Source organism: Taudactylus pleione, unplaced genomic scaffold (genome assembly GCF_031769625.1).
Source record: "Taudactylus pleione unplaced genomic scaffold, aTauple2 ptg000016l, whole genome shotgun sequence".
NCBI lineage: Eukaryota > Metazoa > Chordata > Amphibia > Anura > Myobatrachidae > Taudactylus > Taudactylus pleione.
Genome location: NW_028284418.1, coordinates 2556852 through 2845209, shown reverse-complemented (window position 1 = coordinate 2845209; position 288358 = coordinate 2556852). Strand labels below are relative to the sequence as shown.

Below are 288358 nucleotides of genomic sequence, written 5' to 3'. Positions count from 1 at the left end.
TGACCCTTCTGCAGTCAGCGGACCTGCAAGAAGTGCACATTAAGACAATTAATAGAGCTTATATTTCACAGTCACAATGCTCTCACATGATTGAGGGAGAGTCAGTGTTGTGCCTGAAGTGTGGTGATTTGGCAGCTTCATTTGCCCATTTTTTGATTTGTAAATTTAACAAAAGATTCTGGAATAAATTGCTCTCCCATCTTAATAACATTTTCCACATCCATCTCACGCTTGACCTGCTTCTGTGTGCCAACTTCTCTGGTTGAAGGGATTTGGTAGATTTGGGTAAACTAGTTCCTTTTTTGACATTAGTAGTAACAGTAGCAAAAAAGGTAATTCTAAAACATTGGATTATGTGTCAAAAACCCACTGTTCAAATGGTACTTCATAAATTAGATTGTTTAATGCAGAGGTTCCGAAACGCGGTCCTCAAGGCTCCCCAACAGTTCAGGTTTAAGAGATATCCATGGTTGAGCACAGGTGGGTAAATCAAATTGACTGAGGTACAAATTAAGTCACCTGTATTCATCCATGGATATCTCTAAAACCTGAACTGTTGTGGAGCCTTGAGGACCACGATTGGGAACCTCTGATTTAATGTTTTAAGACAGGCAGTCAACCATTCCAGATATAGCGAAAGAGGTACTACGTTTCTACAAGATACCCTAGATTCCTCAACTCAAGCACCTCGCTTTCTATTATTTGAAAAAACAGATTGGATGCTTTATAGGAAAATTGCAATGTCCTCTTTCCATTCAACATAATACTTTGCTCTTCTATATTTAGCACGTTCTTAAATGTTGGTACCCATTTGTATTGTAAAGAACGGAATTCACTTATAACAACATATGCCTTCCCCTTTATCCTTCTTGTGTCCTCCCCCCCCCCCCCCCATCCTTCTGTTTTTTTTTCTATATCTTTTATCCTATGCAGTTGTTCTATATTAAAATGTGTTTTATACAATTCTTGTACTTGGATGGTACATGTATATAGAGGTTCAGTATTTCTGGTATATCTACTTTTCCATATGTTATACAGTAATAAATAAAACTGTACAGCATTGAAGCAACTAACTTGTATGTTATAGTACTGCTTTTTGTTTATTTGATTTTGTATAATTATTTTCCTTCGAACATAGGCATGTAAATATATGTCATCTGTATAGGGAAATAGATGATATCCATTGCATTTCAACCAAGTCTTTTCTTGCTCTTGTTTTTGTGACTTGTTGTTGATGTGCTTTTTCTCCAAAAATCAATACATTTTCTTTAAAGATCCACAGGTGGTGCTGATTATTTAATTTGTGATACTGAGAAGATCATGCGCCACTAGTAAAATTCTATTATATTACTATTTCTATTGTGGTCATGGTGTGGGCTGGGGAAGGGGGTTTCCAGGCAACCAGAACTCCCCCCTGCGTTTGCCTATGGAGAGTACAAGAAATTTCTCTACCTGGCTGTGCAAGTAATATTGAAGCTGATTTGACACGTAGAATTACAATTTCCTGATTCAGGGCCTGATTGACTACGGAATGCAATATTGCGTACGCACGCAGTTCAACTGTGATAGTATGCTAATCCATAGCGATCGCAATGCAAACTCAGCACTACATAAGGATGCCCACTTTACATTGCACAAATCCGTAATACATAGCAGAATAGTGAAACCACCGGTACAATCTAGTACCATCGCAGCTTCGTGCACACTTCCACAAGCAATGACCTTACTCAAATAATTGCTAACAACCACGCACGCTATGAGACCTTATACTGCGTATGGGATCGCAGTGGATAATTTATGCATGCCCCTGCAACGGCACAGGCACGCCTGTGTTTCCCCGACCATCCCCCGTCACCACTCACAAGCGGTACTTCCTGTCAATCAATCTGCCTGGGGTTTGCGTAGCCTCTGCGATCGCAGCTCAGATCGCAATAGCGAAATTGCGCACTGCCATGCATACGCAGAATGCAACAATCGGATGATTGCGTACATAATCGCAGTTGCGTACGTAGTGAATCAGGCCCTCGGTACCAAGTACCACTTCACAGTGCATCAAGCATTTAAAGGTCTTAGGTCTTTCATGAATATGTCTTTACTTTACTCTTTATGTTGTTAGATGTAAAAAAATTAAACACTAAAAAGAAGTACAGGACCCTCCTCCCAAGAAGTGGAACCATAGAGTCTTTGGGTCAAATGTAATAGCCTGTTGGTCTGGCGACGCAGCATTGGATCAACTGCGTGAACATCGGACATATGAGTTACTCAGGATGTCCGGCAAAATCACGCTGCCGGGGTCGCTGCGTAAAAGGATGCAGCCACTGGCATTGGTACACCCAGAAAACCCATTTTCTGGAATGCTCCCTCTCGCCGCCCCCAAATGCGAGCAGTATGTCAATCAAGCTGCGGCTTTTGGGGCAGGAGCAAATCAGCACATGCGCAGTGTGGCTCCTGCACATATTATTAGACATCTGAGATTTACGTAAATCTCTGAATGAGGCCTGGATTTCACAATTTACCCAATTGTCCCAAACATTTCCTAGCCTGTTCCCCCACTCCATTGGCATAGCAGCCTATACTTGGTGCAATTTATACTTCTGGAAACAGGTATATTTACACTTACAGTATGTGTGACACCCATGAAACGGACACCCCTAGGACTGTGAGGGGTTAATACCACCTTGGGCAAGGAAGGAGTTAATACATATCTCCCCAGCACGTGTGAAGCAAGGGGACAACTTGTGCTGATTGGATGAGCCTGTCCTGTCTCTCAAGCGGTGGGTGTGGTCAGGTGCCCGCGAAGAAGAGGGTGAATTATAGAGGGCGTGCCAGGAGCTGAGGAGAAGTGTGGCATGCAGCACGAGGACATCGGGCAGAGACCGTCAAGCTGCAAAGCTCTAGTGGAGTGTGGAGCAGCCGAGCCGGGAGCGTGGACGCCGGGGACCCGCGGAAGATAGACCGGGTCAGGTGAGCCACAGCAGTGGGAAGTTGGGACCAAGAGCAGCACACCATTAAGGCGTCCAGCGCAGCAGCAAGAGCCGCTCGTGGAGGTACACAGCCACAGTGGCAACACGCAGTACAGGGTAATCATCCTCCCTGCGCCATACCACAGCAGCAGCCATCATAGGGTAACTTCAAAGCACCCTCATTTGTTATACTACTTATAAGAGAAGGCGCTGTCCTATTGTGATTTATAACTTTTTCTGCCAACCACAAGATGGCCACAGGCCAACAGCAACACTTGCTTTGAGTTGCCATGCTGCCAACCACAAGATGGCCACCGATTAACTGCAGTGTAGACATACAGCTCCAGCAGTGGAGAAGTTACATAGCCTTGCACCAGAGGTAACTACAGGAGTGGTTAGTGGAAGATTGATTGCACCACAGGCAGAGCTGCACTGACACTCAGTAGTACTGGACTTTCTCATACCTTGTTGCAAATAGCAGAACCTCAGTGTTACTTTCACTTTCAGTATATAGGAGTTATCTGCTTCACTGACCAAGCTCACCAATATTTACCCTGCATGTTTTCCGGATCACACCAAGACTGTCCTATTTCACAGCACAGTGATTCTTTGATGCTTGAAAGCTGGAATACACTACTGAAAGGAGATAATATAGCCCTTCAACCTGGGATAGAACTGCGGGACACTTTACAGTAACAGTTGTTTAGGAATATTGAATAACCTGATTGCCTGAGAATTGAATGTGCTTATAGAGAGAAAAGTGGAATTAACATTCAGTGACTGAATTGTTGTACTGTGTACAGGACTTCCATATACACATTGGCGATTCTTCCCTCCCAGATTTAATACTAACAAATGCTACACTAAGTGGGACTAGTACCATGGTCAACTTAAACTGATCTATAAGAGCTCCACCAGCTGCAGCAGCGAAGACGGGTAGAAATACAGTGTTTTGTGTTTAAGGTCATCTGGACATTGAAACTGTTAGTTTAGTACTGACATCATTGCTGAATTGTTTTCTTGTAGTGTGCAACCGTTTGAGATAAAAATGTATGCTCAATACTGAATTCAACTGTGAATAGTAACGTAAAAGTTGCCTTACATTGTATGGTCATACTGCCGAAGTATTATTACACCAATCCGTATGGTGCCGTGCAAATGCCATTGTTTTTATGTGTAATCTCATTATTGATGTTTTTCCCACTGATGCAATACAAAGGCTGCCTCATTGAGTGAGGTGTGTTATTTATGCAAGTGCCCTGCCGACTCTCTAATAAACCTGTGTTCACAAAATAAAAACCACAAGCTGCCTCGTCACCCCTTCATGTGCTTCCATTACTCTCACCTCTCCGTAAGTCGAGTGAAGATTGAACCACAACACACAAGGTAAACTCTTTACTTACCACATAAAGTCAAGGTTACCACAACTGGCATCACGAACAGGATTAACGGAGTCCAAAGTGAGAAGGTTGGAAGTATAGAAGAGCCATGTCGACCGATCCAGCAGCCCAGGCAGTACCGCCTGCTGGCGCAGGAGCACCGATCAACCCCCCTGTGGCACAGATCAATCCTATCACGCTCCCCTATTACTTCGGAGCCCCGTGGCTCCCCACGTATTCTGGTGAGGACCATGGCACAGAAGGAAGCACTCTCACAGAGTTTAAAAGGAAGATGACCTCTATGTTCCGTTTGTACCCGCTAAGTGATCAGCAGCAGGTCGAGATCCTCATTGGGCAATTGAAGAATTTGGCACTCAGGGAAGTGACGTCCTGGCCCGCCAGAGAAAAACAGAACGTAGAACAAGTCCTTAAACGACTGGCGACCACTTTTGATGCCCGTACCTTATCCACCTTGAAAATGAGGTTATATGCATGTAAACAAAAACCTAGGGAGAGTCTGCGTGACTACGCCCTCACCCTGCAGGAGGCCTTGAGGGAAATCCAGGCTGTCGATCAGGAAGAAGTCAGGAACCCGGATGAGACCTTGGTCACCCAATTGATAGAGGGAGCTAACAGAGAAGGAACACGAGTTCAACTGCGACTACTGCGACTACAACTTCCGACGCATACTTTCTTAGACTTTAAAGAAGCGGCTATCAAAATGTTGGGCATGGTCGAAGAGCATAATACGGAATTCCCAGAATTACCAAGTCAGTCCTACTCGGCAGAAGCTGGCTTACGGAATGCATGTCAGGCACCCAAAGAAACCAACCCCGCCTCCCATGGGCTGCAGCTGCCATCCCCTGACCCAATACAACTGTTGAGGAAACAGATGGAAGAAATGACATTGGGAATGGCAGAGATACGTAGGGAGGTGCATAGCCTAGCTCAATCCCAACCGGCGGATTATGAAGAGCCGCGGTGGCGGCCGAGAAGACAAAGGGCTGACGACTGGTGGGAACCACCCCGGAGACAAGGGAGAAGATCAACAGATCGGTTTGATGCTCAAGGCCGTCCCATCTGCAGGCGGTGCCAGAAGGCAGGTCATGTGGAGAGACACTGCAGGCAAGAGGAGACGTTAAACTGCAACACCCCGAGGGTGGGGGTCAAGCCTCGGGGAGAACAGGAAGAGTAGACCCGAATCCTGAAGAGTGGTGTCCCCGGTATGTCGGGACGTGTCCGACAATCCCAATTGTCATAAATGGCGTGGAAGTTTTGGCCATGTTAGACACAGGATCCCAAATCACCACCATACAGCTACCTGCTTTTCAAAGCTATTGGAAGGAGGGGCAGTTGCTGATGCCACCTCCCTCATGGCTGCAACTAATTGCTAGTAACGGACTGGGGATCTCCTGCGTGGGGTACTGGGAGGCTAATATGCAGATCGGAGAAACCCTCCTTCCACTACAGGGATGTCTGATCACTGAGAGCAGTGAAGCTAAAGTAGCACCGGTGATTCTAGGAATGAACGTCTTACAGCAATGTCCGGAGGAGCTATTGGCCACACTAAGGAGTGAATTGTCTCAGTTGGTCACCGGGGAGCGAAGAATCAAACAGAAGACTATCAGGGTGCTTCAAGGTCACCAGAGATTCGCCCATAATGAGGGAGAGATTGGAAAGGTTAGACTAATGGATAGTACGCCCATCAAATTGCAACCCAATTCAGAGACCATCCTCTGGGGCAAGGCACGATGCGGACCAGCTGGCAGAAGCTATGAGGCCTTAATTGAACCCTGTTTAACGTCCGCTCGCCAGGAGGCGGTAGTAGCCAGTACCCTAGTCACTGTGGAGAACGGACGAGTCCCAGTGCGGATCTTAAATCCCCATAATTACGCAATCAAGTTGTATCGACGCCAGCCACTGGCCCGATTGTTGTGGACCTCATTTCAAGATGTCGTATATCCATCCTTACAAGCTAATCAGTGTCAAGTAACCACGGAGAGTAGTACAGCTGACGAGCAGGAAGATGAATGGTGGACAGAGATTCAGGTAGGGGATGGCAGCACACCGAGAGACCATAAGGCCGGAATCCTCCAGGTTGTGAAGAATAATGCTGAGACTTTCAGCCATAGCCCTACAGATCTGGGTATCGTGAAGGAGATACACCATCGTATCCTGACAGGGGATGCCCCACCCATAAAGGAGCGGCATCGCCCATTGGCACCAGCGCTATATCAGCCCATACGGCAACTGTTGGAGGACATGAAGAGCAATGGCATCATCCGAGAGAGTCACAGCCCATGGGCAGCCCTATTGGTGTTAGTTCGCAAAAAGGATGGCAAGCTAAGATTCTGTGTAGACTACAGGAAGCTGAATGCTATCACACATAAGGATGCCTATCCTCTACCCCGAATTGAGGAGTCTCTGACGGCGCTTAAATCTGCCAAATATTTCTCAACTCTAGATTTGACCAGCGGCTACTGGCAGGTTCAGATGAAGGAAGAGGACAAGGAGAAGACTGCCTTCGTCACACCAATGGGGCTCTATGAATTCAACCATATGCCATTTGGCTTATGCAATGCTCCCGCCACCTTCCAACGCGTGATGGAGCATTGTCTAGGCCATAGGAATTTCGATGTGGTTCTCCTATATTTGGATGACATTATCATCTTTTCAAAAACCTACTCTGACCATCTGCAACACTTACGGGAGGTTTTCCAACAGCTGACTAGATTCGGTCTGAAGCTGAAGCCATCCAAGTGCCACCTGCACAAGCCCCGAGTTCAGTACTTAGGTCACATTGTAAGTCCTGAGGGTGTGACCCCGGACCCTGAAAAGGTGAAAGCGGTATTGGAATGGCCCGTCCCGCTGACAGTCAAAGATGTCCGACGGTTCCTTGGATTTGTAGGATATTATCGACGGTTTGTGAAGGACTTTGCCAAAGTTGCCGCCCCTCTATTACAAATTCTACGAGGGATCCCTAAGGATAAGTATAACAAACGAATTCCCATTGAGTGGACGACTGAACGACAGACAGCCTTCGACCTGCTGAAGAAAGTCCTGACAGAGGCCCCTGTGCTGGCCTACCCAGATTACAACCACCCGTTCCGGCTGCACACGGATGCCAGCAAGCAAGGGTTGGGAGCTGTACTTGCCCAAGTTCAGGAAAATCAAGAGCGTGTGATCGCTTACGCTAGTCGCAGTCTACGTCCCACCGAACGGAACGACGCCAATTACAGCGCCTACAAACTCGAGTTTCTTGCCTTGGTGTGGGCAGTGACAGAAAAATTCAGAGACTATCTAGCGGCAACACCGTTTGTAGCTTATACGGACTGTAACCCACTGGCTCATCAAGCCACCACCCCTCTAGGAGCTTTGGAACAAAGGTGGTCCTCCAGACTGGCCAACTACCAGTTCAAAGTAGTATACAGAAGTGGGCCAAGTAACGCGAATGCCGATGCACTCTCCCGGCTACAGACAGGCGAAAGTGAATTGGAAGGAATAGACAGGTGGGAGCAGATTGAAACTCCCAACTTCAGTTTGAAAAGAAGAGCACCGGAACAGAATGCTATGGTTCCCATCCCTGCGAGAGTGCAGGAAGTTCAGGGCGTGGAGATGGAAGGAGATTGGACTGTCTGGCAGGACACAAGCCCAACCTTAAAAAGGGTGAAACAGTTGCTGGCCTCTCGTCAGGGGTTGACCCGAATTCAGAGACAAGCTGCAACCCCGGACCTAATCCAATTGTGGCGACAAAAGGACTGTTTGACGTTGCGAAGAGGCCTATTGCTACGACAGAGCACAGATCCAAAGACACATCTGTTGATTGAGCAGTTGGTGGTGCCCCCTGCGAAAATTGATCTTATCCTACGGGCCTATCATGATCACTCTGGCCATTTCGGCTGTCAAAAGACCGAGGCGACCCTACGTCGAAGATTTTACTGGGGGAATATGCGTCAGGATGTGGAAGACTGGTGCAAATCTTGCGACATATGCACAGCACGTAGACCGGCAACCTCAGAAGAGAAGGCACCGCTGCACCCCATTGTTACCCGACAACCACTGGAACTCGTAACTATCGACCATGTGAAGCTAGAACCAAGTAGCAATGGATATCAATATGCTGTAACCATAATTGACCATTACACCAAGTTTGCCGTTGTACTGCCAGTTCGGGATCTCACGGCAAAGACGACAGCAGAAATCATCTGGCGAGCATTTGTACGGCCCTACGGGTACCCTGCTAGTATTCTGATGGATCAGGGGCCTGCGTTTGAAGCCCTACTCTTCCAAGAACTATGCCAGTTGTACGGGTGTGTGAAATTACGCACTACAGCATACCATCCTCAGGGCAACGGGGCCTGCGAAAGGATGAACCAAACTGTGATAAATTTACTCCGAGCGGTACCCCTTCCACAAAGACGTGAGTGGCCCACTCTGCTAGCAGAACTGATCTTTGTCTACAACAACACTGTGCACAACTCCACAGGATACATGCCATATTATCTGCTTTTTGGACAATCTGGGAAACTACCCGCTGATGTTCACTTAGGCCTGGCTTCGGATGATGCCACAGATTCTTGCTTCCAAGGGGATTGGGTCGTAGAACACCAGCGTAGATTACAGACTGCTCAAGCTCTTGTGGACCAACGTATGGATGCTATCCGTGATCGACAAAAGGATCGATACGATGCGACCGCACATGCCAGACCATTAACCGTAGGAGATGTCGTGCTAAGGCGAAATAATTGGCAGCACAGCAAATTGGATTCGCAATGGGAGCCTGATCCATATGTAGTTACCGGCATACCCAACGCAGAAATAGCCGTGTACCAGATTGATAAGGTAGAAGGTGGTCAACCGAAAGTTGTACATCGGGATCAACTCAAATTGTGCCCTAACCATCACAGAGCCCCAGAATTACTACCTGATTCTCCACCATCACACCCAGCCCGAGATCAGTTGTCGATACTAAATGACCCATTGAGTCTTGTCCTGAGTATGTATTGGCCTGTCGTGGCCGGTTCCCCGACCCCAGAAATGAGGCATCCGCCTGTGGTTGAGGAAGTCATTGCAGACGTCCCTGAAATTGGTGAAGTGAGACGCTCGACCAGGAGCACCCAAGGAATACTGCCCACACGTTACAGACAATAGAGAGGTCGGTAGAGGCACCTTTAGTACTGTTTATATTTTCCTGATTGCACTAATCTGTTTGACATTGATATGTTGTATTTATGTGTACATTTGTGCTAGTGTGATAGTTAATGGTTAGGCGTAGTCAGGGTCATGATCTATTCATCCTATGTTCATTGATGCCCAGGATTTGTGACTTACAGATGCCAATACTCTGTTATTTGGGAATTATCCTTTGTCCTGTTTCCCTTTATTATTGGACCAAGCGTGAGGACACGCATCATTTCAGTATGGAGGGATGTGACACCCATGAAACGGACACCCCTAGGACTGTGAGGGGTTAATACCACCTTGGGCAAGGAAGGAGTTAATACATATCTCCCCAGCACGTGTGAAGCAAGGGGACAGCTTGTGCTGATTGGATGAGCCTGTCCTGTCTCTCAAGCGGTGGGTGTGGTCAGGTGCCCGCGAAGAAGAGGGTGAATTATAGAGGGCGTGCCAGGAGCTGAGGAGAAGTGTGGCATGCAGCACGAGGACATCGGGCAGAGACCGTCAAGCTGCAAAGCTCTAGTGGAGTGTGGAGCAGCCGAGCCGGGAGCGTGGACGCCGGGGACCCGCGGAAGATAGACCGGGTCAGGTGAGCCACAGCAGTGGGAAGTTGGGACCAAGAGCAGCACACCATTAAGGCGTCCAGCGCAGCAGCAAGAGCCGCTCGTGGAGGTACACAGCCACAGTGGCAATACGCAGTACAGGGTAATCATCCTCCCTGCGCCATACCACAGCAGCAGCCATCATAGGGTAACTTCAAAGCACCCTCATTTGTTATACTACTTATAAGAGAAGGCGCTGTCCTATTGTGATTTATAACTTTTTCTGCCAACCACAAGATGGCCACAGGCCAACAGCAACACTTGCTTTGAGTTGCCATGCTGCCAACCACAAGATGGCCACCGATTAACTGCAGTGTAGACATACAGCTCCAGCAGTGGAGAAGTTACATAGCCTTGCACCAGAGGTAACTACAGGAGTGGTTAGTGGAAGATTGATTGCACCACAGGCAGAGCTGCACTGACACTCAGTAGTACTGGACTTTCTCATACCTTGTTGCAAATAGCAAAACCTCAGTGTTACTTTCACTTTCAGTATATAGGAGTTATCTGCTTCACTGACCAAGCTCACCAATATTTACCCTGCATGTTTTCCGGATCACACCAAGACTGTCCTATTTCACAGCACAGTGATTCTTTGATACTTGAAAGCTGGAATACACTACTGAAAGGAGATAATATAGCCCTTCAACCTGGGATAGAACTGCGGGACACTTTACAGTAACAGTTGTTTAGGAATATTGAATAACCTGATTGCCTGAGAATTGAATGTGCTTATAGAGAGAAAAGTGGAATTAACATTCAGTGACTGAATTGCTGTACTGTGTACAGGACTTCCATATACACATTGGCGATTCTTCCCTCCCAGATTTAATACTAACAAATGCTACACTAAGTGGGACTAGTACCATGGTCAACTTAAACTGATCTATAAGAGCTCCACCAGCTGCAGCAGCGAAGACGGGTAGAAATACAGTGTTTTGTGTTTAAGGTCATCTGGACATTGAAACTGTTAGTTTAGTACTGACATCATTGCTGAATTGTTTTCTTGTAGTGTGCAACCGTTTGAGATAAGAATTTATGCTCAATACTGAATTCAACTGTGAATAGTAACGTAAAAGTTGCCTTACATTGTATGGTCATACTGCCGAAGTATTATTACACCAATCCGTATGGTGCCGTGCAAATGCCATTGTTTTTATGTGTAATCTCATTATTGATGTTTTTCCCACTGATGCAATACAAAGGCTGCCTCATTGAGTGAGGTGTGTTATTTATGCAAGTGCCCTGCCGACTCTCTAATAAACCTGTGTTCACAAAATAAAAACCACAAGCTGCCTCGTCACCCCTTCATGTGCTTCCATTACTCTCACCTCTCCGTAAGTCGAGTGAAGATTGAACCACAACACACAAGGTAAACTCTTTACTTACCACATAAAGTCAAGGTTACCACATATGTCCATCTCTGCACAGCCTGCAATTCAGCCCACATGCCCTCTTGGAATTTTACCTATGTGATGACGCCTCATTTCAGCCTAGTTACACCCCTCCAGCTGCAATTGGACATGCAACTGAAATGACGTTGCTGGTGCTTGCGTACGCCGGAGCATGCACAATGCGGAATCCTACTAGATACGCTCCACAAACAGGTGTACATTCATCTCTGCATCAAGCCTTTCTCACATCTTGTGATGTGGCTTTTCAGCATCAATGTGCACTGACAGTACCAGTTAGCAGACTGCACCAGATCATGCACTGACAGTAGCAGTTAGCAGACTGCACCAGATCATGCACTGACAGTAGCAGTTAGCAGACTGCACCAGATCATGTACTGACAGTACCAGTTAGCAGACTGCACCAGGTCATGCACTGACAGTACCAGTTAGCAGACTGCACCAGGTCATGCACTGACAGTACCAGTTAGCAGACTGCACCAGATCATGCACTGACAGTACCAGTTATCAGACTGCACCAGATCATGCACTGACAGTACCAGTTAGCAGACTGCACCAGATCATGCACTGACAGTACCAGTTAGCAGACTGCACCAGATCATGCACTGACAGTACCAGTTAGCAGACTGCACCAGTTCATGCACTGACAGTACCAGTTAGCAGACTGCACCAGATCATGCACTGACAGTACCAGTTAGCAGACTGCACCAGATCATGCACTGACAGTACCAGTTAGCAGACTGCACCAGATCATGCACTGACAGTACCAGTTAGCAGACTGCACCAGATCATGCACTGACAGTACCAGTTAGCAGACTGCACCAGATCATGCACTGACAGTACCAGTTAGCAGACTGCACCAGATAATACACAGAGACCAGTAAAAACTTTTATCACATTGCTACTTACACACACTACACTCCACTAACCACAACACTAAAGTCATGTCCCCCTTATTTTCAGTCTCCCAGACCCTTTTATCTTCTAGAAATGACTACACTCAGCGTTGCATACATTTATTAATTCAATATTTTCAGTGAGAGTCTATTATTTGATATTAAAGATTTGTCTGTGGAATTTGTTATGTATGGAAATGTCAATTTTTTTAAGATAGAACTCTCCACAGCCTAGTCAATTTTCAGAATATATTCTTATTATATGTCTTTGTAAAACAATATGGATTAATATGGGACATGCCAAAAGTTCACTTAACTAAATTCAGTAACCCGGCCTGACACGATATGCATTGCACTATAATAAAACTATAATAAATGGTGGCAGGGGGAGGATTAGTGGCAGGTAGCAGGTCTTCAACAGCACAAACTCTGTCCTCAGGACCCCAAACAGCGCATGTTTTCCAGGTCTCCTTGCAGAATCACAAGTGTAATAATTAGCTCCACCTGTGGATCTTTTGTAATGTGTCAGTGAGTAATGATTACACCTGTGTACCTGCTAGGTGACCTGGAAAACTTGAACTGTTAAGCTGGCCACACACTAGACCAACTTTAATCCAACCATCCTATTAGTTGATTGGTTGGAATGAAAAGCTCAGAAGCACTGGGGCAGTGAAGCAGACAGGTGCGGCAGCTCAGGCACTGAGAGGCTGCTAGAGTCTAGCTAGACACTATCACCAAACTAATGCCAGTTGCTTCCTATTGCTCTGGTCTTTTGGAGGACGCCTGCGAAGGGTGTATAAGTGCTGCTAGGACTAGTAATGAAACGGCTGTGAATACTTTCTCTGTTGCACACTACATACTTTCCATGTGCATAGCAGTTCATTAGGATGTTTATCAAGACCTATGCACAATAATACTTATGTTCTGCATGCTAACATTTATTTGATAGCCAGGGCCCACATGGTTATCTGCTGCAGGGCTAGGTTGTGGCCCTTAATTTTTTTTTTTAACTACAAGTCCCAGCTTTCCCTGTCCCGGGTCAGACAAATTTAGCATCTCTCAGCACGTCCCGAATACCCTAAATTCTTACTTTGTGGGTTTAGTGCAGATTTTCCCAAACTCTGCCATTACAGTACAGGTTTTAAGGATATCCATGTTTGAGTCCAGATGGTTAAATCAAATTGAGGTAAGTCATCTGTGCTTAAGCATGGATAGTTCTAAAACCTGGACTGTAATGGCAGAATTTGGGAAACAGGTTTAGTGATTAGATCTGCTTGGATATTACTAAATTGGCTTTCTTGTAGTGTCTGATTCATTTATGACAGCATCACCCCGGTATTTTGTTACATTTTTATATTTTATGTGTAGAGAAGCATGTGGTTTACTGTAATGTATGTCTATAAATTCTATGATCATGTAAGTACACTCCTATAAGTTTTTTTAAATAAATATATGTGAATGAATGAAGGTCAAAGTGTTTCTGTTGCATCCATCACTTTTAATAGGACAGTTTATTGATCCAAGTCAGTAGCTGTGTGATTGGGGGTGTAATTGCAAAGAAACATGGCAGCGTGCAGTGAACAACGTATGATTATTATGGATAGATCCACTACAACATTATTGTGATTTCTTTAATAGTTCTGTCACATAAAGGAGTTGTAAAATCCATGTACTAAAATGTTAGGTCTCCAATTTTTTTTTCTTTTTCCCTCTGAATTATTACAGGTTGCAGGCCTGGCATACTCACCATTTTTGCATCTGAAGAACACAGAGAGAATAGTAATTCTGTGTATTATGAGTGTGGTTTATGCAGGGGCTGGCTGGCAACTTTTAGCCTGGGGGGGCAAATGCATGCAGGCGGCCCTGGCAGAGGAGTAGCGTGTAGCCAGGGTGCCCGAAGAACGTGCGTGCTACGGTGCCCCCCCTCCCTCTCAAGTGTTCCAGGGAGGAGGCGGGTCCATATGGGATTAATGTAAAGTAATAATAAAGATTAGGGGCAGCCCTGTCGTGGTGCCCATATGCAATGCCCCAGTGCCCCAGGAGAGGACCCCCTTATGCAGGCCTCCAGTAGTGCCCCCAGTAGTGATCCCCCCTATGCAGTGCCCCCAGTAGTGATCCCCCCTGTGCAGTGCCACTTGTGTCCCCAGTAGTGGTACCCCCTATGCAGTGCCCCCAGTAGCAGTCCACCCCCCATGCAGTGCCTCCAATAGTGGTAACCCTTATGCAGTGCCCCTTAAATAGTGGCCCCAGTTGTAGTCTTCCCCCTATGCAGTACCCCCAGTATTGCCCTTTTTATACAGCCCCCAGCAGTGGTCCCTCGATGCAGTGCCCCCAGTGGTAGTCCCCTCCCCCCTAAGTAGTGCCCCTAGTAGTAGTCCCCTCCCCCCTATGCAGTGCCCCTAGTAGTAGCAGTGCCCCCAGTAGTAGTCCCCCCTTGTAGTGTCCCCAGTAGTAGTCCCCCCAGTTGTAGTCCCCCCCTTGAAGTGCCCCCAGTAATAATCCCCAGTAGTGGTCTCCACCTTGCAGTGCTGCCAGTAGTGGTCCCCCCTGTAGTCGCCCCCCCTTGTAGTTGCCCCCAGTAGTGATCTCCCCCTTGTAGTGCCCACAGTAGTGGTTCCCCTTTGTAGTTCCCGCAGTAGTAGTAGTCCCCCCCTTGCAGTGCCTCCAGTAGTGGTTCCCCCCTTGTATTGCCCCCAGTAGTAGTAGTCCCCCCCTTGCAGTGCCTCCAGTAGTGGTTCCCCCCTTGTAGTGCCCCCAGTAGTAGTAGTCCCCCCCTTGTAGTGCCCACCCCTCCCCCAGTAGACAATAATTAAAAAGAAAAAACACCTGAATCCCCGCTCCCGCCGTCGCCATCCGCTCCTCCGTCTGTCCTTCCCAGGCCGGGCCGCTCTGCATTATGGGAGAGACGTCATGACATCATGACGCCTCTCCCATTGCCCACTGCGGGAGCCGGAAGATGGAGTGGCTCCTGCAGTGGGCGCAGCAGCAGCTAATGAGAGTCTGACAGACTCTCATTGGCTGCTGATCAAAACAAACATGCCGGTGCCGGCGGCTGTGTGTTTGTCACTTGTGTAGCGCTGACCGAACTCCGTCCGGTCAGCGTTACACACACGGTGCAGCCTGTGTCACAGAGACATGGCACCCTGGCCCCCGGCCCAGCCCGCCACTGGGTTTATGGCATTTATACTCTGTTAGGTTTGCATTGGGCTGAAGGCTTTTAGGGGTCTATTCATTTAGCTCTGAAAAGCCCTTTATCAATGATAACAGGGCTTTTCACGGCTTTGTCCTGTTCAGAGAAGAAATTACCGTGGAGAAATCTCCGATTTTTCCAGCGGCGGCCCTGATTAGTGTAGATATCGCTTACCCATGCAGTATTATGGGGAGAGCGATTAATTGACGCACCTTAAGCTCAGCTTTCTACTCCATGGTCCACTCCTTAGGGATCCACAGGGATACCTTGGGGTATAGGCTTGGCTCCGCCATGGGCACCACACAGTTGTCATCCCAGGATGCATCGGGCCCCTCGTATACCCCGCTCCCAGGCGAAGATACCTCAGTTTTAGTAGGTACCCGGCCGGAGCTGGGTTGCCGCACAGGGGGGCTGTGTTTCACAGCCCCTGAAGATCTGCAAGAGCAGTAGCAGGGACAACCCAGCGGACGTCCATGCTACTGCTCCGACATCCCTGCTGGCGCCGACCCCCGGGAGTGATCGGGGGAACTCGGCAGGCTCTGGGGGTTTCCATCTAGCGGAACTCCTCGGGGGCCTTGGACTGTGGCCGGACTTACGGGGGGCATCACAAGGTAAGCAGCAGACGTCTGCGGTAGGCGCCCGCTGTTACGCAGTCCAGTGTCCCCAGGGCTGGGGATCCCTGGGGACGGCAGTATAGTGGAGCCAGGCACTGAGCCTGCACTCACACTTAGACCACCAGGGATGCGGGGCTGCAGCATTAAAGACACGCTCCAGCTTCCCGGGGGTTAATGGCCTGCCAGGGGAGGATGCCTTCCCTGTTCAGCACAGTAGGCTCCTCCCCTCGTTGCTCTCAGCACCTTCCATTGAAGTTTTGGTGGGCTGAGGCAGCGATCCTCTCCAGGGCTACCTCCCTTCATTCCTCCGGTGGCCATCTTAGATGGGCAGATGCTGTGGTCCAGGGTGCGGAGACTGGGTGCCCCTTACATACCTTTTCTCCACTATATAAGGTCAGAGTATGTAACACTATCACTAACTGGCTGCGGCTCTGTGTAGTGCAATTAGTGGAGACGATTTCTGCATTGTATGTGACTTTATGCTAGCGCTGTGTGTCTGATACTTCTCCTGTCAGCCATTTTACTATCCCTATTTCTTCTTCCTGTTCAGCCCTCTCGGTGCCAGTACTGTCAGGGTGGGAGTCACATATCAATATGTCCAGTGAGGATTCTGTGTCTATGGGTGCACCTCTCCTATTTTCCTGCTCCAGGTGTAAAGCAGGTGTGGGGGAGGGTGCGGTACTTCAGGACGGTGTATGTACTGCATGCTTGGCCATTCCTGGTACCTCTGCTGTACCCAGCACCTCCCTGGAACCACCTTGGGCTTGTTTTGCACAGGCCTTGAATATCCTTGTAAATAGATTGACAGACCCTCCTGTGTTTCCCCAATTGGGGTTCGCACAACAGGCAGTAGTCCCGTCTCCAGTATTAGGGGTTCCGGGGCAGTTGGTAATGGCGCAGTGCCCCCCGCAACAGGTTCTTGTTCCGGCAGATCCTGTTTGGCCTAATTCTGTGTCAGCTGCGGTACAGAATACTACAGAGCAGGATTCATCTAGACCTGCTAAAAGGCCATTATTGTCATATTCATCGACACAATATGATGAGGATGACGGGTCGTCTGATGAGGGTGAGATTCTAGATTTGTCTGACACTGACACCTCTCAAATAGGGGCGGTGGTTAAATATAGAATATATATTCCAGGTCTCATATGGGCAGTCCATGCGGCCATGGTAATTACTGACGACAACCTACCTCCAGCACCTACCCATGCTTATTTTAAGGAGGTTAGAGGTACTGCAGCAGTTTTTCTCTATCTGGTCAGCTAGTAGATCACCTGGAGGAGGTGTGGAAATCTCCGGGAAAAAGATTTCAACCTCACAAGTGTCTGGCCCGTGCATACCCCTTTGCGTAACATTATTTCACTAAATGGGAGTCTCCGCCTCATGTGGACTCTCATGTGACGCGCTTAGTAAAGAGTGCGACTTTACCGATGCCGTCCATGTCTTCTCTGACGGACGCTGAATCCAAAAAGGGCTTGGAATACTTACCTTGTAATGGGCAAGTCCTGTTCGGACCAGCTTTGGACAAGATAGTGGACACGCTGGCGGCTGCCAAATCTGCATGTCTACCTTCAGCTCCGACTCTGTCTGGGTCTAAAAACCCGTCCTTTCTGCCTTATCGCCCACAGGGCAAACCTAAGTTGCAGTCCTTTCTGAGACCTTCAGGTCCCAAAAAGACCGCTAAGCCCAAGAAACAGGCTTGGAGTACCAGACGTCCGGCAGCCAAGCCAGAAGACAAACCCTCAGCCTGATGGGCTGGGCCTCCCCTTGGGGGACCCCAAAGTGGGAGGCTGACTTCTGCGATACGCCCAGTGTTGGTACCAGACCACCACAGACACTTGGGTAAGGGAAGTGGTATCTCAGGGATATGCCCTCTCCTTTCGCAGAAGGCCTCATCAATTCTTTGCAGCAGGCTTTCCTTCAGATCCAACGAAGGCTCTAGCGATTGAGGAGGTGGTGTGCTCTATGCTCCAGATGGGAGTCATAGAGCCTGTTCCGCTACCCCTAAGAGGGACGGGATATTACTCCAACCTCTTTCTGGTCCAAAAGCCAAATGGATCATTCCGACCTATACTCAACCTCAAGTCCCTGAACAAGATTTTAGGGGTCCCTCGGGTCCGAATGGAGACTCTGCATTCTATTGTTTTAGCTATGCAGCCTGGGAATTTTATGGTGTCCCTGGATATTCAGGATGCTTACCTGCATATCCCCATTGACAAGGTGCATCAGCGTTACCTCAGGTCTTTGGTGTCAGACCACCATTACCAGTTTCAGGCTCTGCCGGTTGGCTTTCACGGCCCCTTGGGTGTTCACAAAGGTAATAGCGGTCATGGCGGCACACCTGCGGTTGCAGGGGGTTCGCCTGTTACCTTACTTGGACGACCTTCTGTTGTTGGCAGGGACACCACAGGTCCTTTGCAACCATCTGCAACTGACAATATCTGTCTTGCAGGCTCACGGCTGGCTAGTGAACTGGAAAAAGTCCTCTCTAATTGCTTCTCAGAGGATGGTCCATTTTGGAGCATTGTTGGACCCAGCAGCAGAGGATCTTCTTGACGGAAGAAAAGATAGCCCTGTTGCAGTCCAGGATTCGCAATGTTCTAAAGAGTCGCCGAGTGTCTCTTCTCTCGGCAATGTAGTTACTGGGTTCCATGGTGTCAACGACATGGTGGAATATGCCCAGTTCCATTCCAGGCCTCTGCAGATGTTGATCCTCTCCAGATGGGACGGAATTCCCCGCCAAATAAAGACACGGATGATCAGGCTCACGCCGGAGGTGCGCCTGTCCCTGACCTGGTGGTTACAGAAGTCCCATCTCAGCAGGGAACATCCGTTTTGGATTTCGGATTGGGTCCTTCTAACAACGGATGCCTGCCTTCGGGGCCTGGGCGCTGTGACTGGCTCACATGTCTTCCAAGGCCGGTGGACATCAGAGGAATCTGTCCTGCCGATCAATATATTGGAGCTTCGGGTAGTGTTCAGAGCGCTGCAACAAGCAAGACTTTTCCTGCAGGGGAAACCCGTGCAAGCTCAATCGGACAATGCCACCACGGTGGCTTACCTAAACTGTCAAGGAGGAACTTGAAGTCAAGCGGCTCTAAGGGAGGTATCCTGTATTCTGACTTGGGCAGAAGGCAATCTCCCAGCCATTTCAGCCGTGTTCATTCCAGGGGTGCTCAACTGGAAAGCGGACTTCCTCAACCGCCACGATGTACACCCGGGGGAATGGTCTCTTCACCAGGAGGTGTTCCAAATCTTGGTGGACAAGTGGGGCCTTCCCGAAATAGACCTCATGGCCTCAAGACACAACCACAAGTTGAGGGCGTACAGATCCCGAACAAGAGACGCAGGGGCTCTCCTGGTGGACGCTGTGTCGGTACGGTGGAACTTCCAGTTCGTGTACCTGTTTCCTACGTTCTCCCTTCTGCCTCAAGTACTTCGAAAGTTCAGGCAGGAAGGAGGCAAGATCCTGCTGGTGGCTCCTGCGTGGCCCAGACGGAATTGATACTCGGATCTTCAGTGTCTGTCCATCGACACTCCATTGCTGTTACCTCAACGTCCGGACCTGTTGTCTCAGGGTCCTTGTATCTACCCGGACCTGAGTCGCCTGTCTATGACGGCGTGTCTCTTGAGGCTTCCCTCTTGAGGTCTAAGGGTTTCTCCAGAGCGGTGGTGAATACCATGCTATGAGCTCGGAAACCTGCTTCAGCTAGAATTTACCACAGGGTGTGGCATACTTATTTTGAGTGGTGTTGCCCTAGAGGGTATGATCCTCAGGAGTTTTGGATATCCAGAGTGCTGGCTTTCCTACAGGCGGGCTTGGATCTAGGTCTACGCCTCGCTTCACTGAAGGTGCATGTTTCTGCCCTGTCGGTTTGGTTTCAGCATAGGATTGCTACGCTGTCTGATATCCGCACCTTTATGCAGGGTGTCTTTCGCATCCAGCCTCCCTTTGTCCCTCCGGTGGCTCCTTGGGATTTGGCTGTGGTCCTGAGGGCGCTCCAAGGTCCTCCATTCGAACCTTTGGGTTCCGTGGATTTGAAATGGCTTACAACAAAGATAGTGTTCCTTCTGGCTATTGCTTCGGCTAGAAGGGTGTCTGATTTGGGGGCTCTCTCCTGTTGTCCCGCCTTTCTGATTTTTCATTCGGACAAGGCGGTACTTCGTACCCGCCCTGATTTCCTTCCTAAGGTGGTGTCTAGTTCCACATTAATGAGGAAATTGTGGTCCCAGCCTTTAATTCATTGGATCTCTCGGCTGGTGAGGCCTCTTTGGATGTGGTACGGGCTCTGCGGATTTATGTGGACCGTACCAGTTCTTTAAGGAAATCGGACTCTTTGTTTGTCCTGTATGGATTTCATAAGAGGGGTTGACCTGCCAATAAGTAGACTTTGGCATGGTGGATTTGCATGGCTATCTCTGAGGCTTACGCTCATGAGGGTCTTCCAGTGCCACCCTCTGTGAAGGCTCATTCTACGAAGTCTGTGGGTCCTTCGTGGGCAGCTCGCCGTGGCGTCTCGGCTGTTCAGCTTTGCAAGGCGGCTACTTGGTCCTCTGTCCATACTTTTGTCAGGTATTATGCATTTGACACTTTTGCTTAGGATGCTTCCCTCGGGCGGCGGGTTCTCCTCTCTGCACAGGAGATCCCCTCCCTTGAAGGATACTGCATTGGGACATCCCCAAGGTATTCCTGTGAATCCCTAAGGACCCTGGAGTAGAAAACAAGAGATATGGTAAGAACTTACCTTTTGTTATCTCTGTTTCTACGAAGGCCTTAGGTTCCACAGGGCGCCCGCTCTGACTCCCTGTGCTTCTGTAGGGTGTTGTTCTGGTCCCCAGTTTCTGTCTCCTTTTCTGTGAGAATGTGAATCTTGTGTGTTCCAGACCTTCTTCTTCCTTTTTCTCCTCCTCCGGCCTATGGCTTGATTCTAAAACTGAGGTGCCTGGGGTGGGGTATAGGGGGGGAACGGTGCATCCTGGGATGACAAACTTAACTGTGTGCTGTCCATGGCGGAGCTAAGCCTACACCCCAAGGTATCCCTGTGGACCCTAAGGACTTCGTAGAAACAGAGATAACAAAGGTAAGTTCTTACCATATCTCTTGTTTTCTGTTTCGCTTTTCAAAAGAATCAGTTGACTGTTGTCACCGCACCCTTCTCGGACAACTAGCCAATCAGGAGAGCCTGGGCTACTCAGCTGGAGGGTCTATCTTCTATCTTCCTGGCGCATGCCCAGTAAGAAGAGAACATATTGGACTTCTGATATGTCTGTCTTTGTGCTGCTTTGTGGAATCGCAGAGGGGCCATTTTGGCATCTACATGAATAGACCCCAAAGGGAGGCTGGGGAATGAATAAGAGTTTATTCGCTCTTGATGTATATGAAATTAAATTATCTAGGTTCAGAGCTGTGTAAATCTATACTAAAGCTATAGCAACCAATCGAACATTTACTATCTTTGTGTAACTTGCACTAGACAGAAAAAAGATATTTGCTGTTTTGTTACTGAGGCTGTAGAGCAGATTTGTACCATTGAGCAATGCTCGGGAATAACCCCCACCGGCGCTTTCTACAAATATGATCAGGTTATTAAAATATCAATGAATTGTGTATAATTTCTGAGCTCCGTGTGCAAGCAAAGCAGAGGTTCATTATATTTTGTTTCATCTTTCCTGTCCATTTGGCCTATCCAGGCGCCCTAGTGTGGCCTGTTCTCCAGTGGCGTAAGTTCATCCCAGACGCCCGGAGGCAAGCTACAATTTGTTGTCCCCCCTGTCACAGCCACTGACTCTAATGTAGCAAATTGCATGCAGACAGGATATAGATGGAAGAAAGTGGCAGCTGATGGTCTGATATGGAGCTCTCCACTAGTGTATGGTGGCTTCTCAGGTGCCGGGAAGGGGTGCCATGTATTGGGTGGCCGTGACGGTACATTCCGGGTACATAGTTACAGCCCTAAGTGGGGTGAATATGTTATGGACAATGGAGGAGGTGCCCCTTCAGAGCTGGAGCCCGGCGGCAGGCGCCTCCATTGTCTCCCATAGTTCTGCCCCTGCTGTTCTCTGTATACTGAGTAATCCTTGCCGGTCAGTTGGCAGTGTTGAGTCTCAATTGTGAGCAAATATTAAAATAATTTTGTTGTTTAAATGCCTTGTATGTATTCCTTACTCTGTAGGGCACTGTGAAAAATGTTGCCTATTAAATATTTATTATTCTTCTTTGTTTTTATCTGTTGTTAGGCACCATAAGGAGTATGTAGTGTCATGCAAGAGGTGACCTAATAAACAATAAAGTACATAAATACAATGCACAACAGTGAACAGTCCAAAGCATAAATACAAGTATTGCAATAAAACCACAGACAAGGAATGACCAACACCAGGAGAAAGGGTAGAGCAGGTCTACTCTATTCAGCTAAGTCAGCAAGGCAGTGTTGGGTTGCAGGGGTAAGTATAACAGCTCTCAATGACCCGCTACCATCGTATGGGTGAGCAGACAGTGTCGGAGTTGCTGAAGGTGAGAAAGATACAAAGAGCACTGGTAGTAAGGATAGTGCTGGGGAAGAGCATGAAGGAAGAGGTCCCTGCCTGTAAGCTTGCATTCTAAAGGGTGAGGTTAAGACACACTAAGCGATGTGTGTACCCTTTGATGCGACTGATGACCCCCCCACCTGGACCGGACGACATATCGAGCGACCAGTACACATTAGACAAACCGGTGCCCGACTGCCCGATGTGTCAGGCCGACCTAATAATGCGACTGACCCCGCAGGAGCGTGCAACAGCTGACATAGTGGGTACACACAAGACGATTTTGAAGATCTGTCGGCCCGATACGTTGGATCGGGCAAAATATCGTCTAATGTGTACCCAGCTTAAGAGTTGGTGGATGAACTGGGTAGGAGAAGGAAGGGAGACCGAGGAGTTTAGAGGAGGGCTGGTAGGCTTTAGTGAAAAGGTAGTCTTTCAGGGAACATTTAAAGCTGGGGAGAGACTTGGCGAGGTATAGTGTTCCAGAGGCAGGGGAGGAAGTGACCAGAGTGAGATGGCTGCTGGAGGATTGGCGGATAGTAGGGCTTGTGGACAGAGATGAGATTGGAGATACACAAGGAAGAGTAATTAAAGGCTTTAAATTAAGGGAGAGTAGTTTGAACTGGATTCTCCAAAGGAGAATGTTACAGTAGTAAACACCTGGAGATGATGAGTTCATGGACAAGGGCTTAAGTAGCATCTGGGGTGTGGATAGGCTGAATCAGACAGATGTTGCAGAGCTGGAAGCAACAGAACTGGGGGATGTCCTGAATGTCGGGAGAGGAGAGAGTGGAATCAAGGATGACACTGAGGCAGCAGGCATGAGGGGCAGAAGAGAGAGGGTGATGGTTGGGATTGGATGTATAAATATTATATGAGTAACTAGCCGTTACCTACGTCTTCGCCCACGTTGAAATCGCTTCTGTCAACGTTTTTTTTTTATTTGATAGTTCTAGTCGTAATGCTTTGCATAGGGGCCTTGTCACGGGAGTGGCCCATGTGACCAGCACTGTTATACAGACTAGTGGGAGCCACCACTCACACCAGTGTCACTGTGTGCCTGGTGCATATCCTATTCTAGTGAACGTAGGCCCAAAGCACCTCTCCCCCCCCTTACCGGGCCGCACGCACACAGTGCCTCACCTTTCTCTTGCATTGATAAAGTCAATAAATTTTGTTTTGTTATTACTCCGCTTTAACTTGACGGATCAAGATGAAACAAAGTGCAGGTTATTTTTTATGAGTTTTCATGAAAATCGGTTCAGTAGTTTATGCGCCAACTTGGAACAAACAGACAGAGACACAATGTTCTTATTATATTAGTATAGATAACTATAGCGCTGAATACAAATGTATCAATATGTATTCATTCACATTTCTCCACAATACATGCCCGAAGTCCCAATTTCTGAGGGCTGAATTAGAATATGCCAGCAAGAAACTTGTCCATATTTTACATTTGGGAATGTGTGCAGTTTGTGGGTGTGAAGCCATACAGAATTGAGTATTACCAGCAGACGGCAGGGATGAGCTTCTTCGGGACTCTGGAGGGTCCCAGGCAGAGGAACTCCGGGGTTGTAACATTTGGCTTGGTGTCAAAAAGGACCTTTTTGTAGTGTACTCGTACAAACGATTATTGTATCGTCTGTAGACTGTGAATGTATATTTCCACTAAGCAGCTAAATGATCATACACTTATTCTTCTTTGGCATTAACAATGGTATGTAAATGACCTCGCATTTTTGATTGCATGGTTTGAATTAATTACTGAATTTGTGTTGCTGAATTGACATTCCTCAGCAAATTGTAAATTATGAGATTGTGTGTTGTCCCAGCAAGATTCCTGGAACTGCTGTGACCTGTACAACGATATCCTCTCCAAGGTTTGTGCAAGCTCTGCAGAAAATTCACAAATGAACTGTGAAAAACATTTGCAGAATAAGCTTTGGTGTCATAATACAAACATACAGCAGAGGGAGCCCCAGGTTCACCAACTTGGCTAAGGTTAGCTCACTGATTAATATCTGCACTTTTTTTCCCTAGTCCTCCTATTTAGGTCAGTGGGGTGAATTACATATGTGCAGCTTGGAAAAAGCCATAACCTTGAGAAATATAACAGGGGTCTCTGATGTGGCCAACAGATTTAAGACTATGTTTTGAAAAGAAGTCTGCTTGTAATCCTTTCACAAAGGTAAATGGTTTTAAGTTCCATGTAGGCTGCATGCTGTACAGATGTATATTGACATCATTGTTGAGGATAACATAGCATTTAATTTCATAACCTTACTTTTTATGTTAAAGCAATAACTGTTTTTAAGGATCAGTTCAACTTCAAACCAAGCAATTAACAACCCTAGCTAGATTAAGTGGTTTGGGGGTGTCCTGCACCCTGGATTTTAACCCCAGTATGTTAGGGCCCTAACCTAAGAGGTTACCTGGATTCGGTGGGTAGGCGCATAAGCTTGGCCATGACTATGCTAAAACCTCCACTTATTATTGCAAAATGATATGTGTGTGTGTGTGTGTGTGTGTGTGTGTGTGTATGTATGTGTGTATGTATATATATATATGTCCAAAAAGTTCAGTGAATGGTCTGATATATCTGTATGCAACACCTGCAACAAGGTCGCTTATGCGCGCTGTCATGCATGGAAATGTCTGGACCTGCTCCCAGTCATGTTTGTCCAAGGCCACCACCGCACTGCCATTGCATTCATTTCAACAGTGTCCCGAGCAGTGTGCGTCCAACAGCAACGGAGCAACAACACAACATTAAGTTCTGCTTCAAATTGGGTAAATCGGCAACGAAGACGCACAAAATGTTGGTGAAACTGTACGGGCAGGATGCTGTGAGTAGAAAATGTGTGTACGATTGGTTTGCACGCTTTCTCAGTGGCAAGGAATCGGTGGAAGACGAGCCCCATTGCTATTCGAAGCACGCTGCTTGGGACACTCTGATGAAATGAATGCAATGGCAGTGCGGTGGCGGCCTCGGGCAAACCCCGACTGGGGGCAGGTCCAGACATGTCCATGCATGTCAGCGCGCATGAGCAACCTTGTTGCAAGCGTTGTATACAGATATATCAGACCATTCACCAAACATTTTAGACAGACCTCGTAATTAGTAATGTTGGAGTTGTTCACTTGTAATTTTTCTTTTTTGTCTGCAACAATTTATTATTATTATTAGTAGTAGTAGTAGTAGTATTTATTATCATTTATTTATATGGCGCCACAAGTGTTCCGCAGCGCCTTACAAAGTACATGAACAACTAAGTAACCAGTGACTTACAATACAATACAAAGCAGGACAAAGCAGGACATGGACATGTATAATAAACATTGCTATATTAGCAACCTTTACACCCACATAAGTAGCCAAGTGTTAGTTGCCCTAGTGGGGAGAAAGAGTTAAATTAAATTACAGTAGGGAGAAGCACAAGAGGGTAGAGGGCCCTGCTCGAAAGAGCTTACATTCTTTAAAGGAGGTTCAGACAAACCGGAGTGACATAGATGGGGTAGGCAGGGAGCAGGGCCGGTTCTACCGTTAAGCATGGTACGCAGCTGAGTATGGCGCCACATAGTGGAGGGCGCCTCAGCTGCGTACCATGAGGGCCGCGGGCAGACTGCGTCTGTGACACAGCTGCACCGCATGTGTAGCGCTGACCGGACAGAGTTCGTTCAGCACTACACAGTGCCAAACACACAGCCGCCTGCACCGGCAGCTGTGTGTTTTGATTAGCAGCCAATGAGAGTCTGTCAGACTCTCATCGGCTGCTGCGCCCACTGCCGGAGCCATCTTCCGGCTCCCGCAGTGGGTAATGGGAGAGACGTCATGACGTCTCTCCCATAATGCAAAGCGGCCCGGGAGGACGGACAGAGGAGCTGATGATGGCGGCATGACCAGGAGCAGGAGCGGGGTTTCAGGTAAGTGGGTTTATTTTTATTACGTGTGTCTCTACTGGGGGGGGACTTCTACTGGGGGCACTACAAGGGTAGACTACTACTGGGGGCACTACAAGGGGGGATTACTACTGGGGGCACTGTATTGGGGGGGAACCTCCACTGGGGGCACAACAAGGAGGGGGACTACTACTAAGGGCACTACAAGAGGGGGTGACTCCTACTAGGGGCACTACAAGGGGGGACCACTACTGGGGGCACTATATAAAGGGCAATACTGGTGGTACTGCATAGGGGGGGAACTACAACTGGGGCCACTGTTTAAAGGGCACTGCATAAGGGGTACCACTATTAAGGGCACTGCATGGGAGGACTACCACTGGGGGCATTATATAAGGGGCTTACTACTGGGGGCACAAGGGGCACTGCACAGAGCGGACCACTACCGTGGGCACTGTAAAAGGGGCACTGCATAGGGGGCACCAAAAAATATACTCGCTTACCAAAAAATTTGGGCTAGGGCCGGCCCTGGCGGGGAGGAAGGAAGATGTAGCAGCAAGTTAGGATGAGAGCTGGAAGGCTTTAATGAAGTAGTGGGTCTTAATAGCTCGGTTGAAAGATTGTAGAGAGGTGCAGAGTCTGATGGGGAGAGGGAGGGAGTTCCAAAGGTGGGGAGCAGCGCGGGTAAAATCTTGGATGCGGGAGTGGGAGGAAGTAATCAATTGGCATGAAAGGCGGTGTGTATTAAGTGAACGAAGAGGGCGGGCCGAAGAGTGAAGGGAGATGAGATCAGATATGTAAATGGGAGAGGAATGGGTGAGGGCTTTGTAAGTGAGTGTGAGAACCTTAAATTGGGTTCTAAAAGGGAAGGGGACCCATTTGAGGGCTTGCAAGAGAGGGGAGGCAGATGTAGAGCGTTTGGAGAGGAAGATGAGTCGAGCAGCAGCATTGAGCACAGACTAGAGAGGAGAGAGATGGGATTTGGGGAGGCCAAATAGGAGGAGGTTACAGTAGTCCAATCTGGAGATGACCAGTGAATGTATGAGGGTTTTGATGGCATCCTGGGTGAGAAAGGGTCTTATCTTGGAAATATTCTTGAGATGGAAACGACAGGACTGCAAGAGGTTCTGAATATGTGATTTGAAGGAGAAGGAAGAGTCCAGGATGACTCCAAGACAACGCACTTTGGGACTAGATGAGATAGTTATGCCATCTATTCATAAACAAATAGTGGGACATGATAATATGTGGGAAGACGATCAGCTCAGTCTTAGACATATTAAGTTTGAGAAATCACTGGGACATCCAGGAAGAGATAGCAGAGAGACAGTTGGAGATACGAGTCAGTAGAGAGGGGGAAAGATCAGGTGAGGAAAGGTAGATCTGAGTATCATCAGCATAGAGATAATGGAGGTCAAAAGTGCGGATGAGTTTACCTAGAGAGGACATATAGAGAGAGAATAGGAGTGGTCCAAGAACAGTACCTTTGGGAACACCTACTGTAAGAGGTTGTGGGGGGGGGGGGAGTCGTCATGAGAGGTAACGGAGAAGGAACGGTCATAGAGGTAGGAGGACAGCAAGGAGAGAGCAGCGTCACGTAGACCAAGGGAGTGAAGAATATGCAGCAGTAGAGGGTGGTCCACAGTATCAATAGCAGCAGAGAGGTCAAGGAGAATGAGCCGGGAGTAGTGGCCCTTGGATTTGGCAGCAAGGAGGTCATGGCTGACTTTTGTGAGGGCAGTTTCAGTGGAGTGGATAGAACGGAAGCCAGACTGAAAAGGGTCAAGGAGGGAGTGGGAGGAAAGAAATGTGGTGAGGCGGTTGTAAACAATACGCTCAAGGAGTTTGGAAGCAAAAGGGAGGAGAGAGATTGGTCGGTAGTTAGAGAGAATGTTAGGATCAAGGTTTAGGTTTTTTAAGAATGGGGGAGACAAGGGCATGCTTGAATGCAGAAGGTGGGCAAGATGGGAGCAGGCAGAAGGAGAGAGGTAGTGGAGGAGGCGGGAGGGGATAGGGTCGAGGGGAGAGATGGAAGGAGGGGGAGGACTGGATAAGGGCCTTAAAATCCTCTCCAGTCACAGGGGAGAAGGATGTCAGAGTCGATAAAATGGATGGGGAGGGGTGATCCGGGAAAGGAGGAGGTGGAGAGCTGGGGGACTGGTTGGATATGATGTCCTGATGTATGGGATCAATTTTAGATGTAAAATAGGTAGCAAAGTCAGTGGCAGAGAGCAAGGAGGGGAGACTAGGAGGGGGTGGGCAGAGGAGGGAGTTGAAGGTGGAAAAGAGATGCTGGGGTTTTGAGGACAGGGAGGAGATGAGATTCTTGAAATATGACTGTTTAGAGAGGGAAAGGGCAGCACTTGTAGGATGATAGCATGAATTTGAAATGGAGAAGATCTGCCTGAGAGCGTGATCTTCTCTGTTGCTCGGCGGTTCGTGACCATTTTTTAGGTATCTGGTGCATTTGGAATGCCAGGGTTGAGGTGTGGATTTGCGAGGGTGTGTAGTGATCGCCAGAGCAACAGAGTCAAGAGCAGAAGTAAGGGAGGCATTGTATAGGGAAGCAGCTTGTTCAGCGTAGGAGAAAGAGAGGATAGGGGAGAGAAGTGAGTCAAGTAGGGAAGAAAAGAAAGCAGTGTCGATAGCTTCAATGTTACGCTTAGTGATTGTGGCTTTCGGAGGTAGAGGAGGGGAAGGAGAGAGGGATAGGTTAAAAGAGAGAAGGTGATGGTCAGAGAGGGGGAATGGGGAATTGGAGTAGGCAGAAATATCACAACGGTGAGTGAATACCAGATCAAGAAAATGCCCACTCGCATGGGAGGGTGAGGAGGTCCATTGTGAGAGGCCAAATGAGGAAGTGAGAGTGAGTAGTTTGGAGGCAGCAGATTCTGTGGGGATATCAATTGGAATATTGAAGTCACCTAGGATAATAGAGGGAAGATCTGAGGAGAGAAAGTGAGTGAGCCAGGAAGCAAAGTTGTCAAGGAACTTGGATGGAGGGCCGGGGGTACGGTAGATGTCAGCTACTCTGAGGTGTACTGGTTGGAAGAGGTGTATAGCATGAACTTCAAATGTGGAGAATGTAAGGGATGGTTCTGAGGGTATAAGTTGGTATGAGTAACCAGGGGATAGAAGGACCTCAACACCACCCCCATGGTGACCCCCAGTCCTGGGGGTGTGGGAGGTGAGGCCCCCATAGGAGAGCTGCAGGAGAAGTACTGTCAGAGGGTAAAATCCAGGTTTCAGTAATGGCTAGAAGATGCAGCGAGTTGGAGATGAAAAGGTCATGGGTGGGGGCCAGTTTGTTACAGACTGATCTGGCATTCCAGAGGGCACAGGATAGAGTGACAGAGTTGATAGAAGAGATGTGAATGAGATTATCAGGGTTGCTATAGCGTGGAGATGAGAATACTTTGGGAGACCGAGATGAATAGAGTGTAGGGATCATGCGTACTCTTGTGCTAGGAGGGGACCCTGTAGGAGGTGGGCAGGGAAGGAAATTAAGGAGACATGGATGAAAGTGGGGTGAAGTGAGGGAGGAGAGATTAGCAGTGGTCTCAACAATTTGTCACAAACCAGGGCTGACTCGCAGATACAACAATCTGGATCAGTCGGTTGTGACGCCGGCGCACCGTGGTCACTTACCAAAATACACGGTTCTTCTGCCACCACGCCGACGGTTCTCCAGAGGTCTGCGATCTCCCAGCACATTAATAATAAATCACATTCAAATTACATACAAATATGTAGCATGGGCCTATCCAGGCACGCAAGTTCAATAAGCATACAGAGAATATGCTAGATTAAATGTGATTAATCCAAAAAATATTTTCATCAAGGCTTCGTTACAAAAACATTAATAAAATAACAAACAGATTATAATGCAAATATTTTCAAAATATTGATAGTCTTAAAAAAGATAATAGTCTCAACAGGTAGCTCCTCCCTTTTTATATATATATATATATATATATATATATAATTATTATTTTTTCTGGTTGTGCAGTCTAGGGCCCCTTTCCATATACTCTATTTAGTGTGCTCATATGCACACCTGAAGGCATGAGACTCCTTCAGCCTAGGCTAGCACCCCTCTCCACCTGTCCCCCATTGAGTTTAAGCAGGGATTCTGGCATTTTGACTGCACTTTTACAAAAGGCACAATTTAGGTAAGTCCTACAAATTTATATAGTGCAGATATGGGTTGATTTTTGGAGTGCGGGTCCCCTGGATTGCTTTGGTTGGGCTGCTTCAGGGCAATGCATTATAACACATTTTTCTCTTTTTGCACTTTTAGCACCTTTAATTATTTATTTTATTATATATGTAATATTTTCACACCTCTATTTTTTCACCTTACTTCTAATATATGCAGTAGCTGCTCCTATCTATCTAACACACTTCACTTTTCTCATTAGAGTGATACCCTGCGGTGGCCCAGCTGGGCTGGTTTCGGGGTGTCCTGCGCTCTGGATTTTAACCCCAGTATGTCAGGGACCTACCCTAAGAGGTTACCTCAACGCGGTGGGTAGGCCCATAACCTTGGCCATGATTATGCTAAAACCTCTATTTATTTATTGAAAAATGTTATTGAGATATATATAGCGCAGTCGTTCAATGACGAAACGCGGTGGACATGGCTAAGAAACGTGAGCCAAAGGAAAGTCATCTGCCGAGTCTAGAGGCAGCGATATCCCGGAGATCCGTCAGCAGTTATGGAGATCCACTGAGTGATGGAAACAGCCTGCCGGGTTAGACATACAGTTTTTATCTATGATGTACGTGAGCATTTTTAGAAGTAAAGTTTGATTTGATTACTATTCTCATGACTGCGCTATCCTTGTTCATTCAATCTCTAGCTACCGATATCCTTCTGGCAAAAGGATTTGTGGAGTGAGCTGCAAAACATCATTGTAAACTGGACTTGATGGGACAGCTGTGCGTAAAGTGGGACATTATATATCTGAGTGTGTGTGTGTGTATATTTCTCTAGCGTTCCCGCTAGGCTGTTTCAGCGGGGCGCCGCACCCTGCCCTATTTCTGAAGGGCAGAAGGCACCCTGCCATCCAGCGAGGCTCCCAGCTGCAACAGCCTGCGGGTTCTGTCCTCCACCCACGGGCCGTGGTGTCCCGCGGGAGGGGAATACGGCAGAGCAGCTGTCACCGCCAGTGAATGGATGCCATGCGCCCGGCATCCATTCACAGTGACCGCAGCGCTTGGGGGCTGCCCGGCATGTCCATAAGTTCCGGGCACGGCCCCAAAAGTGACGAAAAGGGGACGTGCCAAAAAGACATGCCCCCTTTTCATTGGCCATGCCCCCTTTTCGGTGTGCCCTGGCTCTAGGTCCGGCGCCCTGCCTGCCGCCGGACCTAGAGTGAACTATATATATATATATATATATATATATATATATATATATATATAACACAATACACAGTGCATCCGGAAAGTATTCACAACGCTTCACTTTTTCCACATTTTGTTATGTTACAGCCTTATTCCAAAATGGAATAAATTAATTTTTGTCCTCAAATTCTACACACAGTACCCCATAATGACGTTTTTAGGAGATTTTTGCAAATTAAATAAAAAAAAAAAGAAGAAATCACATGTACATAAGTATTCACTGCCTTTGCCATGAAGCACAAAATTGAGCTCAGGTGCATCCTGTTTCCACTGATCATCCTTGAGATGTTCCTACAGCTTAATTGGAGTCCACCTGTGGTAAATTCAGTTGATTGGAATGATTTTGAAAGGCATACACCTGTCTATATAAGGTCCCACACTTGAAAGTGCATGTCAGAGCACAAACCAAGCATGAATACCAAGGACTTGTCTGTAGACCTCTGAGACAGGATTGTCTCGAGGCACAAATCTGGGGAAGGGTACAGAAAAATATCTGCTGCTTTGAAGGTCCCAATGAGCACAGTGGCCTCCATCATCCATAAATGGAAGAAGTTCAGAACCACCAGGACTCTTCCTAGAGTTGGCCTTCCGTCTAAACTGAGTGATCGGGGGAGAAGAGTTCTAGTCAGGGAGGTGGCATGTTTTCCAGGTCTCCTCACAGATTCACAAGTGAAATAATTAGCTCCACCTGTGAATCTTTTAAAATGTGTCAGTGAGTAATAAATACACCTGTACACCTGTTGGGTGGCCTGAAAAACGTAACCTGGAAAACGTGACCTGTGTGGGACCCTGAGGACCGAGTTTGAGAACCACTGCCCTAGATCTATAGTGCACAACCTGTGGCACGCGGACCACATGTGAGAGGACTAAAAATTTTTTAAAAAAGTTTTCAGAAGTTTACATAATTGGTGTTTTACTTTTGTGCAGTCAGGTGACCACGGTGTGATGGGCGCACCCAGCACACTACTGTTCTTTAGTGATTGAGGTTAGACCTTTCAACATGTTTTATTTGGCCTATGTTGTAACTTTGTATGATTATGTCTGTAGAAAAATGTAAAGAGAGTGCAGTATTTGAGAAGAAGCGGAGTGAGAATTTTTTTCTTTTTATAGTGTAAAGTAACATGCTTAATTTGCAGAGAATCCAGGTAATGTATCACCCAACGTGAAGAGACACTGGACTGGAAAAATTAGAGTATTTTTCTAGGTTGAACTTTTTTTTTTTTACTGAATAGCCTGCTAATTTTAAAATAGTTGTGTCAATTTTAGTTATTTATTATAAATTGGTGATATATTCAGGTTTGGGAGGATTACATTAGTCTCCGGTAAAATAAGGGAATACATAGGCATAATTTATGTAAATGTTGAAACCCTACAAATGGTGATTAGTGTGCTGAGCAGAGGGAGGGGGTGGAGACAGTTGATAACATTAATGAAGATAAGAGTTTATAACTAAAACTAGTGATAAATATCACTTTTTATGATAAATGGTGCTCCAGCCAATCAGCTCCCAACTGTCAACTGTTAGAAAATTGACAGTTGGGAGCTGATTGGCTGGAGCACCATTTATCATAAAAAGTGATATTTATCACTAGATTTAGTTATAAACTCGTTGATAAATGAGGCCTTTAATATTCTGACCCCTCCCTGCACCTGATGGAGCTATTCAATTGTTGCTCCTGTCTGGCGCGAACAGCTGCCGGCGCTGGCATTTCAGCTCACACCCCCCGGGAGTGGCGAGCTGAAATGCGCGAAAAGTGACCCGTTTGGGCGCCCAAACGACACTTTTTGCGATCGCGCCCAGCACTTTGGTCGGGTGTAGCCTTTTTGCGCGGCTAAACCCGACCTCTTTGGGCGCGATCGACACGAAGAACGGCATCAATTGAATAACGCCCCGTGATCTCCCGTCACTTTAGACAGGAGATCGGGTGCGTTAAAACAATTGAATTCCACCTAATGACCATGGGGTTGATTGGGCAATGAAGTTACCTAGAAGTAGGGTGGATGTTAAGGAGTTCCAGCTTGTTGGAACAGTCCATGGTAATATCATTGCTAGGAACTTGGAAGACCTAATACTGGCTCTAAAGCCAAGCTCGTTACAGCTAAAAGTACAGTGCACGCATAGAAAGCAGTTACACGTGACCATGATGAGTGTACATTTCTGTTTAGTAGTGCTGCTGTCATGCAGCGATCCAGCAGATCTGAGACACACATCGGGCACATCTAGTGTCTACCAGCTATGTCGCTGACTGTGTGCACGCTCCTGCGTGTCGTCAGCGACATTGCTTGTCGAACCTGCATGCAGGTCCAACGAGCGATATCATTAGCAGGCGCCATGTGGCTGAATGCAGCATGGCCCCCTTTGTCGCTCTGTTGATCCCGGCATTGGAAAGTGTGTATTCACTTGCGGATGGCGGGTCCCGTCGCTAATGATGTCGGTACACACCGGCCTTAGGTTATCCAGTTTGTTGCTATAAATCCATTAAAAAAACTAAAATGTTTTTAAAAATGTCCCCTGAGAAGATATATAACAGCCTATCACGCTGACATTTTCCAGCATTATCATCGAGGACAAAGCAATAGACAATGCTTTTTTACACACAAATAAGTTGGGTATTGACTGGTGTCAAGTGTATTAGAAGTGAGTGCTCTAGGTTGGCTCGTCTAGCCCCTTTCCCCAGAAATGTGCTTACCTGCCTGATCCCAGTGCTGTGTATTGGAGAGCGTTTCTGGGACAGAGGGGAGTCCCACAGCTCATGCAGAGAGCAGTAAGGGTTTGTTGTCAATGAAACTAAAGGGGGGTATCCACTTAGCGATATACAAATGACAGCAGGATTGCGACATTGCAATCGTGCTGTCGTTTGTATAGCTAGTGATGTGCTAGGACTGAACGTTCACTCGTTCAGTCCCGGCACATCCCTCATCCCCGTACATGCAGAACCTGACGAGATCGTCAGGTTGACCTGCATGTACGGGCGATGTCGGAAGCGACCCGCAGGTGGCTTCCGTCCAAAACATCCCCGATGCATCCCCGATGCACGCGCGATTTGCAAGCGATTGCACGATAACGACATCGTTATCGTGCAATCGCTTGTTTAAATCGCTTAGTGGATACCCCCCATTAGCCACTGTGCCAGTCAGTGTGTCCCACATTGCTGAAGGACGTCCAGCTGTTATTGCATTGTTTGTGAGAACAAGAGGTTTAACAACAAATGAAAACTCTTCTAATAAAGCTTCGTATTTCGGCATATAGTTATATTTGTGCATCTAAAAGTGATAAATGGCATTTTATATTGATTTTTACCAATCCTTCAGTCCCTGTATCAGCAGCATGCAGGGAATAATCTAGTAAACAGAGATGCTCTGATAGTCAAGGAATGAAAAAGCCATATACATCAGCCTTATACAGTACTGTGCAAAAGGTTCCTTGCAAGTTTGGGGCTGCATTACAGCAAATGGAGTTGGGGATTTGGTCAGGATTAATGGTGTCCTCAATGCAGAGAAATACAGACAGGTACTTATCCATCATGCAGTACCATCAGGGAGGCGTCTGATTGGCTCCAAATTTATTCTGCAGCAGGACAACGACCCCAAACATACAGCCAATGTCACTAAGAACTATCTTCAGCGTAAAGCAGAAAAGGAGTCCTGGAAGTGATATGGCCCCAAAGAGCCGTGATCTCAGCATCATCGAGTCTGTCTGGGATTACATGAAGAAGCAGAAGCAAGCCTACATCCACAGAAGATCTATGATTAGTTCTCCAAGATGTTTGGAACGACCTCCCTGCTGAGTTCCTTCAAAAACTGTGTGCAAGTGTACCTAGAAGAATTGAGGCTGTTTTGAAGGCAAAGGATTATTGCCCCAAATATTGATTTGATTTAAATTTCTCTTCTGTTCATTCACTTTACATTTTGTTGATTGATAAAAATAACCCGTCTATTTTTGAAAGCATTCTTACTTTGCAGCATTTTCTCCACACCTGCCTAAAACTTTTGCACAGTAATGTATGATTATTTTTCTTTATAAGATTAGTGTGAGAACAGCCATTCTGGTTAGTACATGGGGGTTACTTCCAGGGTTGGCTGGTTTAAACCACCTTGGTTTAAACCAAATGTTTAAAACAAAACACCACCGGTTTTATTATTATGCTGTAACTACAGGTTCGGTGCTGTTACTACTTAAAAAAAAAAGCATATTTTAAGGGAATCCCTTTGGTATTATTCCACTTTCTTGTTGATTGTGGTCTTCATTTGAGGGAGCTGAACCAATACAGTAAATTCACATACAACAGAGAAATTGGGAGGGTGAGAGGATGAACCAGATCAGAGAGGTACTAAATCTGCTTAGCATCAGCTACAACTCCACCAATTCCTCCCCTAACAATCCTACAGGACAGGAGAAAACCACAACTAACATTCTCAATCTTAAAGATTAAACACCTCCAACAAGAGGCAATACACAGAGAAACACCTGGTGGTTTAATCTCCTGCATGTTTATTTCAATTCAAAACCTTCAGTCCTACTGAGATGAGTGAAAGGAAGAAACACTTAGAGGTAAATTTAGTAAGAATTGTGTTGGTCCTAACAAATTTACTAAAGGCAAACTCTGGTGAGGAATCATGAAACTCTCTGCAAAACATGGGTGAAAACACAAATAGAAAGGAATACACCATCAGCCAAACTCGCAGGTATTTTCCATAGACAAGAATACAATACGGTAAATTACCAAGAATCATGATTAAAATCACGGGTGTAATTTAAGCAATCCTGGTCCAAAATAGAAGTTTTAAATAGACTGCCTCCTGAGCAGTGTGTTTAGCAGAATCATGCATGGATCAGTGTGATCCATGCATGTTTCTGCTTATAATAATAATAATAATTAATAATAATTTAAAACAGAAAAATAATGTGGGGTACCCCCTCAAAAGCATAACCAGCCTCAGGCTCTGTGAGCCAGTCCTGGTTTAAAAAATACAGGGGACAAAACGTATAGGGGTCCACCATGTTCAATGAACTAGCACTGGCTCTGTGAGCTGGTTCTGGTTTTAAAAATATGGGGAAAGAATGGTATGGATTTCCTAGTATTTTTAAACCAAGCACTGGGCTCCACTAGCCGAGGTTTAATGCCGTAGTGCAGGGACCTTTTCATCAAGTTCCCCAGCCAAAGCATTAACACCCCAAACTAGTCAACCCAGGCCAGGGATCCCAGGGGAGGTGGGGACCCCACCAATAAAGGGGTTGCCCCTCTCCTGAGCAGCCTAGAATTTTCCATGCACCCCTCGCTGTTGGGTGCAGGGGTAATAGTGATAATAGAGTAATATTGTTTTTTTTAACAGTGGAACAACAGATCCCAACATGCCTGCCATTTGGCACTTATAGAGCTAAAAGTGCCATTAAGCGGTCACCGGAACCCCTACTGTAAAAAAAAAATTAAAACAACCACAGTACACACACACACACACTGTAGACAGCAAAAGTTTATTACATACACTCACACTATACTCACCTTTTATCCCTTGTGTCCAGTCCTTTTCTACAGTAGCATCCCAGTTTTTGGCTAAAAAAATATATACTCCCCTACCCCTTGGCGCAGATCAGTCCTCTTGTCCAGTAGAGTCCCTAGGCCATTAAAAAAAAAAAAAAAGCCATGTCCCAAGCATATTTTGGACTGAAGAGCTGTATGTGTATACACATACAGCTCTTCCCCAGCAAGTGATGGGACCCACGAGGTTTCCTGCACTTGCAGGGCTACCAGCCAATCAGAGGCCACTACTAGAGTAAGCTGCTGTTGATTGACTGTGAGTAGCCTGGCTTCAATCAACATCCAGGCCGCTGATTGGCTAACAGACAGGTCAATCAGCCCACCTCCCCTGAGATCCACGGCCTGGGCTGACTAGTTTGGGGTGTTAATGCTTTGGCCGGGGGACCCAGTGAATGGAACCCCTGACTGCGGCATTACAACTTAGCTAGTGATGGTTTTAAAAATACAGGTAACCCCATGCCATTTTGTTCCCCGTATTGTTGAAACCAGGACCGGCTCACAGTGCCCAGTGCTGGTTCATTAAATACGGGGGACACCTACGGTACATGTTTTGTCCCTTTTAAACAAAAAAAAGTTGTATTTTTTGTTTTTGTTTTTTTATTCCAATGCTGGTTACTTCTAACCAATCAGAGTGTAGCCATTCATTTTAATTTTCTTTGTATGTTTTTTTTCTTGCCAAGTACATGGTCAAAATACATATTACTAAAATTTACTAAATTACTAACACAAACACCCAGGAGTGTTGAGGAATAGCCCTAGAACAAACTGTATCAGGCTAGTTTCTGCATTTTTTTTCGGGTGGAACTAGTTCTGGTTGTAGCAATTTTGGTGTGAACCCCACATTTTTGTGTTCCATAGTAAGAACAGTGCTGCATGGATCTCTGTGTAGCAATATTGGAGCTTTGCAGGTTTGTAAATATTTAGCATTTTTGTTGCATCCAGTACACAGTCTTGATCTAATCTGTCATTTTATCTAAGTTAAAAAGGTGCCCGGACAATAATTCAATGTATGAGGAGTTCCCCTTTACATTTTCAGCATTTGGTAAAAGTTGACTTAAAAAGTTGGTGCAGTAACGTTCTTCAAACCTTATCAAAAACTTTGAAGGGATGTTTCTGAACGGTTGAACAGCCCTGCCTTTGTATAAATAACACTTGGATAACCTATCTACTTTTCCTTACATTTTCTATAAATGATCAAAATGGGCAACTCGTATAATGAAATATGAGGCACAGATAATTTATTACATTTATGGAGCGTACTATATATTTTTTAATAATTATTATTATTATCATTTATTTATATGGCGCCACAAGTGTTCCGCAGCACCTTACAAATATAGTGTGTATGTATGTATGCATATATAATAAACTAGTAAAAAAAATGTACCCGGGTAACTCGAGCCACTCCACCCCTCTATGTACCCGCCCCCTCCGGTAATACTCACCTCCACTCCCTCCCCACACACACACACGCACCGTTTCCCCTTGTCCCATGCCTCTTCTTTTCCCACTCTGTGGTGCACGCATGCATGTCTAATTCACATGACGCAGCATTTCTTTTAGATCTGACAGGGTATGACATTCTTCCCAAAACACCTGGTTCTACAAAAATCATCTCAAAACCAAGCATATATGGGTCGAGGTCCGCCGGTCACAATCCCGTCAGCAAAATGCCGGCTAGGGATTATGATAGATGTCGAAATACCGACGCCGGAATCCAGGACTACGCGGGCCCGAATGAGGTAAGTCCGGGGCGCCCGTCCTGGGAGGGTTAGGTTTAGGGCAGTTAGCGTGGTTATGTTTTGGGGTGGTGGTTAGGGTTAGGCACCCCTAGGGGGGAGGGTTAGGGTTAGGCACCTCCAGAGAGAGGCTAGGGTCAGGCACCCCCCCACCCGGGAAGGTTAGGTTTAGGGAGCAGTAAGGGGGGGTTAGGGTTAGGCACCACTAAGGGAGGGTGAGGGTTAGGTTTAGCCGCCGGCATTTTAATCCCCAGTGATCATGGTGGCCAAGATGTCAAACGAGCATCAGAATACCCCTTTGGTAAAATGTTGCCTTAGCACTTGTAGCGCTCTGCAAGTTGTTTGCATCACCACATCGCCACCTAGTGACAAAATTTGTAATGAATAATATTTACCAATAATAATTGGCTAGTACTTATATGTAGAGAGAGTGTGTGTGTGTGTATAAACGTGAAATAAATAAGCAATGTGGTTTATTGCATAATCATCGACGTTTCGGGGCAACACGCCCCTTCATCAGGATGTCAGAGATCATCTTTCACATCCTGATGAAGGGGCATGTTGCCCCGAAACGTCGATGATTATGCAATAAACCACGTTGCTTATTTATTTCACGTGGAGTGTCTCTGAGTGCCGCCTCGTGTGTTCTTATATGTGGGGACGCTGTTCCCTATAAGGAAGGCACCGGAGCAAGCAGCACTTATTTAATCTATAGTGAGTGCCGGATCACTGGTGTTTCTAGGTGTATGTGTGTATATATAATACACATAGATATATATCTATGTCCTTGTCAGTATGGAACTAATACAAAACACATAAAATAGGAAACACCAAAAGGGCGCCAATAGTGTAATATTTTAGTATAAAAGGAATAAAATCTATATTTCTTCAATTAGTTTGTGTACATTGATGCATCTCTTGCGTTGTGGAATAGGTGGTCCTTTAATCTCTTGATCACGTTTTTTGATGTATATCACAAGTCAGCTCAGACTTTCTGAAATTGTTGCATTAAAGACCCTCACACTAAAGCACCCAAAAAAGGCCAAAGGCTACCTACAGTATTTTGTAGTATTTCACCAAGGTGTCATTTATTTAATGAAAACTTAACATTTATAGTTGAGTTAACACGTTGAGTTATCGCACCTCTTGCGGATTATTGTCACTCATTGCGACTATGCATGTTTGCCGCAAAATCCAATTACAAAGCTGCATATGCGCTATCATTTTTTGCGGTGGTACCCATGAGAACTATGTCTAGTTTAAATTGGGGAAATCTGCCTGTACCCCCAAAAAAAGCAAAGCTAATATAGGATAACAATATAAAAGTGTATTAGTAGCCCTAATAAAAGTATATGGGGTTCTTAAAATGTTTCAAATGGCTGTTATATGTATGTTTCTAAAACAGTGAAGTAATGATATAAAGCCAGTGTTTTTTTGCAAAATATATTTATTTTTAAATTGGAGGTGCATAAAAATGCCTAGAAGTTATATAAAGACACTTAAAAAAACCTTCAAAATACGCCTCTAACGCCCACCTGCAATCTTAAAAAAAAAAAAAAAAAAAAAAAAAAAACCTGTCCCATTCATTAGAGCACCATCATATATCTCTCCCACATCAATTAACCCATTTTCCTGCACTTTGTACTTTTTCTCCCCAAAAATGACATGTCATTGTTGGCCAAGTTAAACTAATTAAAATTAAATTTTTGCCTAATTAGTCGTTAAAGAAGGTGTCCCAGTGGTTCTGAACCAAGCCCCAACATTATTAGCCAAAAATAGGGGTTTTGCACAACTTTTCGCCTACTCAGGAGGTAATGAAAACTATTCATGGCAAATGGTATATAGAATTTGCACCTGCGGAAAGTCGCAGCTAAAAGGATTGCGCGATGAGTACAAATTTGCACGACAAGCCTTTTTTTGTGGAAAAGTGTCTTATCACGGCTAAATAAATCCCCCCCCACATAGTTTGATTGTTCTTACTTCTAAAATAGGATAACCCACATGGTTTCCAAAAACTCTTTGGTAACAGATGTTATTCTACTCCACCATTCCAGCAGGTGAGAGCTTCTGGTAGACCTAGTGATGCTCTGGGCAATGTACTGCTGGGAAACCTTGGGTTCTGCCCAGTGGCGGGCTGGGCCAGGGGGCAGGGTGCCATGTGCCCCCCGGGCCGCAGCATCATACGTGTCGCGGGCAGTCTGTGTCACAGTGACACAGACTGCACCGCGTGTGTAGCGCTGACCGGACGGAGTTCGGTCAGCACTACACAAGTGACAAACACACAGCCGCCGGCTCCGGCAGCTGTGTGTTTGTTTTGATCAGCAGCCAATGAGAGTCTGTCAGACTCTCATTAGCTGCTGCTGCGCCCACTGCAGGAGCCGCTCCATCTTCTGGATCCCGCAGTGGGCAATGGGAGAGGCGTCATAACGTCATATGACGTCTCTCCCATAATGCAGAGCGGCCCGGCCCGGGAAGGACAGACGGAGGAGCGATGGCGACGGCGAGAGCGGGGATTCAGATAAGTGTTTTTTTTTATTTTTTACTATGTGTGTCTACTGGGGGGGAGGCTGGCACTACAAGGGGGGAGACCACTACTGGGGGCACCACAAGGGGGGAACCACTACTGGGGGCACCACAAGGGGGGAACCACTACTGGAGGCACTGCAAGGGGGGGACTACTACTAATGGGGGCAATACAAGGGGGGGACTACTACTACTGGGGGCACTACAAGGGGGAGGACTACTGGGGGCACTACAAAGGGGGAACCACTACTGGGGCACTACAAGAGGGAGGGACTACTACTGGGGGCACTACAAAGGGGGAACCACTACTGGGGGCACTACAAGAGGGAGGGACTACTACTGGGCGCACTACAAGAGGGAGACCACTACTGGGGATACTACAAGGGGGAGATCACTACTGGGGGCACTACAGGGGGGGGGCACTACAAGGGGGGACCACTACTGGGGACACTTCAAGGGGGGGGGACTACTACTGGGGGCACTACAAGGGGAGGGGACAACTACTAGGGGCACTGCATAGGGGGGAGGGGACTACTACTAGGGGCACTACATAGGGGGGAGGGGACTACCACTGTGGGCACTGCATCGAGGGACCACTGCTGGGGGCTGTATAAAAAGGGCAATACTGGGGGTACTGCATAGGGGGGAGACTACATCTGGGGCCAATATTTAAGGGGCACTGCATAAGGGTTACCACTATTGGAGGCACTGCATGGGGGGTGGACTGCTACTGGGGGCACTATATAAGGGGCTTACTACTGGGGGCACAAGTGGCACTGCACAAGGGGGACCACTACTGGGGGCACTGTATAAGGGGTACTGCATAGGAGGGATCTCTACTGGGGGCACTACTGGAGGCCTGCATAAGGGGGTCCTCTCCTGGGGCACAGGGGGGCACTGCATATGGGCACCACGACGGGGTTGTCCCTAATCTTTATTTTTACTTTACATTAATCCCATAGGGCCAGCCTCCTCCCTGGAACACTTGCGGGGGGGGCGCCATAGCACGCACATTCTTCGGGCACCCTGGCTACACGCTACTCCACTGCCAGGGTCACCTGCATGCATTTGCCCCCCAGGCTAAAAGTTGCCAGCCAGCCCCTGGTTCTGCCATTCATGGGGATGCTACTTTATGTAGGTGGTACGTGTCAAACATTATTGCAAAACAAGTACACCTCTTCATGGCAACTGTTTCCCTGATGGCAGTGCCCTCTTTCAACAGGATAATGGCCCTTGATACACTTCAGAAATGCTTTAAGGAACATGAGAAAGAGTTCAAGGTGTGTGTTGCCTTGGCCTCCATATTCCCCAGGTCTCAATCCGATCGAGCATCTAAGGGATGTGCTCAAAAAACGTCCGAGTCATAGCGGCCCCTCCTTACACCTTACAGCTTTACAGGACTTAAAGGATCTGCTGCTAATGACTTGGGGGAAAATTCAATTGTTTTTTGGGTGGCAATAATTAATGGGCGTCCGACGGACCAATTCAATTGTTTTGGGCTCCATTAATTATCATTCTTGCACACCCAAAAGCACCGGGTTTAGCCGCATAAAGTACTGTGTACCTCTGCGAGCAGAACTGTCGGCACCCTATCAGAGCAACAATTGATCTGTCGGGCCCATCACTGAGCGGCGCTCAAAAAAACATTTTAATTCCCCACTTAGTGCCAGATAACACAGGACACTTTCAGTGGTCTTGCGTAGTCCATGTCTCGAGGAATCAGCTGTTTTGACGGCACACGGGGGACCTACTCCTTATTGGGCAGGTGATTTTTAAGTTATGTATGATTGGTGTATATGGGGGCGATTACATTTCTGCTCGCAGCCTCCTGAGGTGACAAGCAGAAATGTGTGGTAAGTCCATGGTTTGGGCGCCCCAACCAGGACTTTAAATGGGTTTAGCCGTTTTACGAAGCGGTCTAATTGGGTGTAATAATGGGCACCCAAAACAACTGAATTGCTATATTGGGCACCCATTAATTAGCGAGTTTAAAAAAAAACGATTAAATCACCCCCTATGTTTTTTTTCTAAAGGAATGTTTTAGTCCAGTGTGTACTGTAACGGATGAAGAGGCTAGAATAGACAATGCACGGAGGAAAGTCACACGCCACAGCAAATCATTGTCAGATAAATATAGTTAGAAGTAGGTGAAGGAACTCAGGCAATGGACACTACAAGGTCACCTTATGTTTGAGAGGATGTTTCTCTCAGTGACTTGTCTGTTCAAGTGATCTGATGCCCTATATAATCTTCTGAAATGAGTGATTTATTAAGTGAGAGGTGCAGAGGTGACATGGACTGTGAGGACCATCTAGACACAATGATGCAAAATCAAGGCTTTTGGATGTTAAGATCACCATTTCCTCTATACTGACTGACCTTTACCCCTTCCCCTTGCCCACTGCAGACTGATCCTCTGATGTCAGTAAGCAAAGTACAACATTTAAATCAATACATAGATGGATCCTATATTTAACATATGTAAAAATTACTATAGCCATTTACAGCTTGGGTGACAGCATACAAATTTTTTTTTTTTTCATTTTAAAGTACCAGGATTTTGGCAGCTATTTTTTTTAGAAGAAATTCTATGAGCGTACAACACTTTGGAAACGGCCTGTGTGCCAGCAAAGGGCAGATCCATAGACTTCAGTGACCTCAATTAACATTAGATAAGATTAGATTAGATGCTTTTTACTGACCTAAAACAACATTTGCAAAATGCAGATGGGATGCTAACCTAATGCTAGGTACCCAGTCCTCTTAGAGTTGCCAGGGAGCTGCCGGGGAGTACAAGGGAAAACGTATGATGAATCGCATTTTATGCTGGTCGTACTAGTGTATGGCCAGCATAACTGAAACGCATTTTACTTCTGTTTGGGCAGTCGTTGGATTTCACTGAATTGACCTTAATATGTTTAACTTTGATTCAATACATTGAAGGGAAAAGTCAGTTTTTGGAAAACTGCCAAAATGTTTTAGTATACGAGTGAAGTCACATGTGGCTATGGGATCATTAGAAACCATGATTTGCATCTTCAGAATGGTTTTTGTGGGTAAGAGACCAAATGGTTTGTATTTACAGTGAGCTGCAACATTATTTAAATAAAATAAAAAAACTAGTAACACTCGCCTGAGAGTGGAGACTACAGTATGTTTTTATGTTGAGGTGTGTGATGTTTTGTGATGTACTACACCAGTGTGTATATTGTATCTACTAGGTCAGTGTTTCCCACACTTATTCCTCAGGGAGCGCTAACAGTGCATGTTTTCATGGTATCCTTATAGCATCACAAGTGAAATAATTAACTCCACCTGTGGATCTTTTAAAATGTCAGCTAGTAATGAATATACCTGTGCGTAAACCTAGAAAAACTGGAAACCATGCACTGTTGTGGAATAAGTTTGAGAAACGCTTTACTAGGTTGTTCCGTTCTTATTTTATTTTTTAACGCATACATTTGCTTTTTCTGAAAATTTTTGTTAAACAGAGAATTTAGTGAAGAAAATGGACTCTAGTGACATCTTATGCTGGGCATACACTACAAGGTAAATGCCTGTTAGACAGACAGACATTTTATCTGGCAGGCTGACATCCTTCGGATATCACGGACATTTACCCATTCCTTCCCTGTGAAGGAAGGAACAGGGGAAATGTCTGTCCATTGGCCGTGGCTGGGCATACACTGCCCGATTCGGCCAACATTTAAATGATAAAATATCACATGAGACGGGAATGCTGGACAATCCGGCACGATGACCAATATTTTTGCATCGGTCAGCCGCACATACACTGCAATTATCGGGGCGATTTGCCGATATCAGGCACTAATGTGTAGCATAGTATTAAAATATTACATTAACCTTTCCTAATTAACTCCCATATTCTATTTCACTGCTCCTCAGACCTACCCACGAGCACCTTCTATACCCACCAGAACACCTAACAGTGCCCCTTTAATTTTCCTCTCCAGAGGTATTGATAGCTGATTAGAAGGCTATGCCTTCCTGTCATCTGACTGGGACCCTGCTGAGCCTGCCACACTGTTATCTAGTCTAGTCTGGAGACAGACAGGAGGACTGGATTTAGTGTTCACTCTAAGTGCCGGGCAGGGTGGCTAGCTAATTAGGGCACTTGCGCATACTGTCGAAAAGAGGGAGTGGTCACTTGAGATGCGACCCCTTTTCACCATTGTAGTGGGCGTGCCCAGCACTCGCGAAGATGCTGGGCTGCCCCCAAGCTCTCCCCACTGAGTGAAAAGATTCTGTTTCAACAGAACGTACCCAATCCCCCACCCACTCCCCTGCGGGACTTTGCATCCCATGGGTGGGGATGTCTGTTTCAGCAGGTTGCCGCCATAAGGGTAGGGCGCATTTTAGTGCTATCAAATTGGGCAGGGAGCACACCCTGCTAAAACAGCCTAACGAGAACACACTGGATTTGCCTTGGCAGGAAGAGACCCCCTGTCTCTCACTAGATGGTATTTATTTCTTACCAATTAGTTATATAGCGCACACATATTCCATAGCGCTTTACGGAGAATACTTGGCTCCCTGCCCCAGTGGCGCTTACAATCTATATTCCCTACCACATGTACACACACATACTTACACACTAGGGTTAATTTTGTTGGGAGCCATTTAACCTACCAGTATATTTTTGGAGTGTGGGAGGAAACCGGAGGAAATTCACACAGGCACAGGGAGAATATACAAACACCACACAGTTAGGGCCGTAGTGGGAATTGAACCCACAACCTCGGTGCTGTGAGGCAGTAATGGAGGCTGAACAAAAAAAGCCTAATCCAATTACTGCTGTCCTCAGAGGTCAACTCCTCATTGCCCAGAGTTCAGGGTGTGGTCAGCATTACAGCCGGAGAGCGGATGTCAGCACTATGGGAGGTCAGTGGGGTGCTGTAGCTGAAATGGTGCGGCACCCTGCTAAAGAAGGCTATTGGGAACATTTAAATCGTCATATCCAAATGTGTATGTAAAATATTCAGGCTGTGCAGCTTTCTGCGCCAAGATCAGGGCCGTAGAGAGCTGTGCTGGGCACTGGTACTGTTGAGGGCGTGGCCAACCTTCATAACAAAGAAAAAGATAAAAAATGCAACGCTCCCACGCTCCACAGGGGGCGCTGTGTGCCTCTCAGCCAGGGGCAAATCAGGGGGTAGGGGATGTGCGACCCCTACCTCCCTCTCCCCCCGCACTGCCAGAGGATATTTAGCCCAACACAGCTCAGCATACGGCAGCGAGTGTTGGGCTGGGAAGACACAGGCTGCTGCAGCTGATGGTTTGGGGGAGGGGGGGGGGGCAGCCTGGGCAACTGCTGGGACCCTTCGTCAAGCCAGGGCCCAGGTAATTCGTACTAGCTCCCCCCCCACTTTCCTCTTGGTGCCCCTGGTCAATATAAAGGCCTTATACTATGGGTGGGCAATTAGCCGCCCCTTAGCTGTTGCAGAACTACACATCCCAGCATGCCCTGCAACAGTTTTGCTACTTGACCATGCTATAACTGTTGTAAGGTATACTGGGATGTGTAGTTCAGCAACAGCTGGAGGGCCGCTTATTGCCCACCCCTGTCTAAGTTATACGGATAATTATATGGAAAGTCTGGAGGTGAGTTATGACTTTATCTTGTTGAAATTACCTTAGTTGTCCACCTTGCGCAATACAAGGAGCATGCCCACATTTAAGTGTTTTTTAATCGCTCCTGTATGAATGCTGTGAGCTTTTCCCAGTTGCAGGACGGTCTACAGAAACACATACTTTTATCCTCAAATTAAGAAAGATTAAAAGATACAGGAAGAAAAAAATCTGCCAACCTTCAGTGTGGTCCCTGCACATGTGAGAGTTGTCCTCACAATTTAACTATAGAGCAGATCTTCTCCCACAGACAGCAGCATAAAAAAAGTTCCGGTACTTTCAAGAGTTGAACAGAACATACTGTATGTACACAATAACCTATGTGGGAAAAACAGGGCAGAAATATGAGACACCTGTTGCAAACCATTTTTGGAGTCTGGACTACAGTCCAGTGGACATAAATGTTCTTGGGCTAAATGGGAACGAGATCTCAATATAGCCTAGGGTTTTTGTTATTTTATGATGATTAGGGAATCTGTCTTGTCATGTCTCTGGAACAAATCCCATTTAAAAGGCCCTTTAGACTCTTTACTAAGATGGGAGTTCTATTAAGAAGTGATGTTGCCCATAGCAACCAATCAGATTCCAGGTATTATATTGTAGAAGGTGCTAGATAAATGAGAAGTAGAATCTGAATAGTTGCTGTAGGCAACATCACTTCTTAAATATAACTCCCATCTTAGTAAATTTACCCCTTATACCAGAGGATCCCAAATGCGGTCCTCAAGGCTCCCCAACAGTTCGGGTTTTAGAGATATCCATGGTTGAGCACAGGTGGCTTAATTAGTACCTCAGTCAATTTAATTTACCCACCTGTGCTTAACCATGGATATCTCTAAAACCTGAACTGTTGGGGAGCTGTTGAGGACCGCGTTTGGGAACCTCTGCCTTATACTCCTTATCTGAGGCACACTCCCAACCACCATGGCTGTCATCCATGATTTGAGTGTAATCCCGAACACACCACGGCTATGATCCATTATTGGTTAGAATCTTGATCACCACAGCAATTAATCCAATATTTGGTACAATACTAAGAACTGCATTGGGTTAAACAAAATGATCACATGATATTTGTTCTATGCTTTAATTTCAGAGTACATTGAGTCATTAGACTGCATAAATAAAAACTGGGAAAAATGGGGATTTGTAAAACTTTTATCAGTAGCGTATATGTAATAAAATATCATTTTAACCTGGCAAACAGGCAGTGGGTAACTTTTTTCAAAATATCCCCTCAAAGATGGGATAGACTTTTCCTGAACCACAGCCATCATCCTTAATTTAGAGATAAACAAGGCTATTGAGTTTGGACCAATTATAGAAATTGTCTTTCTGACCAAAAATTAGAAGGCAAACCTGATCTATTAAGGAATATTTTTCCATTTGAATTCTAGTAAGAACAGTTTACGGAGTCAAAATATAAACTCTCACCAAAAAAAATCCTACTTCTCATTACTGAATGGGACCAATTTGACAGTGGTATAGTGTTTCTATAGTTACCAGCTGTAACCATGGAAACATTAAACTACCAATATCATGTTTGTTAATAGGTAAACTAAGCCTTGACTGGAATACCACATTTTGTGAATATCTCTTCTCAACAATACACACTTCCCAACCCTTTTATATGGTAGATTCTCATAAACCACTTGTTCACTCTTTCCTTTATCTGATTGTAACCTTTTATAAATATGGCCTTAATATGTGCTATTATATAAGGTCTGGGTACCTTTATAGACTAGAGCTACCAGGACACAGCTAAAGTAAAATATAGTTGTCTATCTATCTATCTATCTATCTCTATATCTCGGCCATAACACTCCACCTGCCTTGTGTAGGTCCCCCGGCCCCTCGTGCTGCCAAAACGGTTCAGAACCGTGCTGTAAGTTGTGAGGTGGGGCCTCCATGGCTCGGACTTGTTTTCCAGCACATACCACAGATGCTTGATCGGATTGAGAACTGGTGAATTTAGGGGCAAGTCAACTCCTTGAACTCTTTGTCATGTTCCTCAAACCATTCCTGAACAATTTTCACAGTGTGGCAGGACACATTATCCACATGAATGCCAGAACTCAATCTTTCCCAGCAGAACATTGCCCAGACTGCCTCTGCCGCCTTGCCTTTTTCCCATAGCGCAACCTAGTGCTATCACTTCTCTAGATAAACAACCCACAAGCACCGGGCTGTCCACATGATGTAAAAGAAACTTTTGCAGTGGACATGGGTCAGCATGGGCACTCTGACTGGTCTGCGGCTACGCAGACCAGTCAGAGTGTGTTTCGACACCTGTGACACCAGTCAGTGTGTGTTCTGACACCTTTGTATCATGGTCAGCATTAACTTTTTCAGCAGTTTATGCTACAGTAGCTCTTTTGTGGGATCTGACAAGATGGGCTAGCCTTCGCTCCCCATTAGCAGAAAAGAGCCTTTGGCGCCCCCGACTTTGTCGCTGGTTCACCAGTTGTCTTGATTTGGACCCTTTTTGGTAGGTACTAACCACTTCATACCGGGAACACCCCAGTAGACCTGCCATTGTGGAGATGCTCTGATCCAGTTGTCTAGCCATTACATTTTGGCCCTTGTCAAAGGCACTCAGATCCTTACGCTTGTCCATTTTTTCTTCTACCAACATAACTTGATTGTTCACTTGCTGCCTAACATATCCCACCCCATGACAGGTGTCATTGTAACGAGATAATCAATGTTATTAATTTCACCTGTCAGCGGTTTTAATGTCATGGCTGATATCTATCTATCTTATTTTTATTTATTTATATATTCTGTCTAATCCATAGAGTAAGAGCCTGAACCCACAGATACCTATTTTTATGGTGAATTCGCCTGAATGAGGGAGTTACTGATCCATTCCTTGCTGATATTTCCTGAATTGTAGAAGATTTATGTATGTTGCATAACCCTCAAAGTAAAGGATAACCCCTGAAGAAGTCTTGTCAGATGAAATGCGTAGGGTTACGTTTTTTAAGATTAATTTTGGTGCAAGCAACTGGAAAAATAATGTCCCTAAACGGGTGCATTTCATTAATGCAAACATCAAAAATTGTATGACGAACTGCCAAACTGTATATGATTTTATGCTCTGTAAAAGTACTATTTTAATTGTGGTCATAAAAAATTTAATTGTTTAAGAGTGTCTATAATAATATATAATTTATTTTGTATGGGCTTTTCATACAGACAAATTAGCAAGCAAACCAAGTAATTAGTTAAAATCTATTACCATCTTTCAATTTAATATATAACCCAAGATTTTAAGAAAATAGTGCCCCCTTCAAAACTTATATATATTTATTTAAATGTAAGCTGTGGTGCAACGCTTTACTAGAAGAAAACTAAATGAAAGGAGTCAGAATAAAATGTTCCTGACCCATTTGCAGTTCAGTTGCACATCCTGGTAAAAGAACAAACCACACACCGATCACAATTGTGCAAATGCTTTTTTTTTCTTTTATATATTATTCATGCGAAGAATATACTATGCAAATAGTACTCAATTACTGGACAGGGTTTGTTTTTTTTTAGTCTAGGACGCACCCTTCATATGGATTTGCTCCTAAGGTCCTTAATGTGCATGGAAGGAAAGATCTTTATAGAGTGTTTTCTCATCAAAAGCATCATGATAATGTGCCTATACCTTGACCAATAGGCAGTCCAGGAAAGTTACTTCTTGGCTTATATTCTTAAAAATGTATTATGTCATTTACACTTTGACATTCACCCTTCATTTTTTTTTTTCTTTTTTGTTTGTTTTGGATCTAGGCCTACCTTCATTTTTACATTTATTTTGTATCTATCTTATGGTTTTTACATGATTCAAATGTGTCATACATTATGATTTGTATTTACACTTTATTACTCCCATTTTATACATGCATTATGCATTTGATTTGCATTTTCATGCTTCAATAAACAAATTGTTTTTTTTTGTTTTTTGTTAAATGTATGAAGGTTTTAAAATTAAACTGTGCAGGAAAAAGGTAATTTTTAACAATAAACTGTTTAAGAATACATCTTAAATTATATCCTAATATTAATAAGGTAAAAAAAATTGTAATACAATATAAAAAAAATATATATATTTATTTTGTTGGAATAGATTGTCATTGATTACTCCATATAGGAGGTTCACTGTATGTTTCATTTGTAAAGAATACTGTATGTTAGGCCTTTTACAAAGAACATTTTCAAGAATCTTCTTTTTTTTTTGGAGAATGGGTTAATTTAGGCATGCCTGTTGTACCCGCCATCTGATCGTAACTGATGGAGTTAATTCATACAAATGTGAAATGTTTTTTTCTAATTGTGAAGTATTTAAAGTCATTTTTTTTTTTAATTATTTAATCTGTGCAGAAACCGTAAGGATGTGACACAGATGTCTGTGGGAAATCCAGCCGATTGATTCTGGTTTTGCCATGAAGCGGAAGTTGAAAGACCCAAGTAAGCTGCATCTTCTAACTGATCTGTTATACGATTGTCACCGTGGATGTGGCACCAGGGGGCAGTATATGAAAGCGACTGTAGCACTGACACATAACGTTTGTCTCACATTTCTATATTTATGGTGTGAGGAAAAAATAACCAGGTTCTGGGAAATGCCATCACTTGGTAGGTGACCCTGTAGTCACAAAAGGTACTCTGAAATCTTCCAATAAAATATATAAGATCTTCTAGTTGATTGTCATTAAATATTGTAACATTGCTCTCCAAGTCTTGGCAGTCTCCTGTATGCCACAAATGCATAAATGCAGATAAAACCGGTGAAGCTATCTCTGGCCACAAGAGCTTTCAATCCTACGTGCATTGCTGGTTGTATTCCATTAGAAATGTGACTGCCTGCATTTCTTGGATGAAGCTAGATCACTCCCCACAGAGAACAGTTAACAATACACTGTCAGGCAGAACAAAAGGGAAATCTGCAGCAAATCACAGGCTGAAGATGCAGTTTAACATTCTCTGATAGGTTGCAGAGGGGACCAATGGCTGACCAGCATCTCTAGGCTGTCAAACACACGTGGGAGAGGTGATTAGAGCCTTGTAGTTATTGGCTGAATGGAACTCCCCTTCTCTGGGTCTCTCTACACCTCCTCTGCATCTTACTCACATACTGAGCTGCTCCCAGTGTCTGGTCTCTGCCCAAGCTGCTATTAACCCCGTGTGTGTCACATCATTCTGAGCACATGGAAGGATTATACTGTATGCAAGTTTTACAGTCCTATCTGCTTTTTCAAATCCTATAAATTCATTGTTTGAATCCACAGCATACTCTACTGAGATCATATGGTTAACCCCTTTGAGACACACACACACACACACACACACGTATGTATAAAATATATAAATTTTACGTGGTGCATTTCTGTTTCTAAGAAACTGACGACTGGGATAATGCAATTTGCACTGAACACAGGAGGAAATAATCCCGTCTTAATGCAGTAATATGAATGATATATGTAAATGTATTCATGGATTTAGGGTTGACAATGAGCATGACAACAGCAGCAGTTTTATTAGAACCATTCCTTCATAAATCACCAACATATTTCACAGCCCTGTGAAGGAATTATATTCCAAATGTAAATACAGGCACATGGACATATAAGCAAGGAAATAAGATGTCTTGCTTATAGGAGCTTACAATCCAAACGATTACAGTGTAAATGGGACATGAGATGACAGATATGTATTTTATTTCAAGAGGTAGGAAAGGAAAGATTTGCAGCCTTTTTTCCTCTGCATTCTGCCAGGGATATTTCTCCTAATCAGGATGTAGAAGAGGTTTCAGGACACATGTAGGATCAGGTAAACATGATTCCATGAAGCATTCTATCTGAAATGTGGATACAGGATTAAACGCAGAAATTGCACCTCTAGTAGTGGAGTGTTACATACACTAATACAAATGACATTCTAAGATTCCATGTAAGGTAATATACTGCCAAATATTTGTATATTTTATTTTATCTTTGTGTTAAAATCCATAGAAAACCCTAAATACAGTATGTATTTTGTACAGATGAAAGCATACGGGTGTACATCGCTAGAGGGGTTGTCCTAGCCAGTTATATCCCACTGCTGTGTTGCTGTGCAAATTTTGGTTACACAAAATGAGGCGCATTAATTTAACAAAGGCCAAGTTTTTTGTTGTAAAAGTCTAAATTTGGTGTAAAAGTCTATTCTATGGTTATCTTGAATATTTCAATACATGCCTTTTAAAATGCACACAGCATTCCCAATTTAAATAAAACAAAACAGAATGGGTTAGTAGTTACGTAAATATTTTAGTTTACATCTAGATTTTCCGGATCAACAATGCTGACTGGCTGAGTATTGGGAGTATATTTACTAAAATGCTGGTTTTTAGAAGTGGAGATGTTGCCCATAGCACCCAATCAGATTCTACTTAACATTTACCTAGTACCTCCTAGAAGATAATAAGTGTAATCTGATTGGTTGCTACGGGCAGCATCTCCACTTTTAAAAACCCGCACTTTAGTAAATATACCCCTTGAAATCATTGTGTTTGCACATCTCAGTAATTGACAATTTAGAGAACTCGATTGTATTGGAACACTAGGCCTGAAACACAAGCTGCTTTTATAGTAAAACAAAATACTAATAACATTCATAGATATGTATGTAAAAATGTCCCTACCTTGTCAGCATTTGAGATTTCACATTTGATTTACACTTGATACTGTTCTGTCATTTCAAGGATGGCTGACTGCAGTGTCCTACTAAGGAATTACTGGCAGGAAGTCTGCTGTGCATAGGGAAGTTTCCCTTCCTCCCACAATCACAAGTTGTATCCCAAACATCTTTACATGTCTAAATATTTACGTAAAAGCTTTAGATGCTTATTAATAGTAGCTCTTCATTGTAGCACAATACCTCACAGCGCTGGGGTCATTGGTTTAAATTTGAGCATGGCCCAGGTTCCATAGTTTTTATGTTCTTTACATGTTTTGCATGTGTTTCCTCCAGGTGGTTTGGTTTCTTCTCACAGTCCAAAATTATACTAGTAAGTTAATCGGCTTCTGACCAAATGTGTATATATACATTATATATACCTAATACCTGTGTGATAAGGACTTTCGACTTTAAGATTCGGTGTGACTGATGTGAAAGCCTACATAAGACGGGATGTATCAATCAGTCATATATACCACAATACATATGACTTGCCAAATGTATTAAAAAAGGGTCTGCGGCAGATACTAGAGAGATCCTCTGTGGACCACCAGCACAGCTGTCCCCCTAGAATTCTATGGGGCTGCGATGAGCCGGTATGCAGTAAGCTCCAGAAAGAGAGACTTTCCTGAGCTTCTGCACAATAGGCAATGTCATGTATAGGCAACACCATCTATAGATGGCATTACGTAGCCTATAGGCTTCTTTACGCAAAAAAAATTCCCGGAGAGGGATACAAAGGATCCCTCTCCGTCCTTCTGATGATTGCACATGTGTAGGCCGATGGCCACGCATGCGCAATAGGACCCCCGGTCATAAACTCGGAAATATTTTCTCCACAAGGGACTTCTCTTATCGGAAGAACTATCCCGGCAGGTATGTGTAACTGCATACTAGTGAACAGAGATGCCGGTATGCAAACGAAAGAGGACGGGATGTATTGCAATTTTCATGCGAAAATTTATGTAGGTCACCCACAGGGCTAATTGTAATAGAGTGTGAGCTGGCGCCACTGCAGGAATATATGTGAGTATTCCCATTTTTTTAAAACCGCAAGCATGTTGTAGGCGAAACCCAGCTGCTTTTACCTATAACATGCTTGCTGTTTAAAAAAACCGAGAATACTCTCATATATTCTTGCATCGGTGCTGGCTCGCACTCTTACATTTAGCCCATAGTCTCTATACAGAGATGTATAATTGGTGCGTTATATACTCATATATAAATAATAATAATAAGCCAACTTGTATTTTTGGTTTAGTGGCCTTTTAATAGCTTGCAATACCATCTTCTGTCAGTATTGCTCTGTTTCCAAACCAATACCTCATCTGTAATATTCATGAGGTAAACTGGCAATTATACACGAACCTTAACAAAAACTTTTCTCTGAATCCACCTCCTCTTTTCTTCCTCTATCAGTTGTAAGTACTGTAAGGCTCAGTCTTGTGTCCTCTGCTTTTCTCAATCTATGCCACCTCTTGTCAAACTTATCAGCTCCTTCGGATTTCAGGATAATCTGTATGCGGATGATACTCAAATCTACATATCCTCACCAGATTTGTCACCTTCTGTATTGGTCCAAGTTACTGAATGTCTATCTAACATTTCATCTTGGATGTCATCGCGCCACCTCAAACTTAATCTTTCCAAAATAAAATTAATAATAATATCTCTATCACTGTAGTGTTCACTCTAGGTCCGGCGCCGGACCTAGAGAAAGAGCACTTCTGCCATGAAAGGGGGCGTGGCCAAGGAAAAGGGGGCATGTCTATATGATGCGTCCCCTTTTCGTCACTCTTGGGGGCGTGCCCGGCACTTACGGACATGCCGAGCAGCCCCCAAGCACTGCGGTCACTGTGAATGCGCCTGGCATTCATTCACCTATGGTGACCGCCGCACCGCAGTTTTCCCCACCCGTGGCACACTGCAGCCCGCGGGAGGGGACAGAACCAACAGGGTGCTTTCTGCGCTTTAGAAATAGGGTAAGAGGGCAGGAGCCGCTGCTGGTCCTTACTGGTCCAATATCCTTACTGGTCTTTCCCATAACATCACCACTATAATCCATTTTGAATGCAGCTGCAAGACTGATCTTCCTCGCTAAACGTTCATAGTCTGCTGCTCCGCTCTGTCAGTCCCTCCATTGGTTTTCTACCATATTCAATATAAAATACTTTTACTTGCACATAAGGCTATTAACCAAACTCCACCAACATACATCTCTTCACTTATCTCAAAATATCTCCCAACCCGACCTCTCTGCTCTGCACAAGATCTGCGTCTCTTATCCACACACATTACTTGCTCCCATTCACGGTTACAGGACTTTTTTGGGGCTACACCCACTGTGTGGAATGCCCTCCCACACACTATAATGCCGAGTCCACACCTGGCAGACCTATCTGCCAATAGAGAGGCTGATCAGGTAAGCAATACACACTTACCGATCGGCCGCTGAATGTGTCTGCACTGACATCGAAACTGGACGGGCATTTGAATTTGCCTGCCCAGCTGAGATGTCAATCACTGGCAGTCCCTGCAGCAAGTTGCGCCGATATATTTATGTACTAACATTTTCTTATATAGTGCAGCACATTCCATTGTGCTTTGCATTTGGAAACAACATTAATAGAACAAAATTTGGTATTAACAGACAGTCAAAGTGGCAGTGGCGGATCTAGACTGTTCTTTTAGGGGGGGGGTGATTTAATGATTGACTCCTCCTCTTTCCTGTATTGGCACCTACCCTTTCTTGTCCCAATGCCTCCCCTTTACATACCGTTTAAGTACCAGCAGCCATCTGCCTGCAACCCCCCGTCCTGTCCTAGAGCAGAAGCCATCCTCCCCTTTGTGCGGGGGCAGAAGCAGCCAACTCCCTGCAACCCCCCATCCTGTCCTAGAGTAGAAGCCGTCCTCCCCTATGTGCAGGGGCAGAAGCAGCCATCTTCCTGCTTCCCCTTTTCCTCTGCCCGAGGGCAGCAGGAGCCATCCCCCCTTCCCTCTGTGAGGGGGCAGTATAGCAGCGATATAGTACGGAGGCTATAACGTCTCCCTGCACAGTGTCAGTAGTGCACAGACAGCGCCCCTGTGCAGGGTTGACAGTCTACTCACCGATCAGTGCAGCAGGGTGTTGGGAGCCGGCTGTGCTCTCTCCCTCCTCAGCCTGACACACCCCCCCGGATCATACACTGAGCTGAGCAGGCTGTGCTCAGCCTGTGCTGTTATCGGAGCCTGTGTAATTCGCTGCCCGCGCAGTCCACAGGCTCCAATCACAGCACAGGCTCAACACCGCCTGCTCAGCTCACTGCATGATGCGAACTGTGCTAGGGGGGCGATCGAAAGAGAAAATATGTGAGTTTATGTGTAGACTGTAAGAAGGGATGTAATTAGATAGGGAAGCTATGAAGGTTATGTGGGTGGTCCTGGAATATAAGCTTGTCTGAAGAGGTGAGTTTTCAGGGAACGTTTAAAGGTTTGGAGACTAGCGGAAAGTCTGATTGTGTGTGGGAGGGCAATCCACAGAGTGGGTGGAGCTCGAAAAAGTCCTGTAGCCATGAATGGCAGCAAGTTATGCGTGTGAGAGACGCAGATCTTCTGCAGAGCGAAGAGGTCAAGTTGGGAGATATTTTGAGATAAGTGAAGAGATGTATGTTGGTTAGAGATGTGCGGGTTCAGATTTACTCGGTTCTTTTCGCCACATTACCGCTAGTTCGGATTTATCTTATTGGCTATCCAAAACACGTGACAACTGGACAGCCAATATGATGCCGTTTTTAAATCCGAGTAAAACCGGACCACACATCTCTAATATTGGTGTGGTTTGGCTAATAGACTTATGTGTAATTAAAAGTATTTTTTCTGCAAATACATCGGGCATCGACTGTGCTGCAGGGCCAATGCAATATGTCTATTAAGTCGTTTAGACATATCGTCTGTACACACCCTCCGATCCGCAAAAGATATATCGTCCATTCAATACAACGGACGATGTATCATCCAGTCAGTGTTTACCCACCTTAAGACTTTCCTCCAGTCTCAATGCCTTCAAGTGTGCCTTGAAAACTCATCTCTTCAGACAAGCTTATCAAATTCCAGAACCACCCACATAACCTTCATAAGCTATCCTACCCAATTACATCCTCACTATACAGTACACACATAACTTTACGTATTTATCTGTCATTACTTCCACATTCTCTGTGTGACTGGGTCATACAGCCTACCTAGAATCTTTGCAATCTGGCTGGACCATTATGCATTAGGTAAAACCTATCCTATTGTATCAGTACCTAATTCCCTATAGATTGTAAGATTGCGAGCAGGGCCCTCTTACCTCTGTCAGTCTGTTATTACCCAGTCTTGTTTTATTACTGTTTGTCCCCAACTGTAAAGTGCAACGGAATATGCTGCGCTATATAAGTAGCTGATGATGATGATAATAATAATAATATACCTTTTACTGCCAGCACTTTGGCCCTCATTCAGAGGCGGTCAGAGGATGCAAGCGGTCGCTCAGAAACTTGGCGGCCGCTTGCATCCTGACTGGCCGCCTCTGTTTCGGTCGTTAGGCTGTGGGTTTACACCCACAGCTCTAACGACTGCTAGGGTGATGGTCGCGATGGTCATAGACCATCGCAGCTTACGACGAGACCCTAGGGTAGGGTCTCACTTGTCGTAAGCCCCGGTGAGCTTCTGGCTCTGTCAGAGCCGGAAGCTCTCCACTGACATCACTAGTGATGTCAGTGGGGCCTCCCCCAAACGGCAGGCGTTCCCATGGGAACGCCTCTGTTTGGGCTGCCACCCCCCCGGCCTGCCTTCCAAACGGGGCGAGCTGTCAATCAACATCGACAGCTCGCCCCCTTTGGAAAGAGACCCGCTACGACAGGCGCTGTGGGTCATAGCGGGTCACACGCATGCACACTTGACAAACATCGAGGCGGCCGTGCGGTCGTAGACCGTACGGCCGCCTCTGAATAAACCCTTTTGCCCTGGACTTACAATACCTTTAGGCCTCGGCTGACTTCTTGCATTGCTCCATTGCACACCCTCTTCACCTTTGACTTCTGCTAAATGTAAGGATCTGGTCCCCTGCAATCTGCCAGAGTCTCCCTTGGGGTATATAAATATTTGCTGCTTTTCATAGACAAGTCCTATCTTTGGATAGTTGGCTCATTACTGTGCAGTCTTTAGAAACATAGATTTATGAGTGACAGTGGGTTAAGGTCCACCTAGTTGCCCAGTTACTTTTGTGTGTTGAAAATACCATTATGCCAGTAGAATAAAAAAATGTTGCTCAACAGGTGCTATAAATTTGTGTGTAAAATGCCCCTTTGGGACTGGATTCAGATTTTGACATGTGAAGGGAATATGTGAGGAATTTTGCAACACTTAGTACATTGTGGCTCATTTTTTTTCTGCACAAAATAAGTACAAAAATAAGGCTGCTAGAGGCACAGGGGATCTACATGACCAGTGTATATAAAGGGAGGAGATATCAGTCAGAATCATAGAACTGTTTGAAAAATTCTTAAACTTTTTTAATTTTAGACCAACCTTCGTTTCTGACCTATAACTGTATACAAATTGCAAAATATACTTCACTAAATCAAATGGAGAGACTGTGAAAACCATAAAATGGCTTCCTCCTATGTGTCTAAGTAATGGGTCCACCCACATACAGCTGATTGTGAGGACAAACTTATTTTTAAACCATTTTCCTGTCATTTTATTTATTTACTTCATTCATTTTAGGAAGCAAACGTACATGATCCACTATAATTTTTTTTCTAGTAGAGGTAATTTTATACTGTCTACCTGAATGTCCAAAAAGAACAGAAGCAAATATAAATATTGGACCATATTTGTGTACATCACAAATACTGCAATTGTTCAGAGTCCATTCTGTTGTCAAAGTGAATGCATTATACTATAAGACAGCCTTCTGGTTAGTGGTATATGTATGTGTGTGTGTGTATGTATATAAACAGTCAGGTCCATAAATATTGGGACCGACAGAATTTTCAGATTTTGGCCTCTATTCACCACCACAATGGGTTTGAAATGAAACAAACAAGATATGCTTTAACTGCAGACTTTCAGATTTAATTAGGTAATTACATCCAAATCGGGTGAACGGTGTAGGAATTACAACAGTTTCAATATGTACCTCCCACTTTTTAAGGGGCCAAAAGTAATGGGACTATCAACTCAGAAGCTATTTCACGGACAGGTGTGGTCTATTCCCTCGTTATTTCATTATCAATTAAGCAGGTAAAAGGTCTGGAGTTGATTCTAGGTGTGACATTTGCATTTGGAATCAGTTGATGTCGACTCTCAATGGGCTCTATTTATTAACAATATTTGTACTAAAATAAAGTGAAAAAGGGTGTTTTCACACCCTTTTCACATTATTTTAGTTTCACCTGTAGTTATTACAGGGCAATTGGAGTAGTATCACTTATTTTTAGTAAAGCAGATCGCATTTCCCATAATTGTAATGGGAAATGTGATCAGACTAGAGTTACTAAAAATAAATTGTAAAAAAATACCGGGGGAAGCCCTGTGATAATAACGCCACCTGGAGGGTCTCCCACGGTTACCGGGCTCCCACTCTGCTCTAACGAGGAGAGCAGAGGCGGGAGCCGGTACCAGTAATCAGCTATGTGGTCTAAACAGACCGCAAGCTGATTGCTGTAAAAAAAAAAAAAAAAAAAATTGAAACTTTTTTTTTTTTTACTTACCTGAATCCAGGGATCGGTGATCGGGCCTCCGGTGATGGCTCCTCTCCGGTCAGCTGGTCTCCCAGTGCAGTGCAGTATGGGAGATCACCTGATGGGGAAGCCCGGAGAAGATCACCGGAGGCCAGGAGGATGCAGGTAAGTGTAATGAAGGGAGGGGGGTCGCGGGGGGTGAGGGGGGATCGCGGGGGCCCGCGATCGCGGGGGGCGGGGCTTAGCATCAGTGGGGGGTAGCAACGGTGGGTCGGCACATGCGCGGGCTCTTAGCCGCGGTATTTTTTCCGAAAATACCGCGACTAGAGTGCGGATGGGATCCGCAGGGACAGAGCTTTATCGCAAGCTCTGTCCCTGCTAGGGATATATAGTAAATCCCTGTGATATTGCCTGAATTCGCAATGCAAATTCACTCGGTAATATCACACTACAATCCGCATTCAATATGCGGATTGTAGTAAATAGAGCTGAATATGAGATCCAAAGAGCTGTCACTATCAGTAAAGCAAGCCATCATTAGGCTGAAAAATCAAAACAAACCCATCAGAGAGATAGCAAAAACATTAGGTGTGGCCAAATCAACTGTTTGGAACATTCTTAAAAAGAAAGAACGCATCGGAGAGCTCAGCAACACCAAAAGACCCTGAAGACCACGGAAAACAACTGTGGTAGATGACAGAAGAATTATGTCATCTACCACAGTTGGCCAAATCAAGAACACTCTCCAGGAGGTAGATGTATATGTATCAAAGTCAACAATCAAGAGAAGACTTCACAAGAGTGAATATAGAGGATTCACCACAAGATGCAAACCATTGGTGAGCCACAAAAACAGGAAGAGCAGATTAGAGTTTGCCAAACAACATCTAAAAAAGCCATTACAGTTCTGGAACAACATCCTATGGACAGATGAGACAAAGATCAACTTGTACCAGAGTGATGGGAAGAGAAGAGTACGGAGAAGGAAAGGAACTGCTCATGATCCAAAACATACCACCTCATCAGTGAAGCATGGTGGTGGTAGTGTCATGGCATGGGCATGTATGGCTGCCAATGGAACTGGTTCCCTTGTATTTATTGATGATGTGACTGCTGACAAAAGCAGCAGAATTAAATCTGAAGTGTTTCGGGCAATATTATATGCTCATATTCAGTCAAATGCTTCAGAACTCATTGGACGGCGCTTCACAGTGCAGATGGACAATGACCCGAAGCATACTGCAAAAGCAACCAAAGAGTTTTTTAAGGCTAAAAAGTGGAATGTTATGCAATGGCCAAGTCAATCCCCTGACCTGAATCCGATTGAGCATGCATTTCACTTGATGAAGACAAAACTGAAGGGAAAATGCCCCAAGAACAAGCAGGAACTGAAGACATTTGCAGTAGAGGCCTGGCAGAGCATCACCAGGGATGAAACCCAGCGTCTGGTGATGTCTATGCGTTCCAGACTTCAGGCTGTAATTGTCTGCAAAGGATTTGCAACAAAGTATTAAAAAGTGAAAGTTAGATTTAGGATTGTTTAGTTTGTCCCATTACTTTTGGCCCCTTAAAAAGTGGGAGGCACATATAGAAACCGTTGTAATTCCTACACCGTTCACCTGATTTGGATGTAATTACCCTCAAATTGAATCTGAAAGTCTGCAGTTAAATCACATCTTGTTTGTTTCATTTCAAAGCCATAGTGGTGGTGAATAGAGGCCAAAATATGAAAATTCTGTCAATGTCCCAATATTTATGGACCTGACTGTGTATATATATATATATATATATATATATATATATATATATAATATATGCAGCAATGGGCGGCACTCACGACGACTTCACAAAAAAACACAGTACTCGTGTGGATAATTTCACACGAGTGATATTGATATTATCCACACGAGTACTGTGTTTTTTTGTGAAGTCGTCGTGAGTGCCGCCCATTGCTGCATATAATATTATATCCTTCCCTTCATTGGGATAATTAATTAAGGAAGGCACCAGACGCAGGATATTCTTATCAGCCCTAAGGCCGGCCACAACTGCTATATATATATATATATATATATATATATATATATATATATATATATATATATATATATATATATCTGCTTAAAAAACTTTACACTGTAAATAGTGCTCCAATCCAGTCAGAGTGACTTGGATTTGTGGGGAGGATCTATCTGCCTTTATATTTAGTGATGTATGCAAATGCTTGATTCTGATGTGCCAAAAGTGTTCTGGTCACTTTAACTCTTTTACTAAAATTACTGCTAGGTTTAGCTCTATCAGTTTTGTTTTATTATGAATAAATGAATCATGAGCGAGGGTACTTTGGAACTGAAATTCAGGGCTGCTACTCAAAATTGGGACGTTTTGAGGTGTATTGCTGAAGTAACCCTGAGTCTAAGTGCATATGCTTATCTAGAAGTTTATTTGACATAGTTTGACACATTGCATGAAGTACAAAGTCCTAATACTGGGACTAATCTTTCAAATGCTTTAGCAATGTATTAGGAATAAGGTCCCTGCCTCAAAGAGCTTACAGTGTAAGTAGATAGTCCAGTAATGGAAGCCCATGAATATGGTAGAAGATTGTGAAAACAAGTATATCTAATAAACTATATATGTTTACCATGAACTGCTGACTGTTGAGAGGCTGTGACAGAATTCAGTGTTTTGATTGGCGATTAGGCATTGCCGTTGCTGATGTTCCATTGCCATGATGTTACTTGGGACCTTGAATTTGAAAAAATGTGATGTATTTCAACATTATAAAATGTCATATGCTAGTATTTGTTTTACAATGCAGCATCTATTCCACATTGTGCTACATTTAACCTGTAGGTGGCTCTGTTGCTTTTTATTGGAGATGTGTAAAATGCTTGCGATAAGTGTAGGCTATATGCAGCTTATTAGCCTTAAGGAGCAAGCAGCCCAAATGTGGTCTAGCCTACAACAACTGAGCAGGTATTGATCCTGGAGGTGGTCACAAGCTGGGCAGTCCGGTATGATCAGTTTTAGTTATGACTTGGCCACATAAAGGTCAACATGGGAGACTTTATTTCTGTGTATTATGTGAATGTCTTGCTGTGGAAACACAGATCATTTCTATCACTAACACAATTTTCTTTAAACCACTTTTATGTAGCATTGAACTACAGTGAAATAATAGATGGCTGTGAAAAGGAGGGAGAACAGTAGGACCCCACCATGCCTCACCTCCTGCCATGCCACCTTGTATTTACAGAGGCTGAGCAGAACACAGAGAGTAGGGTGACTGCACTCACCAGGGCCATGGTTACCAACTGTTTGGTAAATTTCATTCCAGTAAAATAATAAATAACTTTATATTTCTGTATGTCAGTACAGATCCATTGTGATTAAAATTGCTCCTTATTTCACTTTAGATGTATTTTTATATAATTTCAGTACTGTGTCAGTAAAACTGATTGTTAGCAAATACTAAATAGGGTCAGTGAATAGAATTTTCAAAGCTTTGGCAACACAGTGCAGTATATTGAAACTATTTGGCTGTAGAGTTGATGCTACTGGCCAATGTCAGCAGTTACATGGCAGCTTGGTTACCAGGGCTTGAGGAACCGAAAACTGTCAGTATGTGATAATATGCTGATATACCATAGGCCCAGCATTGCCAGCCCTCCCCTGAGCTAACCACTTATTGTCCTTTTCAACTTAACCTTCCCAGTCACTTATTCTGGTGAAAAGAGCTCCACAGTGCAATTATGTCTGTTTACACAGCTTACATGTATGAAAAGTCACATTTAGAAGATGCCTTCTCTTTGATCTCATAATGCAAATAAAGCTATAAATAGATCTATGAAACATAAGCCAGAGTCCTTTTGGTTTTTGGGGGAGGATCTGTATGCGTCTTATACTAGTGATGTGGCTCCAGGCGCTCCAGTCTAACAAAGTAGTGTTGAAAGTATTCTGGTGGTTTGGTAAACTAAGTACAAGGAGAGATGCCTTAGGTTTGGGAATGTGGTTTTCTCAGGGCCTCAGCAGTCAGTGTTTAGCTCAGGCTACAATTTATCAGGAGGCCGTCAGTAATAAGGATCTGTATTTAGACTCTTTTTGTCCCTGTATTTTTTATTTTGTTTAGTAGACTGGCCAGCACCACTGGTCACTGTACTGTTTCTGCCTGCACAGGGCCATTCCTCACGTGGGGCCTAATTGACAATCTTTATCGCATTTCTTATAACAGTAACGTTGCCATTTATAATGGGTCCACAGCCAGGACAGCGGTTGCAAAAAACCCACAAACCAGACCAAGGTTTATTTTGTGTTGTCTAATGCATACAGTAAATTAAGTATTTTGTGATGTAACACTTGCCGATATTCAGGATGACTGAACGATATCGATATCGTTCAGTCATTCATTATAACGGCCAGATTGTATGCAAAAACGATGAACGAAAACGACCAACGATGCGCGCTCCCTCAGGTTGGTGGTCTTTGTCGTTCATCGCCCGAACATACAGGCCAACCTGATGTTATTGTCAGGCTGTTGCATGCTCGGGGATGAGGGAGGGTGCCCGGCACTGAATGATATCGTGCATTATATCGTTCAGTGTGTGTGTGCTCAATGTCGTTAACGACATTGAGCACACCCCTGCCGGGGACACACTAGACGATATTGCTCATGGAGCGAATAGTTTAGTGTGTATGCCCCTTTACACTGTAAGGTTTGGTCCTAGCATTGTTATTGCACATTTGGGTCCCTTTTCTCAGTCTAGACCCTCTTCCCATAGGAAGGTGCTGGCTAATGCCATCTGTAGATGGCGATAGATCCCGCATTCAAGCTCCGAAACGCTGAGCTTTAAGAATAGGATACTAAACATGTCTTGGGATGGCATTGCACATTGTGTCTTAAATTACCATGATATGATATCCATGATATAGCTTCATAAATATCTCTGATCCTTACAAGTGTGGAAATGATGTGGGCACTTTGATGATAGACCCCAGTGTGTGCAAAGGTCAGGAAGTAAAAACATAATGGCATTTTGTATTGTGCCACTGTCTGGAAAAAAAGGGCATGACGTGTAATGCACAAACGCCGCAACCAAGTGTCTTTGAAAATTGGCAAATGGTATAATGGGCATAAACTCACTAACATGTATTATAGTGTTACCATATAATAACCTTCTTAAATACAATGAAACTTAACTTCTAAAATAAAGACACAGACAACAGTGTTGGCATTTAAAATTTCTGTCAGTTTATTTTTGACAAGTTATTACATTTTAGACTAAAAGTTAATAATAATAATAATAATGGTGACGGCACAAAAAGAACGCACAGGACAATAACAACCAAACAGCTCAAACAAACACACACACACAAGCCAAGCATTGGTGATCAACTCTCCTTTTTACCTTGAACCACCCGGCCAGGTAGTATAGCCAGGACCAGATTAACAATGGGGCGGATGGAGCTACAGCTCCAGGCCTCCACATAAAAATAGGCCCATTAACATGACACCATGATTACCAGCTGTATTTATTTAAAAAGTTTTTCTAGTCCCCTCCCCCCACCTCCAAAAAAAATATGCAATTTTTCTAATTCTTTGTAGTTAGTGTTCATAGTGTAGGGGATGTACACACCAAGGTGACTCTGAACACACTCACACAGCACCGATCACAGCTCTTCCCCTTCTCAGTATAGGCCTTTGAACATTTTCAGCTCTAGGCCCATGTGGGCCTTAATCCGGCCCTGAGTATAGCTATTTCCTGTACAGGACAATTGGCTGCTGCCTTACTCCACTTTAAGGAGACCGCACTCACTAAGCCTAACAATTAACAAAAACTAACTCCAAAGTGCAGTTCTTTCCCGCCAAGCGAGGCCTAAACAGATGTGCCGCCACCATAACTCAACCCTGTAATCATAAACACCTCAACCAGCAGAAAAAATGGCTTCCAGAAAAATAGTCAAACCTGCAGGACTAAAATGCACGCCATTTCCACGATACAAATGTGCATTCCGGAATTGAATCAACACATGTTCCACTACACCATCACCATTCTCCAACATGTACCTCACCACTGCAGTATTGACCTTCCTCTTAGCCACATCCAACCGCGCACCAGAACCAGCATTCTGCCACTCCTATGGACAATGAAGGACCACACCAACTTGCAGGAAGGCAGGGCTTCTGCTATCAAATGGAAGCCCCTAATGACAACAGAGCGCAAATCCAGGGCAGTGCACTAACCTAAATCATTCCCACCAGATGCAGCACTTTATAACACTGAAAGAAAACATATACAAAGCAGTTGAACCACAGACACACCATACCGACAAGACAAGCTACTGCTGCCCACTGCTGATCAAAGAGAACACAAGCGGAGCCAGCGGCAACAGGCTCAGCCGCGGCTCCACCTGACTGCACAGCTGCAGCCGTCGCCTCAGGCCCAGCCTGTGCAAAGGGAGAGACTGGAGCGGAACTGTAGACAGTGCCTTCAAGCCCTAGAGGCAAGAGCAGGGCCGACTGCCACTGTCACAACCGCGGCCCTGCGAAACTGTGCATGCGCGGCCACCTCAGACCCGGTTCGCGGTGAAGTGCGGTGGCTGCAGGGGAGGGTGGCAGTGCTGGAGCCTGAAGCAGCAGTGCTGCCAGTGAGAACATGGGCAGACAGCCAGGCAGGGGGACAATAACCAACACCTTATTAAAATGGCAACACTCCAAACACTCGTGGTTTAATGTCCCTCATGCTTAATTGTTAGCCTTCGGGCTAACCATGCCTACAAGACATGATGCGACGTAACATTGCTTTGTGCCTGTCCCTAGTCAACCTTTCTCTTACAGACTCATAAGCTCTCTGTGATGCACCTTGCCTATCTGCCCACAAAAGCCAAATGAGGAGCAGCTCTTTTGTGTCCAGCACCATCTTAGGCCGGGCAAATATGGGTGTTGAAAACACCTTTTAAAAATTAACTTCAACTTAAACGGAATGTTCAAAGCCTCCTTGCAGATTCATGTACTACATCTTTGAGTTCTCTCGTTATATTGTACCAACTGTTGCCACTTCAGGTAGCAATGATGGTGATGATAAGCAAATGCGTCAAAAGTGTAAAACGCACACAAGCTTGTTGGCTTCATTCTTGGAGCACCAATGTTAATTGCGTTTAGCAGGCATTAGTAGCTCTCACTGAATATCCAATACCAATACCGATGTGTACAAGTTCTTAAGATGCCATCTCTGGCAATGTTGTCTATCACCAAACCCTCCAACATGACCCATTCCATTAGGTACAAAATGCTCTGCTCCTGGACTTCCCACCTAATGCATGAATGCAGACACCTGTGCTGAATCACCTGTTTCATCAATTACCTAGTTCAACACAGGTGACTGCAATCATACATTAGGTGGGAAGTCCAGGAGCAGAGTGTTTTGTACCTAATGGGAGGGGTCATGTTGGGGGGTAGGTATCACTTGTCACACAAGCATTGTTTTCTGCCCACACTATACATGTATACTACAGTGCTGGTAGTCTGTTTTTTGCTATAGAAAGCAGATTCCAGTCTTTCTGTGTAAAATGGTAGTGGGAGCACAATTGTAACGGTCTCCTACAGTAAATCTATGGCTTCTTGCCTCCTGTTGCTGTTTAATATGTGGGGGATAATACATCTTACATCTGCCACACCTGCAGTGCAGCATGTTTTTGCCAAGGTGCAAAATTACTTTCTCTTCTTTGCCTTACTCCAACCTCAGAATCAGGCCCTTAATGTGCGTGCATGGGATTAGGAGCATTAATTCCAGGGATGATTGGTTGGATCGGAATCGGTATGAAATACCGCCGGCCGAATGGTTCAATTCCCGTCAGCGGCAGCCCGACATCAGCAGAGTTCCGAGCAGTGGAAGCCCGGCAGCGCTGGAAATCCCGATCGTGGATAGGTGAGTATCTACTAACCTAACCCCCCTAACCCTAACCCTCCTTAGGGGTGCCTAACCCTAACTTCCCCCCCAAGTGCCTAACCCTAATCCCCCCTCTAAGTGCCTAACCCTAACCACCCCCTTCCCCGCTGCCTAACCCGAAGTCCCCTGGGGGGGTGCCTAACCCTAAGTCCCCCCCGGGGGTGCCTAACCCTAACCCTCCCTCCCCCTAGCCTAACCCTAACCCACCCGGGGGGTTGCCTAACCCTAAGTCCCCCCGGGAGCCCTAAACCTAACCCTCCCCCCCGTGGCTGTCCGCTCGCGGCGCCCGGCATCACTACGATTGGGATGCCGGGCGCCGGTCTCCCGGCGTCGGGGAAATGCGGGCGTCTACATCTAGACGCCCGGCATTTCACCCTTGCCGGGATATGACAGTCGGGAAGCCGGCTGCCGGTATTTAGGCAGTCGGCTTCCCGATTGCATACCGTTGGATCTTCATTCCTTGGCCGTACCTGTGATCCTACACACATACACCCATGGGATGTCTATGGAGTATGGGGATTGCATGTTCCAGCACCCATTTTAGGCATAAGGTTTTGGTATAAATAAATAATATTCATAAAGTAAAAAATACTATGCAAAGTATATGAATATAAAGTATATCTATAAATGGATAATTGTAATAAAGTTATGATTAATAAAGAGAATGATTTTCTGTTGAGGAATGATAAAGTTGCTGTTTGGTTCTTTGTATGTCTGTGACAGTCTGTAAAGCTGGCCACACATCTAAAGATTATCTGTCCAACCAGCCAACTAGTTGATTGGTTGGAATGAAAATCTGGTAACTGACAATCAGCAATTTGCTCCCAAACGCTGAAAAATGGACAAAAACTGTTGTTTGAACAAATAGTTTAGATCAAACATTTAACAGACTTGTCTGAACGACCATTTCATCTGTTTTCTGGCATTTAGGAGCAAATTGCTGATCATCAGTTACTCCCATACCTTACCAGATTTTCACTCCAACCAATTAACAAGTTGGCTGGTTGGATGTAGGTTGGTCTAGTGTGTGGCCAGCTTTAGTGTTGGATGGGTTTATGACTAAGCTGCTGCTTCCCACTTGCACTGATCGTAGTATGCTGAGCTGAACTGGAGAGGAAAAGGAAACGGATTATAGGAGTGATGTGTGTCCGGCGTAACCCAGGCAAAGGGACATCCTGTCATAGTGATATACTCCTGCACAGCTGCAAGAACACTACCCGTCAGAGGACTATTTATTCTCTGGGGGCAAGAATCCTGAAATACTATGATGCAAAAGCATTGTAACTCCATCTAATGCAGCGTCCACGTTAAATACCTCTCCAGCCCAAGTATGTGATTTTCCAGTCTAATTCAGGAATTGTTTACCTTGCCTGATGCTTTGCTTGATGCATGTCTGTTTCCATAGTCAACGATCTGATAATCTCATAATTTCTCAAGTTATAGCTCATCTTGCAGGTCTGTTCCCAGAGCAGCACAAGGTAGTTTTATGAAAGTGCATCTGTCGCCTGTATACAGTGCAGGCAGCTGCTTCTGGACAGGACCAATAATTAGCCTTTCCGTACACTACAAACTTTTTTTTTTGTATTGCCCCAGCATACTCCATAGTTCTTGATGATGAACTATACTCTGCCGCCTCAGGCAGGTAAAGATCTGTTCTCCAGGTATTTACACATTGGTCAATTTGGAATAAGCACAGTGAGTGGCAGAATACAAACACTAATTTCACGGACTCTGTGAAATGTGTTCCCAGGGGTGTTTCTGATTTGAGACAAGATGAACTAAGCCTTGGAGAGAGATAAAGTACCAACCAATCAGATCCTAACTGTCGTTTTTCAAACACAGCCTGTAAGATGGCAGCTAGGACCTCATTGGTTGGTACTTTATCTCCCTCCACATTATCCCTCTCCAAGGCTTAGTACATCTCCGACCAGGTAAGAAATGGAAGAAACACACACAACTTTACTCTATGTTCTGGCCAAGTCAGGTCCATTTGTCTCAACCTGAAGAAGAGTTGGAAGGGGCTGTTTTTAAACTCATTTTGAAAGTTTAGTGTTAAAACACAGCTGCTCAGCATTTGTTCACTACATGCAAAAGCAGTCTTCAGTTTCCATGCATGCAAAATTAATAAAAATGTATTTACACCCTTTACAGTGCAACATGGTCCATCTGGGGCACACCGCTACCCATGGGATTGTGTTGAGGGCTAAGGAGCTGGGCACTTAAAAGGTTAATTTGAGGATAAAACTCCTCCCTTCATCAGCGTAATGAAGCCAAATGGCTTTGTAGAAATGCATTTAACAGTGAGCACCAAGCATCCTTTATACTCCTTCAGTCAATCTAGGGACATTGCTACTATGGGAAAGTTCCAAAGCTCTCCCTAGTGATGGGTAAGCTCAGACCTGGCTGAACGCAAAGCTTTGCACCCAATCTTTGGACTCAAAAACATGAAAGTGATAAAACTTTGTAAATTTGTGGACAGAGAACAAAGTGGCTCTCTGACACAGCTGCGTGGCAGAGGCTCCTTTCATGCTGCACAGGAAGAATTGTCGGATCTAGTTGAATGAATCAAATTTCAGCGGGACCTGGCCAACCAGCTCTAGAGTATGCCTGCTGAATGGTGGCCCTGATCCATAGCAATTGTCTGTTTAGAAGATGATCAACCTCTCTTCTGTGCATTATAGAGAACAAGAAAACTGTCCTCATGAAAACAGACCGTACTATCCAGGTAAATCAGCAATGCTGTAACAATATTCAGAAGAACAAGTGGACGCTGCTCAGAGGAAGAACCAGAAACCTTCAAAGAAGGAATGACAATCTACTGATTAAGGTAGAAACTGGACTGAAAAGAGTTATGCAGAACTCACAGTCGAGTTATCGCTCTCACAGTCGAAAATCAGAAAAGGAGACTTTAAGGCCTGAGCCCCGAATGTATTTGGATGCTTTTGTATTGTGCTGGCAAGCCATCTGTTCGAACTCTGTCCAACCCCAACGTTACACCAACAGAGTACTGGTTGGAGAGACTACCCTCCTGGGAGAATGGAATACTAGGGGAGATGTATGAAGTCCAGAAGCGGTATCAGCGCACGTTATGTGCGCTGATACCGCTTCTCCCCGATGTATGATCGGGGGTCTGGGCGGTAAATAACAGGGGCGCTGTGGTCATTATCGGCGCTGCTATCTACAAGATAGCAGTGCCGATAGCCTGGGCCATGTACGAATGGTCAGATCGCCTGACCTTTCGGCCCACTGTAACTGTCGTTATCGACAGCTACAGCGTGGCGCTGCCCTATACCCACAGCAGGGATAGCGCTGTCCCTCCTGCGGTGGCTGCCGGCTCCAGGCTGCACGCGGGGACCTCGCGATACTTGCGGGATCCCGCGCATGCTCAGTGGAGCCTGCCGGGACTGAGACACAGGGCATCAGCACTAGACTGATAATCTGTGGTCTCTAGTGGGTAGCGCCGGAGGGGGGAGTTAACGCTCCCCCTCTCCGGCCGATGAGATGTTCTTACATCTCATCGGTGGTGCGTCCTGCTTCGCCTCAGTAAAGAGGCGAAGCGTTATAGCGGCACGGTAAGTGCCGCTATTAAACATCTACCCCACTGACTCAAGTAATCCACATCCCAGTCCCCCCCTCCCCAGAAGGTAGACTGCACAACTCTGGAGACCCGCTATTTTTGCGACAGCTTAGACTTACTCAGAAGGCTAATGGCCGCCTGATCTGCTTTTGATGCTTCTAGCTTTGTTCGTGAGTGGTGGACGTGAGGTGCTATCTGTGGCTGCCTCTAAGCACTGGACGTGATTATTACCATTGAGGCATCACATTACCATATTGGAGAATATGAGAAGGGACGATAATTATAGTTCCAGAAAGATCCATCATTTCATGAGCTTAGTCATTACCTCTTTACGGTACACAATACTTTTATTACCCATTTATTATTGAGTTATTACACTAGGGAGCGCCTATTTCTCACCTTTCCTAGTAAATATATATATATATATATATATAATATTATTATTATTATTACCAGTTATTTATATAGCGCACACATATTCCGCAGCGCTTTACAGAGAAGATCTATATATGTGTGTGTATGTATGTGTATATATATATATATATATATATATATATATTTTGTGTGTGTGTGTGTGTGTGTATATATATATATATATACATACACACAACACAGCCATGTGACCAGCAAGCATCAAATCACAAAAAGAGCTCTATGTTCAAAACTACTCTGTGCTACATTGGGCCTGATTGTGACTCGCATGCACTGCTGATGACTATCACAGTGGAGTGATTTTTATTTTATTTTTCCTTCTGCGTATGGATATATGTTGCACTGTGCATGCAACCAGATAGCGTGCTCATAGTCAGATTTGTGATTGATGTACACAGAAGATGTACAGTCTCAGAAAGGTGTTGAAAATGTAGTGGGCCTTTCTGGGTGGTGACGGGGAAGTGGCTTAGCGCACACACATCTTATGGATGCATTATGGGAGGAAAATGGTTGCATACAGAGACGCTCAACCATTCACACAGGAGGCCATACTCCTACAGAGAGAAGTCACAGCAAACAGTATTTCTGTCTACGGATGCTGACAGTGGGTGCCTCAGGCCTTGCACATTCCTACCCATGGATGTACACCAGGGAAGGGCTTTGTAGTACCATTGCATAAAGTTGCAGATGGATGACTCAGAATCAGCCCCATTGTTCGGAAGCTGTGCCTCTGCTCTGTACTAGAACCCCCGTAAGAGAGTATGCAGCGTTACCACCTCCTTTCCTAAAGACTTGTCTGTCTGCACAACAGTAGATAATGTACATAATCAGGGAGAGACTGGACCTTGACCAATTTCTGTGGCTATTAAGTTGAAACCCCTGAGAGTGAAGCAGTGAAGTTTGGTGTACTGAACTGCTTCAATGAGAAGACCAACTTTCCTATACGTTTCATGCAGAAGAGAATAGAAGGACTCAGGCTAGAAGAACACTGTTCACCAAACCTTGTAAGGTTTTGATTAAGTCTTCCACAGGAAAACTTTCTGCAGTCTTGTATTACAGATTAAACCCGGGATTGCATCTAAATACTTGGAATCATGATAGATTTGCATTAGTTCAAAATCAACCTGTGTGATTCTAGAATGCTGGTAGTTCTTTGGTTGCTTTACTGCTGCATGAATGTCTTCAGAAGAAACTTGTAAATGTATGTAAGAATAGTGACCCGCTGAGACCTTAGCACGGTTGCCATGATCTTAATGAAGATCTGCAGCTCCTTGAATAGATCAAAGAAAGAGACCTAAACCGAACATGTAGATCCTGTATGGTGAAGCTCTTTCCCTATTGGAAACATGGAGATATGCATAATTGAGGAGAGATGTATCAAGCCTTGGATAGAGAGAAAGTGGAGAAGTTGCCCAAAGCAACCAATCAGCTTCTAACTAACCTTTTCAAAGACTGTGCTAGATAAATGACACAAGCTGATTGGTTGCTGTGTGCAGCTTCTTCACTTTATCTCTCTTCAAGGTTTAATGCGTCTCCCCCTTGAAGTCTATTTATGGTAAAAATTTGTTTACCTCCATGCTGGTGATCACCGATCTCTACAACTCCACCTTGAACTTGTCCATTTCAAGCATTGTGTTCAAGGACTTTATGTTCAAGATGGTCCAATACGTATGGTCCAAATTATGAACAAGAAAAAGATTAGAGTAAAAGTCCTGAGTTCTCTGCTCTGGTGAAGCAGGAAAAATCACTTCTGAACAAAGCTGTGAAGCAATGGTTTGACTGAATGCCAGGCACTTTTCTTCTCCAAAGCCCTGTGGAAAATTATCTTCTGCCCCATCATGCACTTTACTTGTCCGAAGGCTTAGGTGCTAGGCCTGCCTGCCTCTTCATGAACTTTCTTGGCTAACCAAAGGATTGGCTTTTGATGCCCTGTTGTCCAAATGGTGCATGAAAAAGATAAAACCTAGGGTACCTTAGATGTGGAACCGCTCAATGGGAGGAAAACACCAATTGCTTCACAAGTTTTTCTGTCAAGCTCGGCTTCACACTGAAATGTCCTGGCAGAAATTTTTGATTCAAGCAAAGCCATATATATGGAGGTGGTCGAATTCTACATGATGGTGGGTTGCGATGTGCAAATGTGTACATTACCATGTATTACGGTAGCCCAACAGCAATGATTTTCCTGCACACCTCTGTGGAATACAAGGCAAAAAATCTTCAATGTTGGTGATCACAATGTGCATTCCTGAATGGACAATGCAGCCATCTTGCAGAATTGAATCACTTAATATCATCTTTGAGCTAATGCTACCTTGCCATGCTCCACTAATGCCAGGAGTTCCAACCTCAGGACAGTTTGTCTTGCACAAGAAGGTGTGACCACTTTTCCATGGCTTCAGAGTCCCACACTTGAGCTAGGTTTAGTTAGGCCACACCAGTGGTTACATGTATTTCAAGATGCTCTTGTAGTTTTGGTCTGCTCCAGTGTTAAGTGAGGCCACTCCTGGAATTGAAAAGTGGAGATGTACCACTAGGACATTCACACGTGGTGTCTGTTCCTTTTTTGCCATCTCATCTATTGGCAATGGATAGACTACCGTAAACCAACAAGGTATAAGAAACTTCTTATCTGGTCTTAACCAAGAGTTCCTTACCAACTTGGCAATTTATACAAAGAAAGGGTTCCTGCAGGTTCTGATTAGTTTGGATTTTCCCACCAAATTCAGATTTTTACCGCCAAATTTACAGTTTAATAAAGCCTCCTGTAATTAAATCAGTGGCCTTTATATGGAGATCCACGGAGAGTTGTTCCCTATCCCTGTGGATATTGCAGCAGCACCTGCCAGTCCAGGTATCTAACATTACCATTAGTCCGTGGGATTGTGCATGGCAGAATGGAGTCCCCACAGTGCATAAGGGTTCACCCAGCAATGCTGTCGATGCCCTTCTAAATGTTCGGGGGAGAAAGATGGCCTCAGTCCTCCCTTAGACAGCACTGCATACTTTCGGGTAGGAGTGTGATAAGTGTAGCAGCTATTCTACAGAGGTTAAATAAATAAATAACAATTGAACTGCCTGAAGTAACCCCATAAGAAAACTAACCTAAACTGGGGAGGGCTTGATGGGAGAGGAGATTTAGACTCAAAGGAGAGTGACCTATTACGTGCTGAGCTCCTGCACTCTAACCAGGGGGTGGCTGGCTGGCAAATTTTGGGGGCGAGCCTGGGGGGAGAGTACACCAAACTGTCTGAACTGAGCTGTGGCTAATTTCTTAAAACGTTACGGGTTCACTCATCAAGTATTAAAAAAAAGCCCTTCTATGGGAGAAAATGGGTATTATTAGAAAAAGGGTTTATTGGCATGTGCTCTAAACATATTAATGGGGATATCACTGGTGATAACACGTGTTGGTGATAACACGTATTTGTAAAAGGAGTATTGGCGGCGCCAGAGGTTACCCTATAACTGCAGCTTAAAGAGAAAACAGGCTTTCCGAGACCCTTTATGGTAAATAGATATAAAAAGAATTATCCGACGCTGGAAAAGGGCAAGATACAAATATTTTACTTTAAATTAGTAGTTTCTATGACACTATACTGTGATTAGGCCGACCCTTACTCACCCATATAGGGAGAGCTAATGTGTAGATTGGGAGAGGTTAAAGTAATTAAAGAGTTGAGTAGATGAAGGTGTTATGTAACAATTTTGTCGTCCTCGTCCATTCACTCACAGAATCTTGCCAGAACTATTCCTAAATATTTTTCATACATTTCCCCTCACAGAATATTTTTAGCGGTCCTAAATGCAAAATGTCTGGAGCAGATGTGTTTCACGGTCTTTGTGGATTGGGACACAAGCAGTATCTTGTATGGTAAATTAAGCTTTCTTAGTAGACCAAGTCTTAACACCTGCCCATGGATGCTGTCACCTGGTGGTGAAAGCCAATATTATAAAGATCTATCATTCCTTTGTAGACCTCATTGTCTAAATTTACTCAAGGTTATTTCTAAAATCTGGCAACCGTAAGCTGTTTATCTACCCATAGCAAATAATTAGAAACTTTCTGTGCTCTTTTAGAAAAGTTTAAAACCTAATTGCTTGCTGTGGGTAATGTCAACTTTATCCTGTGCGTCCTTCATAAATGTTATGTCGTTTTAAACGTTGAAGAAAAATGCAGGTTCCCTGAGTGCAAACCCTTATCGCAGGCCTAAGTAGATTGTCAGGGTCTGTCTGTTTCTACTGTATATTCCTCATATTTACCTACAGTATTTGCCAAGTAAATGAAGAATAGGTGATAACCTAAATAATGGGTAAAGTAGACCAATCACACATAACATGTAAGTAGTTTATCTGAGTTATGCTTCATGTGCAGTGTATTGGTGAGATAATGGACAGACTTCGATGTCCAGTCAGATAACACTTGAAGTCTTCGTTTCCCTGCCAGTAACTTTGTGTTCTTTGTCACTTTTTAAGAGCTTCTGGTAAACCATTTCCTCTGTGCATGCTGCCAATATCTGTGAGTTTGGAGCAGTGTCAATATGCTTGTCATTTCTTGGCAGGTCATCAGACTGTTTTCAACACGAAAGTGTAGAGTGTATTTTACGCTAGAGTATACAAATATCTATATGTGCAACAGTTTCACAAGGAAGTGCCATCTAGTAGTCTTCAGTGGAATAATGTTGAAGAAGCAGGATGGAATGAATTGATTTCCCTAGTTGTGTGAGTGGTGACCAAGTCTTTGTCCCCTGTTCTAGATAGGAGGGTGGGTCACCACATGGGGTAGGATATCTAAGTCTGGACAACCTTTTTAATGCCAAGAACCCTACTAAATAAAAGCTTATGAATTACACCTCTCTTTAACGTCTAACTACTCAGTGACTGCATTATATGGACAAACAATTGCTATTTAAAGCAGGCAACAGTGGGATGTGTGTATGCAGTTCAGAGGGAGACTGAGAAAGACAAAAGATTTTATCTGACATTGCAACTGTAATAGAGTTTACATGCACAACAGATTCCGCCAAATAACTTCCAGCCATTGGTGGTCCTGTGGTTGGAAATGCACTGTACATGAAGGGGGCCAATAGAGTAACAGATGCACTGTGCTGTTAGTTGAATTTCTGAGCCCCAACAGTAGAACCGACTGAGACATAGCTTGTTGTCCCTTGTCTTGTAAGGTGGTTATGGCATTTGACATCGCCTATCGGCTAAAGACATATGGGTGTGATGGCAGGGAGCTAAGAAACACAAATACTTATCAAGTAGGGAGTTTAACAAAATAAATTGATTGCCTGATGCTATGGCCAAGATACTCATTGAGCCATCATGCTAGGTCACTATGATGCAGGATTATAATTGCTTTATAATGGTGTAGGGTATTTTGGGGCACAGAAGTAGAACAAGGGCAGCACACTGACAGTGTTGGATTCATGGGTCCAATTTATGGACATAGTCATTTCTGTGTAGTGTTTTTGTGTTTTCCCAGTGTTTGCATGGGATTCCGGCAATGCCATTTCTCACTACAGTCCAAAAACTGGTAGGTTACTTGGCTTCTGACAACAAAAGAGGGCCTGAACCAATTAGGTGCAAATGTATGCTGCAGTTACCATATCTCTGGACTTGCACACTTCTGCTCGCAGCCCCCCGTTGCCGGCGTTTCTATCCTGCAATTCACCCCTTTCGCACTTGATTGGATCTGCCCCATAGAATTTAAACTCTAAGCTTTCATGAGGCAGGGACTGATGTCAATTATTACACTTTCAGTTTTATAAATAAAGGTTCAAAAATAATGTTCGAATGCCACAGGAAACTGGATAGTAATGGCCTACAGTACTCCCACTCAACTATTCAACACTCGTATTGCTGGTGAATGTCAACCATAGCTGTACTGTTCATCTGACACCAAAAAAAGTGAGAATGCAATTCATGGAAATTGGACTATATCTGGGCTGAAAACATCCCCGTTTATGATCTTCTTGAAATCGTGATTATGATCAAGTGATTGGCCGTGCAGTACGACCAATCACACAATGTCACTGACGACACGCAGTAGCACGCAATAGTGCATACACACTAGACAATGTGGACGATTTGTTCCAATTCGTCTAAAATCGTCCACTTGATCATCTAATGCACAGGTTCTCAAACTCGGTCTTCAGGACCCCAAAACACTGCATGTTTTCCAAGTCTCCTCACATAATCACAAGTGAAATAATTAGCTCCACCAGTGGAGCTTTTAAAATGTGTCAATGAATACACCTGTGCATCTGCTGGATGACCTGGAAAACGTGACCTGTGTGGGGTCCTGAAGACCGAGTTTGAGAACCACTGGTCTAGTGTGTACCCAGCTTAACTGCAGCAGAATCAAACGTTATCTGAACAACGGGTCCAAACGGCCGATCACCCAAATCTTGTCTCATTAACAAGGGTGGGGTCAAATTGAATGATCATAGGATTACAAATTTAAAACTCTGGAATGATTTGTCTACAAACTATGCTAGATTGTACCTAGTGCTGGCCAGTCTGTTTGTGACCGGGAACGTCAAGCTCTACAGAAGAGTCCGCAGATTTGGGAAGGACCTCATCAGAGAGGAGAAAGGCAGAACACACACAACATCAACATGAAACGTAACAGTACATGCTAAAGCTGTCTGCTCTATAAACAGGTTGTTATCAACTGTCCACTACCTGAAGTCAGATGTATTTCTCTATATCTCTAGCCTATTTCAGGTATACCTGTACTATTTTAGAAATTGCATTTGTCTATTTGTCTGTATATAAATGTAGAGCACCTTGTTACATCACATGGTAGAATGAGCTTGATCCATGGTGTTTCCTGGATACATTTGATTGATTGATATACTAGTTATCCTAAACTGTACATGTGCCCATACTAAGCCTAATCTCTTCCAGTAGGAGGTATCCCTCTGAACCTTACTTTACTCATCTGATCCTGAGCTAGCTTCCAACCTGCATGCAAGGTGCACATATGTTTTATGTCGTCCAGTTGTCAACATATCAGAATATGATTGCTGATTAGATGCTTCGCCTCATGGCAGCGGTTTATCCATTATGTTATTCAGCAAGATAATACCTTAATACTCAAATTAGGTAAGTTACAAATGATTGTAGGAGCCTGAGGGGCCTATTCATCAACACCAAACTAACAGTTTTAAGGACTTTTTCCTTAATTACAGTTTCTTTGGTGTTCATTAACACACTTAACTCAGTGAGATATCACTGATATCTCAAGGATTAAGTCCGCCTGCTTTAATTTAATCAAATTTTCAAAATTATGTAATTTTGAAATTTGATGGTGTTAACTGTACTCCAAACTTAGATGGTGTACATCCCCCGATAGTGTACACAAGCTGCCATCTACACGGCAGCTTGTGTAAGAAAGGGAGAATACTTACCTGCTTTCAGAATGACCAGGTCCTCCTCCATTGCTCCGTCCTCTGGGTTTCCCCTCCGGCTGCGTCCTCCACAGATTAGTATTTTGAAAAAATATATATATATTCGATTAGCGCAGCTGTAATTAGTGTTGCACATGTGCTGCTTCTCCGAATAGAAGCCGGGCATGCACAGCAATGATTACAGCTGCGGTAAGGTAGGAACATGTAGGGAAAAGTATCTATTTTCCTAAAAGCTGGCATCGCAAAAATTACAGATTTTCGGAATAGATACTTATGGAGCGGAGGAATGGTGAATTGCTCCGGTAATTAGGTAGAACTCCATGCCAGTTCTAAGCCTAATTACCTCCATAGAGTTTTTAGTAATGATGAATAGGCCCCTGATCAGGGACTGGCTGGCAACTTTTGGCCTGGGGGGCAGACACAAGTAAGTGGCCCGATTTCTCCACCAGCGCATTGCAATGGAGAAAAGACACATTATAATAGCCTAATTAGGTGTGCCTAATGTGGGTGTGCTTTAAATAATGTAGAGAGGTTTGCAGTGACAGCCAGATCAGGGAGTGTCGCAGTGACTGCCATATAATGCAGAGAGGTTCGCAAGAACCATCAGATCAGGGAGTGTCGCAGTGACTGCCATATAATGCAGAGAGGTTCACAGGGACCATCAGATCAGGGAGTGTCGCAGTGACTGCCATATAATGCAGAGAGGTTCACAGGGACCATCAGATCAGGGAGTGTCGCAGTGACTGCCATATAATGCAGAGAGGTTCGCAAGAACCATCAGATCAGGGAGTGTCGCAGTGACTGCCATATAATGCATAGAGGTTCGGAAGGACCATCAGATCAGGGAGTGTCGCAGTGACTGTCCTATAATGCATAGAGGTTCGGAAGGACCATCAGATCAGGGAGTGTCGCAGTGACTGCCATATAATGCAGAGAGGTTCGCAAGGACCATCAGATCAGGGAGTGTCGCAGTGACTGCCATATAATGCAGAGAGGTTCGGAAGGACCATCAGATCAGGGAGTGTCGCAGTGACTGCCATATAATGCAGAGAGGTTCGCAGGGACCATCAGATCAGGGAGTGTCGCAGTGACTGCCATATAATGCAGAGAGGTTCGCAGGGACCATCAGATCAGGGAGTGTCGCAGTGACTGACATATAATGCAGAGAGGTTCGCAAGAACCATCAGATCAGGGAGTGTCGCAGTGACTGCCATATAATGCAGAGATGTTCGGAAGGACCCTCAGATCAGGGAGTGTCGCAGTGACTGCCATATAATGCAGAGAGGTTAGCAAGGACCATCAGATCAGGGAGTGTCGCAGTGACTGCCATATAATGCAGGGACGTTCTCAGTGACCACCTGATCAGGGAGCGTTGTAATGGCTGCCAGATAACGCAGTAATCACCAGATTATGCAGAAATCATCAGTGACCCACATATAACACAGGTATTCTGAGTATACAGTAGCCCTCACACACAATAATACCCCCCCCACATTCACACACATTATTACATCACCCCCAGCACCGACAGTATTAAAACACCCATTTCCCCAAAGATAAAAATAACTACAGCCCCCCATTGCATAAGTATTCCAACACCCCCCCCCCCCCCCACTTCCCTCTCAAATGTCATGTAAACATGTACACCTCCACTGGCACTTACCTGCTTGGAAGGCTGCTCTGTTTCTGGTCCCTGCGGAGCTTCAGGGTACAGGAAGAGATGACACAGACAGGATAGACTAAAGAAAGGGCGGAGACTCGGGGTGAGGGGGCGGGGTCTTCAGCAGGGACAGGAGGAGATAGATTAATATAGTCAGACAGGGTAAGAGAGGGGGCGGGGCCTCCCGGAGAGGGGGCAGAGCCTTAGCCAGGGAGAGGAAGGGACAGAGGACACAGAAGTAGGTGCACAGCCCCTGCAGCGGAGCGGCGTCGGAAGGAGTGCTGCTCAGTGTGCAGCCACAAGCTACATAAGGTGACAGACAGCCCGGTAACAGGCAGAGAATGCTGCCCAGCCGCTCTGATGCTGCTATAGTCGGAGCGACTGAGAGCACTTTCTGCCTGTCACCCGGCCGTCAGTCAGCGCTGTGCACTAGTGATACCGGCCCTCACTGAGGCAATCACTGAGGCAAAAGTCTACCGGCCCGAGGGGCATATGGCACCCTGCCACCCGGCCCAGCCCGCCACTGCCCCTGATAGTGAAAAGATTGGTCATAAGGTCTATTCTATTTAGATACTAGGATTAAGGGGCCTATTCATCATACCTAAAGTAAGGTTTAAAGCACAGTTTTTACTTATTTATCTCCATTTGAATTTTCACAGCTATTCATGTAACCTGTAACATCCTGATATCACTGATTTCTGCGTTAATTTCCACACTCCACGTACTTTAGTATGGGATGTGGAAATTAGAGTATTCATCAACTTCCGAAAATCGCATGTGTAGCTGTATGCCATCCTGAGATGGCGTACATTTCCCAATAGTATTCACAAGCTGCCGTTTACACAGCAGCCAGTGCAGCAGAGGGATTTTTTCAGATCCCTCCCTGCTGTTTTCTTGCTGTCTGCGGCTGCCAGCTTCCCCCGTCCCTCCTCCCATACATTCACCGCTGCATGAAAGGAGTCTTCATGCCGGTGGCGAGTGTCAGTGCTCAGCCGATCACTCCAACCCCAGTGTTTAAGGGAACCTGGGGGCAGGGATGCTCCCTAATCAGTAGCAGCACCTTATTATCCTGGAGATGTGAGCAGGCAGAGGCAGAGTAGTCCTGGCCCCCCTCTATGTGGGAGGCTGTCGCTGATGCTGGAAGTAGGTATGATCTGCTGTGTGTCGCTGCTGCGAGTCAGGGATCACTTCCTACACACTTCTACGATAATGTGGGGGATCAGCTAACCCTGACCGCAGGCAGGAGAGTGATGGGAACGGGCAGTAGTCTGCAGATATCCGGGTATTAGAGACAGCTCTGCTATTATTATTATTGCCAGCCTGCTGCTACTGACTGGAGCAAGGAGTCCAATGAGCACTTCAGTAGCAGCTGATGCCGCATATATGAGGTGCTGAGGCTACACACTACAAACGTGACAGACAGCTGCCTGACACACACACATAGGGTAACAACTCGTATGTAAGGAGGCTTTCCCTTCTCCTCTGGTATTGCGAGAATATTCACAGCCTGTCTTCAAGCTGCACATGCGCAGCTTGAAGACAGGCAGCGATAACTGGAGGAGCAGGAGAAAAGTCTGTCACTTTTGAAAAACTGACTTTAAAGAAAGATCACTTTTTCGGAAGTGATAATTTAGAACAGGAGGCATGATGAATATAGCCCGAACTTTGTTTGAACTCGCAAGAAGTTCAAACCATAATTATTACAAGTGATAATAATGTTTTGATGAATCGGCCTCTAAGGGGCCTATTCATTAAACGTAAAAATTCAATGGAGATAATTAGCTTTAGAACTCTCATGGAGTTCTAGCTAATTATAGGTGGAATTCATCATTCCACCTCTCCATAAGTATCTATTCCGAAAAGCTGTCATTTTTGCGATGACAGCTTTTCGGGAAATAGATACTTTTCCCTGCCTACACTACCTTACCGCATCTGGAAACAGTGCTGCGCATGCGCTGTTACATCTGTAAAATCAGCGCATGCGCAGCACTGCCTACAGATGCGTTAAGTTTCGTACCCCCCCCGACTTACCTGTCCGCGCAGCAGCCTCCGGCTCCGTCCTGCTGGTCTGTCATGTGGTTTCCCAGCAGACCACATGACAGATTAGAAAAAAAAAAAAATAATGTTTTCTTTTTCTAAACTTTCTTGTGCTCTGCTGGGGAGCACACATGACAGACCAGCCTCCGGAGCCTGAGGACGGAGCAGAGAGCCGGAGGGACTCGTCGGGGGACCTGCACACACTGATACAGGTAAGTGGATTCTGCTATTCGCCACCTCACAGTGGCGAATAGTAACTGCATCAAATTCCGAAAATTGATAATTTTCGGAATTTGATGAATACCACAATTTCCACATCCCCATACTAATGTATGGGGAGTGTGGAAATTAACGCAGGGGAACTTAGCAAGGAGATATCTGTAATATCTCCTGTGTTAAGTCTGTTCATGAATACCAAAATAACGTTATTTAAGGAAAATGTCCTTAAAAACGTTATTTTAGTGTTGATGAATAGGCCCCTTAGTCTTTCTTTTATTGTTGGACTACAGTGTCTTGCCCATTCACCCAGGAGAGAGCATTTTAGCAGGCACATTATGCTCTCTCCCGAGCAGGCTTTCTCTAAGAGCACAGCAGGAGAGCAGTCTGGTACTGTAGACCAGGTCACATTGTTGGTGAAACACCGTTTTACTTTCAGATGCCAGCAAAAGGAGAGGAAAGAATAACCAAAGGCTCCCACACACTACACAGTATCTGCACAGATTACTTAACATTGCAGTGTGTGTGGGAAGAAACTGACTGGAATCTCTGATAATGATCCTCTCAAAACCCTGATCGGTGCAGGGCACAGTGATACAGATGAAGGGGACCACTCTGGAGCGGTGTGTGCTGTCATCTTGTGAACTCACTAAGAGCCCCATTTATCAAAGTGTATTTGAGGTAAAATTCCCGAAAACACCCATTTTCGGGGGTTTAAGTCAAATACTAAGTATCCCCCGTATGTATGAATGAGGGACCTCAGCAGGTATCTCCAATACCTGCTATGGTCCCTCCATTGTTGCTGGCAGCAGCCTCCCCCATAGGTTTCTATGGGAGAAGCGATGCTGCCAAATTTACCAATATCCGGAATGCGATGCATTCCAGATATTGGCCCCGGCAGCCAGTGGCGGATCTAGACTTTACTTTTAGGGGGGGGGCGGTTTAAGAATAATGCTGACCCACATGTGCACCAAATCCCCCCCCCCACAATAATATGCTCCACAAGCAGACTACATCCAGCCCACATGTGCACCAGACCCCCCCATGGATCCTCCCCTCCCCCACAATAGTATGCTCCATAAGCAGGGTCCTCCAGCCCCACATGTCCACTGGGACTTCCCTCACTATCGCAAGAAAAGGTTTTGCTATTACATTTGGCAAATCCCCATAGGCAGCAGCATTCCAGTCTATTATGCAGTCACACAATATTAACATGTCAGAGCTACGTACCTCAGTGCCACCCTGACACTGCAGTCTCCTTGACTACCCATGATGCTTAATCTGTGCCCCTTCTAAACCCCAGGAGCTCCCAGACTGGGAAGGTGGTATTGCTTGTAGTATTTTTCATCCTAATCCTTCCCAGGGGTAGTTGGCTAACCTCCATGGCATTTTTCCCTTAAAATAGGGTAGCAGCAGGTATGACAGCCTTGACAAGACTCTCAGCACTCTGAGGAGGAAGGAACCCTTCCCCATGTGTGTGCATGGTATGCTGCGGCGTGTCACTGCCGGCTCCCTGCTTCCTTTCCGCGCGGTATTAATTGCACTACAACAGAGGAGGGGAGGCAGTGGACCACACGGGACAGGCAGCTGCTGCAGCGTTGCCCGCTGTCATGTGTATTAGAATCGGTGCACCTGGCAAAGAAGGAGCCAAGCACACCGCTACTATTATACATGATTGCAGCAGGAGACAGATGAGAGGGGGTGATCGCTGGTGTGCCCTCCACCTTACCCTGGCTACGGCCTTGCAGGCAGCAGTCTTTCACGTCTGAGACTAGAGAAGAGGACGTGGTGGGCCTAAGTTGGGGAAAGAAGCGGAGACGAGGGGCCTGGATGTACGTTCACCTCATCCACAGGTCTTGAGTGTTGGCGAGGCCTGGGCAAAGGTGCGGAGTCTAACCCACAGGATGGTGTTCGCCAGTGACCCCCCCAATTGGGATATGGGCTTAGCTGCAGCCCGTGAGCAGGTCGCGGTCCTTTGACCAGGTACCCAAGCCCTGCAGGAATAGAGACACTACACCCGTGGCCCAGGGAGGATATGCCTGCTAGGCACCAAACAGTCCCTTAAAACACTGTATAGAAAAACACCTTGACACGAGCATCAAATGTCAATAAGGATTTCAAGTGGGTAGCAACTCACGGTTACTTGAGACGTCACCAGAGATAGAGGGCACACGGGTAGAGGTGGTATGCGTTGTAGCACGGATGTTCACTGGAGACATAAGGCACACAGGTGGGGATGGTAACACTGCTGCACGGGTATTCACCAGAGACGTATAGGCACACAGGTAAAGGTGGTAACACTGCTGCACGGGTATTCACCAGAGACGTATAGGCACACAGGTAAAGGTGGTAACACTGCTGCACGGGTATTCACCAGAGACGGGAGGCACACAGGTAGAGATGGTATACACTGCTGCACGGATATTCACCAGAGACGGGAGGCACACAGGTAAAGATGGGATACTCTGCTGCTCGGATATTCACCAGAGACGGGAGGCACACAGGTGGAGATGGTATACACTGCTGCACGGATGTTACAGAGACGGAAGGCACACAGGTAGAGATGATAACACTGCTGCTACAAGGAAGGTTAGGAACCTGGACCGGGAACTCACTATAGCACGCTAGGAGACAACCGTTGTTCAGGCAATTTCCTGGAACCTGTGGAACAGTTTTATACCCAGGGGAACCCTTAGACAGGTGCACAGCATCAGCTGATCACGGACCTATCAGGGAGAAAGATCCAGTCACATGGGCCGACTGTCATGGCGGCGCCCATGTCCGGACTTGCGATGCCGGACACCAGCCCACCAGGAAGCCACTGCATGCGGGGAGAATACTCAGCTTCTCCCCCGCCGTCGCGCAAGCTGCCCGACCACCCAGGATGACAGGGGAAGCCGGCGGCGCAGTAAGCGGGAGCCGATCCCCAGCTGAGCCCTGACAGTACCCCCTCCTTTAAGGGTGGGCACTGAACACCCATCAGGCTTACCTGGAAATCTCCTATGAAAACTCTGGATTAGTCGCGGAGCGTGTACATCAGAGGCTCTGATCCAGGCCCTTTCCTCGGGGCAGTAGCCCTTCCAATCGATGAGATATTGAAGGGTGTTGAATCTGTGCCAGGAATCCAGGATCTTCTCCACCTCAAATTCAGTGCCTTGTGATGTCTTGACTTGAGGCAATTTAGGAGAACAATTCTGAAAACGACTGAGCACCAGGGGTCGTAAGAGAGAAACGTGAAAAGTATTTGAAATCTTCATTTGAGGAGGAAGTTCCAATTTATAAGTTACTGGACTGATTATCTTAAGGATACGATATGGCCCAACAAAACGTGGAGCAAGTTTCATGGACGGGACTCTTAAGCGAATATTCTTGGAGGATAACCAAACCCTGTCCCCAACTCTCAACAGTGGAACAGCCAAACGTCTTCTGTCCGCAAATTTCTTGTAATTCCTTGAAGATTGCTTTAGGGATAGGTGAATTTTATTCCATAAAACTGAAAAGGATTGGATCTCTTGATTCACAGCCGGGACATCTATAGATGGAAGCTTCTGGAAATCTGGAACTCGTGGGTGTCTACCAAAAACCGTAAAAAAAGGAGTGGCTTTAGAGGAAGAATGGAACTTAAAATTATGACAGAACTCTGCCCATGGTAGGAGGTCCACCCAATCATCCTGGGAAGATGACACAAAGAGCCTAATGAAGGTCTCCAGCTCTTGATTGACCCTTTCCGTTTGACCATTCGACTGTGGGTGGTAGGCTGAGGAAAAGTTCAGTTTAATTCCACAGGTGTTACACAGGGCTCTCCAGAATTTGGCTGTAAATTGAACACCTCGATCAGAGACTATTTCCTTGGGGAGACCGTGTAATCTGAAGATGTCTCGAATAAACATTTTTGCTAATTGAGGAGCAGAAGGAAGGCCAACGAGTGGGATAAAGTGTGCCATTTTAGAAAAGCGATCCACGACCACCCATACCGTGTTATGCCCCTTGCACCGAGGTAATTCAGAAATAAAATCCATTGAGATGTGGGTCCATGGAGCAGCTGGGATAGACAAGGGACGAAGAGGACCAACCATCTGTCTACGCGGAGTTTTATGTTGGGCGCACTTGATACAGGAGCGGACAAACTCCGAAACATCCTTCTTCATGGTTGGCCACCAGTAAGATCGAAGTAAGAACTAGTAGGTGTTGGTGATTCCAGTGTGACCTGCGAACAAGGATGCATGAGCCCAAACCAGCAATTTTTTACGTAAATTAGGAGGTACGAAAATTTTCCCAGGTGGTAGAGATACTACTTGAGTAGGAGCAAACACCATTGGGTCTAAAATGGGACGAACTTGAGAACACTCCTCCTCCTCCAACTTGGTCATAAAGGAGCGAGATAATGCATCAGCTTTTTTGTTCAACACACCTGGACGAAACTGAAGTTTTAAATCAAACCTAGAAAAGAAAAGTGACCATCATGCCTGCCTGGCATTCAACCGGTGTGCAGTTTGCAGATAGATTAGATTCTTATGGTCTGTAATAATTGTAACAGGAAATTTAGCCCCTTCAAGAAGATACCGCCATTCCTCCAAGGCTAAACGCATAGCTAACAGTTCTTGGTCGCCAATGATATAATTTCTTTCTGCAGGAGAAAATTTACGGGAGAAAAATCCACAGGGATGAGTCTTCCCGTCTTCAGCAGTCTGAGATAATACCGCCCCTACTCCAACAGAGGATGCGTCCACCTCCACAATGAACGGTTTGTCAATTCGCGGCTGGCAGAGAATTGGAGCTCCAGAAAAGGCTTTTTTTAGGTTTTGAAAGGCTTGTACTGCTGGAACAGACCATTTAGAAGGATTGGCTCCTTTCCTTGTGAGGGAGGTAATGGGTGCTACCAGTGTAGAAAAATGTGGAATAAATCTCCTATAATAGTTCGCGAATCCTAAGAAACGCTGAGTACCTTTTAAAGAAGTAGGTAGGGGCCACTCCGAGATTGCTTTTAGTTTATCAGGATCCATCTGGAGACTCCTCCCGGAGATTATATGACCCAGAAAAGGTACCGACGTTTGATTAAACACACATTTGGATAGTTTCCCAAAGGGGTGATGAGCACGAAGGTGGGACAATACCTCCCGTACATGAAGATGATGGTTCTGTAAATCTCTGGAAAAAATTAAGATGTCATAGAGATAAATCACAACAAATTTATGAAGAATATCCCGGAAGACCTCGTTGACATAGCCTTGAAAAATAGCTGGTGCATTGCAAAGACCGAAGGGCATTACAAGGTACTTGAAGTGCCCGTCTCTGGTATTGAACGCGGTCTTCCACTCGTCCCCCGCTTTAATTCGAATCAAGTTATACGCGCCACGTAGATCCAGCTTGGTGAAAACTTGAGCCCCTTGGACTTTGTCAAAAAGTTCAGAAATTAAAGGTATGGGGTACCGATTTTTTATGGTGATCTGATTTAAGCCTCGGTAGTCTATGCACGGACGGAGTCCTCCATCCTTTTTTCCTACAAAAAAACCCCCTGCCCCTGCAGGAGAAGAAGAGGGCCGAATGAACCCCTTACCAAGGTTTTCCTTAATGTATTCTTCCATGGCCACGGTCTCTGGCACGGACAAGGGGTAAACACGGCCACGTGGAGGACTTTTCCCGGGAAGTAAATCGATAGCGCAGTCCCATGGTCGATGCGGAGGAAGTACATCTGCGGCTTGTTCACAGAATACGTCGACAAACTCTTGATAAGCCTCGGGCAACCCCGTCTGGGATGGGTCTCTAGGAGACTCAGGACGGAGGAACTTCTTAGCTGGGTTGGAGACCGTTGCTTGGTTACATACTGGAATGACCTTGGCCAAACAGTTTTGAAAACAATGTGAGCCCCAGGACAAGATTTGCATAGCATCCCAGTCGAAGACAGGATTGTGTTTTTTCAACCAGGGCAATCCTAATACCAGCTCATAGGAGGATTCGGGTAATACGAAAAATTCTAACATTTCCTGATGTAAGCATCCAACTCGGACAGTCACAGGATAAGAAAGCGAAGAAATGGGTAGCCCCACCAGCGTTTTACCATCTAGCCCGGACAGTAACAATTTATTAGGTAGGGGAACAACTGGAACACCCAAAGTGTGAATCAATTTCTCTGCAATAAAATTACCAGCGGCTCCAGAATCAATTAAAGCATGGACCTTTCTTGTCCTGGACTTATGGGAAAGCGACACTACTAGAAGACTTTCTGATAATTGGGATGGCTTGAGAATGACCCCCAACTGAATGCTTCCTACTTCAGTCAGGGTCTCGCATTTCCCGCAAGTAGAGGACAATTCTTCAAAATGTGGTTAGGTGCAGCGCAATAAATACACAGCTTATTTTGGAAGCGTCTATTGCGCTCTGCCGGGGTAAGTTTAGTTCTATTGACCTGCATCGGTTCCTCTTCCGTAGCTGAGGTGGGCATAGGCGGACTGGCAGCAGAAGGACGGACAGGTAGACGTTCACCTCTTCCCCTACTAGCCCACCTTTCCCGGTGACGAAGATCAATTTTGATACAAAAAGAGAGATCACGTCAGCGAAGGATTCTGGCAAATCCCTGGAGGCAAGTTCATCCTTCATCCTCTCAGAGAGTCCATGAAGGAAGGACGCTTTAAGAGCTTCCTCGTTCCATTTTAATTCTGATGCCAGGGTCTGAAACTGGACTACATACTGCCCTACGGATCGTGCGCCCTGATGCACACGGAGAAGATCAGAAGATGCAGATGCAGAACGGCCTGGCTCATCAAAAATACTCTTAAATGCTAAAATGAATTCCTCGTAAGTAGATACGATGGGGTCAGCCCGTTCCCATAGAGGGGAGACCCAGTCTAGCGCTGCTCCTGTTAACAAGGATATAACATATGCCACTTTCGCCCGAGACGTGGGGAAATTCTGTGGAAGGCACTCAAATTGGATCTCACATTGGTTAATGAATCCGCGGCACCGCCTGGGATCACCATCAAACCTTTCTGGAGTAGCTAACTGGAGTCGGGGTTTGGGGGTAGGAGCCACCAGTGGAGGAACTGATGGAGGAGGTGCGGGAGCTGCAGCCGGAGGAGCCGGAAGAATAGAGGCCAATGTGGTTTGTATAGAAACCAGTTGCCTCGAGAGCTCCTGTAAATACTGAGCCACTTGTTGTTGAGCCGCCTCTTGGTTGTCCATCCGAGAGGTCAACTCTTGTAGAGACCCAGTACCTTGGGATCCTGCAGCCTCCATATGACCTGAACAAACTGTCACGTCTGAGACTGGAGAAGAGGACGTGGTGGGCCTAAGTTGGGGAAAGAAGCGGAGACGAGGGGCCTGGATGTACGTTCTCCTCATCCACAGGTCTTGAGTGTTGGCGAGGCCTGGGCAAAGGTGCGGAGTCTAACCCACAGGATGGTGTTCGCCAGTGACCCCCCCAATTGGGATATGGGCTTAGCTGCACCCCGTGAGCAGGTCGCAGTCCTTTGACCAGGTACCCAAGCCCTGCAGGGATAGAGACACTACACCCGTGGCCCAGCGAGGATATGCCTGCTAGGCACCAAACAGTCCCTTAAAACACTGTATAGAAAAACACCTTGACACGAGGATCAAATGTCAATAAGGATTTCAAGTGGGTAGCAACTCACGGTTACTTGAGACGTCACCAGAGATAGAGGGCACACGGGTAGAGGTGGTATACATTGTAGCACGGATGTTCACTGGAGACGTAAGGCACACAGGTGGGGATGGTAACACTGCTGCACGGGTATTCACCAGAGACGTATAGGCACACAGGTAAAGGTGGTAACACTGCTGCACGGGTATTCACCAGAGACGTATAGGCACACAGGTAAAGGTGGTAACACTGCTGCACGGGTATTCACCAGAGACGGGAGGCACACAGGTAGAGATGGTATACACTGCTGCACGGATATTCACCAGAGACGGGAGGCACACAGGTAAAGAATGGATACTCTGCTGCTCGGATATTCACCAGAGACGGGAGGCACACAGGTGGAGATGGTATACACTGCTGCACGGATGTTACAGAGACGGAAGGCACACAGGTAGAGATAACACTGCTGCTACAAGGAAGGTTAGGAACCTGGACCGGGAACTCACTATAGCACGCTAGGAGACAACCATTGTTCAGGCAATTTCCTGGAACCTGTGGAACAGTTTTATACCCAGGGGAACCCTTAGACAAGTGCACAGCATCAGCTGATCACGGACCTATCAGGGAGAAGGATCCAGTCACATGGGCCGACTGTCATGGCGGCGCCCATGTCCGGACTTGCGATGCCGGACACCAGCCCACCAGGAAGCCACTGCATGCGGGGAGAATACTCAGCTTCTCCCCCGCCGTCGCGCAAGCTGCCCGACCACCCAGGATGACAGGGGAAGCCGGCGGCGCAGTAAGCGGGAGCCGATCCCCGGCTGAGCCCTGACACAGTCGCTGCACTGTGCACGGCTGAGCTGTGAGGATCATTGTAAATGAGTGGGCGGAGCTTTTCGGAAATCGGGGCTGTGTGTACAGGGGGCGATCGCCCTGATCGCCCTCCCTCCCTGGATCTGCCACTGCCGGCAGCTAACGCCATCTGAAGATGACGTTAGTCACTGTAGTCTATGGGCTACACCGCACACTATTATCTGGCGGAGGGATACGTGAGAACCCTCCCTGGCTATGGCGGATGTGCATGTGCAGTCCACGGAGACATCGCAGGGACGAGCTCCCATGTCTCTGCATGTCCCGGATGATGCATCCGGCCGAAGAGAAGGCTTTTTGCAAAGCGATCAGGGGTGTTACTGGCATGCCTTTGCAAAAGCGATCAATGATAAATGGGCCCCTAACAGACTGCAACAATGTCTGGGATAGAGCATAGCAGAGTCTAACTACACTGTGTACATTTATTAAAATCAGATTTTTAAAATGGTCATAAATTTGATTTGTGCAAATATTTTAGTGCATTTGCTTGTTTCCTAAGTGCATGGCTTTTTTTTCTGGATTCTTTCTGACATATATTTTCATGTAGTCAGGTTTATTCCTGTTCCTGTATGGTACGGCTTGAAAGCTGCTTTCTGGATACAATTCTATCCAACTCAGGGAACGTAGTAGAGCTGCTTCATATTCATACACAGATGCACAGAAATAAAACCTGCCTCATTATGTAACGACGTGTCTAATATGCACAGAGGAATATTAGATGAAGCAATGTTGCTTTGTGGACATGTTGAGCCAGTCAAGGAGACATCTGAGGGGGTACAAAATGCCCTAAAAACTTTCTTATCCTAGGGATATATGCCCCTTAATCTGGTGCGTTGTCTAGGCATTTAGCACAGGGGCTGGTTGTTCTGCTACCAGTAGTTTATGGGACATAAGCGAAGACCAGAAATGAGTCATTGTATAGCTGTATAAACAAACTGAGAAGTGGCTTGGTAAATATTTACTATACTATCACTAATGACATCAGTAAGGCAGTCTGCATGACATAGGGATGTTTTGTAATGTAGCACTGATTTAAACCTAATATTAAAATATTCTCTGTGATGCTGTATATTTTTGTCATTTATAAGGTAATTACATTTTACCTCCTGTCAATCACTGACGTACCCAGCAAATATATGTTTTGTTTGTTTCTATTTGTCATGCTTGTAAATAGTGTTTAATTTAGTTTTATTTTTACCTCCCAAGAGATAGCTGCTCTGTCTATTCTGCTACCTGCAACTTCCTTCTCGTCTCTTAAGCCGGGGACACACTGGAACCACCAGCATTTCTTCAGCTTTTTAGGACTATTTCCCTTGAGCCTAGAACAAGCAACATTGAGCGTAGGCACTGTACAATATTGCCCCCGACCTCACAATGTATTGTATAGTTTCTTCGTATACGAAATGATACATTAGATGTCCGGTTGGCCAGACACACTAGACGATGTGCACCATATCTCTAGCGTTATCACTTGGTTGTCTGTGCAGCAGGGAACATGCAATTCTGCATACACACTGAGCGATGTAGACTATTTGTCATTGCGAAACGGAAAATAGTCTTGATATCGCTCCCAGCTTTACACAAAAACTTTTTGTGGGGATGTAGATCTTAGCTGTGTCTCCGACGGTTGAGGAAAGCTCTATTCAGCAAGACTTGCATTTCATAATGGTATTGTCAGAACAAATGCCCACGGTGCCCCTATATTAAACAGCCCTGCAATGAGATGGAATAGAATTTTGCCTATGTGCCTTGCATGGGGTAAAGTCACCAATAAGTTCCACATACCCCGGTGTTTTTCTTTTTTTGCTCTCTTTATTACGGAAACTGCCCCAAATTACTATAGTTTTGTGCTCATTTGATTTTGTGTTATTGGTTTAAAATGTTTTTGGAGTGGAGATAAAGGGTCTTTCTGTCATTCATGCACCTGGATTGTCTGTTTTATGTTTTACCGATTGTAAATTACATAGAATGTAATAAACCCATACTGGGACAATGTCAGGGCTCTTCGTTGCCACCTGGTGACCACAAGTACTTTTGCGTCAGCACTGCGCTCTTTTCCCTAAGCGGTATGACCCCATATATAGGTACAATTACAATAGTTTTACTTACTATGTGGAATTGGAAACATATAAAGGGCAGTATACACTATGATCTATTATGCGGTCAAACCCCGCGAAAATGCCTTTTTCGGGTGTTTGACCGCATTTCTCATATGAACCAGTGGGCAACGCCATCAATGTATACAAGGGAGATTATAAGGGATATATGCTTCATTTGTATGTCAACATCACTGATAAAATATATCTGGTAGTGACTATAAGCCTGATTCAGAGATATACGCTAACCCAATTGTTAGAGAACTGCACAGGTGCAGCCCTCCATCTGCGAGTCCACTCGCAGTGCCTCCCAGCCGCAGCCTGATCGACAGGCTGCAGTGTTTGGGAGGCGCAGCGAGGCCATTCCTGGGCAGCGTTCCTGGAAATGGGAAGGACAAGGCCAGGGTCTGCGTCGGTGGAGGCAGATTTCCTGGCAACGCGAGGTGCCAGGACCCAGTCAGGATGCGGCAAGCTTCAGCTACCGCAGCGCTGGGATCGCAGATGCAGCAAGGAGGTGTCTATTTTCTACAGACACCACCTGCAGCATTTGCATTTTAGATGAATAGAATTGCACAGCTGCTTGTGTGCATCTCTACAATTCTGTCCATCTCTAAATCAGGCCCTATATACATATTTTAAGCGTTTACTTGCATTCCTTATTTATTTACTACACCTGGACACTGCTTAAGAATCCATCTTGTTCATGTATCTGGAAACCTCTGGAAATAATTAATTCTGCTGTGGGCAGATACAAAATCATGACCAATGACTACACTAATGCGCCCATTATTCAGATTGAAATTAGTGTCATTGTTCATCCCCTGCAATGCCGCCATATATAAAATGCTTGATGGCTTTCTAAATTGTTTGACAATGTAGGATTTCAGTACTTAATGTTAAATCCATTTCTCAGAGTCCATCTGGGGGACACTAACACCATGGGGTTGTGCTAAAGGTGTTGTGCAGGCACTTAATAGTTTCATTATTAAAATATTTTTTAACACAAAACCCTACAGCTCAAATTACATCTGTATAGCAAAAGAAACCTGCAGCAGCTTAAAAGGGATACATTGCGAACCCCACATACAAACCATAAGGAAGAGAAAAATTAGACTGCGCTGGTATAAAATACTAAATCTAGCTATTAACTTTTAAAATATAAAGCTCCTCCCCCTTAAAGCCAACTCAGTATTTGTGGCAAAGGCTCAAAGAATAGGTTGGAAACAGGAGCATAGAGCATAAAGTACATAGAACTTGGACTTTAGTGGCGGAGTATGGCCTAAACCAGGGGTCTTCAACCTTTTAGACAGTGTGGGCCACATTAAAATATTCAATGAAGCCCGAGGGTCACTAAGTTATATGACACACAGTAGCAAAATCTTGATTCACCTCTGATTCATGTATGACACAAAGCAGTTCCCCCTTATACACAATGCCCACATTTGTGCCCCTTATACACAATGCCCACAGCAGTAGTGCCCCTTATGCAGTGTCCCCAGTAGTAGTAATGCCCCTTATGCAGTGCCCGCAGTAGTGTTAGAGCCCCTTATGCAGTGCCCCCAGTAGTGGTAGTGCCCCTTATGCAGTGCCCCCAGTAGTGGTAATGCCCCTTATGCAGTACCCACAGTGGAAATGCCCCTTATTCAGTGCCTCCAGTAGTGGTAATGCCCCTTATTCAGTGCCCTTTATGCAATGCCCCCAGTAGTAGTGCTCTTTATGCAGTGCCCCCAGGAGTGGTACCCCAATAGTAGTGCCCCCTGTAGTGAAACCGCTTACACACACAAAAAAACCCTAAAACCCAATACCTTAAGCCCCGATGCTCCGTCCACTGCCGTCCGGTCCGCCTGGCTGCTCCTCTGAACTATGGGAGAGACGTCATGGCGTCTCTCCCATAGTTCACTACACACTGCGGGAGCCGGAAGCTGGCACTCAGGTGTGAGCTCCAGCCTCCGACTGCCGCTGGCTCGGGGAGAGAGCTGGCCGGGTGCCCGCTGGTAACAAAATCTCATCGGGCGCCCGGCAAATGGAGCCTGTCGGCGGGCTTTGGGGAACCGCTCAACATTTCCCCAGTCGGCAGGCCACAGGGAACAGCTCCGCAGGCCTCCCACGGCAAACACGGGTTAAAGACGCCTGGCCTAGACCATTAAAAAAAAAAAAACCTAAGGAAAGAAACACAGTATCCACCAGATGGACTATGGACTCAAAGAAAAGGGTTTAACAGTAAGTTCTAAAAATCCTGTTTTCTCCTTCCTCCATTTGGAGGACACTACCACCATGGGGATGTTCCATAGCTATCTCTAGGCGAGGGTATGTTCAGACTTAGCTGAGCACAAACCCTATGTTCAGAGCTAGAATCCCTAAACACAAAGACCTGAAACCGATACACAGAGCCGTAGCTAGACATTTTGGTGCCTTGTGCCAGAAAGAGCTTTGGTGCCCCCCCATCGTAAACAGGGACAGTGCATGGCCACACTATAGTATCCCCTAATTCACATTATGCCACACAGTAGTGCCCCTTATTTACATTACAGTACATACCTGTAGTAGTGTCCCTTATACACATTACGCTAAATTGTAGTAGTGCCCCTTACATATTACGCCACACAGTACAACTTCCCCCTTCTCCCTTACATATTATGCCACACAGTACAACTCTCCCCAGCACGCCGCTCCCTGCCTGACCCACCCAACAACAGCAGCTCCTCCGCAGAGAGACTTCTCCCACGGAACTGTGGGAGCCTTGGGTGAGGAAACGTCATGACATAATGGCTGCTCTCCCATCCCAATAGATACAGGGCTTGTTGTACTTGCTGGGACTCGGGAGGCGGTGCCAGAGACTCAGACTGAGTGAGTCACACTCTGTCACATGCAGGGGGGGAGCCGGAGGCTGGGGCTGTTAACTGTCCTGCTGGGCATCACGCTTTAATCTGTCTATAGCAGGTTTGAGCAATAACTGCACCCCTCCCCAGCTGTTATAGAACTATATATCCCAGCATGCCCTGGAACAGTTGAGCTACATATCCCAGCATGGCCAAATAGCAAATGAACAGCTGGAGGGCCACTTATTACTCACCCTTGGTCTATAGTCTCAGTCTTAGATGCTAGCCAACCCTTCTTTTGTGCACCTTATAGGATGAACACAGGGCCGGCAACAGAAATCTCGAAGCTCGGTACACTGATGTCTCTGGGGGCCCCACCTTCTCACCACTACCCCCGATCCCGCACATCCTTCCCCTGCATGTGTGATATTTGAAGCATGATAATGTTAACTGAAAGATATGCCAGACTTTAAATAAAGTAAGAATACATATGACTTACCACACTGTCTCTCTGTCACTGATGATGCAGGCTGTAGTTCTTGTCTGCCGTCTCTTGCAAGGTCTTCTTGATGAGTGTTGTGGATGCCTCAGGGGTAGGAGGGATGGTGTCTGCAGCTAGCCATCCTCAGTCCTCAGCCCCTCATCACCTTCCTCAAATTCAGCCTCTCATTGCCATCCTCAGCCCGGAAGCCCCCCATCACCTTTCTCCATCCTCAGTCCTCAGCCCCTATCACCTTCTGCCCCCAAGCCCCCATCACCTTCCTCTGCATCCAGCCCCTATCACCTTCTACTGCCCCCAGCCTACTTCATCTTCCTCTGCCCCATTCACCTTCCTCCATCACCTTCATCTGCCCCCAGCCGATCACCTTCTGCCACCAGCCAGCATCACCTTCCTCTGCTCATAGCCCCCTTCATCTTCCTCAGCCCCATTCGCCTTCCCCCCGTTCCCAGGCACATCGCCTATCTCTGCCCCTAGCCTCATTCACCTTTCTCTGCATCCAGCCCCTGTCACCTTCTGCCCCAGCACCCATCACCTTCCTCTACACCAGACACCATTACTTCTGCGTCCAGCCTGTCACCTTCCGCCCCAGCCCCCATTACCTTCCTCTGCTCCCAGCTTCCTTCACCTTCCTCTGCTTCCAGCCCCTGTCACCTCCTGCCCCAGCCCGCATCACCTTCCTCTGCCCCCTAAAGGCAGCCTCAACTCCTTATCACCTGATGGCCAGACGGGGATCTATCCGCCTCCGCCTGGGCAGGGAAGACGTGCGGCGACATAACCTATGACGGCATGCCGCTGCATTGCAGATTTAAAGGTCATGCCCGGGTCGCAGCTGAGCTACCTGGAAGAGCCCAGCGCTGCCCGGGCCAGGCTACAAGGGAGCTGGGGCTGGGCGGCAGCTATGGGTACCAGTGGTTGCGGCTGGAACAGTGAGTCAGCTACCTCGTTTTGTGCCTGTCTGGACCTCAGGGCTAGGTACGGGTGTCCCCTTAGTCCCCCCCCTGTCACCGGGCCTGGATGAACAAACAGTCTTATATAGACTGGCTGCTTTGCTTGGGTAAATCATACTTGCAAACTCTCCCTCGTTGTCAGGGAGACCCCTGAAATAGTAGCAATCTCCCTGATTGTGCCTTACCCCCATTATGAAGCTGTTATATTTAAAAAAAACAAAACGATATATGTGTAACCCTGGTTAAGGGTTAAAATAAGAACTGTACTTATAAATCTATGTAATATTTATAAATGTACAATTTCTGAGGTAATATATATATATATGTATGTAGTCACAATTCATGATATATGTATTTAACGTATTAACATATCCATTTATGTGGTACTTTTTTATCTCTGTGGTGAGGTTGTGCTACAGTGTGCTGGCTGTACAGGAAGAAAAGGGGCGGAGTGATATAACTGGAAGTGATTTGGTTCCTGTCAGAAAAAGAAGGTCCAGTTAGAGAGAGGTATATAACAGCTGTCAGTAGTAGCTGACAATTAGTCAGGAGTTCCCTTCCTTGGGTGCTCATGCTCACCCCCCTGTGTCCTACCAGGCACAGGGGGGTGGAGTCAGTGAGTGAGCCTGTCACAGCAGGAGCTGTTAAGATGATGGGAGCCAGCTCCCACCCTGCTGGAAAGGCAGCCGACGGTTGTGCCCGGCAGAAATGAACAGTGTGGTGGCCAGGAAGCTGTCAGTGGCAGATTACACAGCGGCACTGACTGACAGCAGGTGGTAGGAGAAGCAGCCAGCTGAAGAGCCATACAGGCTGAAGGAGGTGGTGTGATAGCCGAAGGCTAGTCTCCCTGTCCAATGGACATACGTGTTGGGTAAACTGTATCAAACCAGCACCTAACATCACAGTAGTGGCCATGCAGCAGGGACAGGTCACAGAGACACAGCAGAGTGATGGAGGTGGTCAGCGCTGCTCAGAGGAAAAGAACAGCAGTAGCTATCAGTAGTGGAGCTGCATCTCAGGTACATACCGCTGTGTTGAAAAGACAGATTAGCAGCTCTCCCTACCAAGCGAATACATCCAAATACAGGGGATTATAATATAAACCCCCTTTTTTACATCAGTTACAAATATGCTGTTATAGTTGCTCTACTAAGGAGAGAGCTGGGGAGTATTTGCATGCTCACTTACAGAGAATAAGTGGGCACTACTTATTTATAGTCAGAGACTATATGATCTGGGGGCTGTATTCATCCTCAAGCAGCAAGTCACATCAGGGCCGGATTTACCGCTGCCCATCCTAGGTGGCCGCCTAAGGCCCGGCGGGTCCCAAGGGGCCCGTGGCTGGGCTCCCCTGAAATCGGTCCCTGGAGAAGTACCTTTTGGCTGCGTTGTATGTTTTGCGTGCACCATCCGGGAAAAGGACGCACACATAGGCAATCTGTAAGCAGCAGCACGTGGGAGGAGGAAGGGAAAGGACGGGGGGGAGGTGTTCGGAGTTGCAGGCCAGACCGGCTCTGTCATTAGGCAGGGTATAGAGCCCAGGTGAGTCACATGTTATTGCTGTCTATGCCATCTCCCTGCACTATCAGGAGGCACTGCTCCGTAATGTGATGTCACACTGCAATTTACCAGTCGAGGAGCCATGGAGGTAAACGGCGCTAGTACAAATGTCCCCGGCAGGTACGTTTGGTGGGGAGGGGTGCAAGGTGCTGTGAGGGCATGGTAAGGGGTCTGAGCTGTGAGGGGAGGGGATCAGTGCTGAGAAAGGAGTGGGGGGTCTCTGCTAAAGTGGTATGTGCTTTGAGGGCAGAGGAGAGATGAGTCTGTGTTGTCAGTGGAGGTGGGTTCTGTGGGGATCGGGGTCTGTGCTGAGAGGTGAGGGAGGTCTGTGCTGAGAGAAGAGAGGGGTCTGTGATGAGCGGGGCCCCAAAACCGGTATCTTGCCTAGGGCCCCATGAGGTCTAAGTCCGGCTCTGAGTCACATTACTATCTTCCAATGTTTAATGCAACTGGTAATGTGAAATATAATCTACCACTCAGGAGAAGGATTCTACTCTATAGACATTAAGAGGAACATATGTATCCAAAATTGTTTAACATCCTTTTTCAGTGGAGATAGACTTTAAGTATCTAAAGACAGCTGGAGTCACACACTAGCGGCTGCTGCAGATACAGACTCCAACTTTTCTTATACCAAGGAGGATACTGGCATAATACCCTAGTTATAACAGGAACGTGGTGCTGTTGGCTCAGAGTGCAAATAACTAAGAGTTAAAAGGGATCTGGACTCATAATTACAAACGAGCACCCTCATATTAAAGCGGATGCAATCGGGAAGCCGGCTGACATTATACCGATAGCCGGCTTCCCGACTGTCATATCCCGGTGAGGGTGAAATGCCCGGCGTCTAGATGTAGACGCCGCTCATTTAACCGACGCCGGGAGACCAGCGCCCGGCATCCCGATCGAAGGGATGCCGGGCGCCGCGAGCAAACAGCCATGGTTAGGTTTAGGACTTAGGGTTGAGGCACCCCCCGGGAGGGTTAGGTTTAGGCTAGGGGGAGGGAGGGTTAGGGTTAGGCACCCCCTGGGGGGACTTAGGGCTAGGCACCCCCCCAGGGGACTTAGGTTTAGGCAGAGTGGAAGGGGGGGGGGTTAGGGTTAGGCACTTACAGGGAGCATTGGGGTTAGGCACTTTGGGGGGAGGTTAGGGTTAGGCACCCCTACGGGGGGTTAGGTTACTCATTACTTACCTTACGACGATCGGGATTTCAAGCGCTGTCGGACAGCCGCTGCCGAGATCTGTTCCAGTGTCGGGCTGCCGGGCCGGCAGTATTTTATACCGATTCCTATTAAAGGATACGCTGTAGACTTACATAATTTTTATTATATGGATCCATATATGCATATATATTACTCAGTTGTAGTATTATAGTATTGTTCAGTTACATTCTATGTATTGCTAGGTATCAAACTATGTTATAAGTTATGTAATACAGAAAAGATAAGTTCATGTTTTTATATGCATGAATATCTTGTCTGTATAAATAGCATCAAAACTAAACTACAGAATGGTGTCAACTTACTGGCGTCGAGTCATTGGAGAACACAAATCCAAGAAGGACAGTATGTGATCAGGAATATGGGTATACAGTATATATTGTGTTATTTAGACCACATTACTTAATCGCTATTAGCATTTGGGTTTTCCCAAGTAGGCCCCTACCGACCACAAATACTTGGGTGGAGGCACTGATAGGAAAAAGGTACACCACTTACAGGGGTATTCAATATGGGAGCGATAACATAGTTTTTGCCTTAATATCGCACTTTTGATGTCATTATCGCAGGTTTGACTTTTACACCGTATTCAATTTCAAAGACTTATCGCAGTTTTGAAAAGTCTTTGATAAAAAACGGGGATAACTTTTCACCATTGAATAGGTGTCGAAAAAAAGTGCAGAATTGGGGTTTAGGGGTGCAGGCTTAAAAAAAAATAGCCTGCACCCCTGGGAATGACATTTAAAAATGAACTGTCAAAAAAAGTAAAAAAAAAAAAATAGGGACACCCCAAAAAATTAATTTAAAAATTGGGGTAAAAAAAAAAATTGGGAAAAAATTGTATAACAATAGGGAAATAGGTTCAGGGCTATTCTGCAAGTATGCGGCAGATATTTTCTAGAATAGAATTATAGCGGCACAAATAGGTGCACAAATGCAGAAATGCAGAATATAGGTGCACAAATGCAGAATTTTTAAAAACTTACTTTAGGGACATCAAAATATGCTAGTACCCATTTTCATGTACTCCAAATTTGATGGGACCACTTAAAAAAACGAAAAAAATAACCTAAGTGCTCTTCTGCATCACTTCTTCAATGTCGGAAAAAAACACCTGCTGCGGCTATTTAAATCCCAGACTTTCAATTAAAGGCTAAAACGGGGGTACCCATAGTGTTCCCCCATGTTTTTACAACTTTATGGGGGTCTTACAATTTTTTTAAGGAAAAATTCGTAACTTTACGCAAATCCAACTTCGGAGTTTCCCGTTTCCGTTAACTTTATATTGAATACGGGTATAAGCGGGAGCGCGCCCGATACTTTAACGCAGGTAAAAACTCTGATATGAAACGTTAACATCGACAGTGAAGTTAACGTTTCATATTGAATACCCCTATAAGAGAGAGTTTAAGGATGGGTACAGTACACTAGATTGGTGTTAGTAACGCGGTGTCCCTTTAGAGAGGTAAAAGGGGGATTACATATACATTCAAATGAGATCATTAGTATAATTTCCCTGCATTGGTTATAAGGCACAATGATCCCTATGGCTACATGCATTTTCTGAAAAGTATTAGGGGTAAATTTACTAAAGTGAGAGTTTTTAGAAGTGAGTTTTAAAAGTGATGTTGCCCATAACAACCAATCAACATTTAACTATCACCTTCTAGAAGATAATAGCTAGAATCTGATTGGTTGCTATGGGCAACATCACTTTTAAAACTCACTTCTAAAAACTCACACTTTAGTAAATTTACCCCTTAAGGTGCGTACACACTGGGCGATAAAGTGGACGACTGAACGATAACGATATCGTTATCGTTCAGTCGTCCACTTTATCGTCCATTTTTAAGCCCAAAAAGATGAACGATAACGACGACGCGCGTTCCCGCGGGTCGTTCGTCATCATCGTTCATCGGGCTGACATGCAGGCCAACCTGACGATCTCGTCAGGTTGCTGCATGTCAGGGAATGGGGGAGAGAGCCCGGCGCTGAACGATATCGTTAATGATATCGTTCAGCGGCTGTGCTCAATGTCATAAACGACATTGAGCACAGCCTGCCGGGGACACACTAGACGATATTGCTCAGGGAGCATATCGTCTAGTGTGTATGCACCTTAAGTGTGTTTTCATTAACAAATAGATCTTACTAACTGCTTTGGGGCTCATTTACATTTGGATATACTGTAAGTCAATTTTATGAAACGCCTCTCAAATCTAGCAGTACACGTCCACTGTAACGCCACGCTCATAGGTGTTCCACAATCTCCCTGAAATTCTTTTTCAAAAGTAGGCAAGCATGATCTTAATACCTTTTTAACAATATTCAAACAGGCAATATGATTCTGCTTCGGTGAATATTCTTTGCCCATCTAAACTGGAATCATATCTTGATTAAGATGGAAATTAGAAACCACTTTAGCCTGAAAAAGTGCTTAACACTGTTCTATTGACATGAAAAATTCAAAAAAGAGATTTGCAAAGCCCTAGTTCTGAAACTCCTAGCTGGAGCAATGGCTAAGAGAAAAGACACCTTCATTGTCAATAAATGAAAATCTATGGATTCTAATGGCTCAAATAGAGGACGTTGAGGAGCCGATAAAACCAGGTTAAATTCCCATGGCTCTAAGGGAGGAACATATAAAGGCTGAATATGCAAAACTCCCTGCAAAAAAAAAAAAGTCTCAACATCCAGGGCTAATTCCTTTTGAAAAATAAACAAAGCAGATACCTGAACCTTCAAAGAATTTACTGATGTTTCCTTATTCGTATTTGCTGCATTCACGCCAAACAGCGCCTAGTCCTGTGAGACTCTGCTGGCACCGGTTGTCTTTTCTTGGCAAAAATGTATCTAAGTCGCAGTGCGATGTGACTAGGATGGACTAGACTAGACTAGACAGTGCTGAGTAATTTGATATGCGACACTTGTATATCTGTGTGTGACTGAGTCTTTGATCACATGCAAAGTGCTATGATGCAGTGCGCAGCCTTTTTCAATATCAAATTCCGTTTACAGACTGGTGCCTCCGAGTTGCATCAGCACAGTTTACTGGTGCATCCTAGTTGCATTGTATTGCGACTTAAGGCGGGTATCCACTTATAGATATACAAACGAGAGCACGATTACGACATTACTGTCGTGCTCTCGTTTGTATAACTAGTGATGTGCCTAGACTGAACGTTCACTCGTTCAGTCCAGGCACATCCCTCTTCCCCGCACATGTTGAACCTGACGAGATCGTCAGGTTGACCAGCATGTACGGGCGATGTCGGAAGCGACCAGCGGGCACGCGCATCGCTGGTCGCTTCCGACCAAAACATGCCCGATGCATGCACGATTTGCAAGCGATTACACGATAATGACGTCGTTATCGTGCAATCGCTTGGTTAAGTCGTTAAGTGGATACCCACTTTAGATGCATTTTCTGCAAAAAAAAAAAAAAAAAGATGCCCGACGCTAACAGAGTTGCACGGGACCTGGCGGCTCATTCACACATGGCATATGATGCTGCATGGCGTATTAAGGCTACATGAGCAAGGACACATCTGTAGTTGCAGGCCAGCTTTACTCCCAAATGTAAACAAAAAAGAACATGAGAAAGCAGACTAATATACACCAATACTTTCTAGTCTTCCAGACTCTGACAATTCTGAGTAGACTTATTTTTAGCCTTAATCATGGTCTAAATCACTTCTGAAATAACTTTCTCTTAAGATCAATAGTCATGCCATCAAGGCCAGCCAATGTAAGGTCCAGGTGTTGAGACCCTGGTTCAGCAGATCTTTTCTCACGTTTAGCAGATCGGAGTACCAGGCTCTCCTTCGCTAATCTGAGGCTAACTCTGAGAATAACTGGAACTTGCCCTGCTTTCAACTTTTTTAAACTCGAGGTAGCATGAGAAGAAGCGGCAAAAGATACCCCCAGCCGAAAAATCAATGGAATACCAATGTATACGGGTTCCTGGACCTGGAACCAAATATGTCTACATTATTGTTGTGCCTGGAGGCCATCTAATCTGTTGCCGTTGCCCACAATATTCCACCAAGAGACTGAATACCTTTTGGATGAAGAGAACACTCTCCTGGAAAAATTGAGGGGCAACTTACATAGATTGTATCCCATTTCTCCACTCATGGAATGAGTACTGCAGAGATTGCCAGGACAAACTGCTGTGTCCTGAACATCTACAATCCTGAACATCTCTCTCATCACCATGGCACTCTCTCACAGCTGTTGCTTGTCTGACTGAATCTATATCAGAGAAGGAGCGATTAAGCCCCTCTCTAAGCATTTGTCTATGGACCAAACACCCTGCAATCGAAGATGTAGAGTGACTGCCCCCTCTCCCCCATCTGTTGTAACCACCATCCAGTTGAGGATAGAAAACAACCTATCCCTGTTCACGTATTTCCACCTCAACCAGCAAATCTGAGTATGCCGCATTATCTATAAGTCTCGAAATTTGTAATTTTGAAAACATTTTTCTATATACTGCTGTAATGTATAATGTTTTATTTTAAATAATAAACAGATTTAAAAAAAAAAAAAAAAAAAGTCATAGCATGGCCACCCTTACAGGGAATATTTTATCTGCTGTGATTCCTATTTTGAATGGCTTCAACTCCTAAACAGTACGGTCAGTGCTGCCGAAAGCACCGCTGGGCCCCGGTACTTGGAGGGGGCGTGACCAACTTGTGGAGGTGTGGCCAGGCCCCCTCCTTACAAAGAATAAAAAAAATAGTGTTTGCACACCTGCGCTATACAGGGGGGCGCCGGTGTCAGACCGGTGTCATACAAAGATGACACTTACCCCTCGGTGGACCGGGAGTAGGAGGAGGTGACTAGAACTAGTGCATCCCCTCGCAGAGATAAGTATAGTGACCTGCAAATGGGCAGAGTAGCTCTAGCAGGCCGAATGCCTCCTTCTAAATTATATACTTCCCATTGGGCACTGAGCAAATGCTCTCAAGTATATAATTTTGCCCAATTAGCCTTCAGAACAGCCCTCCTAAAGAGGATGAAATGGTTCTCTGTAACCATACCAACATTCCGGACATCCCTGCATTTTTTGCCCCAGAGGTGGATCCAGCCCTTTCTTAACTCATGGGGGATAAGACTCAGTGATAGTCACACACCTCTTTCCGAAAGGGGTACTAACCATCATGTATTTAGACAACCTCCTGGTGGTTCACTCAGACCAGGAGGTACTTTGTATCTCTCACGGAGTTAATTTTGTCTCTCCTCCAGGGTCTCTGTTTTACCGTAAACCTTCCCAAATCGATACTGACGCGCTGCTAGTCATTCGTCTTTCTGGGTTTCCTCTTGGATTCCCTATCTTTCTTCATAGCAATTCCCTCAGACAAATGGAGAGAGATTCAGCATTTTGTATCACAGGCTCTTCACCGTCAGTATTCATTGAGAGATTTAACCACAGTCATAGGGAAAATGAGGGCGTTGGATACAGCATTTCTCCACGCGCCCCTTTTATGCACACATTCCCAGAACCATCTGTCATCTGTCCTCCGTTAGGGGCTTGGCTGGGCAGACAAAATTCTCCTAGCCTCTACAGTTCACAAAGAGATACTCAGTTGGACAGCCCCCCCTGCTACCTTCTCCCAGACCACTTTTAACACCACTGATGCTTCACTTGTAGGCTGGGGAGCTTTCACGAAAGACAAAGCAGTAAGAGGGAGATGGTCCGCTCAGGAGTCTGTAGCCTACATCAATCTCTTGGAGTTGAGGGCAGCCAGGCTAGCCCTGTCTTGTTCCCCCATGAAAAATTTTCATCCAGCTATACCTTGACAACAGGACTGCAGTTTCTTATCTAAACAGAATGGGAGGCACTCAGTCTCTCACCCTTTGTCAAGAGGCTGTAGACATTTGGAATTGGGCTGTACACTGATCCATACTCCTATACGCCACATACGTTCCAGGGGAACTGAATGAACTGGCCGACTCCCTGTCCAGAAAGAGCCTCACTCTGGACCGCGCAACTCTGCAGCCAGAGATCTTTTTCAACATAGTGAGGACCTGCGGTCAGCTGCAAACAGATTTGTTTGCAACCCCATCCAATTCACAGATCTGGACTCGGGGAGCCTCTCGCATGGACACAATCTCATTTCCCTGGACCGACCTTCTCCTTCCTTACGCTTTCCCACCTTGCTTCTGAAGGTCCTCCACAAAATCAAAGTGGACACTGTGTCCCAGCTCATTCTGGTCTACCCAGTCTGGCCTTCCAGAATCTGGTTTCCCTTGAACTCCCATCTCCGCACAGGACCCAAACTCCCACTGGGGATGTCCCAGTATTGCTCACAGGGAGCCCCTAATCTGCTACAGGGGCTTCCACAATGCATCTGTATAGCAACATTATTCAGCTGTTGACCGATATCAATCTGTCAGCCTCTTCAATTAATTCTTACATCTTCAATTAATGCTTACCTAAGGCCCAGAACAAGGTTTAGATACCAGTCCATCCTAGATTAATTTACATCCTTGCCTGCCGCACAAATCCCTCCCACCGGTCCCTTCTCTAAGCTCAATTTAGCCAGGGGCAAACTCAGGATCTTTAGGGGGGGGGGTTCCAATTTATATATATATATATGTGTATGTGTGTGTGTGTGACGCACGCAGCAAACATGCACACATAACATACACACACAACATACTTGCATACATGCACATAGCAGACTTACACACACCCTAGTTGCCAGGCTGCTGCTCGGTGCCCGTACTGATCCTCCCTTTTCCCTGGGACTCCTATGTCTCACACACATACATCCCAAACACCCTTCCCCCTCCAGGACTTCAATGTCACACACACATACATACATCACACAAACACATGCAACACACATACCACCTACCCGGGCCAACACTAGTAACAAGAGTGAACTTACCTGACTCTTCAGGGTTTGAGCCTCTCAGTGACTTGCCGCCTTCCCGCGCCGCGCCGCGCCCAACAGCTCCTCCATCCCTCGTCAGCACTGTGGGAGTTCTCTGGAGAGACGTCATGACTCTCCTTAAAGCCAGTGCGCCAAGCTGGAGTCGGGGGAGGCGGAGCTCGCAGAAGGGTTGTGGATAGATCCCCTTCCGTAGATGTACCTATGGAAAGGGGATCTAGCAACAGTAGTCAGGACAGTCGGGTGCGCCGCTGATATACACCACAGCGGGCGCCCGGTAAATACACATTGCAGCAGCTGCCAGGCAGACCTCTCTCCAGAGAACTCCCACAGAGCATTTCCCCCACTGTATGACCACACGGGTTACAGCCCGAGACGGAGACAAGACTGTCTCCGTCTATAAAAAAAAAATTTGGTTGGTCAGGGGGGGGTTTCTGGGTACTCGGAAACCCCCCCTGCGTGCGCTAGTGTTAGCCATTCATTTTCTTGCAGCTAAGTATGAGGCAGGGTTAGTTGCCACCACAATATGCTTCTATGGCTCCACTTTAGCTCTCTTAATCACAGGTTTTACAGAGAGCAAACTCTACCTTATGTTGCTGAATGACATTTTCTTGTCCAGACCATCATGTCCACACTATTCTTCCACGTGGGATATTAATCAATTTTTCAATTTCCTCACAACTATCCCTTCCACTGCTGACATTTTTTGTTTTACGAAAAAACTTGCTTTGTTACTGTCTCTGGCCTTTGCAGCCAGAGGTGCAGAGTTTTCACTAATACTCACTTCCGAAGCCTGGATGACTTCCACCCCAGTGCGTTTCCATGTCATAAAAGGACACACAAAGACCAGTTCCTTTAGGAACCCCCTAATAGAATTCAACCTGGTCAGAGACCAATCTGACCCTAATCTCTGTATAGCTGATTGTTTTTCAGCGTACCTTGCACTCACAGCACCACTCAGAGGAGTCTCCAATCTATTCATCACCTACCGAAAGCCCTTCCAATCTGCCAGACCTACCACGATCAGGGGAGAATTCATGCAGAATGCAGGGATAGACACTAACCTCTTCAAAGATCATTCCCTCCGTGGGACTGCGGTTATTTTCCCAGCTGCTAGAGCAGGGGTGGGGAACCTTTTTTTCTGAAAGGCCCCAGAGGCTGCAACACCACTAAGCAAGAGGCATCACACCATGAAGAAAAAGGAGCTCTCCAAACAAGTCAGGGACAGTTGTTGAGAAGTACAATTCTGGGTTGGGTTATAAAAAAAATAAAAAAATATCCAAATCTTTGATGATCCCCCGAAGCACCATCAAATCCATCATCATCAAATGGAAAGAACATGGTACCACAAGAAACCTGCCAAGAGAGGGCCACGCACCAAAACTCACAGACCGGGCAAGGAGGGCATTAATCAGAGAGGCAGGACAGAGACCAAAGCTAACCCTGAGGGAGCTGTAGAGTTCCACAACAGAGACTGGTGTATCTGTGCATGTGACCACAATAAGCTGTAAACTCCATACAGCTGGGCTTTATGGAAGAGTGGCCAGAAAAAAGCCATTAGTGATAAAAATAAACAGACACGATTTGAGTTTGCCAAAAGGCATGAAGGCGACTCCCCAAATGTATGGAGGAAGGTGCTCTGGTCAGATGAGACTAAAATTTTACTTTTCGGCCACCAAGGAAAACGCTATGTCTGACGCAAACCCAACACATCCCATCACCCCAAGAACACCATCCCCACAGTGAAACATGGTGGAGGCAGCATCATGCTGTGGGGATGTTTTTGAGCAGCAGGAACTGGGAAACTGATTCGAGTCGAAGAAAGATGGATGGTGCTAAATACAGGGATATTCTTGAGCAAAACCTGTTTTAGTCTGCCTGTGATTTGAGTGGACGGAGGTTCACTTTCCAGCAGGACCATGACCCGAAGCATTCTGCTAAAGCAACACTCGAGTGGTTTACGGGGAAACATTTAAATGTGTTGGAATGGCCTAGTCAAAGCCCAGATCTCAATCCAATTGAGAATCCGTGGTCAGACTTGAAGATTGCTGTTCACAAGCGGAAACCTTCCAACATGAAGGAGCTTTGTAGTTTTGCCTTGAGGAATGGGCAAAAATCCCAGGGGCAAGATGTGGCAAGCTCATAGAGACTTATCCAAAGCAACTTGCAGCTGTAATTGCCGCAAAAGGTGGCTCGACAAAGTATTGACTTTAGGGGGGTGAAGAGTTATGCACTCTGAAGTTTTCTGTTAAGTTATCCTAAATGTGGTTTGATTCACAATATGAAAAAAAACACAACTTCATAGTTGTAGCCATGTTCTGTGAATGAAATGATGCACACCTTCAAACAATCCATTTTAATTCCAGGTTGTGAGGCAACAAAACAGGAAAAATGCAAAGGGGGGTGAATACTTTTGCAAGGTACTGTGTATAAAATTATTCTGGGGCCCGATGCAGGCCACGCCCCTCCATGTGACGTCACACAGGGGCGGGGCCCCAATCGCCGGTGATTACAGCAATGCTCGCAACATCCTGAGGATGCTCTAAAGAGCTGTAAGGGCAGCGGTGTGACCGTCTGAAGCATCCTAAGGACTCTCCAGATGGCACTGCTGCATAGATTCTGGCTGCAGGGGTACCATGCTAGCCAGATGAGGCTAGCAGAAAAAAGCTCTGAGGGTCAGACCAAATGATTCCGCAGACCTTATACGGCCCCCGGCCTGAGGTTCCCCATCCCTGCGCTAGAGGCTTACCATTACAATCTATAATGCAGGCCACGCGTTGGTCATTCACACTCACTTTTGTCAAGCATTATTATTATCATCAGATGCTCAAAGGATAGAGTTCCTTAGAGCAACCACCAGGTACGTGGTAGTTTGCCCACCAGCTGTTGCTAGGTAGCAAGCCTCCCGAAAAAACACTAGTTTGCAGGAATCTATGATTTGCAAACTTTTTTCTTTTAGGGAATGTGGTGTGGTACTGCTGTTCCATGAGCTTTCATTTGGACTAGATCAAAAGCCAAAATTTACCAGTCCTTCCCTGAGCATGGGTTGAGAAGGGGATGCCGGCGCCCGGGATCCTGGCGGTCAGAATCCTGACACCGGCATCCCGACCAGGTTAGAATGCTGATGCCCCCAGGTAAGTAAACCTAACCTAACCCCTAACCCTACTCCTCCCTCCCCGCAGCCTAAACCTAACCTCCCCCCACCGCAGCCTAACCCCAACCCTCCCCCTAACTGCATTAATGACCTTTGGGATTCTGGCAGTCGCTATTCTGACAAGTGTTGAGATTCCGTTGCCTGCATTCTGGCCGCCGGAATCCCAGCAGTCGGCATTCTGACCGCATCCCCTGAGCATAATCTCCTGCTGGCCCCACCAGAGAGGGAGAATGAGAACATGGTGACTATATCCAAGAATGAAAGAGAAGCAGAGTGCAAGGAAAGTGCCATTACTCTGGTTGTTAAGCTGCACATTGCAGGCCTGTCACACAGATATGCTCTATGAATGCTGCCTGAGAGATCAGCACATCATCTGTGTTATAGTTTGAACTGTTAAGACTTGCAAATGTCAGATAAGGACAGTATACGTTCAGTGCCTAGCAAAGGATGGAAGTGGGCAGGACACTGACTTAGACTCAGAGGCAGTACTAATAGGTTGTGCTGCTGCCATCTCTTTTCCTCCGAGTCAGATCTATACAAGCTTGATATTTTTGGTAACTGAATTGTGTGACATGAGCACCGCAGATCATCTCCTGTAGTCCTGAGCTTCTTGTTTGGGTTACAGGAAGCCAGAGGCGATATTGGAGATGGATGAAAGTATTAGGTTGCGTATTAAGGTGCTCTGGCTCAAAAGAAGATGATTATTATTATTTCTATTATTATAGCCACTAAATGCCAAATGAAATATTCAGATATGAACCAGGACGATATAATACAGTTTTTCTCTGTATTGGAGAGGGAGAGGTAGTACATTTTTTAAGTTGCACTTTTCATTTCAGATGATCAGACACTGAAGCTCCTTCCACCACATCTTAGATGCAGGTCAATAATGCAGTCATTTGAGCTACAGTGCCATCACTGATCCTGCCTGTGTGCGTGAAATAACCATAACGCAGAGTGCGCTTCTACACTGACAGTCTCCATAACTGCCAGTCATTCTGTGTCTGCTATGTTAGAGAAGCACCTTCTTCCTAACATGGCAGCCTGCAGCAGAAGAATGACTGAGCATGGTGGACGGATTTAGTTGTATATCACCACGCTTGTTATTTAATGTATATTTCTCAGTAATGCACAACTATTGAAATGTATTAAATTGTGGCTTTACTTGCTCTTTAAATAGGATGAATTAATCTTTTTCAGTCTCTCTGCTCCTTTCCTCCGGGCCTTAGTTATAGCTACCTCAGCAAGTGTGCTCATCTCTCCACACAACAGAAATGCCCTTTTTTGGCCCTGTAGTTGGCATATAACAGATGCACATTTTTGATTTACTAAATTATCAGCCCAAAATTTTAAGTACATTTAAGAAAACACAACGTGCTGTAACCTATTGCAGCCAATCAGATGTTACTACACTTCAGATAATGAAGATATAACCTGTGTTGCTAGGGGTTCCACCATCATTTTCAAGCAAAGTTTCATTAATGCCACATTTATCTACAAAAGACACAATTATTATCCAGTGACTAAAATGCAATTTGTCTTAAAAAAAAAAAAAAAAAAACCACACTCACTGGTGGCAATGACAGAAACTGGTTTTTAACTCTTATTGTTTATCAAAATAGCAAGAACGGAATATACAGATGCTTTAGCCTGATCTTCAGAAACTCATTATAACTAACCATGGGATGGGAGAGATGTATCGCACCTTTTAAGGAGTGAAGAATTTGAGAAGTTGCTCATAGCAACTAATTAGCTGCTACCTATCATTTTATAACATGGACTTGATAAGTTCTAGCTAGCAGCTGATTGGTTACTATGGGCAACTTCACCCTAAAGGCTCACATCCACTAGTCGATTTCTATGAGCGATTGAACGATATCATTATAGCTCAATCGCTCATGAATCGTGCACATTAATGTCGGAAGCTACCAGCGATGTGCGCTCCCGCTGGTAGTCTCCAACATCAATCATCGGACGAACATGTTGAACAACCTGACAATAACGTCAGGTTGAGCATGTTAGGGGGATGATTAATGTGCCTATACCGACCGACTGATCGTTCAGTGTAGCCACATCACAGACTGTCAAACGACTGCGCGATTACAATGTCGTTATCGTACATTTGTTTTTAGGTCTGCTAGTGGATGTGTGCCTTTAAGAAGATCCCCCTCCCACATATAACTACTTTATTACAATGGCTATTATTTTAACTAAGTAGGTAAAATATATCCCACCAGCCAGAATGTATGGAGTTGGGACAAAGGGCCTGATTCCAAGATTTACGCTAGCTAATGCAATCACATCTGCATTCGCTAACAGATTGCAGTTGCTAAAATATGCTAATGCCTTCCAAAGCATCGCCGAGCATAGGGACACCCACTGCTGCCTTCTCCTATTCCTCCGACGACGTGCAAAGCGCAAACATCGGTAACATTGACATCCATCGGCCAGTCACACAGCATGTAAGTAAAGTCTGACCAGCCACAAACACTGCAGCTCTCCAGACATGCAGAGAGCTCTCATGCTGTGAAGGAGATTGCAATGGCTAATTTTTATTACCACCCCCAAATGCTGACTACCTGTCAGTCACGATGTGAGTGGTTTCTCTGTGTGGGCGTAATGGCAGTGCAATCACCGTGTGCGTGCAGTGCGGCTTTCGTGCATTCAGAAATGCATACAATCGCTCCATGTGTGAAAATATCGACATTGTGTACATTTTGGAATCAGGCCCAAAGTGCGCATGAAAATGGGGTGTGGCCGTGCTGTGCATAGGGGTGTGTTATGTCATTGTGGGGGCGTGGCCAGTGCTTAGGAGTCCCAACTACCATCCACTACCCTAATAACATCTTATTGCCACTTGTACCTGCCACTGGTGAAAGAGCATCATGCTTTGAGACATATCTCCAAACTGTCATATCTCCAATATGATTATTGTCTTTTATAAATCTGGAAGTATATTAGCCCAACTATGCAGTCAGCAAAACATGGTCAGAATAAGCCAATTCTCCTGGCACACTTATCTGCATGAGAAGATGATCTGCAGCTACATTTATTGTATCCAGCAGAACAGTGCCCCTCAGTGGCCAGAAGTATCATGAAAAGTGTTGAATACTTTGTTGTACTAACCCAGGGGTGGGGAACCTTTTTCCTCCCGAGGGCCATATATATATATATATATATATATATATATATATAAAAACATTATTAGCGGGCCTGGTGCAGGCCACGCCCCCTCCGTGTGATGTCACACGGAATGGGACCACAATTGCCAGTGATTACTGCAATGCCCGGAGCATCCTGAGGATGCTCAGGGGAGCTGTAAGGGCAGCGGTGTTATCGTCTGAAGCGTCCTAAGGACACTCCAGGCGGCATTGCTGCATATATTCTGGCTGCAGAGTGCCATTCTAAGCACCCAGCTAGCCAAATGAGGCTATCAGAAAAAAGCTCAGAGGGCCAGACCAAATGATTCTGCGTGCCTTAACCCTGTAGTAACCAGTAGCTTGTGAGGCAGTCATTATTTATTATTATTATCATCAGTCATTTATATAGAGCACACATTCTGCAGGGAGAATATTTGGACATTCACATCAGTCCCTACCCCAGTGGAGCTTACAATCTATATTCCCTGACCACATGCACACTAGGGTTTTATTTGTTGTGGGAGGAAAGCACATGGAGAATATACAAACGCCACACAGTTAGGGCCATGGTGGAGATCGAACCCATTACCTTTGTGAGGCAGTAATGCTAACCATTAGACCATCCGTGCTGCCCATCACAGTCAGCTCTCTCTCATTTTACAGGCTGTGATTGAAAACTGAGTTAGGAACTGATTGGTTGGTCTACCACTAAAGGACAAAAATAAACAGAAAACAAAACTTTGGTCCACCAAATTAAACCATGTAGAGATTGATACGTATTATCCAGTTTCCCCAGATAAATTGATGTTATCCTTGTTTACTGATACAAAATTTTTGATTTTCCCCTTTTTTTTGTTACTGTTCCTATTTCATTTAAGTGAAAAACGATTCTTTAATTTCAAATGAGTCCAGTTCCTGGTAAGAGTTTGCTTTGCCATCACAATAAATAAAGCACAGGGACAGTCACTTAATGTGGCTGGAGTTGACCTAATTGGAGACTGGTTTTTCTCATGGACAACTTTATGTGGCCCTTTTGTGTCATGTCAAAATTAAAGGTGCTCATACACGGTGCAACTTTTTTTCTACACGATTCAGCCGTTTTCGATCGTTTGTAACAACCAATCGTGTAAAAAGTGGCGTACTCCAGTACGATTATAATGTGCATACCGGGCGTCGTGTATCTGAATCGTAGATTGACTGAACCTGCAGTAAGATTTCGACCTATCGTGTAGGTTTGACACACATCGTATGCTGTTTTGCTTGATGTACGGTGCGATGTATGAGTTACGATGTCCCTGGCCACTCCCCTCCTCCATTTTCTGACAGACAACGGGAAAAGTGAAAGCACCAGCATAGTCTATCTTGCTGAGGTTTGCAGTATAAAAAGTGAGTAATCGCCTGTATTCTATGTACACCCTGAACCACCAACAGTGTTCTCCCCAGGCTGTATGTTGCTGGCGCATCGCCTGGTACTTCGCACTCACCCCCCGCCTATGACTCCCCAGCCAATTGCATCTCACCAGCCAATCTCCGCCAGCAGCCTCTTCCCTGAATGGCTCTCTATTGGCTGAGAAAAGCATCTACCCACTCCCCAGTGTTGTCTGTAGTGTGAAACAACATTTTCCATCTCCAGGCTGACCGGCACGTGGATCTCCATTCTCTGCTGTTTATGTTATTCCTTTGGGTCCGGTGAAGCAGAGCAAGGCACACAGATCAAGCGCCATGCTAAGGTATTCTCATGGACTGGCTCTATCAGCCTGGCAACCGCCGGGCTCAGGAGTCCGTGCTGGCCCCTCTGCTCTTACACTGCGGCTGGGGAGGAAGCAATCAGTCATGGCTGCCTTATACTGTGACTGTGGAGGAAGCAGAGGAGCCGGCGTGGTCTCCTGATCCTGGTGGCTCCTGAAAATCTAGAGGTTGGCCAGTCACACTGACAGGCTGATCAGCGTTGATCTCTGTCTGTGCTCCCTGCCACAGCCGCACCTCCCCCAGCCCAGTGTCCCTTCCCCATGGCTACCTGGCTGGTCAGGCACACTGACAGACTGATCAGGGCTGATCACAGTCTGAACTCCCTGCCACACTTCCCCCAGCCCAGTGTCACCCTCTCTTTTACTTGGCAGCTACAGAAGTGGTGGTGAACTTCAGGAACACCCACCCCATGCTGCTGTGGGGTGGGGGGTGTAAATATGTGTTTATACATATATAATGCATATTGCAGTGTTCTCCCCAGGCTGTTTCTTGCGGGTGCACCACCGGGCAAGAAACCGCCTACCACCTGGCTACTTTTTGATGCCACCCTGCTGGAAAAAAATTCTGGGGAGAACACTGCCCAATGTACCCCTGCACCACTAATGCGTATTAACCCCTGCTCCACCAATGCATAGAAACCCTTGCCACACCAATGCAGTAGTGGATCTAGACTTTACTTTTAGGGGGGGGGCGGTTTAAAAATAATACTAACTACTCCCCCCTGGATCCCCCCCCACAATAATAATATGGTTCACAAGCAGGCTCCCCCCGCCCTGGACCCCACAATAATAATATGCTCATCAAGCAGGCTCCTCCAGTCCCACATGTCCCCCCATATTAACAATATGATCCACAAGCAGGCTCCCTCCAGCCACACATATGCACCAGACACCCCCCCCCCCCCACACACACACACACACACATATTAACAATATGAAGGGTGAGAGTATGGATACTGAGGGGGAGTTATAGGGAGGGTGAGAGGGGGGACACTGAGGGGGAATGGAGGGTGAGGATATGGGAACTGACGGCGAATTACAGGGAGGGTGAGGGCAGGGACACTGATGTAACCAAATGTGACCATGATAGATAGATAGTGGTCGAAGTGGGTATTTTGAAGTGGGGGTATGAAAAAAATATAGAAGTGGTGGCAATGGTGCAAGTAGGAAAAATGAGCCAGTGGCAATATGAATGCGCACCGAAGGTGCGCAAAAAATGTGCGTGGCCACATGTCACAAGGGGCATGGCCACACGCCACTCATTTCTCGTCACTCTGGGAGCATTCCTCACCATTTAATTTCAAGTACATCTTACCTATATGGTGGTTTCTCTGCAACGGAAGCACATAGGCCGCCACAGGAAATAAATAACACACATAGGGGGCAGAGCTGGATTAAGACCTCATGGGGCACTAGGCAGCATACCAGTTTGGGGCCTCCCTAGTCAGATCAATGTATTATATATATGGATCCGACTAGCTACCCATGCAGACCACATTTTTTAAGAACTTTCTGTGCTCTCGAAACCGGCAAACGAGGGGTCAAGAATATTCGTATAGAGTCTATACTAATATTTTGGACATCTCATTTGCCAGGTTCGAGAGCACAGAAAGTGTTTGAAAAATGTGGTCTGCATGGGTAGCTGTCATGCCCAATTATTCTTCCTGTGCCCCTCCCCTTTTATATGTCTCTCCTTCCTAGCCCTGTATCTCTGTCTTCTTCTGCATGTATTTCTCTTGCTCACCTTTTCTCCCTATCTCTGTGTGGGAATGGGATTGAAATGCCGGCAGCTGTGTAGCTGTTCAAATCCCGACAGCAGATGCCCGACAGGAGGAGACCCCGACTGGGGTAGGTAAGTATCCTAACCCTCCCATGTCCCCCCCTAACCTTCCTTTAGTGATGCCTAACCCTAACCTCCCCCCCAGGAGTGCCTAAACCTAACACCAATTCCCCGCACCCTAAACCTAACCCTAAACCTCCCCCCCTAAGGGTGCCTAACCCTAATCCCCCCCCAAAAAAAACTAATGCTAACCCCGCAAGCCTCCCTAATACTAACCCTCTCCCCTGTGGCTAAAGCTAAGGGCGCCCCAGACTTACCTTCGTTCGGGCTGGCGTCCTCAGCGTTCCGGCATCGGGATTAACATAGGCATCGGTATTTCGATGCCTATGTTACATCCCTTGCCGGGATTCCACTGTCGGCATTGAGACCGGCGGCAACTTCCCCGTCATCCCCCTTTTTTTCTCTCCCCTTATTTTCTCACTGTTATAAACCCTTTTTTCTTCTCTTAGTCTCTCCCCCTCTTTTCTGTTTTCACTTTTCACACATACTCATGTCATTCTTCAGTTATGTACCTTCCGTCTCAGTCTCTGCATACCTGGGTGCCACTGCTCCCCGCTCTCAAGACACAGGACACTGGGAACGGACTAAACACTCTCAGCTGCTTGGATATCAATAGAACCAGCAGTAGGGACCAGGAGAAAGGCAGCTGTCCCGTACACAGACATCAGCTTTAGATCACATGTAGCCAGTCCCGGTAGTGGCTCTGTCGTCCTCACTCTATCAGTGTATCATGCAGCTTGCTGTCCCGCCCCCTCCTTCCCTACTGCCTGCGAGGTCAGTGTGACACCCTGCGCAGGCTTTCAAGCAGCAGCCCGGCCCCCAACACTCCTGGGATGTAGAGAGCCGAGCGGCGGATCACTGATGGGCTGCACTGCAAGGCTCCGGAGCGTGGCTGTGTGGCCGGTCACTCTGCATGCAGGCTGTCTGTCTGTTTACCTGATCGGCGCTCAAGCCACGCCTCTGCCCTGAGCCTCAACTTTACAATATTTAAGAAAAAAAAAGAAGGGTAAAAAAATCCAGTGCTCGAAGTGCCGCTATGTCATACCGGTGTATACCGACAGACTTCAAGCACTAATATTATATATCTATATATATATATATATATATATATATATATATATATATATATATAGTGCTTGTATATACATACATGCAGTGCAGTCATATATATTAAACATGTAAAGTAATTGCAGAGACCAGAACTCCCTGCATGTAAAGCTGTTCAGTGCCCTCAAATAAGTACTATAACCATAACAAAATGACCATACAACTGGCTGCTGCACTTTGTAGAATATATATATATATATATATATATATATATACACACGCATACCTGATAGCTGTCGGTAGTGCCTCCTCTCCATCAGGGTTTATGACATGCACCTGGCCTATCATGCTCTCCAACTGAGGTTTTTTTCCTTCTGCTCCACGGGAGGTTTCTGTCCTCCCTGAACTCGCCATTCCGTGTGCTGGCTGGCTTGCTGCTGCTTCTCCGGCTCCATGGCACTTCTTCACAGACAGGCACACACAGACAGCACGCGCGACGTGACGTCATCGCGCACTTACCCAGGGAAAAGCCCGTTGCTTACAGCCTGGGGGAGGCGGAGCTACTCGGCAGAACCAGATAGTCTTAGCTTCAGCGCTGGTATCCTTATCAGGCAGGCCACACCCCAGTGGCCGGCATCCGGCGGTAATTGAGATAAAAAAAAAATAAATAAAAAAATAGGGCAGGAGGTTAATGGGTGGTCTGGTTTCGCCTATATGCGCACGCCGCACCTGCACTGCTGATGACAGGCAGCAGCCGTGCTAGCGGCTGCCCGGCTGAGTCTGTGTGTGGGTGGGGCTTTTGGGAATCGGGGTTTTGTGTACAGGGGCGATCGCCCCCCCTGGATCCGCCACTGCACCAATGCATAGTAACCACTGCACCCCCAATGCGTCTTTTAACCTCTGCACTGACAATGCACCCTATGCGACCAATGTACTAGCCCATCAATGGTTAATATCCACCGCACCTGCAATGTACCCACTCCCCTAGCCAATGTTATGACAGTGTAGGACAATGCAAGTTGTTCTCCAATTGTTTTATTTCTACTTCAGGGTCCATAGGGGGTCCACAGGGTTGACCTTGGGGGTATAGGTTGGGAACCAAATCCGGGCACCACGCAGTTAAAGCTTTTAGCTCCCAGGATGCACTTGGGTCCACTCTCCCTATAACCCCACCCCCCAGCCAGAGGCACCTCAGTTTAAGTTGGTGCCCGGCCGGAGTTGGGTCACCGTTACTGCAGGGGGGCTGCTTAGCAGCCCCTAAGCTTAAAAGAGTTTTATTTTATTATTTTTTTACTACTCTTCAGAGCGGCAGCATCAGACTGTCCAATGGACGTCTGAGCTGCCGCTCCTACACCCCGCCGGCGCTGCGACGCCAGTACAGATCTGGGGATCGCAGCGGGACCCCAGAGTCTGTACTAGCCGGGCTCTGGAGGAATCCCTGGGCTGCTGCCGGATCGACAGGGACAGGTAAGTCGCGTGGTCACCGCTTGCGGTGATCCATGTGTGAATATGCAGCCTTATGCCTCCGGTCTCTGGGGACAGACCGGAGGCGCTAGCAGTGGTGGCGGGCTCCCCCTCCATGGAGACATACCCCGCGTGTCCACAGCCCACCAAGGATTATAGCGGCAGCGGGAGCCGGCGTCCCGGGGGGTTAATTGCTAGCCAGGGGAGGAAGCCTTCCCTGTCTAGCGGCTCCTCCCCTCAGCTCAGCGCGCCTTTCAATAATACAGTCTGGCGTCGCTGAGCTGCTTCCTCCGCAGGCCACGCTTCTTCTGAGGTCTCCAGTGGCCATTTTCTCTCTGTGGTGCTGCAGAACTCTTAGGATGTCAGTGAGCCAGTCCCCCTGCGTACCTGGCCATTTTGGGTGAGTGTACACAGCGCTATAGCCTTCCCAGACACTGAATCTGGGCAGTTGAATTTAGCGACATTGTGCAGTATATTATATGTCATGCTTATGTATGTATATATATTTTTCTGCATTGTATGTGACTTATGCTAGTGCTGACTGTCTGCTTTTTCTCTCACCTGTCAGTGTATATCTATCCCTTTTCTTTATCTGCCCTAATACAGGTGTACCTGGGGTGGTTCTGAGACCTCACATATATATATTTGTTAATATCTGTGAGGTTTGTCACATACTGTTGCGTGCTGCACGTTGCCATATTTTAGATGGAACTGTGAGTTGCATACGCTGATAATGGGTCCCTGCAGCTAATCTTAGCGTCAGTCAGGACCGGTATGGCGCTGCTTAATATTTCCGTCAAGATAGTCAGATATATCTGACCAGGAGATTGCACACGATACTGCACCCATTATTGCTATCCTGCAAGTCATAGCCTGCAGGAATTAGTGCGGAGGATTTTAACTCAGAAAGGTTTATGTATGCGGCACCATCTGGTGCGGGGCCCCTTGCACGACCCCCTTAAAGGGCGGTTTATTTCTCCGGATCCTCTCCTTTGAGGATCGCCGGGCGGGCCCCATTGTCGTCACTCGCTTGGAGTTACTTCACCATACTGCCCTTTTGAACTCGGGGTATCTCGCAATTTCTTGCAATTTACCCCTGTGCAACAGACTGTCGCTCCCCGCCGGGGTTTTTCACAGTACATGAATTACCTCCGATACCACATCGGTCTGTCATTCCCCTTGCAGGGATTACCACAACGGCCACCCTGGTGGATGTCGTTTTATACGAAATACTAATTGGCGTGATATACGCCCTGTGGTTACTGACCAGTGGCTCTGCTGTGAACTGGATGGTATATTCGGCTCTTTCCCTCTCACATGGGGGGAGCCGATTTCAAGTATTATTATCCCTGCTTTGGGGCTGGTAGCCAGGTTCATTCTGGATATAGAGAATGTCGATCCTGCACCTGTATCATACATCTCCCGTTTTCTGCCCAGCGGGTGGATCTCATAGCGGGAGTCTGGCTGTCGCCAGATACGAGGAGTCACAAAGGCCTCCTGTTTCCCATTCCCTGAGGGTCCTCACAAGTAATGGAAATCCCCTTCTGGGATGGATTTGTATGTTAATCATCGGGTTACAGGCATTAATACGCTCTTTTGCCGCTCACATAAAATACGCAGTGGTCAAATGTGGGATTACCTCATGGGATGCCGGTCTTCTAACTTTCAGGGTTTCGGCGGCGTCTGTATCCGCCGCAGTACCCTATGGCTGCGTTATGGGAAAGCAGAGGTGCACACTCCTTCCATGGGGAAGATCTTGTTTGGTCCTGACCTTGACAAGATCGTTGCATCATTGGCAGTATCACTAATGGGGAGATACAGTCTTTAGCTACTCCCACTACATTCGGACTAACTCTGTTAAGTCTTTTTGTCCTCAGGGTCAGCCTAAAGGCCTGTTTTTTCCTAGGCTGTCGGCCTCCATGGGGGCCACCATATCCAGTACCGAGCAGTCCTGGACTTCCGGACGACCCTGTTTCTACACCTGAGGATATACCCTCAGCCTGACGGGACAGGTCTACATCTGGGGAATTTCCAGAGTGATGTACTGATTCTCAACGGCCTCTCATTGCTCAGGCAGCCTCCTCACAGGCATTGTTACACGGGCCCTTCTTCAGACCTAATCAGGGCCTTACAATCCCAGAAAGCTATACAGTCTTTGTGGTAAGCAGAGCTATTTCGGCCAACCTCACTATCTTAGTGAGGGACTGGTTGTTCTACTTTCTTTCTGGGGCGGTGACCGACTGGTCCTCATTTGCCTATACTCTGTCTCAAATCCCTGAATCAGATTCCAACGGTGCCTGGACTCAGGTGGAATCGTCCATGCTCCATCATCCGACGTTTGGAACCTGGGGATTTTAGGGTATATCTGAGTATTCAGGATACGTACCTACGGGTACGTACAGAGCCCTCTCATCAGCATGGGTTCAGGTTTGCTGTGCCACAGCAACACTTGTAAGTTTCGGGCTCTGCCTTTTTGGGACTGTCCTCAACTCCACCGGGGTTTACCAGCCTTATGGATTTTCTGACAGTTCACCTGTTCAGGGTATCCGAATGCTCCTTTCTCTGGACGGTCTCCTGCTTTTAGCAGGATCACCAAGGTACTTTACCGCCAGGTCAGGATAACCGTGGCTTCTTCTCGGCACAGATAATTAGTCAACGGAGAAAAAGTCCTCCCTACATCCCTCACAGGGTTTTCTTCATCTGGGAGCACTGCTGGATTCTCAGACTCTGAGAATTTTTCTGGCGTAAGACAAGATCTCCACTCTTCAACTTGGAGTGTGCGGATATCTACGCATTCGACATATGTCATTACTCTTTGTGATGCGCGGTCTACCAGAGTGTCTACCTTTTGGTAGGGTGGAATGTGCTCAGTACCATTCCAGGCCTTGCCATAATTGACTCCCCTCCAGATGGATCGAGTTTTTCCCATCGGATCGCTGTTCGAACGATGATACTTTCTCCGGAGGCGAGTTGGTCTCTGTCCGGGTGGCTATGGCCATCTCGTCCAGGGTGTTCTTTGCTACAGACAGTGTCTGGTCCACATTCGTTTTGGGGCAGTTGGACGTCTGTCGTTTCTGCCCTGCCACTTAACTTGTTGATACTTTAGGCTGTCTTGGACCTTCACTCTGGCCTAACCCATATGTCACGGTAAACCTGAATAGGTTCAGTCCGACAGTGTCACAACAGTGACTTCCATCTAGGCAACACTGGTAGTTGGGTGGCAATGTCAGGTATGTCATCCATTCTGACATAGTCCAAGGGTCTTCTCCTGGCCAACTCTGCAGTGTTTATTCCCGGAGCTCTCCATTGGGAAGCGGGCTTCCTCAGCCGTCGCGACGTGCATCCCGGGGACTAGTCTCTTCTCCAAGAGAGGTTTCAACTCCTGGTGAGCGGAGGGGGCCTCCCTGAGGGGATTGATCCTCATGGCCTTCTGACTTGATCACACATTACCGGTGTTACAGTCCAGCTCCAGGAGTACTGAAGCTACCTTCAGTGACTCTGTCAGTGAAGTGGTCCTTCCACTTTGTGTACCGATGTCATCCGGTCTCCCTTCTTCCTCGAGGTCTTCGGAAGTTTAATTCGAGACGGAGGGGCTTTCCTTCTGGGGGTTCCAGTTCGTCCCAGACATCACTGGTACTAAGATTTTCGGAGTCTCCTCATCGATACTCCGTTCCTACTGCTTCACTATCTGGACCTGTTGTCTCAGGGTCCTTGTTTTTCCCTGGACCTGGATCGTTTGTCTTTGACTGCGCCCCTACTGTGGTCCTAGGGCTTCCCTGGCTCTGTCTTCATTGAGATGTTTAGAGCAGATAGGCCAGACTTTGCTGGGATCTGCCACGGACTGTGGCATACATAATTCTTATGGTATCGTACCTGTCGATACAATCCTCCGGTGTCCAGGATTTTCAGATATTCTGGCATTCCTTCCAGCTGGCTTGGGTTTCACCCTTGGCCTGACCTTCCTGACAGTGCGGATCTCTACACTGTCGGTATGGTTAAGATATGGAATTGCTCCGCTCTGGTATCCAGTTCATCCTTTGGAGTGTTTTCTGGATTATGCCTCCACTTGTCCTCCCTAGGGACTCCTGGGGAGTTAGTAGTGGTTCTTTGTTCCCTCCGGGGACAGTCAATGGAACCGCTGGTTGTGATAGCCATTACATGGTCTATTGTTTAAGCTCTCTCTCTCTCAGGGTGTTTAAATCAACCAGGAGAGTGTCTGAATTGGGAGCGTTCTCATGTGGCTCCCTCTTCTGGAGGGCATCATGTCAGGGTGTGAGTTGCTCTCGCCCTGTATTTCTTCTTAGAGTGGTTTTTAGGTTCCATATTATTCTGGAACTTATGGTACGGCCATTCAGTCCCCAGTCTTCTCGGCTGGTGTGGCCTCATTGACTGTGGTCCGGCCTCTTTGGCTTTATATGATCCGTTCAAGTTCCTTATGGTAATCGGACTCCTTATTGGTGGTCTGCGGTTTCTGGTTTTCACAGGAAACGATGGCCGGCCTATAATGAAATGTTGGCTGGATGGCCTCGTATGTCTTCCTCAGGGGCCTACCCATGGGTAGGCATTTCTGTCGTTGAGGCTTGTTTTTTCTCGGGCCATGTAACCCTCGTGGGCGGCTCGTTGTGGCGCCTCGGCTGTTTTGCCTTACTAGGTGTCCACGTGGTCTTCTGTCCATACCTTTTTAAGTTTCTAGGCATTGGTTTCCTCTGCCTCTCAGGATGCTTCCTTTTTGGCGACGGATTCTCCTCTCAGCACAGGAGCGTCCCCACCCTTGGTTGAACTGCTTTGGGACATCCCCAAGGTCAACCCTGTGGACCCCCTATGGACCCTGAAGTAGAAAACAAGAGATATGGTAAGAACTTACCTTTGTTATCTCTGTTTCTACGAAGTCCATAGGGTCCACAGGGCGCCCACCCTGACGCACCTGGCTTCATATGGGCTGTGTTACTGGTCACCGGTTTCCCGTCTCCTTTTCTGTGAGTATGGTTCTAGAGTGTTCCAGTTTTCTCTCTCTTTTTCTCTCCTCCTCCGGCCTCTGGCTGGGGGGAGGGGTTATAGGGAGAGTGGACCCAAGTGCATCCTGGGAGCTAAAAGCTTTAACTGCGTGGTGCCCGGATTTGGTTCCCAACCTATACCCCCAAGGTCAACCCTGTGGACCCTATGGACTTCGTAGAAACAGAGATAACAAAGGTAAGTTCTTACCATATCTCTTGTTTTAAAAAAAAAAAGTACTATGAAAATAAACACTCACATGTTTAAAAATGTATTTCAAACACATTTAAAACATATTAGCTCATTAAAAAAATTCAACAGTTAAAACATTTAAACTTTCAAAAAACATTTTACATTTCTTATTTTTCCACAGAAATGACAAGTGCACGAGAACGTCAATTTGTGACAGGGATTCTCGAGCGCCATCACTCCCATGAATGTTTGTGGCTAATGAAGGGGACCGATTACAGCAACAAAAACAAGAGAGCTGCTGCAATCGAAGAACTTGTCACTTTTAGCAAGACCTTCCATGACGAGGATTCACGGAAGAGGGTGAAATCCAAAATTCTAAATTGTCGTACAGTGTACGTTACAGAAAACAAAAAGAAGGAAGATTCGCAGGCATCTGGAGCAGGGGACAATGAGGTCTACACCAGTAACGTCTGGTACTTCGACCTCCTGAAGTTCCTGCACGAGCAGGACCCACAGTGCCCAGCTCAAGCACTTTGGGTTGAGAATGTCCCTGGGGAGCAGCAAGAGGACTCAGCGGAAACATAACTTCAGTCCTCTTTGGATGTGGTAAGTACAGACATAGTGCATACACACCATGCCAAATGTTTTTTAAAAGTTCAATAGTCCACAATTGTCCATATCACACTAGCGTATATTGTCCTCCTGCCATGGTACTGCCCCCACACCATGAAAGTAGGCCAGGTTTTGCTCCATAACCTCTTAAGCCCGCGCAGTCCCTGTTGACTCCACAACTGTAGGTAATTGTGGAGGACACAGCAGGTGAAGACGACTGGATCTATTTTGTCCACACATAGATTTATAGCTGTATGGAAAATTCTGAATTGGGTGCAGAGAATGCCAAAGGTGTTTTCCACTAGCCTCCGTGCTCTGGATAGACAGTAATTGAAGATGCGCTTTTTGTTTTGTCAGGCCCCTTTCGCATATGGCTTCAGCAAGTGTTCATGGAGAGCAAATGCTCATCAGCCACAAAAATGTAGTTTAGGCCGTGCTTCATTGCCTCTGTGTTTGGCAAATTCAGACGGTTGGTGTTAAGTCTCTCATAGAAGAGGGTTTGCTTAAATGAACCCTCCATCAGAAACACGGCCATTTTTGCACACATCAACAAAAAGAAACTTGTAATTGGCGTTCACCACCGCCAGGAGCACTATACAAAAAAATAAAATAAAACCTTATGATTGTAATAAAAGGGGGCCTGATTCAGACCCGCTCGCAAGTGGGTCGATGGTCTGCACTGAGCATGCGCACGACGGAGGGAGCTCCGTCGTGCGCATGCGCCAGACGCGACGAGCGAAGGAAAGTCCTTCGCTCGTTGTGTCTGATCAAAGGGGACGTGCTGTCGATGTTGATTGACAGCACGCCCCCTTTGGTGGGCGTGCCTCCCTGACGGAGGCGTTCCCAAGGGAACGCCTACCGTCAGCAGCCGGCCCACTGACATCACTAGTGATGTCAGTGGGAGTGATTTTGGCTCTGATAGAGCCAAAATCACTCCGGGCCTAGCGGTTGAAAACCTCAACCGCAGGCTCCGGCTCGCAGTTTCGATGGTCGCGATGGTCACGACCATCGCGGCCATCAAACTGCACGCTCGTATAGGCTGTGGGTGGTGACCCACAGCTATACGAGCGTCCAGGAGGACGCTCCATTTTTATGGAGGGCGGCCCTCATTCAGAGCGTGCGCTCTGCTCAGAGCGTACGGCTCTGAATGAGGGCCAGGATCCGCTGTGGGCAGGTGTGTTAATGCGGATAGGTTTGCCATCAATGCCTCCTCCGCAGTTGGGGAAACTCCACCTAAGATCAAATTCCTCAGCAATGGTCGGCCACTCCTCCACCATTGTTGGGAACTAAAATAAAGAAAAAAAAACAAAATATTAGAAAACATGTTATTAACATTAATCTTTTCTCTCTCTCCTACAACAGTCTACAACAACAGACCTTGACCCCCTCCGCAAATGGCCACCCGTAGCGAGTGTAAGGCCGAATTTCCCCAGCCTGCTGCAAGAGGGCGTTGTTATCAGCGCAAGACCCAGGCGCAGCAAGATCCGCTGCTTAAAAAGGTCGATCAGGCCCTACAAAAGCCCCCGGACATGTTCGACCACCTGGGCACTCACATAGCCAGTACTCTACGTGAAATGGACGAAGGTCAGCAAATCCATGCCCAGAGGGTCATGTACGAGACAGTGATCCGGGGGCGTATGAAGCAGCTGGGCACAACAACTAGGCTGACGGATGAGCCTCTGACCCTGACCATGGTGCAGCCCCACTTATGGGTCATCCTCATCATAGTCATACCTGCCACCAAGCTACCATGCCACACATCTGAGGCCAACCACATCCCACCCTACACCCCATCCCACTTACTCCCGAACCCATCAACCCCTCCACATCCTTCTCTGAGGTTCTTTGCAGAGCTGTGATGGCGGAGGAAGAGGAGCCACCCCAACTTTTACATTTATAGTAAATTTAAAATAATAAGTTTTCTCTCTTCCAATACCTACTGCACGGTATACGGTGCTGATGATGCGGATTGGACGGGGTCACTAAACCTCAATCTGGACTTGAGCCATGTGCTTCTTGGCCTATTCAGTCCATCATCTGACACACCGTATACCATGCAGCTGCCTAGCTATTGGGAGAGATAAAACTTGTTGATATACCAGTGTTTATACATTTCAAACCATGTTGGTTTTGGTAACCACCATTAAAAAGCAGCCATGTTGGTTTTGCTTTTAAGTAAAATTATGTTTAGTGATATTTACAGCCATGTTGGCTGAGTTTTTTTTACCCTCAGTGTGAAAAAAAAAAAATATGTTCTTTCACCAGAAACAAATGTGTAGTATTTTTACTCACTTTAAAGTAGTGGAACTTCAGGACATTGACATTGGCATCACAGGTGTCCGGCATGATGCACCCCAAAGCCTGGGGGGAAATGAGGGTCCCAAGCTTCAGGTCTTCAAAGTACCTTCCTGTAGCCAGGTACCTCAGGTTAGCAATGAGCCTCTCCTCAGCCGGGGTGGCCCTCCTCATGCTGGTGTCCTGCCTCTGGATATAGGGGGTCACCAGACGCAGCAACTCCTGGAAGGTGGCATCACCCATACGCAGGTAATTGTGGTAATCGTATGGGTTGTTCTCCCTAATCTCCATCAACAGGGGCATATGGGAGCCGGTCTCCCTCCTCATCAGCCACTCCTTGGTCCAGCTCGACCTCAGCCACCTCCACACCATCACCTTTCAGCTTCAGATAGCCATAGGCTAGCAGATTCCTATTGCTATAAGCTTCTATGATCACAAAATGTATTTAGCATAGAACACACTTTGTTAAAGGCAAGCCCAAAGCAAAGCACACTAGCAATGTACAGCATTCAGCAGGGCATAAAACCAAGCCTCACTATAGAGCAGAGCGTGCCCAATGGAATGTTGCTTTTTATACCCCCTAGATAAGCCCTCCCCTATTGAGATTCTAGCAGATGCATTGTGAGGCTGTTTGCAAATCGTTTAAGATATATCGTATATGAGCAAACACTTAAGACACATCTAATTGTATGCTCATTTGTACAATCGTACCATTTTTTGGCACAAATCGTAGAGAATTTCAAGGGAGATCGTATATGAGATCGCATGTTATGCAAATCGCACCGTATATGGGGGCCTTAAATCTTTGAGTTGACGTTAGGAGAAAAAATTACTAATGTCGTCTACAAGGCAATCTTATGAGACTATCGCCATGCATTCAAAATTGCTCTAGTGCAAAGCCAGGGTGTGTAGCTAGTAACACACAAAGGGGCCTATTCATCAACACTAAAATAATGTTTTTAAGGACATTTTCCTTAAATAACGTTATTTTGGTATTCATGAACAGACTTAACACAGGAGATATCACAGATATCTCCTTGCTAAATTCCCCTGCGTTAATTTCCACACTCCCCATACATTAGTATGGGGATGTGGAAATTATGGTATTCATCAAATTCCGAAAATTATCAATTTTCGGAACTTGATGCAGTTACTATTCGCCACTGTGAGGTGGAGAATAGCAGAAACGACTTACCTGTATCCGCGTGTGCAGGTCCCCCGACGAGTCCCTCTGGCGCTCTGCTCCGTCCTCAGGCTCCGGAGGCTGGTCGGACATGTGTGCTCCCCAGCAGAGCACAAGAAAGTTTAGAAAAAGAAAAAAAAAAATATATATATATTTTTTCTAATCTGTCATGTGGCCTGCTGGGAAACCACATGACAGACCAGCAGGACGGAGCCGGAGGCTGCTGCGCGGACAGGTAAGTCGGGGGGGGGGGGGGGGGTCGGGGGGGGTACACAAACTTACTGCATCTGTAGGCAGTGCTGCGCATGCGCTGGTTTTACAGATGTAACAGCGCATGCGCAGCACTGTTTCCAGATGCGATAAGGTAGTGTAGGCAGGGAAAAGTATCTATTTCTCGAAAAGCTTTCACCGCAAAAAATGACAGCTTTTCGGAATAGATACTTATGGAGAGGTGGAATGATAAATTCCACCTATAATTAGCTAGAACTCCATGAGAGTTCTAAAGCTAATTATCTCCTTAGAATTTTTAGGTTTAATGAATAGGCCCCAAAATGTGTATGAGAACTATCAGTGTGATGCAATGCCATGGAGCAGCAGGGAAGGGGGAGAAAGAGTTTGTGTATGTGTATGTGTGTGTGTTCATGATATAACAGCAGTCTTACTAACATGACAACTACCTACATACAATTGAAGTGACTTAGTGTTTTGGTCTTGACTACTCACAAGTCTCCAGACTATTTTGAAAGCCGCGCAAAGAAAGCAATGTGTAAGCCATCAAAGCCTTTTGTGAAGTACTGTTCAGCTTAATGGTTCTTATGTGCATTTTGTGAGTCAGGCCACGCACTCTCCTGCCTTATCTGAGGACTCCAAGGCAGGAAACTGTGCACAGATGCCACAGAAAGACTTTCTCTAAGCATCAGGCCCACGGCTGCAGTCTACCTCCAAAATAAATAAAATTCCAACTCTGCCACTTCTTCAGTATAAGCAATGTATTTCACATGCAGAACTTTCACAAGAAGAGACAGACATAGGTGCCCAACCAGTCAGATTCTAGCTATCATTTATCTTGTACATTCTATAAAAGAACTAGAATCCAATTGGTTGCTATGGGTAACACTTCCACTTTTAGCAAGTTGGGTAAATCTTTTCTGAGCCCTGATTGGTTGAGTTATGGTTAAAGTCACAATGGGGGAAAAGAAGCAAAAAATGAAGGAAAATGAATACAGGTTGAGTCTCCCATATCCAAAATGCTTGGGACCAGGGGTATTTTGGATATCGGAATATTCCGTATTTTGGAATAATTGCATATTATAATGAAATGTCTTGGAAATGGGACCCAAATATACACACAGAATGCATTTATGTGTTATATACACCTTATACACACAGCCTGCAGGTCATTTTATGCAATATTTTTTATAATTTTGTGCATCAAAAAAAGTTTGTGTACATACATGAAATTCATTTATGTTTCATATACACCTTATACACACAGCCTGAAGGTTATTTTATACAATCTTTTTAAGAATTTGTACCTTAGACAAAGTTTATGTACATTAAACCATCAAAAATCAAAGGTTTCATTATCTCAGTCATGCTGAAAATATTCCGTATTTCGGAATATTTGGATATGGGAGACTCAACCTGTACAATGTGGTGAGAGGGCAGATACAGAGCAATCCATTGAGGATGTGGGGATAGTGGTCTGAGCGTTAGAGGAGGTAGATCGAACTGCAATGAGCTAATATTAGGGGTACATTAAAAGACATTACACAAATGGGGTTAGGTGAGGACAAATAAGAATCTGAACAATTGTTTTGTGATCTACTCAGCAGCTCACAAAACAGTTGCCCAGATTCTTATGTCCATTCTACTGGTATAACTGGTTACCTGTTTTGGAGATGGCTTGGCTTGAAAATGGTGAAGAATTATAGACGGCAAGAAAAATCCATCATATAGACAAAATTTTAGCATATTTAAGTGGTTTCATATAAAGGGAAAAAAAAAAAAAAGTGTTTCACACTCCACAGCTATTGTGAAACTAAAAGTCCCAGCATAAAGTCCTGAGCTGACACCATATGCCCAAGCTTAATATTTAGATAATGCTGCAGAACATGCTCTTACCAGGATGTAGCAGCTCAATGTCCTTTTGTTCATACAAAATGTTCTGTTGCAGTTGTTTCGCAGAGCAAAGAATAAGATGAATAGAGACATGAGTTTTATATGGTAAAGCAGCGATTACCAAGGCATACTAGAGTGCCAAGAGTGGTTGTCAAGTGTGGCTCAGGCTCAGAACAGTCAGAGATGACTTTACTTATACTGTAGGCTCGGGCAGTGCTGTGCTCTTGTGGGAGTCACAGGCGCGCCTGGGCGTGACCTATAGAGGTCACACACACCGTGATGCCTGCCCGCTGCTCCCAGCTCTGCACTGTGGGCCTGATTCAGACATGCTCGCAAGCGGGTCGATGGCCGGGCAGCCTCGGGCGCTCGCATCCAAAAGGGGGAGCTGTCGATGCTGGCTGCTCGCTAAAGCTGTGGGTGGTCACCCACAGCTTAGCAAGCGGCAAGGAGGCCGGACTAAGATCAGGGCCTGTGTGCTCAGTCACTGAGTGTTACTGGGAAACCCCAACCAATGAGATCCAGGACAGGGACGACAGTGAGCCTTCTCAGCTACCAGCAGGTAGGGGCCAATGAGTGTTATTTTATTTGTGTGTGTGTGTTTTTCCATGGGGACCAATATGTTTGTTTTTATTTTGTCCCCATGGTGGACAATTTGTGTGGCTTTTTTCCCTGTGGAGGACTGATGGTGTGCCTTAGCAATTTTAAAATCTTATTTGCTGTGAGTTGAAAAAGGTTGTCAAGGATGAAAACATTACATTTACTAATACACATTGTTGTGAGCCAGGGTGTGAATGAAAGGATGGGCAGACCTAACATCTGCGTGTAAGGGGATAGGGCTATGCCATCTCATTGCTGGCAGAGCATAGTACCAGCTAGCTTTCAGGAGGGGAAAAAAAATAAATCTGGAGTTCACAAATCTTTCCTACAATAGGTCACAGTTGGCATAAGAAATGAGCAATAAACCTGTGTAGGTATACCTTTATATACATGGACAACAATATATATATTTTTATTTTAATAATACACAACTTCCTATGTAACACTAAATTGGTCTCAATGATATAAAAGATGAGAAGTGGAGTATAGAGTTATTATATGGATAATAACTTCAAATATATGTTTTAAATGGGACCCCAATTGTCTGATCTTGGGCACCAAAAGAGGCAGTTTTCAATAAAATCTATTACATATGACAATCGGGGGTCACAGGAAATGGTGTCAAGAACAAGTAATACATCTTGGGAACCCAGAAAAAATAATTATGGGTGGAAACCGATAGTAGGAAGGCGTGCTTCCGATGTAAAGTTCTGTAATGCATGCTATGTCACCCAAGGCTACAACAGTGTAACATTCCTCAAAGCTTTATTGGACTGACTTGGTTTTGCAGTTGTCCCATAAATTTTCAAAAAATGTAAAATTCTGCACTATATTTGTGTGTGTACATATGTGTCCTCATACACCTAGCCTCAATACGCCAAAAGGCAAATGCATCTTAAGGTCCCCATACATCAGCAATCTGAAAACCACAATTGAAGATTTATTGTCAGATTTTAGGATTTCCCAATCTAGCAATCTGCTCCCATACGCTACAGATCATTTTCAGCAAACACAGATCTGCCAATCTTGAAAGCCCATCATTTTACTAGTAACGGTCTGCTGATCATGTCCATACACTAGCAATCTACAGCCCATCTGTGAAATCCAGCATGTTGGACAATCTGATTTACCAATTCCAATCACTTTTTGGTTGCAATCTGCAATCCCCATACATTGCAGATTATTTTATGCAATTATCTGCAAATTGCAGAATTGCCACAATCGATTGCAGCTCCTGGTGTGTTTGTCACATTGTGACTTAAGGACCCCATACATCAGCACTGATTACTTTAATATGCGACACTTGTGCTTTGTTTACAGACTCCATCGCACACAGATATACAACAGAACTTGGCGTGCAAAGAATCTGCAGCCACTGCATCATTGCATTTACTTTACAGATTCAGACTGTTGCACATGGATATACAAGTGTTGCATATCAAATTAATCAGTGCAGTCTCCTGGTCCGACTAAAGGTGGCCATACATCAGAGTCTGGATTTTGCGATCCGGCAATACGATGTGCCGGCGTTTCCAAGTGGAAACGCCGACCTCCCACCATCGATGTTCTGCGATCCGTCAACGGATCGCAGACATTTTCTATGTTAAATGTCAGCGATTTGACAATCACGATTGTCAGACAAGTTTATTAAATGTTTGATCTAAACAATTTGTTCAAACAGTTTTTGTCCATTTGACGGCATTTGGGAGCAAATTGCTGATTGTCATTTGCTTTCATACATTACCAGATTTTCATTACAACCAATCAACTACTTGGATGGTTGGACAGAAAATCTTTACGTGTGTATGCACCTTAAGTCCTGTAAGTTTTGAGGTGGGGCCTCCATGGCTCGGACTTGTTTTTCCAGCACATCTCACAGATGCTCGATTGGATTGAGATCTGGGGAATTTGGAGGCCAAGGCAATAGGTATTAACTCTTTGTCATGTTCCTCAAACCATTCTTTGCAGTGGGGCAAGGCACATTATCCTGCGGAAAGAGGGCACCGCGATCAGAGAATACCGTTGCCATTAAGGGCTATACTTAGAGCCCGATTCAGATTTAGGAATAGAGTAAGATAGAGCAAGGGGTACAGATACATAGTCAGGTGCATAAATATTGGGACATTGACAGAATTTTCATATTTTGGCCTCTATTCACCACCACAATGGCTTTGAAATGAAACAAACAAGATGTGATTTAACTGCAAACTTTCAGATTTAATTTGAGGGTAATTACATCCAAATCAGGTGAACGGTGTAGGAATTACAACGGTTTCTATATGTGCCTCCCACTTTTTAAGGGGCCAAAAGTAATGGGACAAACTAAACAATCCTAAATCTAACTTTCACTTTTTAATACTTTGTTGCAAATCCATTGCAGGCAATTACAGCTTGAAGTCTGGAACGCATAGACATCACCAGACGCTGGGTTTCATACCTGGTGATGCTCTGCCAGGCCTCTACTGCAAATGACCTCAGTTCCTGCTTGTTCTTGGGGCATTTTCCCTTCAGTTTTGTCTTCATCAAGTGAAATGCATGCTCAATCGGATTCAGGTCAGGGGATTGACTTGGCCATTGCATAACATTCCACTTTTTAGCCTTAAAAAACTCTTTGGTTGCTTTTGCAGTATGCTTTGGGTCATTGTCCATCTGCACGGTGAAGCGCCGTCCAATGAGTTCTGAAACATTTGACTGAATATGAGCATATAATATTGCCCGAAACACTTAATTCATTCTGCTGCTTTTGTAATCAGTCACATCATCAATAAATAAAAGGGAACCAGTTCCATTGGCAGCAATACATGCCCACGCCATGACACTACCACCACCATGCTTCACTGATGAGGTGGTATGTTTTGGATCATGAGCAGTTCCTTTCCTTCTCTTCTCTTCCCATCACTCTGGTACAAGTTGATCTTTGTCTCATCTGTCCATAGGATGTTGTTCCAGAACTGGAATGGATTTTTTAGATGTTAGATGTTGTTTAGCAAACTCTAATCTGGTCTTCCTGTTTTTGAGGCTCACCAATGGTTTACATCGTGTGGTGAACCCTCTATATTCACTCATGTGAACTCTTCTCTTGATTGTTGACTTTGACACATATACACCTACCTCCTGGAGAGTGTTCTTGATTTGGCCAACTGTTGTGAAGGGGTTTTTCTTCACCAGGGAAATAATTCTTCTGTCATCCACCACAGTTGGTTTCCATGGTCTTCGGGTCTTTTGGTGTTGCTGAGCTCTCCGATGCGTTCTTTCTTTTTAAGAATGTTCCAAACAGTTGATTTGGCCACACCTAATGTTTTTGCTATCTCTCTGATGGGTTTGTTTTGATTTTTCAGCCTAGCCTTGCTTCACTGATAGTGACAGCTCTTTGGATCTCATAGTGAGAGTCGACAACAACTGATTCCAAATGCAAATGTCACACCTAGAATCAACTCCAGACCTTTTACCTGCTTAATTGATAATGAAATAACGAGGGAATAGCCCACACCTGTCCATGAAATAGCTTTTGAGTTGATAGTCCCATTACTTTTGGCCCCTTAAAAAGTGGGAGGCACATATAGAAACCGTTGTAATTCCTACACCGTTCACCTGATTTGGATGTAATTACCCTCAAATTAAATCTGAAAGTTTGCAGTTAAAGCACATCTTGTTTGTTTCATTTCAAAGCCATTGTGGTGGTGAATAGAGGCCAAAATATGAAAATTCTGTCAATGTCCCAATATTTATGCACCTGATTGTACATTATTTTTGCATGTGGGGTAAATAGTGGCTGCCTTTGCTTGTAGCCCACAAATGCTGGACAGGTTTATTCTTACACTGCAATTTAGATTTCATTTTAGCTCCTCCCAAATCTAAAGCTCTCTGCACATTTCAAATCTGCCGATCTGCAGTGCAGCATGGTTTTACCAAGGTGCAGTTACCTACTCTTTCTTACTCTATTCCCAAATCTGAATTGGACCCTTGGTCTTCATGTACTTGGTAGTGCACTTTGGTGCCATCTCTTACCAAGGTAAATGACATACATGCACCTGGCCATCCCCATGATGTAAAAGAAAGTAATTCATCAAACCAGGCCACCACCTTCTATTGCTCCATGGTCCAGTTCTGACGCTCATTTGCTAATTGTATGTGCTTTTGTTGGTGGATTGGGGTCAGCATGGGCACGTTCACTGGTCTGCGGCTCCCCACATGCATCAATGAGCTTTTGGCACCCATGACACTATCGCCGATTCACTGGTCTTTCCTTGAACCTCTTTCGGTAGGCATTAAGCACTGCATACTGGAAACACTGAACAAGACCTGTTGTTTTGGAGACGCTCTGACCCAGGCGTCTAGCCCTCATAAATTTGGCCCTTGTCAAAGTCACACCGATCCATACGCTTGCCCATTGTTCCGGCTTCCAACACATCAACTTCAAGAAGACTGTTCACTTGCTGCTTAATGTATCCCACCCTTGACAGGTGTAATTGTAACAAAATAAATCAATGTTATTCACTTCACCTGTCAGTGGTTTTAGGGTTATGGCCGATTGGTGTATACATACTACATTGTAAAGTTAAAGAGTCCACATACATTTGCCAAACATATGTGATTGTTGAATATCTTATTCCAAAACCATAGGTATTAAGGTAGAACTGCTGCCCCCACTCTTCTGGAAAGGCTTTCTACTAAGTTTTGGGGCAGTCAGATTCTTCCAAATGCAACCTTTTTTTTTTTTCTTCATGGACTGCATTGTGAGCACTGGGCCATGGTTATACTAAAATGGAAAGAGGTATTCCCCAAAATGTTGCCACAATGCTCTAAAATGCTATTGTATCCTCTGACATTAAGATTTCCTTTCACTGGCCCTACGTTGCCCAGATAAAACCATAAAAAGCAGCCCTAGACCCTTATTCATTTACAGTTGGCAGTACAGATAGGAAGCGTTTTCCTGGCAACTGCAAAATGCAGATTCATTTGTCAGATTGCCAGATGGTAAAGTGTGATATGTCACTCTGGGCAGTATTCTCTCGAGTCCAATGGTGGTGTAAGTTACACCATTTCAGCCATTTGGCATTGCACATTGTGACCTGAAGCTTGTGGGCAGCTGCTCAGCCATGGAAACCCAATCCATGAATCTCCAGACGAAGTGTCTCTTGCGCTTATGTTGGTTCTAGAAGCAGTTTGGAACTCTGCCCTCTGTTGCAACACTCAGACTATTTTCATTTACTTCTGAGCTCAGCAGTCCCGTTCTGTGGCTACCACTTTCCATTTGCTCCTTGAATTTCCATTTCACATCATCACTTACAGTTGACTGGCATAGCTCCAGCAGGGCAGAAATTTGCAGCATTGACTTGTTAGAAAGGCGGCATCCTATGGCAGTGCAACATTGAAAGTCACAACCCATTCTACTGCTATTCCATAGCTGTACACTTGTGTGCACTTACAAAAGTGGCTGATATGGTCAAACACTACTTGTGTGATTACATACTTTTGGCCAACTACAGCTGGGGTTCTCAACTCCAGTCATCAAGTATCACCAATGGCCATGTTTTGTGGACTTATTTAGTCATGCACAGGTAAGTTTATGAATTTTGCTAAGAGAGTAAATATCCCTCCCGCTTTCAGAAATCCTAAAAACATGACCTGTTGGGAAACCATGAAGGTTGATGTGAAGAACCACCGATCTAGAGTATTTGTGAGTGTACACACACAGACTAACATCACTTGTATGTTACCAATTACTCAAATATATAAAACTATTTGTAAAAAATCATTTGTTATGCATCACAGTGGTTGGCATTGAGGTTTTACAGCGCTGGGGTCCATGGGTTCGATTCCAGGCAGTGCCTTATCTATTGGTCTATGAAGCATAGCTGGTTTCTGCAACATTTGCTTTGCTAGTCACTGAATTTAGTTATCTTGTGCAGTTGGAGTTAAACCTGTCAGTAATCCTAATGCGGAGTACGCACTTGCCGACATATCGTGTGCCCGTCGGCTAATTTGTACAGACAATATGTTGGTGAACGACATTTACAGACATACTGCGTCAGCTGTGCAGCACAGCTGATAGCACGATGAGCCGATATATCTGCCATGTGTATGGGCGGTCAGCCGACCGCCCGTACACTTGCTGCAGAGGCTGCGGGGAGGTGGTCATGATGCGACCTCTGGCCAGCGGGACCACAGACGATGGTTGCAGATATATCTATCAGGTGTGTACCCACATTACATGCAACACATACCGTTTTAACAGTGTAATGACTAGTTCGGTCAAGGTATGAAAAACGGCCAACATTTGCATATATGGAAATATCCCTTTTCCTCAGAGGGAAAGAAGAAAGTCCAGACCACACTTGATATATATAATATATATTTATAGAATATTTTCCTTTTTTATTCCATCGGACCATATTGACATTCCCAATACATTTTCTTTTACTTTTTTCCTTAAAAAATGTCTTAAACAACACAAAAAAAAATATTTCAGACAATCTATATACATATTTCCAGGAATTTGGTGTTGTGTTTTTTTTTTTTTTTTTTAAACAATAAAAGCATTTAATGTGACAATTTTTTTTAGATACTTAAAAATTGTCTCTCATTGCCCACTTCAAGTCCCTGCCTAGTTCCCAAGTGCTTTTATTCTCTGTATCCCCCTTTATAATTACAAATTATACATAATTCCTAATATTCCCAGCCTTGCCATAGGACACAGTGCATAATTTATATTTTAGCGACAGCAAAATAAGGGGGGTATTTTTTTATCACATTGATTTTAGTTTATTTTTTTTTTTTAAAGGTTTTTTTTACTTTTTGTTTTGTTAATAAAAACTTTCCAAAAGAATTCCATATTTACACAGTGAATAAATAGATAATTATTACACCTGATCCTGCCTTTCAGGAAGAAAAGCTGTTAAGAGGTACTGGGGAGAATATGGCTTGAAACTTGAGGTCGTTGACCATAAATTAGGATGAATACAAATAAAACACATAGAAAAAAAAATAATTAAAAAAAAAAAATGGTTAAATGGATGGAGCAATTTTGCTAGGAAATATTCAGTTTGATACTTGCATCTCAGAATTAAAGATAGGTTGAGTAAATTTTGATTGTGAATGGATTCACAGCAGTTTACATAGTCCTTGTGTCTGGGCTCTCGATAAAGTATAGATTTAGGGCACACAATCTCTGCATGTTTTCGGAGAAGACTGCCAAGTGCCATAAAATGGAAAATAAATACCCTATGGTTTTATCTAACAGTTTCTATAGAAACTTGGGTCTTGGTTTCTTTGTAGTGTTTTGAAGTGCTACGGTGTACCAGCTGGCAGCAGCAGTGTTTTCTGAGGTTTCAATAGATATATAATACTGTAGGCTGTATAAGCAGACATATTTACTTTGGACATGTATCAAATTAAGGACTTCCCTACCATCAATGCTTGTAGCCCTTCTGGTACCAGTAGGTCTGTCTTACATTTGCTCTATGGGATTTGGTAGTCCACAGTGTGTTATAGACCGCTGATTTTAAAGGGAGTAATTTTGTATGAAATGGGCCGATGGTAGTTTGACCATGTGTTGGATTTACCAAATTTGTCCAGCATTATAACACATCATCCTACACAACTGAAACCCAGTCATTTGCACAGACTTGCCCTGACTTTCAGGGCAAGCATAAGATGTGGTTTGCACTAACAGAGGTCTGGTATAACAAAAATAAAAAGGAAGAGATGCTTGTATTTCCCATGTCAAAGCTCCCCTGTAGTGCAGGGTGTCCCAACTGGCTCATGCAGCATGGGGGTATGAAACGTTTTCAGAAATGTGTAACCGTGTCTCTTCAGGAGCAGCTCTACCTACATGAGTCACTTCTGCACTAGGTTGTGTGTGTAAATACACACACTACATGTTGTTTAGGTGGCTGGGATTTGTGCGTATCAGTTTCCATGACTGACTGTTGTGTAAGGTTTTAGTGTATGAGTTTCTGGATTTGTACATGCTACCTGTGAGCCTGCAATGTACTACTGTAAGAAGTGCTGTTTAGAAAGTGGTACCCTCCCCAGCTAACTCCTGGTGGCATTTCAGCATAGCACCGGCACGCCCTCTGCGGTCACCAGCCGCCCAGTTCCTGGGTCATAGGTCCCTGCCAGGTAGTAGAGGTTTTGCCGGTCCTGGTAGCGCTTGCTGTGGCTCATCTTGTCATACTGCTGGCGGCTCACCACCTGGCACTTGTGTGAGATTGTCTGTACGTCATTCTCATCCTCATGGGATGACTGGTACAACGCGTTCTGTGGGGTGAAGGAACAGAAGATAATATCAGGAATATATCAGATTATGGCTGCCTTTCTAATGTGCACCACTTTTTGTAAAAATGTTTTGCTTGTTTCAGTTTTATGAAATTCATGTCTTAAATATACTAATTATCCTAGTGATGAAATAGCAATGACTTAGAATAGATCATGCTAAGGAATGCAGAATTTAAATGAATATTGTACATTTTGGGTATTTGATGCAGTTGAAAAATAAAATTGTGCCATGTTGGGTCTTGGATTCCCAGGGATCGGTCATATTTGTGATGGGAAAATGGGAAAGCATGAAAATGATGGCACACATTAGGCACAATACAATGTGCTAGCTAATGTTTGCCATATAGGACGTAGTGTATTCAAACATTTTGCAAACTGCAAAGCGCACAATTGTATGATTGGTCCCCACTGACTCTTATTTGTCCTATATGTAATGCACTTTATACTTTAATAGTAGATAGGTGTGAATAAGCCCTCGAGGGACCTGAAATCATGTTTATGTCCTGGTAGACCTCAGTTAGCTTGTGAGCAATAGAGACAGCTCTCAAAGTTCAACCATCTATGCCTCACCTTGCCATCGCTGTGCCTCTTGCCCAACTTTGTTTCTTCAGGATGGTAAAACCACTTTACTTTAACCACCATGTTGCCACCCCAGGACTCCCACATGCTCTCAATGCGTCCAATATAGGGCAAGTTTGGGCGCCCGGCAGATAGGAAAACAGCACATTCCCCCACGTGCAGAGTCTCCTTTCCCCGAACTATCGACTTGTAGAAGAGTTTTCTGGCTTTCCCTTTCATTCCCCGCCTCTAGAGGTAGAAGACATAGAACATGTTAGGCAGTAACAATTGGCAGTCAGATCTACCTTGATTCAGGAGCCTATTTATTAAAGTATATTTGATGCATATCCCCTGATAATACAAGTTTCCGGGGGATACTTGCAACTATTACGTATCCTCAAGATGTAACATGAAGGGACCATAGCAGTTATCTCTGATAGCAGCCGCAGTTCCTCAATATCCAACAGCAGCACAGCCTCCGTAGCTTTCTATGGGGGCTGCTGTATGGCTGTATTTACAAAGCTCTAGAATGATTGATTGCCGGGACTTCCTGGAGACTCGGAAATGTTATATTTTGGCAAATAAGGATTCCTTATTGACGCAAATAGCGGTGATAAATCCTCATCATCGGGGGCAGACCACACATAATAACTATGTCCCTTAGAAACCAGACATGAGAAGCACGGTCCTATACTGTTGCCCAAATTACATGAAGACTTGGAAATTATGGACAGACGACAGCATCTCTCCTACCCATTATTGTAATAACCAATATATTCACTTGAACATAGGAGCATGTATAACAAATTAAACATTCCTTCTTTAAACCACTGAGAGATTAGAGATATATACATACATATATATATACATACACATATATATATATATATATATATATATATATATATATATATATATATATATATATATTTTCTCTCTCTACTAGTGGTTTAAAGTAGGAAGGTTTAATTTAAGGAAGGTTTAACTTGGTTTCTAAGGGAGATAGTTATTATGTGTGGTCTGCCCCCGATGATGAGGATTTATCGCCACTATTGGCGTCAATAAGGAATCGTTATTTGCTAAAATATAACATTTCCGAGTCTCCAGGAAGATAAATCATATTGATTATATTTATTAATATATATATATATATATTATAAATCAATATGATATTTTGTTTGGACTTCTCTTTAGATATTTTACTGACTGTTCTGCAGTTTTCATAGATGGACATACATGACTACCCTTCTCTGAATACATTTATCTTAGGGCAACACAATTAAAAGCTTGACTTTTTTTGAAGATATAAAAACTGACAAACACACAGAAGCCAGGAAAATTACGCAAATGTGCTCTGTAAGTTGCAGTAGAACAAGCCAATAAACTCTGATCAAATCTAGAGCATTTTTTTTCTTCTCATCGTTTATTTGTTCAACATTTTACACCTCTTGCATGCATTTTGTAGTGATATATATAAATTATGTTGATTATCATGTTTTTTGAACACTTGAAGATGAAATGGGGAAGAGGAAACAAGCATGCTCACCTGGGTAGGCTCTCCAGACCATTTCCAGAGCTGGCGTGCAGGGAGAAAGGCAGAAATCTTTGGCCGATTTTCTACAGAGGGCAGGCGTTGCTGTCTAGGTATGGGCTCTTTGGTTTTAGGAAAGTTTGAAGGGGTCCCTTTCCTTCTCTGTTTCGCTTTCTGTCCTGAGACAAAGCACCCCCGGGAGCTTTGACCACTGTCCTCCGTGTGTTGTGCCAGCAAGGTAGATACAGGGTGTGTGAGGCAGGGCTGTAGGAGCATAGTAGAGTCCACTTCATCTGAACTCTCTGATGAATCCTCATTGTCTGTAGAACAAATGCTAGAGCTGGATATGGATCCAGAGCTAGAAGATGAAGACGACCCAGAGGAAGAGGAAGAAACAGATAGTCCGGTTAGGAATCTAGATGGAACCCTTGCCCGCAGGCCCCCCTCATTTTCATCATGGTCAGAGTATGAGCAGTCACTGTCACAGTTCACACCATACTCTGCTTGCCCAGTGTACTTTCCAAGTGCCAAGCCCATGGGTAGGTGGTCATGTAGAGGTGGCTTTCGCTTCTTGTCCTTAGTCAGTCCTGATGCAGAACTGTAGCTCTGTCCAATACGGAGCCCAAAGTCTTTGTCACACAGCAGGAGAGCTTTACCATTTTTTGTCTTAGGGGACATAACTCCCTCATGATCAAGTTTCACCAAGAACTCATTTGCCTTCCGTTTACCCACTTTCCCCTTTTCCTCCTCCTCTGGCCTCTCCCCTCTCTTTGTCCGTACGGGCTTCTGCCCAGTTGTAATCCCAGTATTGGTACTGCCTCCAAATGGACTGTACGAGTTGGCTAAACTGCTGAAGGAATCCGCACCAAAGCCATTTCCAAATACATGAGGCTGCTCACGGCACTTTTGCTTCTTGACACTCCCTTGTGACTGGAAAGGATCATGAAGCCCACTAGTCTTATTCCCAGCTTTGCGCTTGCCTTGAGCAGGCCAGCCCATTAATTCCACGTTCGTTGAGCGGCCTAGGAAGTTGGTGGCAGGTAGTGGATTCTTTGCACCTGAGTTGAACACATCCATTTTATCTGTAAAATAAAGCAATGAAATACAAAGATGTCCAAATCGTTTTTTTTTTCAGTTCAAACCATTGTGATCTTTAACATTAGTACAGATCTTGCACCAGGGTAGGTCAGCATTATATATATATATATATATATATATATATATATATATATATATATATATATATATATATATATAAATAATGAAGAAAGTGCGGCACTCAGAGGATTTAGTATGCAAACAAGGATGTTAACTCATTGAAGCGTTGACCACAGGAGTAAAATCCTTGTTTGCATACTAAATCCTCTGAGTGTCGCACCTTCTTCATCTTTACCATTGTGGGTGTGGAGTCCGGATGCCCATGTGCAGGCAACGGGGTGCAGTATACATTTTATCAGTGAGTGCCAGACCCTTTTAAAAAAATAAAAATAAAAAAAATATATATACCTGTATATATATCTCCATATGGATTGTTTACAGAAGTGTACTTGCAACTTGTATCACTTTTTAATATAGTCTGTATATATGAAAATGGTTTTGAGTGTAAAATGTAACAGCTGCTGATGGGAGGACATGCTTTTACCAACGGCACCTAGATTGTTGTAGAATAGTTTAGTGCAGAGGTTCCCAAACACAGTCTTCAAGGCTCCCCAACAGTTCAGGTTCTAGAGATGTCCATGGTTGAGCACAGGAGACTTAATTAGTACCTCAGCCAATTTGATTTAACCACCTGTGCTCACCCATGGATCTCTCTAAAACCTGAACTGTCGCGGAGCCTTGAGGACCGCATTTGGGAACCTCTGGTTTAGTAAATATGGTGTCAATTAGTAAGGCTACAGTAAACTCTGGACATGCGGATTTTGCGCAGTCCTACGTGGCTGCTGACAAAAATCAGCAAAACCAGGGTGAGATTGGGACGCAAAAGGGCAAGATGAGGTGCAGTTACCAGCTTTTCCACGCAATTGCAACGGCAGTTCGCCTCCCTCAGAGCTAATTGAATGACCCCTAATGGTGGGTACACACTGGGCGATATTACTGAGCGACTGCACGATTACGACATCGTAATCGTGCAATCGCTCAGTAATCGTGCACAAATCATGCACTTTTATGTCTCAAACGACCAGCGATGCGCACTCCCGCTGGTAGTTTCCGACATTGTCCATCGCCTGAACATGCAGCACAATCTGCCGATAACGACAGATTGGCATGTTCAGGAATGATGGACAGTGCCTGCACTGAACGACTGATCATTCAGTGCAGACACTACAGGGGATCAGGAACGATGGTACGATTACGATGTCGTAATTGTACTGTCTTTAATGATCGCCTAGTGTGTACGCACCTTTAGAATCTGAAATGTTCTCAAGAGTCCCACATACAAACAGTACTGCACCCACTAATATCCCACATTGCCTGTGGGAATGTTCTGTCTTTCCTCCCCTTGCCATTGCACAAGGCACATGCACTCACTGACTCTGCTCTACGTTCACCTGTTTTCTCTTTTTTTTTTTTTTTTTTTGAGTGTTATTTATTGAATTTTCAAAAAGTTTACACACAACATATAGAAATTTATAAAAAGGCAGAGCACTTATAACAGTATAGAAACACAATATACAAAAACAAAAATATTAGAAAAGCAATAAACAGTAATGTTGTCAACATGCATTGAAAGTATGTTACCCAATGTTGGACAACTTATAGCTAATACCGAGACCAACATACATCTAGCCAAGAATACATATCAATAAAGAAGCCAATAATATGAGATATAAAACAAGAGTAGAAAAAAATATATATCTGAAAAAGTGTGCAAACACCCATGACCCATGGCACGAACAAAGTAGGGAATTAGGAGTATTAAAGCGAGGGCCAGAAGGCGCCATTCTAGCCCACGCCACTCAACCTCGTCCGAGTCCTCAGACAAGTATCACCAAGCCCAGCTGGGACAGCAGTACGATATAAAGTAACAGAGCAGCAGGACCAAGCAGGTGTATGGGCAGATCAGGATATATCAAAGCAACTACTGTGCATAGAGCAGCACCTGTTTTCTCTTTACTCGATGCTTTCCTCCCACTGTTCCTAGAGGTCTCTGCTGTCTCTCGGCTGTCAGGGCCTGGGTTCTGAGAGGACTCGGATGTGGAGGTGGTATTACTGGTAAAGCGCTTAGTTCTGCGACTTTCTGCCGACAACAGAAGAGCAGGGGAGGGTTCTGTACCTGGAAATTGATCAGAAAAAGTGGTATTGTATGGGTGCGCACTTAAGACAAAGAAAAATGTATATTGTTACACCATGGGTAATGTGTGTGTGACAGAAATCCGCTCACACTGGATGGTGAAGTCAGGAGGCAACAAGCGAATGTTGTTTAGTGAGATTCTTCCCCGATCGCCATCATCAAATGCAACAGTCACAGAGTCAGACTCTCCTTCATCACTTGAGGAACCTGAGGGATAATAGAACAATACAGCTTTGTATACACGCTCATATAAGGATGAGTATTGATTGACAGTTTGTATTACTGGATGATTTGTGGAGATTCCTATAATAGTGTTGGCAGATAAACTGTATGCAGTATTCTCAGGCTGTCATTCCACTCTACATATAGTAGTGATGGCCATCGTCCAATCATTAGCACCTGGTACGTTTCAGCCAGGATTAAAGTTATCCTGAAAACTGTGACTTGTCCAAACGGATAATATAGTAACTGAAAGCTTACTTTTAATAACATTATGTGATAAAGGAAACTACATAAGTGACTTCTAGGAAAACAGATGCAATTTTTTTTTTTTTTTTTTAATTGTAGCGTTTACTGATCTCGTGATCTAAACGTAACTAGGTTATTGGTAGAGAGATTGGCTGCTCTGGGCCTTAGCACTTTCAACTAGTTAAACATCCCAGGCTGCGGCCTTATTGTTTTAAAGCTGTATTTCACTGCTAATAAGGATAGTGTTATTATCCTGCATCTGGCCTGATCTTTAATATTTAGGGTTATGAGGTATACAGCAGTACTTTTTTGTGATAAAGGCTACTTTATTTTTAATGCATTTTCCCTTTACCATATTTATTTTAATATTGACATCATAAGGTTGTATAGTATTTATGTTTCATGGCTGTAATAGGTCTGTCCCATCATCCCCTTCCAAAGCCTTGTGTCATTCTTATGTGTAATAATACAACAGTTTGGGGAGTAAGGATGTCTTTGGCAGCACTGGGGATAAAAATGTCCCACTAGGTAAAGGGGAGACAGACCTCTATTAGCTCATAACCCGCTATAGCATGAATAGAACCTAATAAACTCTTAAAATACTGTTGTGCTTTCTATCCTTCATTTCATCAAGAAATCAATCTGGATTTCTGTAATGGTCATGTGACTGGTTGGCTAGTGGGACAGGTTGCTAGGCAACAAACCCCAGTCCACAAGTGACAATTACTGTATTGAGCGTGAGTGGGTTCTTGAGGCTGTATAACACGGAGGGAAAAGCCAACTGAAGATGATGGATGTGATGTTATACAGGATTGCATGTCTTCTATGATAGGTGGGGGATTTTTATTTCCGCTTTTTTTACAGTCTGCAATTTTTTAAAATAAGAAATTGTGTGTTTCTGCGTGACATTTTACCAAATCCGTCAGACTTGCTGCTTAATAACCTCCTGCTGCGAGTCCCCAGCTGACAACTGCATTTTTCCATAAGTATCTCACAAAAATGTGTGCTCCCCAGCAGGAAGAGAGGTAATGCAAGTAGGTTAATGGGGAAAAATGTAAATAAATGTAATTTCTGTTTTCAGTAGGCTGCATCAGGTGTGAAGCATATTTGTAAGCGTGTAGCAAGATTGTATTCTATTGCTGATTTTTACATGTCAACCTGAGTGTACAATTGTATTTCAGGCTGGATGCAAGCCTGTAACTTTCATTCATGGCGCCAACTCGCACACATCACAGTCCAAGTAACGTGGAAAGAATAGCCGATGCATCAGTGATTAGAATAGGGTGAAACCTTTTTAGGCAAGTCATTTCACGTGTGAAAATAATAAAACATCACTACAACAAGCACTATATGTGAATGATGTTACAAGTGTTTTCTGAAATGATTAGCAAATATTAATACATAAAGGCTTCTAAACATAAGTATAATATCCCCATCATTTAATAAGCTACCCCATGTACCCGACCCTTAATATGATGTTCCATTTAATGGAAGCTCCCCCCCCTTCCTAGGTAATAATTTCAGAGAGCTCCCTACCTCGCACCACGTTCCCTGGATACAGGCAGCGTGATTTCTGGCTCCAGTAGGCACATACTCGTGTCCCAAGTGGAACGCAACGTTTGGACTGAGGCCTCACATCCACCACCTGCAGGCACAGAGAGGTTCAAACATTATTGTTTATTTGTACAGAAAAGCAAACTATTTGCCCCACACATTACTGCTGTTCTAACCAGACTAATGGTGCATACACACGATCAGATTTTTTCTTCAGATATGGACGATAACGATTTAAAAATCGTTCAGTCGTTCATATCTGAAGGAAAATCGTTCATATCTGACATGCCTGAACGATGGACGATCAACGATGCGCGTTCCCGTTTGTCAGATAACGATATCTGACATCTGATGGGTTTGCAGTCAGACTTGGACGATTCCATTCATTTTAATGCAGTCAAAAATCGTTCAATCGTTCAAATCGTTCAAAACTTTGGTCAAATCGTCCAAATCGTTCAAATCGTTTAGTCGTTCAGTCGTTCATCTGACAAGTCTGACAAATCTGACCGTGTGTACGCTCCATAATTCACACACTGGACATTCAGGGTTTTTTTTGCGAGTTACGTTTTTGTTGTTGTCTTGCCACGTTGCTGTTCCCAGGTATGGTTTATTAGTTTGTGTGATGCAGATGACTACTTAGTTATTAGGTTTATAGAGACGAGAAGGAGGGCTTATTTAATAACCAAGCATAATGGGTAATTATGTGCTCTAGCTAATAACAACCAATAATATATCTGCTTCTAACCACCTAGACAGATTAAACTGAAGGTTGAGATATGCAGCCATTTCACAGGGCTTAGTAATACGGGACAGTCAAATCAATAAATTCACCATATTTAAGTGGTAGCACATGGGGGGAGGGGAATTCGAGTTGTGGAAGTAATGAAGGATGGGGGAGTAACCGCTGCACAGAGCAGCCCCAGCTAGAGGGAGGGATAAACTTTCCTAGGTAGTAGTAGGGGTACCGAGAGGGGAGGGGAGCATGTACTAATTACCCGGGGTTGTTGGAGTGGCTCAGGTCAGCTGCTAAGGGGGACATTTTTAAGAGGGACAGTGGCCATGCCTCCTCAGATTGGTCACGCCGCCTCAGTACCCGGACCCGTGACTTTTTGATAGAAGTGTAAAATGACTTGTGTGCAGGTGAAATATCCCATCTGACTTGCTCTCGAGGAGATGGTGACATAACTCTCAAGCTCCATACACACGTAACGATTTTTTTAACGATTTAACTAGAACTAAGTCGTTATCGTTCAAAAAATAGTTCAGTTTGAGTTATAACGATAATCGTTCATGCGCGTTCCCGTTTGTAGTTTATCGTCCACTTCTGACTGACCAACTTAACGATTTTCATTAAGGGAAGGAACATCGTTGAAAAAATCGTTTATTAGACTTAAAAAAATCGTTCACTTTTTCAAAGGAAAAACTGAACGAAAATCGTTCACTAACAAAATCGTTACGTGTGTATACAGCTTCACAGATAACAGACTACTATTATCTTAGGTTCACCCACAAATTATGGTCACAATGTGTGGTATGCTAGAATCCTGGGGAAAACATTTAGGGGCCTATGTATGAAGCGGTTTTTTTTACATAAAATTATGCAGAAACGGCATTTTCTATGTACTAATAGCACAATGCAGGAGATTTCACAGAAAATTAGCACTTCAGATCGCAGTCCCCAATATTATCAATGGGGACTATGATCTGACCCCTATGTACTAAACTCCAAAATGTGAAGCTTTTCGGAGTTTAGCCACGGTATGGAGGCTCCAGGGGCAGGAGAGAGATCTTTCGATCTCTCCCCTGCAGCCCACGGCCAGACCCGGAAGCAGATACTGTGCACATGTGCAGTGTCAGCTTTCCCGGGGAATCTTTCGCTTCTCCTAAATGCCGGGGATAGAACTCGAGGGGACAGCGGTTGCCACAACCAATGTCCCTGCGAGTTCCCCGTACTGCATAACCAGGATATTTTTATTAAAAATTAAAATCTCCCTGGCGAGTAAGGTCCATAATAATCGCTGCTGTACTGCGATCATTAGTACATAGACCCCTTAGTCACAGGTAAAAATCTCCCATTACCAACTTGCTGTAATCCAATAACTATGGGTTATAAAAAAAAAAAATAGACTGGACCACATAGTACGCGTTTCCTGTGTAATAAATCCACAAAAAGCTCTACTTTGATGCTACTCCTTTAAGTGTCACTTCTGACAATGACATACAGCTATTGTTTGTACAGGGGAGAGCGTGTGTGTGACCCTAGCTTCCTGCATTATCCCCCGCGCACACAAGTAACTCACAGCTTCCTGCAGCAGTTGCTCCTGGGAGTAAACACGGGGTCGGTTTCCTCTCTCTCCCTCTATCACAACACTGTATCTGTAAAGAAGCATGCAGATCATTGAGAACTAAGCGGTACTACATTGTAAGTCTAGCACAGTAAAAGTACAGTAGCAGGGAATCATTTTTAACTCTGTATTGCATGAATTATATATATATTATTACCAGTTATTTATATAGCACACACATATTCCTCAGTGCTTTACAGAGAATATTTGGCCGTTCACATCAGTCCCTGCCCCAGAAGAGCTTACAATCTATATTCCCTATCACATGCACACACACATGCACTAGGGTTAATTTTGTAGGGAGCTAATTAACCTACCAGTATATTTATGGAATGTGGGAGGAAACCAGAGCACCCGGAGAAAACCCATGCAAGCACAGGGAGAATATACAAACTCCACAAAGTTAGAGCCGTGGTGGGAATCGAACCCACGACATCACATATTACACCGTCTGTATATGTGTGTATGTATAGTTATATATATATATATATATATATATATATATATATATATATATATATATATATACACACACACATACATATATATATATATATATATATATATATATACACACACACACATACATATATATATATATATATATATATATACATATACATACATACACACGGCACTCAGGGGCTTCAACAAAACACAACACAAGTCTTCCTGTGGTCAATGTCTCAACGGAAATGCACAGCCGTTGAAACATTGACCACCGGAAGACTTGTGTTGTTTTTTATTGAAGCCCCTGAGTGCCGCATATACTCTGCTCCTATATTATAGCATGTTATGCTGATAACGGGGTAAAGATATCTTTATTACCAGGGAATGCCGAATTACTGGATTGTATGTATGTATGTATGGGATGTAGTCTGGAAGCAGACGGTCTAAATGCCCACCGCCGACTTCCAGACTGCTTTATCCCGACTAGGGAAGAATGACAGGCATCTAAATCTAGACGCCTGTCATTTGCCCGACGTCGGGAGACCAGCACCCGGCATCCCGATTAAGCGAATGCCGGGCGCCGCAGGGGAGAGCCGCGGTGAGGGTTAGGGCTCTCGGGTGGGGACTTAGGGTTAGGCAGCCCTCTGGGAGGTTAGGGTTAGGCTAGGGGGAGGGAGGGTTAGGGTTAGGCACCCCCCCCATGGAACTTAGGTTTAGGCAGAGGGGAAGGGGGGGGGGGTTAGGGTTAGGTACCCCTGAGGGGGGTTAGGGTAATACATATCACACCCTTATATATATCTCTATATGTATGTGTACATATATACACACACACATATATTATACATATATATATATATATATATATATATATACACACACATACACTGCAGAATTGGTTTCCTGCCCACAGGCAACAGCATGTTACACAATACTGGGTGAGACTCTACATTACCAAAAGCAGCATTTACATAAACAGAATTGAAACTACGAAAATTGCATTCCAGTCTTTGTGAAGGGTAATAATAGCACAAATAATGGATAGGAGCTAAGTGATTGGGCCAGCACAGTTTGGCAGGATATATAATGGGAATAGGTTTACATTTGCAGGATATGGGAAGGGACACACTATGGCATGATTTCCTCTTACTGTACATTCATGACTATACCCACTTCCTCTCATGTGAGACACAGTCACACAGCAGCTAACTACACTGCAGAGTGCAGCAATTATATTACAGAAGGGAGTCCGGGATCGGTATTAATTACCGCCGGACGTGAGCCCGGCGAACCCAATACCGACGCCGGAAGTAAGAAGATGTAGATCCCGACCAGGTAAGTTTTTTTTTCCTATCGCTAACCCTTTCCCCCCCCAACCCTCCCTTAGGGCTGCCTAACCCTAACCCCCCCCCCCCCCCCCCTGTAAGTGCCTAAACCTAACCTTCTCGTCCCCGCAGCCTAAACCTAAGTCTCTCGGGGGGTGCCTAACACTAACCTCACCCAGGTGTGCCTAACCCTAACCCCCTTTTCCCTAGCCTAACCCTCCCAGGAGGGTGCCTAACCCTAAGTCCCCCCCAGGAGCCCCTAACCCAGGGGGTCTTCAACCTTTGGCCCTCCCGCTGCTGTGGAACTACACATCCCAGCATGCCCTGCCACCGTTTTGATATAACAGCATGCTAAAACTGTGGCAGGGCATCCTGGGATCTGTAGGTCCACAGCAGCTGGAGGGCCAAAGGTTGAAGACCCATGCCCTAACCTTTTTTTCACAAGGACCCTCCCTACCCCTAATCTTCCCCCCTTTTAATCACAAGCATTGCTGAGTGTGGCCACTTACATATCAGGGGGCTGTAGACTCCGAATACTGGCTGCATACAGTAAGTTGTCCTCTTTAGGTATCAGAACGTGTAACCCTTCCCTCAGATCCACCTTGGAGAGGGAGCAGATGTGAGCTGGAAAAAACAATTCCTTCAATTAGAAACATCACAAATATTACCTTACAGGGAAGGACTGATCTAGGCTAGGAAGGTAAAAAATGCTTTGTAATAGCCATATGTTACCACTTGTTCACAAATGTAAAAGGTACAAGAAGCAAGAGTCAGAAAGTAGTGTAAGAATTAGCAGAAGGCAGAAATATATGGGTCTAAGGGGCACATGTACTAAAAATCATGGAAGTACTGCAATCTTTTTTTTAATTGTGCAGTGAGAATAAATCATTTTTAACATGATTATCCCCACTATGTGCTAACTGTAACTCTCAGGGACAGCGGTAACAATAGCTACATTCCCAGGGTATCGGAGGAGTCTTGGAACCTGAGACTTCGCATAACTCAGGAGCCGGGTAGAGGCTGCGGGGAAAGGGATTTTATGCCTCCATAGGCTTAAAGTGGTTTAAGCCATCTAATGATGGTGTAAACCAAAAGGTACTAAACTCCAAAAAGTGGTACATAGGGGTCAGACTGCAGTCCTTGTTAACATTAACGAGGATTGCAGTCTGCAGTGGTAGTTAGCTTTTTGCAGCATCAGGCTGTTACATGGCTTTGGATGAGAGTTGGGACACTTTGTCTTCCCTTAACAAATAAGCTTCGGAGTCCCCATTTGCCAGGCACATACCCAGTAGCACTGTCTCACCTTTGTTCTTGCCTGTAGAGCTGGCCTCCTCCTCACCTTCTGAAAAACTGCTATTATCATCAAACTGGAAGTCATCTTCTACAGCAAAACTCTGCAGGAGTCTACTAACTGCACGTCCTCGCTCCTGGACAGAAGGGAACATGGCAACTTTGTTAAATTAGGGACATACCAAGAGTTTACAAGCAATAAGAATGTATAAATGGAAAAGAAAATGTATTACATTCCAGGTGGTTGAACAAGGATACACTTTGGTAATAGAGCTCACGTATTTAATACATATAGCTTTATTTACCAGGAAATGTTAATTCTTACATTAAGTGGATAAATAAGAATTAGAAAGTGGTGCCATTTGAAAGCATTACCATTACTGTCAGTGCCATGTGTAGCACTATTCCCACAACTATGAAGCAGCTCATACTCTACAAATCATCAATGACCACGCTACCTACCTGTTTAGACTTAATTTTGCCCATATTTATCCCATCTTTCAAAAGATTCTTGGGGGAACGAGTGGTCAGGGAAAGGCTCAGCACTCCATTCTTTCTCTGGGGAAAAAACAAACTTTTTTTAATACATAACATTAAAGCTCTCCAGCTATTATGAAACTGCAAGTCCCATCATGCTATTCCAGTCTTTTGCAATAAAGCTGAAGAAGCAATAGCTACCCAAATGCCACTCTAGGGAATAATAGGATTCCAATTGTAAACTGGGATTTTACGTGATGATTGCATGCAAGCAATTCACAGTTATTCCTTATCTACAATTATGCCAGCTTGATAATAACATAAGTTGTTTATTATATTGAAAAAATAAGAGTTATGGTAGACTTACCTAGATAACTCCTTTTCTTCAAGGTCCATAGGGTCCACAGGGATACCAAGGGGATATTATGGTTTGAGACCAGGCACCAAACAGTTACAGCTTCAGCTCCCAGGATGCCTTGGGTCCTCCTCCATATATACCCCACCCCTAGCCATAGGACTTCAGTTTAATTAACAAGCCTCAAGGCAGGAGAAGGAAGAGCAATCGTACATCAGAAACACTCTTACACAAAATGAAGGAATCTGGGCATGAAAGAAAAAAAAAATATTACACATACAGCCAGATGCGTTCAGGGTGGGTGCCCTGTGGACCCTATGGACTACGAAGAAAAGGAGTCCATAGGGATCCACAGGGATACAATGGGATGTCCTAAAGCAGTTCCCCTGAGGGGGGACGCTCCTGAGCAGAAAGCAGAACTCGTCGCCCAAAGGAAGCATCCAGAGAGGCAAAAGAATCAAAGCCATAAAACCTAAGAAAAGTGTGGACAGAAGACCACGTGGCTGCCTTGCACAATTGTTTAGCAGAGGCACCACAGCTAAATGCCCACGATGGCCCTACAGACAGAAAAGAATGTGCTGTCACCGTCCTTGGGACAGGGAGAGATCAGCCTGTGTGCACACCTGAGAGATAGTCATGCGTTGCCATCTTGACAGAGTTCATCCTCATTTGGGAAAACCATATAATACAAAAAGAGCATCTGATTTTCTAAGTTTGTGCGCTCCACATAGATACGGAGAGCACGAACTACATCCAGGGAGGCTTCACCTACAGAAAGATCTGGTGCCTGAAAAGCTGGAACAACAATTTCTTCATTCACATGAAAACAGGACACTACTTTAGGAATGCAACCCTCCCTTGTACGAAGAAGCCCTGGTGGAAAATCAAAGTAGCCAGGCGGAGACCGTGGTCTAAACCCCCCTTGAGAGAAGCCAGTATCTTGGAAGTCCTGAACACCTTAGGATCATACTTTGTGGGCACACCACTGACCAAAAGAATGCCAGACCCTGTAATAGATGAGGGCAGAGGCAGGCTTTCGTGCCCTAAGCATAGTCTGAATTACAGAACTGGAAAAGCCTTTTGCTCTTAAGATGGAAGATTCAAGAGCCACGTCGTCAAAGCCAGACGAGGTAAGTCCGGATACCGGCAGGGACCCTGCGTTAGCAGATCCTGCCATAGAGGAAGAGGATACAGACTGTCTATTGAAAGATTCTGTATGTCGGTGAACCAATGACGTCTGGGCCAAGCCGGAGCCACCAGTATAACTGTTCCGCCTTCCTACTTGAATTTCCAGAGAACTCTTGCCAGGAGGGAAATCGGAGGAAAGAGATACGCCAGCTTGAAGTCCCATCATACTGCCAGTGCATCCACGAAGGCGGCTGATGGGTCTCTGGACACTCCAGGAAGGAGAGACCACTCTCCGGCGTGTATGTCCTGGCGACTTAGGAAGTCTGCTTCCCAATTGAGTACTCCTGGTATGAATATTGCCGAGATGGCCGGAAGATGACATTCTGCCCAAATCAAAACCCTTGTCACCTTTCATGGCTGCGTAACTTCATTGTCGGACTGGATCTGGACCGGCTTGCCCTGAAGCAGGTCCTGTGCCCTGATAAGTGCTTTGTATACTGCTTGCAGTTCTAGAATGCTTATTGGCAGATGACTTTCCTGATTTGTCCATCTTCTCTGAAAGGTGCGATGACCTGTCACTGCTCCCCATCCGCGAAGACTGGCATTTGTGGTGAGCAGCACCCAATTTGGAATCCAGAATGGGCGTCCTTTGTTCAGATGATCCCTTCTCAGCCACCACAGGAGGGAGTGATGAAGGATCCTCTTGGACTTTATCTGATGATATGGTACATTCCACTTGGAGAGAATCAACTTTTGCTGAGGCCAGGAATGGAACGAAGCAAACCCCACCATGTCGAAGGTGGATACCATTGATCCCAGGACCTGCATTGCTAGCAGAATGGATACCCTTCGATTTTGAAGCAGCTAGCATATTCGCAACGATAGGGCCACAATCTTGTCCTCTGGCAGAAAAAGTCTGTGCTCGAGAATCCAGAAGAGCTCCCCGATGTACCATCTGCTGTGTTGGAGAATGATTTCTTCTTCCAATTGATGACCCAGCCGTGCTTTTGTAAGCAGGCTATGGTCAGTTGAAGATGGTTTTGTAAAACAACTGGAGTCTGTGCCATTATCAGGTGGTCGTCCAGCTATGGCAGAATTCTGACTCCCTGACCCCCCCGAGATAGGCCGTCATGACTGCCATTATTTTGGTAAAAACCCGGGGGAGCCATAGATAGGCCAAAGGGTAGAGCCTGAAATTGGTAATGTTGCTGAAAAACCTTGCTTGTGAGATGGTATAATAGGAATATGCAGATATGCATCCTGAATGTCCAGGGAAACCATGTAATCCCCCGGCTCCATTGCTAAAATAATTGATCGTAGAGTTTCCATACGAAACTTGAGTACATGGATAAACCTGTTGTCGAAGCTGGATAATTGAATCAGTTTAAAATTAGATTGGAACGACGCAATCTTGCGAATGGCCACAAGACACCATCTTCAAAAAAATGAGATCTGCACAACGCCATTTTGCGAATGACCGCCCAGCGCCATTTTAGAGAAACTCACACTTAAGTACATACGGCGATGCTATTATTAGCATCATGCGATCACATATTTCACCATACCCCATACACATTAAAAATACGCACATTAGCGAATGCATAATACCCCGCATACGGACGCTGTTTATTAGCTTCATGCGTACGCATCTGCCCCAAGTTAAAAGTCCTCACTACATAAATCTAACTAGCGTCTTTTCCCAAACCCCTAATACTTACACACTGCACACTCACATAAAAGGTTCCATAGCTTCAAAGTGTAATATTCAAGGTTTATTCATTTATTACTAATGTTGTGAAATAAAGACTATTTGATATCTAAAGTTTAGTACATGATAAGCAAACAGTGTTTGGTGTTGTACTGATCTACTCTGTCTCAACAGCTTTCCGGTGCCATCAGTGAGAAGATCGCAACATGCGTTCGCAACTTATGGACAGTAGAGAGTTAAAACACTAAAATGTACTATGTAATGTTAGCAGCTTAGATTTGCATGCGGCGGGAAAAAGGAGACAAAAGGCTGTTGGAGGCTGACCTGTGTCCATTTGAAGTGACCTGTTAAATGTCCTGTAACAGAAGCATCGTGACGGAGAACCAATGGAATCATGCCAAACTTGCCTATTGTGTTGCCTATTTCTGTTAAGAGTATATATGTGCGTTCAGACTCCAATCTGGAGTCTTCTTGCTGATGCTGTTGACGGATGTTTCTTGTAGATGCCGGTAACTGGTCCCAGAGCGCGTGCATATGTATAACTGTACCTTGGGTCTGTATGATTTCTTTGCGCTAAATTGTCTTTAGATCACAGCGTGTAACCTACTGTTTTTATGTTGAATAACCACCTTTGTGCGTTGGAAACACATTTCAAAGTCTGAAGGCATTTATTTACTGTATGACTGCGTACGCAAATAGCGACAATTCTAGAAAGTATAGGCAGGATGTAAAAGGTATAGGCAGGATGTAGAAGGTATAGGTAGCAGCGTATAGAGGTTTAAATCCAGTATCGTTACTGTTGAGGGTCTTTAGATTTAGTATAGGGTGATAAGCCCCATTCGGTTTCTGAGTCAGAAATAGATTGGAATAATAACCCCTTCTCTGTTGCGACACAGGAACCAGGACTATTACCCCCGCCTGCAGCAGGGTGTGAATGGCTTCCTGAAAAGCCAAGACCTTGACCGCATCTGATGGATCTGTGCAAAAAACTTCTGGGGAGGATGCCTCTTGAAAGTGAGGGCATACCCCTGAGAGACCACTTCTCGCATCCAGGCATCTGTTTGATGCCAACATTCCGCAAACTGAAGAAGTCGGCCTCCCACCCTAGGCTCCCCCAGGAGGAGGCCCACCCCATCATGCAGAGGGTTTGTTACCTGGCTTAGAAGCTTGTCACCTTGATATTTTAGCGAAAACTAGATGCCTTAGAGGAAGGCTGTTCCCTTGCTCGTCCCTGAGAACCGAAGGACCCAAAAGAAACCTGTCTAGACTTTATAGTCACTGTAGATGGCAGACCTGCTGATTTTGAAGTCTCCAGAGTAGATATTTTATCCAACGCTGCTCCAAAAAGTACTTATTCATAGAAAGGTAAAACCTCTAGCGCCCTCTTTGATCCTGTATCAGCTTTCCAGGATCTTAACCAAAGGGCCCTTCATGCCACTATTGAAGTTGCTGATGCTTTAGAAGCTAAACTTCCAGCATCTACAGCAGCTTCTCCCAGATAGGAAACTGCTTCCGTATATGGGAGATATACATCATCTGTTCTCTTGTAGCATTTGGTAAAGAATTTCCAATGCTCCCATCCATTCTTCAACCGCTTTGGCTACCCAGGCTCCAGATGGAAAAAAAAACAAAAAAAACAAAACACATTTTAAAGACACGCCTCAATATTTTTATCCGTGGAATCATTCAGGGAAGATGCAGACGGAATAGGCAATGTAGCATTTTTTATTAAAATCGTTACATAAGCATCCACAGTAGGAGGTACCTGCCTCTTAGCACATACAGTAGCCGGGAAAGGATACAACGATGTTATTCGCTGATTCACATAAAAAAGTTTGTCAGGCTTAGTTCAGACCACCTTCCGATGGTGTTTAAAAACTGGAGCCTTCTTACTATGAGCTGGTTCATCATCCGTAATGTCTAGGATTGGTTTAACCGCCTTCACCAAAGGAGGAACATCCACTGTGGACAGATGGTCGTCCTCCCCCGAGCTAGACCCTGGAGAGGAACCTTGGCCATCATCTGAATCCATATGTTGAGCAGACTGATAAAAAGCTAACTTGCGCTTAGGCGCCTTAGTAACTACCGGTCTGCTATTAACATTAGATGGTGCCATACTCTGACTAGAATGGCCATCAACATCCTTCCAGGAAAAATGCATAGGAGGTGCAAACATAGCATGCTGTGGCCACCCCATCCAAGGAGGCATAGTGGGAGCAGCCATACGATCCTCAAACTGCTTCATTTCCTGGGACAAAGAGGATACCCAAGAAGGCTCTTGTCCAGGGACAGGTAAACAGGACTGGTTAGATGGCTCTTTATAAAAGACAACACACAAACCATCCTTAATGTCCTGAGGTAACAAATAAGCCGTAAATGATTTACATGAAACCAGCACAGAGGGCTCCCCCCTCCTGTATCCCTTTATCTTTTGACATGTTCAAAATAAAGGCAATAATTGCAATGTTATGTGACAGCCTTCACAAAATCTTAATGAATGAAGTACTCAGAAAAAGACCTCCACCCCAAGAGGACGGAGAGAAAAACATTGACAGTTATAATTGACGGAAAGAAATAAAAACAGTGTCAATACAGCAGCTAGCAAACAGTCACATACAATGCATATGTAATAAAATTACAATTGACTCTAAATCAATTAAACAGACACAAAGGAATAGTAGGATATAGAGCACTATATATATACCTTAACCAAGGGAGAGGTATACAGGGAGACTGACCCAAACCCTCCTGAGACGAACAGCTACAGGGCGCATTGACCAAGGACTGTGAGAGTCTCATATACACGTGGAGGGTAGGCGGAGCAACCCAGATGCGCAAAACCCTTTGCAGGGACTGCGTCTGGGTCGGAGCTGCCGGGGGAGCGCCTACCTCCACTAGGCTGCCGATCCCCGGCGTCAGACAATAAAGGCCCTGGTGGCGTAGTGAGGGCACGGACAATCCCAGGCCCTGACAGCAGCGGCTTCTGGTGCATCTCTGACACCAGAAGCAAGGACTGCCGCGCGCGATTCCCCATAAGCGAGGAATAGTCTTAACTGACATCTCCGTACATCCCGTTGCAGTCCAGATCGCAGCATTGCGGCTAGCAAGCTTAGCCGCGACTCGCCGAAATCACCAGCCCAGTTACTGGTATTGTGGCCTGGTGGAGGTAGATGGAGTCGCAGAATATGCGTCTTAATTCAGACGCTTAGTACTGCCAACCCAAAAACAAAATAAAATAAAACATAAAAAAAAAAAAGCTTAGGACTGCCAGAGCAGTCTCCTGTTACAGAGGTGCGTCTTGATCCTGCCGTACCAAATGAACAACAGAAGTCCTATGGCTAGGGGCGGGGTATATATGGAGGAGAACCCAAGGCATCCTGGGAGCTGAAGCTTTAACTGTTTGGTACCTGGTCTCCAACCATAATATCCCTGTGGATCCCTATGGACCTTGAAGAAGAAATGAAAAGTTACACAAGACATACCTATTTAAAGGAGTGCAGAATTGTGTGTACAATACAAAGCCTTACATTAAAATTACTTTGAAGTATCTACGTCAAATACATACACTTTAATTTGTTAACAGACCTGGATATTTTTACATTTGTCCTTTTTCAGTCCTTGGTGGTTAGGAGCACAGAACACACTCTTGTTGGGTGTCAGAGCCCGGGTGTCAGATAGCATTCTATGCCGTATGTTCCCTTCAGGTTTCCCCTTATGATTCAAGGACTTCTTCAAAGGTTTGCCAGGATGAGATCGAACTTCCAGCTTAGCAGACCGCTTGCGGATCTTGACTTCGCTCTCGGGATTGGCAATGCAGCACGAACCTGAAAATGTTAAAAAGTACAATTATAATGAATTTTTTTTTTTTTTTTTTTAAAGTGAGGTGGTGGTTGCCACATCTTGATTTGTTGTGTCCAGAAAGCTCACCTAATAGTCCCTGTCTCTCAATTTTCTTTTTTGCTTTTTGGTTGGCTTCCATCTTCACTACTGCAGATGCAGAAGGACCCACCAGTGAGGAGTTACCAGGAGTATTAAGAGATATGCTAGCCTCAAGGCTGGACAATCCGGGGAGATCCTGCTCCCCATCTTCACTGTCTGAGTCCTCATCATGGTCTTCATCTGCAGAGGAGAAAACAATTGTTTTTAAAAATGCAACTCTCTACATAAGATGTACCAAACAGCATCTAGTTAATGTATTGTCAACTTAGTAAAAGCACGTACGTATACATATACATTATGCACACATTTTTTCAGCTTATGTTTAAATGCCACATTATTCTGCTGTGTTAAACATTCAACGTAAAATAAATCAGAAAATCGAATGATAAAAACCCCCACCTGCTTCCCCAGCTCCATCCAAATTAATGGGTGGCCTAGGTCTATCCTGCCCTTTCCTTTCAGCTCCTTCTTTGACCTTTAGACATGAAACTCGGTGGCGTGGCAGTTTCTTCTGCATCTTGCTAGTTGGAAGAACTTCCTTATGGTGGAAAGTGCTGGTGCTAGAACCCAGTGCCTTGCTCTTCAATTGAGAAACCTTACGTGCCAGTTTGGATACCAGCTTGTTCTGAGGACACACCATTTTCTTACAGTGCACCTTAACCTGAAAGAAGAAAAAAACATTTATAGGAGCTATCCCCATATCCCACTCCACAATCGGTGCAGATAGATGTATGCAGGGGTCACAAAAATGAAAACCAGATTGTTTACCAGTAATAAAACAGTTGTAACAGCTCATCTGACAGTGTATGAGAACATGAACACTGGTAGGATTGTTTGACGTAATTTGACCAACACACTTTCAAATTTAACAGATTTTTGGTTATAACAAGAGATGATTTTTTTTTGTTTACTTAAGGAATTGAAATCAGCATCTTGGAGGCATATTCAATTAGGTGCTAGAATAGCAAAAATCCTGCACCTGCTGGGTTTTTCATGCATTTGCGGGATTTTTGCTCTATTCAACTAGGTGCAGGGTTTTTCAGTTTTTGAACGCTGGCAGGTTTTTCTCCCTCGCACCTCCAGAGCAAGTCTGATTTTTCATAAAATCGTTCATTTTAGGAATAATCAGCGGAGGGGTAGATTTGCTCTGGGACCCCGGCGGCGCACCCCCCCACCCCTCGCCTGTGAGGACTAGTTAAGCAATTGGAAGTTTCCTTCTTCCCATGTAAGTAAATATCCTCCCTGTAGCCGGCGCTAAGAGAACTACATCTCCCAGCAGTCCTTGCGCCTCCCAGTAGCCCCTTAACCAGTGACAAGATGGAGGGGAGGCCACCAGGAGCTGCAGAGACCCCCGGACATGCAAGTATAATTTTTCTATGTCTTGTCGTGTGGCACAGTAGGTAAGTGTTCCTGCATTAGCTATACTTTGCCAATAAAACTCACCTCTCTGTGGGAGTGGTCTTGATCGCTGTAACTTTCCTCCGATATTTTACGCTTCTTCTTAGGCCCCCCATCACCCCGTAACTCAGCGCACAGGAGACTCAAGCTTCTATTTAAAGACCTGCAAAAATAATATCCCAAATGTAAGCTGTGTAATTCACACACCGGCACAACTGTAAAACCAGATAAAACTGTACAGCCATGCAACCATATACAAGTGTTCTGGCGCATCTGTAGTCACTCCAACATCAGGGATCGATCATCGATGGCTCTACATGATTTCTTTTTGTCTTTACTCTCCTACAGCTACTAGTTATAAAAACAAAGTCGCCCTCAGACCCCAATGTATGACACCAATAATAAATAGAGCTATAGCCCAGGAAAATCCATGATACGCAAGATAATAACCCATGTGCTAAGAGACACAAGTGTTCCTTGGCTGGTATCGGATGCATCTCTGCACACACTAATGTCTGGCAGTACGTAGAAGTACAAGGGGAGGGGTTGGGGACATCAACAAGACTGACGTTTGGATAACCAGGTACATGCTCACAGTCTGCATTGCTTCTGGGTACAGTAGCGATTAAATGAAGAGCCTGAAACTTGTCACCTCCCCACACACTTCAGCACAGAGAGATGTGACTCCAGCCAGCGAGAGGTTCACTGCCCACTGTGAGCTTCACCTCCACGTGCCAAATTCCATGCAACTATAAACAGGGAGGGCGCTGGGAATCCACAGATCACAGTTTACTTTATTCCAACTGATTCATGCTCTCCAGACCCTGCAGTAAACATGCAACAGTGAGCTTTATAGTTCCCTAATATACAGATCAAATCTAAAAGTAGTACCAGACTGAAACAGGACCCATCCTAAAACAGTGGTTTAAGCTCTAAGTAGCAAATTAAGGGAAGGTACGCCCCAATTTTCATTTTGCTCACACCACTAGGGGCGCTGAGCTGCTGAGGTCAAATAAATCATCAGATGGTGTGTTTTACACGCAGGTAAGAAGTGAGTAACAGAGAAATGTCTAAGATTAGAGGAACAAAGTGAAAATTAAAACAATTGTTTTTAATATTTAATACTGTAAAAAAAAAAAATCTTTTTTTATCCTAATAATTGAAAGCACAGATTATGCTTGATGGAAATAATTTGCAGTGGTCCTATAAAGAGATGGGTAGATAACAGTATGGAAAGACCAAGCTAATTCTATAAGATTTGGGATGGACTATGGAGTTGGGTCTACCAAAAGGTAGATTGGAGGTCAGTCTGACCATGGGGATTTGTTTACAGACTGTGGTTCTTACAGAGCAGATTTCAGCCAGCTTTTTAAATCTGTAGTAAAAGCATCTCCCGCAGGCAGATCCATCAAAGCCTCTTAAATCCGCTCTGGAATCTCAGCTGGAATGATTTAACCCTTTGCAGTGCTCACACACTCCCAGGCTGAAGCTCACAATCTCATGAAATATTTAGAGATTACGCAAACAGCGAGTCCGAGCACTTTCCGAGTTGTGTTATTCTGCACTTACTTCCATGCACTTTGTTGCAACCTTGTAAATGCTGCATACATTACTGGTGAGACATTAATACAATATGGTTACATAAATAATGCAAAATTATCTTAAGAAAGCATCTCTGTGTCCACGCATTAGAAAGAAAAAAGTGGATTATATGTAAGCCATCCGAGTCTGAAGTGGCTTTGTCCTTGCAGTGATGGTGGGCTGAGAGTGGTTTTATGGGTAGATGAAAGGTTTCTGCAGCGCCATCACCTTATTTTCCTTCTTTCACATATAACATTGAGCCAAAATTCACCAAACAGCAGGAAAGAGCCAAGGGAGGAAGCAGGGAGGTTGCTAGGCAACTATCTGCTCTCGGCCTAAGGATGCATAGCCCGCATGCAGGCAGAGGGGAGAAAGCAATGGATTTATCATGAAGGGTCAGTGGAGAAGAGTGAACAGAGTACCTCCATAATTAGAGAGAAGAATGCACTATAGCTAACGAAGACCATAACATACGACGAAAGGCTATACAGGACACTTTTAATTAACCTTCTTTATAATACATTTATACACACATACATGCATACACAAAACACATACAAAAATATATATATACATATACAAGTTGTAATGATAATCTGCACAGTATAGTCGCATCATGCACGGGTATACAGTATGCCTCTACACCAACAATATGGCAGCCAGAGCCGGCTCCAGCAAACATACATTGTATGCACAGTGCATCATCTAGAGCCAAAGAACATGGTCTCTGAGAATTCCTCATGCCAGACGTACATTTTAATTCAGACCCTGGACTGTCTCTTTGAGAGAGTGGGATAAATACAGGTTTTATTGTACATGTGGCAAGCACAACTTGCGTAATGACCAATAAAGGTAATAAAAAAGTACACATTTCCCATGGACCACAATTCTCGATCGATACAAAAGGTTTTTTTGAATTAAATATCCAATTACAACTGTATAAATTGTGTTTTTATTTCATTATTCTGAATAAACAAAGGCCTTTTGCAAAAAAATCTAAGGATGCTGCACAACAATGATTTTGCACTGAAGATGTCCAATTAAAGACATTTAGAAATTAATTGGTGGCAGGTAATTATGATTCACAGGCAGAATGTTATTGTTCAGGCCATGGATAATACTCACCACATGTAATACACTAGTGTGTCTATATGAAAGGGCAAAGGGAGAAAAAAATGCCACTACCTAGATTATTTTTTTAAATACTAATGACTCAGCCACTTCTTGTGCCCACGGTCTGTAAAACAGCTGCTTGTGTAATAGGGAGGAGGGAAACGCTGAGAACGGGGAAGTAGGCGAGCCAGCTTTAATTCAGACACCAGCAAGTCCCTTAATAGCTCAGTAGTTCAAACCTGACCCCCAACAATGGTCAAGAGACAGAAGCTGCTCCCTTGCCTCAGTGGTACTGCCAACCAAAACAACATTTGTAATGAAATTCTTTTCCTTTCCTTCAACTGTGCAACATTTGCTAATGTTTTCTGACATAAAACTCCAACATTTATTTTTTTTCTCTCTGTCTTAATTGAGGGAGTCATTTAGTAGAGATTTAACTATTATTACCAAATCATAGAGCTTGATGCATTGCACACACTCTCCAATCATGTTTGGACTAGGTTGGAGGATTTATGCAAATGGCCCTTCCGGGAGAGACAATTTGTAGCAGAGAAGGACAATTATACAGGGCCCGTGAGTGCGGGAATAGCTGCACCAGGCGGTTAATGGGTAATAGCAGAGCGCTGGAACCAGTGAGCGGTGCCGTAATGTGACCAGAGGCGGCTACATGGCACAGACGGGGTTTTCTGTACAATGCCGTGTGCCACTTTTGTGGGAGTCAATCCCCCAACAACACAAGCCTGAGAACAGCCATACAAGAAATGAAGAGGAGAGAGAGCAGAAACCTAACAAACAGGAATAGTTTGCATTTGTCCTTTTGTGAAGATCAAAATAATAAATATTTTATAAAATATTCCTATATATTTATTGTGTGTGTGTGTGCGTGTGTGAGCCATGTGACAAGTACTTGGCCTATTTTATGACAGGATTGGGCAATTGGAAATGGTGCTTCGCGCCTTTGGCAAATACACTTAAGTAGAAAACGTCAATAGTTTGCATTGGAAATGATCATTTGCAAGACTTCCTTAATTTCGCATTAACATTTGAAACATAATGCCAAACTGTTCATGCAAACGAAAGCAGTCTCGCCATACTGTATTGTGTGTAAAGTTCAGGTTTAATGAGAAGAGGGAGATATTTGCATGTAACTGACTAAACAAGGAATACATTTCTCTTGGTCTTATTACGCCTACACAGAATAGGTCATCATAAAATAATGACCTGCATTGAGCAGGAGGAGGATGAGATAGGTGTAACTAAATTTGAGTCTGTATTAAAAAAGGAAAAGAGCAGGAAACAAAAGCATAAAGCAGGTAAATCACTAGACCACTGAGGAACGGTTCGAGGAGTACATGCAATATTTACATTAATGTCTTAATAATGAATTGTCCTCAGAGAATGGATCTCCGTAAAAAACGGGCTGTGATTACATAGCATAGTAAATTTGTCTTACAATAATAATAGGCAGAGGAACACTAACAGGTGTCTCATAGTAAACTTACTTGCTTTTTTTTGTCTCATACAGCCGATGCGAGGAGGGAGCACGGCAGTGTGGGCGCTTTCTTGGCCTTCCCGGCCCCCGTCTGACTGGGCTTCTAGAACTCTCCTCCTTTCTGTGAATGGAAAGTATAATCTAGTGTTAATGATAGTTCCATGGGTCACGGAGATAAACCGCTGCCTCAGTAACCTAAACCTTTCAGGACCAGTCATAGCTCTTTGTGATCTAGGACCACAGATTTTATTGGTTCATACAAAACTGCTGGTGTCTAGAAGAGATCACAGGCTTAAATATATATACAATGATGCAGAAGATCAATACAAGATTAGAATATAAGTTAGCCATTTTATTTCTGAAGATTTCTATCCTTCTTGACAATACACACTTCACAGCGTAATTTGTGAAGGCAATGCATGCTTGTGGCATTGGGAAAATCTTTTATCCAAAAAAATGGAAGCAGGAAATATTCTCCTCCTGGATATAATGTAAGACATCTGAAACAGAGCTTATATATAAGCAGAGTTCATACAATAAACTCCACCCACTTCCATAGCAGACTATTACAAATGCCAAATGACTACTTGCCCCCAATACTTTGTTCTTGGTTTCTGGGGGAGAGGGAGAATTGGCACGAAACCTCAGCACCAGGAGACTACTTGCATTTATTGCCTGAAAATGCAAAGTTGTTGGGAACTAGGGAAAATGATTGGACTGTTCTGAATTATTTTTTATTATACTAAGCAAGGTAGAGAAAAAAATAATTGTTTTTTTGTGTAGTACACAATATACTAGAACATAACTTATTAGTAACAAAACAAAATAGCTTTAAAATTGGCTAAATAAAATGTAAAGATTAGAGAAAGTGTATCAGAAGTGAAAAAATTGTACGATAAAAAGCTGCTGTGCACTTTATAATTGCACCTCTGTGTTTGATCGCAGGTATTTTTTTATAATAAAAGTATTTAGTATCATCTTTTATTTCTAGAATGCCACAAAAGGATGGATTCGCCTTAAGGGGGGGTAAACATGGAAACACTGCATAGTAACCATACACAAATAAAGTATACAACAGCTAACCATAGGGTAAGTACATAGCAAAGTACAAGACATTACTACACTACCAGACTGGGCAGGGCAAATCATAAACAAACATGAAAATATACAACAAGATACGAATACAGTACAGCAGGATAATAAATGCTTGGATGCAAATAAGAGAACAAAATTACATAACTTGTAGAAAGAATTGGAAGACATAACAGACAAACAATGACGGGAGAGTTTACAGAGGAGACAGATGTATACTTGTCTACTGTCCAGGAACTTGTGGGTCACTCCCAATTTTTCGGGTAACCCCCTGCACCCCCAGAAGCGTAGGCACTTCTCTCACATACCACCCACTTTCTAATGAAATGGGCAGAATGGGGATCTGTGGTCCGCGAGTAGGGGGCGGAGCCTAATGACAATTCAATGAGAATTGCTTCATTCAACCCCGCCTTTATTTAAATAGATGCCATTCTCAACACTTTCCCCACAAGGGAATCACAGCTTAATGAAGTGGATAGTTTGGACCCGCCGCCCACCTGCATCCCCTCCTCTCTGGCTTTTCCCTGATAGACAAGTATGCATACATGAGAGCTTACATTCTGGAGGTATGAGACAACAGGAGCAATGGGCAATTAGGCTTAGCGGTGGAGAAAGGTAGTAGAGGAGGCTAAACAGTTACAGTTGCTGATGGGTTGGTTGAAGTTTGAAAGGATATTACGAAAGTTGTATTGGTAAAAAGGAGGAGGTAGAATAAAGGGGTATTATGAAGAGACATTGAACGTAGTCACTAATATAGGTAAAAGTACATGGTAAGATAGATTAATAATTGATATACAGCACAATGAGGTAGGACAGAAAACAGCATGCAATAATAATGCACAAACTCACTCATGGTCGTGTCGCCTTTGCAGTTTCACCAGCTCCCTCTGCTTCTCCTTATAACGTCGCTGGATCTCAGCTAACTTCACTCGCATGTCCACCTCCTGTGTATCCAAGTGGTCAATGGCAGCCTTCAGGGGACAGACCTGAAAAGTAGGGTAAAAGCCATAGTAAAATTATTCTGTAGCTAATGAGCAGATACATTTAAATTAATATATAGTGCGTTCCTTTTTATATTAAATGTATAAAATGTAATTAAATTATGCAAAATATTGTTCTCGTTTCAACTGTTATAAAGCGGGAGCACTAATATTTTATTTTTAATGCAATGTTGATCCATTTTAGAACATCTTTGAAAAGCTGTCGGTGACTAAATTCCTTCATGTTTACCAATAGAAACCATGGCATAGAGGGTGGGTCATCACCATAACGCACAAAATAGAATAAAAACTTGAATTTGCAAGTAAATGACAATTTGATCATATTTATTTTCCACAACATTTTAAAAATTATATTTTGGGGTTCCAGCTTATGGCACAAGCCAAGATTCTCAGGCACTGACATGATCTCCTGCTGTCTAATAACTACAATACTAAAGCACTTACTGGCTTTATTTTCGGTGTCCAACTGAATGTCCGGCGGGATAGGCGGACACGGGGTGTGATGTTCGGGCAACATGTTGGTTTAGCACCTTGCAAGCTATCAGCCTCGGCCAGAGACCAGGCAACAGCAATGGTAGCAAAAACTTGAAGATCTGAGACCGCTAAATCATCTTCACTGGCTAAAAAAAAAAAAAAGAAAAAAAAAAAAGTAACCTTTAGAAAAGAAACTTCTCACAATAGAACTATTAAATAAAGTGCACGTCATCACACCGGCAGTGATGTCACAGCATTCTAGGCAAATGGCTATAATTGTCTGCCTTCTCAAATACTGGTTCAGCCCACAAAACGGCTGCTCCACCATGTATCGGCAATATGCATAAAGTACATGTGAACAACATGTCTGGCTGTCAGGGAATACATGTCAAAGGAGACACAAATCAGGAATGAAATGATAGAATATTACCGCCAAAGTCACATCTTAAACATACAGAAAATAAATAAATATGAAGTTAAATATTCAGAATTGACATAAAAAAAGGAGGAGACCTGGTTACATCCTTTTCTTCAAACTCCATAGGGGACATAGGGAATATGCTGGGCATAGGCTGGCAGATTGAGTCTGGGCACCAAACAGTTAAATTCTTCAGAGATGAGCAGCCCTAATCCCCTATACCCCGCCCCCATCCTAGGCAGGCCAGTCAAGTTAGCAAGCCCAAGTCAGGAGCAGGAAGAAGAAGGAAGACCGATACACATACAGACACACACACCCAAAGAGACAGGGAAACCAATCAGGTGCGTCAGGGTGGGCAGCCTGCATCACCTATGGAGTTTGAAGAAAAGGACTTAACCAGGTAAGACATAACTCTTCTTTTTCACCCTTCCATAGGGAACACAGGGACTAAAGCTATTCCTCTAAGGTAGGGGACGCTCCAGAGCTGCATTGAGTATCCGTCGCTCAAAGGCCACATCCACGGAGGCGAAAGTATCAAATGCATAAAAGCGGACAAAAGGGTGAACAGAAGACCACGTGGCTGCCCTGCAAAGCTGCTCCGCAGAGGCACCAACCGACCTGGTGGAATGAGCAGTCACCATGGCTGAGGCAGGAAGGTCCACCGCCACGTAAGCGTGGCAGAAGGTTAAACGGAGCCATCTGGCCAAGGTCTGCTTCGTAGCTGGCCAGCCGCGCTTATGGAAACTATAGAGGATGAAAAAGGAATCATACTTCTCGATATACCTGGTACGTTCTACATAGATGCGGAGAGACCTCACAACATCTAAACAGGCCTCCTTCACCAAATCCTACAGGGACTGAAAAGCCGGGACCACAATCTCCTGATCGAGGTGAAATCTGGAAACGACCTTCGGAAGGTAGCCTAGCCAAATCCAAAAAACAGCCCGGTCCAAGTGAAAGACCAGAAAAGGAGAGCGACAAGACAGCACGCTCAAGTCCGGACACTCTCTGAGCCTAAACAATAGCCAGAAGGAAAATAGTCTTCCTCGTGAGCCAACGAAGGCCCACTGAATCCAAAGGCTCGAAGGGAGATGACCCAAGAGCCTGAAGTACCAGGGACATGTCCCACAGAGCCATTGGAGGAACAAATGGAGGCTGCACATGGAGAGCTACCTGAAAGATAGTCTGGACATCAGGAATCAAGCTGATCTGTCTCTGAAAGAGAATTGAAAAGGGCAGAGACCTGCACTTTTAAGAAGGAAAGGAGAAGACCCAAATCCAGACCCCGTCTGCAGAAACAAGAGGACTCTGGAAAGTCGGAAGGATCTGGGGTTAAGACTCCTGGAAGAAACACGATGGTAAACTCTAGCGAATGAGGGCTTTCGCGCATTTAGAATGGTATAAATGAATGACCGTGAAAATGCTTTCGCTCTCAAGACGGATGTCTCAAGAGCCACCCCGTCAAAGTGAAGCAAGGGGCTCTGAGACAGAAGATCTGGCTGCAGAGGAAGGCGCAGTGGAGCGTCGATGGAGAGGCTCAGAAGATCTGCATACCAAGCCCACCGTGGCCAATCAGGAGCTACCAGAATCACGGTGCCCCCTTCCAACTTCAACTTGCAGAGAACCCTCGACAAAAGTGAGATCGGAGGAAATATGTACAAGAGATTTAAAGTCCACCAAACCGCTAAGTTGTCCGCCAGAAGAGCCTCGTACTTTGGTACCTTTTGGTTGAACAGAGACGCCATCAGATCGATGGCCGGTCGACCCCAATGATGAACTAGAAGCTGAAAGACGTCTGGATGAAAGGCCCACTGACGACTTAGAAAGTCAGCTTCCCAATGTTGGACCCCCGGACTGAACACCACCGACAAAGCTGGAACTTGACTCTCCACCCAACGGAGTATGTGACTCACCTCTCATGGCACCGCGGCTGCCACCCTGATGGTTTATGTAAGCGACGACCGTCGCGTTGTTGGACTGTACATGGACTGGGCGATGCTGAAGGAGTTGCTGAGCCTGACAGAGTTCTGAAGACAGCTCAAAGCTCCAGGATGTTGATCGGGAGGCGGCTCTCCTGAGCCGTCCATCGATCTCGGAAGGACTGCTGGCAGGTCACATCCCCCACCCGCCAAGACTGGCATGATCTTCATGAATACACGAGGAGCCATGGAAAGACCAAAGGGCAAGGCCCGAAACTGGTAGTGCTCCTCATGGACTGCATATCGGAGGAAGCGCCTGTGACACATGTAAATAAGCATCCTGGATGTCCAAGGAGGCCATGAAATTTCCCAGTTCCAAAACCAAAATGATGGATTGCAAAGGCTCCATGCGGAACCCGCAAATACTTGTTGAGGGCCTTGAGGTTGAGGATTGGACAGAAGGTACCGGTCAGGTTCTGAAACAAGGAGAGTTTGGTGCCGGTGGGACAGGATCAGTTATCTTGGGGACTAGCAGAGTGAATGAACTTCTGCAGCGCTTTCACTTTTCCCGGATCCCCTGGAAGGCCTGTGGAAAAAAAAAACAACGTGCGGGGGACGCCGTCAGAGCATAGCCCTGCGAAACTACACCAGGACTGCTTGCATCTGGGCTTGGAGGTCTTATGAGGAAAACTCTGGGACCTAGGAAAGGACTGTCCCTTAGCCATTCCTTTGCTGGTGAAAGGAAGGCCCTCATTCTATAGGGGTTGCTGCCGAATGCAGAAACGCTGTCTTGCGCCACAGTGGCTACCATCTTATCCAAATCCGGCCCAAAGAGAACATAGCTGAGTAAGGAAGAGCCTCAAGGGCCTTCTTAGAGTCTGAGCCAGCACGCCAAAAGTGCAGCCAGAGGGCTCTTCTGGCCAACACAGAAGTTTACACCTTGTAGGTTAAGATACCGGTGTCCAGAGCCACTTCATCAAAATAGGAAGCTGCCTGCTTAATATGCGCCACCGTAGGTTGCCTTGGGCCCCCGACGAAAGGGCCTCCTCTAGGGAGTCTGCCCAAGGCCCAATCGCCTTAGCCACCCACGCAGATGCAAGGGCCGGACATGCAATAGCACCTGCATGAGCATAAATTTTCTAAAGGACATTTTCCAACTTCCTATCCGTTGGATCCTTAAGGGAGGCCATATTCTGGATAGGAGGGTAGACAGGCAATATGCGCATCAACTAGAGGAGGAGACTCCCATTTGTTACGCTCCTCACAGGGAACGGGTAAAAAGACGCCATGCACTTGGAGACCTGAAACCGCCTATTAGGAGCGGCCCTAAGCCTCCACTACCATTTCATCAAGTTAAGATATAGGAAACTCCACTGAAACCCTCTTCTGATACTTGAAAACCAGCGCCTTGGGTCTAGGGGCTGGCTCCTCATTCTTAATAGAAAGGACCGATCTAACTGCCCTAACCAAACCAATGTAAGAAAGATTCCTCAAGAACAGATGAGGTCTCTTCCTCAGAGGCATCTGGTCGGAGGAGATTTTTGAATCAGAAACATCACCTGTCTGGGGGACAGAAGTCTCACACCTGGACAGTCTGCGTCCAGAAGTACGGTCCCTGGCCGGTATATGCTGAAAGGAGGCGGACACCAGTGCTAAACCCTGCACTGACTGGTAGAAGATGCTCATCCACTGGGGCTCTAGCACAGGCAGCTGCAGATGGGACGGCATAGGTTCCTGGCTGGAAGCAGTAGATGGGAAGTCTCACTGTGTGCCTGAGCAACACCATATACAGAGACCATCCAGGACCACATCCTGTGGGTAAAGACCAGCAGAACAAGATCTACATGTACGCAGCAAAGGAGCCTCCACCTCCTTGGGCGCTTTGTTCTTGAAAGAGGTTACATTATTCAAAGGAAAGTCCCACACACCAAGTTATATAACAGGGGTGCAATAGGGAACAAACAGTGCACTGAATGTAGAGGCCGGACAAATTTAACCAAAGATGGGAGTTAACCCCTTCTACAGCAACAGTAAGAAAGATAGACAGAAAAATAGAACAAAGTTTGAAAATGAGAACACACAATCACATTCAATGCATAAAAGGTATAACAGGCAGCAAATGCTCAACAAACCAACACCAGTCAGCTGGATGGAGCTCGACTGTATAACTTGACTGGAGGGGAGGTATACAGGGAGACAGGAGCCACCTCTCTGAAGACAAACTGGGGCAGCACCTCTGTGAAATGGCCACTCAGCGTCTGTGCAAGCGTGGAGAGGAGGAGGAGGAGGAGGAGGAGGAGGAGTAACCCGGTGTCGGTAAGCCTCCGTGAGGGATCACACCATGGGACAGGGAAGGAGCCAACGGGAAAAGCCTACCTCCCCCTGCTGACAGAGCCCACCAGGCAATGGCTGCCTACATAGTAAACCCCCCCGCTGTTTGTGTGCCCTGTTGGTCTAGCGGGGGCGCGGGCACCCCAACCTCCCACTGTCAGCACCAGTGGTGAAAGCTGCGCTAACGCAGCTCCCCTACAAGCAGGGAGCCGACCTTACCTTCTGCGGCCCCCGTTGTCCGGCTGCAGCTCAGTGTGCTGTGAGGTGACGGCCGAGGTCGCCGACCCGCTTACCGGCGGTTGGTGGGGTGGCAGCTGCCTGCTCAAATAGGAAGAAAAAATGAGGCTGCTTTAGCAAGCCCCGCAGTAATGGTGCCCGCTCCTGTGAAACCAAACTTTAGACTAGCCTGCCTGGGCTGCTTAACTCTGAAGAATTTAAAGGTTTGGTGCCCAGACTCCATCTGCCAACCTATACCCAGCATAGTCTGTGTGTTCCTTATGGAAGGGTGAAGTAAAAAAAATAAATAAAAATAAACCATACATACAGTATATACATATATTGTTTTTTGTAGATGATTTAAACTCATATTTGGACATTCATACTTCTGGTGGTCCAATAAAGGCACTTAGAACAGGTAATAAAAGATAAAAAGAAAAGAGCAAGAGAAGGTCATGCAATTTCACAGAATTGCAAAGTAATCAATAAATGTCAAAATTGTATCTGTCCATAGGAAAACCATGACAACTTACTGACATTACCAAAACCCAGCGTATAGTACAGCACATATTTGGGCCTGAACAGGAAGTACAAAGGAATTCACAAGTCTAACCTAAGTCGCTCGATCTTTTATTTATGCAATATGAAAATATTCATTAAGGACTGGAGGAGCTCACTAGGTTTCCATGTGCTGTTTTGCTTTAGGTTGGTGATCCTGTCTGGAACATGTCAAGAGAATGAAGCAGATTGTTAAATAAAAGATGTAGAGGACCATTTGTATTACATAATTATATTAAGAGGGAATACAAATTCACAAGTTCTTCCTATGCTAATAAACCAGAGCAATTAAAAAACCCGGCACAGAATGCAGCAATTCTGTCAAACAGAACAGGTGTAAGAAGATATGTTGCAGGTCCCTCTGGACTGAGCATTGTGCCAGTTATTATACAGCTCACTGTAAAGATGCCCACACGAGTGTTTAGAGAACCATCTTCCAGACGGTTGATGCGGTTGCATTTCCGTGCATTACCTTATGCACTATGGCAAGAGCAATCGATGCTAAAAGCTACTTGGAGAACATTGCCCTATTTAAGTATGGCTTCCTGTGCTATATCGTAGCACATGTACCCATCTGTCTTACAACTGACAATGTGCTTCCGATGGCTCCCATGACAGACACTAAAAGGGGCTGGACTGTAATAGGCAGCTAATTATCACCCCCACTGCACTATATGGCTTATAATTTGTCAGCTGAAGAGAAAGCATAGCATATTTTACTAGGGTAGGACTTATGTTGCAAATGACTGGCTTAGAGAGGGTTAAGACTTGTGGAAGGTCTCATCCTTTCTTTAACAATGGAATGGAAAGTAGGCAGGAATGTGACAATTAACACTCCAGTTTAATATCTTAATGGTGTAACTCTACGGCCTAAATAAAAACTCTTCAATGCATTAGATTTTACAGTAACCATAACTTTCAGAAAAAAAAAAAAAAAGGTATTAAAATGTCCAGTTGCCTACACATAGTGGAGGCAGTCATTTTGTGAGCTGCACGACTTAGTGTCTACCAATTCACTATGATGAAACTACATCACTAATGCTGGGCATACACTATACAATTATTGTGCCAATCCAACCGATATCAGCCGATTGCCTCGATAATTGTAATGTGTGATGCTAACATATCGGTCAGCTGGGCACACCGGATCTTCCAGCATGTCCGTCGCAATATTTTGCAAGTTAAAAGTCGGCCGCAATCATGCAGGATATGCCCAGCCGTGGTTGCCAGACCGACATTTTCCCTGTTCCTTCACAGTGGAGGAGCACAGATATCAGGGCCAATACACAGATCTCTCACAGTGTATGCCCACGATATCTGCAGGATGTCAGATAAAATGTCCGACAGGCATTTTATGTGGCAGGGAATGCCCTGAGCATTTGGCACTGAAAATTGGCTGCATTCTCGTCAATATTGGTCCAGCCCACAAAATATCTGCCTGCATTGTGTTTAGGAGGCCGTCCACTTTCATTTTCCTTGCTTTTGTGTTTTAATTGAACACAAGTGGCCAGGCTCAGAGGTGGACGTAGACGCGCCTGCCTGCAACTTTATGCAAATGCCGCTACAGAGTCCTATCCTGGTGTACATCCATGCGTATGACTGTGCAAGGACTGAGACGCCCACTTTCAGTGGATGTAAATCATCAAAACTTGCACCAGCCCCATGGCAGGTGCAAACTGACAGTATGGCCTTCAAATGAACCATTGCACTTCAGCGACATGCCTGCGACAGTCCCTTAACACGCCCATAAGACAGACCATCCCCATGCCTCTGTTTATCCACTGTTCAGGAACGTCCAGCACTTATCAAGATATATCTGACACCGCGCGTCTGAGTGGCAACAGTGCCTTTGTGTGTACACTGTATGAAGCATGCGCCATTAGGAGTTTAGGAAGTTTTGCACAAGTGCAGTAGCAAAAACATAAAATTGCTCAACTCCGTCAACATCAGCATTTCATGCAACTCAGGCCCAAGGTCTATTTGTCAGAGGAGACCATTAAAAACAGAGGATGCTTGGAAGTAAATAGGAGGTAAAACATTAATCTTTAATACGCCAAGAGTCATTCAATCACACAAGTAACTATAATTTTTACATTTTAAACAAGGAAAGTCAATGCCATCCAAACACAACAATGTAAAAAAACATCATCTGCGCAGACTTTCCTTACAATTTCTGGGAGACGATAAAACAGCAGTTTGTCAGGTAGGAGATTGGGAGCTGTGTGATTCACCGGATCACCGTACACTTATATACTGCAGAATGTTTATTTGACAAACTAAGAAATCAAATCCTCCCTCTTAATGGCTGCTCTAAAAAGTGGCTTTGGAGGGTAAGGTCGGAGCTCAGAGTCCCTGTGGAGCATGAGAGTCTGTGATTAAGTAGCACACTGCACTTAGAGCCCAGGCTGCAGTGTTTGTGTTTAATAATCTCTGAGGAGAAGACAATACTCTGCCTGCAGGGAAATTAACGGCATAAGATCTCTGGCTTTTAGTTGCTCTTAGCATGGGAAAGCCTCCCCTCCGGACCTCTGACAGAGCAATAGCCAAGACTACTCCTTTATAGCTGCACTAGGTATTGCCGTGTGTCTCACTCCTTTGAGGAGCTATAAACCCAGCTAAAATTAGGATTTGTCAACAATTGTTTAATAAAAATTAATTTATGGAAGCTGAAATCTTCAGGTTCTTTAAATTGCAATATTATAGCACATTATTAAATAATTCCAACAATGAAATCTAAGACGAAAATCCCTAACAGTTCAAATTTCTGTTTCATTAGGCAACATGTCAACTCTGGACACTTGAGATAAACTGAAAGAACAATGCAGGCTCTATAACACCTATCTGCTGTTAATGCGCTTTTTAGTGACAAATGCTTGGAAATCGCATTAAAAAAACGAAACAATAAATAGTTTCTTATGGCCTAAAATGTTTAGGTGCAGTTTAAATTTTAGAAGCAGTCATGGCCTAGTTCTCATGCCCTACCAGCACAATATTGTTTTGGTAAAAAAAAGTTTTGGTAATATCTTGCAAAACAGCCCGGCAATCGTCTGATCACAGGAGTTGATAGACTCGGGTGCCTCCTGGATGCGTGGTAAGTATAGATTGGAAATAAACAGTAGCACTCCGAGATTTAGCAAAAAGCAAATCGGTATATTTAGACCATTGTCAAAGAAAGGCCTATCTTTGACAATGGGCTAATTATACCGATTTGCTTTTTGCTAAATCTCAGAGTGCCGCTGTTTATTTCCAATCTATACTTACCATGCATCCAGGAGGAACTCTCTCTCTCAAAATGTCCATGTGTTTTACCCATTTTCCCAGCACGTATGTGAATGAGCCCTCAGTGTTCTTTATAAAAATATATTTCTCAGAATTGTAGATACTGAGAGAAAAAAGTTTAAACAGTTTGTATATAGAAGTTTATTGAAGCTAGTTAGAGTGCCGGTATTTGATGGCCACTGAGGGCATGAGGTCATAGAATAGATATTACTGCAATGGTTTAGTACAATATAGCAAAATAATAAACACTAACCTTTTGAAACTTTTAGCTGGTCCTGCAGAGCCAGATCTGCTAACTCGCTGAGCAGAGCAATCCCATGAATACCTGAGCTTGAGGGGAAGGATGAAGAGTTGGTAACAGGAAACACATTCCCTTCTTCAAGAATTGAGGGGAGTTCTCCCAAGGAGATACTGGCCGCTATAAGCGTATCCAGGCTGTACATGGAGTCTTGGTGGTCAATTACAGCTGGGGAGCAAGGTAGGGAAGGAGTAAAATGCTCATCGTCTGCCACCTGTGTATCAACCAAGTCCAGGCCATCACTGACCTTGTGTAACAAAGTCTGACTTGCATCACTAGAGTTGTAATCAGGTTCCTCTACAGTCACTGGGGCCTCAGGGGGCCCCTTAGAAATGTTTGGCAACTGTCCAGCTGATGTGCACTCGAAGACACAACTATCAGCACCTGGTTCATTTCTTTCACCGGTTTCCAGGATTTTAGACTCCAGAACTTCTCTCTCTTTCCCATTCTCCACAGGCTTATCAAAACTCCTGCTGGCCTCAGATTCCTGACACTCCTGAAATTTGGGGACCTGGGACTCTTGGCTACATATCTCACTTAGGTCTGTCTCCCCTAAGCGAGGCAACTCCTGGTTAATATCCAATGAGTCCCCTGCAACTGGTGTGTCACAGGGGGATTGCTTGGTAGGGGTAAACGTCCTGGACTGCTCAGGCTCTGCCGCAGTTGATGCAGTTTGCATAGTTTCAGGATCAGCAGGTTCTGCAGAGTGCACATGATGGGAAGATGGAGAGGTATAGGATTGGACAACATCTGGGTAGGTGTATCCAGGAGGCAGATCTAAAGTACAGAACGAAAGATAATTTACTTGATCGTTAACAATAAAAAGGCAAGACTGGTCATAAAATTTATCATAACGCCACTTCACCTACACGTCTAACGCTTAAGATAAGTGTACACAATTGTAGTGCGGCCCTCAATCTCCGGCAGGGGGCGTCATACATCTGTGTAGCCATTTTTGCTGGCACTCCATGGTTTATCTCACAAAAACCTGGGCTATATGATGCAGGAGGAGGATTGGCAGATAAAATTGAGTTAAAGTTCTAATTGTTAACAGTTAAATGTTAATGCATGGACAAAGTTACAAGATAAATATTTTCACACTGAGCGGATTCAGAGGTGGATGCCGGAGTCGTGGCTGCGGTAATATGCCAATATCTGCCTCCCATTGGTGTAGTAGCCTGCGTCTGAATGAGCAAGCCCCGAAACGCTCACTTTCAGTGTCTCTGTACACTAACACCGCCGGTGATTTCCACACACCACCTATGGCAGGTGCAGTTTCTCCATCTGAACATGACCTGTGGCTGCATCAGGGAACGCAGCCGCTTTCACTGAAAGGCCCGTGTCATTCCCATAACACACCCATGAGAAGGACATTTTTGTGGACACTTCAGGCCACCTCTGAGTCACTGCCCAGGAACGCCCATCACTTTGCCTCCCCATGTCTGCCCTGAACACAAGAACCTGTGAGCACACACTGAAACACACGCCTCATTGGGGTTTTCAGTACTATATGCACATGCGCAATTGCAAGTAATCACTCAACTATGTGAACATCGGCACTGCGTTCTAGTTGTGTGCGCCTCTATATCGGGTCCTCACGTTATATAGGTAAATATAGCTAATGTTGGGTGCCTCTGTAGGATTCAATAGGCTAACCGCTGTGCCCTCAGCAGAAGGTTTGGTGTATAGAAATTAACTGCTCGCCTTAAAATGAAAGGGATTTGTTTCTATAAAAGTTTAGTTGTCTCTTCCACACTTAAACCCATTACATATATACTCTTCTACACCTTTCATCGTGATAAATTTAGGAGTAGGACAATGGTAATATCACTAGACTATAAATGAAAGACACCCCAACTGGCCAGAAAAGTAGATGTGTGATTAATGTGAACTGGAAGATGATGAAATTGCATAGGTCATGTATACATATAAGAACAGACATGAAAAGGAAGCCGGCCATTCAGTAGGAACCAGGATATCACTGAGACTACAGCTAAGAAGTTCACCAGGTCACAAGTGACATCATTGTCTCACCTATCACCTTAGTGATGTCACTTTTTCCTAGTAAACTGATATGCCTATATCCATGAGTCTGCAGCCTCTCTCAATATATAGCTGTCCCCTCGGTGTATAAGTTAGAAATGCTTTAATGGAATAAATAAACATTAAAAAATTGTGATCGAAAAGGAATAATGTGCAAAACACAGCAGCAAAGCTCTCTCATAAAGCAAAGGGGTTCTCCCATGCTCCTAGACCACCACCACACAGGACAGAAGCACTCTATACAGGACCTTGGAGGTGTTAAAAGAGAGTGCAGACAGTGAGGAATGGGGTGGAAGAAGCAAATGTGAGAGAGGAATGATGGACTGAGAGAAAAATAGACATGACCAGACCTGGCATTAGATAGATGAAGTGAGAGAGTGCACAAAAAGGGGGAGGGTAAATGATTGAAGGGAGAGAAGATAGATGGACAGAAAGTGGGTGGGTGGCTGGGTGTCAGGGATTAGACAGATTTGGAAGATGGATGTAAGCAGGCGGACTCATTACCCTGGCTGTTTTCTGGGTGTTTATGCAGCTGACACACACTGAGGACCAGGAAATAAATGTTATCACTCAGTCTTGAGAAGGCTATGAAGGTGCCCTGCGTTGGCAATGTCCCCCCAGGCTGCTCACCGTCAGATGGTTATTAATGGTATCCTCCCACTCCCCTGACAGCATGGCCAGATGAACAGGCATATCATTCCTCCAAGCCTTACCCCTCACAAGGACTGTTCAAGGAGACGTCAGTGACTCATAACCTTGGGGTTAAGATAGTGGTCTTTGAAGTAGGATTGTTATATTCTATGATCCCAGGCCAATACTGCATGACTTTAGCCAAATAACTGCCATATTTAGTCTAATGAAAACACAGGCTACAGGCGCATCGTGTGCTGTAGCAGCACTTCCCAGAATATGGTTAGTGGGGCTTTAAGTGTCTAATTTTAACTCCATAAGTGTTTGATTGTGCTAGGAACACACTGCAATGATTCAGCCACGAGCTGGCAGAGCATCCAGTGGAACAGAGCAGATTTCCAACCATACGCAGAGAAGATGTGGTGACAAATGGGCCTTGCGGCATGCAAATATGTTTTTAATTTAAAAGGCAATCAATAGCACTGCAATTCATTTAACGGGATGTGCAGATCTCTGCCCCCTCCTACTTTCCTCTTATGTTTTTTTTCTCCTTTCTTTTAGCTACTGTTAACCTCTTTTGTGCTAGAAAATATATTTAAAAGTTATTAGCTGCATGTGGCTTCTGAGCTGTAGTAATACAAGAAGTTGGCTCCCACTGTGGATAAAGATTATGCAATATATTTTTTTTTTTTTTTTACACACCTGGTTCCAGTGATTTGGGATAGTCTTTGGGGGGTTGCCCCTCCCCCCTTCTATCTTCTCCCTCTTTCCCCTTAGAGCTTTGCACGGGCACAGGGCTGACAGCTGGAGAGCTGGGCACCAAGATGGAGCTGCCATCGGGGCAGGCCGGTAAAGTGCATGGGGCCAGCGGCCGGGGTGTGGGACATTTGGACGGAGGCCGTAGGGCAGGAGAATGGGAGCAGGGAGACAGCTTGGGTGGTGCAGGGGCAGAGGGAGGAGGCAGCAGCAGGCTGGATGGGGTATGATTCTTGGAAGTATTTAAGGCATCCGCTTTACTGTGGGACTTTACAGCCTTCTCTGGTGGATCTTCAGATTCTGGCAGATGATCCTCAGATTTCCGCTAGAGAAAAGAACAGATGGTTGGAATGGAGCATCAGCGCAACAAGTTTTCTTCCAGGAATGGTAGCCACAGTGACCAGGAACATTAGAGAGGACCTCAATATGACATACCTGAAGGTGGCTTTGCCTCTGAAGCTCCAGAGCTTGTGCCGCTCTTTGCTGTTGCAGAGCATAAAGCTCCTGTTGTCGTAGAAATTGTGACCGCGAGTAGACTGGGAGCTGTCCTGGGTGCTGGAGGTGAGAGGTGGGTCCTCGGCCAGGGTACATGGGTGGCCACAGAGAAGCCTGATCCATGACATCAGCTGGGGAGAACACAAATTGTAAATCTCAGCAGTTTGTAGCGGTCGATGTTATTGTGCATAACTGCTGCATATACAAGCTTTAGTTTGCTACTGTGTAAACTTGGGCAGCAAGCATATATAATTAGGGTAAGAATTCAGCTATTGTTGATTTATATAAATTCACTCAGATTGTAAGCTCTTAAGTGTTAACCCTTACCAGTTTGTATATCAATATGCTCATTACTTGTGTTATTTAATTGAACTCGAGACAAGGCACATTTAACATTCAATCATCAAAGTGATAAAGAGTGCCTGGTAATAAAACAACTGCATAATTTTTAGCAAATCAGACATTGCTAATCAATCCTTAGCAATGTCCACAAAACAAGTCCACAAATACATCATAATTTATATCTCCTGGGACACTTGCAGCAATTTTAAAAGCACATTTACCTGGACAGTTTGATGTAACATTTTATAACAGGCTGGGGGAGGGGGACGGATCACTGTACAGGATTGTTACAGTTTTACGTAACATTTTTAAACGATTACATGAAAAAAAAAAAAAAAAAGTATTCTGAAACATTAGCTGTACTTCAATTCACAATGACACCAACATTAAAGTTAATCCATAATCTGATCTTCCAAAAGACCTGCACTTACCAAGAGAGTGTGGAGCAGTGTGGGGAGAGGGCTCCGGAGGTAGAATGACCAGCTGGGCAGGAGGTTCCTGTGGTAGGGGAAATACTGGTTGCATGGCACTGGGCATAGATGGGGGAAATCCTGGGGGTAGGTTCTGGTGTAGAGCTGGGTGGCCAATACCTAGTGGCAAATAGATTGCCTACAGTTAACAAAAAACTTTTATGGCTGTTCCTTTTTACACATTCATAATGTTATTAATAACAATCTCAATAAAACACATAGGCTCTCATTCAGAGCCGTACGCTCTGAGCAGAGCGCACGCTCTGAATGAGAGCCGCCCTCCATAAAAATGGAGCGTCCTCCTGGACGCTCGTATAGCTGTGGGTCACCACCCACAGCCTATACGAGCGTGCAGTTTGATGGCCGCGATGGTCTTGACCATCGCGGCCATCAAACTGCGAGCCGGAGCCTGCGGTTGAGGTTTTCAACCGCAAGGCCCGGAGTGATTTTGGCCATCGACACACTTGCGAGCGGACAGCCGCTCGCGAGTGGGTCTGAATCAGGCCCATACTTCTAAGTGCTAGGTCAAGGGGGCACAAGTTACTAGGACAAGTTACTAAACAGTATTTTCTTTATAAACATAGGAAGAGTTTCTTTCCAGCTCATATGTCCATTCACAAATAGAAAAAAAAAAATAACCAGCTGTGTCAGCAGATTGGTACACTGCAATTGTAGAGGTCTCTACTTTAGAGCAAAGATCCTTTGTCACCAAGTATAGCTTTTGCACAAATTATCCTGCTTACCGTAGGAATGGCCACCCATCCAAATGGAGGGGCTCCTTGTTCTGGGCAGCCAATGTGGGTGGGTTGGGTGAGTATGTGGTGTAGGATCAGCTCCTAGTTGACTGGCTTGGAGAGAAGAACCACCAGCTATCATAAGATGAGGGGTAAGGTCTCCTGGGCAACCACTGGAAGGATGGATTCTGGCAAACTCAACCAGGTCCTTGTTTTCTCTAAAATGAATGGGACATAAAACAGGATGAAGAGCGCACATTTCTGGGTGTAGCTGCACCACTGTGAAAATAGCAGAAATGTGTTTTGAATACAGTTTGAGGGGTTTATGCAATAGGTTCTTAGATTAAGGAAGTGCCATATCATCAGTGAGTTTGCTGCTAAATTTAAAGCGGTAATCAGTTATAAGGCTGATTTTGCCTTATAACTTATTCATGCTATACATTTATCAACAAACATGCCAAAATCACGTTAGTACTGTAATCTTAGAACCTATTACATAACCCCATGATAGTTACTCACTGCATTAGAAGGTCTCTGCTGGGGATGCCCAGCCTCTCATCACAAAGGCGACTCCTGTCTTCTTCTGCATCCAGGTCAATCACATGCATTGATCGACCAGAGCCTGCTAACAGAATGAAAGGTGTCAGTCCACACAAAGACACACAAAGGATACTCATCTACAGCATAGCAGAGATTCTTTGTAGAAGGTGCCAATTCTTAACAGGTAACTAGATGACCATAATATTCCTAAACTGGATATTCACCAAAGGCAAAATTACTATTCACAGTGAAGTCACTATTTGCAGATGTTTAATGAAATACATCCTTCAGAAATTCTGTACCACTGATTAGAGGTTGCTTTGCCTCTCTGTCCTGGTCAACCACTAGCCATCATACATAATGAAATACTGGAAGCCAGGGAAAGTGGGGCACAGCACAGACCCTCCAGGGACTTAGCAGGGGAGAATTAAGCACTGAATAATATTTTAGAACTAGTAAGGGATCCGTAGACGAAGCATTATTGACAAAAATTTCCAAATAGTCCTATTGGTTTCAGTATACACCCCTCCTATATTATAGACATGCTAAAGAGATGACAGGAGAGAGGTTCGTGCTAGCAATAGTGTAGTCTTATGAATGTATATCAATACAGGTATAAAGTAGTATCTTCAACACAGGTGTGCTTTCCTAACAGTATTCCGTATTTGCGCCATTAGATTTTATTTCATGGTGGATTCTAGGTTCATTAGGTGAGGTTGAGACGGGGTTAATGCTTTATTGTGAAGGTCTCGCCAGCTGACTACATGAGAAAGTCCTCAACTGGAAGCTGTGTCTCATCGGGAGATTGGCCCAGAGGCCGGCTAATAAAAGCCATGTGTTATAAGTGAGCCAAGGGCTTCTGGTAACCCCGGATATTCCATTCTTGCCAACACTCTACCCCCTTCTTTATTTCTCTACCAAACCACATGATGACATCACTCCGGTCACACATCAGACAGGAACCTCTCACGCCTCTTCCCACTCACAAAATACTTCCTCCCAGAGGAATCCACTGTGCAAATCCTGATTTAGCAGGTTTCTTTACTTAGCCACCGAATGCTGGCACAAAGAAGAGGTTTGGGTGTCTAACTCCATGTGTTAAAAGCAGTGCCATCCATCTGACACCACTGTACATTTACATTTAGCAGGGCTGTCTTCAGATTAATTTGCTCTGAAATCACGCTAAAGGAGGCCCCAAAAGAAAATAAACTTATAAGGACATAAGTTATACCTCCTATCTGGTAATGGATTTAGCCATTTACAGTTTCTTATTCCCCACCTCCACACACCTGCAGCTGGCTCTATTCATATCCAGTTACAATCAGCATATATAAAATACAATAGACATGCTGCATTAGCTGCACTGAAGCCACTTTAGATTTGACAGCTACACATGTATGTGGCTAAACTACATTACTAGCAGATTTAGGTCTAGTTTTAAATGGCTGACGTGGAACACTAAGCTTACAAATTCCATTTCCCTTTATAGTTCTTGGGGCCCATTTTTCCAAAATCGATTACAATTAATATATAATGTAGCTTCATCAATAAGGTAGTTAGTGTAGCTCTTAGATATTTCCCAACACCTTCTGCTAACAGGTTGTGTTGTTAACATTAGGAAAACGTCACAGGTAGGCTACTTGTAGATTTGTTCATCATAGTTTCACTTAGGAAATACCCAAAACATGACCTGCGCAGTGGGCTTCATATATATTTAGGAGTAAAGCTGGCTAAAGGTGCAAATTTACACTTGGAGAAACCATGTTCCTATGCAATGGGTGGAAATGGGGGGGTGCTTGCAGTGAACACATGTAAACTTCGGGATTTAGAGTTTAGTAGAACATTTCTCCATTCAACTCTAGATGCATCCTCACATAACATGGTTTTGCCAAGGTGCAAAGTTGAGCTCTTTAGTTGAATCTTCACCTAACTTTGTATGAACTTGTGATTCAGGTCTTGTTTGCCTCTGCATGGCCCTAAGGGGCAAGACAGAAGCTTGGTCACACAGACAGCTTTTCAAGATAACCTCAGGTATGTATCTAAAACAACTGACATTCAGGAGCTCCACTATATCATCTATGGCAGTTGCCCATGGCTTTATGTGGAAATAAAACAGCGATCTGCATATGTTCTCGCCAAATAAGTCATCATTATTTGACGTTTTTACCCACCTTTCTGTCCCATGTTATTTCTTTGTCGACTTGAACTTGAACCATAAGAGGACTCATGCCGGCTGCTGGTGTCTTTCTGACGTGCTACCGCCACTGCAATGCCAACGGGGGGCTGCCGGACTTCACCTTCCCCATGAGAAGTCTCGTTCTCTCTACTTCTAGCACAGTCCATTCTCTCTTGCTCTGGCTGGCACTTGTTGTTTCCATGGAATTTAATTTCTTGATGGGAGCAGCTGGTCTTCATATTCCCCAAACCCACAAATGGGGTTCTCTGTCCTACAATAAGTGCTTGGTTGCTGTATTTTAGAAGGTTTTTCATGGCAGATACCTCATCTGTCGGGCCTTGCATCTCTTGGCTCAGAGGAGGACCTGGAGTCATGAGAGCAGCCTGTTGTAAACTTGTGCTGAAGGGGTCAAGGTAAGAGTTCTTTCTATCCTCACTGATTGAAATGGAGGGTTCTGTCCATGGTGGCAGATGATGACTATTGTAGCCCAATGAGCTTAGTTCTATGGTTTTCCTTTTTACTTCTTGGCTACTCTGCTCCATGTCAGATGACCTGTGCTGCTGGTGCCGTATTCTTGCAACCTTCTGAGAACTGTGCACCTGGGAGTCCTTGGAGGATCTGTCTAAAGTGCAACAGGACTGACTGTTTTTTACACAATGTGCATCCTGATTATTAGGACGGGGACAGTCTTGTGATGTGGGCATCTCAAAGTATGCAGCCTTATCAATGCCCCTCTGCATAGCAGTCTCTGAATTTAAGCTGTTTAAAAATTCCAAGTTTTTGATCCTTGTGGCTGTGTTCTGTGGCCACTCTGACCGCCTCTCCCCTTTAGCCTCGGCTTTTAAGTGGGAGAATGTATTCGAGTAAGACCCAGGAGGGTGGGGATTAGAGTTCATTTCGTGGCTCTTGTCCTTCCCATCTCCTCCTCTATCCATATGGCAGCTCTCCGGGGTCACCTGAAAAGGCCGGCTTTTGTCGGTGAAGTGCCCCACGGAAGGCACGAACGTGGGCCTGCCCATCTTTAGCTCCCTGCCTGATTTATCCTGCAAAGAGCATACAACGTCCGAGTTGGAATGAAGCTGCAGACAGGGGAATGAGCCAGTGGATGTGTTAAGCGGAGCAGGAATGCTGGGGAGACTGGATGGGACAGTGTATGACACAGAGTGGTGAAGCATTTGCCTCCTCTCTAGGCACTCGCTGTAAGGTTGCTGGGGCTCGTGCTGGGGATATGACCGGTCGGATCTCATCTCTTTGGCACATCGATTCTGGCTACTTTGACGAGGCACTCCTGCTCCAACAGTGCAGCTCGACATCAAGGCTTTGTTAGGGTCCCCATTGAGCACCTTTGAGGTCATTAGGCAAGAGTTTAGATGCTTGGTCCGGTTCTCACATGAGCCTCTCTGGTGCATATCCTCTTTACAGTGGCTGTCCATAGAAATAGGTAATACCACTTTCTGCCTCTCCTTGCCCTCCTCCTCCAAGTGCCTCTCTTTCAGGTCCCCTTTCACCATCTTTTCCTTGTTTAAATCTGAGCCACCCAGATAACGGTCATTGTCTTTAGACGCCTTCTGCATGTGGCTGTTCTCTCTATCACGACTGCAGGAACCAATGGGATGACCTGGAGCTGCCCGCGCAATGCTGGGAAAATTATGGTTGGCTGATAGGAGGGTGGGTTGCGCAGGAAGGTTCCGCAAATAGAAATTATCTGGAACAGAAGTATAGAGGATATATATATAAATGAAGAGTATAAGTGGACTACACAGACAACAAATTAGTGGAGCTCTAAATTTGCAATTACATTTAATTTTTCAACATACTAAAGGATATTCTGAAAGAAATAGACTCGCAAAGAAAGTCTCTCATGCCTGAGCGGTCTCTTTTGTAAAAGTGTATTTAGTATAACTGGTGAAAATGTGAGACGGCTAGAATGGTCCTTTAACTTGAGCTACCCATAAAACACTTGTGTTATTTGTTTAAATTTGTGAGCACACACTTCCTTGTCCACATCTTTTAAATGTCTAAAAATTTAAAGCAAAAAAATTATTTTATTTTTGGAATGCTAAATCTGTTCTTGTACTTTTAAGGCATAAAGAAGTAGGGTCTGTTACTTAGTGCATTTTCCCAGCTCAATTCATATGAGTGAAGGGGAATACAGAATGCATTGGCTCACTATTCCCTTGGATTAGGACAAAACCACAATATTATGAAAGGTGAGATCCATTAGTAGAAGTCTCTGTCAGCACAGGAGGTGCATGGAGACGAGTCTCCTGGAATCAGCAAGACAGGACCCTAAAGCTTGGATTCACTTTACGTCCGATCCTCCACCTGTTCAAATCTGGACAGCAAAAATATAACATTCAATGGAGACAAACTGTATGCCAGAAGCCAAGAAAAGACACCATGGTATTCAGCTGGCATGGATGCAGGACCTGCTCTGCTAGATGCTAGTCTATAACCAAAGAGGAATGAACGTCACTCCCCTCGTCTGGGAAATGAACAGGGTGCTATATATGGACACAAACTATCAATGTACCTTTTAAATTTTCACAGCCTGAAAGGTCAGATTGCATTTTGTATATTCCATTCTTGTGATTAAAAAAAAGGCATAGCTGGATTTTAGACACTCAGAAGTGCATAGTTTCCAAGGCCTCATGGGAACCACTATGGGAACAAATTTAAAGCATAACAAAGTTTGGAAGGCATCGGATTGGTTGCTACTATTAACACTACAATGTTACTGCGCACCAGATTTTATAAATGTTCCCCCTAGGTCTGTTTGAAAGCTTGCGGGTTATTTAGCCTGGCAAGCACCAGTGTTCCTGGGGTATCCAACTTCTTTCCCCTTTCTCAGCAGTTAGTTGTTTGAAGGGGATGTAGTCTGGAACCAGACGGTCTAAATGCCGACCGCCGGCTTCCAGACTGCTTTATCCCGACTAGGAACAAATGACAGGCGTCAAATTACCTTTGTACATGTTCTGAAGGTATGTTTTGCCTTCACCAACTGATACAATATAACAAAAGTGTAAACAGAAGTCATACAGACATTTAAGGTAGTTTGTATAAGAGATATGTGGCAGCCATATCAGTTGTTGCCTCAGGCAACAGAGTAGCTAGGCGATGACTAGTCAAAGAGCACATCATCATCTAATCTGCAATGTGCTCACTATGACATCACCATCCAATCTCAGACTAACCTGCTACATAGTGAACGTAATGCAGTAGCTGTCTATGTGACATCATTCCCCAATCACAGACCATTTTGCTGCATAGACTGTGTGGGGTATTCAATAAGCAACATAGTGCAGTTGTGACGTGTGATACCCAAACATTGCAGATTTGCATTCGCACTTATAGGGGGTTCAAAGAGAAATAATCGATGTTGGCGATTGTGAGATGCCGAAGAAATTGTCAGAACACCGGTGCCTAACAGCCATCGCTGCAAATGGAATAACCCCCCCCCCTGTAAATACTCACACTCTTGGTGGTCACATGTTGCCCACCACTTCGTTACATAATTATTTTTTTTTAAAAGAAAGTGCTTACATAATTTCTGTAAGGTGGGTGTGGCTTATTGTGACAAATATCTGTTCCCTATAGTGGGCGCTCTTTATTAATTTGATAGTAATCTCTGTCTCTGGCAATTGTTTATACAGTGCACAAGTCTCCAGGTCCCAAGTTCTCACCTATGAAAATTATAGACTTTCAAAGTCACTGAAATATCAACTTGCAGTCATGTTTACCACACTAAGGAGTAATACTATTTCTCCTGCATAACTGTGTGAAACACTTTGTTACACCTTAATGTCCCTCATTTACACAGATCTCAGTTTCCAGGTGTGTTTTGCCAAAGCTAAGAACTGCACTCTGTCTGCCAGGCCCTGCCCACCTGTGTCACATGGCAGCTTATGAAAGCCTTATATAATAGAATGCACAATTGAAGGCAAAACACCTGGAGAGGTGAACACTTCACATCATATAATCTTTAGTTAAGATTAGTATGCAACCTTTCATGGCCATTGAAAATTATCTAAATATATACATAAAAATAAAGATTTTAAGTATGTGTAAACAGATTGGTGACAACAGCAAATACAGTTTTATTCAAGTAAGATGTAACCTTTCCTCCTTTTTCTTGACTGGTGACTACAGACTACACAGATGTACATACTATACATATCCAATGTCTAGTAGGGTTTCAGGCAAAAAGACGACCAAGTATGTGATATTGTAACAGGTAAGGGCAATCGGCTCTCATCTGACAACAGCCGTTTAATGTAAGCAGGTGGTTACCTGCCTTCCTTTTCACGATTGCTGGCTGCAGACCATATAGATTTGCATACAATATTAAAGTTATTTTCTAGTCTTTATTTTACCTTTTTAACTTAATATTGCAACCAAACTGCTGCTCGCTATTCCTGCTGGCTCCTGAGCCTCAGAATGCATTGAGGGATAGATTAGTGAGGGATTACTGGAGGAATTTCATGCGGCAAGTAATACAGCATGTTGAGAAGGTTAAGTAAACGCAGGTCATAAAAAATTCAAGTCCGGTCCTGTTATTTCAGCTTATAACCAGAGCATGAAGGCTTGTGGGAATGCTGTGCCCGGCGCAGACTTTCTGCATGCAGGCTTGTCTAGTACCAAATGAAGTAGCAGAACTTTGTGCATGACATGTTACCCTCCAGGTGGTCAACATAAGAAAATATTATAAAATAAGTAAATATTTGTGTAAGTACATATATTGTCCAATACTAGCATGTCCATATTAATAGGGACATGTAAAATTTTAGACTATATCTTACTGGATGTTCTGGTGCAGGTAACAGAATACAGTATTGTGCAGAGAGTGCTATAAAATAAATAAATCCCAATGTAGTTAATTCAGATCTTGTTTGCACTTTAGTAAAACAAGCCACAGAGAAGTCAGGGGGTCTGTTCAGAGTTAGAATTTGTACCCTAATTTTTTCATTCATTTTTGATTGCAGTGGTTTAAGTTTTGGGTCATCTAAGGATAAATCAATCAGCCCCACATACAGAGACACAAACCTAACATCTACATTTCGCAGCTCACGCTGTCTTAGTTACAAGTTACCAGGAGTGCCTTGGAGGTCATTTTAATTTCTGATTGTGTAAAGAGCAGGTTTACAGAGAAACATTTGTGTGCAATACCCACTTATTGCTCGTAGGGGATAACTCATCGAAGTACAAATAATGTACACAAAGTCCTTGTAAGAAAGGAAATTAGTGACATCAGTTTGTCTTTTGTACTGAAAATAAATCATAATTAAAAATCTAGGTCTTGTTTTACTTTAGGCTTCAAACTGTAGTTGCATCAATTGGCCTTTAGGGACACTGTTTTATTGCACTCTACGTAAGACACTTTCAGCTCAATAAAAAAGTCAGCGATATGGAAACAAATTAACGAGAAATCATGTTGACATACATTCATATTGTATGGTGTCATTAGTAAGACTTGCCTTTTTGGGATTCGTAGAAGCGATGTTGTCCATACAAAACATTGCTGTTTCCGTGGTCCAAGTGGCTCATGGGTAGAAAAGTGGAAAAACGAGGATAACCTACAGACGCAGAAAAAAAATAAAATAATGGTAAACACAAGATATGAGATCTCGCTATATACATTTTATTGAAGGAAATCCAAGTGTGTTGGGTTGGAAAACTAAAACGCCACAATCTGCCTTTAAAACTTTTGCAGTTTAAAAAAAAAAAAAAGTTGGCACAATTGCCAATATTGATAAACAGACCCCTAGGGCTGGGTTTCCCCAAAATATGTCCACAGGGCAACCTAACAGTCCAGGTTTTAGGAAAATGCTTGAGCACAGATGGTGCGATCAAAATCAGTGAGTTACTAAGTAAGTAATCTGTGTGCAAGCATGGTTATCCTTCAAACCTGGACTGTTAGGGTGCTTTGAGGACAGAGGGGCTGCTATTGCGGCAGCATCTTTGTACCCAGTGGCTGTGCAATAATATGTAAACACCACAGGAAGCATCTTGTATTAAGACGCCTCCTGCCGGCTTCTGGTCCGCTGCAGCGTCTGAAGACGGAGCATCACATAAACTGCATGAACAGCAGACATCTGCGTAACCCTTGGGTTGCTCAGGCTGTCTGGGTAAGTCACACTGCCGGGGCCAGTGAAGCTGGGTCCAAAAGGACACAGGCACTGGTTTTGGCATGCCCAGAAAACGGGGCCCACACGCCCCATTTTCTGGAATGCTCACTATCGCCGTCCCCAAATGCCAGCAGCTTTGGGGCACCGTGACAAAAATAGCAGAAACAGTAGTACATATGCACACAGATCTGCAAACATCGGAGATTTACATAAGTATCCCAAAGTTTGGGAGACACTGCCATAGGAGTTACCTGTATCACACATTTGGTTTCATTCTTTTACTCATTCAAAAGGAATTTATTAATATTGCGCCAGCACGTGCCACAAGCACTTTATCTATAGAATTAAGATTAATTGCTAGTTATATGAAAAGTGTTAAAGCAACGGAATATGCTGCGCTATATAAGAAACTGTTAATAAGTAAATAAAATAAAAAGCAGATTAAAAAATGTAAAGCCAACTGCTGGGTGCTTGCTATAGGTCACTGGCACATTTGAACACGCTTTGTAAATAACTTCATTGTCTGAAAGAGGGAGAGGGAAATTCCCCAAATGACCATATTAGCGTATGCTGACTGCAATACCATTATTATTATTGTATCAGTGTCCTTCTGCAGTCTACTGGGAATTGTTGGTACCTAGAGATTGAGAAGCCAGTCACACAAATCCTGGGTCTACACTGCCCCAGTGTGATGTAAAAAGGAGGAGGAGCACCAACGTCCTATGCAATGGTAACTCTCTAACACATCAGTTACTGCAGGCATATCATTTCACAGGTTTTGCCACAAGTTCAACTGTTTTATAGATTCACATCTGATCTATGAGCTACATCTATGTTTATTAGCATGATCTGCAATACATGCTTCCGAGTCCTCTGGCAGCAGTCATGTAGAATCACACCAAAAGGACAGTCTGTACCTTGTTGCAGTGAAACAGTCAAATTTCCTTGACCTGAAGTGGAAAGATTTCAGTTTATGGAGGAGGACTGGGAAAGAGGAGTTCCAGCCTAGCTAAATTCTTGCAGCTGTCTCTTTTAATTGCTTCTTGTTAAAAGACTTTTACTAGCTTTCATTTAAGTAAACATCAGTCAGTAAATTCCTCTACCACAGATGCCCGTTCCCACATGTAACCTTCCACTGACCCCTGGACTCATCCACTGCCTCCCAGCACTTTCATATGCATTTACTGGAGGGTGTTGTAGGTGAACATCTGCTGTTGTCCCCCACTAACATCCCTCCAACCTGTTACAACAAAGAATAGAATTCTATCTTGCGGGTAAGAATCAGAGTTATGTGTCAGTACTGCAAAATGTTGATTACAGCAAATGTCAAATTTCATGTTACATCAGTTTGCATTAATGCATCAAGGTAGTATGTCTAACATCTCAAGTAACAGAGCGAGACTTACGTTAGAGGAGGCACTAATGAAAGTAGGCAGGCAAGTAAGTAACTGTACAAGTTACGGACAAGAAAAGGGGACCTACGGAAACGGTGCAGCCCGAGCAGGGGGAAGACGGAAACGGTGCAGCCCGAGCAGGGGGAAGACGGAAACGGTGCAGCCCGAGCAGGGGGAAGACGGAAACGGTGCAGCCCGAGCAGGGGGAAGACGGAAACGGTGCAGCCCGAGCAGGGGGAAGACGGAAACGGTGCAGCCCGAGCAGGGGGAAGACGGAAACGGTGCAGCCCGAGCAGGGGGAAGACGGAAACGGTGCAGCCCGAGCAGGGGGAAGACGGAAACGGTGCAGCCCGAGCAGGGGGAAGACGGAAACGGTGCAGCCCGAGCAGGGGGAAGACGGAAACGGTGCAGCCCGAGCAGGGGGAAGACGGAAACGGTGCAGCCCGAGCAGGGGGAAGACGGAAACGGTGCAGCCCGAGCAGGGGGAAGACGGAAACGGTGCAGCCCGAGCAGGGGGAAGACGGAAACGGTGCAGCCCGAGCAGGGGGCCTATGGAAGCTGTACACTAATAAATAACAAATAGACAAATGCTGCAGTATCACCACAGTTATTGAGGCAGTGCTGCCAAGCTCTGCCTTATGGGATGCCAACCATATTAGACTTGTATTAGAATAAGCAAAAGTTGTATTTTACCTTCATATCTTAAACCTACATACTGTACTGTGTTGCTAAGTGCTAGGTTCAGCTCTGATACTATGCAGAAGTCAGAACTACCTTTGAAATGTTGCTTATAGAGCCATTGTTCTTCCAAAATTAATTTCTCAAATTGAACAGGCTATGATCCAATAATAATCATCATAAGGTCACTAGAATACAGCAAAGTCCAGCAGACAATACAGAACAGAGTGCAGGCAGAGATAACTCCCTAAGCCACTTGTTACCTCTTATGCTCACTCTCAGACCAGTATCCTCCAGGTCACACAGCAAGAGAGCTATAAGGTGTAAAGGAAGGCGGCTCAGAAGCCAGCACAAGTCAGACTATCATGGTAGGTACAGAACTTGCACCCTCACAGCCCTCCTACTGAGCACTCTGGAGGATGCCTGTTTTCTGCTTAATTCATAGTGTAGAAGGCATAGGCCTGATGGCAGGTCACCTATGACATAGGATAGTAGGAGTTCCAGGAGTGCATCTACAGACATAGCAACTTTAGGCAGCGTTACCAGTGACCAAAAGTAAATGTTGTGATTACGGTGCAACTGAAAGTACATTTCCCATTCTGTATATATAGATCTACTGTACAGACATACTGGTTTGGTAATGGTTTTTCAACATAATAGGGAAATAAAATCACTCTCAAGGCTTTCGGTGTATCAGACTACCTAGGCTTAAGGCCTGATAAAGAATTTTAAATAAACCCATCATAATAGACATTGCCCTTCATATGACTAGGCTACCAGTGACTAAAGTTGGCTACGCACATATATATTTGGTCAGTAAGCTGAGCTCTAACTATATACTCTTCTACTATCCTACATAGCGCAAACATTTCATACACTACACAAATAAGGTTATGTAAACATTTAGTTCATTATTTTGAAAACAAGGTGCTCTTGCCCTGCTTTCTTACAGGGAGTCCTAACTAGCCCAGCACTCACTGGTAGATTTCACTTTAAACTTTAATGGCAAGACCACACTCGTGTGTAACAGGTGTTTTAACATCGTAAGCTGCCCCATTATGTAATCCATTAGCATTTAATTTCTAAAGAGGATAAATTATGCAGCAATGAACATTGAAAGGATCATAAGTCACATATAAGAATATGAAACAGAAAATAAATGTAGGTTGTAAACTTGCGTGCAGGGCCCTCGTATCTGTCTGTTATTACCCAGTCTTGTTCTACTACTGTTTGTTCCCAATTGTAAAGTGCAACAGAATATGCATGTGATAAGTAAATACTCGTAAATAAATAAGATGGCTCTGCCCATATGAGCTTACAATCGGAGGTGTGGGATACACTTGATGATACGGTAACAGAATAGAAAATGGAACAGTTGGTGGGGTAAGAGTACAGCATGATCAGGTGCCAATAATAAAGTAGCCATTTGCAAATGGCATTTCTATGTAGCCTCCAGTGGTTTGGTGTGGCTGGAATGAGAAGCCACTGTGTGAGGTAGAGGCATGCAACATTAGATCTAGGGTAGCAGATGCTGAACTAGCTTTTTCCTATGCATCTTTTACTCAGCCTCTCTCACAACCCATTCACCAAGATCAGTAAAGTGACTAGAACTTTACAGTTGGTGTGAACCAAGATATTTAACGATACCATTTGATGAATTCCTAACATGCTTAGTTCATCTCACACACATGGAAAGACCCATGAAATATAGCAAGGCCATATGCAGTTACATCTTGAAGGGCATGTCTTAGCAGTAACACAGTTAAGTAGACAAGTTCCTCAGCAGGCGATAAGGGATCTTTGAGAATAGGAAGGCTATTGAAGGAAGTGCTCTGTGACTGTGAATTGCAACAGCTGCCCCTTGGAAAAAAAAAATAAAAATGCGTCTCATCTTAGCCCCCAGCTCAGGAACAGTGCTGGCAATTCTGAGCCCCACTGAATGAAGTTCCGTGCAGCTGTGCTTTAGGAATTCCCAGGGTGAAGGGGCAGAGATGCCCGGGTACAAAATGTGCAGACACTTTGAAGCTTGGAGCCCACGCCAAGGCCTGAAATGGTTTCATTCAAGGACAGACAGACAAGAAGTCTTTGTGTGTGCAAAAAATTAGGAGATAGGAAGGCTAGGGAGGGTGTATAACACAGGCAGCATGAAAATACCAGCCTGACATCTGTCAGTAGGAAACAGCACTGGGTATATATACATATAGGAACTGAAAGAGGCTGGATTACATAGATGAACATGGCAACACCTATGTGCATTTATGCGTTTGCAAAACAAGACATTACTAAAATGTGAATAACATTTTGTTAGCTGAAGCATCTAAGTGCTTTCTTTCACCAAGGAATCTGTAGTGCTCCGGGTGTTCCAATACAATGTACACACACAATATTTATACTGGTAACAGACACATGCGGCTATTCACAGTTTAGTCCCCCCCTCCCCCCAAAAAAAATCCTGCAGAAATATTGTCTCCAAAATCCATCCAAATATCTATATTGATTGTTTCTCTAATGGAATGGCAACTGACAGGATGGGTCTAAGGGGCTTACGTATTAATAATCGTGGCACTGCTACGATTATTCTGTATTGCAGTGAAAAATGTAATTTTTAATGAAATATCTCCACTATGTACTAAACTGAACCTGCAGGGTTACTACCCCAGCATATTGGAGAAGTCTTTACCATTTGTGAAACACTCTTCTGGGGGAAGCTGACACAGCGCATGTGCAGTCTGTCAGTATGCGGACCCAGCCGGAGGCTGCAGGAGAGGGATCAGAAGGTCTCTCTCCTGCGAATATGCCTCCATAGGCTTAAAGCGGTTTACACCATTTGGGTAAACTACTGGGGCAAAACTCCTAAAAATCTTAGCTTTTCAGAGTTTGGTACATAGGGGTCAGAGTGTAATCCCCATGCATAAGGAGGACTGAGATATGCTGCGCTATTTATCCTTCATTTATCTTTCTGTGAAATCTTTGGTATTAGGCTATTAGTACATAGCAACAATTCATACAATTATGCAGGAACTGCAGTTCCCACATAATTATACGGAAAAACAGCTTGATAAATAGCCCCTAAAACTCAGTTTTGTGATATTGCAATGCTTCTTTTTTTCTTCTCTCCAATAAATATTAAGGGAAAATGAGATAACAAACAAAAAAAACACATTCGTTACAGGGCTTTACCCAGTTTATATTGGGCACTTGCTTGTGTGCTTACAGAGCTTACTATTCAGTAAAAGGTGCCATTGTTATATCAAAAGATTAAGTAGAGAAACAATCTTTTTACCTTTTCCCAGCGCTTTCCCATCATTCTTATTAAGGTATGAGAATAGTCTCCAACTACAGAAGCTAGTGAGCATCAACAGGTGGCCCAATTATTCTTGGGGCCCCGCCACAAGATCCTCTAGAACAGGCCTGGCCAACCTGTGGCTCTCCAGCTGTTGTGAAACTACACATCCCAGCATGCCCTGCCACAGTTTTAGCATTCCCTAATAGCAAAACTTTTGCAGGGAATGCTGGGACTTGTAGTTTCACAACAGCTGGAGAGCCACAGGTTTGCCAGGCCTGCTCTAGAAACCTTTAAGGACTATTGCTCTGGCCCCAGTGCATCACTGTAATCCACAACTGCCAATCTAATGGTTTCTTATTAATTTGAGACAACTATAATATGGTTGGTTGCTAGGGATATTGCTCAATGACATCAAATAAATCCTTCAGTCTCTTTATCCCATTTAAAAAAAAAGGGACTGTAGGCATCCAACAAACCAATAGTGCATCATTGCTACTAACAATATGCAACAGACGTTTGTGATCACTTCCAGCCCTGTCATGATAGGGTTAACGTGGGAATATTTTAGGAATTTTGATTGTTTGCAAGTTTAATTAAATTCTTTTATTTCAAGGCCTGAAGACAGAAGGAGGAGGGGAATCGGTATCAGCAGAGAGACATGAAAAATGGGTGGGGGAGGACTCGGCGATGTGGTGATGAGTGAATAGAGGGTGTGATGTTTATAAAACACAAAGGTGTATTTTCTCGTGATGGCATTACCAAGCAGCTTCCAGCAGGCACCTAGGGAATGACTGATCGAGAGGGGAAAGGAAATAAACTCTCTGGAGAATTTGGAGGATGAGGCATGGAGCTTGTTAACAGTCAGTGGATATGTATATTTTTCATCTGTCGGTAAACACATGATATTACGTTATGAAACAGAAGCAGAACAGTGGTTGGAGGAGTGTGCGCAAACCAAATTTTTGTAGAAGTGTCATGGGTCAGTAAAATTAAATAAATCAGTAAAGTTCTTTCCAACCCACCAAGTGCATTAATCTGCCAAGCAATGTAGCATAATAGATTTCTTTATTTTTTGGTTAATAAAAGGTGACCAGCCTTTTAATTGCAATGTATGCAGAGCTTGTTGTGTGCGGCATTGTACTGCATTTACAGGCAAGATAAAGGACACTGTAAATGGTGCCCATGTCCTGTGAAATAGCCCTGTGGCCTGACCCTGGCCCCCAATTTGGAGTCCTAAGTACTAGGCTGAAGATTAGGCAATTTGTCCCTGAAATTGTGGTTGTTTGGCATCTGACAAACTACAACTTGGTGATGCTGTGTTTAGCAGCTTGAGATCAGCAATTTGCCCACAACTGTCCTAACCATAAGGCAGGGAAATGACAGCTACTAAAACATTTGACAAGTAATTGTTGAAAACAAAACTCAACTTTGCTGGGTGAGACCCTAAACTGACAAACAGACTATTAAAAGAAAAACAGGCAACTAGGTTAATCTACTTATGCTGCACGGGTACGGCTGAGGAACACAAAGTGTGCGCTTGAAACTGACGACTGTTTTGGCAGATACATGAAAGGTAACGCCAGGTATTTCCTTGACACCCAACCCCACAGGAGATCCCAGGAGGAGATGGGAGGTGTAGGAGTGTCTTGGTTTATAAATACACATACCAGGTGACTGTGGGAAGTCTTGCAGAGAGCTGGCAAAAACACAGTATGCCTGTTGGCAACTCAGCCGCCAAAGAGCGCACCGCCTGCTGCAAGTCACCATCCAGGGATGGAGGCCATATTTGTCATCTCCTGCCACCCCCATGTCCTAAAGAATGCATATTTCAGGTAGACAGGCAGAGAATGTTACATAACATGGAATAATCCTCTAGTAGCATACATTTACTAATAAGTACAAAGTTTATTTTATGATATATAATTCCCAAAACTTAATTAGGGCAAAACTACAAGGTCCTATATAATGCATTTCATACTTTTATCAGCTATGTTGAAGTAAAGATATCTACTTTCACACCCCACCCATTTTTTAAAACACAACTTGTTACTTATAGTCTTTAAAAAGGTGCCAGGGCCCAGCCCGGCCACAGATGACCAGACCATGGGTTAGTTATCAGTGGGAACAACTGTGTCAATAACAACATCTGTATGTAGACTCATTAATATCTGCCAACTCCCTTCTCCTCACTCTCAGGCACACCCTGAGCCCCCTTGTGGCTGCAGCAGCGTGTAACCCACACTGTGCTGGAGAGCAAGAAGGAATCATGCATTAATCATGTAAATACTTATCGTATAAGTAGGGGCAATATAACATGGTGAAATGCAGAGAGCAGGATATTTAACTACAAATCTGGTTTTACCTTGTACACACACCACCACATTACACAGTACATAACATTGCTCAAACACCAAGGGGGGTATTCATGAAAACTTGGAGAGGGAAAGTAAGTGGAGATAAGTACCAACCAATCTGCTCCTGTCACATTACAGACTGTTTGAAAAATGACAGTTAGGAGCTGATGGGTACTGTGAAACTGGCTTTTTAACGCAGCCCTTCAACCATGCAGCTGGCACAGCTCACATGAGACTTCTAGTTAAAGAACTATAGGGGGTTAAAAAAAGGAGATGCCTCTGCCAATCCCGCTTGCAGCTCTTGGTGGTGAGGAAGGCTGGGCAGCAGGAAGCTCTTGCGGAGAAGGGATAAGCAGCAGATGTGAGCGCTGCTACATTACTCTGAGCTTGGGAAGGGTGTGTGAAAGCTGTGGGAGTAATGAAGAGCTCCAGGATATGAAGGCAACCCAAAAACGAATCACTCAGCCGTACAAAATAAAAATGTTATGTCCTACAATGTGATGCAGGTTAAGACAAAGTCGCTTTTCACACTCACACATTGAGCTCCCATATGTACAGATTTTTCCAGGACTGTGCCCTTGTTTTGCCATTGGAAAATCATTACCTGAGAAGTAGACCAACAGGGTACCGGATTTAGAGGACAAGTAAATGTAAAAATACATGTTTATTTATGATGGCCCCACTGTGATGTACAATAACGAATCTATTGAAACCTACAGGCTTATTGTCAGGTGTGTTGGTAAATGTGCCTGTGTATGGTCATCACTCCAGACTGGCATACCTGGAATGATGCAAAAGGAGGCCAAGAGTGGCCAGCTGCAGACTCCAGTCCTTCAATGGTTTAAGGCCAGGAATTCTGTGGAATTTAAGAAAATAAGTCCTCCTCCCATCCCACACATTTCCAACATTAAACCAAATATCTTCAGCACTAATAAAATTCAGAGCGTTTTACAGGTATGTTTCAGTCATTAGTAGATTTTTTTTTTTTTATTTCAAATCAACTTGTATTTTAAGTTTAGTGTTTCTTTAAGGTTTGTCTGATTGGCATTTGTAACGCATATTTTGTTCAATGCTGCAGTTCACCCACAAGAACAGATGGTGGCAATCTGTAGCACTCTAGAACTGCAGGTTTCTGGCTGCAGAGCTTGCTGGTTCTTTTAGTTCCACAAGAGCAGAAAGTCAAATTGAGATTCTAGATGGGACACCAATGGAATAAACGGACCAAAGTGATGCTAGGTCTTCAAAAGTACACAGCCCTTACGTTCTCAACTCGAAACACATCACGTTCTGACCCTTTCATTACTGGCGAGCTCCAACACTCAAAAATAAGTAAAACGTTTATCCTACACATGACACATCATCATGTCAGAGACATGGTAACCAGATGGTTAAGGGCAAGCCCATCTATTGCCACACCCCAATTCCTCCCAAATTAGTTCAGTCACAGAGAGACAGAAACATGCAGAGTTAAAGAAAGTGAGAGCGGGAGGTGGTATTGGCTCGAGGCCCTGGCATCATGCCCGGCTGCTAGTCTGAAAAGATGCCAGCTGGCTCGTTCCACATCAGAAATATCCGACCCCTCCTCCCCAAACTCTCCTCCCTTCTTCAAACTGCATATTAAAGAGACTGGGACAGTCATTGGAAGAAACATAGGAAACGAATGAGGAGAAGGAACATACAAGAGGAAGACGCTGTGAGCCTAGGTCAGACAAGTATCTTCTGCACAATAAAGAGCAAATTAAATCACTGAAATTCAACATAAAGTGTGACTGGCATATTTGCATACATGTGTCAGGTTAGAGAGCTTTCCACCAGGAAATCCAGCACGAGTCAACTGCAGAGAATTTATGTAGCATTGCATTATATTGTAGGATAGAATATATAAACTTTGCCAACCAACTCTTTATCCTGGTACATCATGCTGTACTCCTTTCGAGCCATTTGCCTGGTACGGTCACATAAAATGCTACAGGGTGCTGTAGACACACCCCTAGGTGTATTTTGTTATTATTTTATTTATTTTCAAAAAAATAGCATTAAGGTTTGAAATCGATTTTATTTACTTACGTCATGCATTTAAAAAATGTACAATTTCTTATAAAGCTTTGTAAAAAACATTGGCCACTTGAGTGATGAGAGCAGTAGTTCCTTAACTGGGTTGCCATGGCACCCTGGGGCACTTGCAGGGGTGCCAAGGGTTGGTAGTCCAGGACCAAATCAACTTATTTATGGTAAATGTGATTTATAAGCAAAACCAGTGCTGGTTGCTGCCAAAGTATATGGACCAAATGAAGCGCAACTCTGTCCACCACCACATAACTGAACCTGACAGGTAAGCACAATGTCATAATGCTTGCAGAGTTTCTCAATAAGAAACTTTTGGCCTTCGGGTGCTGTGAAAAGTAAATGCTGATATTATAGGGAGCTATGAATCAAGAAAGTTTTGGAACCACTGGGTTACAGTATTTTTATGGTGTATTGTATAGTGGTATCGTCTTAAGAGCAGCCGCTAGTTCCAGGGCCAAGGAGTACTGGTTAATCTTACATAAATAACAGGTTGCCCACTGATGTGATACAGTAGCTGCTTAGAATTAGGTCCCCCTGAACAGTAAGAGACTGCATACTGTCAAAGAATGACTGCAATACATATGTATGTATGACCATTTTCACCCAAAAACTAAATCAGCTAATATCAATCTGAGGCCTAAAAATAACCAAATCCCAAGCCAGTCCTCTGGGTTATTTTACTCAGCATATAAAAATCAACAAAATAGATAGATTTCTAATTTCATCAAATGTGTTTAGAGCAGAAGCAAATTCATTCTAAAATTAATTCTATAGGCAGCATACCAAGACTGAAGAATTTTCCTGTTTCCCATAATGTCATTACATTATGATAGGGGCAGCCAACCAAGAGTCATCCATTACAAAGTCTGAGACATTTCAATGTATTGAATAAAGGGGGGCATTCCTGAAAACATGGAGAGAGATACAATTGTGAAATATAAAGTACCAACCAAATTGGCTTCTAACGGCCATATTACAGGCTGTGTTTGATAAAATGACAGGAGCAGATTGTTTGTTACTTTCTATCACAATTTGGTCTCTCCAATCTTTTATGAATACCACCCTAAGGGGTCTATTTACTTAAACCTTGGAAAGAGATAAAGTAGATGGAGATAAAGTACCAATCAGCTCCTGCCATTTTTCAAACACAGCCTGTAAAGTGAGTTAGGATAGTGATTGGTAATTTAATCCCATCCACTTTATCGCTCTCCAAAGCTTGGTACATAGACCCTTGTGTCTCAAAAGTAAAGTCATATGGATGTCCAAAGAAAGGACCAACAACAGCTGCAGAGCTTACAGATAGCCTTTTACAATCACAAACTGGTCTCTGAAAACCAAAGCCATGGATCAAGTGATGTATATTTTTTAGATTTTATTTTGTATAGAACTCAAACCTAATACATACGTGATCAGTCCACACATGGCAGCCTTTGCACAAAGTGTGACTACAAAAAAAAAGTAAGCAAATAAAATGCTTACTTTCTTAACCTTGCATGGTAGAGACAACTGCAGGTGATTTACCAATGCATACATGACCATATCACTATTTGTCCAACACACAAGTTCCTTATCTTGGGGAAAAAAAAGACCATCCGACAAAGCTACGATCGTAATCCTTAGGCTCAATAATATCAATTTGTCAAACAAAGAATGGAGCATATCTGCATGGAAATCTGCACATTCTAGCATTTCTCCTTGACATAATATTGATAAATACCCAACATATTACAATTGTTTTTTAGCACATTAGAACATTTTTGCTTTAATTACACATTCTTGGTTTGTTAGGAAATTTTTTGAGATGTCCATTGCTAATTAAATTTTTAGCTTTTTATGAAAATGCCTTTTGTGAAAACAACTGTAATATGAACGCTTTATGTAAAGCTGGGTACACACTTACCGATGTGTGTACCCAGCAATGCAAAGCCGACATATTGGGCGGCCGGTACACATTACATGATCCATTGCCCGATATGTCGGGCACCGGCTCCACTCACCTGCCTGACAGATTGACGAGCATGTACTACAGATGAGATCTGTCGATGCAATGAATGCAATTGTGTACCCACCTTAAGTGTGAGAGAGCACAGATCTTTGTGTTAGACTCCAGGACTGACTTTGTACCCATCACACTAACTTATTCCCAACGTTCTGGGTACCAGTGTAAAGTTAGGTTTTCAATCAGTATACTATCTTATGCTATTTAGGAAAAGATGAATAGAATAAAGATTATTAGAAATCCAGTCATTGTTGGCACGCTGATCAGGTCAGGGATATCTAGTCTAAGCTCTTCGGATGAAGACTAGAAGCCTCTGCCTGCAGGTGTCTGTAGACAATGCTGCTAAGCAGGTTTTTATGAGGAGGAGATGAGGGCAGCTCAGTGCAGGGCTACAGTTCACAGGCTTTGTTGCTGACATTCCATGCACAAGAGGTCAGAGGAGACAAGATGATGATAGATCTCCTTCAGGCAGCAACAGACTTTCAGAGGTGCCTTACATGCATCAGAGGCTTCTGGAGGGAAAGTGAGGCTATGATCCCAAACAAGTATTCAGAAATAACCTCTTTCTATACAGTATACTGTACTTGCCAACATCTGAAACAAGTAACACTTATACAGTGTTACATATACAGTTCTATTACACTCAATTCACCTTCCAACATAACAATGCAACTCTATACACTAACACAAAGCATCGATCATTTGTAGGTATGGAAATACCCTAACTTACTGTACACACGAATGTATTTACTACTGAAAAGTTGTTGCTTAAACTCTCCAAATTTCAAGTCAAAGGGCCCAGCTGGCATACATCCAAGAGTTATAACAGAACTAGGTGTAGTGTTAGCAGTGCCATAAAACTAACTTAACAAATGAATGCTGACTGGCATACTTTCGGGGGATTGAATGATGGCAAAAGTAGTACCGCTACACAAAAGTGGCAGAGGAGAAGACCTGCTAGTCTATAATCCATAGTAGGGAAAATCATACAATTATATAAATAGAATTTTTGACCATTTACAGTTGAATTGTCATAGCCAAGACGCTGGATTTGCTGCTGGGAGATCATGTCAAACAGATCTAGTGGATATTTTTTCACCAAGTAACTAAAGAGACATTTTAGGATGGATCAGTGGATATAGCTTATTTAGATTTCAGCAAAGCACTTGATATGGTATGCCACAATAAATTAATTCAGAAGCTTAAAATCCTTGGACTGGACTCAACTATAGCGTAAGGATTTGGCCAAAAGACAGGATACAGTTTTGTAGTCTACGCTGTAAGCTCAGGTGAAGGACAGACATGTGGTTTATAAGGTTAGATAGGTCTTCTTAAAGAGGCTACACATATTGTAACAGTGGAGATACCCGAGAATTGAGTAAAACAAAAGCACGTGTGGGACACAAAAATGCAAAACACAGAATTTTCTAATAAATGGGAATGAAATGTCAGCAGTAGATACCTGGTGCTATAGTGCCATATGATATGATGGTAAGTAAGCAGTGTAGTCAGACAGTGGTAAAGCCTGTAGTATACATGGTTGTATAGATAGAGGGAGACTATATTGCCAATTTATAGGCCACTGGTAAAACCTCACTGTATGTAAGGTAACCATTGTGGAGACCGCATCTCCAAAATATATTAATAAATAGAAACAATTCAGAAAAGTGGAGGAGAACTAAGCTGGTGGATGGTCTGCATAACACAAATAATCAGGAAAGACAGAGCTGAACATGGAGACCAAAGGCGAGGGAAGGGGCAGATGTGGTATGACAGTCTCTGCTTTTTTTGGAATGGTTTTTCATTCTTATAACTAGTTCTGGAAAAATAAAAATGAAATAATTTCATAAATTAGTAAAATAAGCGTCTGGTGACTTGTCCAGAGTATGAAAGCTACTTTAAATCTGTAATTATAGGAGTGTACCAGTACCTTTACTTCTGATGACCTGTACCATTATCATAGTAATAGAAGCACTGATGATAGTGGGGTGCTCAGAAAGGTATTTCTTTACAAATGTAAATTGGATACACACTGAAATTGGGAGGAGGTGGTAGACAGAGGTAACATTAGAATGAGCAGGAAGATGTAGAGATCCATGGAATAGTCTCCCTGCATTGGGAACTGCATGGGACAAACATATGGCTATTGTTAAAACTCAGAACATAGTAACAAATAAATCCCCCCACCCCACCCAACAACAACACTAAAATAATGTCCTCTCCCAAACAAACAATTACACACACCACTACACAGAAATGTTGAAAATATTGTTTATGATACTGACAAGACACTATAGAACATAAAATACCAAGAACTGCAACTTTGTAGTACTGCCAGTTAAATAAAGAATAGGGGAAATGGTCAGAGAAAGGAAATATTTTCAAAACCTGGGTCTGTCCCTAAAGATTAGGCATTGATGGCTACTATTACAATAGTACACCCCAATATAATGTATATTGGCTGCAGCCATATTTTCTAGATCTAGTCTCTATATCTTTACACATAGGAAAAGAAAGAAGCAACTTCTACTTTCTGGCATTAAGAGTACTATCAACAATAAATAGGTAAAGTGCTACTGACCTTCATGGGAGTGAGAGAACCAGATCTGGGAGGCACCAGCCCCATGCGGTCCTCTGTAGGTGGTTTCGGATGGGGAGGAGGATGCGGCTGCAGGGTGGGCTGATGCTGCAGCAGAGCCCAGGCTGCTGCTCAGAAAACTGCCCATGAAAGAGGGTGAGGAGTTCGCCATCAAACCGGTGCTGGCTGCAAGAGAGAAAGTATATGTGACTTTTCTAATTGACTAATCTACAAGTATCAATTACCTTAATGGAGAATAACACAAGTATAAAGTCCCAGAAGAGCAATGTAAATATACATGAACTTGACCTCTAATAGACCATTATCAATATTATTATTAACACTTAGTAACACTTTTAGTCTTTCACTGGTGTGCTACCCTGGGGTGGCTGGCCTTTGCTGGCTTTTTGGGGTTCCACGCCCCAGACTTTGAAACTGGAGGTTTGTAATTCTAAGCCAGAGATGCCATGACGTGGCCTGGAGGCTTACACATATTTTTGCAAATATATGCAACTAAGATCTAGAATTATCTACTACCATGTAGTTTTTCAAATCTTATTGCTGATATCATTCTAAGTGCTGGGGGATACCTTTTGTTGTTTCCTCTAGTAGACCATGTAGCAATTGCAGAATTCCAACAGCACCTGTGAATGTACCTACAGAATCATCCACAGAGTATAACAAACTACTAATAGTAGGGTGGCCCCACAAGCATATGTCACCAGTAGGAGGAAACTCCGCTGGGAACACAAGACCCTCCTCCAAATAAACTTCATTTTGTAGAGGATAAGTTGCTTTTACTTTAAATTTAAAAGGACCAGAATAGCTGCTCTATTACAAAGGTGCAGTGCAAAACATGGTCCAATTCAGGAAAAAAAAAAACAATAAATCTTAATTCTCAAATCTTATTTTGTTTCTGCTTTATTATGACATAAGGGCCCAAATTCAATTATCCTTGAAGCTAGGATTAGCCGCGATGCAGTGCTGGAAGCAATTTAATTACAGCCTGCACTTATTGCGGATTTCTGTTCACCTTCTTCTGAGGCTCGAACAAAAATCTGCATTAAGTTGGGATTTCTGCAAATGCATTAACCCACAGTTCCGGGTACTTATCCCAGAAACTTACCTCGCATCAACCACAGATTTACTGTGCAAGGAAAAGGGCTTTTAATTGAATAGCTCTGGGCATTAAGGCTTGAGGCACCTTTTTCCTCACACGGTAACATAGGATAATTGAATTTGGCCCAAAGAGTCAAAAGGTTTCAGCCTTTCAGCAGCATTAGCTGTTATCCCTAAATGTCTAAACTATGTTATAGTGAACAAGACATGGAACAGGTTATTATAGCTCAGCTGGTTTCTGCAGGAGCTAAAGCGACCTTTCTAAACAGTCTTTCTCCCCCCCCCACCAAGACCCTTAGCTCCTCCCAGTCCTCCAATCCCTGTCGTTCCTTCACCACTTTCAACTCCTTCCTCTGCCCACCCCCTCCTAGTCTCCGCTCTTCACTCTCAGCCCTTGACTGTGCCACGCAATTAACCTCTAAAATTTAAACAAAACATCAGGGCATCCCATCCCACCAGACCCTTAGTATCCCATCCTATTTTTTCCCAACCTAACCCCTCCCCTTCCACTTAACAAACATCAACTTCTTTCTTCTCAGTATCTGGAGATGAAGTCATGGCCCTTAATCTGGTCCTCCCCTCTGCTCCCTCTCTCCTGCTGCCGGTTTCACCCATCTCTTCAACCTCTCTCATCAGGCAATGTCCCCTCTAAATTCAAGCATGCCCATGTCTCCTCCAATCTCAAAAAAAACCCTGGATCCTGACGCTCTCTCTAGCTAATGCCCCATCACTCTCATCCCCTTTGTCTCCAAACTCCTTGAGCGCATGGTCTACAACCACCTCTTTTCTCCCACTATATGCTCGATATTTTAATTGTGGCTTTCGTTCTCTCCACTCTACAGAAATTGCCCTCACTAAAGTCAGCAATGAACACCTTGCTGCCAAATCTCTGCTCATTCTCTGACTTCGCTGCTTTTGACACTGTGGACTACCCTCTCCTCCTCCAAATCTCCTCTATACATTCTCTTTATGTGAACTCAGCTATTTTGGCCTCCAATATCTCTAGGCTGATTACACGCAGATCTACCTCTCCTCCCCTGACCTTTTCCCCCTCTCTCCTCACTCTTATCTCCAGCTGTGTCTCTGCTATTTCCTCCTGGATGTCCCAGAGTTCTAAAACTTAACATGTCCAAGACTGGGATGATAATCTTCCCACCCTCCCGAAACACCCTCACCTCACACAATTTCTTTATCTATTGACACCACCACCACCTCCTCCTCTAGCCTGCAAGTGCGCCGACTTGGAGTCATCCTTGACTCCTCACTCTCCTTCAAGCCAAACATCCAGAACCTCCCACAATCCTATAGTTTCAAACTCAAAAATATTGGCAGAATTAGACCCTCTCACCCTGGAGGCAACTAATACCCTCATGCAACCTCCATTATCTGCCTTCCTGACTTCCACCTGTCTCAGCTACAATCTATCCTTAATTAGTGTTCACTCTAGGTCCGGCGGCTGGCAGGGCGCTGGATCTAGAGCAAGGGCACTTCTGTGCACTCTGAAGGCAGGGGCATGGTCAATGTAATGGGGCGTGTCTTTATGACATCCCCTTTTAGTCAGTCTTGGGGGCCTGCCCGGCACTTACGGACGTACCGGGCAGCCCCCGTGCCGCGCTCACTGTGAATGGATACCGGGCGCATTCACCAGCGGTGATAGCTGCTCTACAGTTTTCCCCACCCGCTGGACACTGCGGCCCGCAGGTGGAGGACAGAACCCGCAGGTTGTTTCAGCGGGGCACCGCGCTGGAGTGCGGAGTGTTTTCTGCCCTTTAGAAATAGGGCAGGGAGCGGCGGCCCGCAGGAACGCTACTTAATGCTGCTGCCCAGCTCATTTCCCTCTCTAAACACACTAGATCTGCCTCCCCACTCCTACAAACCCTACACTGGCTCCCCATTAGAACCCATTTCAAACTTGTCACACTAACTTACAAAACCCTCACCCAATTCTCTATTTACATCGCTGAGCTCATTTCCCTTCACACTCCCACCCACTAAAGAATGCTGCTGCCTCTCCTCCTAGCTGATTACTTCCTCCCACTATCTCCTCCAAAATTTTGCCCATGCTGCTCCTCACCTCTGGAACGCTCTCTCTTCCCATCAGACTCTCTACAAAATTTCAAACAGGCTCTCAATACCCATTTCTTCATCAAAGCCTTCCAGCACTCATCCTAATCCACTGCCCCATGCTCCTTGCTCTATCCCCACTGTCACTCCTGTCTGTCTCCTCCTATAGACTATAAGCTCTCATGAGCAGTGCCCTCTTCCCTCATTTTCTTTTTCTTCCCTTGCTTCTACCACCATATCCTCCCCACTGCCTACAATGGCACCCAATCATTGGGTTCTGTAACCCTGCTGCCTATTTGAGTTTTAGGACTGCTGACACAGCAATGTTTATAAACAATGGCCATGTTCTGCAAGGTTTTGAATAACATGTCCGTTTCGCTCCTGTTTTTTTGTTGTTCATATGGTTACTGTACTTTGTAAGGCGCTGCGGACCCCTTGTGGCGCCATATAAAAGAAGAATAATGTTATTTTTTTTCCACCAGAAGCACATAAAAATATGCATGCATTTCAGAGCTGGTACAGTAATAAGAATTACAAGTATATATAAACAATTTAAAACCTCTGCAATCTGGCTGGACCAATGTGCAATATGTAGCACTCATCCTCATGCACTAAATTCCTATTTCTCTAGAGATTGTAAGCAGGGCCCTCTTACCTCTGTCTGTTATTACACGGTCTTGTTTCATTACTATTTTATCCCTAATTGTAAAACACAGTGTAATATACTGCCACTATACAAGTAAATATTAATAAAATAAATCACAGGCGACAATTTTCTTTCCCTATATATAGCAGGTTTCCTATTTCTATTCTTTCTTGCTTACATGAATACCAAGACAATTTGAGAAAGTCATTAGTATCTCTTAATATAAATCAACATGCATTTTATGCTTTGCGATCGTTTAAAAGAAAGCCCACATGATGGAGGCTGTATATGGAGCAGCATTTTGTCTGACCTCAGGGATATGCAAGGCAATAGGCTGAGCATTACACAGTTTTATGGCTCAGCATTATATGCAGTTTCGGGGGTAATCAATACAAAACTCAAGTATTTAGTAACAGCAAAATAAAAAAAGGACACAAAAGCGTAATACAGGAGTTGGAAAGAGAAACTGGAGAGAGCAATTGATGAAAGTCATGTGCAATAGCTGCACAGGGTGTGTACTGTTTCATTGGATGATCAGTTCCCTTCACTCCCAGCCTTCAGGGCACTATTAAAATCTCACATCTTGAAGAAAGCCTCCCCAGCTCTCATGACTTCCCCTCTTTTCCGCCAGCTGCTTCAGTCACCTGACAGGGAGAGAATCCCAGATGCGAGATACCCTGCAAGGCATCAGTAATGCCTTTCCAGATTATACTTCACTCTCACACAGTCCTGAACCAAGGTTCTGTTTATATGGAAAAACCTGTGTAACATTCCAGCTGGTGGGGGACCAAAAGCCCCAGCATGCCCTGCCAGAGATAACTAGATAATGCTTACCTCTTGTACAGACCGCAAGATCTCCTATACTAATGGGTCATTCCCATCTGGAAGTGAAGATACATTCCCTGCTCCTAGGTGTGTCACTCATTAAAACAGATGAAATACAGATGTTTACAAGTTGTTCTCATTTATTGTAAACAAGTTTTGCTTAGCGAGATGTGAACATGTCACTATAGTTATGAATGTTTGTGACCAGCCTTTAACTAACAGTATATATGTTTTTAAATACATCTATCATATTGTTCCCAGTTGTATCTACACAGTGCCAGTTCACACACAGCTGTGAGAAAAGAATGGAGTACAGCTCAGACCTAAGGGAGCAGTGCAGTATTCACACAGTAACAGCTTGTTGGCCTTTCCAGAAATGTTCCCAACAAGAACTACGCAGAGGGGAAGAATCGGACCCACATCCCAAGCCACGCCCATGGCACTTAATAGGGGGATTTCCAAACCGTGTCAGTCATCCGCAGTGGATTTTAACTACTTTTAGAACCTCTGCAATTAATGTGCATACACACAGTTCTGGGGAACAAAAATTCGTTATTATTCCAACCTAAAGAGCAAGGATGTGCAGTGAGAAAAAGATCACCATGGTAGGTATAGGTGTATCCAAGAACAGCCAATTAGGGTAATTTACCAACATTGCTCAAAAGGTGTAAATCTGCACTAAAGCCATAGCAACCAATTTCAGTGATCCCTCTTTATTATCTCTAACCCTACTAGCAGGTGTATTCTTTGTACAAATGCAGGCTCAAAACGTATCAATACCAAGATATGTCACCCTTTCTAGTATTGGTCTATGTTCTAAGCTGGCTTTATCCATTTAGTGATAAACAATGGAAGCAAATTGTTGGATCAGTCGCTCTGGTTTTATGGCAATGCTTGTAAATAACCCTCTGACAGAACATATTAGATGCAACCAAATAATAGCAGAAGTTTCTATTGACAATTACACCCACCATAATATACATGAAATGTATTAAAAACATAGAAACAATTAGACAAAGTATTCATTAATGCTTAATTCACAGGATTGATGTGTGATGCACTTCCTTTATCCCCTCTGCTGGAAGCTTTCCCCAAAAGCATGGACAACTTTTCTTTTTAAAATGAAGCCTCCCAGTGAGAAGAGTGTGCAAAGACAGAGACAGGATTTGAACAGAATAGGTCTTTCCAATCTCCGCTGGTAGGATGTTCCATAGTTTCAAAACCAAGTTTGAAGAATAAATGTTATATGGTCACAACTGTTAAGCTTAGAGGCTTGCAATTAGTTTTGCAAACTGAAAGGAAACACTGATAAAATGCCATACTGCCCGGTTACTTACCCCAGAAGTACATGATCCACAAGATTGGTTGGGACCGTCTTAATCTCCTTGCGCTGTTTATCACATGGACCATACAGGGCTAATAAATAGCTTGATGAAGAGGAAGCAGTGGGGAAAACAGGACCTGCCAGGCCAGCAGCAGCCGTTCACAGGAGAAAATAGCAAAGGAAACAGTTACACGGATCGTAAAAAAGAAACTTTTATTGTGAGATCATATGGCAAGGATCTCTCCTGGGAGCACAGTCCTGGAAACACGGACACAGTAACCCCATGACGGCTGGAGGGAGCATCGCAATGAATTGTCTCATATAATATTTAATTGCTCTGCAATGCTTTTGGCAGTAAGGGGTTTATCCAATATGCAGCCTACAATTGCAAAAAAAAAATTTTTTCCCCCTACTGATTCCCCCTTGCGCAGCATGTGTTTCTAAACGTAGGAGCACAGAAAAGAAAACACACAGAAAGCAATTTGCCGCTGATAGAAAACAGGTCTGGGCTGCTTGTGATGGGAGGGAAGATTTGGGGGGGGGTTCCCACACTGCTCCAGCCTGGATGCTTTGGAAGTGAGTGTCCCAAGTGCGGTTTTTGAGTAGGGGGGAAAAAAAAAAAGAGAAAATCTTGTCTCTTCCGGTTTAACCCTATAAAGACTGTATGCTAGAATGTTCATGAAATGTAGCTCGATATCATATTATACATGAATGACGCTGAGCCAGTTATTAGTACAGTACATGGCTTCTGGTGCAATTGATGCTGTGAAGGATGATCCTCATCCTTTACGGATAAATCTAAATTCTTGTAGTAAATAGTATTTCTTCAAAAGCCAGCTGCATGGGACACAACTGATGTTTGAACAATGGAGATCTCCATAAACAGGGGGCATCCAGTACAATAAAAAGGTGGTGGGGGTGGTTCAAGGGTGTTAACAGGGCCGGATTTAGGTCTGTGGGGGCCCCTATATACCACCGTCCCCTGTAGTAATGCCTCTTATGCAGTGCCCCCTGTAGTGGTCCTGCTATGCAGTGCCCCTTATATAACGCCCCAGTAATGGTCCTCCTATACAGTGCCCTCAGTAGTGCCCCTTATATAGTGCTCCCAAACCCAGTAGTGGTCCCCCCCATGCAGTGCCCCTTATATAGTGCCCCCAGTATTCCCCCCTTATGCATTGCCCTCAGAAATAGTCCCCCCCTATACACTGCCCCCAGTAGTAGCCCACCCTTATTCAGTGCCACCAGTAGTTGTCCTATGCAGTGCCCCCATGCAGTGCCCCTTAAACACACAAAAAAAAAATACTACAACTTACTTGAAACCCCGCCCCTGACACGACCGCCGGTGTCCGCTCCGGCTCCTCTTCTCCTGCAGTATGGGAGAGACGTCAGCGTCATGACGTCACTCCCATCATCCCCAATTTTGGGGGGGGGGGGGGGTAGGTGGGAGAGTCAGAAGACGGAGCTCATAAGTGAGCTCCAGCCGGCTCTCTCCGTTGAAGCAGCAGCCAATGAGAGTCTGTGTGACTCATCGGCTGCTGTAACAAACAGCTGCCGGCGGCGGCTGTGTGCATGCACTCACTGCACGGTCTACACTACACTAGCAGAGGAGACTAGAGCCGCGAGTGTAGCCACCAGCTGCACCGCTGCTAGTGGTGGGGGTCCTCTGTGTGTGGGGACCCAGGGACGACCACCCCTGTCGTCCCCACCCCTTAATCCGGCCCTGGGTGTTAAAACTATAAATTGTTGCCTATATGCTCCTGGCCAGCCTCTCTGCTCACTAATACTTATTTTGCTTATTTTCTACTGCCAGAGAGATCCTGTCTGAATCTATGTTCTGAGTAGTAGAAAAAAACATGTCAGACATCTGTGTGGTTGTTTGCAAGATAAAAAGGAGCCGCGCCATGGTTTACACCAGGTGTGAATGAATAGGAATTTTTTTTTTCTTAACAGTTTAACGTTATCAGCATCTGAATGAAAAGATGTCCTCATTTCTTGAGGCAAAAAGGGGTATGGCCATTCAGTTCAAGGCATGGGCAAGCATTATTAATAGACAGGCCTAAATTATTAATTTATGTTTGAAAGCATCAAATGATCCTCTAGTAATTTATAACAAGTCTCAGCCTGCTTGATGCCATGTAAATATTCATTAATTTGCTGGTATACCAAATGTTCTGGTAAGATCAACTCTGTCATAGAAAATGACAAGTGTTTTAGGAGTACCTCCTCAACTTCATGAAGGGCATGGGGAAGCAGAGCCCTGCGGTCCAGGTACAGTCATTGTGGCACGGCCTGGCACTGCCAGATGTTTCCTGGTACATAACAGTTGTGAGAACAAGCAGATGGGATTACCAGTCCTAAATTAGGGGAAGCAAAAATCTCTACTAAATGCACTGTTTGCTTCATGTGTTCTCACAGCCGTCTCTGGCAAGGCGGTATTACGCAATCAGACTGTAAGCTTCACGGATGAAAGTGCGAAGAAGAGAAACACTGAGTCTAGCTTTGTTGAAAAAGTTTTATGAAGAGGAATGACAATTCTATTAACAGCTGACCACAAGCTTAGTGCTGAACACACTGCCAATATCACACAGTCTGTTTTATGGGAAGAGTCCCATATACATTCTCACACATTATGTGCTGGATCTAATGAAAAAAAGAGTACATGTTTCTCTATGGATTTAGGAGTATACAACAAATGTAAAGTACCCCAAACACAGGCAAATCCAGCTGGAGCACCAAGAGATTAAATATGCATCCAACTACTCACATGGGTGGATAAATGGAGCACAATTAGTAGTTGTGCTCCAAACACAGTCATCATCCAGCTTGAAATTCTGTTCTACATGATCACCAGTCAGTCAACACCATTGGGAGTGTGATCTATGTTAGTATTCAAATCAAATGATGTCTGGGCTGTTGGATAAAAATCAGCAGAGATACCCAACAAGGCACTTCTATACAAGATAACTTAAGTGCATTTACATTTATTGGCATTCATAAAAGTAGTATCTACTCATTAAATAGAATGTGATCTTACATTCTAAAAATACTAATCACAACTTTCTAATCAAGCTTTCTTCTGTCGCATAAACGCGTGTTTTTTTTAAAGCATTACTGAACTCTACAACAAATTCTTTAAGCCGTCCAGTGTGTACGCACTGTCACTGACAATGCGCACTCCCATGTGTTGTCAGTGACATCGTATGGCGGACGTGCATACTCATGCTTAAAAGTTTGGTGCCGATGTGGGCAGGGGAGGAGCACTAGAGGTAGAAGTGCCAGCTCATGAGATTTTATAGTCTAGAGGAAAGGCACAGGCAGGCGGGATTGACAGTGGGAGAGAGGAGAGTTAGGAAAAGAGTGAGAAGAATGTAATAAAGTGGGATTTGAGAGCTTGTTTGAAGCTGTGGAGAGTCTAATTGGGGAAGAGAGAGTTAGAGTGGTGGGTGGGCAGTAGCACAAGCAAAATCTTGGAAGCAGGAGTGGGAGGTGGTAATCAGTTGGGAGAAGAGGCGTCAGTCATGGACTTATCAAAGTGGGTGGCTGGGAGTGTGAAGGTAGATGAGGTCCTAAATATATAGTGGAGTGGATTGGGTGAGGGCTTTATAGACAAGTGTGAGGATGTTATAAGGGAGACAGTAAAGGACCTGGCGGAGAGAGGAGGCAGAAGCAGTTTGTTTGGAAAGAAGGATGAGTTGAGCAGAAGCATTATGGATAGATTGAAGTGAAGAGGGAGGTGGGAGCCAGGTGGTCAGATAAGAGGTTGTAGTAGTCCAGTCTAGAGATGACCAGTGAAAAGGTGAAGGTATTTGTTGCCTCTAGTGACAAGACTGGGAGAGGGACTGAATGTGTAGTTGAAGAGGAGGTCAAACACACTGATAACTCCAAGATAGCAGACTTGCAGGATAGATGAGATGGTGAGGTTATTGAAATAGAGAGAGGCAGGGGGACCCAGAAAGACAGTCAGCACAGTTTAAACATGTTAAAGTTTATGAAAGTTCTGGGACATCCAGGACGAAATAGAGAGACAGCAGGGGATACGAGTGAAGAGAGAGGGGGGAAAGGTAGATCTGAGTGTCATCAGCAAAAAGAGGATATTGGAGACCAAGGAGCTGATGAGCTCACCTAAAGAGCATGTATAAAAAGAGAATAGAAGAGATCCAAGAACAGAACCTTGGGGAACACCTACTGTTAGTGGAAGAGAAGTGGAATCATGAGAGGAAACAAAGAATGGTCAGAGAGGTGGGACGACCTGCCAGGAAAGAGCAGTATCATACAGACCGAAGGAGTGTTGGATCTACAAAAGGAGGAGGTGGTCCTTATTGTCAAAATAAATGGATAGGTCTAGGAGAATGAGTAAAGAGTGGTTGTCCTTGACGTTGACAGTAATTTGGTCAATACAGACTTTAGTAATGGTAGTTCTGTAGAGTGGAGCGGATGAAAACCAGACTGAAGTGGGTCAAGCAGGGAGTGGGAGGAAATAAAGGTGATGTAGACAATCCATTTGAGGATCTTTGAGAAAGTGGAGTAAAAATATGGAGCGGTTATTAGATAGCATTAGGGTTAATGAGGGATTTTTTTTTAAGAATGAGAGAGACAAGAACATGCTTGAACGCAGAGGGGAACGGTACCTTATGAGAGAGAAATATTTAAGAGATGGGTTAGATCGGAAAACAGGCAACAGGAGAGAGAGAGCAGAGGAGACCGGAAGAAATAGGATAAAAGGGGGAGGTAAAAAGAGTCGAGGACCAGAAAAGGGTAATGACTTCATCTCTAGAAACTGTGGAGTAAAGTCGCAGTTGACAAGCTGGAGAGAGATAATGCGGAGGCGGCTGGATGGGAAGGGAGGCGGTAGGGTAAGTAAAGCCTATTGGAAGGTGATGTCCTAACATATGGATTCAATTTTGAATATGAAGTGGGTGGCAAAGAGTGCTGGAAAGTCCATTCACTAAAGCTCAACTGAGCAGGACAAATGCTCCCACATCCTGACTGATGGGATAATCAATTTAAATCAATACAATGAGATGTGATCACAGAACCAACTCATTGTGGTTTCTCTGTTTCTACATAATAACATATGCATCCCAAAAAATCTTCCTACAAATAAATATGTACCCAGTTTTGGAGTATGTTTTTTTCAGTTTGGACATTTGGCAAAAATTACATCTACATTCACATGACCAAAATGTGAAACTCACAAATTAAATAGTTTAAACTACATAAAATCATCATCTTTATTTCACTGTAACTAGATTAGAAATGGACCTCTGAATACTGAATGGAGTCTTGATGGTAAAAAAAAAAAAAAGTACCATCCAACACACATGCTCACCTTTTGTCATGTACATATGTTAACTCACCATATTTTTTGTGAATATGGTCCCTATGAAGGACAATACAGTTAAGTATATTTGAAATGTACAAATCAAAATCAAAGCTGGTGAACTATGGAAGTTCTCAGAATTTCAGGACAAATTTAGCTCAGTGTTTATTGCATGCTGGATGCTCCGAATACATTTACACTGTCCTCGACCCCCTCCTTCCCCTTGGGTTTCGGCATAGTCTACAACTGGTGTCACGGCCTCCTCTGTTTTTGTATGATGCTTATCTGGCTGGGCACAGTGCCTGACCACATCGAGCACTCACACACTGAGCACTTCTAGTGTCATGTACACAAACAGTACTTCTAGTGATAGGCACTGCACGGTTAGAGTGATGCGCAGACAAAGGATAATTCTGGTGCAATGCATATGGAGGACAACTACCCACATTACACGTGTCCATTTGCTACACACAGATGTCATTGCAGTAGATTTACTCTGGAACGTGCATGTATGATTGGGTTTATTGTGAAGATATAAAATTCAGGAATAGCAGTACTGGTAATGAAGTATGTCCTACCACCAGTACTTTTTATTTTACTATGGAATCAGGTACAAGTACTCTGGGGAAAAAATATACTGGTATTCACCTATAGTTACAAGTGAATAGAACAGTAGTAGCTTTCATACTCTGGACAAGTCTTAAAATGCTTATTTTGTTCATTTCTGAAATGAAAGCATGGATTTATTCCAGTTTGTAGAATTAGTTAGAAGAAATTACAATACCAACAATTAGGTGCCGGCACTGCCTACCATTGAATACCATCAGATAAAGCACTGCCTTGAATACCATCAGAAGAATATACTGCCTACCACTTTCATCACCACAAGTCATTGTAATGGGTTTTGTGACCGGTATAACACACAATATTGTATAAGTGATCTAGGAATACTTCACAGAACAATCTGTTTAATTAAGAGACCATTTAAAGTAATTGGGGCCACTTTTTACTTCTATGGATGCTGCATAATTTTGATTTATACCTTCTGCTTGATGGGAAGTAGTCAAAACATTGACATTGAACATACCGGCATGCACAGAATGTCGCCATGTTTACATCAGGTGTCCTCCTGCCCAGAAGGCCTCATGAGTTGACCACCACACTCGCTAGACATTGCTGGAGCGGCCAGACCAACCGTAAAAGGTAAATCACCACTAAACCACCAGGGATGTTTTCTTGGTATTCTAATTATGTCGACATTTTATGAGGAAAGTCGATAAAATACACTACTCCCCCGTTTGACCATCATTTTTTTTTTTTTTTTAAAGAAACAAATGAAATGGTTTGGAAACCTTCTATTTACAACACTTTCAGTAAAACTGATAACAAGCAAGTGCAACATACAGATAAAAGCTGACGTCACATGGATCACCTTTGGGATCTCTGCTGTTGTGGAACTACAACTCATAATGATCAATCACCATTGATGGTACAGGTTAAATACTGCCATACGTTTCTTAAAGAAGCATCAAAGCAGCGTGACTTATTGGCCACGTCACAGTGCAGGGCAGATCTTTCTCCAGTGTAAAATGAAGAGCGCGGTTGCTGGCAGGAACAGTCACCAGTGAACAATGAAGAGAGTGGACTGCCAGCGTCCAGTTTTCCATCACCCACGTGTTTGTTACTGGGGACCTTCTTTGTAGCCAGCAAGTGGGGCAGTATCTTGGCTGGCTATCAGTCCAGATAGCAAGTGGGGCAGTGCCGCCATCTGTGCCAGCTAGGAAGAGGGGCTGTCTAGCCATGTCCAGATGGCAAGTGGTGCAGAATCTTGTCAGCTCTTAAAAAAAATGTATTTGTGTCAGTAAAGCAAGTGGGCAGTATTTGGGCCGTTCTTCGGATATTCTACTCTAAAACGAATTAGAACCTGTTTAAGGAATGGCATGAAGCAGAGCACACTAAATTATTTGAAGCGGATTTCGTTAGAATGACCAGATCCTACAGACTTAGATTATGAAAAAGCTGAAAAGAGCTAGGCCTCCAAGAAGAGAAAATTGAATATATAAAGCATTAACCGCTTAAATCAATATAAGGTCAGGATTTCAACATATTATTGTGAAGGAACCCACTTGGCTACTTTCTTGTTGCCACCTGGCTGGCGCAATGGGGAGAACACTGCTAACACACATTTTATATATATCAGATGTGTAGGGAATGAGTTGAAGTATGAAGACCGTGGGACAAGCTCCCCCTCATGGTCACACCAGAGAAGAGGCACAGGGGAGGACAGGAGACAGACAAAACATTTGCTTTCAGTTACAGGGAGAAGCCTTGGGATTCTGGGACAAATCTTTTGTAGGAGAAGCTGTGAAGGAAGCAGGGAACTAACTCTGGGGCTGTCTGTGGGTTCCTGAGAATGAAGCTTAACTTTAGTATCCCACACCCCCTGCTCATAAAACCCTGCACATCTGCATGGAAGGACCAGTCCCAAAGGCTCTCCTCTGGCCTGGACGGACGGTCAGTTTCCCAGGCTTCATCCACATAGTTCACACACACATCTCTCTGCCCATTCACACGACCTGCTCCCCTGAACAAGTGTGCTTTGGCCAGACACAATCCAAGGATCCTGCAGTTATTGCAGATTACATTGCATATTAATATCACACTAGGGCACAAATCAAATTCAGGCAGGTTGACATTATCCCAGAGGCTGCTCATACATGTTTTATGTAGAATACAGACATTATCAGTCAGTCATTCAGAACATGGGCCCCCATAAGAGTAACCCATCCATGTTAGGGTAGCCCACAAAAAGTATAGTATTTTTTCTTTGCAAGGAAAGAAGTGCAAACATGAACCCCTGTAACAGGCAGCAACTACATAATAAAAAACTGAAGTATTTGAGAGCCAAATAAATTTAAAATGGGCAATTACTCCATAAAAGAATCAGAATCTGAATATTTTTTTCCAAGTTTTGGACAAGACACTATTGGGAGGATTTTGTAAAGCGCAAGCAAACACCTTTTGCACTAGCCTGACCTGTCTGCACGCAATCAGACACTTGTGCACTAGCCTGACCTGTCTGCTGACCTGTCTGCACGCAATCAGACACTTGTGCACTAGCCTGACCTGTCTGCTGGTCTGTCTGCATGCAATCAGACACTTGTGCACTAGCCTGACCTGTCTGCTGGTCTGTCTGCATGCAATCAGACACTTGTGCACTAGCCTGACCTGTGTGCATGCAATCAGACACTTGTGCACTAGCCTGACCTGTGTGCATGCAATCAGACACTTGGGAAGAAACATACATAAAAAGGAATTTAGATCTAAATAACAACTTGTTTCAAAGGAACTTTATTATTGAATCCTTTCTTAGTTCACACCAAAGAGGAATAGCTGACTAACCAAGAACCATTATTCATTTGGCATTGTAACTACTGCGGTACCTACCTTTAAAGTTTCTCAAACGTACATGGGAATGGCGGTCGCACATTTGTACCCATAATAGGGAGAAAAATCTAACAGGCTGTGAGCGGGTGTGTCAGATTCACTGGGGATGGCCTATCCCAAAAAGAAAGAATCTCATTATTATTATTATTACTAGAAACACACAGTGGGTCCATTAACCGCTTGCTCTCTGGCCATAGCTGATGAAGCACATATGAATACATGCTCTGCCAAAATAATACGTACGGAGAACAAAACCAACTGCATTCTGTAATACATTGTGTAAATAGGGATAGTGCTGCTAAAGAGGTTTCACTGCTCTGTAATACATGAAAAAGGAGGAAACAAAACGCTTAAGAGGCAATTCAATTCTTTTATCAAGCGCCTTAACTAATGGGCACCCAACGGAGCAACTCAATTGTTGCTCCGTCCGGGCGCCCGTGTAGCGTGTGCACGCCAGACATCACTGGGTATAGCTGCGCAAAGCGGCTAAACCAGTCTAAAGTACTGCCTCGGGCGCCCAAACAAGTGCTGACTTCTTGCACATTTCTGTTTGCCACCTCAAGAGGCTGCGAGCAGAAATGTCTACCCACTCCCGAATGGAGCAACAACTGAATTACTCCGTCGTACGCCCATTAGTTAATGGGCCACCAACCTGCAACTTTTACTAATTTCAGGATGGGACTTAAAGTTACTGAGCAGTGCAGTTGTATCCAGGTCAGTCAGCATAGCAAGGACTGTTGGTACCTCATAATCCTCCTCCATCAACAAACTTTCATTATATTAATATATGGCTTAAAAGCAGAAAGAATGGAGGGATTTTTATGGTTTCCAAACTTCAAAAAAGTGTCTCTATTAAACCGAACATGCAATTGATTTGATAAGCTACTTGAGGCCTACAGGTATACATATAAAAACTCCAGTGGGCCCAAACAACATATTTCTTTTTCAGCTGGGTTAGGGGACACTGGACCATGGGGTTGTAGGCGGGAAGGTGTGGATTTGGTACTATCACTGAAATCTATAACTCCTCCCCTATGCAACCCCTGACTTCAGTGTAGTTTTAGTGCCTGTGGAGAGAGACACGTTTTTTCAGAGCTGCTCTGCAGCCCTGGTTTAGCTTAGGGATTTTTTTTTTTCCTTCATTTGTAACGTTATGTTTATTTTTTACTATAGGTACTGTGCGCTGCTTATAGCAGCTCATAGCTGGAGTGTAAAGCGGCGGGGAGAGCCGCATCTAAGGGAGGGATGGCGCTCCAGTCTCTGAAGAGACCGTCTGGGCCTGGGGAAAGCGCACTGCTGTTACCTGGTAGAGGTGCAGGCAGTCAGCGTGGTCCTGGATGGCGGGCGCCATGTTGCCGGGTTTCTTGTCAGCGGCTCCTATGGAGACAGCGCAGACTACAGACTGACCGCAGGTGAGACCTACAGCAACACCACACTGGACATGCTGATCTTGGAAGCTATGCAGTGTTGGGCCTGGTTAGTACTTGGATGGGAGACCCCCTGGGAATACCAGGTGCAGTAGGTAAATGCGGGTCAGCCCAAGTGCTTTCCCCACTGAGGGGAGTAGCACTTGAGGGAGAAGCCTTAGGGCTTGCTCAGTATAGCGGGGGGGAGGAGCTATGGCGGCAGAATGGAGACTCCAGGAAGCTGCATGGGCTGTTCCTGTCTTTACAGTGGGACAAGCCTGGCCAACATGGAGGGAGGACAGACAAATCTCACGCTCCTTTCCCTCTACAGGGTGCAGCTAAGTATTTTACAGTTAATTCTTTCCTATGCCTGTTTGGGAGTTTTTGCAGTATTCATTGCCGCATGTGACATTTATTTATAAAGTCTTTATTGTTTTTCTGGGCTGCCTTCCGCGGCAGGGTAGCGCAGGAAGAGGGGACTCAAATGACGGATGAATTAAAGTCTGCAAAGGGCCAGATCCCCACTATGACTATATTTATATATACACACTATACTGTGGGGCCTTTGTATGTACATCATACTTGTGGGGCCTCTATATATGTACCCTATACTTGTAGGGCCTATGATGTACACTGTCACTAAATTTACGTGTCTTGTGTTACTATGTCATATTGACTGCCCATGTCACACTGTATTAGGTCACATGCTAATGTGCACTATGTAAATCAGACGACTGTCCTGTGTTACAAGGTGCGGCACGGATGGAGTAAGGGTTAGCATTGCTGCCTCACCACAGTTTGGGTTATCTTCCCACCACAACCCTAATTATCAGGAGTTGGTTGGCAGGGATATTGCTAGTATGCTTCATGCTGCATAGGGCCCGGTGACACGCAGGCATCTGAGGTGCTGAGTCCGCCATGGTGGAGCAAGCATAGGCTCCGGCTCTCAGCAGGTCCGTGGTTATCTGGCAAAGTAGATTGCGAGGCACAGGTGAAGATTGCTCTGAGAGGTGTCTTCCTCCCTCCAGGGCTTCATAAGCAGTTCTGCATAGGTAGAAATTTCCGAAGCCTCAGCCAGTCTCGAAGGGTGAGGACCCACTGTCCTCTTTGACCAATTGCTGCTGTGCACCACTTTTTAGTGAGTATGGTTTCCCAAGCGTGGGCGACAGGAAGTAACTACTTCACCTTCGGCGATTCTCTCTCCAGTCTCATCAGGGAGGCTTAGGAGACGCCAGATTATGAGGTCATCATTCCTTGCACATTTGCTTCCAACGACTTAACCCAGGTGGAAGCAAATCCCACTGTTCTCGCTGTGACAAACTTTCGCTCAACGCATGCAACATTTTTTCAGGGATCTACTAGCTAACCCTTGGAGGGTTGTCTCCTGTCTATTCTCATACGTTCGGGGGATATGACTCTGGCTTGGCGAGCCTTGACATAATTGGGGTCTAATATAGTCACTTCGGCTGACGAATTTGTCCAAAGAATTTACAACAGTTTGCTCTGGGATTCCCTACCGGTTGGGAGGGGGGGCATTTTCCGCAAGGTAGCACAGATGGTGTAGTGGTTGGTATTCCTGCCTCACAGCGCCAGGGCTTCGGGTCCCACTTTGGTCCTGGCTGTGTGGAGTTCGTATGTTCTCCCTGTGGTATTTCGGTTCTCTCACACACTCCAAATATCACTTGTTTCGAGACTCAGGGCCTGATTCAGACTCGCTCGCAAGCGGGTCAATGGTGGCCCAGTGCGCATGCGCACAACAGAGCCGGCTCAGTCGTGCGCATGCGCGAGACCAGGACAGCGACGGGCAAACCGTCGCTCCGGGTCTCGTACCAAAGGGGGCGTGCTGTCGATGTTGAGTGACAGCATGCCCCCTTTGGTGGGCGGGCCGGGAACGTGGCTGCCCAGTCGGAGGCGTTCCCATGGGAACGCCTACCGTCTGGGGCCGGCCCCACTGACGTCACAAGTGAGGTCAGTGGGAGAGCTTTCGGCTCTGTTAGAGCCGAAAGCTCTCTGGGGCTTGCGGCAACGAGACCCTACCACAAGGGTCTCGTTGCAAGCCCGATGGTCGCGATGGTCTTGACCATCGCATCCATCTTCCTGGCCGCTCGCTATAGCTGTGGGTGGTCACAGGAGGCAGCTCTAAAAAAGAAACAGAAGGCCGGCCCTGATTCAGAGCGAGCGCTCTGTCAGAGCGTCCGTCTCTGCATCAGGCCCTCTGTGTGGGAAGCCACGCAAGACAGATAGCTGAGCGGCTTCAGCTACAGCTGTCTGGGCTCGAAGGGCCCTTTTGGCACTTTTACCAGAATGTTCCTTACAATATTTTCTGTTGGGTGGGAACGTTCTTTCTGTGCCAGTACTGGTTGCCATGGTCCCCACAGGTTCAGAAAAATATTTTTCTTCCGGCAGCAGTCCCCTCCAGAGGGTTTTGGTTTTTTCCAAAGAGTATGCCCCTCTTTTTCTGTCTGCCACAGAATTTTCTGGTACCATCACAGAGTCAGGGTTCCAGGGTTGCCTTGTGCCTCATGAGGAATCTTGTATACCCAGTACAGGTGCAAATGGTGAGTTCAGCAACCATAGAATGACGTCTTGAGGCATCTGGGTGCTAGGCATCATGGCTAGGGTGCCACCATGAACCTAGGGGTCCACTACCAGGACAGTGCTTTTGATTTCTCAATGTCGCTCTTCCCCAGGTGCAGCATGGAGGCATTGACCGAGTCATCGTTCCTATCCCCTCGACCTGTGTTTTTGTTTCAGTCCTGCCACAGGCACAGAAACTAGTTTTCTGGTTCCTTTCTGGTTCGATTGCTGGAAGTTTTTTTCCGGCCGACCTTGGATCTTCGTGCCTCGAGCACCACGGAGTGGGTAGCTCCATTCAGGGCCCACAGCATGGAGGCCAACTCATACCCGCTCTGTGTTAGGAACACATACCCTCACTGTTTTGGGCAGGTCGTCTTTCTTCCTCAGTCATTGATCAAATCTGCCCAGGCCGGGCCCTACCGTTCAGTGGAGCAAAGGCTCCTTGAGGTTTGCATCAGACTAAGGGCCTGATTCAGACCCACTCGCGAGGCTGTCCGCTCGCAAGTGGGTCGATGTTGTGCACTGCGCATGCGCACGACGGCGGGAGCTCCGTCGTGCGCATGCGCCAGACGCGACGAGCGAAGGACTTTCCTTCGCTCGTTGTGTCTGATCAAAGGGGGCGTGCTGTCGATGTTGATTGACAGCACGCCCACTTTGGTGGGCGTGCCTCCCTGACGGGGGCGTTCCCAAGGGAACGCCTACCGTCAGAAGCCGGCCCACTGACATCACTAGTGATGTCAGTGGGAGTGATTTTGGCTCTGATAGAGCCAAAATCACTCCGGGCCTTGCGGTTGAAAACCTCAATCGCAGGCTCCGGCTTGCAGTGGCGACGGTCGCGATGGTCAAGACCATCGCGGCCATCAAACTGCACGCTCGTATAGGCTGTGGGTGGTGACCCACAGCTATACGAGCGTCCAGGAGGACGCTCCATAATTATGGAGGGCGACCCTCATTCAGAGCGTGCGCTCTGCTCAGAGCGTGCGGCTCTGAATGAGGGCCTAAGGGCGGTGATACCACGCATATTGCATTGAAGGTATCACAACTAGGCTCTTTTTGGATTTCAGTCTGACGGATACTCGGGCGTCACAGTTACGAACCTTCCTAGGTCGTTGGTTTCACGACATTGCAGGGCCTCCCCCGTTTTCTTGTTGGCGCCTTCAGCTCTGAAAGTGGTCTTCGACATTTCTCTCCAGCGAGGTTTTGTCGCTTAGGGTGGCCAGTGCACGACCCTTACTGACCTTGGTCTCATCCATTCTGTGGGTGCCTTGTCCGTCGCTCTTGCAGAGCAATTGCTTTTTGGGCATGAGACTCTCCACTTAGCGACCATTCATTGGACATGGGTCATTTGCGGGAGTTCCATTGGGTAAGTCTCCAGCCTTGTAAGGGTTGCTCGACATCCCTCTAGTCTAGGTTGCTGGTGCAGTCCGACCGCACTCCTCACTCTCATTCAGGGACTGTTTTCCGGTATTCTCCTCTAGGTCCGTTCCTGGGTCCCTCCTGGATGGGTTTGTGGTACCCAAGGACATAAGTCTACCTGGACTATGGGGGCCGTGACGTTGCCTTTATGATGCTACGGCCGTTGGGTAGCCGTCCACAATGGCTCGAGCACTGAGCCATTTTTCTGCCTCTCTTGGGGGCCGGCAGGTTTGCAGGTGGTCAAACAAATGCACGGTGGCAAATGTAAGTCATCCGGGGGGGACCCTAGAGCGCTGACTCTCAGCGATAATAATGCCTGTGATAAGGGACAGCGGACTTCCTCTCAGGGCAGTGATCTCGCTATGCAGGGGTCTCTCTGGCGTTCGTTTTGGTTAGGTCTTCAGCGAGAGGATCTTAGGGCCTCTCGGCAAGACTTCACAGGGTTGTCTGTGAACAGGGTACCTGCTGGTTCTGCAGAGAATACCTTGACTGTTCCGTGCAGGTTTCGGCTATCGAGTCGGTTATGCCATTCCCACTGTTACCTACGGTTCTCCAGGCGCGTAAAGCCTTCCCGTATACAGGTAATCCTGGAGGCTCCAGGCTGGCTCCACTGTCATGATGTGGGGCCATTCTCTGGCAGTCAGTATTGCCTGGATTGGGTCTTCCACTTCACCAGTCCAGCTGCTACAGGGTTCATTGTTTCTACACAGGGACCTTCCTCCATTGGTTTTCCCGAACTGGAATTTGGTGACCAGGGGTTGGAAAGCTTATATCTCTAGTTTCCTCTGAATTGGGAAACTGTTTTTGGTAGGAGTGGATTAGAAGTTTTCACTTCTCACATTCCTTGGCCTTCCTTCGCGGGAGTTTAGAGGCCAGTTGACTACTACTTTTTGTGATTATACTGGCTTTGGCCCGGTCACTTTGTTTGTGGAGACGTTTGGCCTTTCTTCCAAAGGTCCAATTCCTTGTTACTAGGCAAGCCTTGGTACAGGTGGGGCCGTGGACTCTGGCTTTGGTTCTGTTGGCTTTCACTCAGGCGGCATGGGTGTTGGAGCGTTCAGCTGATCTTCGGTTAGTTGCTTCTGAGCTGGTCTTCCTTATGGCTATTGCCTTCAGTTGGCATGGTTTCGTGTTGGCATTCCCAAGGCACCTTTTTTCTCCTCTTCCAGGAGGATGGTGCGGTGCTCTGTACAGTTTTATTTTTTTTACACAAGCCGACTCTTGTTTCGGCCTTTCTTCCAACAAGAGGTTGTCTTTCTGATCTTTTGTCCTTTGGTGACTCCCTGGGACTAGGGTGAGATGGCTTTGCTAGCTGGGCTGTACGCCACACTGTTCTCTGCGGTTTCTTTTGTAGCGCATTAGAGGGTTGACCGGCTACTCAGAAGACCCGTGCAAATTTTATCCACTCGGGCATCACTCATGTCTCTTCTGGAGGTCTCCTGCCAGCATGTTTGCTCATTTTTCAGAGTTCAGGTTTCTTGCCTCTGGGGTCATTCAGTTCTCCGGTCAGGCAGCCTGAGCGTTCCCTCCCCTGGGGGCGGCTTTTGAACATCCCCATGGTCCAGTGTCCCCCAGCCCAGACGAAAGAGAAAAGAGGATTTTTGGGTACTTTTCGTTGAATCCTTTTCTCTGAGTCAGGCTGATGGACACTGGGCTCCCTCCCACCCGCTCAGTTATATTGAGTATGAGTTATGATTTGGGTCGAATTTGACCGTCAATTTCATTTTAATTTTTTGGTGTGACAGTGTCACTGAGTATTGCTTCTCCTTACCAGGCACTTTTGAAGTGGTACCGAAGTCAGGGGTTGCAGAGGGGAGGAGTTATAGGTTTCAGTGTGCCAAATCCACACCTTCCCACCTACAACCCCATGGTCCAGTGTCCCCCAGCCTGACTAAGAGAAAAGGATTCAATAGTAAGTACCCAAAAATCCTCTTATTTCAGCTAACACTGACTGCAGAGGATGTTTCTCCTATGCACACCAGCCATTCCATCCATAGAGGGAGTTTCTCTGTCACATATAGCATGCACATTGCTAGCACATACACAATGTTTCCAAATAAACATTACAAAAAAAATAAAGACTATTGCCTGTATATTTTTTTGTACGCTTCAAGATGCCAATGTTGGATGTCTTAGTGCCTCTATGGTTGCCTGTTATGCTGCGCAGTAATATGAATGTGTTTTCTGCCAGATAATAATGAATGAATGAGCTGTCATTACACAGACATTCTTGACTGTCCCGTCAGCCGGAGATTCCCTAAACTCTCCAGTGAGTCACCTACGCTGTTAACCCCGTCCCTGCTGGCAAATGCAAATGTGAGGATTAGAATCCATCCATAGAAAATAACTAAAGTATGAAAGCTTGTACTCTCCAGCAACAGTGGTAAAAAGACTGAGTAAAGCAGGTTTTACTAGGGAAAGCGAGGGTAGGAGAAAGACGAGGGGTAAACTTGATTGCATATGTTCCACAACACATTACAATCACAAAATAAAATGAAAAAAAAAAAAGAAAATGATCGAGGCATTAACAGTAATAAAATAGAAGCCAGTGCCATTAATACAGATAATATTTTTTTGCAATGCTATTTATTCATTTAAAGCACTACTTGAGCTGGGAATTGCAAGCTTAAATCAGTTGGTAACACTCTGCTTCACAAATTCATCTCCCCGAGGGGCCGCTGGATCATTTCTGCCCTTCACGGTTAATGTAAACAAGGCGGACTGTAAAGCAACGGGTCAGGAAGGCACGTACAACTGTGAGCTGGCATTGCCAGCCTGCAACTTGGCTCACTAAAAAACGAGGCAGAGAAACTTGATGCTTATAACATCAGCACTGTTTATTGAATAAGGAATATTAGGCAGGGAGCAAAGTGAGGTAACCACAGCACATTCACCATAACAGTATATTATGGATGGAATTTTACTCTATTGACCCTTATTTAGAGAGAAGACATGCTCTGTAGTGGCATCTACCAAATAAGAGACTCAAGCAGAACAAACCTAAAGCCTTGAGACTTTCAGCATTAAAAAGAGAACCAGTACCTTCTCTTTGGGGGGTACATTGTGGTATGCAGTGGCATCACTAGGGGGGTGCAGAGCGCACTTGGTGTCACCATCCGAGGGAGTAACACCAAAATGCCGGTTCCTCCACAGTGACCAGACGCTGCACTGTGATGTTATTGTGCAGCGTCTGACTTCCGGCCCGAGCAGGAGCGGGCAGTGCAGGGAGAGTCTCTAGGGGGCAGCCCAGCACCTCCCACCTGTCCAGAGTGAAGAAAATAGGGGGAGTGCCACAAGTCCACGCCCCTTTTTGGACACACACACAGGACTATTTGGCACACTGGGTGACACAGACACCAGTGACACCACTGGGGGTATGCACCTTTTTTATCCAATATTCAATACAACTAGTTTCAGAAAGAGGAAGAAATCCGTGAAATAATTTCAGAGACGATTAAAATAAGTGTCTGCACCCACTTCCTTATTGTGAGAGCTACTAAATCTTGTATTAACTTTTAGGAGAGTACTAGACAATCATACAGAGGGTATAAAATAAAAAAAATAAAAACACAGGGAAGGGAGGACAAACATTCTCTCAATGCAGTGAAGTAGTACTGACCATATAACAATGACACAGGTAGGGTTGTAGCCAACATAAGTCATACTCAATACCTACAATGTTTTGCGTAGAGTTGGGTATTGGAGTTTATGGTTAGGAAAACAGCAATTGTTACCTTTTTGCCAAAACAAGCTCAAAACAAAAAAGGCAGTGATGTAGGCTAGATGTACCTAATCTTGTGACGTCATCTTCATTTTATTTACTATACATAGTATTTCAGAAACTTATTTGGTTGTTTGTTAACTATAGAACATACAAATCTTGCACTGTGTATTTATTTCTTATGTAGTTTAAATACAGACTGTCGGGATGCAGACACCAGTCAATCTCGGTGCCAGCATCCCAACGGCAAATAGTGGAGTTAGGGGAAGGGTTAGGTTTAGGCTACCTGGAGGGAGGGTTAGGATACTTACCCAACAGGTGTCGTATCCTAACCCTGTCGGGATGCCAGCGTCAGGATCCTGAGCGCCAGCATCCCGTAGCCCAACCCTTACCATGTAATATGAAGATTGATTGTGCAATCATGCTACAACCATTTGAAGATCATCTGTCCGCAAAACTTAAACTTGAGCTATTTAATATCACTTGGTTTTGAAAAAAATATTTTTGCAGATATTTGATCATGAAATCTATAACTGTACACATTGAGTGTAAAAAAAGGAAAATCAGATTCATTTCTTCCAATGTCATTAACATTGGGGCGTTAATATGTTCTAATGTTACTAAAAGTGAAGATCACTCAGAGGAGGCCTGACCTCTCTCCCAAAAGCCTGTGAATCTGGTTTTTCTTCATTTTTGCAGAATCAGTTCATTCCATCATTTGTCAAGCAACAGCCCAAAACAAAATCAAAGCATTCTCTACAATAAATCACAATTATATCTTCATTTTCTTTGAAGATAACATAACAAACATATAATCACACACTGTCTCTTGGCAGTACCTCACAATGGTGACAAACATCTTTCATGCACCCATATATACAAACTACAACAATTGTCCTCTTCTTTATGCACAGAAAGTTTTGTTTTCAATATATTTAAATATTGCTCATTACCAATAATTCTTATTCTAAAAATGCCAAATCTGGACAAATACATAAAACTGAAATAATGTTATGATCTCACTGCAATGTAATGGTAAAAGCATAATGAGGCGACATCAGTATAGTGTGGAAGTGTGTTTTACACAGTCCTTTATTAGAGTCTTTTCAGGTCAATAGGTAGAGAGTAACAATGTCCACACTCAAAAATATTTTCACCAAGATTTAGCTAAAATAGCAACAAAGGGGGCGTGTACTGCTGTGATAAGAGGAGTGCCATAAAACAGATTTAAGTCCAGCTGTAAATGAGCACCAAAGCAGTGACACACTTATAAAAAATATAAATATATACACATACACAGAAGGGTTTGGCGTGAAATACAGAGCGGCTAAATAGCCGCCGGTTCAAAACCCGACAGCAGCATCCTGATGCATGAAGATCCCGACAGGCCAGGTAAGTACCTTAACTCTCCTCTTCTCCCCCCCCCCCCCCCCCAACCCTATCCTGCCCCCTGGTGGTGCCTAACCCCCCCCCCCCTTCCCGCACCCTGAAACTACATTTTCCCTCTTGGGGGGGTGGGGGGGGGTGCCTAACCCTAGCTTTTGCCCAGGGGTGCCTAACTCTAATCTCACCCCAGGGATGCCTAACCCTAACCCCCCCTATCCCTGGGAACAGTGATACTTAGCCGGCATCCGGACGTTCAATATTCCGGCGGTCAGGATGCCGACGCTGCTATCCTTATCTAATTCGGGATAGCAATGTCGGCATTCTGCAGGCGGTCGGGATTCCGGCGTCCGCTGGCTTTTTAACTACATCCCATACATATACATATATATATATATATATACACATACATACATACATATATATATATACATACATACATACATACATACACATACATATATACACACACACACACACACGTATATGTACGCAAGCCATTGCCAATGTTTACAGGTGTAAATAGTTAGAAATATTTATGTGAATAATAGATGGCATTAGTTGTTTTTTTTTTTATAAAGAACTTAAAAAAAAATCACCTGATTTGGATGTAATTACCCTCAAATTAAATATGAAAGTCTGCAGTTAAAGCGCATCTTGTTGGTTTCATTTCAAAGCCATTGTGGTGGTGAATAGAGGCCAAAATATGAAATTTCTGTCAATGTCCCAATATTTATGCACCTGACTGTATATAAAACAAACTGAAATTTGCTAGTTGCATGATTACAGCACAGGTAATAGGTCTGGGCACTCATCCAGGATGCTTCATCCCCTCGCTTCTAATGGAATTCCCCCCATAACTATTCAGTACCAAGGTGGCACATGCTATATGAGGTTTAGAGTGTCAGTAGACTAATGATTTTTACCCACTGCTAGATTTCAGTACATTAGGTTATCTATTGACAGGGAAGGTGGCTTATTTCCTAAGATATTTTACATTGCTGCTCACAGACTTGGAACTATATGCATAATTCTGTCACCTTTATAAGCAATCATGAAAAGGCACTAGCTTGTAATTAGGGTGCAAAAACAAATGACAAATTCCCCTAGTCAGGAAAGGTGCTCACTAGCAACCTGAGACCACCTGCGTTATTTAATTATGTATGATTAAGCGTAAACTGGACATTGTATTGCCGTGATGTGACGGGATGTCAGGTACTCATGGAGGGCCTGGCAAGGAAGGCAACCTTTATTTGGTGAACACCAAGACCAGGAGAGGGCAATTGGATGGCCAATTGTAAGACAGAAGAGAGGCTGAAAAAGCTCCCTCTGACCCCTTCCCTCTGACTTCTCTCCTCTGTCCCTCTAAATCTCCTTCCTATCAGCACTGGGTCTCCTCCAATCTGTTCTTCTTCAGTCATAAATCAATTTGTCCAATAAAAGTAGCCTGACATGCTGAAATATCGGCTAAACATCCACTCAATCTGTTTATGCAAATGGAATAAATCTATCTGTCCTTTCAAAACATTGATTATATTTCTTAATTTATTGCAAATAAATTCAAGGATTGCATGTTAAGTTGGGACAGAGAGATAGAGAGGGAGAGAGAAGATACACGTTATGGAGGAACCAAAAGTTACAGATGCGATGACAGGAATATTACATCTATAGTATATGACAAGAACTGTAAATATTGGTCAGTATAATGTTTTAAATTTACATCACTGCCTACATTTTGGTAACCATCTATGAAACCACATGATATAAAGTGTCAACTTGTATAAACCCAAGTGTGTACTAACGAGAGGGGGTGGGCATATTGATCAGAAGCCCTGCCTCCTCTGCATGCTCAATTGAGGAGGGTGTGTTGTGTGGGTACACTGAGTGACCATAGATTGAGGTATGTACTGTATGTATCTTGGCCCAGTTCTCGTCTGGCTCCTGTCTGCTCCTCTCCTGAAGCTAAAGTATCAGCTTATTAGGCAAGGACACAACAAACTCCATCTCCCACAATGCAACAAGAAGCGTGCAGGCTCACATGGTGGAACATGGGATGCAGATTATCAGATGACAGACAGGTTGGAACCCCCTGCTGTAGCCGTAAACCTGCCTGTGCCATAACATCCTGGAATCTATTCCTTTCTGGGCTCAGTTACTGACTACACCACTTGCAGGTATGGGAATGAAAGTGTACAGTGTAAAATGCACCATAAATAATGTTGTGGGGTTTCTTATTAAATCACAATTCTAATCTAATGCTACAGCTTTGTTATTATAAATATTTTACATAATTAGTCTACATCTCTCACTTAAACTGTATTTACATATTTTTATAATGTTATGGTTTAAGAACACCTGGTGTAAGGTATGAGTAACTAACCTTGCTGAATGCACTTGTATATACTATATATAAACAAAACAGGAGCATAGTAGTGCCCTCGCTGTCCTCTAACAATAGGCAAAATGATTCCACGTTAGTGTTGACATTGCAAAGTACAGACATAGTGCTGCCAAGGGAGGGCAGGGAGTTCAAATGTATTTTTAGTTCATACAGAAGTGTACTATAAAAAAAAAAAAAGAAATGGATTTAAAAGTGGACCAGCTACCTACACATAAAACCACACTTGTGTACTTAAAAACATCCTCACATGATTTTTCTAGTGGACTGCAAATAAGCTAAAATAACTATTGCTCTTCCCAAATCTGCATCTCCATGGGGCATTTATATTACAATATTAATCCTGAGTTTCTCGACAGTCAATTGGTAAATTGCAGAAGGAGAATAAAAAATGGCAGCCTACTTTACATAATGACTTTCGCTGGGTACACACTAAACGATATGTACCCAAGCACGATCTCGTTCGCGACGGGAGTCCCGGCAACGGCAATCGCATACACACTTGCTGATGCCAGGAGTGACAGCGGGGGGCCATGCTGTCAAATGCCATCGCCCCATGCCGCTGAATTCAGCATAGTCATCAGTGTTGGAGCGATAGCGGGGGCCACGCTTGTGGACATGGGGCATTTAGGTCACCCAGATCATCAGCCAAGAGGGATGATAAATTAAGGCCCTCTAGAAAGGACCAAAATAGAAGTTGGTGAGGGTTAAGGGACAGAGGAGTCAGTTGTTAAATTATATAGTTGAACATAATAATGGGCAAACTGGTTAATCTCAGCAAAATTAGAAACTTTAGTTCCCGTAGGGGACAGAACATGTTTAATCCTATTACGAGCCTGGCAAGCCCTCTATTTCTGAGCCAAAAAAGTTTCCCCACCCTATTGTCCGTAGAGTAAAACTTTTGTGGCAGTTTGTTAAGAGCTGTTTGAGTACAGGACAGGAGCAGTTTTTGAAGTTTACTTCTGACAGAAAAAAGTTGTTTATGCAGGGACTTGGAGGGATGGAGTTTATTTCGCTCCTCAAGTTGAGAGTAAGTCTAACGGAGATTGGATAAATTGGAGTTTAAGTTGGGCAGCTGTTATGATAGGAAGGTGATTGTAGATAACATACATACAGGAGGGAAAACCAAAATGGCCCAGTACTTTGGGCCAGTGGAGTTAATGCAGGGAACCTGTGCAGTAATACAAAGACATTGGGGGGAGTGGCACTAACAAACTATACCAAACGTAGAGGCTGCAAACCTTGAACAGAAAGCATGAAAATACCCTGGGCGACATAATCCAAATGAAATAAGTCTCTAGAAATAAATGAACGAAGTCCTAGAAGGTCCATTTAGAAAAGGAGTAGCAGTCAACGTAGGAATAATAATGCAATTTCCGAGACCAAAAAAAACACAATGGAATTGTTCAGGCGCTATAAAAAAATATAATGTGCAAAAATATATATATATTTTAAATTAACACCTATAAAAAGGCATGTGTACTTGTGATGGCAAACACTAGACACCCACACACCAAGTGTGGATGTAAAAAGAAACTATACATCTCCAATTGCGCTAATCAAAAGGTCTGATAATATTAAATATCTGAATTTCACCTATCACATATATAAACATGTAAAATATCAATGATTATATCACAAAAATACAAATCACATATATATATATATATATATAAACACTTATCAATATTACAAAAACAACCGGTTGTATATAAAACATGTATTAAAAATAATAAAGGTCAATTACTGTTCATAAATCTAAAATGAATGTCCCAATTCGATCAAAAAGATCTGAAAAAAAAAAAAATAACAAAAAAAAAAAAAGATGCCAGACAAGTATTTTTTAGGACCAGATGTACATCTTGCTGGAAAAAACCTTTATGCAGTGTTCTCCCCAGGCTGTTTTTAGCGGGTGCACCACCCGGCAAGAAACAGCCACCACCCGGCACTTTGGGAGCCTGCAAATGGTGACAGTATCTGGGAGCTGTATAATAAGGACCAGATCATACAGACTTTGCAGCTTTTTCATAATCAGACGACTGGGCCTCTAATAAGAAGAGGAAAATGAATATATAAAATGTTATTTCAAGTTTAAATCCTTATAAAAAGTCAGGGTTTAAAACATTTTATTATTGCGAAGGCCCCACCCGGCTACTTCTAGATGCCACCCGGCTACTTCTAGATGCCACCCGGCTGGAAAAAAATTCTAGGGAGAACACGGTTTATGATAATAACAAGTATGTTGTAAGTCCAAAAAATCTTGCAGATATGAGCTCTTGATATAAGCAGGTATAATTTCTGCACCATTAAATTAGTTGTGACAGGTGTATCAGAATATGAACGATCAAAACCTGATAATTGTCTCTGTCAAAATCAAGTTTTTAATTAACCACTTAGATGTTATAGTCCCTGAAAGGATCTGATATGAACCACCAATAATAATTGTTCATCTTCACGTGATATGTGGCTCGACAGTTGCGGCCGCAGACTGCCCCTACCTGTACAGCCGTGAAGTGCCTGCTGAATAAATGCACTACCGTCCACTGTGTGTATTTCAGTCCCCCGCTCTTATGTTAGGTGCACCTTAACTCCGGGATTCCAATAATGTGGTTGTGTGCAATGGCACGGCTGTGTGCAGAAGTATCCTTCAGAGACCAGCTTGGAGAAACATAGAAACCCTTTTCAGCAGTATGCGGGAGGGTCCTAGTCCGCCAAAAGCTTAACGCCAGCCTCAAGCAAAGAGATAATGTATGTAGAACAAGCAAGCAATTTTACAGGAAAGCCCCACCAATATGAAATCTTCTGAGCATGGAGACACGTGGTGATGGAAAACAAAGCTCTACGTTTTGTAATAGTGATAGCGGAGAAGTCAAGGAATAAGAAGTGCCAGCTATCCGAACAGCCCGGAGGATTTTGTCCTTCTTGGGAAAAAAATTAATGTGGAGTACAGTGCCTCTAGGAAGGGAGTTCGATACAGACCGAAATTGCGGAAAGGCGGTGAATGCATCAATGAGATCTCTGTTGTCCAAGTCATGGAGCAATTTGCGGAAGAGGGACATGACATACTGAAGTAGCTCAGTATTGGAGACCGAGGGCCTTATTCAGCAGTGCACGCTAAACACAGATTCACGATGATCAGGTATGCTGCCGCCATTGGGGGCGGGAGGAGGGAAGTGGCCTTTTTATTGTATGGGCGGCGGCTGGCTTGCGTGAAGCCATGGGTCACTTAGCCGGCCAATGTTATCGCAGATTATCTGATGATGCGGAAGCTTGGACGCAGCTTGGATAAGTAATGCATGCAGGAGGCATGATGCCTCATGCTGCATTACCATAATTGCAAGGACGGCATTGCAAAGCTGCATGCATACAGCTTTGCAATTCCGTCCTGTGCTGAATCAGGCCCCGAGTCCGGAATGCCACAAATTTTGATAGTTTTGCGGGAGCAATCCTCGATAACTGCTATCCTATCCCAAAACGCATCCATATCTGCCTGAAGCTGGTCCTGAGCAGAGATCAAATCATTGCATGAAGTGACCAGCTTCCACATTTTTTGTTCTAGATTATCAGTGCAGTCTTAACCTCGCTGATAGCAGCCGTGAGATGATTTGACAAGTCAGATTTGAAGGGAGGCAAAATTTGATAGAGAGTTTTAACAGTCAATGGAGCCTCAGAGTTAAAAACAACTAATCAGTAGCACCCACAGAAGAGGACCTAGCCAGGGATTGAAGAGCCACAGATGGCTGCAGGGGGACTGAGCACTTTGGATGGCTTCTGCTTTGAGGAGGTAGTGAAATCTTAGATCGAGATATATAATATATATATATATATATATATCTATCTCACGTGATAATATCGATAAGGAGCGCAGGAATCAATTTCCAGAGCCAAAATAGTAAAAAGGGAAAAGTAAATGGTAAGAGTTATCTTCTATAACTATAAGGAAATAAGTATGGATCACATCATGAAGACACCATTATACAGCCACAGAAAAAGGAAAAGCTGCAGTAACTCACTCAGTCTGGCATGAGAGCTCTTCATCCACGAGAGAATACAGCAGAGCCACAAACATGGAGCACAGATTACAGCAATATTGCAGCGAGAGCAATGAGAGTCTGCAGAATTCAGCGTCCAGGCAGCAATATAGGAAAATGGCTGCCTGCTGTAAAGTGAGCACCCAGCAGGCACCCCCACCATAGCAGAACCAGCCGCGGAGCTATAATGAAGGAGCAGTCCACTGCACCAGAGAGTCCCATCAGTGGTCAGCCGCAACCTTACAGCTGGAAGGGGCATCCTTTGAGTGACTGCTGGCTACTTACCCATCTTTCTTGTTTGTTTGGAGTTCCAGTTATCCGGATCTGAATCTTTGCTTTATCCAAGCAGTCATAATTATTTCTGGTATAGTACCCAGCTTTTCACATTTATGGATTTCTTAATTTATAGATTTATTGATACATAAAATAAATGTTCTTTTACATAAAAAGTTAGTAATGCAGCAGATTTTTTCTTTTTGGTATTAATGTCTCATATGATACCTGCTATCTACCAAGAGGGAGAAAGGGATGACTTAAAGCACTCTGAGAAAATATTTCATTTTTACAAAAAGTTAGGAGTTTGTGAGGGTTCTTGCCGCAGCTTTCTTTCTGCATGTGCACCTCTATTATTTTTTTCTTTTAACTTCCTCTGTCTCTTTGGGTAATACACACATTTGCTTCACATATTGGAGTCACGACTTCCTCTTTTGCATTAGGATCACAATACCAAAAAGATCTTTGGTTAAACCATTCTGATGAAAGGATGGACTGTCATGGACATTTGTCATTTTAACTCATAGATTTTAGCTACTTTGTTGGTTTGCGACCTTAGCACAACCTCCCAGGCAAGAGGGCCTGGTGTGGAAGGAGGTCCGGGTTCACGGCGACACAGGCCAGACCAGGGCACCCAAGAAAGCCAGAGGAGGTGGGAGATGCAGCTGCTTAACAGTGGCAGCCTGGAGGGGGGTGAGGGGGGAGGACAGGTGCTTGCTGTCCGGTGGAGACTTTCAGGACACAGATTCAGAAAGACAAGGTCCCTATATTTTGCTTTCTTAATTTTTCCAAACACACTTACCTACCTGGTTTGGACAAGCTTTATAATGTTTCCTTTAGTCCTCATACCCACTGTGGCCAAACACATGCTTAGCAATAGTGTTTTTCAAAAAGAGGACAAGTGGTCTGAAGACCCCATCAATCAAATGCCCCCATACCCACCTCCAATGTTATCTAAATTATGGATGCTCCTTTCAAGGTGATTAACACTAGCTAAATGCATTGAGGCGAATACAATGATCTCAAAAGACCTCATGAAAGTAAGTAAAACAGTGGGTAAACAGCTGTGTGCCAAATACCACTGGCAACCCACCGTCACAACAGTAGCTGTGCTACTAGTTACATGACTTGCACCAGAGATCAAGCTCCTCCCAAAACCAGAGACATCCACATGCTGCTATGATCAATTAAAGTCAGACCTGGCACCACAGCTCAGAACAATTCACAGAATTGGCAGCAACAACTAACATTGTATGGGGGCTCTGCAGGGACAGATAAGATTATACCTTACCTATATACATACACAATTTCAGTCTCAAATAGGTTTATATTGTTTGAGTATGAAACTATACAGTATAATAGAAATGGGATAAACATCCATATTTTTTACTCATAGAATTGCATTAGAAAATAAACCCAAGGCTACCCAGTAGAACTTGCTCCCCCTACTATCAAAACGATGTAAAATTAGAAATCTAAAAATGAGCTCTATATACAAACACACCTGACATTAATGCTAGTATAAAAATATTCTCACGCTTGGTATGAGGACACTTGAGACATGCGACTCGTTTGGAAAGGGATCTAGAAATAAACACATTTGGGTGGAAGTCTCAAGTTCTAGTGCTGTCCACAAATATACATTGCGCGATTTTCGCCTACAAAACTGGCTTCCAAAAGAAATAATGAACATAACTTTATTCCATAAACCAAAGCGGAGCTCTGTTTCCAGACCTCCCCCAGTTGCCAAGACACTGGATTTACTCATGACAAAGGGAAGACTGCTGTCTGCAGGTAGGGGTCAGGTGAAATATGGAAAACTTCCAGCATTGAGGGCTCAGCTGAAGATGACAGCAGAATTAGAGATCACTGTGGGCTTAAAAAGGGGTGCGAGTTTCCTGGCTAAACTGTATGGAAGTATGCCAGAATCTCAGGCTCTTATACACATGGCAACACTTTCAGACTAATTAACTGTTCATTCACAACTTTTGTTTTTGGTTTAACCCTCTCTTTCCAGGATGCTATTCATAAATAAATCAACCTAAAACACTAAGGGGTCTATTTACTAAGCAGTGTTAGGAGACAGAGTGAAAAGTCATAAGGTGCCAGCCAATCAGCTCCCAACTGTCATTTTTCAAACACAGCCTGTGAGATGACAGTTGGGAGCCGATTGGCTGGCACCTTATCACTCTGTCTCCTAACACTGCTTAGTAAATACACCCTTAACACCTAAAGGAATATAAAGCCATGGTCCATATAGTATTACATCATATGGTATATGTATAAAGTCATGCACAGAATCTCTGTATAAATCATGAATTCTGATGTCATCACGTCAGTGTTCATTAGACGCCTTCAGCATTTATATGACCTTCAATCTCCTCAGGGACTATTAATATCCTTATAATTTACATTAGGGAGGGCATTTCCCCATGAATATTACATTTGAAAGTAACTCATGACAATTTTTCATAAATGTGAATCTAAGCAACATCTAACACGTGATAGAGTAAGTCAGCGCACTACATTCTACAAACAGAAATCAGATTAAATGACGGCCATATAGATTTTTGCACCCCGTTTATATCCTGCACAATGGAGCCCAACATGGATTGGCTGCTCTATCACAGGGAAATGTCAAGAATACACAGTGTTGGTGATTTTCATGGCACAGTTTAATCCAAGCGCTAATTGTAATCCCATTATAGCACAGAGAAATTCATTAGAATTCACAGCTCATCAAGCTAGCAGCAATAATAGTTACTGCGTTATTCTAAAACTGACAACCATGTGAAAAGCAAGCAGTAAACAAGAAGCAGGTTAAAATATGGCATAAAATCAGCTAAAACTAAATTATGAAAATGTATACAGCATACACACACTGCATGTGCAACAGGGTGACTAAGGGCACTTCAGGAGGGGTGCTGGGCTGTGAGCTAAAGTATATTTTGAGGGTGGGAAAAGCTGCTTTTAGAAAGCAGAGTTAAGTAGAGACTTGTATTTAAGTTATTTTTAAGTACAGACAGCTTTTTTTGGTTAAAATACAGAGGACGTTTACTTCAAATGAAAGAATGTTTATAAAACAAATTACCCATATATAACATACAGAGATTCAAAGCAAGATATAAATTATGTTTCTACAGTCTGTGTGTCGTCAGTATAGTTCACCATGGAATACAATTAAAACCATTTATTTTCAGGATTATAACAATGGTATTTAAAGGAGAATACCATCTTCCTATAACTCAATTTTAGGTGCATGCAATCACCTACATATTATTCTTAGAGCATGACATGCCTTGCAATGTTGTATTTGTAAGGAGTACTAGTCTACCATGGGCGGCCTCCCTATCCAATATAGTAAATCCTACTATGCTTAATAATGTTCCCAACTCTTAACTTCAACAGAGCTAGTACTGTCAATCAGCGCAACATTAACAATTAGTACGTTTTATCTACAGGGGTTAGTGACCCTTTCAAGGTTCTATGATGCACACAAATTTTTGGTAAAAAGTATGAAGTCCCCCTTTACTGAGCTGTGCTTCATATTATTCTAATTAAGGTTTATTAACAAGTCACAAAACTAAATGGTTGCAGTTTTCTTCTTGCATATTCTATACTGAGCTCAGAGAGTATCATGCCATTATTAAACAGTTAAGAATTCACAGTGTTGCCTTAAACTCTGTAGCTGTATATGAGCGGAGATCTTCTCTGTGTTTAAGTATTTATAAAGCATATTTAAGAAGTTGGGGGTATTGTATGCCTAATAACACTGGTATTCTTGTGAGCAGTAACTCATGCACTGCTAAACCATTTTTACGGTGGCGCCCCAGCACTTGAATCACTGGCCTTCTAAGTCCATGACAGGACCTTCTGAACCCCCAACCTCCTGCCCGAAATAGCAAACAACAGGCATCTTGTTCTAGCACAAAGTTCATTATTGTCAGGGACCAGAATGAAGTTAAGCCATACAGAGCCTCTGTTTTGGCCATTGCAATTAGAATTATACACAGTCGCCATATTAATCCTTCTCAGTTTGCCACATGAAATCTAATACTGTATACAGGTTGTCAGACTTCCATTTGCTCATCTTAAGCTGGCCACATGTTTAGATCTAGTTGTGCAGCCTAACAGATTTACACCCAACACGTGTCCAATATGATTGCAAAGAAACGTCAAGACTGAATTGATCGCGCTAAACCGAACCGCCACTACCATGGAACACAATCCATCTGTTTGACCGATAATCACAAGCTTCAGGGCGATTGATTCTAACTCGTTTAACGTTAAAAATCTAACTATATTTTAGTGGTCGCTTGAAGCCGCCACACACCTAGCTTGGTTATAGTTGGCAGTGAAATCAGCATATGTATAGCCAACCGGAACAGTTAGTCAATCAAATCCAAAAATGGCCAATTATGAAAGTACAATAACTTTCACTCAGTTACTTAACAGTTTTCATAGAATGTCAAATAGCTCATAAATATTGGTTCAGTCCATAAAATGGCTGCATCCACTTTCCCTAGGCAACAGATCAACAATCATTGCATACAAATACATAAAAAAGCAGTAGATAAATACATTAAAAAATTATTAAAGAAATGAGCCATCTAAAACTAGTTTGTCACATTGAACAAGTTCCCAAATATATATTAAGAAAAGAATGCGTGAAATGGAAACTCAGCATTATTTCCTATGTTGCTGCCTGGGTTACACATGCACTTGTTTCATAAACTGCACACTTTAACCTCTGATATACTGACTGCAAGGGTTTGTTACCATAAAAATAAGGGAAATGTACAGGAGTAAGGAAATTAGGATGATATCAAACACATCTGCCTCCTCATCTAAACATTTGTCATATCTTAAATGCTAACACCACAATGACATACGCAGAATAAGAGAACATGGAGCGTTACACGCGTTTAGGCAAGGCTGCAGGAAGCATACATTTTAAGGACATATTACAAAAGTAACTTGTAAGTTTAAAACACTTTTATAGATTGTTGATGTAAGTGAAATGTTGTTTATATGACATGTGGTAAGCCAGGTTGTCAAGATAAATATACTATACATGAGAGTCGTAAAGCATTTTCCTGCTTGTACAAGACAAGACTGCAGGACTAATGGAGCTACTAGCAACACAGCAATCAGGAGAAAGGAGTGCTCCCTGCCATTTCACATTGCTTGGTTTGCCAACATCAAAAGATTGCAATTATTTTTTATCAAGTACACTGCCCACCACCAGAGCACTGGCTTCTATCCTACCATTAGAGAACGAGACAAGGAAAATGGTTGCAAAGCAAAAAAAATATATATCTTAGCTAAAAAAACGTACAGAGTATAGTTAAAAAGCCATACGTGTATAATTTTCACATTATCCAGGCATTCAAAAAAGAAGCAAAGAAAAAAAAAAAAGGAAAGTTTTATATAAAATTAAAAGGAACTTCCAAACTCGAAATGTAGAATTTTCCGATATGAACCCTGAAAGCACACCACAGCTTACTTCAGTTTATAGCTATGCATCTAAGGACCTACATCAAATTAGCAACTTCATTTGTTCTAGGGCTGACAACGCGTGTAAATAGATTTCTTACTATATGACAGATAGCATGGCCGCTACACTCTTCTCTGTCCACATCACATGGCCTCTGTAGCCATGACACTCATGATTGGGAGGTTAAAAAAAAAATCCACATAAAAACAAGGGAATCTTCTCAGAGTGAGAATTTTGGAACACAGTAGAATGTAAGTGAATGTTCAATAGTTACTAATGAAACAAACATCCAAACCACCTATAAAAATAGTTAAAAATCAACCCAGGTGTACATTTATGTAGTAACAACAACAAATCAGTAATTAGATTTTATCAGTCTAAACTAAGCAAGGAAGATTAATGAAAGCAATGGTCTGATTGGTTGAAATGGATACCTGCACGGTTTAAGTTAACAATATACATTTATTAAGAGCTGGAGTATAGTTTTTCAAGTTTTAACCCTAGGCCAGATTTCTGTATGGAATAATTACTGACCCAGCAAAACAGATTAATCATGCACATGTGAGTTAAAAAAATCCACCAAAAATTACCTATTGGGGGGTACTGGAGTTGAGACCCACTGCCTTAGACAAGTGATATAAATGCAACAAATGCTATTCTGAAAGGGGTTATATAAATAGCTGATCTACATGAAAATAAAAATAATCTTACCAGTGTGGGTCGCCATTGGGAGGGGGGAGGAAAAGTACTTGGTGGCCTGGAAGTGTCCTGGGTGCTGCACCGCACTGTGGCCTGCAGGCGGGTTCATCCGGCCAGGTCCACGGTGACTCAAGTGAGGAGGGGGGACAAACTCCCGGCCGTCCATCCCGGGAGGGAACGTAATAAAGGGTGATACAATTTAGTGGAAAGTCCCGGGGGCGGTGCCGGGCTCCTCTTGAAGCTCCGGTATCATTCTCTACGGGAAATGGAGAAAAAAAATTAAAGTTCAATAAACATCCTGCACTGAAATATTATCAATCAGTAGGTATTTAAACAATGGGTAAGCTTTTCATCATAACCTGCTGGACACATGTATTTTTTTGGCTGTACCCTACCCCCCATCCATGCTATTGAAATTCCAGGTATGGCTACAGTTTTTCTAAAATAGTTTGTAGAGCAAATCAGCACTTAAATTGTCCAGCTTATTTCCCTTGATAAGAATTTCCTTTGTGCAAATATATATGTATATATATATATATACACACACACACACACACAAATTGAAGTGTTGATAACTGATTTGACATTTTATTGTTCAGGGGCAGCAAGAAGCCCCATCTACCCAAGGCTAGAGTGCACGCTTATGAAGGAATGAAGACCCCCAAGACTGGCTTCTAGCTACCTCTGCATGTAACATGAACCATAAACCTGAGTCAGTCCTAATGGCAATGTGCAGACATTCACTTCAAAGAACAAGTGCCTAAGTCTCCCAGACCCCAGCATGAACATGTCTTTGGGAGCAAAGTTATTTTTGAACAAAATAAATCACTTATTTTTAGTTTAGACATTCTATAACATAAGTGGTAAACAGCTTTTATTCATTTCTGTGTCCACAGATACTTCTTGATTTACAGTCCCTGTGAACAAGTGTTCTACGTATAAAATTCAGGGTCAATATGGCAACCAGATATGTGCTAAACACTCATTAGGTTTCAATTGGACTTAAAAAATAAATAAAAAGTTACCATACTTCCGTATGTCATTGGATCGTGCCATTACTGCTGTACCGTTTCAGTATCATAGTACTTTAGTTTTCAGAACTTGCAGACAGTTATTTGTAAAAAGGATTTATGATCCATTTGATGTGTAAACAAAAAAATACATAATTTATAGTTAATAAGAATTTTCTCAAGAACTCATGCATCTGTTTTTGCCAATTTGTATTTTGTTTTTACATTAAAAGTCCTAAGAGTTTGCAGCTTCCATGGTTCTGGATTTTTTTGTTAATATGTCAGCTTATTATTTAATATTTGAAACAACATTTTGCTTCAATTTGTATTATACATTAATGGATTCTATGGGCCAAATTCAATTCAGTTTGATGTTGAATAGACGCGGGCGGGAGCTCACACAGCTATTCAATTCAATGTGCCGTTTGCCTGGTCGGAAAGCAGGCAAGTCTGAAGGTGCCCCACACACATAGCGATCTGCACACGATCAGCCGATGTGTACGATTTGTGTATGATTTCCCTTGAAACTCTCCCCGGCAACTCTGCACACGATCTCCACCCGATTTGGTGTCCAATCTTCATGCGATCTCTCCTGCATCGCCTCCTAAATTGTCAGATCTGCCCTTCTGCATGGCAGATCTGACGATACGATGTGTGACCAGCGGTGAGTGGGGACTCACAAATTTACTCAGGATTTGGCCATATTTTACACGATCTGTCGTTCCAATATGTCAGAATCAGGTAAAATATTGCTGTGTGTGGCCAGCTTAAGATTGCCGGTTCCTGCGACTTAACCTGGGTGTTAAGGTGCGGTAACCGGCAATGTCCAACTAAATTGCAGGGCGAGTGGCTATTAACGCCGCGCTAAGCCGGCAAACAGCTGTGTGCCTGGCGCTTTTGTCGGTTTTCTCCTCGCATCCCCAGGGGGAGTGCGAGAAGAAATCCTTTAGCCGCCCAAACAGCGCGGTGTTTTGCATAGCTGCGGGAGCTCCCTCCCGCGGCTATTCAACATCGCACTGAATTGAATTCGGCCCTGTGTGTTAAGAAATCACAATTTAAAAACACCCATGTGCACATAGTCTTAATCAGCATAAAAAGTGAATGTAGAACTATTGCACAATGATTTCTTAAGAATTTTCTGAAATCTTATATGATTTACCAAAAACTATAACAGTTTGAGCAACTCGGGACAAATAAATAATTACAATTTTATGAAGACATTTTTAAAGCTAGAATATTATTTCATGGTAATTCCATGGACAGACATAATACAAAGATTAAGAAATACTATAATATATATATATATATATATATATATCTCTATCATGTCTCTCCATGAAACAATATTCTAACTTTAACATATATATATATATTTACTAATTGAATCACTTGGTGTAAGCATTTCTGGGCTAACTAGCAACTGCAAGCGGTCAGGTTTTGGGAACCTGGAGCAGAAGGTGATTGTTGAACCTGCTTTATCAACAACAAAAAATCTATAGATTGTCAGACATATTTCTAAATGTTCAAGTCTTTTTCAAATATGTGCTACATGCGAAGACTTCCTTGATAGCCAGTAATGATTAAACCCATTTTCTTGCATGGTAACAACTGGCAAAGCTGTGAAGTAGTTATATGTTCAATGGCAGTAATAGAAGAAAAAAAAAAAAGGTTGGGAGATTGGGAGAAATAGAAAATACAGCAGTTGGGAATTGTATCTATATTTAAGCCAAGTCCTCCAATTAGAACACAAATGCAAGACAGTCACCTCTGACCCACTCATGATATGGACTGCAATTATTAGTTTAAACATAATCCACATTAACTATACTAATTATTTTAATAATTACAGGAGCAGGGACATGTGGAGGGGCTGGGGGATGTTATGTGCAGCTGTAAAATGCAATCCTGCATTAACATACAGTATTAACTCTGTCAGTGCTAGAAAGACTCCCTCCAAAAAAGGTAAGACAATGAAGAGCAGTCATAAAATCAATACACAATATAGCTGCCCATTAAACAAATGAACATTAATATGAAAAGGGTATATGGGGAGAGAGAAAAAATGAATTTACAGTTTTAATATGTCGAAGCTGGCAGAAGCTGTAACTCTTCAGTTACTAAGATTCATACGCCTAATGCACCCAACATTAACAGATTGTGCCAAATTTATTTCCTATAGTTGTTTTACAGTAGCGGACATCCAACATAAAAAATAAAAAATAGTATAGGGGTCTTTGCAGTTTACTCACATGGCTATACTTCTGTTCAGATTTAGGGGCATATGTATCAAAGCTTGAAGTGAGATACAATTGTGAGATATATATTACCAACCAATCAGCTTCTAACTTACATTTTGCAGGCTGTGTTTAAGAAATGATAGTTTGGAGCTGATTAGATGGTGATATATATTTCACAATTTTATCTCACATTAAGCTTTGATACATATGCCCCTTAAAGAGTAGATTTAACTAAATAAACAATACCATATATTGTTGTAGGTTTATATAATTATTTTATTCCATGCATGATACCAAAGTAACCTCATTGGCCAAATGTGGTATGTTTTTTGTAAAAGAAAAATAAAAAAAAAAAGCACTGATCATTAATATTCTCTGTTAACAGCTGTACGGTGCTTGGAACATGAGGTATAAGCAGTCTTGAGATATCAGAAGTTATACCAATAATATAGCCCCATCCTCAGCACTTTAATTTAGAATAAAACTAACTTGTGTGGAGAAATCAATGTTACTCTCAGCAGCATATCTGGGTTTATTCATCAGAACCAATGCACTGACATTTTGAAAGGAAACCGGGACAGGGAAATTGGGGTACTAAGAGGAACAAAAGGAGGTATGAAATAATGACTACACCCGTACTTTGCCATCTACCTTTATGAAATATTTGCCATAACACAAATGAAAATAACAGGGATTTCATTATTTCCTTTCCTCAAGCATTCTGGACATACTTTGCTAATAAGTGTCTCACAAAAACAATATAGTTGTCGTATACAAGAACTTTACACCAGGTCTGTCCAACTGAAAGCCTGTCGGCCCAATACAGCCCTCCGGGGCTCCTTTGTGAACCGAATGTTTCCCAGACAACCACCATATAGAGACCTTAAATTGATTTTAACAAGCCCGTACAGTTCTGGTTGTAACACGTATTCAGCCATCATGTAAATACCACACATCACTATGGAAGGTGCTTTAATACAGAGGTAAGTTATTGGTTATTGATTGTTACTAACAACTAAATATTTGGCAACTAGTTACCATGATTTATTGGGGAATATGGAGAACATTTACCTTACTGAGCAAACAAAATGGCAGCTACCAATCTTGTTAATACATAAAAACAAATATGTTTCTTCTGCAGGATAAATTTAACTTAAAATGTTCAGTAAAACTAGATTAAACTACTAGTAAATAAGGAGTATGCTTTATGTACATGCAGAACAGAGGTGCATGTGATGTGGGAGGGAAGGAGTACTATCATCAGAAGGGGATACTGACATATGGGGAAAGAAAGGTGAAAGCAGAAACAGTTTTATAAAGTGATGTGAACTCCAGGGCCCTCTAGTGCCACTTTGGGGACAGGTATAAGACATCACTGATTAACTACAAGTGGTACACGCAAAGTCTTACTTATTTAGCTATGCTCAAGCAGGGACATGGTAAATTGCAAGTCTGTTAGCAAAACCCCTGTAGTAGGCCATACTATGTTTGTTTTCACTTCAGTCAGTAAAATCAGACAAAAAAAATAAAAAAGTAAATGGCTGGTCAATGCATGGATTTGGCAAGTCTACCAAATTCCATAGCCAAATGGTCACGTCGCCTGTAGTAGTCAGACAGTAGGCAACATTGTGCCTTCGTAATCCATGTGGTCACTTGCTGCTGAAAAGCTGATTCTAGGTCTAGATTTCGTGCACATCATAAAATATGGAGAAAAAAAAAAGGGCGGAGGGGGGGGGAATACACCAAAGATGTTCTATAATACTAGTCCATCAATTATACAGAGAAACAGTAAGTGCTACCAGAAAGCAGCCATTTTATATTCAGTCTACTTGTGCCTCATGCCTCAGTGACAACGCTGCTTCATAGAGCGTTGAGGGTGTAATATATTAAATCTTGATTAGCGCGTTGGACAATTAAAAACACGCCAAAAAAATTGAGATGTAGTTTTGTTTGTTGGTTTGGTTTTATTTTTTTTTTAAATAGAAAATAACATTTATTCTTTCAGGTTATCTAGTGAAACATTTATAAACTATGTACATAGTTATTAGTTATATTATCAAAACTAATATAAAAAGTGCAGGAATCTGCCCCAGAAAATGGAGGCTTCTCAACAAATGTGTTGTATTATTAGATTGATCCCACCCTTGCTCCCCTGAGAGGGATCAATAGCAAAGAACATAAATAAGACAAGCTTAGAATTTCTTATGAGATTGTGCGTACTCCGGATGCATTGCATATGAGGTTGCAGTACACAAAATATCATTCTACGCCTGGAGGGAAGGGCAACTAAAAGACAGTCAAAATGTACCCTATTTACAAAGTTAAAAACAATAGGAGTCTAGAGATAGCCATTTACTGTACAGGTTGAGTCTCCCATATCCAAATATTCCGAAATACGGAATAATTTTGGCATGACTGAGATAATGAAACCTTTGATTTTTGATGGTTCAATGTACACAAACTTTGTCTAAGGCACAAATTAAAAATATTGTATAAAATGACCTTCAGGCTGTGTGTATAAGGTGTATATAACACATAAATGCATTGTGTGTGTACATTTGGGTAATATTCTCTAGATATTTCATTATGGTATGCAATTATTCCAAAATACGGAATATTCTGATATCCAAAATAAAGCTGGTCCCAAGCATTTTGGATATGGGAGACTCAACCTGTACTAACATATTCAAACATGTTAATGAGTGGGGGCTGTTTTAATGCCACTGACACCTACAAACATTTTTGCAAAATAAGAGAATTTAAAAAAAAAATAATAAAAAAAAAAAATAGTAACCTAGGTATTAGAAACAAATCATTTGTTTTCCAAATCTAGTAACCATATGTATGTTTATTAATTGATAGCCGACATGTTTACACTGTTCAAGGTAAATAGTAGGAATGTTTAAAAAAAAAAAAAAAAAAACTAAAAACAGTGCCACACAGTGGTCAAGCCATGAAGCAGTAAAATATTGCATAATGTAACTAAAAAAATTACATATATTTTTTTTAGTTTTTTTTTTTATATCAGATTAAAGTGGAATTGTGTTCTATCAGATTTCAATGTGTCAATTTAAAACCTTGTTTGCTGAGGTGATTATTTTGTACCTAAAATACAAAATTATACATAAACACAAATGACTTGATAAAATTTAGTCAAGTTGACCAAACTTCGTTCTTAGATCCGGTTGCTTGACCAGACAAACAACAAAACCCGTGTCCAAATTAGCCATTAACTTTAGGGGACATATAGCACAGATCCAATTGCTCACTGATCATACTAAAGTGTATTATGCTAGACCCAATCAGTGTGGAGACTACACACACACACACACACACACACACACACAAGAACAGATTTTGGTACTCAGCTGTCAATTTTCCCACGATAGATAGCAGACCATCTGATCGGAATTATTACATTGCTGGAAATTCCACCTTACACAGAATCACCATTTTCATTCCACAAAAAGTTATCACTATAACAATACCACTGAATACAAAAAAACACAAGGAAAACCAAAGTGTTTAGCTAATACAGTGTTTTTGGTCATAGTTATTAATGAGACAGCTGCTGTGTGCAGTTTATACATGTCCATTAAATTGCATGCATCATTATTTACACAGTGCAATCACAAATTATAACACTGCAGTATCCAGTTGCAAAATAAATAAAAACTACATACACACACACACACACACACATTATATATATATATATATATATATATATATATATATATATATATATATATATATATATATACACACACACACACACACATACATGCACACGTTTACTAGTTAAATATAGAGAAATCGCCAAACAGAATGAATGCTGGTCCAACATATTTCCAAACAAACTGCATTAAAAGGTTTTTGATACATCTACATGTTAAGCAGCTCATCTTGCATTATGATCTCCAATTGGCACCTCAAATACATAAATTAAATACATACATTGACATCCCAAATGAACTTCTCTAAAACAGAATGAATGGCTGAAAGGTAAATATTATACATATTACATGGTGACATGTTCCCCAGATCAGTCTTATTTATGTGCCATTTGTCTATTAGTACCCCTTGTCAGGGAATTTGGAACAATTACTGCCCTGTTGGTGTGCAATATTTCACTGGCCTGCCTCCTATCCCATAGCCCAGGTCTGCACTCCCTCCAAGATATGCTGACTTACTGTGGGACTGCTCCATAAAGTACCTCTGGGACATATCCAGCTGTTTCCAATACTCATTTTTATAATCTTACCACTTTGTAAGAGCAATGAGAAAATATACCCAGTATACATGGGAAGTCCAACCTTAATATTCTTCTGGGAGAACACACACACACATATATATATATATATATATACACATACATACACACACACACACACACACACACATATACACATACACTATGATGATCATTTAGCCAAAATTTTTACTTACCCTGACGTAACAAATAACAGTTGCATTTTGTAATTACATTTGGACAATTTTACAATTAGGACAATGAGAATATTACAAGGTTTCTTATATACTAAAATTGTGCTCTAACAATTATTAATATTAACTGAATCTCATGTCAAATGCCGAGTAAGGCAAGTATCAGGAGATAACACTGAGTATAAAGAGATCTAAAATTACCTGTGCATTCAATTTTCACAAGAAAACAATATATAGTACTTTGTATCATTTCATACTAGGTTTCTGATACTTGGCTATCTATATCCCATGTTGCTGTGTAATATACAAAATACCAAAATATTATTAGTTAGACCAAAAACCAAATCCACATTGGTGTATAGAATGAGCCTGTCACAACCCCGATTGCCCAATTATTGCAGGAGGTGTACGACAGAAGCTGGCTGCAATGTCACTGTAACACGACTTGGATACATTGTACAGCTCTCAGATCAGTCTATTATAATATGCAATGTACCTGGTACATTGGAAGGAGGGGGCACAATGTCGTGGGTGTATATGTGTGTGTGTAGCGGGTATAATAGGTTCCTATATAAAGACCATGGTTGTATATTGAAATGGACTTGAAACATAAATTGAAGCAAAGAGGACTTAAGAAAATAAGGTTTTGGAGTTATTGATAATTCTTTTTATCATGAGGGGACCGACCGGCAGGTAAAGGGACACGTCCCTAGCATGTACAGCTGCTCTTATAAAAGGTGCATTATCTGTGTCCCATATCTAGCAGAGAGCCAGCACTGCGTATTAACTCACTCTGTGCCAGCAGTGGATACGGCTTGCCCACTTATGTACATACACCACACTCAGTGCAGCGCAGCTAAAACCACTCCACACAGTGAAAGCTTGTCCTGCTTTTCTAATGCTACGGTTACTAAGCAGGGGTAATACGTGGCTGTGGGTACATAAAAAGGGAGAAGAAGCTGGATTGGGGAGTAGTGAGCAAAACCTTTACAAAATAGGGTTTCAACTCTGCTACGTTGCATAATATGTTTCACAGATACAGCCGTTACTCAATAATACATATACACAGTAAATAAATACACAATAGATAGATATTACACAAACATGCATACGCTTTAAAATAAGTATCACATTCCGTGTATGTGTTTTATGCAGAGCTATGAATAAATCATTTAGGGTGCCACCTGAATGCTTACATGACTGAAACGGATGCAACGTCAACAAAAACGTCTATATTAACAAGTATCTTCACAAAATGGCCAGACAATTCAGCAATAAGCAAACAAGGACTGAAAATAAATATTAATGGAATCTAATACACTGGGTGTATACAGGCTGTAGGAAAATTAGACAATGGGAGTCAATACAGGAGATGTTTGTCATTGCCATCAGCACAAGCCTGAGAAAGCTGCTGATTACACTGATGGAGGAAGGCTGGCCACCACTGGCTACTTACTGGGAGCCCTGGTTTCGGGAATGTCAGCATTGGGGACAGCTATACAGAGAGCAGCCAGCCCGCGCCCGCCTAGGAGAACAGGAATATGATGGCCCTCATGTGTCTTACATTAATATTAGATAATTACTTACTATATGAGGTGCTCCAGCCAGATCTAGTCCTCCTCTAGGCCGCTGTAATTGTGCAAGTTGATGTAAAGTGACACATCCCTGCCAGTGAGAATGTAATCTCTGTAGGATCCTCAGACTGCACTGCTGTGTTAATATTTATTAGTGCACAGAGGGGAAAAAAAAAAAAAAAAACTGTATCGCCAATATACAGAATTGTCAATGCAAAAGAATCAAGAATTCCTGTTTGTTGTCCGCTGGCATAGCACCATCAGGCAAATCCGTCCATTTATTTCAATACAAATAAAAATTATACTATTTAATGTCATTTGCAGATCTTTCAACGAATTATTGAATATCTACGACAAATATATATATATATATATATATATATATATATATATATATATACACACACACACACATATAGGACTGTATTGCAAGATAAAGGGTCATGTAGACCCCAAGCTCAGAACTGTCAATAATCATTTGAGTTAATTCATTATTCTGCCCCAGAGTAGCCTTCATTAAGCTTCCTTCGGAATGTATATTTTATACAGACAATATATAAACACACACACCATATTTTTATTTCCAAAAATAGTTTTGCCTTTTATTTTACAGAAGGTGTTTTCTCCCATCTCCTTGATCTGAAAGCTTAATCTATTGCATTCTTGCTGTTTCCCAGTTTTGCAATTACTGAGTATAGAAAACCTCGCAGCATCTCTACGGAGAGGGGGGAATCTGTCTGCTGGAGACCGTAGAGAAAGGGTACAGTAATGAGGGCACAATTGTATGCATCACACACATACACACAACTGCCTACCACATTCACACTGAAAAACTGTCTAGCTCTACAGACAAAACACCAAAATGTCCTATAAAAAAATTATAAGTGGAAACTAAACAAAAAAACAACAATTATATAACACTATAATAAGGAAAGTATTAAGATTAGATATGTTTTCGTGTCACCCAAAAAGTAAAAAACAAAGTAATATGTAACCCAACATGTAAAGAAAAAAAAATTATAAGACATAAATCTGAGATTTAGATCAACATAAACTGTAGCCAGATCCGTTCATATATAGTGTAGTCCTGGACCGAAGAGGTGAATTTTAGCATGTAATAGGTATATTTTTACTGTAACTGCTGAGTTTCCACAGGATGAAGTGCTATAGGCACATAGGAGCATGGCTGCAGAAGGAAGGCAGGTCCTCGGCAGCACTATATCCAGTACAGGAGCCTCCTTTCCTGGCCAGCAGCAGCCAGCACCGGGCGACCCATGGTAATCAGGTCGGGGTGCAGGCACTTGTATTCCAGCAGGAGGGATGAAGCTACTGTTCCTCCGGGAGTCCACAATCCTCTGTGCGGAGCCCTGACGGGGAAACCACGGGGTGGGAGCTAGGAGAGCAGGCACACACTCAGCTCCCCGACCCGGGGCTTCAGCCTGCCTGTAGCGATGACATCCGCAGAGCAGCCGGAGAGGCAGCGTATAAATATATTATATATATATTTCTCTCTATTAGTGACCGAGAGCAGCAGAGAGTCCTCCACAGAGGCCGCCGTACATGTGCCCCCGGGCAGGGCGGCTGATCACACATATTGGGACTTTTGTTGTTGTTTTTTTGTTTTCCTAGCCCGTAATGATGATATACCGGTGCCCGGTGCGGCGCACACACAGGCGGGCACACTAGCAGCATATATCGCGCACAGCTACAGGCGCTAGGTATATGCGTGGTTACATCTGCGGCCTAATGAGAGGAGAGCGGCCGGGTCACTGTCACCCTGCACCCGCCTGGGGATCACCGTAGCCGGCGCTGTCCCACATCCGCACTGATATCACTATTACCCCCATATACAGGGTCCTCTGTGCCGGGCGGCCGGCGCTTCCCTCCCCGCACTTCCCTGTGGAGCCGGGCGGGCGGCTTATCTCCAGCAACGCGCTACCCTGCGCCTGCTCCGGTACGCGGGGACACCGTACTGGTGACCGGGAACAGATAGTGCCGGCACCGTATTACCCGGCGGCTGGTGAGAAGCGGCGCTGAGCGGCGACACCTCCATCCCGGCACAGGCAATGTAGTAATAATAATAATAATAATAATAATAATAATAATAATAATAACAACAACATGTACGTGGCCGGTGAGAGCGGAGCGGCAGGGGGAGAGGGGATAGATATAGATAATAAAATAATAATACTGTGGGGTTATTCTGTGTGTTTATACGGGTTACAGTGTGGGGCGTGTATTATATATAGCACATATTATATATTGTTATTCATGTTATACAGGGTAGAGCGGAGGCCGGGGAGGCTACTTACTGTGGGTGCAGGGGCAGCGGCGACGGGCGGCTGGGCGCAGTGCTCTCCCCGGGCTCTGCATGCAGTGACTGGACTGGGCGCTTCCGGCCTGAGCCTCTCTGCAGCCCTCCCCCCCGCTCTCCCCAGCAACCCCCCTCTCCCGCATACTAATGAGCCGCTGCCAGTCAGCCGGGCCCCAGACCGCTCCCATTGGTCGGCGGGGATGCAACTCGTGCCGCTCTCCTGGCGTAAACAGGCGCCGCTATTGGACAACGCTAGGACTGGGAACTGCCAATCACCGAGTACGACTGCAGGTGGGGGGAGGGACCGGAGCTGCCAATCACGGCGCTGGGGTGGGCGTGTCCGCTGCTCGGCACAAAGGCGCCTAATTCAAGTGTGGGGGAGTGTGCGGCGGTGTCGGGAGGTGGGGGAGGGGCAGAGAGGGGAAAGGGTCAGGGAATGAGGTTATGAGGGGGTGAAGTTGGATGAATGTCAATCACTCACTTGCATCACGGGAACACTCTGATACTATAGGGTTAAAGGATCGCACAGACCCCCACCGCAGAGCAGAGGGTCAGCACTGGGCAGGCGGGGTGTGATGGAGTGGCATGTATCATCGTTGCCTGTGTAATCACGCATGGGGTGAGGTAGGCTGTGATTTGCCAGAAGCCGTGGTACTGCAAGACCCAGCAGCCATGTAGGCCTGCTGGAACTTGTAGTGCAACTGCCTCTGTGTTAGTGACCTACTACATGCTGTATGTGACAGTATCTATGGCTGTGTACAGGGGTACTACTCTCTGGGGAAGGGGCTGGATTATCAGCAATGCTCTCCCGGGGTGGTGAGTGATGGGTGTCAGTGTGGATCAGGGATCACAGACCCTGGGGATGCCCAGTCAGAATGGGTGGCTGCAATATTCCTGCTTATGGGGGGGAGCAGGGATCCTGATTATTACTAAAGGATCTCCTCAGTGATATTTCCGGCAGAAGGGGAAAGGTAGGATATTTCCAATTACATCCCAGTCCAGCCAGTAACAAGAAGCTGCCAGGGGACAATTCTTACAATTGTGGTCAATTGGAGGTTTCATCTGGGAAGGCAATTTATTATCATTTTTAGTTGTGAATTTGCCCAACATCAATCTGCAAGTGAACAGCACCCTCTCTATACAATACGTGTGTATTTATAATATCATACTTAAACAAGCACCTCCGCTGCAGACGGTGATATTTAACATTGCCCTACTAACATTCACACCCAAAAATGGGAATTTCCACTATGAATTCAGTCCTTGTCTCTGTACGATGTCCCATTGTCAGGAAATACAGTAATTCAATTAGAAACTGGGATTATTTCAGTGAGAAAAAAAAAAAAGAAAACCTCCCAAACTAATTGGCAGATGAAGAGTTAACCCAGAATCTGATCTCTCTCTCCCTCTCCCTCCCCCTCCTCTCCGAGATGCAGATGATTGGCTGGCATGGCGCCAGCCAGCTGTCAATCACCGATTGTAAACAAGGCGCTGATTGGCTGCTGGCCAGTCCGCACTGGGCTGCCTGAAAAAAGCAATTACTGGGCCTGGCGGTTTCCAGACTTCCCCGACTGCGCGATGAAAGGAGATAAGCTGGAGACAGTTTCAAGGCTACTCTCAATAGGCAGACCCCCATGGCCCCAGAGCCAAGAAGAGAGCAAAGTGTGAGAGCTTCAAAGGGAAACGATGCATTTACTATTAGAGGAGACTAAAAATAATGCAGGGGGAAGGGGGAGTTTGTGTGCATCTCGTGCGGTTAGGAAGCATGGGGACAGCTTTTTACAATGGATGAAATGGAGGGGTGGGGGGACAAAACAGGGAGATTGCATCCCCTCCCCCAAATAAAGTGTGTAGAGGACCTGATCGTTACAGTCGTGTAGCTGCGAAAGTGAGGACGGTGCGGCCGAAAATATCTGCTGCGTCTTTTCTGCTTCCAGAGGCTGTATAGAGAGGAGATGTGGCCGGCAGCCTGACACAGGTATGGGGGTGGGAGAGCTGTAGGTCATTTGGAATGAGGTTATTATCTGTATGGTTGTCCCCCTGGGCTGCTGTTTGGAAGGTATAGACTGAATGGAATATGAGACTGAGTTGTGTGCATCTTGGGGTGGAGCTGGTTCCAGGCTGGTGGAATTCATATTTCCCTAACACTAATATGAATACTTTTGTGAGTTGTAACTCCCAGGAGTGCAGAATAAAGATGTAGGGTAGCTTGGCTGGAATCGTCCTTACCACTCCAGGGATGCAATGGTTACTGGGCTCCAGGAGGGGAGGGCTTCCCAGGCCTTGTAAACTGCTTGAATAAATAATGACTTTTGTGGGTGTAATTACGTAACAGAAAGTATACTTTAGCTATTTGTACATTTTGCAATTCCAATAAAGTGTGTTTTTAAACACGTGCCTTTTTTCTCATTTCTTGTATTAATGATTGATGGTGGGGGGAGGGGGGTAAATTTCAACTGCTCAGATAACATCTCGGAACAAAGGACGCGAACATGACAGAGGGTTAGGTCGAAACAGCAAAAAAAAAATCATGAGTCAATCTATTACACAAGATGTAGAATAAAAAAAATAATTCAATTTAAAGTTTATATATATCCGTAGCGATTTTATTTTTCACCTTAACTTTATGCCAGCATTTAAACGCGTTGATAGTATTGTTATTGCTGTTGTTTTTAATATTACATTTTTTAAGACATACCAAAATATTCTAAAACATAAATTCCATTATATATATATATATATATATATATATATATATATATATATATATGTGTATATAAATATGGAATTTAACATTATTTTATTGCACAGATCCAGTTTCCTATGTGTTATTAGGTGTGAATCACTGGACGAGCATCCATAACTATATACACAATGCGAGAGGGTTTCATATAATGTTAATATTAGCAAATTAATCCTTAATAAAACTGGCTTCGAGGGGGGGAAAGAAAAACAGGTGTTTAGTGGATTTGATTGTGTGTATATATATATATATATATATATATATATATAATATATATATATATATATAACATGTATGTCTGTGTACATGTTAGTGTCTGTAATGAGGACACGTCCCTGGGAGGTAACGTTTACATGTACGGTGTAAACCGTAGATTTCGCTTTGTATTACGCGCATACTTACAAATATATCGCTACAAAAATAGCATGCAGAGGGAATGCTAAATAAAAGGTACATATTGCACTGAGGGTGCACGGCTCAAAATGAGAAATAACGCTGAATAATGTATGTATGACACAAGAGGATAGAAATCAATTCGGATGAGAAATTGACAGCCTACAGAAAATAAACAGGTGATGTATACTATATATGTAATTTACATTCCTTAAAATAACTTTACACATAGAAAAAAATTAAAAGTAATTATATTTATCTTCCTTCTGATGTCACACTATACAAGAAAAAAAAACTATTAGTGGATTAATGAGATGTCACATTACACAGAACAAAGAAATCGACTGGATAACATTGTGTTGGTTGAACCCTAGAAACTGACCCATATACTGACTGTTACTGTGATCCTGGAGTAGAGGCTGCTTTTGGGTGGAGGAGAGGTCACCATAAACCAGCCACAGCGTCTCCCATCTTTTATTTAGGATGTTACAGAGATATTTATAGGGAATTTTTGCTTTCAGAATAGTGCTGCGTTAGGAGGTACTGACAGCCTGACCTAGATTATTTATTCCAGTGTTTTAACCAAAATGTCGTAAATCTCGGAGTCTATCTTCTCAACTGGTTAATATGATTTATTTACAAATACTGTTGACATTTTAAAGGCATTAATCCAAGTCAGTTGCATCTGAACAATTTTGGATAAATTAGGGATTACAGAAGAAAGGCAAATATAATCCCCTCCACGCACCCTGTGTACAGTCAGGGGCATGGGGAACCACGTCCACGTCACCTATAGAAAGAGGATTCATTGCAACAAATCGCTACCCAAAAAAGAGCATCTCCCCCATTAAGGCAAGTATAAATTTGTACGTGAGGAAGATCAACATATTTTATTTTTTGGCAAATAAATGAGAGCTCACAGATACTCACACAGTTTTCCTTTGCAATCACTCCTATGTGGAAGGGTGGATTACACAGAATTCCCGGCTGGGGATCATCACAATGATGACAGCAGAATATGCTCCGGTGGTCTCACTCCAAGGCCACTCTTTACCGGAAAAGCGAAACTTTTTTTTTTTTTTTACATTGTTTTGTACTTTGGGATTACTGTGTCCCTATCCAGTAGTATTTATTACCCCTGATACCAACACCTAGTTTATACACCATACACGTTTACAATACGTAGTGCAGTGTATAGGTGATGTGATTGCCCCTATGCATGCTATTATGTTTCCCTGGAGAAGAACAGTGATGACCTGGATGGATAGTGAGTAAAATCTTATTAACTCCTTCCATAAGGCCATGAAACAGAAACTGAAGTCTCCAACATTAATACTACCCTTTATAGAACCGATTTACTGTATAATTATTATATACTGCCCACTACTCAGTATACATATATATATTATATAAATAATATAAAGGATTTATCAAAAGGGATACTTGATTAACTCAACATTCATACCAATTTCCCATGTGACAGATAGGTCTAGGCTATGCACGGAATTAAGAGCTCTCATTCACACAATTCTATGATAGGACTATTCAAAATAAAATAAATGAGAATAAAATAGATGAATAAAACTGTGTTTCTCTAAAATAACAGACGCAAAACTGATCAGGTCTATTAAAGAGAAGAGTGCTGATTATGGTGGAATAACTGCAGGGGAGCCATGGATATCTGCGGAATAAACTTCAACCAGTCCATGGATCCAGGGCTTCGTTGTCAATGATTACCCAGAGATCTCTTTGGGGGGATTTGGGGACATTGCTCCCTACAATTGATATAATAACATCCGGGTATTTTTGCATCTATAATTACAGGATCCAAATAACATTTTCCATGATGTATATAGAGGGACCCTCCCATACCATTGTGCCCTTCTGTCCAAGTCGTTTCCTGACAGTACAGATAGCCTAGTGTCCAGCACACTGTATTAGCCATAGTAAGGTCTCCCTTCCTGTTGGATTGTGCTGACTGCAGATAAGTATATATTGTGCTGGCATGTAACACTTCCCTTCCACTCACACAACAGATAATGCTGTTTTAGGTAAATATTTACCCTCCTCAGCTGAGCAAGCTAGCCCAGAACCTTCATATGGAGTCATTATACCCGGGGCAGTAATCTTTCCCATTTAACCCCTATATGACATGGGCACATTTAAAATATACTTAACCCTTTCCTTCACCAATAGAGCGTCGGAAAAATACATAGATTTTTGGTATGCCTTATCAAAAATGTTCAATGTAACATCTTCTGTGCATTGCCCATTTGGTTTTAATCCACCATATATTTTAGGTTGCACTGACTGTTTTTGGTGTGTACATATGTATCCATTTGTGTGGGTAGGTGCACATAATAAGACTAGCACCCCCCCCCCCCCCCAAAAAAAATCCAAACACACAAGAAAAATCATAGATGGGTGTCTCCAAAAATGAGGCGGACATTACATTCACTATTAGCAATTACTAAACGCGATTTGGAAGGTTTACTAATGCTGGGCACACACTCTACAATTATATGTCAGATATCTGTCCAATCTGGCTGGTTGGAATGAAAACCTGGTAATATATGGGAGCCAATGACAATCGTCCATTTGATCACAAACACTGAAGAACAGACAAAAATGGTCGTTCAAACAAATTGGTTAAGTCAAATTAATTTAACCAATTTGAGCAATCATTTTTGCACATTTTGCAGTGTTTAATACCGTATGGTCAAATGTCATTGGCTCCCATACATTACCAGATTTTCATTCCAACCAGCCAGATTGAACAGATATCTGACAGATAATTGTAGACTGTATGCCCAGCATAAATCAGATACAATTTTTTTTAACTTAATGGGGCAATTGTCCCCATGTGGCATCGTTGTCACCACCCTGGCCTGAAGTATGCCCCTGAGAGATAGCACTTAATGGTTTAGTCAAATAAATGTCAATGTCTGAAGATCTGCAATGAAAAGCTACTGTGCTTCGCAGGGCCGTGAATATTTTCCAAGCGCATCTGCCCCACCGTAACTGCGCTGCGCTATTGGCTCCTATGCACATCTAAGCACATATATAGCACTTTTGTAGGAATAGACGTGATGTACTCATTCACATTCACACTGTAGTAAACCCTACAGCTAAATTAAATGATTTAATCAATATTGGGGTATACCATACTTCTGGGGTATTAGTAAGTTATCACTCGCAGAGGGAGGTAGAGTCCGAATACAGATGTTAAATACATCAAATCGAGTATAAATTATATAAACCCCTCCTTCCAGTTAAAGTGGCCCTGGGGATACCCTGCTTCAAACCTGAAGTGTGATTTGGCATTAAATGGATGCGCGGGGAGACCCCGTGAAAATGCTGGCAGATTCAATGCATTAGGTATTTTGTGTCAGGATTTGAGGTTTGCTGGAGTATGGGTCTCTAATGGGGTGGTGGAATAATCTCCCTATTTGCAGGGCAGTGACTACTAGCACATCTCCACTTTAACCCTTCATTATTGCGCTATAAGCTACATCAGAGGAGAAGTCTTTGCGCAAGAGCTTCCCGACAAGTGTTTTATGTATGCCATCCATCAATGCGCCCTCAGGAGGCACTATAGCCGCCTACACATACTGTACATTATGGATTTTGTCTTCATGGAATAGAAGGCATTTTGCTGTTTTAACCCTAGAGCCCAATAGATTTCTCTATTTTTCCTCAGTTTATTGGGAGTGCCTGAGAGAAAGCACGTTGTCACATAGGTACAGCAAATCGGTCACATATGCTGCCGAAAATACGTCTTTGTCCTGTTACCAGGTGCATCGTTAATATGTAGCAATACAGATATACGTTTTATGTAGATTATTATTATAATAACATCTACGTGGTGATGTTTTTGTTTTATTTTTAGCTGATTTTGCCCCCAAGCAGAATTAAGGTAGGACTTGGACCCAGCTCTTTAAAATGTGGTTATCATATACTGACTGGTGTGAATAACAATCAGTTACTACCTAATGTGAATAATAAGTATAGCTATGATTATTAATATTTTAATCACATAAAGCATTTGTTCTGTACTGAATAATTGGAAAATATTAAGATGCGTTTATTAGCAAAAGCAGAAAAATATTAGTACATAGGGCAGTTCCATCAGGAAAATATTTGTAGTCCAGAGTGCGAATAAATAATAATAAGATTTTATTTGTGTGATTATTACTGCAAAACACATCCAGTGTCACGACCTGCTCTTGCTTTTTTCCTTGTAGAAATAACCATTAACATATTGTCATGCTATAGCATGGAGAGAAAAAAAAATAATATATATATATATATATATATATATATATATATATATATATATGGTACCTAGAATGGTTAGTTTGAAATAGTCAAGTGTGTGATCACCATAACGTCTCTAAATTGATCTCCAATGTTTATTAAGCAATTATATAGTTTGTTAAATCAATCTGCTTTCATATTTAATCTAATTATATATATATATATATATATATACACACACACACGTACGTACATATATGTATATATATATATATATACACACACGTACATATTTATATATATATAAATAAATATATATACATACACACAGACGCTCATGCACACACACATACGCCCAATATTATTAGAATATAATGTAATATTATACAATGTTAAAAATGTATAACTGTACTATGAAGTAGGGACCACTAGAGGGGAGGTGTAATTTACTAGCCATTTATTATTACTGAATATTTACATAGCATCAGCATTTCCTAACATACAAATAGGGTTATTTATTTTTTTGTCAGAATCTATCATTATTCCTTTGGAGAGTCAAAATGGACCAGAGCATTAGGAGGTAACCCACACAAACTTGGGGAGAACAAACAAACTCTTCACAGATAGGGCTCTGGTTGGGAATGGGACATGTCGTCAGTGCTATGAGGCTGTAATACTTACTACTATGCCATGATGCTGCCTATATGTACAGTACATTCATACTATTACTTGTAAATACACACATTTCCATTTAAAGTATAACAATTATTTCCATTAATGAGACTATAATGTGTGTTTATATCAAGTGCTCACAAAGTGACTCCAGTCTAGGACAGGTCACACAATACAGTCATCTACCAGATAGTGGGAAACACACAAGATACAATTTAATGCAGAATGACTGGTCACAAAGTAAGGAAGGAGAGACAGAATACAAAAGCTGTATTAGGAAAGTGGAGGAGACATGTCCTAGCCACAGCTTTCCATGCAGATAACGCATTTCAATGGGGCAATGGGCAGGAGTGTATTGTTACATTACACAGGACAAACACCTTCAGCCCATTGTGCCCATTCATTGTGTTCACCTCCCCCAGGCTCTTATTGCAATGGACCCTTACATCCGGGCAAAGTTGAAAAAAAAAATGGTCACGACGAAATTTGCTGACTGACTTCCAAGATACCATAATAAAATCAAATGGAGTGGAAAAAAAATGTATGGGAGACAACGTTTCGGATATAAAAGAAAAGCAGGTTCAGTACGTACAATATGCCCAGCCATTGATCCAAGAATGGATATTACTGATCTACAGTACCCCTAATATAATTATCTGCCAGTTATTTGTAATCTCAGCGGAAATGCATATGATCCTCATTTAAGGACACTTGGGACTGAAAACAAGCATATAAAGTTCGGAGGTGATGCTAATATATAACATGCACCACTCCCCTATCACTAATAATTAGCAATCAGATTGTACAGGGGAGCTGCCTGGGCACCTATGTCCCTATAACAGCCTGGTATATAAAAACCATGATCTACTACACTATCTAGATGTTATATTCTGGAATGTACTCATACAGACAACGTGTTTGTTTTACTGCATATTGAATACATGTACTCCAGGACAGAATAGATGATTCAAATATGCAAAGTTTCGGTGTCCAGCCCCACTGACCACCGACCCAGTGTCTTGCATGCCCAACAAAGTGTTGTGAATTCTGTATTCCTCAGCTGGGATTCAGCATCACAGCCATTCACCGCTACTTCACTTGTAAAATAATGCGTTCCTTCTCCTCTCCTGTCAGTCTGGACAGGTTTACATTGTAAATGAGACTTGGAATAAAACAATAAATAGATTTCTGACTTGCGGTGGAAATTGGGAACAAAATATAACAGGAGCATCTTCTAATTCATATTGCTCTGTAGTTTCATTATGCATCGGCTACAATTTTTCACTGTGCTATATAAATGCACACACTAGGATTTCAATATAAAACTTTACATTACTAGTGTGCGTATATATATATATATATATATATACACATATATATTTATAGGAGTTTGTATATTCTCCCTGTGCTTGCCTAGGTTTCCTCCCACACTACAAAAGTATACTGGTAGGTTAATTGGCTCCCAACTAAAATTAACCCTAGTGTGTATGTGGTAGGGAACATAGATTGTAAACTCTGGGGCAGGGACTGATGTGAATGGCCAAATATTATATGCAAAGCGCTGAGGAATATGTGTGCGCCATATATATATATATATATATATATATATATATAATATTATATAGCGCATGCTATTTGGAGTGCTGCCTCGCCCTGTATTATTTCTGAGAGATCTCAGTTAGTCTGACCAGTCCACGAACACTTTTTTTTAAATACTGTATATTGCAACTTGTGGAACAGACATTCCCTGTTTTTACATGGAATACAGTTGGAATGGCCAAGGTGTATTCGGTGAATAAGAGAGAGAAACTTCTCTATTTTTTTGTTTAAACAAAGTAGTCACATCCCTCTTGCAGTGGACCTGTTATTATTATTATTATTATATATATTAAAAAAAGGTGATAGAGCAAATACTGCGAAAACCGTGTAAGGATCCAGGCCTGTGCTGCAGAATAGTCTTTCCTGCGCTCTCAGGGATGCTCATCTGATATGTTCGTCCTCTTCAGCACGGTTTATTTGATTCCTCGTTAAATGTAGATCCTAATTTGTAGCTAAATATAAGCAGTGTGTTCACACACATCTTAGTACAGTGAGCTGGGTTGTGTGAGGTGATCAGAGCTGGGCCCCCATCTGTTTTGAATTACATTTATTTTCATGTATGCTAATATGGAAATAATAATACAATTAAAATGGCCAATAATAATTCCATTCACCAGGTAATTGATCTACAGCAACAGAAAAAAAAAACAATAAACGTCACGGGACCATGTATCTGAGAAAGGGGACTATAGGTGGAGCAGGGCCTGGACACATGTTCAGTAGCCACAACACAGTCTTAGAGGCCCCTACCCGAAAGAAAACATGCTGCATGCCAACTTGTCACCCCCAGCTGCCACCCCCACCATACCAAAAACTTCCCGATCCAGGCAAAGATTTGGGGAAACGGTTCCATGAAGCGAGTTGTTGCATGTCAGAGAGAGCATGTTGTGATAAACAGGTAATTAGTGGCAGTGATGTGAGACAGCAGACAGCAGAGGCTGCTTCACACACCCAAATATTCATAGTATTTGCAAACGCGGCTCTGAGTGATCATTACAGGCTGCCTGAACAAGGGATGCGGGACTGAGCTAGATCCGGTGGCAAATTGCAAAAAGGCATAGATAAAACAGGATAATAGTATATATGGAGGGGAAAAGAGGTGGGGACGGGGGAGAAAGATAAATCTTCACATTCCTATACTTTTTAAAAAAAACGCTGTAGGGAACTTTGTATATATATATATATATATATATATATATATATATATATATATATATACACATATACACACACACATTTTATATATATATATATATATATATATATATATATTATGTACACACGCTCGCTCTCTCTCTCGTCATGCATTCAGTTATTAGTGCTGTGATAGTGCTCTTTGCTTAAAATGTTACTACTTCTTCAAGCATTTACTGAATGTTTAAGAATTCACGTTAACCCCTTCGTGCTGAGATCTATAATCGGTATGACCCTCGGACTTGCCTCCAAACAGATCCATGACAGGGAGCCTTTTGTCCTTACAGAGACCCAGATAAGATCAGTCCAAGAACGGTAGGGGGAGGGGATGGCACGATGTTCCGCATGTGTCTATCCAGAGAGGGTTTATTACAGCCCAGTCTTGTTAGTTATTAATTATCAATGCAAACACGGACTTTGGGCAGATCAATGCTATTGAGTGCAGCTGATGTTTGGAATCACGGACAGCTAGGTGATGGATGAGCTGCCCAGATGGGATTGCATGCTGGAAAAGTCCTCTATTTCTTCCTGTAGCCGTGCTGGAGGTGTAGCATGTGCCTTTGCCCTGTAGGACCAAGCAGCTCTTAACAATGTGCCCAAGGGGAGTTAGACGCGGGAAGAGTAGCGCTGCCTCTTGCGCATTTACGCAGCACAGAGACACACACGCTTATCTCCAGATTCCAGGGACGCATTATCTGTCCTGCTAGTTCAGTGATCCCTCTACTAGAGAAAACTCTCATTTGTCAAAGCACAAACAAATCTCAAAAAGTTACTTCTCTTTCTTTATAAAAAAAAAATATATATATTTTTTTTAAACAACAAACTTGCATAAATTATAACTCCCAAAATTGTAATGGAAAAAAATCCCGTCCAATATAATTGTGCCCAAGTATTTAGCGAGAGCTTCTAGAAATAAAGGCGTTTTTGAATAAATAATTATCTGTATGTAGCTGTTCATGGGCTTAGGCTGGGCAATAAATATAACGACGTCCAGCTCTGTTTTAAAGCATAATCTGTACGCTACAAATGTCACAATGTGAATTAATTTAACATCAGAATAAATATTGATGTAATCTAGCATCACTCTATGCATTCTGTTTGAGCAGACATCAGGAATATTTTATACGATCTTTAATATTTTCATACGTGTGACTCCTTAATTCCGCCCCGAACCAGGGTAATACTAAAATGGGGCAGAAACTAACCCACAATGAAAAGCTGCGGTCTCTGTTTGTGGTGTCAACACACATAAGCCGATTTCCTGATAAAAAAAAATAACGCTTTTATCTGGTTCTTTGACTGAAAGTTTGCTTCCAAATCAAGATATACAATTATCAGAGCGGAAACAAAGACTTCATGCGGACTCCCCGCAGGCAGGGTACATGGCACCCACCCGGCTCACGCCCGGATTTGCTCGCCCTGCTCATTTCGATCTCCCTGTGGCCTCATTTTGCCACACTCACTATTCTATAATATATGTGTGTGGGTGTATATATATATATATCCTCTAATTCAGAATTAATGTAGTATTCTGTTCTATCATAAAAACATGAAACAGAACAAACAAAAGAAAACCCCAGCATTTAACACATTGTGAAACCGAAAGCAAAATGTATCGATTTAAATAGAGTGCTACATATTGCGAAATGTACCTAATATGTTATTTGTTTTAAAGTACAGAATGTTATCGTGATACACAATTTTATGCAATAATAATAATAATAATAATAATATAGCTGCATTATTTATAGTATATTTATTAAGCAGTGGATTTTGAAAACTCTCGAAGTGCAGATGTTGCCTGCCACGTTTAAAAGAGCAATAATATTTAATGCAAAACAAGCCTGCTTTTGCATTTACTATTATTGCCATTTTAAATACGGTAGACAAAATAGGCAAAATCGTAGGTTTTGAAAATACATTGCTGAATAAATATATCTTTAAAATTTTATTTTCAGGACTCAGATTCACCTGCTATAATTAAATGCATCGCTATATATTGACTTTATAGTAACCAGCAGAATCCCTTATCAATAAAGTAGAATAAAAGAAACAGTAACAGCCGCCTGTTAAAAAGTTTCAACAGCAACAAATGTTAACGTCTGTAAAAGAGGTTTATTCCATTCAAAGAGAACGGATCAGATGTATATTATTAAAAGCTCTTTTAAGTGAAATAAAAAAAAAATATCTACTAAAAAATAACGCGATTTAGCTTTCGTTTCTCCCAACTTCATTATAAAGTGAAAAGTCGATGCATTTAATTAAAAATCATTAAATAAAAATCTATTTTATTTTCAGCTAAAGCAGTATAATTTCTGCTCTGGATATATAAGTAGAGAATCAATGCAAATGAGGAAAAAAATAAAATGAGCTAATTTACTCTCCTGATTGATGTTTCTACTAAAATGTAAGATGCTAGTGAGGGGAAAAAAAAGCTAATAAGTGCGTTTTCTAAACGAAACGTCATGCTTCGCTTTCTTCTTGAATTAATATTAATACAGTAAGTGCACGAATAAAACGCAGACGCAACAGTGATCATTTAAACTAGTAATCACATTATCATGCAGCACCCAATGTTTTTTTTTTTAAATCCACTATATATATATATATATATATATATATATATATATATATATATATATATTTATGAGGTTGCTGCAATTCTGCCATGATGGATTGGACTTTCTAATTTTAGACTTGTGGAGCAGTGTTATGTGATCCTACGTTTCCACTGCAGAATTCTTCTGGTATTCTGCCTTTCCTAAATGTTAAAAAAATAATTCCCAATACAAATAGATACTTTAACTTTTTGTATTCGCTGCATATTAGATAAGTGCAACAAATTACCCTTATTTATAAGTCCGCCACTGTTTCAAGTATATATATATATAATATATATATATATATATATATATATATATATATATATGTGTGTGTGTATGTATGTCTGTGTGTGTGTCTATATATACATACATACTAAATTGTTAAGTTTTTATTATAATTCAACCCGCGTATATTACCAGCCAGACAATGCGACTATATAGCAAAATAAGGAAAAATGTATAGCATAAAAGTAATTAAAATAATAATAAAAAAACCACGACAATCACCTACCTACAAAGACTGTTGTCTTGACTCATTTCTAGCAATCCCAGAAAAAAAATGAAGTAGAGGGGGGAGGCTCGAGCAACACAGAGCAGTAGAACAGGGTGGGGGAAACGGTTCCTGATCTGCCAGATTCCTCAGCCGCTTTTATTGTTGTTAGCAGAAAGGGGAAGTTGGCCTTGATTGCTGCGTGGTCACTGTACAGATCCTTTGTGCTTCGGTTTGCTCTGATATTATTTTGTTTGAGGATTGTATTTTTTTTTTGGTGTCTTAAGCTCAGGGGTCTCTACCTGCCTGCATGGAGTAAATCCATTCAATTAGAGCAGAGGCTGCTGGTAGCTGTATAATCACAAATTTATGGCTGTGTGACGTATCTCCTCTCCCACAATGGAGTCCCAGTGACATTAAACAGAAAATTGATGAGAGAGAAGCGAAATTTAATCTCTTTCTCCCTCAACCAGGCATTTAAATGTTGTTTTCTTTTCCTTGCCTTTAACTCTTCATATGCCAGGGTGTCCAGACAGTGAGGGGTAGTTTTGCCCCTGTGGCATGGAAAGGGTTTTCCCTCTGCCACCACAGCATGACATGACACACACACACATACACACACACAGCTGTGCACGGACATCCATGTCTTTATTGGGGTGTATGCACTTACCTTGGCTAAGGAAACAGAATTAAGTCCATATAGAAAGCATGCATGCCCCTCCACCCCCAACCCCCACCCCCCTTCATGGTGCAATGCCAGCCCTCTTCCCACCCTCTCGTCAGTCCCGGAGCTCATGCCCCGCAATGCCTCGGGAAGCAGAAGAGTCTTGTGGTCCTGGTTGCGGCCACCGTGTACGGGCTGTGATTCCCCGGGGTCATCAGATGGCCGAAGGTCCCCGTTGCGCTGTGCCCCGAGGCAGAGACTTTTCTTAAAGCAGCCGCGCGCTATTCCCTCCCGGCTCCCGGGGCCGCTATTGTCCATCATGCCTGCCAGGCCCCTCCCAGGGGTGGGATGCCCGGGGCTCCTCCCCAGGTTGTAACCGGTTTGTTAGCTGCTGGGGAATTGTGTGTGCTGGGAGGAACATTCCAGGGTCTGATTCTGTACTGTACTGCGAGGAGACAATGTGTAAGCCGCTTCATTCTTTACAGACACTGCACATGTAGCCACTTTTCTTTACTTTATTACTATATTTAACTGTTATAGTGATTATTATTATTTCTGCTACTACTACTTATACTACTACTACTGCTTATACTACTTCTACTGCTATAATTACTACTAAGAATTACCGTTTTGCACTCTCTATTAAGTAAGACTGATTCCCAATAATGGCTTTTTAAAATATGCTACAATGGCAGATTTGTAGTAACCTAAAGCAGCCAATCAGATATCAGGTATGATGACCATTCTGTATGTGAAGCAAATGAAAGCTAATATACGAGTAGTTGCATTGGATGCCAGCTCCATTATGTTATTTGCAGCAGATTATTAAATACATCCTATTGGACAGATTTGCATTATGGTAACTTTATCAAATACCCTTGAAGAGAGGGCTCGATTCAGACCCGGTCCCTAAGTTGCGGACGCACGCTATAGGCGATTATCGCCCGTCTGCGCATGCGTATGCATCGCAGTGTGCATGCATGAACCAGTCACTGCGATCGGGAAACGTGCGCTCGGAGCACAAAGACTGTGTGCTACTTTGAGTGACAGAATATGCCGTTTGTGGGTGGTAACAGGGGAAGGTGCTTGTGAACGGGGGAGTGGTGCTACGCATGCAGGCATGTCTGGGTGTCAAAACGGAGTTTTATGGGTATGCATAATTAGCAAAGATGCGTCATTGTACACGTCACTTTGTTGTATTTCAGCCTGCAGTGATCGCAGTGCTTGCGGCGGGGTAAGATCTACCTCATGCGCAGCGTGCAGCTCCGATGGCTCTTGATGGTTCTGATTATTCACACACTTCCTGGAGATGAGGTATGCTAAGAGAGAAAAGTGGGTGTCTTTATAGGGGCGTGCGTTCGCTCTGCCGTCGCTCTCTGAGACATAGAAGGCATCCTTACACCAGACCGTGCGATCGTGGAATTTACGTACCCAGCCCCTTTTGGCTATGAGAGAGCGCAGCTTAGCATCCGGGTCTGAATTGACCCCAGAGTCTTCTCCTTCAGGCTTTTAAAGCATTTTTATTACACTCTGGATGAACATGGACGTCAGGATAATGTTGTGGGTTTACTGGTCACTGATTCTCTGGTGACACCAGTTATAGCTCCAGTGGGTGAATGGGGTGTTCATTCCTCTCCAGCGCTGCCTCCTGTACATAGCAACAGAGTGTTTTGCTCTGAAATCCATTTTGAGTGATAGGTGAACCAAGTCAAGAGAATGGTATTCGGTGGGGTAAGACAGACAAAACAATGGGCTGGGGTGGGGGGTGGTTGACATTTGTCATGTGACTTATACCCCTTTCAGACATCTCGAGATTCCCGGGAATTTTACCTGCCTCAGCAAATTCCCGGGTAGCCATGTCTGTCTGAAAGGTAGCCGTCCCTGCAATCGACCAGTGTTTTTCCCGGGACTTAAGTCCCGGGAAATTACCCTGCTTCTGTCTGAATAGTGCTACCCGGGAATTTACTACTCCCGGGCAGCACCAAGCAGCTTTGAGCTGCTGCTTTGAGCTGACAGTGCAGAGCGTCCTATAGGATGCTCAGCACTGCTGCTTTGAGTTGGCAGCGCAGAGCGTCCTATAGGACATTCAGCGCTGCTGCTCACCACCCCCAGTGCCGGCCGGCTGTGCCACAGTGGGCCACAGCGGGCCGCCCGCACTCCCGCTGGACCACCAGAGAATTAAAATACATTTAGAAAAAATTCTAATAATGATAAAAAAAAAAAATCTGCATTATGATTGGCCGGCTTCCGGCTGCTGAATGATGACATCATCACCATCAGCCAGAGAGGGGATAGGCTAGGAGGAGCAGACGGCAGAGAAGAGGCAGGCTAGCAGAAAAACCCTGCTCTTGTCTGAAAGGGGTCTACCTGGGAATTTCCCGGGTAGACACTGTAGTGTGAAAGGGGGGTCTCGACCAAATACCCAGGAAAAGGAAAGAAATCACATTGCTCAAGACACTGGTATGCATAAGGCCACTATATTTATAACCCACATTTTAACTGTAGCTAAGTAAAAACTTGCAACACCTGGAAATCCCTAGAACCTCCATCTCTTACTCCCGTCATCAATATGGTCTAGCAATCTTCTGGAATGAGAAACATGATTCGCATTGTTAATTCAGTAGTGTTGTTTATGTTTACTAGACCTTGGGATACTAGTGCAAATAATTATCATGACATTGCCCTTTATTAAAGGAGGATTTTTGCCTTTATATATGTGAGACATGTCATTTTGATATTGCAACCACTGCTCTCAAATGAACTGTGGGCCTGAACGCAGATTCCTGATTATCGGGAATCTGCAAGTGCGCAGGACCCATTCTGCAAGTGTGCATAATGGGTCCTGCTAAGATGCACGCAAGGAGAAATTCCCGGGTCTGAGCAGGAAATTTCCTGGGTTGTACATCTGAAAGGGGTATGAGTGAGAGGGGCTTAGCATCTCCCTCCCCCTCCCACACAACAAGGTCTAGATATGCCCCTGGTTGGCTCTAAAATGCAATTTTGATTCTGTTGAGCCCAGGCAAGGTATAGATTAATTGTCTCCTCTCTTCCAATGTCAAAATGCCATGCCCAGAGCCATGGCAATCACTTGCTCCTTTCCATCATATTATTCTATTCTATTTGTTGAACTTCATATTTCAAATCGTAACTCCTCCCCTACACTACAGCAGGCCCCAACTATTGTACAACCACTAGCACCAGCACACACCCGTTATGCCAGGCATGTTGAGCACCAGTGGGTTAAAATATCTGCCTAGGGTGGCACTAGCAGAAATGCAACAAAATCTTTTCCATATTTGTCAGTTTACGTAGTAGAAAAACGTGCTTTGTGAACACGCATGCATTTTGCTATAGTGACTAAATTCCTCCTGGGCCCGTAACTGACCACCTTTTCCACCAGGACTAAGGCAAACATTAGCTTTCTAAATAGTATTGCACTTCTCCAACATTTCACTTCCTTAAAGTATTTACAAATTACATTTGGACTTGAAAAATGCCACTGTTATCAATTCTTGTAAGTTAGCATTTATTATCAGTCAGTTCAACCGACTGTCTCCCAGCCAGGGCCGTAAGTAGGGGTGCGTGAGCGGTGCTGCAAAGAGTGCAGGACTGTGTGGGCAGCAGAGTCACCACCTCCCGGCCCTTGCCACTGGCTAGCAAGGTCCCTGGAATGGTACCCTGCAACCAGGATTTCTGTTGCAGCATCACCGGAGCGTCATTTGGATGCTCCAGACAGGCACCCTGCAGTCTGAGCAGCCGCTTGGAGATGGTTGCTGCTATTTCCTATGTGGCTAAAGGACCTCTGTGACGTATCCACCACATGACCGCTGCAGGAGGCTGGACCGCTCCTGTGTTACCATCCACTAGGACACAGAGGGGGAACAAATATTTGTGGCGAGTGCAGCGAGCCACCGTGCCCGAAGCGTGGCGAGCGCAGCGAGCCCGCGAGGGGACAGTTTTGGTCCCCCGTTAGCATCCCCGCCCCTCCCCCTTTCAGGCCGGGTCACGTGGGTGTGATGTCACAGGTCCATCAGCGCTGTAAAGTCTAGTCCTAACCGATTGGAGATGCCGGCCCTGCGTGATGTAATGACATCATGCACGCATTGTCATGATATCAGGCACTCAGGAGGCGGGCCGGCACAGGGTGTATTTCAGCTCTGTCATGGCGTTGCACTCAGTCACCACAAACTGTTGTGAAAGACCTCTGCTTTCTCCATTCCACTGTATATAACAGTCTCATGACAAATACAACCTGCACATCAAGGAATCCCACAAACGTCAGTGGTAAGTAGCTCTTGGAGAGCCTGTGGAAGTGTCGGAGGGTTGGTGGTCCATTAGATCCAAACTTGTCAACACTTCAATTTTTGTTAAAAGAGAACATCTTCAAGAGATACTTGAAATGGTGCCACAAGCCTATCAGACTAAAACAGATTTCCCACGGCAGGGGCTTCTACAAACGTACACTATTCCACATCTGCTGGAAATTACCCAAAATTTATATTTTCACAAAAATTGAAGGAAATCACATTGCTCAAGACACTGGTATGCATAGGGCCACTATATTTATAACCCACATTTTAACTGTAGCTAAGTAACAACTTGCAACACCAGGAAATCCCTAGAACCCCCATCTCTTACTCCCGTCATCAATATGGTCTAGCAATCTTCTGGAATGAGAAACATGATTCGCATTGTTAATTCAGTAGTGTTGTTTATGTTTACTAGACCTTGGGATACTAGTGCAAATAATTATCATGACATTGTCCTTTATTAAAGGAGGATTTTTGCCTTTATATATGTGAGACATGTCATTTTGATATTGCAACCTCTGCTCTCAAATGAACTGTGGGCCTAATTCAGCAGTTAACACAAGTGCACTGCTGAACGCAGATTCCTGATTATCGGGAATCTGCAAGTGCGCAGGACCCATTCTGCAATTGTGCATAATGGGTCCTGCTAAGATGAATGCAAGCCCTTGAATGCCTCTGCCTGATTGACAGGCAGCGGCATTTAAGGGGCGGTGCGAAAGCGGCCAGCGTTCCCAGAAACAGGCCGTGTCTGCCCCGTTTTCCGGGAGTGGCCAATCCAGGAACTGCGCGGACGTACGCTGTCTGCTGGGCTCGCAAGCCGGTCAGCCTGAGTAAACTGAGGCTTACTCAGCTGGCTGGCCGCCTGGCGCCATCCACCATCGTCACCATTGATGGTCGCAATGGTGATCCCAGCCTACGACCTCCGTCGCAGTGCTGGGATCGCAAATGCAGCGGGGTGTCATACACCTCCTGTTGCATTTGCATTATTACAAGAATCGCAAATGCAAACTGCCTGCGTGCAGCTTTGCAATTGTGATCCTTGCTGAATCCGGCCCTGTGTTTGTTATAAATTCAATTTCATCAGTGTTCACTGTTAAAGTTAGATAAAAAGAAGGTACTGTAGCTAGTGTTTGAAATTATTGTGTATGCGGATGTTGATATTGCAGAGTTATGTAGGCACACACCAGCAGATTACTCAAACTATTAACAGGTCAGTTACTTAATAGGTGGTGTTGGTTTTTTGAAATATAGCAGGTACAGCCATACTCACTGTTACATTTACACTGGTAAAGGAGAGGCGCTTGACCGGGATTTTATACAGCTCACCAGCCGGTGAATGTATGCTGCAAATGGGTATCAGTGCAGGGATCAGGGCAGGGGCGGAACTAGCGGCGGTGCAGCCGGTGGCTTGCACCGTGGCCCGCTGTGGTGCAGGGGCCCAAAAGCCGTCGCTGCACCCGCCACTAGTGTCCCCTACAGCTAGTGTAGGGCAGACCGCAGTGAGAGTGGTCTGCACTACACAGTAACATACACACATAGTAGCCGATGAGAGTCAGACAGACTCTCATTGGCTGCTGCATCCACGGAGGGAGCCGGCTGGAGCTCACTCATGAGCTCCGCCTTCCTGCTCCCCCCGCAGCGTGTGATGGGAGAGACGTCATGACGTCTCTCCCTTAGTGCAGGAGAAGAGCGGGCCAGGACTTGGAGCACACAGCGGCAGAGCCTAAACAAACAGTCACTGCTGTGGCACAACCAGAAGGAGCATAAGTTCATAATGCACAAAGTGCTGGGTTTAAATCGTGCTGAACACACCTGTGATTTTAATTGTGGGCCTGTGATAGTTTAATTCTAACAGCAAGTTTAAATTCAGGGTAGTTTTGCAATCTAGTAAGCACCCTCTTTGTGGGCAGCGCTGAACCGTGGGAACTAGAAGGGTGATAAAAAATGGCAAAGTAAGACTTGGGCAAACGACAGGACAGTATAATACAATAAACAAAAACATTACTAGCAGGGGTGTATCTAAGGGTCAGAGCGTCCTGTTCCCTCACACAGCTTTTACTATTTTTAATAGTAAAAAACACACTTTTACTTCCACATGGAAAAAAACAGCCTGCCACCCTTCTAATACCCCACTCCCCAGCCAGCCCTAGCAGGTCCCCTTCTGTGACCCCACTCTCCACCCAGCCCCAGCCTATTATGTCCCCCACTCCCCAGCCTGCCCCGGCAGGTCCCATTCCGTGCCCCCAGTCCCCACTTACCTTGTTGTTGCACTGGTCTCGCGGGCCGCGGCTCCTCTGTCCTCTCTTTAGCACTGGTCACGCTCCTGATCTCATAGCTCGCAGGTGCGTAGAGCGCACTTCAGGAAGCTGCACAGCGCGGCTGCATGGTCGCAACGAGGATGAGGCTGCTGCTGCCAGCCCTCCCCGGGCTGTGCAGCTTCCTGAAGTGCACGCCTACCGGCGCGCCGTGAGATGAAGGTTTTTTTTTAAGAGAAGCCCCAGCGCGTATCTACCACCTGACCAAGGATGGCACTGCTGGGTGGCGCCCCCCCCCAGCCGGCGCCCCTGGCGACTGCCATCCTGGCCAATGTGTAGATACGCCCCTGATTACTAGTAACACTACAACTCTCATAAAAGCAACTGATATCCAGGATGGGTAAAGTGAAACTAGAGAAGCCAATCCAGGGATCCTGCAGGATAAGGACTAAAAAAAAGTCCAGTATTTTAGTCCTGGGATTAGAGGCCGCAACAGTGGGAGACAGAATGGTGACTATGGGCCTGAATCAACACGGATCGCAATTGCGATTGAAGCTTAGTAATCGCACACAATGCAACTGCGAAAATATGCTAATGCCTGCCACTGTTCAGCCAGCATAGAGATGTCCACTACTGCTTTAACACATCCGTAATATCTTGCAGTCCTGCGTATAGATCGGTAACATCGAAGCACATCGGCCCGTCACACTCAATTACAGCAGCTCTGACCTGTCGCAGAAATTGCAAGTCTCGTCGCACGCAGAAGGCTCTCAAGCTGTGTATGCAATCGCAGTGACTAATTTATGCATGCCCATGCAACGGCGTTCAAACGGACAGCGTTTCTGGGCAGTGACTGGGGGAGTGACTGTCATCGGTGGTTGAAAGACTTAGTTCCACTGACACCGGTGGCCATATACAGTCGGACATTCTGAGCAACCATAGGGTCACTCTAATGACCAATGGTGCAGCCGATATTCGCTCAAAAGTGCGAATTGTACGGCACCATGGCGGATTAGAGCTGCAGCAGGTAGGCGTCTAAGTAGGCAGTGATATAGATAGAACAGACATAAATAAATATACTATATATATATATATATATATATATACACACATACACACACACACACAGATATACATATACAGTATATATATATATATATATATTAGATACAAAATTAACCCTTATATCTTGTGTACACTGGTTCTCCTGCACCAATTAGGTGGACCTCTGCTAGTAGAGGACCTAAAAGTAGAAGTGGAAGAGAAGGGGTACCTTTGGTGCACTACAACTTTGAGTATTAATTGAATAGAAGAAATTTCCACCACTTAGGGGAATTTATTGCAATATTAGCTGTTGGTCAAACACAACCTTCTATTTGGTGCGCTACAACTTTGAGTATTAATTGAATAGAAGAAATTTCCACCACTTAGGGGAATTTATTGCAATATTACCTGTTGGTCAAACACAACCTTCTAGTTAGTCTTCAAATCACCATAAGTTTATGTTTTGGATATTAATCATAAAATAAAAGCCCTATGGCAGCCCATAATTCTTATACCTGAATATTTTATTCTTGGTATATCAACAGAGGTATAAATATAAAAAATTGACAATACAAATCAATACATAAATAGCATAAAACAACTTTTAGTAAACCTGCCCCAGTACAGAAGGATAGATGTTATCTGCCACCTACACCTTTACAGGTGTGAGCTCTTAGGTGGACTTATGTGGTAGGTGCAGGTTTTTCAAAGCGATGACCCTACGTGTTTCGTCCACCTACAGGACTTCATCAGGGGTAAACACAAAAATGTAACTGGTCTGAATAAACACTTGATGATATGGAACTGGTTAGAACACTCAGTGGTATAAGCTTATTTTCTGTCCATTGATAGGGAGAAATTCCTAGAAAGGCCCTTAAAAGCCAAGTAGTTCTTATAACGATTTTACTGGAACGATTAGATGGTTGTTTCTCAACCAATAAATGTAACCAGATTCCTTAATAGCAATTTAAATATGAAGATGCATCATATACTCCCAATGTGTAAAAATGACGAGACCCAGTGCCAAGCAAGTGGTAAAACTCTATTCAGTCCATTGAAATGTATGTCTCCCTCTGTTAGCAGAAAAAAAACACAGACGAACAGGACTGAGCTGTGGGGGATCATAAAATAACAATGTCCCGCAGTTATTGTGCTTATTTTATGATCCCCTACAGCTCAGTCCTGTTCGTCTGTGTTTTTTTTCTTTTCTTTAAATTTTTTCTGTATCAGTTGGTGAAGGTGTGTGTTACTCACCATGTTTAAGCTTGTTGCCATAGTGAGGGCCGCGTCAGACGTCGCGCCCGCTGTACAGTGCGTCGCGATGACGTCAGATGGTGATCCCGATGGACATGATCAGCTGCACTCGTGGTGTATTTTCATGTATATAGGTAATTGTTGTATCTGTATTTTGTACTGCCTGATAAAAATCCCTGTGATTGAAACATTGGAGTGAATAGAGGTTTATCGAACCCTGCTATTATTGTGTTTCATTGGCGAGTGCCGCTGCCCATTGTGTCTATATATATATATATATATCTATATGCACACACAGATATACAGTGTATATATATATATATATATATATATACATGCACACTATAAGGTCTAGCTGTGAGTTGTTTTTTTTTCCTTGTCTGGAGGGCGGGTGTAGATGGGTGCCTGCCACTGGGATAAGCAGCTTTCACCGGGTGTCTTCAAGAGGCTTCTGGGAGAGGCAAGATCATGCCCCTTCTAGAAGGCAGCCTCAGCGGGCCGCCCATCAGGGCCCGGCGCCCTTAGGCAGCTGCCTAAAGCTGTCTAATGGAAGCGCCGGCCCTGCATACCAGATATTATAGCACATATCATAACCAGTGAGGCAGTGACTATAGATTTAAAAATACACCCAATCAAATGAGATTAGGCTGTCAACGAAATCTGAATAAAAACTATATTAAAAACTAGGGCAGTACAGACGGTGTAATGGTTAGCATTACTGCCTCATAGCACTGAGGTTGTGGGTTAATTTCCCACTACGGTCCTAACTGTGTGGAGTTTGTATTTTCTCCCTGTGCTTGCGTGGGTTTCCTCCGGGTGCTCCGGTTTCCTCCCACACTCCAAAAATATACTGGTAGGTTAATTGGCTCCCAACAAAATTAACTCTGGTGTGTATGTGTGTGAGCATGTGACAGGGAATATAGATTGTAAGCACCACTGGGGCAGTGACTGATGTTAAAATGCTACGGAATATGTGTGCGCTATATAAATAACTGGTAATACATGATAATAATAGATTAAGGACTAAAAAAAATGTTAACTTTTAAGTTGAGCAATTGAATTTATCTATATTTCTAACAGCTATTGTACTAATTGTTAGTTAAAATTAATAATATTGGTACAAATACATTTTTATACTAAAATAAACAATGAAACGGGCTGGCCAACCTGAAAACTCAGACGAAAATTAACACAGGATTGGGAGTCTTTGTATTTCTACAGTCACTGTTACAACTGTCGTAAAACTAGATACTAAATGCAAGAAAAATGGGCTCCAGGCCCTATAGTAGTCCATGGCCTTTTGCCCCCCTAGAAAATTTTAATTCCTATGCTATTGATTAGGGGTTTTTCTTATATAGGCTCCACTCACAGCTATAACCTGTAAAGAGGATGATCCTGAAATTGCATTCTGGGTTGAAGTAGATGCTTTTGATGTGGGAGTAGGGGCTATACTTTCCCAAATCAGTCCTATAGATAACAAATTGCACTCCTATGCATTGTTTTCTAGGAAGTTCTCTTGAGCAGAGAGTAACTATGATGTTGTAAACAGGGAATTGCTGGCCATCAAGTGGACTTTTGAAGAATGAAGGCATTGTTTGAAAAGAGCTAGACACACCGTTACCATCTTTACTGATCATAAAAATTTTACTTATATAGAATCAGCAAAAAGATTGAGCCACAGACAAACAAGATAGGCTCTTTCTTTTCTGGCTTTGACTTCAAGATTACATACAGGCTTGGTTCAAAAAAGCCTAAAGGCAGATCAAGAATTTTTTCAAACAACATACTGATTGTTCTTCTCCCACACCAATCATTCTTTGTTAATTGTGCAACCAGTGCGGCAAGGGTTAAGGGTGGTTCTCTTGTGAACACTCTCTCTTGACAATCTGATTTGATTTTTGCTGGGGCTGCAAATCCTCTTCGCTTGCGTGCTGCAGGTGTGCCTTGTTTGTTATAACAGATTTCCAGCGCAGAACTCCTTTTTCTTATTCTTTGTTAGGATGTCACGCCTCTGGCCGAAACTGACACATGCGTAACCCAATTACTGCACATGCATGTAAGGCTGGCAGGATCTGCACCCAGAAGCAAAGTGATAGTGTCAATATGTCTACACCATTGCGACAACACATAACTTTAAGCATGAATATAAAGCATCAGGTTCAAAGCTTTAATGCATATACTGTTACAATGCTCTAAATAACATTATAACAGTGTCGGCATTGTCCCGTTGATATAATGCCGTCACCATATTGACTGTCGACAGCACGAAGATTGACAATACTTATGTATCCCATAACGAAGGCAGCAAATTCAGCAAAAGTATTTTCTGATAAACATCGGAGGATTTGTAATTTCAGGATAAGAAATAGGGTGTGGTTGTTAATATCCGAGTGACTCAAACGTCCAATTAATTTGGACATAAGTATATAGGTCCCTTTTAAGATTGTCAGAATGTTGTATGCTGTATGTTTTCAGCATGATCTTCCAAAAATAAGGAGAATTTTTAATTGCTCTTTCTTTAAACCAGTCTTTCATGCTAACAAGTAATGTCGCTAGACTCCCTCTGCTCCACCCTCTGTTTTGCTCAATGGTCAACAGGAGTATGAAAGTAAGAATATCATTGACTACAAGAAAACATGGGGCCACTTATTTTACCTGGTCCTTGAAGGGATTTGGTACTTGGTGAAAGGTCCTGGTTTCCAGCTCAGGATATGCATGTGGAGCGACTAAAGAATGTGTTTCATGGAATTCACTCCCATAACCCCAGTATGGGGTCCCTTGACCCCTTTCTCAAAGGAGAGGGTAGTGGCGGTTGTGGGGTAATGTTAGAATCATGGTATCATAGTTGTGCAATTAAAAGCACTGGTATGTTCAGTGGGTTTTAACTCGGGACTTTATGCATTGTGTTCCTGCTAGTTGAGCCACAGCAGATTGTTTGATACCTTCTCCAATCATTGACCTCTGAGTGAATACTGACAATTCTTGGCCTACCGCTTGCCTAGATCTTGCCTGCCATTGTTTCCATATGCTGAAACCACAGTATACTAGTGCCACACTCAACTCACCAGTCACATCCACAGGGCCGAAACTAGGATTTTTGTCACCAGGGGCAAGACAGTAATTTGGCGCCCCCCATGTAATTCCCCCTGCAGTAGTGCCCATATTGTAATGCCCCCATAGTAATGCCCATATGTTAATACCCCCATAGTAATGCCCCTGTAGTGCCCACCATACAGTAATGCCCCTGTAGTGCCCATGCTCCCATATTAATGCCCCTGTAGTGCCCATGCTCTCATAGTAATGCCCCTGTATTGTCCATGCCCCCATAGTAATATCCCTGTAGTGCCCTTACAGTAATGCCCCTGTAGTGCTCATGCCCCCACAGTAATGCCCCTGTGGTAATGCCCCTGTAGTGCCCATGCCCCAATAGTAATGCCCCTGTAGTGCTCATGCCCCATTAGTAATGCCCCTTATTGCCTATGCCCCCATAGTAATGCCCCTGTGGTAATGCCCCTGCCCCCATAATAATGCCCCTGTAGTGCAGCTTATTAAAAAAAAAAATACTTACCTTGAACCCCGCTCCTGCATCCAGCGTCGCGTCCAGTCCGCAGGCTGCTCCTTGGAACTATGGGGGAGATGTCATGACGTCTCCCCCATAGTGCCCGTGGGGAGAGCCGGAAGCTGGAGTTCGGGAGAGAACTCCAGCCTCCGGCTCCGGCTACACCGCGTCGCTGCAGAGAAGGAGCCGGGCGCCCGCTGGTAATAAATATTACCAGCGGACGTCCGGCTTGGAGCCTCTCTGCAGCGCCGGGCTGGAGGTCACTGGCACCAGGTACAGCGGCTCACCCGGTGCACGTGCACCTCCAGCCCCCCCCTAGTTGCGGCCCTGACATCCAGTACTCTGATGGCTGCCAAGCCACAACCCCTTCACAGTCGTTTTGGGTGAAATCATACACAAAGCCAGAGCCATAACTAGACATTTTGGTGCCCTGTGTGAGAAAGAGCAGTGGTGGCTTTCCATACCTATTTTAAAACTCCTGGCAGTTTATGCAGTCGCCGCCATGTATAAATGTTGTTGTTGCTTGAACTCAATTCCTGCCTGGGTGAGATCACTAAGACACCGCACTGTCCATCACTAACAGAGTCAGGGGCCTATTCATCAAACACTAAAATAACGGTTTTAAGGACATTTTCCTTAATTACCATTTTATTAGTATTCATTAACACAGGAGATATCACTGATATCTCCTGTTTAAGTCCGCCTGCGTTAATTTCTACACTCCCCATCAGGGGCTGGATGCACGTTTTAGCCTGGGGTGCAAATGCATGCAGGTGACCCTGGCAGAGGAGTAGCGTGTAGCCAGGGTGCCCGGAGCACATATGTGCTTAGGCGCCCCCCCCTCAAGTGTTCCAGGGAGGAGGCGGGTCCATATGGAATTAATGTAAAGTAAAAATAAAGATATGGGGCAGCCCCCTGTAGTGGTGCCCATATGCAGTGCCCCCTGTGCCCCAGGAGAGGACCCCCTTATACAGGCCACCAGTAGTGATCCTCCTATGCAGTGCCCCTTATACAGTGAACCCACAAACGGACGGACACAGAATTACCGCAGCTTTAATCAGTGCTGCGCATGCGCGCTTTTGTGAACGTAACAGCGCAGGCGCAACACTGATTACAACTGTGGTGAGTTAGAGCAGGCAGGGAAATGTATCTATTTTCTGAAAAGCTGTCATTTTGTCAAAATGACAGCTTTTCGGAATAGATAGTTATGGAGAGGAGGAATGATGAATTCCTCCAGTAATAAGGTAGAACTCCATGCCAGTTCCAAACATAATTACCTCCATCGATTTTTTAGTAATGATGAATAGGCCCCTCAGTCTGCTAGGACCAGTGAACTGGTGCAACAGCGGGCGGCGCACTCGGGCTCTTCGCACGGCCCTGTGAGAGACATCATGAGAGAGGACGTGTGGGAGGTGTGAGGCGGGGAGAAAGTGCCGAGTGCATCGCTAGCGTAACATGCATTGCATTGTTCGCCTGGCAATAGGGATAACAGCTCCAGAGGTGAATGAACATGGCTGGTTCGGCCCACAGGGCATTGCGTACTCCTTACGCCCCTGCACAAAGCTGCCTGGCACTTTCAGAGAAATATTGCTGACCACTAGTAGATGAAGTCCCACAAGAGTAGGACTAACAGTCTCTTTGGTGCCAGTGGCCTGGGAATCTCGATGTGCCACAGTGATGTCTTTATTATGGCGGCATGGTAGGCAAGCCTACAGTGCCAAAAGGACCCGTTTGGTGGCATTTAAGAATAATGTAATGATAATAGTTAGAAAATTACACACACACACACACACACACACACACATATATATATTGTGATAGGATCACTGGTAAAGTGGTCTGTGGCACGGACATTTATCCCAGATTCCTGTCCTATGTGTTTAAAATCCCCAGGAGAAAGTCTGCAGTGTAGCAGGCTTGAGTTTCGGCTTTTTTGAAAAGCCGGTTTGGGACCTGGGGGTTGTGGGTGAGAGGAGAGGGAGGGCTCCACCCAAGGCCACTCCAGGTTTTGGTTCTCGCAGCCTTGTATCAGGCTTGTTAGTTTTCTACCTGAGAGTGTCCAATATAAGCCTAGTGTGTTGAGGGCTGATTGTCTCACCTGGGAGAGCAGACAGGGAGTTTGCTCAGAGACACTTGGAAAACCTATCTGTGAGTACTGTGCTGTGCTTTGTTGCTGGCGAGGGCATTAGGCCCTGCCAGGTTCTGGTAGTGAGGGAACTACCTGTGAAGTTAGTGCCCCGACAGGGCTAGGATTTACATTTGTTTTCTTTGTGTTATTTCTGACATTGTACAATAAAGACTGGCGCCGACCAGCTTGTACTTGCATCCAGACTGGTGTGCTGCTTCCCTGCTGCTGTGTGTGTGTGTAAGGAAGGAGTCCTCTACCCAGGAGAGGGACCCCCTAACCTAACTGTGTCACAATATGGTGGAGAATGCGGGCAACCCACACACACTGAAGTTGCAGCGAGAGGAAAACTTTCCGTTTAAAAATTAAAGGGACAGACACCCAATTTGTGAGTGTGGAAATAACACTGTGTCCTTGGAGTCCCATAGAGGAGGCGTCAGCCAATGCTCAGAGAGGCAAGGTTCAGCTTCCAACCTACACCCCAGGATAAAATGGAGGACATTATTAAGGCCTTGCTTCAAGCTACAGCAGCTCAGCAGGAGACAAACGAACTTCAGCAGGAGACTAACAGACTTCAACAGGTCGCCATTGAGGAAACCCGCCAGGCCTTAGCGGAAAGCAGCCAGGCCATAAGAGAGGTGGTACAGCACCTGGTCGCCCGGCCCAGAGATGTTACTACTGGTCCTCCCACCACCACTCACTCCGTACGAGCCAGTCACTTCCTCCAAAAGATGACTTCGGGCGATGATGTGGAGGCCTATCTCGCCGCATTTGAAAGAACGGCCGAGAGAGAGAGTTGGCCCCAGGAGCAGTGGGCAAGTCTGGTGGCACCTTTTTTGTCTGGGGAGCCACAAAAAGCCTATTTCGACTTATGCCTGGCTGATGCCAAGGACTATAAAAAACTAAAACAGGAGATCCTAACTCGCTTGGGTCTGCCCAACGGGTCCACCGCTGGGAGTTCCATATGGACAAGCCTCCACGTTCACAAATGCATGACCTCGTCCATCTGTCCTCAAAATGGCTACAGCCCGAGACGCTGATGGGACCACAGATCGTGGAAAGGGTCGTGATGGACCGGTACCTGCGATCATTACCCGCGACTCTGCGCAAGTGGGTGAGCCATGCAGACCCTAAGACCACGGACCAGTTGGTCGAGCTAGTGGAGAGGTACGTGGTAGCTGAGGAGTATGCCCCACCAAGCCCCGATGGCATACCGGTGAACTCCCACAGACACTGGTAAGACTGTTCCAGGGGAGAAGGGTGCTGGGCGGTGGGATGTACCTAAGACTGAGGGGGTAGAACCTGGAGACAGGCCTGCCAGGCCAGGAAGGTTCTTGCCCCGTAAACGACTAGACATTAATATGATTCAGTGTTTCCGGTGTGGTGACTTCGGCCATATTTCCGCTAATTGTTCACTTACCACTGAACCTATGCAATGTGATACTGCTCATGTCTACCGCAGGGGGTCTTTCTTTGCACAGACAGCCTGTACGGCTGACCGGCAGGCTGTGACTGATAAGCACATGTGTGTACTCACTGTAGATGGCAACCGAGTAGAGGCACTGTTAGACTCTGGTAGCTTGGTGACACTTATAAAAGCTGAGCTGGTGAACCCCTTGAGGCATACAGGGAAAACTGTTGATGTGACCTGCATACATGGGGATAATCGATATTATGTTACTGCCGAGGTGAACATCGAGACACCATGTGGCTGTACTATAGTTTCTGTGGGTTTGGTGCCTGGTCTGATGTACGATGCAATATTGGGGAGAGACTTTGCTCACTTCTGGAAATTGTGGGAAAGCCATTT

General features: G+C 44.1%; 1 protein-coding gene across 4 annotated transcripts; it reads right to left on the bottom strand.

The window, feature by feature from the left end:
• Nucleotides 1-139469: 139469 nt before the first annotated feature.
• On the bottom strand, nt 139470-271727 carry BAHCC1 (BAH domain and coiled-coil containing 1). Of its 4 annotated transcripts, none has more exons than XM_088474397.1 (28): nt 271359-271727; nt 245818-246061; nt 207663-207845; nt 192653-192751; nt 187174-188883; nt 184982-185087; nt 184472-184680; nt 183690-183848; nt 182857-183047; nt 182368-182746; nt 178948-179769; nt 169944-170119; nt 169348-169484; nt 167417-167527; nt 163266-163383; nt 162222-162483; nt 161811-162002; nt 161469-161707; nt 154678-154773; nt 154229-154352; nt 153435-153549; nt 151109-151184; nt 148791-148899; nt 146877-146993; nt 146595-146768; nt 143510-144576; nt 141976-142212; nt 139470-141387 (listed from the first exon to the last, which is right to left on the bottom strand). In XM_088474397.1, the coding sequence occupies exons 2-28, from the start codon at nt 245969-245971 to the stop codon at nt 141181-141183; spliced, it is 7569 nt and encodes a 2522-aa protein (XP_088330523.1). In that variant the 5' UTR covers nt 245972-246061; nt 271359-271727; the 3' UTR covers nt 139470-141180. The 4 variants fall into 4 exon arrangements, with proteins under 4 accessions (XP_088330523.1, XP_088330513.1, XP_088330532.1 ...); XM_088474387.1 differs by lacking the exon at nt 271359-271727 and adding an exon at nt 257385-257495; XM_088474406.1 differs by lacking the exon at nt 271359-271727 and adding an exon at nt 257385-257495 and having other exon boundaries at nt 184982-185084.
• Between the last annotated feature and the right edge of the window lie 16631 nt (nt 271728-288358).

What these genes read in the sequence shown, in the direction of transcription:
- BAHCC1 (XM_088474397.1), bottom strand. Translation starts at nt 245,971, where the DNA reads ATGGACGGCCGGGAGTTTGTCCCCCCTCCTCACTTGAGTCACCGTGGA. An exon ending in TCCAGGGAACGTGGTGCGAG is followed by an intron (nt 146,994 to 148,790) that starts GTAGGGAGCTCT and finishes ATTATCCCTCAG; the next exon opens with GTTCCTCAAGTGATGAAGGA. An exon ending in TCCTGACTTCACCATCCAGT is followed by an intron (nt 146,769 to 146,876) that starts GTGAGCGGATTT and finishes ATCAATTTCCAG; the next exon opens with GTACAGAACCCTCCCCTGCT.